The sequence below is a fragment of the Solanum verrucosum genome, unplaced genomic scaffold (genome assembly GCF_900185275.1).
Source record: "Solanum verrucosum unplaced genomic scaffold, falcon-dt-bn FXZP01000238.1, whole genome shotgun sequence".
NCBI lineage: Eukaryota > Viridiplantae > Streptophyta > Magnoliopsida > Solanales > Solanaceae > Solanum > Solanum verrucosum.
Genome location: NW_026020630.1, coordinates 2,307,510 through 2,593,930, shown reverse-complemented (window position 1 = coordinate 2,593,930; position 286,421 = coordinate 2,307,510). Strand labels below are relative to the sequence as shown.

The 286,421-nt window shown below is 32.0% G+C and overlaps 32 protein-coding genes, 5 non-coding genes and 3 pseudogenes across 43 annotated transcripts in view; 20 read left to right on the top strand and 20 right to left on the bottom strand.

Moving 5' to 3' along the window:
* Positions 1 to 5,971: 5,971 nt before the first annotated feature.
* On the bottom strand, positions 5,972 to 8,573 carry LOC125811891 (putative late blight resistance protein homolog R1B-16; annotated as a pseudogene).
* A 1,568-nt stretch (positions 8,574 to 10,141) lies between these two features.
* On the bottom strand, positions 10,142 to 13,620 carry LOC125811411 (pyruvate dehydrogenase E1 component subunit alpha-3, chloroplastic-like). The gene is made up of 3 exons (XM_049490888.1): positions 13,123 to 13,620; positions 11,397 to 12,177; positions 10,142 to 10,646 (listed from the first exon to the last, which is right to left on the bottom strand). Exons 1-3 carry the CDS (start codon positions 13,384 to 13,386, stop codon positions 10,369 to 10,371), a joined length of 1,323 nt encoding a protein of 440 aa, XP_049346845.1. The 5' UTR covers positions 13,387 to 13,620; the 3' UTR covers positions 10,142 to 10,368.
* A 2,260-nt stretch (positions 13,621 to 15,880) lies between these two features.
* Positions 15,881 to 22,741, top strand: LOC125811508 (zinc finger CCCH domain-containing protein 16). Of its 3 annotated transcripts, none has more exons than XM_049491013.1 (11): positions 15,881 to 15,969; positions 17,153 to 17,357; positions 18,899 to 18,987; positions 19,077 to 19,172; positions 20,049 to 20,142; positions 20,443 to 20,592; positions 20,671 to 20,738; positions 21,288 to 21,403; positions 21,476 to 21,680; positions 21,844 to 21,916; positions 22,420 to 22,741. In XM_049491013.1, exons 1-11 carry the CDS (start codon positions 15,926 to 15,928, stop codon positions 22,456 to 22,458), a joined length of 1,179 nt encoding a protein of 392 aa, XP_049346970.1. In that variant the 5' UTR covers positions 15,881 to 15,925; the 3' UTR covers positions 22,459 to 22,741. The 3 variants fall into 3 exon arrangements, with proteins under 3 accessions (XP_049346970.1, XP_049346969.1, XP_049346968.1); XM_049491012.1 differs by having other exon boundaries at positions 20,443 to 20,637; XM_049491011.1 differs by having other exon boundaries at positions 20,443 to 20,738.
* Positions 22,742 to 23,399: 658 nt separating this feature from the next.
* LOC125811431 (uncharacterized) lies at positions 23,400 to 25,738 on the bottom strand. Its single transcript, XM_049490913.1, has 2 exons — positions 25,511 to 25,738; positions 23,400 to 23,883 (listed from the first exon to the last, which is right to left on the bottom strand). The coding sequence occupies exons 1-2, from the start codon at positions 25,670 to 25,672 to the stop codon at positions 23,788 to 23,790; spliced, it is 258 nt and encodes an 85-aa protein (XP_049346870.1). The 5' UTR covers positions 25,673 to 25,738; the 3' UTR covers positions 23,400 to 23,787.
* Positions 25,739 to 34,327: 8,589 nt separating this feature from the next.
* On the bottom strand, positions 34,328 to 35,354 carry LOC125811890 (serine/threonine-protein kinase STY13-like). Its single transcript, XM_049491441.1, has one exon. It carries the CDS (start codon positions 35,174 to 35,176, stop codon positions 34,328 to 34,330), a length of 849 nt encoding a protein of 282 aa, XP_049347398.1. The 5' UTR covers positions 35,177 to 35,354.
* A 4,619-nt stretch (positions 35,355 to 39,973) lies between these two features.
* LOC125811430 (serine/threonine-protein kinase STY13-like) lies at positions 39,974 to 47,092 on the bottom strand. The gene is made up of 2 exons (XM_049490912.1): positions 46,215 to 47,092; positions 39,974 to 40,335 (listed from the first exon to the last, which is right to left on the bottom strand). Exons 1-2 carry the CDS (start codon positions 46,991 to 46,993, stop codon positions 39,999 to 40,001), a joined length of 1,116 nt encoding a protein of 371 aa, XP_049346869.1. The 5' UTR covers positions 46,994 to 47,092; the 3' UTR covers positions 39,974 to 39,998.
* Positions 47,093 to 51,852: 4,760 nt separating this feature from the next.
* On the bottom strand, positions 51,853 to 60,154 carry LOC125811429 (serine/threonine-protein kinase STY13-like). The gene is made up of 3 exons (XM_049490911.1): positions 60,061 to 60,154; positions 57,716 to 58,678; positions 51,853 to 52,474 (listed from the first exon to the last, which is right to left on the bottom strand). Exons 2-3 carry the CDS (start codon positions 58,582 to 58,584, stop codon positions 52,138 to 52,140), a joined length of 1,206 nt encoding a protein of 401 aa, XP_049346868.1. The 5' UTR covers positions 58,585 to 58,678; positions 60,061 to 60,154; the 3' UTR covers positions 51,853 to 52,137.
* Positions 60,155 to 65,366: 5,212 nt separating this feature from the next.
* Positions 65,367 to 65,440, bottom strand: TRNAI-UAU (transfer RNA isoleucine (anticodon UAU)). The gene has a single exon. It is a non-coding gene; the product is annotated as a tRNA-Ile (tRNA).
* Positions 65,441 to 72,910: 7,470 nt separating this feature from the next.
* LOC125811980 (probable serine/threonine-protein kinase PBL17) lies at positions 72,911 to 77,860 on the top strand. Its single transcript, XM_049491529.1, has 6 exons — positions 72,911 to 73,391; positions 75,006 to 75,355; positions 76,078 to 76,213; positions 76,565 to 76,701; positions 76,828 to 76,951; positions 77,511 to 77,860. The coding sequence occupies exons 1-6, from the start codon at positions 73,331 to 73,333 to the stop codon at positions 77,828 to 77,830; spliced, it is 1,128 nt and encodes a 375-aa protein (XP_049347486.1). The 5' UTR covers positions 72,911 to 73,330; the 3' UTR covers positions 77,831 to 77,860.
* Positions 77,861 to 83,222: 5,362 nt separating this feature from the next.
* LOC125811979 (sucrose synthase) lies at positions 83,223 to 89,326 on the top strand. Its single transcript, XM_049491528.1, has 14 exons — positions 83,223 to 83,361; positions 85,017 to 85,157; positions 85,425 to 85,551; positions 85,647 to 85,798; positions 85,882 to 86,074; positions 86,342 to 86,677; positions 86,764 to 86,859; positions 86,950 to 87,123; positions 87,215 to 87,331; positions 87,439 to 87,605; positions 87,684 to 87,908; positions 88,181 to 88,744; positions 88,830 to 88,968; positions 89,066 to 89,326. Exons 2-14 carry the CDS (start codon positions 85,060 to 85,062, stop codon positions 89,093 to 89,095), a joined length of 2,418 nt encoding a protein of 805 aa, XP_049347485.1. The 5' UTR covers positions 83,223 to 83,361; positions 85,017 to 85,059; the 3' UTR covers positions 89,096 to 89,326.
* A 10,775-nt stretch (positions 89,327 to 100,101) lies between these two features.
* On the top strand, positions 100,102 to 100,530 carry LOC125811674 (auxin-responsive protein SAUR76-like). The gene has a single exon (XM_049491199.1). It carries the CDS (start codon positions 100,138 to 100,140, stop codon positions 100,522 to 100,524), a length of 387 nt encoding a protein of 128 aa, XP_049347156.1. The 5' UTR covers positions 100,102 to 100,137; the 3' UTR covers positions 100,525 to 100,530.
* Positions 100,531 to 117,276: 16,746 nt separating this feature from the next.
* LOC125811643 (uncharacterized) lies at positions 117,277 to 120,056 on the bottom strand. Of its 2 annotated transcripts, none has more exons than XM_049491167.1 (3): positions 118,643 to 119,275; positions 118,308 to 118,359; positions 117,277 to 117,345 (listed from the first exon to the last, which is right to left on the bottom strand). In XM_049491167.1, exons 1-2 carry the CDS (start codon positions 119,250 to 119,252, stop codon positions 118,340 to 118,342), a joined length of 630 nt encoding a protein of 209 aa, XP_049347124.1. In that variant the 5' UTR covers positions 119,253 to 119,275; the 3' UTR covers positions 117,277 to 117,345; positions 118,308 to 118,339. The 2 variants fall into 2 exon arrangements, with proteins under 2 accessions (XP_049347124.1, XP_049347125.1); XM_049491168.1 differs by lacking the exon at positions 117,277 to 117,345 and adding an exon at positions 119,818 to 120,056 and having other exon boundaries at positions 118,643 to 119,171.
* A 440-nt stretch (positions 120,057 to 120,496) lies between these two features.
* TRNAA-UGC (transfer RNA alanine (anticodon UGC)) lies at positions 120,497 to 120,569 on the top strand. The gene has a single exon. It is a non-coding gene; the product is annotated as a tRNA-Ala (tRNA).
* A 3,162-nt stretch (positions 120,570 to 123,731) lies between these two features.
* TRNAA-UGC (transfer RNA alanine (anticodon UGC)) lies at positions 123,732 to 123,804 on the top strand. Its single transcript has one exon. It is a non-coding gene; the product is annotated as a tRNA-Ala (tRNA).
* A 2,956-nt stretch (positions 123,805 to 126,760) lies between these two features.
* On the top strand, positions 126,761 to 127,328 carry LOC125811588 (pectinesterase inhibitor 3-like). Its single transcript, XM_049491109.1, has one exon. The coding sequence runs from the start codon at positions 126,809 to 126,811 to the stop codon at positions 127,325 to 127,327; it is 519 nt and encodes a 172-aa protein (XP_049347066.1). The 5' UTR covers positions 126,761 to 126,808; the 3' UTR covers position 127,328.
* Positions 127,329 to 129,208: 1,880 nt separating this feature from the next.
* LOC125811798 (3-oxoacyl-[acyl-carrier-protein] synthase II, chloroplastic-like) lies at positions 129,209 to 135,074 on the bottom strand. The gene is made up of 13 exons (XM_049491341.1): positions 134,787 to 135,074; positions 133,346 to 133,557; positions 133,069 to 133,272; positions 132,724 to 132,834; positions 132,216 to 132,311; positions 132,055 to 132,100; positions 131,898 to 131,977; positions 131,468 to 131,536; positions 131,270 to 131,354; positions 130,399 to 130,553; positions 130,226 to 130,306; positions 129,860 to 129,919; positions 129,209 to 129,364 (listed from the first exon to the last, which is right to left on the bottom strand). Exons 1-13 carry the CDS (start codon positions 135,067 to 135,069, stop codon positions 129,248 to 129,250), a joined length of 1,599 nt encoding a protein of 532 aa, XP_049347298.1. The 5' UTR covers positions 135,070 to 135,074; the 3' UTR covers positions 129,209 to 129,247.
* A 3,889-nt stretch (positions 135,075 to 138,963) lies between these two features.
* LOC125811621 (18.2 kDa class I heat shock protein-like) lies at positions 138,964 to 139,713 on the bottom strand. The gene has a single exon (XM_049491144.1). It carries the CDS (start codon positions 139,701 to 139,703, stop codon positions 139,236 to 139,238), a length of 468 nt encoding a protein of 155 aa, XP_049347101.1. The 5' UTR covers positions 139,704 to 139,713; the 3' UTR covers positions 138,964 to 139,235.
* Positions 139,714 to 140,989: 1,276 nt separating this feature from the next.
* On the top strand, positions 140,990 to 141,682 carry LOC125811628 (18.2 kDa class I heat shock protein-like). Its single transcript, XM_049491153.1, has one exon. The coding sequence runs from the start codon at positions 141,050 to 141,052 to the stop codon at positions 141,509 to 141,511; it is 462 nt and encodes a 153-aa protein (XP_049347110.1). The 5' UTR covers positions 140,990 to 141,049; the 3' UTR covers positions 141,512 to 141,682.
* Positions 141,683 to 142,352: 670 nt separating this feature from the next.
* On the bottom strand, positions 142,353 to 145,893 carry LOC125811611 (20 kDa chaperonin, chloroplastic-like). The gene is made up of 6 exons (XM_049491131.1): positions 145,774 to 145,893; positions 144,970 to 145,146; positions 144,176 to 144,355; positions 143,938 to 144,093; positions 143,190 to 143,267; positions 142,353 to 142,647 (listed from the first exon to the last, which is right to left on the bottom strand). The coding sequence occupies exons 2-6, from the start codon at positions 145,138 to 145,140 to the stop codon at positions 142,474 to 142,476; spliced, it is 759 nt and encodes a 252-aa protein (XP_049347088.1). The 5' UTR covers positions 145,141 to 145,146; positions 145,774 to 145,893; the 3' UTR covers positions 142,353 to 142,473.
* Positions 145,894 to 146,870: 977 nt separating this feature from the next.
* LOC125811612 (20 kDa chaperonin, chloroplastic-like) lies at positions 146,871 to 149,203 on the bottom strand. The gene is made up of 5 exons (XM_049491132.1): positions 149,029 to 149,203; positions 147,983 to 148,162; positions 147,746 to 147,901; positions 147,399 to 147,476; positions 146,871 to 147,111 (listed from the first exon to the last, which is right to left on the bottom strand). Exons 1-5 carry the CDS (start codon positions 149,197 to 149,199, stop codon positions 146,938 to 146,940), a joined length of 759 nt encoding a protein of 252 aa, XP_049347089.1. The 5' UTR covers positions 149,200 to 149,203; the 3' UTR covers positions 146,871 to 146,937.
* An 11,179-nt stretch (positions 149,204 to 160,382) lies between these two features.
* On the top strand, positions 160,383 to 161,412 carry LOC125811634 (ethylene-responsive transcription factor ERF017-like). The gene has a single exon (XM_049491159.1). The coding sequence runs from the start codon at positions 160,431 to 160,433 to the stop codon at positions 161,181 to 161,183; it is 753 nt and encodes a 250-aa protein (XP_049347116.1). The 5' UTR covers positions 160,383 to 160,430; the 3' UTR covers positions 161,184 to 161,412.
* A 7,852-nt stretch (positions 161,413 to 169,264) lies between these two features.
* On the top strand, positions 169,265 to 175,647 carry LOC125811509 (oligouridylate-binding protein 1-like). Its single transcript, XM_049491014.1, has 12 exons — positions 169,265 to 169,413; positions 169,682 to 169,743; positions 170,865 to 170,967; positions 171,986 to 172,062; positions 172,137 to 172,198; positions 172,287 to 172,374; positions 172,480 to 172,555; positions 172,665 to 172,695; positions 173,454 to 173,573; positions 173,936 to 174,021; positions 174,251 to 174,424; positions 175,189 to 175,647. Exons 1-12 carry the CDS (start codon positions 169,330 to 169,332, stop codon positions 175,429 to 175,431), a joined length of 1,206 nt encoding a protein of 401 aa, XP_049346971.1. The 5' UTR covers positions 169,265 to 169,329; the 3' UTR covers positions 175,432 to 175,647.
* LOC125811983 (U2 spliceosomal RNA) lies at positions 169,815 to 169,957 on the top strand (annotated as a pseudogene).
* Positions 169,852 to 169,993, bottom strand: LOC125811994 (U2 spliceosomal RNA; annotated as a pseudogene).
* A 5,616-nt stretch (positions 175,648 to 181,263) lies between the features above and the next one.
* LOC125811796 (protein TIFY 10A-like) lies at positions 181,264 to 183,388 on the bottom strand. The gene is made up of 2 exons (XM_049491337.1): positions 183,154 to 183,388; positions 181,264 to 181,916 (listed from the first exon to the last, which is right to left on the bottom strand). Exons 1-2 carry the CDS (start codon positions 183,308 to 183,310, stop codon positions 181,351 to 181,353), a joined length of 723 nt encoding a protein of 240 aa, XP_049347294.1. The 5' UTR covers positions 183,311 to 183,388; the 3' UTR covers positions 181,264 to 181,350.
* A 6,908-nt stretch (positions 183,389 to 190,296) lies between these two features.
* On the bottom strand, positions 190,297 to 197,172 carry LOC125811627 (probable polygalacturonase). Its single transcript, XM_049491151.1, has 5 exons — positions 196,530 to 197,172; positions 193,811 to 193,931; positions 192,247 to 192,495; positions 191,638 to 191,791; positions 190,297 to 191,015 (listed from the first exon to the last, which is right to left on the bottom strand). Exons 1-5 carry the CDS (start codon positions 196,965 to 196,967, stop codon positions 190,490 to 190,492), a joined length of 1,488 nt encoding a protein of 495 aa, XP_049347108.1. The 5' UTR covers positions 196,968 to 197,172; the 3' UTR covers positions 190,297 to 190,489.
* Positions 197,173 to 198,913: 1,741 nt separating this feature from the next.
* Positions 198,914 to 201,471, top strand: LOC125811792 (photosystem I chlorophyll a/b-binding protein 6, chloroplastic). The gene is made up of 5 exons (XM_049491334.1): positions 198,914 to 199,063; positions 199,756 to 199,920; positions 200,225 to 200,262; positions 200,687 to 201,201; positions 201,302 to 201,471. Exons 1-5 carry the CDS (start codon positions 199,017 to 199,019, stop codon positions 201,317 to 201,319), a joined length of 783 nt encoding a protein of 260 aa, XP_049347291.1. The 5' UTR covers positions 198,914 to 199,016; the 3' UTR covers positions 201,320 to 201,471.
* Positions 201,472 to 202,006: 535 nt separating this feature from the next.
* LOC125811826 (pollen receptor-like kinase 3) lies at positions 202,007 to 204,899 on the top strand. The gene is made up of 2 exons (XM_049491379.1): positions 202,007 to 203,484; positions 204,236 to 204,899. Exons 1-2 carry the CDS (start codon positions 202,149 to 202,151, stop codon positions 204,805 to 204,807), a joined length of 1,908 nt encoding a protein of 635 aa, XP_049347336.1. The 5' UTR covers positions 202,007 to 202,148; the 3' UTR covers positions 204,808 to 204,899.
* LOC125811986 (U6 spliceosomal RNA) lies at positions 203,991 to 204,094 on the top strand. The gene has a single exon (XR_007441938.1). It is a non-coding gene; the product is annotated as a U6 spliceosomal RNA (small nuclear RNA).
* Positions 204,900 to 205,905: 1,006 nt separating the features above from the next.
* On the top strand, positions 205,906 to 208,629 carry LOC125811441 (uncharacterized). Its single transcript, XM_049490933.1, has 3 exons — positions 205,906 to 206,088; positions 207,216 to 207,337; positions 208,101 to 208,629. Exons 1-3 carry the CDS (start codon positions 205,947 to 205,949, stop codon positions 208,425 to 208,427), a joined length of 591 nt encoding a protein of 196 aa, XP_049346890.1. The 5' UTR covers positions 205,906 to 205,946; the 3' UTR covers positions 208,428 to 208,629.
* Positions 208,630 to 209,315: 686 nt separating this feature from the next.
* LOC125811675 (sm-like protein LSM1B) lies at positions 209,316 to 211,025 on the bottom strand. The gene is made up of 5 exons (XM_049491200.1): positions 210,926 to 211,025; positions 210,578 to 210,646; positions 210,349 to 210,464; positions 209,941 to 210,003; positions 209,316 to 209,414 (listed from the first exon to the last, which is right to left on the bottom strand). Exons 1-5 carry the CDS (start codon positions 211,023 to 211,025, stop codon positions 209,337 to 209,339), a joined length of 426 nt encoding a protein of 141 aa, XP_049347157.1. The 3' UTR covers positions 209,316 to 209,336.
* Positions 211,026 to 213,328: 2,303 nt separating this feature from the next.
* On the bottom strand, positions 213,329 to 220,411 carry LOC125811759 (uncharacterized). The gene is made up of 13 exons (XM_049491297.1): positions 219,661 to 220,411; positions 218,378 to 218,530; positions 218,089 to 218,301; positions 217,916 to 218,005; positions 217,601 to 217,717; positions 216,927 to 217,196; positions 216,624 to 216,780; positions 216,185 to 216,262; positions 215,491 to 215,591; positions 215,138 to 215,308; positions 214,437 to 214,511; positions 214,178 to 214,282; positions 213,329 to 213,713 (listed from the first exon to the last, which is right to left on the bottom strand). The coding sequence occupies exons 1-13, from the start codon at positions 220,054 to 220,056 to the stop codon at positions 213,375 to 213,377; spliced, it is 2,265 nt and encodes a 754-aa protein (XP_049347254.1). The 5' UTR covers positions 220,057 to 220,411; the 3' UTR covers positions 213,329 to 213,374.
* Positions 220,412 to 221,952: 1,541 nt separating this feature from the next.
* On the bottom strand, positions 221,953 to 227,144 carry LOC125811677 (protein trichome birefringence-like 16). Of its 3 annotated transcripts, none has more exons than XM_049491203.1 (6): positions 227,023 to 227,144; positions 225,151 to 225,369; positions 224,301 to 224,459; positions 223,912 to 224,061; positions 223,550 to 223,745; positions 221,953 to 223,099 (listed from the first exon to the last, which is right to left on the bottom strand). In XM_049491203.1, the coding sequence occupies exons 2-6, from the start codon at positions 225,293 to 225,295 to the stop codon at positions 222,271 to 222,273; spliced, it is 1,479 nt and encodes a 492-aa protein (XP_049347160.1). In that variant the 5' UTR covers positions 225,296 to 225,369; positions 227,023 to 227,144; the 3' UTR covers positions 221,953 to 222,270. The 3 variants fall into 3 exon arrangements, with proteins under 3 accessions (XP_049347160.1, XP_049347161.1, XP_049347159.1); XM_049491204.1 differs by lacking the exon at positions 227,023 to 227,144 and adding an exon at positions 226,724 to 226,816; XM_049491202.1 differs by lacking the exon at positions 227,023 to 227,144 and adding an exon at positions 225,924 to 226,106.
* A 3,481-nt stretch (positions 227,145 to 230,625) lies between these two features.
* On the top strand, positions 230,626 to 235,146 carry LOC125811978 (proteasome subunit alpha type-6). Its single transcript, XM_049491527.1, has 9 exons — positions 230,626 to 230,834; positions 231,001 to 231,095; positions 231,777 to 231,858; positions 232,322 to 232,418; positions 232,793 to 232,851; positions 232,981 to 233,063; positions 233,844 to 233,939; positions 234,426 to 234,485; positions 234,835 to 235,146. Exons 1-9 carry the CDS (start codon positions 230,759 to 230,761, stop codon positions 234,925 to 234,927), a joined length of 741 nt encoding a protein of 246 aa, XP_049347484.1. The 5' UTR covers positions 230,626 to 230,758; the 3' UTR covers positions 234,928 to 235,146.
* Positions 235,147 to 235,784: 638 nt separating this feature from the next.
* On the bottom strand, positions 235,785 to 237,692 carry LOC125811977 (protein LURP-one-related 6). 2 transcript variants are annotated; one of them, XM_049491524.1, is made up of 3 exons: positions 237,455 to 237,692; positions 236,504 to 236,749; positions 235,785 to 235,937 (listed from the first exon to the last, which is right to left on the bottom strand). In XM_049491524.1, the coding sequence occupies exons 1-3, from the start codon at positions 237,671 to 237,673 to the stop codon at positions 235,785 to 235,787; spliced, it is 618 nt and encodes a 205-aa protein (XP_049347481.1). In that variant the 5' UTR covers positions 237,674 to 237,692. The 2 variants fall into 2 exon arrangements, with proteins under 2 accessions (XP_049347481.1, XP_049347483.1); XM_049491526.1 differs by having other exon boundaries at positions 235,785 to 235,928.
* Positions 237,693 to 239,182: 1,490 nt separating this feature from the next.
* Positions 239,183 to 239,264, top strand: TRNAS-GCU (transfer RNA serine (anticodon GCU)). The gene has a single exon. It is a non-coding gene; the product is annotated as a tRNA-Ser (tRNA).
* A 1,089-nt stretch (positions 239,265 to 240,353) lies between these two features.
* LOC125811976 (RING-box protein 1a) lies at positions 240,354 to 244,389 on the bottom strand. Its single transcript, XM_049491523.1, has 5 exons — positions 244,208 to 244,389; positions 243,304 to 243,354; positions 243,121 to 243,180; positions 240,720 to 240,791; positions 240,354 to 240,628 (listed from the first exon to the last, which is right to left on the bottom strand). The coding sequence occupies exons 1-5, from the start codon at positions 244,335 to 244,337 to the stop codon at positions 240,591 to 240,593; spliced, it is 351 nt and encodes a 116-aa protein (XP_049347480.1). The 5' UTR covers positions 244,338 to 244,389; the 3' UTR covers positions 240,354 to 240,590.
* A 3,991-nt stretch (positions 244,390 to 248,380) lies between these two features.
* Positions 248,381 to 251,404, top strand: LOC125811972 (acetylserotonin O-methyltransferase-like). Its single transcript, XM_049491518.1, has 3 exons — positions 248,381 to 248,619; positions 249,209 to 249,755; positions 250,980 to 251,404. Exons 1-3 carry the CDS (start codon positions 248,381 to 248,383, stop codon positions 251,301 to 251,303), a joined length of 1,110 nt encoding a protein of 369 aa, XP_049347475.1. The 3' UTR covers positions 251,304 to 251,404.
* Positions 251,405 to 266,457: 15,053 nt separating this feature from the next.
* Positions 266,458 to 270,717, top strand: LOC125811975 (acetylserotonin O-methyltransferase-like). The gene is made up of 3 exons (XM_049491522.1): positions 266,458 to 266,725; positions 267,311 to 267,857; positions 270,394 to 270,717. The coding sequence occupies exons 1-3, from the start codon at positions 266,487 to 266,489 to the stop codon at positions 270,715 to 270,717; spliced, it is 1,110 nt and encodes a 369-aa protein (XP_049347479.1). The 5' UTR covers positions 266,458 to 266,486.
* Positions 270,718 to 285,369: 14,652 nt separating this feature from the next.
* The window catches only part of LOC125811974 (acetylserotonin O-methyltransferase-like), a 3,006-nt gene continuing 1,954 nt past the window's right edge, over positions 285,370 to 286,421 (top strand). The window contains exons 1-2 of the mRNA XM_049491521.1: positions 285,370 to 285,608; positions 286,193 to 286,421. The exon at positions 286,193 to 286,421 is cut by the window's right edge and continues 318 nt beyond it. Coding sequence (XP_049347478.1) covers positions 285,370 to 285,608; positions 286,193 to 286,421 — 468 coding nt within the window. The remainder of the gene's footprint in view (positions 285,609 to 286,192) is intronic.

The window sequence follows — 286,421 nt, the reverse complement described above, 5'->3', positions numbered from 1 at the left end:
ATATTTGAAGTGCGCTACAACATCAATGGTTTAATATAATCAAATTAATGCCAAGACTAAGAGACATTTCATAAGTAGTTAGTAATAAAATCATTTAAGATATATGCTAGCAGCCTAATCTAGGATTGAGGAGCAATTGATGTTGTCGTTGTTGCAGATGTCCAAAGAATTCACCCGATCAGAGCAACAAAGTTGTTTTAAAATATTAATATCAATAAAATCAGTAGATATAAGAATCATATCCTAAAACAATAGAAAGGTAAAAAGAAAATAATCTTTTTACCTCACCTTTCTCTTAATGCCCTTGAAATAAAACAAATACCATAATAAGTGTGCCCATTAAAAGACTTTAATCCAGCCTTTCTCATCCTTAATTCTCCATCTTGAATTAGATGTGTTCACATGTTGATATGAAAATTAGATTAAGCTTTAAATGGAGATATTAAAGTCACAAACTCCCTCGATATATATAGCTGACTAAGAAACAAAGCCTTCACCACAAACATATCCTAATCTTTTGTAGGAAATTGTCACGACCGCCCCAGAACAACATGTAGATGTGTATATGTAGTATTAAATATCTTGGAACACTATATGGTCAAGTCTCGTCATTAAGTAGTTAGATATCATGCCGCATTTCAATTTTGCCAATTTTATATGATGGACTTTCTACACACCAATGCAGTTGAAGCTCTATTATTATCTATATATACAATCATAAGAAAAGTAAAAGAGAAGAATTAGGGTAAGCAAAGTGTACATCAGTAGACCATATTTATGAATTAGTTACACTTGCACACAATACTAACAAATGAAGCAACCTCTAATTTTTTACCCATCAATAACAAAAACAGCTAAGGCTTTTATAGGGGATTGTAAAACAGAAATGAATTTAAACTATTCCAAAACATTTATATGTATATGTATAGAAGCTGAAGACAATTTTGTAATAAAACAATGTAGATTTCATTACCTATCAACATATATACTGATAACAGCTAAGGCTGCTATAAAACTTGCAGCTAATCCAATATCATGAGAGAACCAAACACATTGAGATTGATTGTCATTTATAAGAGAAAAGATCACACAAGGTCTAGTGTCTAAAAAGTATATTCTTACACAAGATCAACCAGCTCATCTACTCACTAAAGGGTTCACAAAAATGAAACTTCAACATCTCAGTTTCAAGCTAGGAGTGTTCAATATCTTCTCACTTCCTAGCATGAGGGGAAGTGTTGAGAAGTATAAGACCAATGATAAGAGAAGAATTGAAATCACGAGGAAGAGGAACAATAAAGAAAGCAGAAAATAACCAACATGTGAAGAAGGTTAATGAACTAAATGGCATCAAGGCCTGTCCACATTACTGTCGTCCTCCGTTGTGAACTCTTTCCTTTTTTGAAGAAGGTCGACACTATCAAATACAACATCTAACATGTTCTTGTTGGAACTAAACTCAAGTGGGTCTGTCACACACTCCTCACAAAAAACCTCTAACATCTCTGTCAACTGTCTCCTCTTCTCTCGAATCAATGCGCCAAAATTTCTTCCAATTTATCAATACAGGAATAGAGATTTACATCTATACAACACATATATCTACACCCATAAATATTAAGCTAGAACTTCAAAAATCCAACCAACACTCACCCGGGTAAGCCTGGATCTTGGAGAATGAAAGAGGGCCAGATGATATGACCGCAGAAGAACAGAAAAAGATAGATATTTTATGTTGTTTTGGGCACCAAAAAAATTATTCATAATCCTCTAAAAAGTGAATCAGAGAGAAAAGGGTTCAACTTTTTTTTTGAATAAACTATCTTTATCTATGCTTTTTAATTATTATTTTTCTTTCGGTTGCTGATAAGCTGAGGTTGAAGAGACTATCAACTAATTGTTTTCTTATTCAAATAGCTATCTGTAAGGAAATGATTCCAAGGAAGTTGGATTACCACGTTAAATTTAAGTATTTACATCAGTATTTTATTCATGTTATTCACATAAAAGTCCACCATTTTCAGTTATCCATTCAATCTATGATTACAAAAGTTACAAATTAGAAGTGTAACAGCTATCAAGTTGCTCTAAAATTGATAATTTAAGCATTCTTCTCAGATGTACATGTTGTAGTATCTAGATATAACAAAATCAGAAAATAAAGACAAATATGATTTAGAACTTTCTAGGTCTACATATTTTAATAACATGTCTTATATAGATTCTACATCATCTGATTATTAATCAACTTTTTTGATGAATAAAATAAATTTGGGGTTTCGACATCAAAAACTGATTTATTTGATATCTGGAGAAATTTTGAAATGATTAAGTTAATTTCAAGCTATTACAATGTTTCTTTTGTATGCTTTTAGCTCTAACTCTAGCAGTGTACCTATACAAATATGTTATTTCTGCCATATCAGACTCTTATACACTGGAATGGACAACAAGGGAAAAAGAAAGAAAAACTGAAAAGCTATAGACAATAGTTCACAGTATATCGAAAAATTACATATTGACGCACGGTAGTGTAATCCATTTTGTTAGTCTAATCTGCAGTTTCCACCAACAAAGCAGCTCCTCTTTCATTAAAAAGGGAAGAAATAGTAGATGTAAATTTCAATAGTGCAACTGCAGAAAGTATTTGCTCAATTTAAATATAGTTACTCCATTAAAAAGGATTTGGAGGTATCACTCAAGTAAATAATTAACTCCCTATCTAACAAATAAATCAAGAAGTTAGATACTTACATATCAATAAGTAGTGATAAACTGACAAGTGACAAATCAATTACTTTTAATTGCTAGAAAATGGTTTATTCAGTTATGAAACTTTTAAAAACCTCAAACATACACATGATAAGCTCAACGATATAAAAAGAAAAAGCTTGAATCCCAACTTATTATAATAGCATATGAAGAGACCATGATAAGTGTGTACAAAAACTTACACATTTTTGTAACTTGAGATGAAGTTTTAAAAGCCAATATCTTACATGCATATTTGAGTTGCTTGATTCCAAGGATAACTCAAGATCCTCTTGTTGTCTTCTAACACACAAGGACCAACGAAAAAAATTTGATAAATATTACGGATAAACTCTTCCAAAAAAAAAAGAAGTAATAAAAGAATCTACCATAGAGACATTCAAAAGAAACAATATAATAAAAGAAAGTAGTTGTAAGTAAATGATGACTGATAGAAGGCTTGAAGAATCTATTAATTTTCAATTGCATTCTTCAATTTCTCTGGTTCGAGAAAAAGAGATAATGAAAATTGAAAGGAAGAAAATTAATGTGGCAGAACATCAAAGAAAGCGTTAAGGCAGAACAATAACAGTAGAAGACATGAATTTAACCAATAAAATTGGAAATTCTGAACATCACCCGAAGAAGATTAGGGAAACATTGAGAGAAAAAGCTAATTTGATTTTGCAGTACCAGATGAAAAATCAAAGAGAACATAGAAGAGAGTTGGGTAGTACGATAACCACAGTAGCTATGAATTTTAGTTTAGAAATTGAAAATTTTAATCTTGATTAGGGAAAATATTGAGGCAAAAGGTGACCTAAGAATGCTCCATTCTTGGAATTTAAGTTTACGACAAATATATGAAGATGAAGTTAATGAGTAGACCTTGAATTTAAGTTTGGATGAAAGAAAATTCTGGACACTTGGAAGGATTCTTCTGGAAATTCTCCATTGTTGGGGAAAAAGAAATGAAACGATGGAGTCTTCTGGAAAAGCTAATTATTTCTTTTATCTTTGAGCAAATTGACAGATTTGCCCTTGGTCGTTCATTTATGGCGTTTCTATATAATATAGATCTCAATTAAAAATGTGGTTACACATCTTTTATTGAGATGCTTGAACGAAATTCAAGGATGCGGTGACGCACCTTGGCCATATTGTCTTAATAATTAACTTTCTTTATTTAAATTAAAGACTTATAGACAAAATCATTAGGTGTGGTGCGAAGAAGACAATTATGTCTGTAAGGGTCAAGATCGAGAATGCAGTTATGCATCCGGTTTAAGATCAATAAAATTCAACAATAAATAAAAAATGTGAGCAAAATTGTAGCCTATAATAATATATCCAAAAAATAATTTAAGGTAAGTACAAGTCAATAAAAAGCGACCGTGCTAGAACCACGGGACTCGAGGGATGCCTAATACATTTCCCTCGGTCAATAGAATTTCTTACCCGAATTTCTAGTTCGCAGACCAAAATAAAGAGTCATTTTCTTTTGGTTAGTGATTTTAAAAAGGTGACTTGGAACACCATAACTCAATTTCAAGTGACGACTCCAAAAGAAAATTAAAAATAATTCCTAATTAATAACGTCACTTTAATTGAAAAAACTCTTCCGCCTTGCACGAAAAGGGGTGTAACTGTGGTGATGATAGTTTCACGCGTCTTTATTGAGACAACTTGCCAACACAACAAACAAAAAGTATCCAAGAAAATGACTCACTTTTCCATTTTCAAGATCTTCTTTTTAGTTTGTCTCCAAACATTGATTTTCTTTAATAGTGAACAGAGCAAAATTAGGGGGAAATTAAAAGAATGTGGACTTTCATTCATTTTTTAATCTTATTTTCTGCATTGGCCATCAAATCAGCACAAAAGTTCCCCAAGCTTGTACTTTTTGTCTTGTTATTCACACAACAAAGCACTATTGCAGCAGAAAAAGCCGTTAGCCGGCCACAAAGGATCTTCATTTTTACATATAATACATCTGAAAAAGGTATCTCATTTTCTTACAAAAAAATTAATGAAATGGCTTGATATAATAGACATTTTGAATTGTTCTCATATATTAAAAATTTGAACATTTTGCTTTGCAAAATAATAATCATATAACTAGACAATTAAAATACAAGAATAATAAAGGTAAATTATATATCACACAAAAAATATGTAGCAATTAACCAATAACATTGTCCTGTTCATCAACATCAAAATCATCATCATCGTCATCTTCTTCTTCTTGGTCGTCATCATCATCAAAATCATCATCATCGTCATCTTCTTCTTCTTCATCGTCATCATCATCATCATCATCATCATCATCATCATCATCATCATCAAAATAGCTAGCCATAAAAGAGGAGAAATGAAAATGTTACACTTGCCATTACAGTGGCGGACGCAGGATTCTCAATAGGGCTTGAACACACACAACCTTAAGGAACTTTTACATCCTCTTAACCACTAGACTAAACATTCCACTTGTGTCAAAATGTGTCAATACTTTTATATATATTCTTTAAACCCAAATTTGACCTCTATAGACAATGTAATTTTTCGGAGAAGGGGTGTCGCTTGACACCCCTCGGCCAAGGGTGGGTCCGCCCCTGCTTGCCAAAATTAAGGAACAAGAGCAAAAACATATCAAGAATGAGCATGCAAGTAATAACAAGTTACACAATACTGGAAGGATTTAAATTATACACAATGACTGCAGAACAGAAAGAACTTTTACACTATCGGTGCAATTTATCTTATTATCCAGGTTATTATATCGATCTAGCTATGAAGAGTTGTATGTTGTTGCAGATAAAAACAGAAAAATTATGTATCACTGCCCATAACTTCAACTCCTATTGGGCATGTCTACTCGTGAAAGTATGGCAACCTTCAAAAGGCATAATACATAAATATGTCCTTTAACTTGGCCTCAATTAGCATCAATGTATGTCTTACGTGGCATAATACACGTAGGACGCCACATAGGACGCAAATTGCCATGTAGAACACCACATAGAATGCATATGTCTACTTGTTTAACTTTATACAAGTTCAAGTAGCTACTTGTGCACATCCAAAGTTGGATATATTACGTCTTTCCAAAACAAAGAAAGAAAGAACCAAAGAATCTAATATAAGGCACAGCACTAAAAATATATAGTTTGGAAGCACAAATACAAGAAACAATTATAAGAAGAAAATCAAGGAAGATGTCTTACGAAGGATCACGGATATAGACCGCAATAGAACGTCCATAGTTGTCTTCAATGTCCTGTTGAATTTGCTTAGCGGAATTCCCAACAGCTTGTGCACAGTTCTTTATATCAATTAGAGCAAGTGTGGTTATATCTGCGAAATCTTGGGGGATTGAGTCCAACTTCCAGCAATAATAAATAATCAGTCGTTCAAGGCAGGGAAAGTGATCACTACTGGCTCTCCAGTGCCGGATATTTAAACGGTCCAGTAGCAAGAACTTCAAGCGAGGAAACCCTTCCTCAGCCACTTCCCACTCGTCGCCTATGAAGGCATCATCCTCCAGCTTAAGGGACTCAAGTTTGGGTAATTTACCAACAATGCTCAAATCCTTCAATGGCAAGAAGAACTTTCCGGTGAAAGCTAAATTCTTAAGACTTTGTGGAAAAGCACACGGAGGAGGTAGGAGAAAAGGTGACACTACAGTTCTCCTACCAAAACCCATAGGGTTTCCAAGAAGAAATTCCAATTCTTCAAGCTGATCTAAGTAGTGAAAATCATACAGGTCTTTGCGACTACAAAAGTCTTCAAAGAAACCACGTATATGCAACTCCTTCAAATTGGGAAATAGTCTAAAGAAAGAACCAGTACAGTACCTAGGATTCCATCCAGAGAGACAATGCAATTTTTTTAAAACCAAACTTGTCTCTGTAATTCCATGATAGTGCAAACAATTCAAGGATAAACGGAGGTGCCTCAACTGCGGCATCATCAAGATTTCCGATGGTAACATCAAATTAGTGTAATATGAATAGTCAATTATAAAAGTTTCCATATAACATAGGCTTGATATCGATGGAGGAATTACTATCATGAATGAGGGAACCCCTCTTAGTAAAGGCAATAATGGAGAAAAAGTCAAAGCAAGGTATCTCAAGTGAATTAAAGAAACTATTCCACTGGGAAAAGTTGGACATAAGACTGAAACAAGATCAAGTACTCTTACTAGCTTGAAAGGCAACTCTGGCTCAAAGTATTGGCATTTGCCAAACATGATAATAGAATGAGCCTCACTGTTACGATACCTGGCCAATTCTTGCTCATTATGGATACTGATCGGACCTCGACTTGTCTGCATGGATTGTGTACATGGAATTTGATCACTCGTTCCTCTGAGAACATTCACAAAATTCACGTTTCGAGCTTCCCTCAAGCAGAGTTCACGGGTCACATCGTGCATTCCACATCTCGCTTTTTTTCCATCAAATATCGAATGACTGATGGAAATTAAACTTCTATCTACAAGATCTGTTAAACATTTTTCTGCCACTTCTTCTATATTTTCCATCTCTTCTGCCTTCAAAAATCCCTCTGCAACCCATAACCCCACAAGTTTATCAACAAAAATCAGGTTATCCTCCGGGAAAATTGCAAAATATAGAAAGCACGGTTTTAGGTGAGAAGGCAAGTGATAGTAACTCAAAGCCAAAACTCTCATGCATTGGGCTTCAAGATCTGTGCTTACCACTGAACTTACATTCTCGGCAACACTTTGCCACTCATCCAATGTTTTGCCGATTTTGGAGAGAAGTCCCGCAATCACAATAATTGCTAGAGGCAATCCTCCACATTTTAATGCAATTTGTTTACCAAGTTGCTCAAATTCAGAGGGAAAAGAGTCTTTCGCAAAGACCTTTTCGTACAATAAACTCCAACTTTCATCAAAATCCATGAGGTGCATGTGATAAGGAGGTTTACCTGAGCTAGCATATCCAGCCACTTCCACATTCCGAGTAGTCAAGAGTATTCGGCTTCTATTATTACAGTCTGGGAAACATTGTCTTATATCATCCCAAGCTCCTGTAGTCCATATGTCATCAATTACTACCAAGTATCTCTTGCCTTTTAGAAGCTTTTGCAGTTGGTCTGCTAGTTGATCATCAGGTTCCTCACTTGTCGAAGCAAGAAGGGCAAGGAGTACATTTCTCACACAGTACTCTTGCGAAACAGTAGCTTTTGCAAGAATGTCAAAGTGAGACAAAATGTGTGGATCGCTATAGAGTTTTGTAGCCAAAGTTGTCTTGCCAATGCCTCCCATACCTACAATTGAGACAACTTCTAGTTCCCTTTCTCCTCCAGCAACTTGATTGAGCATCATCTCGAATTCATTTTCATGGCCAACCATTATATTCTCGGGATTCTCTACAGCATGTTCAGGTATACTAGCTGCTAGAGAAAACTTTCGTGCTTTCAAATCTTTGATTTTACTGTACCAGTTCCATATTGCCAACCACTGCATCATGAGGGAATCAATGCGTTCTACCTCTTGTTCCAAGGAACAACAGAGTTCCCAGAAAGCTCTACTTTGAATATTCTTTGCCTTTTGTGCAAAAAAAAACATTTCTTGATTTCGAGTCAACCATATCCTCTGCACTGTATGCTACCTCTGCGATTTCAGCTTCCAAGTTTGTTAATGCCTCGAGATCGTCTGTTGCTTTCCATGGTTTCTCCAGAATAGCCCTCAAAGATTTGAGCTTTTCATAGAACGGTTGCAAATCACGTCCAGTAAGTTGCATTGATTGGTGTATGGTTCTCATAAGACAAGTAATAGCAGCATAAGACATATCGCTTAATCTCTCTTATGTGTCTGATCAAAATATGGAGTTTCTGCACAAAGAAGAAGGAAGAATATCTCTCAGTATGAAAATGGATGAATTGTCACAATTTTAAAAAACATAAAGTACAAAGGTCTTTCTTTTATATATATTATTTCCATCACATTTCCACAATCCGTGTACCTAACCTTATAATGGAAATAAATAAGAAACCAAAGTTTCTCTTTTTCTTAACTTAGTCAAAAAAAGACTGGATTAAATTATGATACACGTATTAGATTAGGTAAAATTTACAATGTTTTCTTTCATTCATTCCTTATCCCCAAGCTTGTTCATTTTGTTTCTATTTTTCTGGTTATTCACACAACAAAACAGTGTTGCCGCAGAGGCGGAGCCAAGACTTGAAAGTTTATGGGTTCGGAATTTTAGTCGGTTCTAAATTTATAATCTGTACATAATTAAATTAATTTTCTCAAGACAAATACAAAGTTTGAACCAAAATTATATGGTTCTGCTAAACCCGATCCTATACTCTAGCTCCACCCCTGATTGTTGGTGTTCGCCGTAGTCAAGAGGAACTGCTGAGTTAAATTATCAATCTTGAGAGAGACAAGGACCAGGTTCAATACCATTGGCTTTCCTACAATAAGCAGTGTCACAAAGGCGGAGCTAGTGAAAAATATACGAGTTTGATTGTGAACTCGGTTACTATTGTATAGTTAACTTGAGATCGTTTTAGGAACCCATGAATTTCAAATCCTGACACACTGACAGAACAAAATATTTCTCAGGTTACAACGAGTGTCATTTCGTCTACATCTAATCATTGGAAGAAGATACCAACGCATGAGGAGCTGTGAGTACACAATAAAAACATGATATTTTCAAGTTTTCTTTTTTTACTGCAAGTGATAAATATGATTGTGTGAGATACTCTTTTTTAGGACTTCTAATTAAAACCTGGACTTTTTTTTAAGTGAGGCGCCACAGGCTGGAACTCAATTGGTTAGACATAGCTGGTGGGAGACAGCAGCCATCAGCAGGTACCCAGTGAAATAATCGAGGTGTGAAGCTTAGTATCAGATGGCATTTCTGACTTTAATGTAAACAATATTAATCAAACCACAAAGTAGTAGTGGTATCAATCTGCATAACCGTTATTTAAAAGATTTTTTTTATAACCGTGGTGACCGGGCCAAGTTTGTGCGCACCTCGACTAATTCCACGGGATATCTGTCACCTCCCACCAGTAGCAGGTACTAGGTAAATCTATCCACCAAAGGTTAGGACAGATGGAAACACATCACCTAGTGGCTTTTTTTTTGGTCTCTGCTAGGATTTGAACTTGTCATGGTTCTCAACCCACTTCATTGACCACTAAGCCACACCCTTTGGATGCCAGAAGATTATTATAACCATACAACTTGGTTTTTCCAAATAAGAGATTGTGTATTTAAAATGGATCAACTTCAGTTCGAACAAAGTTTCAGGCCAGCAAAGAAGCTGAAGAAACTAAACAAATGGTCAAGATAGTATGCCAGGGAACAATTCAGAAGCAATACAAGTGCAAAAAAAGGGAAAGCAAGGCCTTTTAGATTTTGTTGTTCATGATATAGTACAACTTGAAAACAATGTGAAACTAAAAACGATGACAAAATTCTGACCTAAATTGAAATAATAAAGTACCTTTGTACCAAACTTCCTAATATGAAGGACTTCCAGACCTTTATAGAAGTATAATTGGCAATCACTAATTCAGTAACTGAAAACCTGATATCATTGATTACTGAATGCGCCTTGAGACCTAGACATGAGCAGTGCCTTCGGTGAACTTGGGATCTTCACATCTGTACCTTCCATCAGGCCCAATTCCAAAGCCCTTTGGATCAGCAAAGACGTTCTCTAGCAGCTGGCTACGAACAGGATGAGGGCTTTCATCGGCAAACTCGACAGCTTCTTCAACCAGTTCATCAATCTTCTTATCAATGGCCTTCAACTCTGCTTCACTTGCCAGATTGTTCTCAAACATATACTTCTTCAAGGCACTGATAGGATCTCGTGCAGCATAATGGTTCTTTTCAGCTGCCAAGATGAACAGATTAAGGTCAAATAAGAGAAATCATTGGCTAATAATATACAACAATAAAAATGATAGATTTCAGAGGCTAATTATCTTATATGCTGTCATAAAATTTATAGCATTTCAAAACTGGAGTTCCGTCCACGAGAGCAATTTTGCTGTGCATAGTATTCTTATGTTGTCTATAATCTATATACTTCATCTGCAGTATACAAATATGGGGTGACCCTCAGACACCCATACTTAAATTTTTGGTCTTAAATGGAAGCAATAAAGATCAAAGGGAGAAAAATGTTCATTGCACACACTTTACCAGTGCAATAATAGATTTTCTCACATTTCTCAAGCATTACAATTTCCATAGTCTTCAACCAATTTGTCACTCTCTGATAGATCAAAATGCAGATATCATGTTATTCAATTGTTCTAACTACAAACAGCAAAACAACAACAACAATAAAAAGCAAAGCCTCAACTCCAAACTAGTTTTTTTCCACGAAAAGGGTCAAAAGTGTAATGAAACCACATTTAACAAAGACTACAGAAAAGCTACCTGAGTTTAATGAGATAGACTAATAGCATATAAAGAGTTGGAAATGATTGGTACACTCAACAAGTTGAAAACATATGCTAAAGCCAGAGTCTGGTACTACTAATACCAGTAGCAGCAGTACTAAAAAGAAATAAAGCTGAATGGATTAGGGAAATATAAAATAAGTACAATAGAGACAAACGGGAATTGTAATTCTCACCAGGGTCACGAAGCTCATCTGGATCGGCCAAAGAGTGTCCTCTAAACCGGTAAGTCTCACACTCAACCAGAGTGGGACCATCGCCCCTCCTAGCTCTGGCAACAGCTTCCTTTGCTACCTCCCTCACCTTCAACACATCCATGCCATCAACATGAACCCCAGGCATCCCGAAGGCGGGACCCTTCTTCCAAATTTCAGGATCTGAAGTAGATCTCAAGTGAGACATGCCAATTGCCCACAGATTGTTCTCAACAACAAATATAATGGGCAATTTCCACAGAGCAGCCATGTTCAAACACTCAAAGAATTGGCCATTGTTGCAAGTTCCATCACCAAAGAAGGCCATAGTTACATGATCACAATCTGCCTCTTTCATGACCTCCCTTCTATACTTGCTAGTGAAGGCGGCACCTGTTGCCACAGGGATACCCTCACCAATGAAAGCGAAACCACCAAGAACGTTGTGCTCTTTAGAGAACATGTGCATGGAGCCACCCTGGCCTCTGCAACAGCCAGTGGCCTTCCCAAAAAGCTCACTCATCACTTGACGTGCTGGAACCCCTTTGCTCAATGCATGGACGTGATCACGATAAGTACTAACCACAGAATCCTCCTTCTTCAGTAGCCTAATGAACCCAGTAGAGACTGCCTCTTGGCCGTTGTACAAATGCACAAAACCAAACATTTTCCCCCTGTAATACATTTGGGCACACATGTCTTCAAAGGCTCTTCCCAGAACCATATCTTCATACAACTCCAACCCTTCATCCTTGGTAATTAACTAGATTGACAACATAAACAAAACATTGAATTAAAACTAAAATTATTTACAGTTGAGTGAATTAACACAAACAAATACAAAAATAACTACTCTCGGTCCAATTTTATATAATACTGTTACTACTGTTAGAGCTTATTACAAGTTTTCTTCGACTACACCTTTTGGAACATTTTTAGATATTTTTATTGCAGTAAAGGTATGGCACTTGGCCCTAACTCAACCCCATAACCTAGCTCTCAAAGGAAGGATCACCCAAGTCCATATAAGCAAACATCCGTCTATTCCCATCCATCTATTCCCAACCAATGTGAAACTCTAACCCACTCTAACACCACCACCACCCCCCTCACACCTAGGCCAAACTAGAATGTGGACCGGAATCCCAAACGTGGCACTAATACCATGTACAGATATAGCACTTGAGCCTAACTCAACCCAAAAGCTAGATCTTGAGGGGAGGGTTGCCCAATTCCATATCAACAAGCCGCCCGTCCATTCTCCAACCAATGTGAGACTCTAACCCGCTCTAACAATTACAAAACATTGTGCATTAGTTTACTTAGTTGCGACATATGTAAATCGTGTTTTAAAAACAATACTTAATCAATATCCAATTCACACAATGCTTCTATCTTACAGATTCAAAGTCTGTCAAGTTCATACTCCATATGGGAATTCACACCAAAATTGAAATGCTAAATCGTCATTCTTTTGATAACAGAGAAATAATACGACGAATATACAAGCACTAAATCAACAGAAATCCACTTCAAAACACCCAATGATTTAAACAAGAACAGCTCATAAGACCAAAACAAACATCAATTGTGATGAAAATTAGAAAAAAAATCCCATTCCCATCTGCCTTAGGTGCACAGAAGCAGGCCTGAACACAATTATCGAAAAGAAACATTTTTTAAGAAAAAAACCAAAAAATGCAAGTACCAGATTGGAGAGTGAGGAGTCTGTATTGAGCTTCTTGTCCTTAACAACCTCAGAAACAGCAAAAACACCATTAGATCGGCTTTTCGAGTTCTGAGACGAAAAGGGTTTCTTCATATAGAGTTTCTTAGCTGATCCAAGAAAAAAGGAGCTGTCTTTAAGCTGATTTCCCAAAAGGGTCTTTTTGTTGTTGTTGTCAATGGATCTGGTGGAGTTGATGGGCTGCAAAAATTTGTTAGCAGCAAAAGAAGAGGCTGATGCAGCCATGATTACAGAGAAAAATTTGATGGATTTTATGGGATTGTTCAGAAGAGGAAGTGTGATATATAAAGGATGAAGAGAGCGGAGAAAACAAGAAGAGGGAAATGAAAGCAAATTGTTGGATTAACCGTCAAGAACTCAAAAGGGGGAAGTTGGCCTAATAATTCGATATTTGATATTTGATATTTGTATTGAAGTCTGATTTGTTAGAAGTATTATGATTCATTAGAAGAAAACATTATCTATCAAAAAATGTTCTTCATACATATGGTTCGAAATTGAGAACTTCTAATTAATTGGGGTTTTGGATATAAATTTGAATATGATTTTTAATTTTTTTTTAAATTAGCTTTTTATTTGTCTTGTCAAATAATTTTACATTTTATTGATTCGTATTAAATAATGAGCTAATAAAATCTCTTTTTATTGAATCTTTCAATTAAATTTGTTGTAAAATTCATAATGATCAATTTTAGGAAGATTTTCTCTTATGCCTACACTTGATGGTCAATTTTTATTTGGTTTGAGAAAATCTTTCTACGTCTTTGTTATCTTTTTGAGAAACTTATGATTTATAAAATACTTTCTACGTGAGATTGTCTCTTAGTTGATGTTATTCGTTTTTTTTTGTAAAATTTATTTTCTAATCAAAATAAATACATTTAAAATAAAATGAATAAAGTACAAACTATAATGATCCATAATTTAAAATATTTTCTAAAGTATTTTAATTTTTAAATATCACCAAATTTCAATTATATTCTTGTGCTATCTCTGATCTATCTAAGCAAACTTAATCTTTAATTAATTGATATATGCATAGTTTTTATCTCTCTATTTATAAATCTATACAAATTTAACAAATTATATATCATTACAATTATTTGACTATTTTTATCTTATTTTAAGTGTGCAATTGTTTTCATCATATGAGGGTAATTTAGAGCCTGTTTGGATGGGCTTTTAAGCTGGTCAAACTGGCTTAAAAGCCAGTTTTTGACTTATTAGAGTGTTTGACAATTATCAAAATGACTTATTTTAAGTCAAAAATGACTTAATTTAAGCCAAAAGCTAAAAGCTAGGGGGGGAGCTTTTTTTTTTTTAACTTAAAAGCACTTTTATGTTGACCAAGTATATTACCTTTTTGCCCTTAATTCTTTTATACAATTTCCAAAATGCCCATATTGAATTATTATTATTATTATTATTATTATTATATTATTATTATTATTATTATTATATTCTTATTATTCTTATTATTATTATTATTATTACTATTACTATTACTATTATTATTTAAATTATTATTATTATTATTATTATTATTACTATTACTATTATTATTTAAATTATTATTATTATTATTATTATTATTATTATTATTATTATTATTATTACTATTACTATTACTATTACTATTACTATTATTATTATTATTTAAATTATTATTATTATTATTATTATTTTATTATTATTATATTATTATTATTATTATTATTATTATTATTATATTATTATTATTATATTACTATTACTATTATTATTATTATTATTATTATTATTACTATTACTATTACTATTATTATTATTATTACTATTACTATTACTATTACTATTATTATTATTATTATTATTATTACTATTACTATTACTGTTATTATTTTATTATTATTATTATTATTTTATTATTATTACTATTATTATTATTATTATTTTATTATTATTATTTTTTTTTATTTTTTTTATTTTTCTGAAATATGAATTTATATTCCTCTTATAAGGTGGTAAAGAAATATGTGAATGATAGAAAAATATTATTACTTATGGATGTAAAACATAAATTAATTTTGTTTTAATTTTTTTTTTTAAGTATAAAAATCTTAAATTAATCAACTTTTCATCATGTTAACAGCTTAAAGGGTATTTCAGACATTTTGATAAAAAAAAGTGTTTACCAGCACTTATTTGCCAAACACATCAACAACTTTTTTTTCAACTGCAGCACTTTTATCCAAACACATAACTACTTATTTTAAAAATAAGTTCCAGCACTTTAAAAAGTTACTTTTTAAAAGTTACTTTTTTTAAGTCAATCCAAACGGGCTCTTAGGTATTAATAAAATATATAAATAGACAAAAAAAATTCATATATTAATTAATTATTTAATAAATTGAAAATTGTTCCACATGGAACTAAAAACAATACTCATTAGCCTCCAAAAAAATAGAAAGAGAAAAACATCAAGGGTCCTTCATCCTTTACAGGTTTCGGGTTTGAGTTTGGTATAATTTTTTTTTTTTTTTGTTAGGGATGCTTTATTTTTAATGTGAAATTTTTTAGCATAGATTAAAATTTAATCGAACTTTAATATGGTAACAAATTCAATTGAAAAAAAAAAGAAAAAGACTTGCCCGTTCCCCTCTCCCCCCCCCCCCCCGCCCACCCCATCCCCCCTCCTTTTTTTTAGTTTTTTATAAATAGACCCAAGATTTCAAAGCTGACAAGTCAAGAAAGGAGAAGACGCAAAAAAGAGGACTTAACGCTATGCCTCCAAGGAAAGAACCCTGCAGGAATTTTATGCGGGGCAGGTAAAAATAACTAAAAAATTGGTTTTAATTTCAATTCATGTACTTTATTATGCATATATTCATAGGATTCTTGATTAACCCTTGAAACTTTCATGTGAAGATTCAATTTTTATTTCGTATTATTGTTTTGCTTATAAAGGTGTAGAGTTCAGTAAAAATAGTTTCTTTGAGCATTGTATGGTAGGGGGTTGGGGAGTGGGGGTGGGGTGAAGTTGTTTAGGATTGATGGGAAGTTGGTTGATTGATTGTTGTACTCAATCTTTATTGTAATGGTTGAAAGATCCTAGCTAAGTAAAGTCATGAGCTTTAGTCAAAGGGTGTGGTCGATGGTTAATGAAGTGGGTTGAAAATCATGATGTTTCTAGTTTAAATCCCAATGAAGGTAGAAACACGGGGTGATTTCTTAATATTTGTCCAAGTCTGGTGGATAGAGTTATCTGGTATGGCGGGGGTGGGGATGAATTTAGAGGATTCATATTGCATTAGTGGTTTAGGATTGATGGGAAGTTGGTTGATTGATTGTTGTATTCAACCTTTATGGTAATGGTTGAAAGATCTTAGCTAAGTAAAGTCATGAGCTTTAGGGTCAAAGGGTGTGGCCGGTGGATAATGAAGAGGGTTGAGAATCATGATGTCTGAGGTTCAAATCCTAGCGAAGGAAAAAATATTACTCCCTCCTTTTCAATTTGTTTTTCTTACTTTTCTTGTTATTCTGTTTCAAAAAGAATGTCTCTTTCCTTTTTCTGTGAACTCATCAAGGATGAATGTTAAGCATGCCTCTTATTTACATTAGTATGGGATAACAGGGACCTACCAAAAGGTTGAATGGAGGGGGGACAGATCCCTGATTGAAACTTTTTTATTTTTTAACATATCGGGATATATAAAGCTAGGTTGGGAAGTGAACTCAAGGGAGGGAGGTAGGGGGTTGTGTTTCCTTTTCAAATTGCATAATATTGACCTTAGATCGAATAATAATTGGTATGATATTCCATCTTAGAACTTAGAAAGATGGTGTTTGCTGTTATGTCTTAGAAAGTAAAAATGATGTCTTTAACTTAAAACATAGAAAGTGTTATTTTAATTAGTAGTTCTTTATGGGAGTTGAGTAATCCTTGTTATGATTAGTTTCCTTTGTTTTAAGTATGAAAAACAGGATCTGATTGTTGTCTTATTCATCCAGCTGTCAATATGGTGAACGTTGTAAATTTCTTCATGCTGCCCAGCAACAACCGAAGCCAAATCCATTTGGGTTTGGCAGCCAATCCTCTAATTTTCAGAATACGAATATGCAGCAGACAAAGTCCAACCCTTTCGGTTTTGGTGTTCAGAGCAACTCCCAGCCAAGAGGGTCCAGTGATTTGGGGCTCAAACAGAATCAATACAAGGTACTTTAGCCATTACTCTCTAATTATAGCTGGTTGCCGCAGATTATTTAGCATTATTATATTTAATATAAATACTATGCTCCCCCAGTACCATTTTGAGGAGTCTTCTCTCCATATTCTCAATTTTACCTGCTAAGCGATAATGCTTCTCTAGATATTTTAATCCTGGACAGTAGAATTCATATCATTCTTTATCTTTATGTCTCAACAAGTGTTAACATGTTGCTAGTGCTCAATGGTATTATTTTTAAAAGTTGAAGAAACGATGGTGAGTCATAAAGATAAAGAATTGGAAGTAAAAAATTTAGAAATGTCCCATGGGTATGGCCTAGTCCCCAATGAAGTGGGTTGAGAACCATGAGGTCTCGTGTTCAAATCCCAACGAAGCCATCCTACTCCAACAAATTAAAACATCACCTGTAGATCTTGACGTCACCCATTTTAGTCCCAAAATACTGAAGCACATCTGCCAAACTTAAAATCCCACTGAACAGTGTAATAATAGAGGATTCATTGTTCCAGAGTTCTCTCAACTCATGTAGCATTTGTTACTTAGATAAAAGCCACTTCTTTGTAAGTTGTCTTCGATAAGGCAAGCTTCTTCCTCCTTTTCTTTTCTTTTTTTGAAATGGTAACACAAACAGACAAACTTCTTTGTTCACCAACCATACAAAACACGTAACTTAGTGGGGGCTTTTGATTTTCAGACTTGTTTCCTATGTCCTTCAGAATTACCAAGGGGTCTTCCTGTTAGAACATTGTAACAAGACTTCAAAGTGAACTTCCCTTCCCTATTTCCTTTCCGTTCCAATCTGTCATTGTGCTATTTAGCCTTGAAAGTTAGATAAACCATTGAAAATTCAGTCACGTCAGGCCTTTTATTTTCATAATATGTGTTATAAGAATGTAATTGTTGTGGGGTTTACATATAGAGTAGGAACAGGATTTTGGTTGACAACATACAGTCCTTTTCATTTACTGAAAAAGAAGTATCAATAGCAAGACAGCTAAGCAATTTCATATGCTAGCTGAAGCTTTATCCTTACAAGGCCACCTTTTGATTTCAGCAAACAAAATAATGCTGCTGATGCTATCTTCAAACTAAAAAGTCACATGAATCTAAATTCCAAAGGAAATGTTGATTAATGGAGACATATGGAGTTACATATTGTTATACATAAGTATGTGGAGTTCAATACTTACTGTTTTGTATTTATGGTAATTAAAGTTTTCCACTGTACTGGCGAGTCAATATCTATGTATGGTTCTTGGAACTTTCAGTATTATTTCTTTATCAGATCAATGACATATTTATGTAATACAACTATGATTATGGACTTTTGCATGAGTATGTGTAGGTTTGATTCTACCTCGTTTTCTAGGTTCTATGAAGAATTAAAATGAATTGATAGGTCTTATAACACTGTAAAAGTCTAGGTGACCTAGCAGTAAACTCTCCCAGGATTGAGTCATCCAGCGTATCTTGAATAAACTCTTTCAGGTCTACATGATGCATACTAACTTCTTTTTTTCATTTTTAGCCTTTTGAAAACAAGTGGACTCGTTCTGCAACTACCAACAGTTCTTCATCACGGCAAACCGACAATCAGCCTGTAGCACCTAATCACACGTGAGTGTTCTGTGGCACAAACCTTTTTGTTTTGCATTTAGCATTATGATTTAAGTGGAATTAATGGTTTGGTTCTGCTACATGTGAAGCTGCACAGATGCTGAGTCATGCAGACGCCAGATTGTGGAAGATTTTAATAATGAGAAGCCATTGTGGCTGCTTACCTGCTATGGTCATCGTAAAAAGTATGTTTTAGATCTTATCTTTACTTCACTCACTTTGCTAAATCAGCTTGCGTCATACTTTGAGTTTCTCTCATGAAGAAGACCCATTGAAGATTATTCCGTTTTTGTTTGGCAAGTCATCTAGTTTCTTTAATTAGTATTAATTGGAATATGAAGATCCCCAGCCCTCTCTTTTATTTGCCAATATAAGTACTCATCCAGCTTCTTTAATTATTATTGAGAGTTAATGAGTTGGAAAATGAAGATCTCTAACCCTTCGCTTTCATTTGCCAAATAGAGTTTGGAGACAATTCAACAGAGCCCATAGAGTTCTCTCTCTTCCCTGAATGATCTACTACTCAAAGAGCGAATCATGCATTAACACAAATACTAGTATAATCTTTTTATTTTGTGCTTTTTATCAGCTATTGCCTCCCATATTTGTTCTTCCCTAGTCTCAGGCCCAGCCTTCGCTTTCTTCAGTGGCCAAGTTGAAGAGTTCAACATCGGCCTACCACTTTTTTTTCAAGGTTGAGCTTGTTCAATTGAAGCTAATTGGCGACTTTATAACTGCCTGTTTTGGGAGATGACGATTTTCAAATCTTAGTCTGAGGAATTTTGGTTGGAGAAGTGATTGCATTTTTTCTCTTTCTTTTCAAACTAAAATATCATATGGGGTGCACTTGTTGCAACTCTTCTAGAGAGCATCCTCTTAGTTTCTACTCTTTCTCTATTCTAAAACTGAAAGTAGAAAAAAGAAAAAGAAGCAATTTGTATTCTATGGAACACTGCACTTATCCGGTGGGCCCATATTCAAATTCTATGTACACATGCCTGTTTCATGAAATTGGTAGATCAAAGAGATTGATCAGCAGTTGCAATTTGTTTTGTATGCAGTGGTCCATGTGATATTACTGGTGATGTTAGCTATGAAGAGTTGCGAGCAGCAGCATACGATGATGCGAAACGTGGACAGAGCTTGATGTCTATTGTAAGACACCACCCTTGCTACCTTCTTGATTTGTCTTCTAGGCATCATACTGATTGATGCAATTGAAAATTGTTTTCATTATCTGAATATATGCATAAATGCAATTTACTCTCAAAATTCTATCTTATCGAAAAGGAAGACTTTTAAGTTCAGCGAGAGCTTTAGATTAGTTAGAGAGATAACTAACTTAACATGATTCACAACTTATTAGTAAACTCTTATCATTTCATTGACTAATATCATCTTATGATTTTGCTTCTAAGTTCTAACAAACCTTTTTCTGTCCTCGTGTTAATGCAGGTTGAGAGAGAGAGGAGCCTGGTTAATTCTAAAGTAGCTGAATTTGAAAATCTATTGCGAAATCCTTATGCATCTACATCAACTTCTGCTCCAAATGCTCAAAGTCCTTTTCCTGGTGCCACACCAAGTGCCTCATTGAGTGCTCAAAGTCCTTTTCCTGTTGCCGCACCAAGTGCCTCATTGAGTGCTCAAAGTCCTTTTCCTGGTGCCGCACCAAATGCATTGTCGAGTGCTCAAAGCAGTTTTCCTCCTTCAGCCTCAAGTTTTAGTCAGTTGGGAACCATACTGAATACAGGGTTAGAACTGATGCATACGAACCTACATTAGTGCGTTTATACTAGAATTTGGCTTTTTTGATAAGTTAATTTTATTGATAGCTAACCAAAATCAATTAGTAATGAGCTAATAAAATCTTTTTTTTGATAAAAGTTAAAGTAATGAGCTAATAAAATCTATCACAGCAACATCTTCTTAACATGATTTAATTTACATCCAGCAAGCCAATAAACTAAGACATTTATATTTCAATATGTAGATAGCTGCAGCTTTTCCTTGGTGTCTTTACTTGCTGACCATCCATCATATGAAGATTGGAATTGTCTTCCAAATCCTCCTCAGTTCCTTTTTTATTTAACATCCAGCACTGAAATTCTTTAAAATCGTCTTTGGTACTACTCAGTTGATTCTGTGAATACTAGAAACAAATCCCGCAGTTGAGAAGCTACTGAGCAATGCAAAACAATAAAAAGATTAATTTTCTCACACATGTAGTTTGTACCATAAATTTGCATATGCTAGAGTTTTGGCTTTTACCAGCTTCTGACTTCATTTTTTCAAACTAACAGGACATCAACTCCACCAACTAGTGCATTTGGGCAACCCAGTCTCCCTGGGAACTCTTTTAAGACATCAAATTCGTCTGGGGCGAATGCTTTTTCATTTGGGAATACATCAGCATCAGGTAATTTGACAGGGTTTTCAAGTATTGTCAGTTCTTGAGTATGCGTTTTATTTAGCTTGACTTTGTTTGCAGGTTCCTTTGGCTTCGGAACCCAAGTCTCTACCCAGTCATATCAAAATCCTTCCACTCCCAGCAATATTTTCGCAAGTTCTGGGAGGAACTTATTTTCCACCTCTACGACCTCACCACATTTTGCTAATCCCTCTGGTGGCCAACTTCTTACTCCTTCTCAAGGGGGTTTTCCTGTTACGGCGTCCCCTGTCAGTATCAACTTGACGTAAGTTGCAGCAGTAGTTACTTAACTTGCCATGATTATTATTTAGACTATGGAGAACTAATTCACCAATATTTTGGTCTTTTCATTTTTCTATTGAAGTTTGAAATCGTAACTTTTTGATGACGTCCTTTTGATTGTTCTTTCTGATGCCCTTATTTTGCAGGAATACTGCATCAACAGAGGACTTCAGTGGGGATAACAGCATTTGGACAAAGAAGGAATGGAAAATTGGGGAGGTACGCTCTAAATAATTTCTTTGCTTTTGGGCATTTTGAATCATGAGACTTTAACAACAACAATATACCCATTGAAATCTCACAAGTGGAGTTTGGGGAGGGTAGAGTGTACGCAGACCTTGGAGGTAGGGAGGCTGTTTCCAAAGGCCCCTCAGCTCATTTTAAATCAAGAGGACCCTATAGAAAAAACTAAACATAAATGTAACATTCCTTGAAAATGTCTCTATGGGATTATGGTCATGCAGTTTTGTATGATCGAAGAGTATCATATGTGGTTTGAAATATGATACTGGAACATCATAGCGCCCTAGAAGAGTATATTCATTTATCGCATTCCGTTATGCATTTAGCCAATTTTGGCAGTTGATATATGGTGCATCTGCAAGCATGTCTACCCATGTATTTCATTCAGTGCTACCATAAAACATTTGAAATAACAAAAACTATAACATATTGAAGTCGTCCATTGTTCGTGCTTTTAAATTCTTGTTGCTTTTTTTCAGATTCCAGAAGAAGCACCCCCAGACAGATATGTTTTCTAGGAATGCTTCTGGCACTTGACTATTGAAGGTTTTCAGTTTAAATCAGATACAGAAGAAACTGTTTTCGTGTCGATGCAGAAGCAGAAAATTTTGGGCATTTGATTAAAGTTCCTACATAGTTATGCTTGTGAAAAGGGTGTTTACCATATCTTCTACCTTTTATTACACTTCTGAAGAGGGGTAAAATACTGTTTTCTTCAGCTGTTTAAAGAGTTGTAATATCATCAGGCAGTTAGCTTGTGTATGTTCAACACTATTTATATGAAAAGAAAAGGCAGGTAACAAATCCATTTGTTGACAAAAAAATTATTCTTTACAATGTTATTTGAGAAATTATAATGACTCAAAGGTAGCGAAATTGCAATGTTTAATTAAACTGGTTTTTGTTGAGTGAATAAAAATGAACCATGTCTTACCATGTAAATTTCTCATGTTAAATCAGATAAGCTACTTAGAAAAAGGTATTGAAGTATAAACAACATATATAGTCAACTATTCTCTATAACAACATTTTATTATAACGATCAAGTTCTTTTCAATACGACTTTCATATAATATATTGCTAGTATTACATATTGTCTATAATAACATTTTGCGATAACAACCAAAGAAAAGATCAGATAACAAGATTTGGCTAAAGATAGATGACTTTCATTTTATTCAATTGTTTGTCCATCACTGTTTGCATAAGCAAGTAAACAATCCTCACTAGCAGCAACTCTGCTTCAAATTTTGATTCTATACAACACACCATATTCTGCTCATTGACAGCAAAATGTGTGCAGGGCATGGTTGGGAAAAGAATAGCTCTCTGTCGCTACGTTTAAGAGCGCTATTAAGACGCACAACTCAGACAAATTCACAACAAAAAAGATGAAATGACCTTCATAGCCAGGAATGCCAGTAACACAAGAAAACCATAATTTGTGCCAGACTTCAGATTAGATTTTATGGAAATAGACAATAAGGCAATTGCAGGACATACAACATTTAGTTGCTTAACAGCCTCAACTATTATGAATTCCTACTTCCTTAGGAACTTTTCACTAACAACTATTTTGGCTGTTTGGGTTTATTGACCAAGGCAGACCATTTTAAACCTGGAAAACACCAGTTTCTGACTAGCATGATCTTCAATCTAGTTGATCAACGCCGAAACAGCAGCTGACATGTACTTGTTTCTCAGTAGATGAGCAAAAACATCAAAAAAGTTTAGTAAATAGGCAATTTGTTCTGGATACACAAGGCGAAGATTGAGATAGTAATTCTTTTTCAGCTCTAACTAGCATTAGGGGGCACTTCAGTCTTGTTGACCCTCTCAGTGGTAGTTCATGGTGGAGGCACATAAATTCTTGCTCTTTTCAAAATTTCAGCTACAACCCAGTGCTTACGCTTGCTCAGTGGTCTTGAATGATCCAACTTAACCTGAAATTGGAATTTCATCCAAAACTCAACATCTTGTTCCCCAATTATAATCTTAAATAATCACTAATAAGCTTCAGCAACATTCACGAGTGTACAAAAATTGAGAGATGTTGATCTTAATGAGAGGCAGGAAGTTACAAGAATGACTGTCAGATACAATGCAACAATGGTACATGAAGGACGTAACTGAAAGTTCCACTGCAATGACATTAAAGGATTAAAGTAAACCATCTTGACAAATCAGTTCAGTTGCACCTACCACAGCTATTTAGTAGTAAATTATATTATGATTTGACAGGGAAAAAGCAAAAGAACCTTTAATGAAATGAAGCAAATATATACATCATCTATACTCAGAATTTACCAAATCTTTTTTATATTTGAATCTGCTATCTTTCCCTGAACTAAAATTATGCACATGGCTTCATCCCACCACTCCCTTTCTTCCTCAAATTCGAGATAAGAAGTGTATTTCACATGTGTTAATATTCAGAGGGAAAGTCTACCCTTTCTCTTTTCTTGTATAACTCAAGGTGTAATATAATCAGAAATTCCATCAGAAGAACACATCAATCAACCACAATACAATTCCAAATTAATTGTGGTCTTCAAAGGTTTATCATGATTAGACTATACACCAACCATGAAACCCCATTCCATATACAAAGTTGCGACCGGGAAATAACATCATTTCTTTTTTTATAATTGTGGTGTATGGGTTTGAGCACACCTCATCTAATTCCACATAGTACCTGCGACCACCAATCAACACAAGTACTGGGTAACTTTGTCCAACAAGGCTAGGACACACTGGAAGAAATCACTTGGTGTTTTTGCCTCCGCTTGGGTTTGATCCTAAGACCTCATGGTACCCAACCCACTTTATTGAACACAAATTAACACCCTTGGGTGCGAGAAATAACATCGTTAACAAAATTTTGAACTAAAAAAAGAGGATAACTCACCCACTTCATGTACCAAAAAACAGATTACAAGCATAGAAGATAAGAACACATAGCCAACTACGAATTTGGACAAAAAAGAAGCTCCACAATGAGTTTAGAAATGCTATTTTAGGTGCTTCTTTGTTCTTCATTAAAACAAACGATTACTTTGGAGTCTCATTGCAAGTTTACAAGCTCAAAACCTAATACACTTGAATAATCAAAAAAACAAAATAACATCATCAGCAACATCACTAGAAAAGACCAACCTTTCACCAACTCATAGTACCTACAACCAGATTACAAGAAAAGGAGAGGCCAACCAAGAATTAGGAAAATGAAATGTACCTCTACAATGTGTGTATGTATTGAGTAATTATAGCTGTTTCATTAATTTGCACTAAAACAAACACGTATTTTGACATCAATTTTTCACCTAATTCCACTACACACAAACAGATCACAACAACACACATATGAATCTCTACAATTAGTCCAGGTAATGGGTAAATTTAGGTGCTTTTTTATTTAATCAATGACACAAACAATTATTTTGAAGCCAATTGCAAGCTAATGAGCTTATAATTAAAAATTCTCAATCAAAAATCAAAACAATATCATCAGCAAACTTGGAAAAAAAAAACGATTTTTCACAACAGATAATAGAGAGAGAGAGTATATACGCGGTCACCGATGTTGCATTCATCCTTTTCATCATGAGCCATGAATTTGGAGGTCCGTTTGACATATCGATTGTAAACCTTGTTGTGGAAGAGTCTATCCACTGCCACCACTACTGATTTCTGCATCTTGTTAGACACTACTGTTCCTACTACCGGCTTCATCTTCCTCCGTCGTCTTCTCCGGCCTAAACCCTAGAAATCGCAGTGCTGAAACCACCGGCTGCGGCAAAACCCTATATCACTCTCAACGACGTCGTTAGCTTTTGAACTTCCGTTTATACTTTAATCTAAATGATGAGTGTGCACCATTTTTCCTTTAATTAGTAATAAGTGGCTTTTGCACCCACCTAACTTATTTTTATACATTTTGATCCCTTAAATTTTATGACGGTAATAGAATAGAGTGTATACAAATTTTATTTTACCTGGTGAAGATAAAAAGTTTATTTTCGAAAGACCGATGACTTAAGTAATAGTTTGAAAAAAGAATAGAAAAGTAAATATGATATAATAAATAATTATAAGAAAAAGCACAACATAGTATTCAAAATATAAGGAATAGTAATAATAGCCAATTAATGTGATAACTGGAGCACATGATATAACGTGAGTTAACAAAAATAATGCTACGATCAATGAACGAGGAAACATGTATGGTGTATCAAATTACCACCAAGCTTATCTCGTGAGAAATTGAAATAACGTTCAACCACTTATTGACCTTTTACTTTGTTATGTGACCTCCATTGCCTATTATCTTAGCTCATGTCCTCATTAAGTTAAACATGTATCATTTCATGTGTGAGGACCTTCGTAATGAGTTAGAAAACTTTTACATATACTCACACAATTTTTTTAACGCTCATTTCCGCATTTACAAGCCCTTTTTTAAATATCGCCCAAATTCCCCGAGTTTTTATGTGTATTAGCACATGGATCTAGCGCCCACAACACCTGAATTTTTTTCTCAAAAAACATTATGAGAACCTCCTTAATGAGTTGGGAAACCTTCACGTATAGTCACACCATTTTTTTAACGCCCATTTCCACATTTACAAGCCCTTTTATGAGAATCACCAAAATTCTCTGATTTTTCGTGTGTATTAGCCCATTGATCTAGCGCCCGGAGCACCCGAATCTTTTTCTCAAAAAACTTTATAAGGACCTCCGTAATGAGTTGGGGAACCTTCACATATATTCACACAATTTTTTAATGGTCATTTCCGCATTTACAAGCCTTTTTTTAAGAATCCCCCAAATTTCCCAATTTTTCGTGTGTATTAGCCCATGGATCCGGCTCCCGGAGCATCCAATTTTTTTTTCTCAAGAAACTTTATGAGGACCTCTGTAATGAGTTGGAAACCTTTACATATACTCACACCATTTTTTTAACGCTCATTTCCGCATTTACAAAATTGCCCAAAATTTTGAATTAATTATGTGTATTACCCATGGATTTGGTTCCCGAAGCACCCAATTTTTTTTCTAAAAAACTTTATAAGGACATCTGTGATGAGTTGGAGAACATTTACGTACACTCACACCATTTTTGTAACACCCATTTTCGCATTTACAAGCCATTTTTAAGAGTCACCCAAATTTCCCGATTTTCATGTGTATTAGCCCATGGATCTGACGCTAGGAGAACCCAAAATGTTTTTCTCAAAAAACTTTATGAGGACCTCCTTAATGAATTGGAGAACCTTCACATTTACTCACACAATTTTTTTAACGCCCATTTTTTAAGAATCGCCCAAATTTCCCAATTTTTCGTGCGTATTAGCCAATGGATATGGCGCTCAGAGCACCCAAAATTATCTTCTCAAAAAACCTTATGAGGACCTCCGTAATAAGTTGGGGAACCTTCACGTATACTCACACCATTTTTTAACGCTCATTTCTGCATTTACAAGTCTTTTTTTAAGAATCGCCCAAATTCTTTGATTTTTCGTGTGTTAGCCCATGGATTTGACACCTAGAGCATCTGAAATTTTTTTCTCAAAATATTTATAAGGACTTTCGTAATAAGTTGGGGAAACTTTACGTATACTCACACCATTTTTTAATGCCCATTTTCGCATTTACAAGTTTTTTTAAGAATCGCCCAAATTCCTCGATTTTCGTGTGTATTAGCCCATGGATCTGGCTCTCGAAGAACCCAATTTTTTTTTCTCAAAACACTTTATAAGGACCTCCGTAATGAGTTGGGGAACCTTTACGTACACTCACACCATTTTTTTACGCCCATATCCACATTTACAAGCCTTTTTAAAAAAATTGTCCAAATTCTCTGATTTTTCGTGTGTATTAGCCCATAGATCTTGCGCCCGGAGCACTTGAAATTTTTTTCTCAAAACATTTTATGAGGACCTCCTTAATGAGTTGGGGAGCCTTCACGTATACTTGAACCATTTTTAACGCACATTTCTATATTTACAAGCCCTTTTGTAAGATCGCACAAATTCTTCGATTTTTCGTGTGTATTATCCCATAGATCTGGCGCACGGAGCACCCAAAATTTTTTACTCAAAAAACTTTATGATGACTTCCGTAATGAGTTGGGGAACCTTCACGTATATTCACACCATTTTTAACGCTCATTTTCGCATTTACAAGCCTTTTTGTAAGAATCACCCAAATTTCCTGATTTTTCGTGTGTGTTAGCCCATAGATCTGGCGTCCAAAACACCTGAATTTGTTTTCCAAAAAACATTATGAGGACCTCTGTAATTAGTTGGGGAACCTTCACGTATACTCATACCATTTTCTTAATACCCATATTCACATTAACAAGTCCTTTTTAAAAATCACTCAAATTTTCTGATTTTTTGTATGTATTAGCACATGTATCTAGCGCCCGAGGCACCCGAATTTTTTTCTCTCAAAAAACTTTATGAGGACCTCCGTAAAGAGTTGGAGAACATTTACATACACTCACACCATTTTTAACGCCCATTTCTGCACTTACATGCCATTTTTTAAGAATCGCCCAAATTTCCCGATTTTCATGTGTTTTAGCCCATGGAATTGGCGCCGGAGCACCCGAATTTTTTTACTCAAAATTTTTTATAAGAATAATGAGTTGGGGAACCTTTACGTACAATCACACAATTTTTTTTAACGTCAATTTTAACATTTACAAGCCTTTTTTAAGAATCGCCCAAAATTTCTGATTTTTCGTGTGTATGAACCTACGAATCTGGCTACCGGAGCACCCAATTTATTTTTTTTCAAAAAACTTAAGAAGGACCTCCGTAATAAGTTGGAGAACCATTACGTATACTCACACCATTTTTAACACCAAATTCCAATTTACAAGTATTTTTTTAAGAATCACCCAAATTTTCTGATTTTTTCGTATATATTAGCCCATGGAACTGGCGCCCGAAGCATAAAAAAAAAATTCTCAAAAAAACTTAATAATGACCACCGTAATGAGTTGAGGAACCTTCAAGTTTACTCAAACCATTTTAATCCCTATTTCCGCATTAACGAGTCATTCTTTAAGAATCGTCTAAATTTTCCAATTTTACGTGTGTATTAGCCCATGGATCTACCTCCAGGAGAACCCGAATTTTTTCTCAAAAAACTTTATGAGGACCTCCTTAATGAGTTAGTAAACCTTGACGTACACTCACACCCTTTTTTAACGCCCATTTACGCATTTACAACCCCTTTTAAAGAATCGCCCAAATTTCCTAATTTTTTGTGTATTAGCCCATGGATCTGGCGCCCGGTGCACCCATAATTTTTTCCTCAAAAAACTTTATGAGGACCTTTGTAATGAGTTGGGGAACCTTCACGTATACTCACATCATTTTTTAATGCCTATTTCAACATTTACAAACCTTTTTTTTAAGAATTGCCCAAATTTTCCAATTTTTCGTTTGTATTAGCCCATTGATCTGGCGCTCGGAGCACCAGAGATTTTTTTCTCAAAAAACTTTATGAGGACCTCCGTAATGAGTTGGGGAACCTTCATGTATACTCACACCATTTTTTAACGCCCATTTCCACATTTACAACCCTTTTTGTAGAAATCACCCAAATTTATTGATTTTTCATGTGTATTAGCCTATGGATCTGGCGTTCGGGAGCCCCCAAAATTTTTTTCTCAAAAAACTTTATGAGGATCTTCGTAATGAGTTGGGGGAACTTTTTTCTATACTCACACCATTTTTTAACGCCTATTTTCGCATTTACAAGTTCTTTTTAAGAATCACCAAAATTCCCTGATTTTTCGTGTGTATTAGCCCATGGATCTGGCGTCCAGTGCACCTGATTTTTTTCTCTAAAAGCTTTATTAGGATATTCGTAATGAGTTTGGGAACCTTTAAAAATACTCACACCATTTTTTTAACGTTCATTTTCGCATTTATAAGCCCTATTTTAAGAATCGTCGAAATTTCTCAATTTTTTGTGTGTATAAGCCTATGGATCCGGCACCCGAAGCACTCAATTTGTTTTCAAAAATTTTTATGAGGACCTCCTTAATGAGTTGGGGAACCTTCACGTATAGTCAAACAACTTTTTAAACTCTCATTTCTGCATTTACAAGCCCTATTTGAAGAATCGCCCAAATTCCCCTATTTTTCGTGTGAATTAGGCCATTGCTCAGACTTTTTTTCTCAAAAAATTTTATAAGAACCTCCGTAATGAGTTGGGGAACCTTCAAGTATATTCAAACCATTTTTTCACGCCCATATTCGCATTTACAAGTCCATTTTTAAAAATCTCCCAAATTTCCCGATTGATCTGGCACCCGGAGCACCCGATATTTTTTTCTCAAAAAACTTTATGAGGACCTCTTTAATGAGTTTGGTAACTTTCACGTACACTTACAAAAAAAATTTAACGCCCATTTTCGTATTTACAAGCTCTTTTTTAAGAATGACCAAATTCTCCAATTTTTCGTATGTAATTAGCCCATAGATTTGGCGCCCGGAGTACCTGGAATTTTTTTCGCAAAAACTTTATGAGGACCTCCGTAATGAATTGGGGAATCTTCACATATACTCACATCATTTTCTTAACGCCGATTTTTTGCATTTACAAGCCCTTTTTTAAGAATCTCCCAAATTTCTTGATTTTTTGTGTGTATTAGCCATGACGGCCAGAGTACCCGAATATTTTTTCTCAAAAAATGTTATGAGGACCTCTGCAATGAGTTCGAAAACCTTCACGTGTACTCACACCATTTTTTAACGCCCATTTCTGCATTTAAAAATTTTCTTTTAAGAATCGCCCAAATTTCCTGATTTTTCATGTGTATTAGCCAAAAGATCTGGCGCCCGAAAGCACACAATTTTTTTTTCTCAAAACACTTTATTAGGATCTCCATAATGAGTTGGGGAACCTTTACGTGTATACTCACACCATATTTTTAACGCTCATTTCCGCATTTACAAGCCTTTTTTAAAAAATCACCCAAATTCCCCAATTTTTTTGTGTATAAACCCATGGATCTAGCGCCTGAAGCACCCGAATTTTTATTCTCAAAAAATTTTATGAGGATCTCCGTAATGAGTTTGTGAACCTTTACATACACTCGCACTATTTTTTTAACGTCCATTTTCGCATTTGCAAGCTTTTTTAAAAAAATCGCCAAAATTCCCCAATTTTTTTATGTGTATTAGTCCTTGAATCTGGCACCTAGAGCACTCGAAAATTTTTTCTCAAAAAACTTTATGAAGACCCCTTAATGAGTTGGGGAACCATTACGAATACTCACACCATTTTTTAACTCCCATTTTCGCATTTACAAGCCCTTTTTTAAGAATCACTCAAATTTTCCAATTTTTCGTTTGTATTAGCCCATTGATCAACCATTTTTTTCTCAAAAAATTTTATGAGGACCTCGGTAATGAGTTGGGGAACTGTTACGTACCCTTACACCATTTTTTAATGTCAATTTCCGCATTTACAAGCTCTTTTTTAGGAATTGCCCAAATTCTCCGAATTTTCGTGTATATTAGCACATGAATCCGATGCCCGTAGCACCCTAAATTTTTTTCCTAGAAAACTTTATGAGGGCATCCTTAATGAGTTGGGAAACCTTCATGTATACTCACACTTTTTTTTAACGTCAATTTCCACATTTACAAGCCCTTTATTAAGAATCCCCCAAAATTTCAGATTTTTCGTGTGTATTAGCCCACGGATCTGGCGCCTGAAGCACCCGAATATTTTTTCTAAAACAACTTTATAGGGACCTCCGTAATGAGTTGGAGAACCTTCACGTATATTCACACAATTTTTTTAACTCTCATTTTCACATTTACAAGTCTTTTTTTTAGAATTTCCCAAATTTTCTAATTTTTTGTGTATATTAACCCATGGATCTGGTGCCTACAACACCCAAATTCTTTTTTTCAAAAAACTTATGAGGACCTCCGTAATGAGTTGGAGAACCTTTACGTATATTCACACCATTTTTTTAACACCTATTTTCGTATTTACAAGCCCTTTTTAAGAATCACCAAAATTCCCCTATTTTTCGTGTGTATTAGCCTATGAATCTGGCACCCAGAGCACCCGAATTTTTTTTCTCAAAAAACCTTATGAGGACCTCCGTAATGAGTTGGGAAACCTTTATGTACATTCACACATTTTTTTAACGCACATTTCCGCATTTTCAAGTCTTTTTTTAAGAATATCTCAAATTTCCCAATTTTTTGTGTGTATTATCCCATGGATCTGGCGCCCGGATCTCCCGAAATTTTTTTCTCAAAAAATTTTATGGAGACCTCCTTAATGAGTTGGGAAACCTTCTCGTATACTCATACCATCATTTTAACGCCTATTTCCGCATTTAGAAGCCCATTTTTAATAATCGCCCAAATTCTCTTATTTTTTGTATGTATTAGTCCATGGATCTGACGTTCGGAGCACCCGAAAGATTTTTAATTTTTTTTTTATGAGGACCTCTGTAATGAGTTGGGGAATCTTCATGTATACTCTTTTTTTAACGTCCATTTCAACATTTACAAGCCATTTTTTAAAAATCGCTCAAATTCTTCAATTTTTCGTGTGTAGCCCATGGATCTGGCGCCCCGAGCACCCAAATTTTTTTCTCAAAAAACATTATGAGGACCTCTGTAATGAGTTGGGGAACTTTTACGTATACTCACACCATTCTTTTAACTCCTATTTCCACATTTACAAGCCATTTTTTAAGAATCACCCAAATTCTCTGATTTTTCGTGTGTATTAGCCCATCAATCTGGCTCCTGGAGCACCTGAATTTTTTTTCTCAAAACACTTTATGAAGACCTCCGTAATGAGTTGGGAAACCTTTACGTACACTCATATCATTTTTTTAACACTCATTTCCGTATTTAGAAGCCTTTTTTAAGAATCACCCAAATTCTCTGATTTTTCGTGTGTATTAGTCAATATATATAGCGCCCGAAGCACCTGAAATGTTGTTTCAAAAAACTCTATGAGGACCTCCTTAATGAGCTGGGGAACTTTCACGTATACTCACACCATTTTTTTAACGCCCATTTTTGCATTTACAAGCCTTTTTTTAAGAGTCGCCCAAATTCCCCAATTGTCGTGTTTATTTGCCCATGGATTTGGCGCCCAGAGCACCCCAATTTTTTTTTCCAAAAAACTTTGTGAGGACCTCCGTAATGAGTTGGGGAACCGTCACGTATACTCACACCTTTTTTAACGTCTATTTTCGCATTTACAAGCTTTTTTTAAGAATCGTCATATTCCCCTATTTTTTTTGTGATGCCCATGGATTGGCGTCTAAAGCACCTGAAATTTTTTTCTCAAAATTTTTTATGAAGATCTCTATAATGAGTTGGGGACCCTTTACATACACTCACACCATTTTTTTAACGCTCATTTCTGCATTTACATGCCTTTTTTTATGAATCGCCCAAATTTCCCTATTTTTTGTATGTATTTGCCCATGGATCTGGCGCCATGAGCATTCGAATTTTTTTCTCGAAAAAAATTATGAGGACCTCCATAATGAGTTGGGAAACCTTTACGTACACTCACATCATTTTTTTAACGTTCATTTTTCGCATTTACAAGTCTTTTTTAAGAATTGCCCAAATTTTTCAATTTTTCGTGTGTATTATTAGCCCATGTATCTGGCGCCCAGAGCACCTGAATTTTTTTTCTCAAAAAACTTTATGAGGACCTCCTTAATGAGTTGGGGAACCTTTTCGTATACTCACACCATTTTTTTAACGCTCATTTCTGCATTTATAAGCCCTTTTTTAAGAATCGCCCAAATTTCCCGATTTTTCGTGTGTAATCACCTTTTCTGAAAACTTCTTCGGCCTATATATCTCTCCTTAAACTCATTATAGCCAACTTATCGCACTTTTTCATTGGGGCATGCATTTGTGCAATTCTTCTTCATATATCTGAATTATCTCAATGTCACTTTTCTCATCTTATTCTCCACGAAGGTCTCTCCTATTTTATTTCAAATATCTTTAATTTTAATTATCTTATCTCTTCTAGCATACTTACGCATCCACCTCAATATTCCTAACTATTGGGAATAACATACTAGTAAATAATTAATCCAATACAAATTTTAGAATAATGTCTACCAACGGATTGTAAATAAAGCCTGATTTATGACTACTAGTCTATGATTAAAGTTTGAGAGATACTACTCATTTCAGTGCAACTTTTGATGATAGTGAAAACTAAATTGGTTCTTTTCTCCAAAACATATTTTCTATTAAACCAAAACCAAAGCTACTTGGTTTGTTCCAAGTAATTCTAATGGAGAAAAGAACAGTAACAACAGTAAATAATAGGGAATAGTAAAATCAGTTTTGCCATTCAACATCTTTTGCCTCCAGTTTCCTCTTTCCCTGTAGCCGTAGGACGAGGGAAGCACCTGAAACATGCCGTTCTGATATTAGTCATGATTTCTGTCTCTGCCGCCTCAACCATCCTGACCACCTGAATTCGAGCAACACCAAAGTCTGCAATCTTGATTGACTTGTCAGCAGCAATCAGTAGATTGTCGGATTTCAGATCTCGGTGAATCAGATTCAGGCCATGCACATGCTCCATCCCCCTTGTCACATCCAAGACCTGCTTAACAGCTAACTTCAATGGCACAGCTCGATTTTGCCGCCTCGTGAGGAACTGACGCACTGATCCCCCTCTTGCATATTCAGTCAAGATACACCACACCATGGCTTTACGGCATGCACCAATAAATCGTACTATATTTGGATGCTTCAAATTTGCCAACATCATGACCTCATGCTGAAATTGCTGCTCCATAAAGTGAGCATTCGCAAGATCATATTCTGGCCTCTCTAGAAGCTTGATGGTTACATCTTCACCATTATAAGTTCCCTTATAGAGTTTTCCAAAAGATCCTTGAGCAAATGCTTGTCCAATGGTAAGCCTCCTCAAGTCAATTGTCCACTCATGATAAATCTCAAGCCCAATGGTGGGGAATTGAGCATCAACCAAGGCTTGCGCAAGGGCATCATCACTCAACCTAGAAACTCTCCCCCTCACTACGCTAGCAGCAACAGAATAGTTATTGTGGATGTGATTACCCTGCTGGTTTAGAATATCAGTGTGAGAATCATTTGATCCAACACTGCTGTTATCCACCGACATTGCACCAGAACCATCAGCATTGCTCATCCCATAACCTTCAATAGACATGTTTGACCCCTCACCAAGTTTATGATAAAAATTTTGCCACAGGTTTTGATTCAAGTCTACAAGTCCAACAAATTTTGGAGCCTCAATATTTTTTTCTGATAAAGACGCTACCACAGCAAAGCTTCAATCCGACTTATTTATTTTGCATGAAGATTTCTAAAATCAAAACCGCACCTCCACAGCTCTGCAAAACATGAAAATGGAAACGGTTAGGTTCATCAAAATCAATTATTCTAAGTAAACTGACAAGGTCAAATGCTTGTGAAACTGAGTAACCCTGTTTCCTCTTTGTATGAATAGCCCAATCACATTTTTCTTTGATAAATCAACCTAGTATGATGACAAGCATACTAGAGGTAGGCAGCAATTATCTAAAAAATAGAACTAACAAAACGAAGGAAAAAAACCCCAATTTCAACTTTCACCACTACAATCTCCCCATCAAACTTCCCAAGGCAAAAAAAATAATAATGCAAAATTCAAACATAGTGCAGGAAGATATAACTTTCAGCAGAACTCCGAATTACAGAAATAAATAAAAAGGCTAAACTTGTCAAAAAAAAATAGATCTAAGAGGAAGAACGAGAAAAAATTACTCCAATTTCAACTCTTTTTTTAATAACTATGCTGTCCAGGCTAGCTTGCGTGCACCTCGACAAATTCCAGGGATACCTGCCACTTCCCACCAGCAACAAGTACCAAGCAACTCTATCTACCAAGGCTAGGACAGATGGAAAGAAATCACTAGTGTAAAACTTTAATTAAAACACAGAATATTCATAAAAATGAATTATCAAAGGCAAAATCAAGGAGAAAAAAAAAGTAAATTTACCTAGATTGTGATTATGACTCTACTTGTTTTCCGACGCCGATCAATTTTCCGACCACTGGAGCTCTGAAGAAAAATCGACGTAAAAACTAAGAGAAGTAACACGAGAAAAAAAGAACACACATAGAGAGTAATGTATGAAAAGAAAAGAATTTTCTTTAGCTAAGAGGAGAAAATCACTATAATTTTTTTTGGTTCTTTTTTGCATATGGTGTACTCAATCACAAGTTACATGTGTGAGTAAGAGTTTATATAGGGCCTACTTGCATTAGAATTGTTTAAGTGTTCAATAAATTTCATTTTGACACTTAAATTATGGTTTATTTCAATTGAACATCTGAACACATGAAATTGTGTTTTTATTATTTACTTTTAGTTCAAATTTTGAAAGAAAAAAAATTACTTTGTCAGGCAATAAATAGGAGGATAAATTTTAAAATGTTCTCTTATTATTGATTATAAATGTTCTTAATTATTTATAAGCTTAGTAAACATCAAAGAAAATACATGTGCTTGAGATTTTTCCTTTATTTTAACTCTAGTAAATCAGGCAATAAGTTCACACTACAAATGTGATTTTGAAATGTGAATGTATTTGGTTGTAGATACAAGTTAGATTTAATGATTTTTTCCACTTTGGATTGAAGGAATATAATCATAATTACCACAATAAAGCTAGATTTAATAAAATTTTCAACTTTGAATAAAAGATAGTAGTAATAAATACGAAGAAGCACAAGATGAATTTGGTGGTTGGACGAATCAAATATTGTAAGCTAGATTTAATGAATTTTTCCACTTTGAATCTAAGAAAGTAGAAATAAATAAGAATAAGCATAAGACAATTTTGGTGGTTGACGACTCAAATATTGTAAGCTAGAATTAATGAATTCCTCCACTTTGAATTTAAGGAAAATACTAATAAATAAGAAAGAAAGAAAAGGCAAATTTGGTGGTTGGATGAATCAAATATCGTATGTGATATTTAATGAATTTTTCACTTTCAATTTAAGGAAAATATTAATAAATAAGAACAAGGCAAATTTAGTGGATGGACGAATCAAATATCTTAAGCTAGATTTAATGAATTTTTCCACTTAAAGTTTTAGAAATTACTAATAAATAAGAAGAAAAAAACAAAATAAAATTAGTGATTGGACGAATCACAGTTATATTTGAATTGGCACATCTTCCCCTTCACGAAAAACTTATATCCCACCACCCGCCTTCTTTCTCAAACTCATGATTAGAAGTGTATTTTCATATAGTATACTTCCAAATATTCACAGGGAAAGTATACCCTTTTCTCTCGTCTTGTATAGCTCAAGGTGTAATATAATTTGAAATGCCATTAAAGAATCAATCACGCACGAAAAACATCAGAAACAACTGTTTTGGAGTCATATTACTAGTTTACAAGCTCATAATTTAGAGCCTTGAATTCAGAAACCAAAATAACATCAGCAGCAACATTCCCACGAAAAAAATCTAATTTTTAACCAACTTCATGTACCAACAAACAGACAAGAATTACGAAATGAAATGAATCTCTACAATGAGTCTAGATATGTGTAATTTTAGGTGCTCTTTTTATTTGCATTGAAACAAACAACTATTTTGAAGCCAATTGCAAGTTAACAAGCTCATAATTAAAATTGCTCAGATAATCAAAGATCAAAATAACATAATAAGCAAACTGACGAAAAAAACGATTTAATAACAACTATATGCATATATATATATATATATATATATATATATATATATATATATGATGATTCAGGAATGAGTTTTGATTCCGTAGCTCTGCACAACCTTGACACTTGAAGACAAACTGAAGAAGGGGAAGAACAAGACAAATAAAAATAGGAATAAGAGTGTGCCATGTGGGTATGCCCACATTTGTCGTGTGAGTGCTTACTTTATCACTATCCTCCAAAGAGGAAAAAACTGATAAGCACGCGTTGTATATTGTGTCAAAGTTTGTGTCAATAAGTGAAAATAAGGCATGTGCGATGGGGCCCAAATGTGTACCCGGCATGAATTATTTGAGCTTATCGTTTCAAGAGTCGGCCAAGTCTAGGCCACTACTTTTTATTCCACTATCTTAGTGCGTCGGCCACGTTTGGCCATTAGGATTTGTCCACGCTTTATGGTAAGTCCCCCTCAATCTCTATATAAAGACTCTCCTCCACACTTAAGAAGAACAAGAAAAAAGAAACATCAGAGAAAAACACACAACATATTCCCCTTCCCAATGTTTAGAAAAATCATCTCCACTACTCAATTCAAAAACTCCTAAAATCCCTCTTGTAATCCCCAGCTTGTAGAAAAGTTTGTTTTAAGTGTGTAAGAGTCAGTCGGGGTTCCCGAAAGGGAAAGCTCTCTCCGTCTAAGTCATGTAAGTCTTTTATGTTTCCTGTATTTTCCCTAAAAATATATGTAAATTATGTCTGTTTTAAATAATATTTGCTAATTAATGTTAAGTATGTAAATATGTTTGTAGTATAAAACTACCCTCAGCATATTGTTAGACTTTTAACTTCTTAATAACAACGATGGATTAACCTGTAAATTCCTAGGATGTTTCTAAGGCCTTAAAAAAGTCCAAAAAAATCACAGGACTTCTTGTTGGCCATCTCCGGGGTGGGGTTAATGAAGAAGTTTTTAAGAACACAGGTTAAAAGGAAGAGATGAACGGGGTAGTAACTTAAATAATATTTGCTAATTAATGTTATATATATAGAGAGAGAGAGTATATACACGGTCACCGATGTTGCATTCATCCTTCTCATCATGAGCCATGAATTTGGAGGTCCGTTTGACATATCGATTGTAAGCCTTGTTCGACACTGTTGTTCCTACTACCGGCTTCATCTTACTCCGTCGTCTTTTCCAGCCTAAACCCTAGCAATCACAGTGCTAAAGCCACCGTCTGCGGCCAAAATCCTATAACTCTCAACGACGCCGTTAGCTTTGTGACTTCTCTTTGCATTCTAATGTATATGAATTATTATGATGGCTTTTGCACCCACCTAAGTTATTTTCTAATACATTTTGACCCTTAAATTTTATGACGGTAACATGTAATTTTATAAATAGGGTACGAAAAAGATAGAATATACGCATAATAGGTAGAAATGTCATTTTCGAAAGACTCAACTCATCTACTAAAGCAATTTGAAAAAAAACATACAAAAGCAAGACAACATAATAAATAAATAAATAAATAAAAAGCATTGAACAGTATTTGATAAACAAGGAATAGTAACAATCATCAACTAATGTGATAATTGAAGTATATGAGAACGAGAATTAACAAAAAATAATTTTACTACATATGAACAAGGAAACATGTATGGTGTACCAAATTACCACCAAACATATCTCAATTGTTTTGTTAGTTATCAAGTAACTTTATCCACTAAAGTTTCGATAAATAAGTTATCTCTTATGGAATCTTGTGCATATGGTTAATTAATAGCATGAAATATAATATCAATTTTATCATTTAATTATGGTAAAAATAAATGTTATTAAATGGATAAACATAACTACTCTCCAACCCTTGAACAACAACAATATACCCAATAAAATTCTACAAGTTCAGTCTGAAGAGGGTGATGTTTACACAACCTTAACCCTACCTTGTGAAAGTAGAGAGGTTGTTTCGATAGACCCTCGACTTAAGTAAAGCATATCACAATAGGTATGAAAAGAAAATACAACAGATGAGCATTTCATATATAATTCAGAACCTGATATAACTTTGAACAAATTCAGCAAATACAGCCATAATCTGACATGCACATCAGATATCCTGTATTACCAACTAGTCACCATCTTAAATACACGGATTAAAGAAAAGAAACAAAAAACAGCAGAGAAATGTTTAGTTTTTTCTCATAACTATAGCCCTTTTTCTATTTGCAAAGAAATTGTGCCTCATAGATACACATGGCAGACTCAAAATCAGTTGCCTCCAGTTTCCTCTTACCCTGTAGCCGTAGGATGAGGGGAGCACCTGAAACGTGCCCTTCTGATATTAGTCATGATTTCTGTCTCAGCCACCTCAAGCATCTTGACCACCTGAGAGAAAGTTGGCCGATTATCAGGGTCAGAATCCCAGCAGCAGGTCATGATATCAGATAAGACAGGCAAGCAATCAATGGGGATTGTTGGACGGATGCCTTTGTTGACAACAGCAAAAGCAGCCTGCACAGCAGTCATGCTCTGGTAAGGAAGCAACCCTGTTATGAGCTCCCACAGAACAATGCCAAAACTATAAACATCAACTTTCTGGGTGTATGGCCGGTGCTGGATCATCTCCCTACAAAACAAAGTCAAACGCTTAGCAATCCACAACGAAACACAGATGCTATTGCTAACAACTTTGAACATCCATTTTACTTTTTTCTGAAAAGAGAAGAAACCAGACACACTTGCCAATAATTCACAAAGTTAAACGGGATAGGATCTGCAGAATGTGAATAACTAATTTCTCAAGAGTAAACTTGAAAAGTAACTTCATTTCTCAGTTAATCAGAATAAAAATTTGAGTATACTAGAATTATACAAAGAGTCAGACTGGCTGGCATGTATTCGAGTTTTACCAGATATTGAGATCCGATCCACACCTCTTTTGGCAAGATCTTGCATTATCACATCAAATTAACAAAAGCAAACATATTATTTTGTCTATTTCCCCAAGGAAAGCCATTCATGCATACTAGCCTATTATCACACAGAGAAGACTATAAAATTACCACCACTCACCAGGTCAACCTCCTAAATCCTTTCTGATCGCAACCATTTCGAAGATATTTCAGGCAGACATGAACACTTATTTTTTATCAAGTCTGAAAGAAATGTCCTATTAGAAATCGAAACTTCTCCAGTTGTCACATTATCTCAAGAAAACAAAAGCTTAATCTCCAACTCACTTAGCTTATAAGGAATATGCTTTCCTCTCTAACATTGTGTAAGGTACAAACCCAAACGGAAACTGATGGCGATACTTCTGTCCAGGACAAAAGAAATAAAAAAATGCCAGTTCTATCATCAGTAATCTACCCTCAACTGGATATAGCAATCAATCTCCACCAGATTGAAAGGGATTTATTTAACTCTATACCATATTCTCTAAACCAACCTGAATTGATGATCTAATTCAAGGTTTAAATTCTAACTGCCATATATGCCTGAGACACAAATAACTGAACTTCTAAGAGCAGAATCCTAAGGGAAATCGTGATTTGAAATTTTTTTCTCGAAAGAGTCACTAAATATTACCAACTCTTAAATAAGACTCTAAGGGGTCATTTGGTTGGGAACAAGTTATCCCATGATTAATTATCCTGAGATTACTTATTCCGCCATGTATATGGGATAACTTATCCCATCACTATGGTATAAATGGTGGGATAAGTTATCCCAAACATGGCAACCAAACAAGACACCAAAATTTAATCCCAAGACTGTTTTTTTATCCCAGGACTATTTATTTTTATCCCTCACACCAAACGACCCCTAAATACAGGAAAACCCCATGTATCAGTAGAACAATAAACTGAGCAAAATGAAGTAATTTTCTTAGTTGTCATAATTTTTGCAGCCTTCAGGTCAAATTGTGCCAACCAAGGAGATCTTCCAATAGATGTCAATAAATTTTCAACAGTTTAACAATCAGGCGCTAATGCATGAATCAATACAACAGTCAGCCTATACATGCACCGTAATACATAAAACAAATAGTAAAATATATTTTTACATACCTAATGCATACTCTAAAATTAATTTGGTGTTTCATAGTACATATTAACAAACTTGGCAAATCAAGCCCATGTGGACACCCGTGCCACCTAAATAGATTTGATGCTTTCGTTTTTTCTATCATTCTTTAGAGGTGATGAGTTTTAGTGGAGAAATCCAAAATGTTTCAAATATACTTATTCTTCCGCAACTAAAATAACATGAAATCCATATTATATGGAGTATGGATGGGTAAGCTCTACAGAGTAGTGGTTAGACCGACCACATTTTATGAGGCGGAGTGTTGGCCTATTAAGAAATCCCAAGTTCAGAAGAAGAAAATTGTTCAAATGAGGATATTGATGTGGGTGTGTGGGCATACTAAGAGTGGCAAGATTAAGAATGGAGATATCCGACACAAGGTAGGAGTGGCCTCCATGTTGGACAAGATGAGGGAAGTGAAACTGAGATGATTTGGACACGTGAGGAGGAGGAGTATAGACGCCTCAGTGAGGAGGTGTGAGTTGTTGGCAAGGGAGGACGTCAAGAGAGGTAAAGTCAAGCCGAAGAAGTATTGGGAGGAAGTGATTAGACGGAGTGCATCTAGATCTTACCGAGGACATGGCATTTGATAGGAGAGTATAGAGGTCGTGTATTAGGGTAAATGGTTAGTTGGTAATTGAGCATTCTCTTGCTTCTTTGCGAGATAGGCTTTCACTAGTATTCTTATCAGTAGTATTAGCACTACTCTTGAAGTTTTTTGTGTGTTGATTATTGCATTATTTCACTTTTGTTATTGTTCTTTCACTTGTTTGTTATGTAACACTTGCCATTTTACGTAAATGTGTCATTGTGATTGCTCCGAATATTTGTATTCCCTTTTGCAAACTGTTTGGCAAGTTTATTTAAAGTTGAGGGTCTTTCAGAACAAACCTCTTTATCTCAACAAGTTAAGGGTAACATTTGCATACACTCTACTCTCACCAAACCCCACATGTGGGATTGCACTGAGTATGTTGTTGTTGCTATTGAACAGGGGCGGACCTAAAGTATCATGTGTAGGTTTTGTGGAATCCAGTCAATTAAATATTTAAAGTATTTGTTGGGATCTACTAACAAAGTAAGCTCTTGGTCCAGCGGCATAAATGGGAACTTGCTTGAGCTTTATTGCCCTCCTCATTGAAGGCTCGATTCCCCTTGGGCACATATAATAATTTACTTTTTAAACTTGATATCATTGGGAACCGATTAACTTTAAATCCTAAATCTTCTTGACTCGTCTGTGAGTATGAATTTTATCAGATGTAAGTATCATTTTGTAAATTATTTGTGTATTTTGAAGAGTACGCGTAACCATGACACACCCATTTCAACATGTATGTAATGCAAAGGACCGATACAACATAGTATGTGAGGCACTAAAAGTTAGATGTCAGAAATACTAAGTCATAATCGGCCTGACGTAGGATCTCCGTAATTTAACAAGTTATACTAATTGATTGATCATTATGAGGTTTTCATGCTCCTTTTGTTTCTAAAAGATCTACTTCAACTTATACAAGGCATTTGTCAAATCAGGTCTAGCAACACGTGTTGTAAGACTTAATACCAAATAAGGCATTGCCCCCAATTCCTAGCTCAAGTGGCAAAAGGTGGAGGATTTGTGGCTTAGGTCGCAGGTTCAAGCCCCACACCATGCAAAGCGAAGCCTGGTATTTAAGTGGAGAAGGGTAGAGGGGCGGGCCCATTATCCACCGAGTTTAGAAGGCTATGATTGGTCCAAAGGGCGGGTCACAGACGGATTTCTCGGTTATCAAAAAAAAAAAATACCAAATAAGGCATTCTTATCATTCTTCTTACTGGGCATTGATTTCATCATGTGTCACATCTCTCCCACATTATTATTCAAAGCCATCGCTTAAAGCAATTTGAAGAATGGGATTACTTCTTGAAGCCATGCACTGCTTTAAACAATGACGTGCGAAATGATCCTAACGAGAAAGGATCTACTTTTTTGAATCTCGACTTTGAAGAGCAAGATCAATATCAATATTAAGTAAACTAGATGCAAAAACCATTTATTTTATTTGCATCTTTATTGTACTAAATCCTTTTATGTTCGGCATTACTTACTTCTTATAGCCATTGTGCTTCACTTCTCGATATTTGCTTCAAACTCCATGGACTTGTCGCTTTTTGTGTTTCTCGCTTCTAATAACAGTACTCTCAATAATTGGAGGTTTCAACAAATGTTTCAAGTTCATGAGAAGATTACTAAATTTCTTTGTGGATGGTACTTCATTATACTTTTCCATAACTTGTAAGCTTCACTCCAAGCTTTTTACTCCATGGATCGTTTTTTGCTTTTAATATGAGAAGATTAAGCCATGTATTCCACTTCTACCTTTCCATAGAGATTGAAATAGTCTTATGGGCGGAACAAGTCCATGTAGCAACTCAATGCAGAATCCACATAATCGTTGTAGATTATAGAAACATCACCTAGTTGCTTTTTATGCTTTTAAAGAGGCCTCTTCCTAAAGAATAGTGAAGGTTCCAATAAATGATTTAGATTCATTGAAGATTGAGCCAAATATTCCACTTTTACCTTTCCGTAGAGATTGTCTAATGATGAAAAAAGTCTATGTAGTAACTCAGCGGAGAATCATATTATCGTTGTAGAGTAGTTTCTGTAAGGCCCTCCTAGAATTCCTTCCAGAAACATCAGAATAGATATGCCAGTTACCCTTTGGGGTGGCCTAGTGGTTTGGGCTTGGGACTTCCATTTTGGAGGTCTCAAGTTCAAAACCCCTTGCCAGCAAAAGCAAGGGGTTTGTCTTCTGGGTCAAGCTCGTCGCACCGAGCTTGCCTTGTGCAGGTTACCTCTCTTACGAATTTTGTGAGCTATTGCATAGGAGCGGGGATTTTACCGTGTACGCACCCAATGGATAGCAGCTGCGGGTTTCCTTTGTCATAAAAAAAAATTGATGTTTGTTTTGCCATCCTCCAACAGAGCAATGACTTCCACCTGCAGATTCCAGAGACACTAGTGTAGTGTATGTCCAATTAAATTGTCCTAAACAGTCCTCCTTTAACTGATTCATTTCAGTGCTTTGAGAAAGTTAACAAGAGCCCTGCAGATTCCAGAGACACCAGTGTATGTCCAAATAACATGTCCTAAACAATCCTTCTTTAACTGATTCATTTCAGTGCTTTGAGAAAGTTAGCACGAGCCAAGCAAACAGGAATGCTGTTCAACTACTAACAACTTAAAAACTTTCATTCGGCAACCAACTTCCACTCTAAACAAGAAATGTTTCTGGTAGACATGTCATTCCCTTGCTCTTTTTAAGTTTCTCCAGCAGCAACAAACAATGCGACTCTTGTGGATGTATGTCATCCTATAAAGAGAGAGATCTCTGGTGAATCGCACCTCCCCATTCTCTTTCTTACCAATACATTATTTCCAAAATAGCCTCACTGCTTTGAAGAAAGAGGTGATGCTAAAGATGATGCTGGAAGGTCGACACTCACAAAGGAGAGAAAGAGATAATATACTTCCCATAGAAGTTTCATCTACATATTCAATAAGAATAGAATTGTGGTTCATATCTCTCAGACACATCCTGAAAGTGAACCCAGTGTGGTAGTTAATGTCTTAGACCCATTTTCAGATATATGCAATTTTACTCTTTCTGAAAATGGTATCCAATCCAACTTGCATGCATCTCGATTTCGGGTAACTATACCCACAAAGGTTTAAGGTTTAGGCATATGGGAAGAGAACACTTGGTGTTTTCTGTCTCTGGGATGATTGAACCCTAATCTCCAAAGGTTTGCTCCTACTTCATTGACAACAAAGTGACACCCTTGAGTGTGTCTAACTTGAATCAAGTTACAAGTCATGGACAAGAAGGAAAAGGAAAAGGAGGGAAAGGAATTGAAAGAGAAAGTAAAGTCAATCAACTCTTTATCCTTCATTATCAGGTACAGAACTAAATTAAGAAGTTAACTGGAAGAAACACTAGGTATACAATAGAAAATACAATCACAATCAGTGAGGTGGCATCAAAAGAACATACAGGACTTGAACCCATCAACCACCATGCTCTTCACTTCAGTTCTAATAAAATTTATTCCATAAAGGGAATCCAGCATGCTACAACAACAACATACCCTGTGAAATCCCACTCAGTGGGATCTGGGGTGGGTAGAGAGAAAGCAGACCTTAGCCTGCCCTCGTGGAAGAAGAGAGGTTGTTTCCGGAAGATGCTTGGCTAAAGAAACACATACAAAGCAATTTTGAAAAAAAATACAGAAAGTAATGCAGACAGAGAAAAAATAACCCACAAGAATAGGATAAAAAGCTTAAGAGCTCTATTATAGGGTTTGGCAATAAACTCAAACTGGATCAAGACACCAGATTTGACAAGGCTGCTAAAGAGTCTAGATGCTTACGGAGCCATCCAGCGGTAAGTGCCAGTTTCTGGTGTCATTCCTTCAGTCAGTACCTCAATTCGAGCAATACCAAAGTCTGCAATCTTGATTGACTTGTCAGCAGCAATCAGCAGATTGTCGGATTTCAGATCTCGGTGAATCAGATTCCGGCCATGCACATACTCCATCCCCCTTGCCACATCCAAGGCCTGCACAACTGCTAACTTCAATGGCACAGCTCGGTTTTGCCGCCTCGTGAGGAACTGACGCACTGAACCCCCTCTTGCATATTCAGTCACAATACACCACACCATGGCTTTACGGCATGCACCAATAAATCGTACTACATTTGGATGCTTCAAATTTGCCAACATTTTGACCTCATGATGAAATTGCAGCTCCATAAAGTGAGCCTTCTCAAGATCATGTTCTGGCCTCTCTAGAAGCTTGATGGCAACATCTTCACCATTATAAGTTCCCTTATAGAGTTTCCCAAAAGATCCTTGAGCAAATGCTTGCCCAATGGTAAGCCTCCTCAAGTCAATTGTCCACTCATGATAAATTGCAAGACCAATAGTGGGGAATTGAGGATCAACCAAGGCTTGAGCAAGGGCATCATCGCTCAACCTAGTAACTCTCCCCCTGACTACGCTAGCAGCAACAGAATCGTTATTGTGGATGTGATTACCCTGCTGGTTTAGAATATGAGTGTGTGAATCATTTGATCCAACACTGCTGTTATCCACCGCCATTGCACCAGAACCACCAGCATTGCTCATCCCATAACCTTCAATAGACATGTTTGACCCCTCACCAAGCTTATGATAAAAATTTTGCGACAGGTTTTGATTCAAGTCTACAAGTCCAACAAATTTTGGAGCCTCAATATTTTTTCTGATAAAGCAGCTACAACAGAAAAGCTTCAATCCAACTTATTTATTGTGCATGAAGATTTCTAAAATCAAGCCGCACCTCCACAGCCCTGCAAAACATAAAAATGGAAATGGTTAGGTTCATCAAAAATCAATTCTTCTATGTAGACTGACAAGGTCAAACGCTTGTGAAAGTGAGTAACCCTGTTTCCTCTTTGATGACTAACCCACTCAGATTTTTCTTTGATAAATCAACCTAGTATGATGATAAGCATACTAGAGGTAGGCAGCAATTATCTCAAAATAGAACTAATATGAAGGAAAAAAAATTCCAATTTCAACTTTCACCACTACAATTTTCTTCCAATTATAGGGGGTTTCCAAGAAGAAAAAAACATCGGCATTTTTATCTCCAGATCAAACTTCCCAAGGCAAAAAAAAATAATCCAAAATTCAAACATAGCGCAGGAAGATAAAACTTTCAGCAGAACTCCAAATTATAGAAATAAAGAACAAGGCTAAACTTGTCAAAAAAAATAGATCTAAAAGGACGTCCGAGAAAAAATTACACCTATTTCAAATCTTTTTTTAATAAGAGTGGTGTACAGGCTTAGCTTGCATGCATCTCGACTAATTCCAGGGTACCTGTCACTTCTCACTGGCAACAAGTACCAAGCAACTCTATCTAACAAGGGTAGGACAAATGGAAGAAAGAAATCACCTAGTGTTAAACTTTAATTGAAACCTAGCATATTCATAAAAATGAACGATCAAAGGCAAAATCAAAGAGAAAAAAGTAAATTTACCTCGATTTGAATTGCGTACAGAAAGAAAACGAACAATTTCTATTCTCGGAACTGAGGTATATGAAGAATGTGATGATTCTACGTGTTTTCTGATGCCGATCAATTTTCTGACCACTGGAGCTCTGAAGAAAAATTGAAGTAAAAACTAAGAGAAGTGAACACGAGAGAAAAAAGAACACACACAGAGAGTAATGTATGAAAAGTAAAGAATTATATTTAGCTAAGAGAAGAGAAAATCTCTATTTATTTATTTTTGTCTTTTTTGCATATGGTGTACTCAATCACAAGTTACATGTGAGAGTAAGAGTTTATGTGGGGCCTACTTGTATTAGAATTGTTTTAAGTGTTCAATAAATTTCACTTTGACACTTGAATTATGGTTTATTTCAATTGAACATTTGAACACATGAAATAGTGTTTTTATTATATACTTTCAGTTCAAATTTTGAAAGAAAAAAAAATTACTTTGTCAAGCAATAAATAGGAGGATAAAATTTTAAAATGTCCTCCTATTATTGATTATAAATGTTCTTAATTATTTAAAAGCTTAGTAAACATCAAACGAAATACATGTGCTTGAGATTTTCCTTTATTTTAACTCTAGTTAATCAGGTAATAAGTTCACACCAAAAATGTGATTTTGGAGTGTGGATAAAATTCACACTACAAATGTGATTTTGAAATGTGAATGTATTTGGTTGTAGATACAAGTTAGATTTAATGATTTTTTCCACTTTGGATTGAAGGAATATAATCATAATTACCACAATAAAGCTAGTTTTAATAAATTTTTCCACTTTAAATTAAAAGCAGTAGGAATAAATAAGAAGAAACACAAGACAAATTCGGTGGTTGGACGAATCAAATATTGTAAGCTAGATTTAATGAATTTTTCCACATTGAATTTAAGAAATTAGTAATAAATAAGAAGGAACGTAAAACAAATTTGATGGTTGGACGAATCAAATATTGTAAGCTAGAATTAATGAATTTTTCCACTTCAAATTTAAGGAAAAAAAACAAGGCAAATTTGGTGGTTGGACGAGTCAAATATCATAAGTTATATTTAATGATTTTTAACACTTTGAATTTAAGGAAAATACTAATAAATAAGAAGAACAACAAGGCAAATTTGGTGTTGGACAAATCAAATATCCTAAGCAAGGTTTAATGAATGTTTCCACTTTGAGTTTTAGAAATTACTAATAAAGAAGAAGAAAAAATAAATAAACAAAATTAGTGGTTGGACGAATCACATTTATATTTGAATCCGCACATCTTTCCCTTCACTAGAAACTTATAGCCCACCACTCTCCTTCTTTCTCAAACTCATGACTAGAAGTGTATTTCATATATCATACTTCCAAATATTCAAGGTGTAAATATATAATTCAAAATGCCATTAAAGAATCAACCACAACACGACCCCAAAGTAATTACAGTCCATAATGGAAAGCCTCTTAACCAGTGCCACTCTAATTTAGTCTTCATACGCTTAGCATAATTAGACTATAACCTACCGTAGACCCCTTTTATATCCATAGTTGAGACTGGGTAATAACATTATTAACAAAATTTCAACTGAAAATAAGGAAAATTCACCAATTTCATGTACTCATCATAAACAGATTACAAGCACAGAAGATAGGAACACATCGCCAACTAAGAATTTAGATAAAAATGAACTCCACAACGAGTCTAGGGATGCATAATTTTAGTTGCTTCTTTATTCTTCATTGACAGAAACAACCATTTTGGAGTAATATTACTAGTTTTCAAGCTCATGATTTTGGTTGCTTCTTTATTCCTCATTGAAAGAAACAACCATTTTGGAGTCATATTACTAGTTTACAAGCTCATAATTTAGAACCCTTGAATTCAGAAACCAAAATAACATCAGCAGCAACATTTCCATGAAAAAAATCTAATTTTTAACCAACTTCATGAAATGAATCTCTACAATAAGTCTAGATATCTGTAATTTTAGGTGCTTTTTTAATTTGCATTGAAACAAACAACTATTTTGAAGCCAATTGCAAGTTAACAACCTCATAATTAAAATTGCTCAGATAATCAAAGACCAAAATAACATAATCAGAAAACTGACGAAAAAAACGATTTAATAACAACTATATATATATATATATATATAGAGAGAGAGAGAGAGAGAGAGAGTATTTACGCGGTCACCGATGTTGCATTCATCCTTCTCGTACTGAGCCATGAAATTAGAGGTCCGTTCGACACTGCTGTTCTTACTACCGGCTTCATCTTACTCCGTCGTCTTCGGCGGCCTAAACCCTAGGAATCGCCGTGCTAAAACCACCGTTTACGGCCAAAAGCCTATCACTTCCAACGACGTCGTTAGCTTTTAGACTTCTCTTTGCATTCTAATAATGTATATGAATTATATGATGGCTTTTGCATCCACCTAAGTTATTTTCTTATACATTTTGACCCCTTAAATTTTATGACGACCATCAACAACATATTTCGCGTAATCTTATAAATGGGGTCCGAAAATTGTAGAATACACGCACACTAAATAGAAAGGTCATTTTCAAAAGACCTTCGACTCAAATAACGCATACTAAAGCAATTTGGGGTCCAAAAAGGGTAGAATATACGCACACCAGTTAGAAATGTCACTTTCAAAAGACTCTCGACTCAAACAACACATATTAAAGCAGTTTGATTAAGAAAACATACAAAAGTAAAGAGGACATAATAATTAAATAAATAAAAAGAAGCATTGCATAGTATTTGAAAAATAAGGAATAGTAACAACAGTCAAATAATGCAATAATTGAAGCACACGAAACAACAGAAATTAACAAAAATAATGCTACTGCCAATGAACGAGGAAACAGGTATGGTGCACCAAATTACCACCAAGCTTATTCTGTAAGAAAGTGAGATGACGCTCAACTACCTACTAACCTTTTACTGTCCTAATATCTATGACCTTCATAACCTCGTTTCTAAGATCATGTCCTCTATAAACTAAAAATGCATTGTCCTATCTATAATCACTTCTCCCCCAATCAATGGTGTGTGTATTTACACATCTTCTCTTCATTTGTTTGAACTATCTTAATCTCACTTCCTTCATTTTGTCTATCATAAAATATCACTCATATTTTTTTTTTTTGAAATATCTTCATTCCTAATTTTATCTTTCCGAGTTTACAGTCTAATCATATCAGCATTACATTAAAATAATGGATCCTTGCCATGACGTATGGAACTAGAAAACCCCAAAACAGATAGCAGTGGGTTGTAAATAAAGCCTAATTCATGATCACTAATCTATGTGTTCGATCAAATTTGCACGTACCTCAATGTTTTACTGTATTAGTTATCTACTATCTTCAATGAGTATAATATCAAGTAAAAATAACTATTTTCCAAGCCTTCAACATCAACATCAACAACATACCAGTGAAATTCCACAAGTGGAGTCAGAAAGAGGGTGGTGTGTATAAAGTCTTACCCCTACCTAGAGAAAGTAAAGAGACTTTTTCCGATAGACCCTCAGCTTAAGCAAACCATATCACAGAAGACATGAAAAACAAATACACTAACAGGATAATGAAGAAAAGAACAGTAGCAATAATAAGTAATGAGATAGCTGAAGCAAAGAAAATAATAAATAATAGTAAAATCAAAGGATGGGGAAGTAGGATAAGGGGAACTTTCCAACCCTTGTAATTGTAAAATAGTCATTGTCCTAGAATTTCAAACACCACAAGTGGAACTCCCCAAATAGTGACCTCAAAATCAAAACAATACAATCTGAAAAGCTACCATACTTCAATACAGCAAATTCTGCAAATTTGCACACTTACCAGAGGCATAGATGTGTCATACTGCTCTGGAGGCATTTTGTATTTCTCCTGTACCTTTAGGTGTTCTGCACTGATACAACTGTCAGAGTGTAACACAAAAAACGAGGCTGCGGGCATAGATGAGCATTTCATATAATTCAGAACCTGATATAACTTTGAACAAATTCAGCAAACACAGAGCCAAAATCTGAAATGCATAGATGCACATCAGATATCCTGTATTAACAACTAGTCGTTGTCTTAAATCCACAGTTTAAAGAAAAGAAACAAAATACAACAAAGAAATGTTTAGTTTTTTCTCATAACTATAACCCTTTTTCTATCTGAAAAGAAATTGTGCCTGATAGATACACATGGCAGACTCAAAATCAGTTTTGCCATTCAACATTTTTTTGCCTCCAGTTTCCTCTTTCCCGAATCAACCTGTAGCCGTAGGATGAATGCAGCACCTGAAACGTGCCTTTCTGATATTAGTCATGATTTCTGTCTCAGCTGCCTCAAGCATCTTGACCACCTGAGAGAAAGTTGGCCTATTATCAGGGTCAGAATCCCAGCAGAAGGTCATGATATCAGATAAGACAGGCAAACAATCAATGGGGATTGTTGGACGGACGCCTTTGTTGACAACAGCAAAAGCAGCCTGCACAGCAGTCATGTTCTGGAAAGGAAGCAACCCAGTTATGAGCTCCCACAGAACAATGCCAAAACTATAAACATCAACTTTCTGGGTGTATGACCGGTGCTGGATCATCTCCCTACAAAACAAAGTCAAACACTTAGCGGTCCACAACGAAACACAGATGCTAACAAATTTGAACATCGTTTTTCTTTTTCTGAAAAGAGAAGAAACCAGACACACTAGCCAAAAAAATCACAATGTTAAACAGGATAGGATCTGCAGAATGTGAATAACTAATTTCTCAAGAGTGAACTTGAAAAGTAACTTCATTTCTCAGTTAATCAGAATCAAATGTCAGAGACTGGCTGCACGTATACGAGTTTTACCAGATATTGAGATCCGATCCCCACCTGTTTTGGCAAAGATCATTCAATATCATTTTTTTTTGGCAAGATCATTCATTATCACATCAAATGAACAAATGCAAGCAGATTCTTCTGTCTATTTCGCCAAGGAAAGTCTAACATGCATACTAGCCTATTATCACACAGAGAAGAACTATATTGCACTGCTACATCATCCACCATCGCAGGGATGTGGTGTTTCACGACTGCACTAGGTCACCAAAATTATCACCACTCACAAGGTCAACCTCCTAAATCCTTTCTGATCGCAAGCATTTCAACAATATTTCAGGCAGACATGAAAACTTACTTTGATTCTAGTCTGAAAGAAATGTCCTAATAGAAATGGAAACTTCTCAGTTTGTCACATTATCTCAAGAAATCAAAAGCTTAATCTCCAACTCGCTTAGCTTATAAAGAATATACTTTCATCTCCAACATTATGTAAGGATCAAAACTAAACAGAAACTAATGGTGATACTTCTGTCCAGGACAAAAGAAATCAAGAAATGCCATTTCTATCATCAGTAATCTACACTCATAAACTGGATAAAGCAACCAATCTATATCATTCTCTCTCTCATCCTGAAATGATGATCTAATTCAAGGTTTAAATTCTAACTGCTATATATGCCTGAGAAACAAATAACTGAACTTCCAAGAGCAGAATCCTAAAGACTCCAGGAAAATCATGATAAGAAAAAATTTCTCGAAAGATTCACTAAATATACCCATTCTTAAATAAGACTCTAAATACAGGAAAACCCCATGTATCAGTGGAACAATAAACTAAGCAAATTGAAGTAATTATCTTCGTTGTCATTATTTTGCACCTTCTATGTCAGATTGTGCCAACCAAGGAGATCTTCTGATAGATATCAAAATAAAACAAAGATTTTCAATAGTTAAACAATCAGGCACAAATGCATGAATTGATACAATAGTCAGCCTATACATGCACCGTAATACATAAAACAAATTGTAAAATATATTCTTACGTACTAATTATGCATTACTTCTAAAATTAATTTGGCGTTTCATAATACATACGAACAGACTTGGCAAATCAAGCCCATGTGGACGCCCATGCTTCGTTTTTCCTATCATTCTTAGAGGTAATGAGTTCTAGTAGAGGAATCCAAAATTTTGAAATGGTTCAAATATACTTCTTCAGCAACTAAAGGTAACATGTGATCCATATTATATGGAGTATGGACGGGCAAGTTCTACAGAGTAGCCGTTAGACCGACCATGTTTTACGGGGCGGAGTGTTGTCCTATTAAGAAATTTCATGTTCAGAAGAAGAAAGTCGTTGAGATGAGGATGTTGAGGTAGATGTGTGGGCATACTAAGAGAGACAAGATTAAGAATTGAGATATCTGATACAAGATAGGAGTGGCCTCCATGTTGGACAAAATGGGGGAAGTGAGACTGAGTGAACATGTGAGAAGGAGGAGTGTAGACGCTCCAGTGAGGAGGTGTGAGCAATTGGCAGTGGAGGACGCCAGGAGAGGTAAAGGTAGGCCGAAGAAGTATTAGGAGTAAGTGATTAGATAGAGTGCATCTGGATCTTACTGAGGACATGGTGTTAGATAGGAGAGTATGGAGGTCGCATATTAGGGTAGAAGGTTAGTTGGTAATTAAGCATTCTCTCACTTCCCTGCGAGATAGGCTTTCAATGGTGTTCTTACCAATTGTATTAGCACTACTCGTGTAGTTTCTTCTGCATTGATTATGCATTATTTTGTTTTCGTTACCGTTCTTTCTCTTGTTTGTTGTGTAACACTTCCCATTTTGCATTGCGTGTCGTTCTGATTGCTCCCATATTTTTATCCCACTTTTGAACTATTTTGGCATGTTTATTAAAAACGAGGGTCTTTCAGAAACCTCTCTATCTCTACAAGGTAAAAGTAAGATTTGCATACACTCTACCCTCCCCAAATCTCACTTGTGGGATTGCACGGGGTATATTGTTGTTGTTGTTGGACATGGGCAGACCTAGAGTATCGGGTGTAGGCTTTGGGGAATCCACTAACTTTTGTATTTATATTGAAAAAATCTATTAAATATATAAAAACTATTTGTTGGGATCTCCCAACAAAGTAAGCTCTTGCCCCAGCGGCATAATGGAACTTGCTTATGCTTTGTTGCCCTCCTCGTTGAGGGTCTGATTCCCTTTGACCACTTGTAATAATTTTTATTTTTAATTTGAGATCTTTGGGAGCCCATAAACTTCATATCCTAGATCCGCTTCTAAGTATGGACTCATTTGTGAGTATGAATTTTATCAGTTGTACGCAAGTATCATTATAAGTACGTGCATTTTTCTTTTTTTTGTTAATTTTTTTTGTGTATTTTAACGAGTACACGCAGCCACGACACACCCATTTCAACGGGTGTGTAATGCAAAGGACTGGTGTAACATAGTATGTGAGGCACAAAAAGTAAGACGTCGGGAATACTAAGTCATAACCGGCCTGACGTAGGCTCTCCCTGACTTAACAAGTTGTTCATGTTGATTGATCACTAAGGGGTTTTAATGCTCCGTTTGTTTCTAAAAGATCTGCTTCAACTTATATAAGGCATTCGTTAAATCAGGTCTAGCAACACGTGTTGTAAGACTAAATACCAAATAAGGCATTCTTATCATTCTTTTAACCGGATATTGATTTCTTCATGTATCACATCTCTCCTGCAGTGTTATTCAAAGCCATCGCTTTAAGCAATTTGAGTAAGGGATTACCGCTTGAAGCCATGCATTTCAGAGAAGTGTGGACTTTAAACAATGACATGTAAAACGATCCTAATGAGAAAGGGTCTACTTTTTTGAATCTCGACTTAGAGGAGCTAGACTAATATCAATATTACCGTAAATTGGATGAAAAGATCAGTTATTCTAATTGCATCTTTATAGTAGTAAATCCTTCTATGTCTAGCATTACTTACTTCTTATAGCTAGTGCGCTTCACTTCTCTCTTTTTGCTTCAAAATCACGGACCTTGCCATTTTTTGCATTTCTCGATTCTAAAAACACTACTCTCGGTAATTGGAGGTTTCAACAAATGATTCAGGTTCATGAGAAGATGACTAAATTTGTATGTGATTGGTACTTCTTTTTACTTTCCCGTAACTTGTATGCTTCACTCCTAGCTTTTCACTTCAAACTCCATGAATCGCCTTTTGCTTTTAATAAGACTTCTCTCCAGAAAGAATGCTCGGAGGTTACAACTAATGATTTAGGGTCATGAGAAGATTGAGCCAAGTATTCCACTTCTACGTTTCCATAGAGATTGAGATAATCTTATGGATGGAACAAGTCTATGTAGCAACTCAATGGAGAATCCACATAATCGTTGTAGATTCTAGAAACATCACCTAGTCTCTTTTTATGCTTTTAAAAAGAGGTCTCTCCGTAAAGAATAACCGAAGGTTCCAACAAATGATTTAGATTCATGGAAGATTGAGCCAAATATTCCACTTCTACCTTTCCGTAGAGATTGAGATGGTCTTATGTTGGAAAAAGTCTATGTAGTAAGTGGAGAATCACATTATCGTTGTAGAGTCTAGTTTTTGTAAGGCCTCTCCAGGAATTCCTTTCGGAAACAGCCAAAGAAGAACAAACTTCTTTCCAACTCAGAGCTAGCAAAGAAACTAAAAGAGCCATACTTGAGTTATGGTGTAACCAGTTTTTGTTTTTGAATCCATTAATTAGTCGCTTATATATAACAATTATAACAACTGCATAAAAAATTTGGGAGGCATAAAAGTGTTGAAACTTAATTATGTCTAAGAATAGAACTTATTTAGATTTTTCTTTTTGATAATCGAGAAATCCTCGAAGATCACTAGTGCATGCCGACGATGATTTTATGAGGTACTTGCAATACCCCACCAACACAAGTATCAGGTGAAATCACCTAGTGTTTTTGTGCCTCTTCTAAGATTTGAACTAACGTCTCCCATGCTTCTCTAAGATGCCTGCTAAAAGACCAAAATTTCCACCACAATGTAGAACTTATCATCTTCATCGGGGAGTGCATCCAAATAAATGGTAAAGTGCCTTAGTTGATAACTCCCAGCACCAGCCATGTCATATTCCATGAACCTTATCAGCCCAAAGTGATTATTAACAGAAAAAGAACTGATTTTTTTGAAGATTAGTTCTTTTCCTGTTAATAATCACTTTGGGCTGATAAGTTCATGGAATATGATGTGGCTGGTGCTGGGAGTTATCAACTAAGGCACTTTACCATTTATTTGGATCAATAAACAGACATGAATAGATACCCACCAAGGTTTAAGGTTTAGGCATATGGGAAGAAAGCACTTTTGGTGTGATTGAACCCTAATCTCCACGGTTTGCACCTACTTCATTGACAACTAAGCCACGCCCTTGGATGTGACTAACTTGAATCAAGTTACAAATCATGGACAAGAAGGAAGATGAAAAGGAGGGAAAGAAATTGAAAGAGAAAATAAAGTCGATCAACTCGTAAACCTTCATTAACAGGCACATAACTATGTTAAAAAGCTAACTGGAACAAATAATTTCTCCCTCTTAGTAACAGCACGTATACAATAGAAAATATAATCACAATCAGTGAGGTGCCATCAAAAGGACATACAGGACTTGAACCCATCAACCTCCATGCTTTTCACTTTAGTTCTAAAAAAGTTTATTCCATAAAGGGAATCCAGCATGCTACAACAACAACATACCCAGCGAAATCCCACTCAATGGTGTCTGGGTTGGGTAGAGAGAAAGCAGACCTTACCCTTCCCTCGTGGAGGTAGATAGGTTGTTTTTGAAAGATGCTTGGCTCAAGTAACACATATCAAAGGAGTTTTCAAAAAGAAATAAAATTCAGAAAGTAATGAAGACAGAGAGAGCTCTATTATAGGGTTTGGCAATAAGCCCAAACTGGACCAAGACACCAGATTTAACAAGACTGCTAAAGAGTCTAGATGCTTACGGAGCCATCCAGCGGTAAGTGCCAGTTTCTGGTGTCATTCCTTCAGTCAGCACCTCAATTCGAGCAACACCAAAATCTGCAATTTTGATTGACTTGTCAGCAGCAATCAGTAGATTGTCGGATTTCAGATCCCGGTGAATCAGATTCAGGCCATGCACATACTCCATCCCCCTTGCCACATGCAGAGCCTGCTTAACTGCTAACTTCAATGGCACAGCTCGGTTTTGCCGCCTTGTGAGGAACTGACGCACTGATCCCCCTCTTGCATATTCAGTCACAATACACCACACCATGGGTTTACGGCATGCACCAATAAATCGTACTATATTTTGATGCTTCAAATTTGCCAACATCATGACCTCCTGCTGAAATTGTTGCTCCATAAGATGAGCCCTATCAAGATCATTTTCTGGCCTCTCCAGAAGCTTGATGGCAACATCTTCACCATTATAAGTTCCCTTATACAGTTTCCCGAAAGATCCTTGAGCAAAAGCTTGTCCAATGGTAAGCCTCCTCAAGTCAATTGTCCACTCATCATAAATCTCAAGCCCAATGGTGGGGAACTGAGGATCAACCAAGGCTTGAGCGAGGGCATCATCGCTCAACCTAGAAACTCTCCCCCTGACTACGCTAGCAGCAACAGAATAGTTATTGTGGATGTGGTTGTCCTGGTGGTTTAAAATATGAGTGTGAGAATCATTTGATCCAATACTGCTGTTATCCACCGACATTGCAACAGAACCTCCAGCATTGCTCATCCCATAACTCTCTGTAGACATGTTTGACCCCTCGCCAAGCTTATGGTAAAAGCTCTGCGACAGGTTTTGATTCAAGCCTGTAAGTCCAACAGATTTTGGAGCCTCCATCATTTTTTCTGACAAAGCAGCTACAGCAGAAAAGTTTCAATCCGACTTATTATTTTTGCACGAGGATTTCTAGAATCAAACCACACCTCCAGAGACACTGCAAAACATGAAAAATGTAAAAGGTTAGGTTCATTGAAAATCAATTCTTCTAAGTAGACTGACAGGGTCAGCTACTTTCAACTCTTCTTTTTTATATAGCCTTGGTGTCTGGACCAGCTTGCATGCACCTCGACTAATTCCACAAGATACATGTCACTTTCCACTAGCAACAAGTACCAAGCAACTCTATCTAACAAGGCTAGGACAAATGGAAAGAAATCACCTAGTATTTATTTAACCTGAGACCTCATGGATGTCACCCCCACATTTTTCTTCCAATTATAGGGGGTCAATTTCAAGTAAACAAAAGGTCACCATTCTTATCTCCAGCACAAAGATAAGAACGGTGACCTTTTGTTCTTCTTGAAATTGAACCCCCTATAATTGGAAGAAAAAATGTAGTGGTGAAAGTTGAAATTGGAGTTTTGTTTTCTCAGTTTTCTTATTATTTCTATTTTTGATTAGCTTCTCTTTTTTTCTGTAATTTTGGAGTTGGTTGAAAGTTTATCTTCCTTGTTTATGTTTAAAATTTGGGAGAAAAAAGCTCCAAACACTAAACATAAATCATCAAGATAAACCTTCAACCAACACCTACATCACAGAAAAAAAAAATCTTGTCAAAAAATAGAACTAATAAGACAAAAAAGGAAAAAAAACTCCAAATTCAACTTTCACCCTCTACATTTTTCTTCCAAATATGGGGTTTTTATTTCCAAGTAAAACAAAACATCACCATAAGCCAAAAGAATCCAAACTTTAAGCATATACCAATTTGATAAACTTCCCAAAACCACAGAAAAAAAAATCAAAAAAAAAAAAAAAACTAATAAAATGAAAGAGATGAACAACTCCAAATTCCTACACCTACCTCTTTCTTCCAATTATGATAGAACAAAAATGTCATCATTCTAATCTCCAGCTGAAACTTCCCTAAGAGAAAAAACTTCAAACATCACAGGAAAAAAATATAATCTAAACTTATCAAAAATGGAACAAACAAGACGAATTTTTCTGTTTCAATTCCAAATTAAACAAAACATGTTTTCATCTCCACCTCAAACTACTTCCCTAAGCAAAAAAACTCCAAACTTTAAAAATAAAAACCAGAAAGATACACATTCAAACCAACTCCAAAATCACAAAAAACTCCAAATTCAACTTTTACACCAACAATTTTCTTCCAATTATGGGGTGGGATGGGGGTTCAATTCCAAGTAAACCAAAAGCTCACCATTTTTCATCTCCAACTCAAACTACTTCCCTAAGCAAAAAAGCTTCAAACTTTAACTCCAAAATCACAGAAAAAAACTAAACTTTTATTAAAACACAGAAAAAATGAATGATCAACGGGCAAAATTAAGGAGAAAAAAGCAAATTTACCTCGATTGTGACTATAAATTTATAATTCTACTTGTTTTCCGACGCCGATCAACTTTCCGACCACCGGAGTTCCGGAGAAAAATCGAAGTAAAAATTAAAGAGAAGTGAACACAAGAAAAAAAAATACAGACGGAGTAATGTATGAAATGGACGTTTATGTGGGGCCTTCTTTTTGTTTTCATTAAGTTTCATTTATGGAACTATGATTTATTTCGATTGAATATCTAAAAACATGTAAAATGTTTTTATTATAGACTAGTTTAAATTTTGAAACGAAAAAGACAATGTGTATTTTCAAGTTCGATAATATAAATAAGTTAACTATAAAAGGGTTTGAAATATACCTAAATTTTAATCGAAATTGTTATAAGAATTACAAACTTTGGACAGGACTTATTTCTCATGCATTATTTAATAGTGTATTTTAAAGATATATATAGGTGTCCACAAACATCATAAATATTGCATCATTATAAATAATAACTTGTCCAACTGAACACTTATATATCTTTAAAATACACTATTAAATAGTGCAGGGTTAATAGGTCTTGCCCAATGTTTGGAATTGTTATAGCAAGTTCGGTCAATGTTTAGATATATTTCACACCCTTTTTTTCTTTTAAAATATGTTATGTTTATTTATTTATACATATAAGGAATATACTCATAATTATCATGATAAAGTTAGATTTAATAAATTTTTCCACTTTGAATTTAAGAAACTAGTAATAAATTAGAAAAGACAAATTTGGTGATTGGACGAATCAAATATTACTAGCTAGATTTAATGATTTTTTTCAATTTTGAATCTAAGGAAAACACTAATAAATGAGAAGGAAAACAAGGCAAATTTGGCGATTGGACGAATCAACTATCATAAGTTAGATTTAATGAGTTTTTTCATTTCGAATTTAAGGAAAATATTAATAAATAGGAAGAAAAAACAAGACAAAATTAGTGGTTGGACGAATCAAATCTCGTTTATTACTAATAATAATACATGTTACTTCCCTTTTAAGTTTTGTTATATATATATAGAGAGAGATAATTTATTGTAAGAAAATTCACACTAAAAATGTGATATTTGGACCTGTTTAGCCATAGATTTCTCAAGTAATATTTAGCAAATAGTATTTATCCGTATAATTTGTCATTATTTGGAAAATATCCCAAATTCCCAAATACTAGTTTTTTCTAGTATTTGGGATCTTTTAAAAATTAAAATTTTACACCAAACTTTTATCTTTTACAAAAACACCCTCTATAGTAGTTGTTTGCGACGTGAACACCAAAGTAGTGATGAAATATTTAACGAATATGAAAGTGATGATATGGTTGTTGATGAAAATGATGAACAATCGGCTCAAGGTAACAAAGTCACGTGTTTTGTCTACTTCACGATGTATGGAATGATGCTTGTTGCACTCACTCTAAACTACCACATTGCTCCAGTGTCATGAACACTACTTGTTATTTATTGCAACAAAAATCCAATTGACTTGTAATACAAACTTATGGTTAGTTTTGATAGTTTTTAAAACTTATGAGTATAAATCATATTTTTCTAAAAAAGTGAAATATGTTTCCCAAATAATATGGCCAAACACATAGTGAAATTTCATCCAAATTTTCACCTCAAATAATATTTGCCAAGAATATTTGGAAATCTATGGTCAAACGCTAGCTTATAGTGTGAATGTGTTTATTTGTAGTTAAGCTAAATTTAATATATATTTTTCCAGTTTTAATTATTTTTAAAATACTTTTAAAATAGAAGAAGGGACAAGACAATGTTGGTGATAAGACAAATCAAACATCTTTTATTCATGAGTAAACACTTGCTTTTTAATTTTGTTACATGTAATCCCATAAGTTTTTCAAATATCTTTTCCCCGCCATGATTTAATTAAGGAAAATACTAATAATAATAACAACAACAGCAATAATAATAATAATAATAATAATAATAATAATAATAAATAGAAGAAAGAACCATATAAAATGATATAAAATATAGGTTCGAGCCCCAGCAGGGCCACTGGAGGCATTACAAACCGGCCGCGTCTCCAGGGCCCCGTGGAACTAACCGTGGTGGACCCGCCTTGAAACAGCGGGACCCGGTGGGTACAGCTAGTCGGGTTCGCAAAGCGACGCCCGGAAACCACGGTAAAAAATAAAAAATAAAAAAAATAACAACAACAACAGCAATAATAATAATAATAATAAATAGAAGAAAGAACCATATAAAATGATATAAAATATGGTTGGACCAATCAAACATTTTATATATTCACCAATACACACAAATTACTTATTCCTTGATTTTATAACATATCATCATAATTTTAAAAAATTACAAGGATGACATCATTAAATTAGTGGGGGAATAAATGATATTAATGAAAATGCAACGAATACTACTCATTAGAGCTATGAGTTCTGATTTGGCCAAGTTTAGGGTCTAACAGAATCGTCAACGGATTTTTGAAAAAAAATAATGGACTAACACAATGAAAAATGTTTAAAAGTTTAAATTTCAATTTCATGATACTATAATACCAGAAAAAGAAACAACACTATCGCAAATGTCTAGTGGTCAGCATGTATGTGAGGCCTGTTCTGGCTAAGTTTGAGGGCTAATGGAGTCGGTCGACTACTTTTCGAGAAATTAATGGATTAACATACACGAAAAATACTTAGAATTTAGAATTATTATATATGTGACATTAAAATATTTAAAAATGAGACACTATTAATAAAAATTTAACGATAACTGGCCACCAGATCTATTAGGCCCAACTTGGCCAAGTTTAGGGGCCAATAAATTCGTCGATCATCTAATTTTCAGAAAAACTCATGTATAAATATAAATAAAAAATACTTAAAATCCTATTTTGTAACATCAAAACACCGACTTAAAATATCAAATTCCTATTTCGTAATATCAGAACGCTAAAAAAAATGTCATTAATAAAAATATAGTAATAGCTAGTCACTAGACCTCACTTACTATTATTATTTTCTTATCAAGGAAACATAAAAAGTAGTATTCACATGTTAAATGTCATGTGAGCATGAGTTTCTATAGGCTCTACTTAATAAATTATAAATATTTGATCTTTGACTAGTGTTACTTGTGTATTTATATTATTGTGTTCATTAATTAATATTTCATGTGTAATAATAAGTGATTTACAAGCAACGTGGACATTCTACGATCAACCTTGAGAATTATAACTTAAAGTGAAAATACATCACTTATCTATGAATAAATGAAAAATATATGATTAAAATACTTGTCTTCCATCAAATATGTATATCTAATCAATGAATGCATAACACACGTGTACATGTTGAACATCCACAACAATCACTTATTATGATTAATCGATATATATCTCTTCAATTCACCTTAAATCAAATAATTTGTTTGATGTAAACACTCGATAATAAATATTTATCTGATTGACTAAGTTTTGTGAGGTAGAGTATAAAAGGACTGGAAACTTAAATAAGCGACAAAAACATAAAAGTGACCAAAATAAGCCACTACTTTAGGAAGTAACTAAAATAGGCTTAGTAAAAGAAAAAATTCCACTTTATCTAATATTCTAAACGTTTTCCGTTAGTCTTATAACGTGTATATTTTAATATATAACGGAATTATTTTCTACACTTTATAAAATGGAACTATTTCTTACACTTTATAAAGTGGAACTTTTTCTTACACTTTATAAAGTGGAAGAAAATCTTACACTTTACAAAGTGGAAGAGAAAATTCCACTTTACAAAGAGGAATATTTTCACGTTTTTATCTCTTTTGCAGTGTTGGTCATACAATTATATTGATTTGACATATCATAAAAACGGAAAAAATTATTACACTATGTATTTTTATTTTTTTATTCTGAAAAATCCTCCAATCTCTATTTAAGGAGGACGTTCAAACATTAACTGGTAGCACCTACAACATACTTTCTATATTTGTTCATTTCAATCTCAAAAAAAAAAAATGTCTTCTAAACCAAAAGTTAGAGTTTTGATTTATTGGGATGGCGAAATTATACATGATGGAAATACCGTTTATTATAATTTTCCTCCCAAACACAATGCTAAATATTCAATTAATATCCGATATCATAAATTTCTTTCATCAATTTATAAAAGAATGAGTATAAACAGTACTATTTATAATTTGATTATAGTCGTAAAATACCCTACTTCATTTTTATCACAAGGACAAGTAAATTTTGGAGAGTGAATTATCTATAATGACGAATCGTTGACCGACTTTTTGAGGGTTCCAGATGACTACATAGATCAAATCAAGTTAACAATACTTGAAATCTATGTTAGGAAGGAGCCTAAGACTAGTCAACAACGTTCTCCTTTATCGGTCAATGTCCATCCACTTTATAAAAAGTGTAATAAAAAGTTCCACTTTATAAAGTGTAAGAAAAAGTTCCACTTTATAAAGTGTAAGAAAAAGTTCCACTTTATAAAGTGTAAGAAATAGTTCCATTTTATAAAGTGTAGAAAATAATTCCGTTATATATTAAAATATACACGTTATGAGACTAACGGAAAACGTTTAGAATATTAGATAAAGTGGAATTTTTTCTTCCACTAAGCCTATTTTAGTTACTTCCTAAAGTAGTGGCTTATTTTGGTCACTTTTATGTTTTTGTGGCTTATTTAGGTTCCCAGTCCAGTATAATAGGTTGCCCCATTATCCACAACAATTTTCTCATCAAAAATAACTTTTTGTCACTTGAACATTTTCACTATAATGTAACGTTACATGAAATTATAGTAAACTTAAATGTTATATAGTAATATGTTATTATAGAGAATGACGGTAATAAAAAGAATCTACTTTACGATTAAACTTTTTTATCAGGACGTTGATTGCCACATACTTTTTGATATCGGTAGCTTATAGTATATATAACATGACAATCGGTCCCAAAGAGACTTCAATATTTTAGTGAAATGTTATTATATATGATTGTTGTTACTATACATGAAATATTCCACACCCTCTCAGCTAAATTAATAATAGTTATTTGACGATTTTATCTAGCATAAATTAATATATAGATTCCACGTAACGTTATGTCAATATTTGTTGTCTCGGGAAACAAAAATATTATTATGTATGATTATTGTTACTATACACAAAATATTCCACACCCTGTCGCATAAATTAATATTAGTTATGTGACGATTTTAGCTAGAATAAATTAACATATAAATTCCACGTAACGTAATATATCAGTATTTATTGTCTCGGGAAACAAAAAAGGTGGTCCTGGCGGGGCTCGAACCCGCGACCTTCGGCTCATAAGACCAACGCTCTAACCAACTGAGCTACAGGACCAGTGATAGCTATATTAATTACGTTTTCTATATATCTAAGATAGACCATACTTGGATCTTAACTGTAATAATTATTAATAATGCTTTAAACTTTAGTTTAAATCCAAGAATGAGGTGAAAGGAATATAATTAGTTATCCAATTGGGTAGAAAATTCACTTATAACCTGTTTGACTCAGCTTCTGAAAATCTAAAGCTAGCGTACACTCATTTTAGAGGTTGAAGGTGTTTGATTAAGCTTTGGAGTTTTAAATTAAAAATTTGTGTATATCTAGTGAATTTTTAACACATATATAAGGTTTGAATTAAAACTATTGAGTTTTATCAAAATCATAATTCAAAGCGTATGATTTTCCTGCACGATACATATTCAAATCAGTTAGACTAATAAACTTTGTATATCGAATGATTACACCAAAGTAATAATAATTTTTGAAATGTAATACCAAAGATTTTATGAATCAAATGTGAACGTTATCTTTGATTCAAAAACTTTTAAACAATAAAAAAAATCTATCGAGTCTCGCCGTGTTCAATGTGAGTATTCATCTTGTCGTGTTATAACGTTTACTAGTGACGATTTTTACAATAATTTTTTTTTATAAAAAAGTTAAGAAATATTCAAAATGTACTGATATCATTGGAATGATTTTGAAAAATCTAAATTTAGTTATAATGTCTAGAAAGTTTCACCAAAGTCCAATGCGACTTCTCACCTTATCATGTTCTAACTTCTATTGTTGACGATTCTTACATAACGTTTTAAAAGAATATAAAACATTAACCGAACAATACTGATATGATTGGAATGATTTTGAAAAATCTAATTTTAGTTATAATGTCTTGAGAGTCTCGCCTAAATTCAATACGAGTACTCATCTATAACGTTCTAACTTCTACTAATAACGACTCTTACATAAATTTTTTTCAAAGATAATCGAAAAGTAATCGATTTGCATTGATATTACAGTAATGATTTTGAAAATTTTAATTTTAGTTATATAGATAGAGTAATCAAAATATTGGTATGATACAAATTTCATAAAAGAATCAGATGAACCAAACCATGCATATCCCTAGGTTCTACAATTTTAAAAAACCTTAATCTACTTACATAACGTCCTAACTTCTACTAGTGATTCTTATCAAAACATTTTTTTAAAAAAAATAATCCTAAATTAATCCAATTGTATCGATATCGAAGAAAAACCTATATGATAGGTGGTTTTGATAGTCTAATTTTTCGTTATAAAAAATATAATGAATCTATGCTTATTTTCAACTCCGCGAAGCAATAAAAAAATGATGGTCCAACCAACGATAACCTTGACATCTCATAGCGGTGTGACTTGGGATGGGAACTGGTCTTTGATGGCCAGAGCGGCCATCATTTGGGAGCGCTGCTCTGTTAAGCCAGCCACAATGAGGAGCAAACCCGCAGGGGTTGCCCCTCCTCCCACTGTGAAACTCCTCTTTTGGGAGCTAGACAGGTCTAAATCCTTGAAGGAGATGACTTTGAGTACACACTACTATTAACCGGTAGTACGCATACTACACCACAAATCCGCCTTCTATGAACCAAACCAAACCGCACTATTTGTGTCAAAGGCCGTAACGAATTGGTTGTCCCAATCATCTTATTGCTCCCACTCGGGTTACAAGCTCACGTTACTAAGCTCAGCAATATGCATTTTCTAGTTGAGGTCTTATAGAATGGATGTAATGGTCTTCTACTACCGATGTGGGACAGGAGATTGATGATTACTGAGGAATTAATTGGACTAGTGTTTGAGTTGAGCTTTTCTTGCAAGGAAAAATTTATAGTATAGCAATTAAGGGTGTGTTCGTCATCCAGCATGGAGGAAAATATTTTTCTCGAAATTGTTTTTCAATTTTTTCATGTTCGATTGGTTATAATTGTTGGAAAAAAAATTTAGAAACTCTCACCAAAACACCACTGTAGCCCTATCGTGATTTGTGACCACCCCAATATTTAGAGACTTTGTCCAAAAGTCCAATACGAGTATTCATCTTATCACGTTCTAACTTTTACTATTGACGACTCTTACATAACGTTTTAAAGAAACTATAGAAAATTAACCGAACTATATACTAATATGATTTGAATGATTTTAGAAAGTTTAATTTAGTATTAATGTCTAGAGAGTCTTGCCAAAGTCTAATACTAGTACATAAGTACTCATGTTATCACTTTCTAACTTCTACTACTGACGACTCTTACAGAATATTTTTTAAAAATGTATCGAAAATTAACCATAATGTATCAATATGATTGAACTGATTTTGGAATGTGTAATTTCCTAATGTTCAGAAAGTCTCACCAAAATCCAAAATGAGTACTCATCTACGTCACTACAGTGTATCGATATTGAAGAGAAACATATATGAATGGAATGATTTTGGAACTCTAATTTTTAATTATACAAAATAAAATAATCGAAAAACTGTTATTGATACGAATTTTATAAAATAACTAATCAAACCGAACCATTGCAATCCTTAATTAAAAAGATGATGGTTCAAATCAATGACATCCCTAACATCATTGACAATCCAATACGAGTATTCATCTTATTACGTCCCAACTTCTACTAGTAACGAGTACTCTTACATAACATTTTAAAAAAATTATCGAAAAGTAATTGAACTGGATCAATATGTCTGTAATGATTTTGAAAATTTTAATTTTAGTTACATAAAATAGAGAAATCAAAATATTGATATGATACAAATTTTATTAAAGAATCAGTCGAACCAAACCATGCATTCCCCTAGGTTCTACGATAAAAAAAAACCCTAATCTACTTGCACAACGTCCTAACTTCTATTAGTGTTTCTTACCTTTTTTTTAAAAAAAAAATAGCCTAAATTAACCAAACTGTATCGATATCGAAGACAAACCTATATGATTTGAATGGTTTTGGAAGTCTAATTTTTAGTTATACAAAATATAATGAATCTATCCTTATTTTTAATTCCCGAAGTATTTCGTTTACTACTATGACACCCCATATTAGGTTCACAAAGTATTTAGTTGATTACAATGACATATCAATTTAGGTTTTATAACAAAAAATAAAAAGATTATGGTCCAACCAACGATAACCTTGACACTTATAGTGGTGTGTGTGACTTGGCATTGTGCGGAACCAAATGCACTATTCGCGTCAAAGGGTCTTTACAAAATTGGTTGTCCAAATCGACTTATTGCTCCCACTCAGGTTACAAGCTCACATTACAAGGCTCAACAATATGTATTGTCTAGTTGAGGTCTTATAAAATGGATGTATTGGTCTTCTACTACCGATGTGGGACAGGAGATTGATAATTAGTGAATAATTAATCGGACTAATGTTTGAGTTATGAGTTTCTCATTACACCTTTTGTTGCATGTGAAAAAACTTGTAGTATAGTAATTAAGGGTGCGTTCGTCATCCAATATGGAGGAAACTATTTTTCTGGAAATCGTTTTCAATTTTTTCATATTCGATTGGTTATAATTGTTTGGAAAACAATTTTAAAAACTCTCGCCAAAACACCCATGTACCCCTATACTGACCACCCCAATGTTTAGAGACTCGAGCCAAAAGTTCAATACGAGTATTCATCTTATCACGTTCTAACTTTTACTATTGACAATTCTTACATAGCATTTTAAATAAAATATAGAAAATTAACTGAAGAATATATATAGATATTATTGGAATGATTTTAGAAAGTCTACTTTAGTATTAATCTCTAGAGAATCTTGCCAAAGTCTAATACTAGTACAGTATAGTACTCATGTTATCACTTTTTAACTTCTCCTAGTGACGATTCCTACTTAATACTTTTTTAAAAAGTGTCGAAAACTAGCCATAATGTACCGATATGATTGAACTGATTTGGGAAAGTGTAATTTCACTAATATTCAGAGAGTCTCGCCAAAATCCAAGTTACCGTATTCATAGTGTATCGATATTGAAGAAAAACCTATATGAATGTTAATCTTATAAAATAACTAATCAAACCAAACCAAACCATTACAATCCTAAAAAGATGATGGTCCAAACCAATTGACAACCATCTATTATTATCTAGAGCGGTTTGACTTTGGGACTGTTCTTCGAACAAGCCTCAAACTTCGGCCATTGGGTGGGAGCGCTTAGCCCCCCGTGGTTGGGGGGGCGAGTACCCGATTTCCAATTCAGTGTCGGGAACTCAACTCTCACTGTTATGTCAGCTCCCGGGGAGGGCTGCTCTGTTAAGTCAGTGGCCAGGCAGATCACCTGACCACCACTCCCCAGGAGAGATCACAACGTCCGATTCCGAAGAATTGGTTGTCCCAATCATCTTATTGCTCCCACTTAGGTTACAAGCTCAAGTTACTAAGCTCAGCAATGTGTTTTGTCTAGTTGAGATCTTATAAAAAGACTCTATTGATTTTCTGTCACCGATGTGGGACAGGAGATTGATAATTAGTGAATGAATTAATTGGACTAGTGTTCGAGTTATGAGCTTCTAATTACAACTTTTGTTGCATGTAAAAAACTTGTAGTATAGTAATTAAGGGTGGGTGTTTTCGTCGTTCGAGAAAAACAATTTTCAATTTTTTCACATTTGGTTGGTTAAAACTATTGGAAAATAAGTTCCCTCAAAATAAGGAAAAGATTTTTTTTTTTTATGAAAATAAGGGAAAACAATTTTCACAAATTATATTACACGGTGATTGTATCCTCCTATGAGTCCCAATTAACCCTGTAAACAGAACTCACCCCTGCCCTCCCCTATCCCCACCACCGCAATGTTTACAGACGACTCTCGCCAAAAGTCTAATACGAATACTCATCTTATCACGTTCTAACTTCTACTAGTGACTATATATCCTTATTCTCTCGTCAAAACCTCAACACGAGTACTCATCTTATCAATCACATTCAAACTTCTACTAGTACTATATAACATAACTATAAAAACTTCAACTAGTTACTACATAATGGACCTATAAAAAGATGATCATCCAACCAACGAAAGCCTGACAAATCTAGTAGCACGCTACCTGGTTGGGCACTGGTTTCTGGTCTTGACAGCACTTCTGGCCCATCAAACGGGGAAACTGCTCTGTTAAGCCAGCCCATCTTATCACGTTCAAACTTCTACTAGTAACTATTATAACGGAACTATAAAAAGATGATGGTTCAACCAACGAAAGCCTGACAAATTTAGTAGCACAGCAACCTGGCCGGCACTGTTTTCTGGTCTTGACAGCACTTCTGGGCTATCAAACGGGAACACTGCAACCCAGGAAGTGCTCCTTGGCACCGTAGACTCTGCTAAAACCTCAAACACGAGTACTCATCTTATCACGTTTAATTCAAACTTCTATTATAAAAGATGATGGTCCAACCAACGTAAGCCTGACAAATCTAGTAAGCACGCTACCTGGCCGGCACTGGTCTCTGGTCTTGACAGCACTTCTGGGCTATCAAACGGGGAGCGCTGCTCTGTTAAGTCAGCCCAGGAGGTGCACCTCTTGGCACCTCATCTACTCCCACTCTACGTCAACTCCTTCTCTAAAGGATTGACACACAGTATTATTACTGCTGGAATAATACTGCTTACCACCAAGAAACCAACCAAATCAACACACACTAAATCTGTCAAATGGCTTTAATTGATTGTCCCAATCACCTTATTGCTCCCACTTGGGTTACAAGCTTAAGTAACTAAGCTCAGCAATATTTGTTGTTTAGTTAAGTTCTTATAAAATGAATGAATTTGTCTTCTCCCATCGATGTGGGACAAAAGATAGTATAATAGTCTATAGGAATAAACAAAGATTTGGACATTTGGACAGCAATAATGGAATTGAGTTAGTTTGAATCTTGATGTAGCTGGCCGGAAGTGTCACCGGAAACGGAAAGAGGATTCTGAGTTTTTTCATATTGTAATACTTGAGAGTCTGAGATTACGAGATGTAACTGTATTGATAGTGAATGAGTGAAAATCAGATGTCTTTACAACAAGAATAAGGTAAGACATTCTTTATATGCTTTCATAAAATCTACGTATTAATTGCTCATTATTGTTGCTGAGTAATGACTGACAAGAATCTTGATCTGACTCTTTTACAACGATTGAACTTCTTGAACTCATCTTGTGTAGTCATTGTCTCATGTTTGATCCCTTATTTACACAACTTAACGGGGTGTTGTTATGACAATGATCTTCTATTTATAGCTAATATCAAGTAACAAAATCCAGCAAATCATGCTTTCATAAAAAATATTAATCGCTCATTATTGGAGTAATGATTGATAAAAATCTCAGACGATCTTCTGCAACAACGTGAACATATCAAACCCATTTTTTTCTGGTCATTGTCTCATATTTGATCCCTTATTTTTTATTTATGAACTCGATCTTCTAATATCAACGATCCGAATTAACCACAAACAAGGTTACGATTCTTCGATCACATATAATAATTAAACTTGGTATTGCCTTTGTTGACTCATATTTATAGGATGATTTTAGACTTATTCACTAACATGAAAAATCAATCATGTTATTATTTAGTATAAACGTGGAATCTTTTATAATACCAATTACACCAAACATAAAGGACAAATTATGTAATTTTCTTGAGTCACAATAGACATTCGAAAGAAAAATAATAGTCCAAAAATTAAATAAATCAAAAGGGCATTTTCAAAGTAAGAAAATAGAGGGGGTGCATGTGGGGTGCGTGGGGGAAGGTTAGGTATAACCAAAGTCAAATTTACAACGAACATAAAGGTCAAAGGAACAATTATGTTATTTTTTTCTCTATTTTTAGTAATATGTTTTGGGCTCCGATTAAATTGATTTAAGTTAGAAAATCTAGAAAGAAACTTTTAAATATAAGGACTCAAGAATGTTCTTGATGATACTAGAGTTAATTTAAACATGTTATCAATCGGAGAATCCTCATAGTAAGTTGGATTAAGATAAAATCGAAAAAGGGTAATTCTTAGAAATGAAAATAAAGGTATATATGCTCTAATTGTAGAGCTTCCCTAGCAACATGAATTTTTGCTCGCGATTCAACTAGACTACATATCTGAATTGAATGAAATTTTAGAGTAATCATATTAGCCGATAGATGTATGAAATTTTTGTGTATTGAATGATTGGGTTCGGACTACTTCTCTTCCCCTTCACTCTCTTTTATTTTACCTAATATTAACCTTGAGACAACTTTATTATCAAAACTTGAACTCGTAACGTATTTATTACCCCGCCACAATCTTTTTTAAAGCCAAAAAGAAAAAGAATTGGAGAAAGTGATGGTACAACCTTGAGATGCACAAGCCAAATTAGTACACAAAAAAACAAAAAGTTTACTTTTTTTATCACATTCTTTTCTTGCTATTTCTGTTCTGTGCATTTCTCAGGTTTTCTTGCTTACTGGAAGTTACAAAAGTAGCATATTCTGTTGAGAATTCTTGGAATATTCCGGCGACCCAGATAAGATTCCGGCGAAACTTTGTGATATCCGGCCAGCCGGCCACCATTTCAGATTCTAGGAGTTTTATTAGAAACTGAAAATGGGGTCTAAGTGGAGTGTTAGATGAACAAAAGTAGCATAGTCTGTTGAGAGTTCTTGGAATATTCCGGCGACCCAGATCAGATTCCTGTGGAACTTTGTGTTATCCGGTCACCATTTTATATTCTGGGAGTTTTATTGGAAACTGAAAATAGAGTCTAAGTAGAGTGTTTGCGTGTGGGGGTGGAGGTGGGTTGGGGGGGGGGGTCAAAGAAGGTTGTGGTTGTTTAAAAATCTAATCTTTTTGGAAAATTTTATGTGATTTTGGGCAAATGATGGTGAATATATTGTGAAGACAGATTCCATGGGTTCTTGCCAGAGTATTGAAGAAGGCAAAACAGGACAAAGACCAGAGAGTAAGTCAGGTATTGGTTTTCTTTTTGCCAGAGTGTTAGGATAGAAGATTAGTAGATAGTAGTGTGTTGTCTCGTTATCCGTCCATATTAGTAGGCGTAGTATTGCTCCTGTAGTTTCCTTGTAGTTCCATTTGTGTTAGTGTTCCTATATGTTGGTTATTGTAGATTGTTATTTTGCTGTAGTTATTGTTCAGAATGCTTCGTTATGCTTTCACTTCCGTTATTTTTTTTCTTGCTATCCATCCATACTAGTAGGTGTAGTATTGCTCCTGTAGTTTCCTTGTAGTTCGATTTGTGTTAGTGTTACTATATGGTGGTTATTGTAGTCTGGTTATTTTGCTGTAGTTATTGTTCAGAATGCTTCGTTATGCTTTTCACTTTGGTTAGTTGTTTTTTTGGAGCCGAGGGTCTATTGGAAACAACCTCTCCACCTTGCATACACGCTAGCCTCTCCATACTCCACTTTGTGAAACTACATTGGATATGTTGTTGTAATCTTCTTTTCATATAAATTTTGTAATTTGACAATCGGAAACTATTTAATGTCCTGGACTAAACCAATTTTGGGTGTCAATGACATATGGTATAGTTACTATCTTAATGTCAATCTGATGTGTGTTGCCTGTGATGTTACTGAGTGAATTTTTTAAGTAGTTCAAGTGTTACTGGTGTTAGTAGGACTAGTAATGGCACTATATGAAGTCTTTTAATTGCAGAAAATGTAAAAGTTTGGCTCACTGTATGAATGAGATTGGCAAAATCTGCTATAATGGTTGATTATAGAGTTACTTTGGACTCCTTTTTTTGCATTTTTATTGAGTGACTATTGATCTAATCTCGTCATCCTTCACTCTTGTGCTAAAGCTCTCTGACCACAAGTTGCTATTCCTTTCTTTTTCGAAAGAGTAGATGCTTATCTCCTCAATTCATCAAGATATCAAGTTGACATCTCAATCATAATCCTGTAGTTGGTAATGGCCTTGGCGAATGACTTGCCACGCTACCATTGATTAGTTTGGTACTGATATTGAAGTCTATAACTATGGATAAAGATTCAACTTTTTTTTTGCGGAATAATAACTATTAGTTGACTGAGGCTTTCTCGAAGATCACTTTACCTAGGCATTTAGGCATGCAGGGCTTTTAGAGCGTGAATTTTAATGAAGATAGGCACAAATGGAAAAAAAAATACAAATATGTATGTGTAGTCCAAGACTAATAATTATAATCATGGCTGACAAACATTTGAACAAAGATATTGAAAAAAAGTTGTGACAAAGTGAAATATCAATTTGCACCCAAGGGTGTGGCCTAGTGGTCAATGAAGTGGTTGAGAACCATGAAGTCTTTGGTTCAATTCCCAGCGGAGACAAAAAAATACTAGGTGATTATTCCCATCTGGTGTGCGGTCATCAAAAAAAGAAAGAAGTGAAATATCAATTGTTCACTGTTATCTCTTTAGGATTACCCTCATTGACTTAAGGCTTAAGCACACCTTTGACAACACTGGTTTTGAAACGTAGGAACTCCAAAAGTAACACATTACTGATAAAAACATTACTTTGCTTGCTGTGTGAGAATCAAAAGTTATTTTGTTTTATGTCATGATTCTTTTACTCGCAGTTGTCCATGGAGTTGGTTCATATCCTACCAAGAGAAATCCTGTAAGTCAACCGAAGTTAAAAACACCTGAGGGGCATGACTCTAGACGTAGAAGCAGCATTGTGGTAATACCTGAAACTGTCGAAGACCTGCAGCAGAATCCAGGGATTAGTGATCTTGATATCTTCAAGTATGAAGAAATGAAAATGGCTACGAAACACTTTCGACCGAAACAGGTTCTCGGAGAGGGTGGATTTGGTATCGTCTACAAAGGAGTTATCGATGAACATGTCAGGCCGGGATACAAGACCACTTATGTTGCCATTAAGGAGCTCGATCCAGAAGGTCTTCAGGGTGATAGAGAATGGCTGGTAGGTACTTTGGCCTTTTGTCTGGTTAACAACCATAATCATTTCCCTCCCTTTAGACTCAGGTTTGCATTGTTGTGGAGTTTAAACATGGCATTCTATCTTGAATAATGTCACTAGAATGTCTGATTATTTGAAATTCTGTTACATACCGTTTGGAGTGTACTTGAAAGAGTCACTGGCTTCTCTCTCTCCTTCTTTACCATCTTCCCTCCAGCCAACCATGCCCCAGAAGCAAGTAACGAAGGAAAGATGGTCAGAGAGAGAGAAGAAAGTGTACCTTGTAATGAACTCGCAACGCCTGATATACGACCAATAACAAGATAGGTTCGCCAGTTCAGGGGCAGATTCCTCACTCACACTTCATTTCAGAGCTGGAGCATAAGATTTCCTTGATTGTGAGCTCGTCTTCCAGTTTCTGTGATATAAACATATAGTGCCACATTTTCAAATAATTTAAAGGTTTTCAACCTTAAAATTATGTCGTCTAATGGAAGTAATTTCACAATAATCTCCATATGAATTAATATCCACATCTTGTGCAAAAAGGTGACTGAACTGCCAGTGTATTTTCTGAATCATATTGTGACCTGATTTGCCAGAATAAGTTTTTATTCAAACGATAAGTCGCTGCAAAAGTTTGCGATGAATATGCTAGGGAAGTTGCAAGACTTTGTTGCTCTTAATGGATATCAGCTTCTTATTTTAACTCCTTTCTATTGCAGGCAGAGATGAACTATTTGGGGCAACTTCGACATCCAAATCTAGTGAAGCTGATCGGATATTGTTGTGAGGATGACCATAGACTACTGGTTTATGAGTATATGGAATCTGGTAGCCTGGAGAAGCACCTTTTTCCAAGTGAGTACTCAATATCAATGGGAGTCCATCTTGGTAAAGGTGAAACTAATCTCGATTCGCGTAAAAGTGAATGAAACAAATACTCGCGGATTTAGTTCCTACACGTCCAATATGGACTTATAATTCTGACCATTTTCTGCTGTTTGCATTAGTTCATATTATCATTGATTTTCTGCTGTTTGCATTAGTTCACACTGTCATATGAAGCAGTTGCACATATCCAAGTTATGTCACAAACAATAATTAAAACATAAGAAGGTATTCTTTTGTCCGAGCCTTCGTAAAAGAGATCATAATAACTAGTTCTCTTTCTATAGTTTTTTTCTATCTCATTGACATCATGTACTTTAGGAATGTGTGCTACTCTAACATGGTCAAGGAGAATGAAAGTTGCTCTGGATGCCGCGAAAGGGCTTGCTTTTCTTCATGGAGCTGAAATGCCGGTAATATATAGGGACTTCAAGACCTCAAACATTTTGTTAGATGTGGTGAGACGTTATTTTGCTTATGTATATTATTTCCCTTGAAGGAGCTCGCTACTTTATATAATTATTATTATGTTAGAGTTCTTTGCGAGTTTCAATATCCGTCTTTGTTTGGATTTGGATCTGCAGGATTTTAATGCAAAGCTTTCTGACTTTGGACTTGCAAAAGATGGGCCAATGGGAGATCAGACTCACGTATCGACTCGTGTTATGGGTACTTATGGTTATGCCGCTCCAGAGTATGTCATGACTGGTGAGTATAGCATCACCTTGTTGCCAAATATTACACTAGGTAGTTTTTATGTTTCAGTAGGTACGTCTCGTACAGTGCTATCTTAATTAGACTCACTAAGAAGGATAGTCAAACGCGTTTTATATCACAATGATCTTCAACCTTGTCGAGCATATGCCTGTCTTTTGAAAATCCACATTTAATTGTCCTATACCTACGTATTCGCTATCTGTCTAATAACAAGAACTGCATACAAATGAAGTACCATAAAAAAGGGGAATGTTTTCCATCATAAACTGAATACATTGTCTCTATCTTCTTTCTGCAGCCAAATGCCTAACGCCCTTCGTATAATCCTCTTCATTTCTGCAAGTTGATTTCTCATATGGTCGCTCAACTAATAGTTATTATCTCGTAAAGTCACCTGAAATCAAGAAGAAAGGCGACTTTATGAGATAATAACTGTTAGTTGAGTGATCATCGAGAAATCAACCCTCATTTTTGTTTATGGCTTGTGATTCTTCTGTTAATTTTTGTGAAGCAATCACTGTTACTAAGACGTAAAATTGAAATATGCCAGGACATTTAACAGCCAGAAGTGACGTTTATGCTTATGGGGTTGTTTTGCTTGAGATGCTCATTGGAAGGAGAGCAATCGACAAGACTAGGCCTAGCCAGGAATACAACCTTGTAGAGTGGGCACGTCCGCTCCTGAATCATAACAAGAAGCTCTTTAAGATACTCGATCCTAGACTCAAAGGACAATACTCGTCTAAAACTGTCGTAAAGGTTGCTAGTCTTGCCTATCAATGCCTCAGCCAAAACCCGAAAGGAAGGCCAGTTATGAGTCAAGTAGTTGAAATTCTTGAAGCCCTTCAAGTACCACAAGGCAAAGATTGAAATAGTTTGTATAAAATCTATCTACTTATTCTGTATCTATTTTAGTTTCTTGTCTAGCTATCGTTCATAGTTTTGCTACAGATGATACGTGGGGAATCTTGTTATGACAGTTCTCCTTCTAATGACCGGCGTATCTATTTTAGTTTCTTGTCTAGCTACCGTTCATAGTTTTGCTACAGATGATATGTGGGGAATCTTGTTATGACCGTTCTTCCTTCTAATGACCGGCGTATCCATTTTAGTTTCTTGTCTAGCTATCGTTCATAGTTTTGCCACAGATGATATGTGAGGAATCTTGTTATTGCAGTTCTTCCTTCTAATGACCGATGTATCTATGATTCTTCTCATTTTGTGTAGAAGGGCAAAAATGAAGAAATAATTCTAATGGATTGATGTAGAGCTTATCCATAAAAAATGTTTGATTGAATTTTACTATCTTTGAAAAATCAAATTATTGTATTTGGAAGTATCAAATAATACCCAATTTAATTTCTTGGCACACTATAATGTTCACAACAAAGATTATAATTGAACCTTAATAAACATTCTCATAGCTAAGACAATTATTAACATGGATTGAGACATTTTTTTTAATATTATAATTTCTGCCTACGTGTCACCGTCTCTTCATATTCTAACACAAGACTTCTCTTCAGACTTAGATTTTTCTAGCTATTATACGGCATAGATAGATCCACCCGTCTTCGTTTTCCCTAATGATTATTGAATATCAAAAATAATTATTAAAAAAAAAGGTTAAAGAAAGGGATAGTGCAATCAAGAAGTGGTCACAAACCATCAAAGCAGTTCACTAATTTGTATATATCATATATTAATTACGTAATTAAGAAGTGGTCACAAATCATGTATCAAATTTATGTATAATTAAATAATTATACCACACCCGATAACTAGTTAGAAAGTAAGTTATTCATGTATAAAATTATTACGACGTTTAATTTGCCACTTAAAAATTTACATTACTAATAATGCATAAGTTATGAAGAGTAACAACGGAATAGTTAATTCTCATATCATCAATATGTATATAATTAATATCTACATAATTGATACACGTATAATTTTAACCGACTAAAAAAATCCCCTAAATTATCATTACATGGGAGAAAAATTGATACCATTCGATCATATTAATATAGGAAATTAAAACGTCTATCTGTGTCCAACTATTTTTTTTACAATTTTTTTTTTTTTTAATGAAACAAGATATTTTAACGGACGATAAATATAGTACTATATTATATATTTTTTTGGTGCTAAATCATTGATGGCCCCTTAAAACCTTGACTATGATGTTTGCCATAATTATTGCATGTCAAAGTCTGATAAAAAAAATATTTTTTTCTTATAATATAAGTGTGACACCTAGGTTAAAAAACAATAAAAAGACATTTAAGCTGAAACAAATATAATATTTGAATTAAAGTTATATATTAATTAGGCCGAACACATAATTGAAAATTTAGCTAGTTCTGCATTTGAATTTAAATGATGAGTCGAAATTATAATCAAACATAACGCTCGCTTAATGAGCTTACTTTATGATCAATTTCATATCATACTATGCACATATTATTAATATAATTATTTAGATTAAATTTGTATATCGAGAACAAATCAATTAGTTGATGCTCTCACTAAGAAAGCATCATGAAACATGATATTATAATATATGATCAATAAATTAAAAAGGCGAAATTTATTGATGGCTAACTAAAATTTGATATCGATTTTTAGTTAAACACTTTAATTATGATTTGTTCATTTTAAATACCTCATGTTAGAATTCATAGTGTTATTTGACACTTTTTCCTTATATGACATAATAAGTATGATACACTTATTGACAGCGTACAAAAGACTTATTTAATTAAAAAAAAATCTTTCTTTTTCTTCTTCCCCTTTTCAAGCTCAATTAAATGGATGAATGAAGATATTTACAATAAAATGAAAAAAAAAAATTTAGAAATTTTAAAATAGATCCATTTCAAGATTTATTTTTATTTTTAAAAATTGGTTAAATCTCTTTTTTTTTTTTAAATTATTTGGGAAATGACGTGTCATTGATTCATTGGTTATTTTCTATTTTTATTCAAAATTCATTATATATTAAAATTATTTATCACTTTATTAGTCATTTAATTTATTACTTTACACACTATTCACGGGTGGGTGTAATATACACATATTACGTATTTTGGCTGATTATAAAAAATAAATATCAAAATGACACAATAAACACCAACATAAAATATTTAAAATAAATAAATTCTAATAAAAAATATGTCAAATTTGGATGTCCGTCAATAAATTCCGCCAATTAAAATGGTTGTCTACAATATTGTACAAATAGCCTAAAAACGCAAGACTAAAAATTAGGAAAAATTTTGCTAAATTCCATAGCATGCAATGAAAATAAGGCAGTTTTGTCTCCACAGCCCATAGATTTTCTTATTTTGGTTTGTTGAAAATGTTCACACACTTCAACTCTCACATTTTTTTAGTTTTATCTGATATTCGATATTCATATTAAAATATAATTAGTTTGAATTTTCGTCTCGTTAAACCTATTTCGAGAGAAATATTTCTTATCAAGATTTTCCTTTGTATTCAAAGTTCAAAACTAAAAATTTTAATTAAGAAAGAAATAAATTTATGCGTTGCACCAAAGTACAATTGGTTTATATATATAAAATGAAACTTGAGTAACTATTTATGAAATTAATTAACTCATATTTATTTTATATAAAGAGCTTGTAATATGATTTATGTGATCTAATAATATAAGTATTTTTTATATTATCAATGATATATACATTATCTTTTCAGAACATTATAAAGTCCAGACAACTATGTATGCCGATATTTTAGCCAAAAATATAGTAACATTAGGACAGTATGGATGAACACAAATTGGAAAATTAGGGCCACACTTTTTTTAAAGAATACTCCATTTATTTTTGAAAGAATATATTGATAGCTCTTTAATTTGTTAGTAAATACACATAACAATCTATGTCGATTGTTCATCTAAAACACACTTTTGACTCAAATTTAGAATCAAATTTAACTTAAACATCTATTATATATATAAGTTAACCATTTAAAAATATTACATATTTTATTTAAATATATTAGCCTTATAATTAGCTGTTAAATCTCACGTGTGTTTCAATTGACAAGAATTGTATAATTAAAAGTTGAGATATATTTTATGTAATTAATATATTTACATAATAGATGTTTTAAATATGTCGTAAAAATTGAGTCAGAATAAGAATAATGTTTTATCATATGTCTAGATAATCATTCTAAAATATTCATATTTTGAGTATCTAACAAAAAATTATTAGAAAAAATTTAAGAAACTGGCAATGTATTCAATCTATACTTTTAGATTGTTAGTAAGTCAATTTTCAAACCTAATTTGACTCCAACGAGAGAAAAAAGTTGAATTTATTGCCTCCTCGATGACTACTACTCCTTGTTAGGTTTTGATAAGGATCGGAGTAGATGAAAAAATAATTCAACTTTATAAATGAGCGTGATATCCAACGATTAATAATAAAAATAATTGTCTATAAGTTTGTATCATTATATTCATGAGTTCCAAGGAGACATAAAATCAAGAGTATATTCCTGTAATTTCACAAGTAAAGTTTGATATTTTTAAAAAAATATATATATACACGTAAGAATCTTACCTTTCGACTAAAAAAAATGCTATCATATTTGATAAATAAACAATATGATTAATCAATTAGCATGTGATTAATAGCCTCCACGACCCCCTTCAAACCTCGATGTTCCATACACGTGGAATAAAAGTTAGATTTGTGTCTTGGAAATGAGAAAAATCATAATAAAATGTATTTAGTAAATTTAAATTAATCAAATCTCAAGCGAATCTAAACACCGGGCGAAAGATAAAAAGGAAAGAAATAGTAGTATATATACTACATTATCCTAAAGTAGTAGTACGTGTCACAGCAGTACATCCTTAGTTCAACTAATTGTCATTATTATATGTACATTAGATTAAAATAAAATTATTTGGGAATTAAGGGTCAAAAGATGAGCACAAAATATATAATTTGTTTATTTTTTAATAGTAAAAAAATGAATAAAGAAGTAGAAAAACTGGATACAGTGTCTAGTTTTATTTAACAAATTTGGGTCCACAAGATTATTGTCAAATACAGAAGGAATAAAAGTGGTTTTGATTATTATTATTATATTTTTCTAAAGTGGTTTTGATTATTGTTATTTTTTTTTCTAAAGTGGTTTTGATTGAAAACTAATATAATTATGAAGTATTATAAACCAGCAGCTGCCAATTGTACTAGGGATCAGGGAGAGGGAAGCCTTTTCTTTTTTGACGGTCAGTATTCATATCGAGAGATCTGGTTAAATATGAATTTATATAAAAAAAAGTTAAACTCAAAATTTCTAATAAAGATGGAAAAAATATTTATCACTCCATATTAATTACTTTCTTTATACTAATTTATGTGAGGGAAGTTTATTAGATACATAATTTAATTTAAAAAATTGAATTTATAATCCTAGATATATTGTGATAGTTATATAAACCTGAATTTTTTTTGTGTTAGGATGATAAAAATGAAAGTCTCACTTTTTAGCAAGAAATACTAAATATATTTATTTTTGTTCCCTTTTTGGATTTTTTGTTATGATAATAGTGGTCGTATTAATTTACACACTTCAAGTAAAATATAAATAATAATGTATAATTCTATGCATGGAGTGCTTATAATTTATTGATCAAAATTTTAAAATTCACTTATTTTGAAAATGTTTTTCTAGAAATATTTTAAAAAATAAGCGCTTTATGTTTGATTAATTTATCTGAGGAAAATCTTTACCGAACAACAACTTAATCTTTGAATTATTTAACCCAATATTAACTTTTGTTTGTTTTGACTTTGACACACAACTACATTTACCAAATAATGTATGTATAGTTGGAAAAAAAGTAAAAAAATTTGACCAACCATTGACTGTTACACACTTTAACTTATCCAAATTAATCGTTAGATATTTCAATTTTGAAAAATACAATTTCAATTTGTTTTTACTATACTTAAACGCTCAAACTTAAAAATGATCGTTTAGACATTTTCAAAAATTTACATGTTTACAAAACACGGTAAAAATGAGTTAAGATGTTTATATATGTATTTTAAAAGTTAACACAACATTCAAATTGTCAATTGAGATCAAGTTAATAAGTTCGACTAGATATAGATTTTTTTTCCCCCACTCACTAAACCAAAAGCCATCATTAGCATATAGTTTATGGTTAATTAAGATCCTTCACATAATTAATTACACTTGCTACAATCTCCACTTTTTGGCTATAAAAAGGTGTCCTTTAGCTTAGCTTTCTTCACCATTCACAAGCAAAGCTCTTTCATTTGCTTCTTTCATTCTACACTCATTTCAACATTTTCTCCATTTTTTCTTTTCTCATTTCTTTCCTCTCAAAGGTAAAGCTACAATTTTATTTTATTTTGTTTTTTCATATACAAGTTAATTTCCACATGCAAAAATAGTCATTTTTTTTGGTGTTAGGTTCAAATTTAGTTCAAAGTCTTGATCTTGGAAGGGTGTTAAAAGATCTTGAATTTTTCTTACAAAAATTTCCATTTTTAGTTGAGCTCATTTACTCAAAACCCCACAAAAAAGAAGTTTTCTTTTGATATTTTAGCTAAAGATTCCAACTTTTTTAGTAGTAGAAAGTGATCAAGAACAAACAAGATGTAATCTTTCTTGAAAAAGTTTTGTTCTTGATCTCCCCCAAGAGGTGTAAAGTGTTAAAGATGATATTTTTGAGTTTTTTTTTTTTTAAGTTGTAGAAAGTGATCAAGAACAAAGTAGAAGTAATCTTTCTTGAAAAAAGTTTTGTTCTTGATCATGATCATGATCACCCCAAGAGGTGTAAAGATTACATTTTGAAGTTTGTTTTTGTGTTCACATAGTTTTTGTCACCTTTGTCTCAAAACTGTTTTTGTTCTGTTCTGTTCTGTTCTCATTTGTTTGTGGGGGTGGGGTGAGGGGGTCTGGGGGGGTGGGGTTGTCTTGTTTGTTGGTGTCAAAGTTCTTAGTTAAAAAGTATAGCCTCATTTAAGACAAATCTATCTTCATGACATAGCTTAAGTAGTTCCTGTTTGCTCTAGTCATCAATTCTTGTTTTTTTTTTTCGTAGTACATTTGCTATTTTTCTAATGAAAACTTACTTGGGGTTTTCTTAAAGATCTTGTTTTGCTCAGTTTTAACTGAGATTTGATGTTTTGGTTAAATCAAGATTGAGAAATGTAGTCCATTTTTGTAACAGATAGTTTACTGTAGATTCTTGTTGTGGGGTCTTCATTGAGTTATTTATATATATATTTTGTAGTTTAGTCTTTGTAGTAGTCTTAGTTGTAACGCATAGCGCTGTGCTTTTTCCACAAACGTATTTGAGTAAGACTTGTTATTAATGTCATCATGTTGGTTGGTTTTGGTTTTATTAGTACTATAGAATTATACTCAGTGGCGGAGACAAAATTTTTAGTTAATGAATTTTGGATCTAGATTCTGGATACATGGATTACGGTAGAAAGTTAGTAGGTAGTAGAGCATTGTATCACTATACTAGTAGTCGTAGTATTATTCATGTAGTTTCTATATGTTGTTTCTTGTACTTCGTTCATTTGATTATTTTGTTGTATTTATTGTTCAGAATGCTTTGTTATGTTTTTTATAGTATTTTTCCATGGCTCTTTTCATTGCCTTTATTTCTTTTTTGAACTGTTTTCCTTGGGCCGAGGGTCTATCGGAAATAACCTCTCTACCTTCAAGGTAGGGGGTAAGGTTTGTGTATATTCTACCCTCCCCGACCCCACTTTGGGAGATTACACGGGCTATGTTGTTGGCTCCGCCCTTGACTATATTAGGTGAAAGGTTTGAAAATTTAAAGTGGTAACATTATAGTCTATAGATGTTGAAAATTTTGGTGATTCAGTGACTTTTTAGTTTGTCATTTTCAATTTTTCAGTGGTTGTATAATGTAATACTATATAAAATTTTGTTTGGTATTTTGGATAAGCTGAGGTGGGCTCTTCTACTAACTGCACTAGTGTATTTTTTGGTTGTTTAACAGTTGAACTTTGTCTGAGGATTTCCCATCTGTTGAATCAACTACAATGGCTGAACGTGTTCTGACTCGTGTTCATAGCCTTCGTGAACGTGTTGATGCAACTTTAGCTGCTCACCGCAATGAGATACTGCTGTTTCTTTCAAGGTATATTAGCCTAAGAAATGTTCTTGTTTCCTAGGAAATAAATTAATTAGTTGGTATGTGAAAAAACTCTAGGTGATTTCTTTCCTTATGTCGTAAGAGTTGGTGAGTAAAGTTTTTCGATATCTGTGCTAGTTGGAGGTAGTAGCTACTGTAAAATAGTCTAGGCGCATGCAAGCTGACCTGGACACGACAGTTACTAAGAAAAAAGATTAAGTTGGTTTGGATAAGTATGTGATGTGTTATTTATACTGGTTTTGGCTATTACAGGATCGAAAGCCACGGAAAAGGGATCTTGAAACCTCACGAGCTTTTGGCTGAGTTCGATGCAATTCGCCAAGATGACAAAAACAAACTGAATGAACATGCATTTGAAGAACTCCTGAAATCCACTCAGGTAATTTGTTTTTGTCTATATGTGTCACCAAAAGATCATATATGTATCATTTTTGAGTTTATATATGAATGCTATTATGATATGTTATATACTAGGAAGCGATTGTTCTCCCCCCTTGGGTTGCACTTGCTATTCGTTTGAGGCCTGGTGTCTGGGAATACATCCGTGTGAACGTCAACGCGCTAGTTGTTGAGGAGCTGTCCGTCCCTGAGTATTTGCAATTCAAGGAAGAACTTGTCGACGGAGCGTAAGTTTTAGACTTTTATGTGCTACAAGAATAAGCTATGAATTCATTGTTCAATGTTAAGTGTGTGCTTTTCCCTGATGCAGCTCGAATGGAAATTTCGTTCTCGAGTTGGATTTCGAGCCTTTTACTGCATCCTTTCCTAAACCAACCCTCACCAAATCTATTGGAAATGGAGTTGAATTCCTCAATAGGCACCTCTCTGCCAAAATGTTCCATGACAAGGAAAGCATGACCCCGCTTCTCGAATTTCTTCGCGCTCACCATTATAAGGGCAAGGTAATTTGTTAGTCCCATTCATTGATAGGTTTAATTTGTGCATGTTACTTTACCTATTAGAATAGTCAGTCAAAAGCGGATCCAAAATTTGAAGTTTATGGGTTCCTATAACGATTCCGAGTTAACATAAACTAATAATTGGCTTTGCCGCAAAATATTTATAGATATTTTGTGAGCTATAAGTACAAATACAGCAACTGAATTGTGGACCGGATGACTGATGAATATGTTCTAAAGGATTGCTTTTTTTTTATTTCCTGTACACAGACAATGATGCTGAATGATAGGATACAGAATTCGAATACTCTTCAAAATGTCCTAAGGAAGGCAGAGGAATACCTCATTATGCTTCCCCCGGAAACTCCATATTTCGAATTCGAACACAAGTTCCAAGAAATCGGATTGGAGAAGGGATGGGGGGACACGGCGGAGCGTGTACTAGAGATGGTATGCATGCTTCTTGATCTCCTTGAGGCTCCTGACTCATGTACTCTTGAGAAGTTCTTAGGGAGAATTCCTATGGTCTTCAATGTGGTTATCCTTTCCCCTCATGGATATTTTGCCCAAGAAAATGTCTTGGGTTATCCCGACACCGGTGGCCAGGTGCATTACCTAAAATCATTATTGCTAAATATGTTTCGAATGCTTGTTTCCATAAATGCTAAGGTCCTTCTCCCCTTGATGTGTAGGTTGTCTACATATTAGATCAAGTTCCCGCCTTGGAGCGTGAAATGCTTAAGCGCATAAAGGAGCAAGGACTTGATATCATCCCCCGTATTCTTATTGTTAGTATTTCCTGTACTTGTATATTCCGAGGAGTGAGGATTATAGCTAATTTCTCTTCATTTTAACAACTGATTTGCTGTTATTCTCAGGTTACTCGTCTGCTGCCCGATGCAGTTGGAACCACTTGTGGTCAGAGGATTGAGAAGGTGTATGGAGCAGAACACTCACATATTCTTAGGGTCCCTTTTAGGACTGAGAAGGGCATTGTTCGCAAATGGATCTCTCGCTTTGAAGTGTGGCCATACATGGAGACATTCATTGAGGTGACAAAAGCTTCATTGTATTTGTCTAGCTTCCAATACGTATTTCAGAACAATTTGCTAATTATTAACACTTTGGTTTTTCATACTTCAGGATGTCGCAAAAGAAATTTCTGCAGAACTGCAGGCAAAGCCAGATTTGATAATCGGAAACTACAGTGAGGGCAATCTTGCTGCTTCTTTGCTAGCTCACAAGTTAGGCGTAACGCAGGTCTATGGGCGTTTTTCACCTCTTATATATTTGATTGCATTTCCATTAGTTTGGAGCTAAGTGTACTAAATTATTTTCCTTTTCATTGTGTTATTTGCCTTCTGCAGTGCACAATCGCTCATGCGTTGGAGAAAACAAAGTATCCAGATTCCGACATCTACTGGAAGAAATTTGATGAAAAATACCATTTCTCATCCCAGTTTACCGCTGATCTCATTGCAATGAATCACACTGATTTCATCATCACCAGCACATTCCAGGAGATAGCAGGAAGGTATTAGCATCAATTTGCTTTCAATGAAGTAACTTTATATTCTTTTTTCCCGCGCTTAATCCTTATCGATTTTTCCAGCAAGGACACTGTAGGACAATATGAGAGCCATATGGCATTCACAATGCCTGGATTGTACAGAGTTGTTCACGGCATTAATGTGTTCGACCCCAAATTCAACATTGTCTCACCTGGAGCTGATATTAACCTCTACTTCTCATACTCCGAAACGGAGAAGAGACTTACAGCATTTCACCCTGAAATTGATGAGCTGCTGTATAGTGATGTTGAGAATGACGAACATCTGTAAGTTTCTACATTAGTGGTACATGTCTGTGTTACTTATTTATTCGACAGAGACGGATTCAATATTTAAATTCTATGGGTTCCATCATTTATGGTTTTTAGCGTTGAACCTATTACATTTTAAAAGTAATGCGTTCATATCGATTATTTTTTGTATATTAGTGAATTTTTATACATGAATTTATGCTCCGCGTTGAAAGTAGTGGGTATTGCAACGTTGGATCCTCCCCAGGTAGATGAGCTTGTGCTAAAAAGGTTGTGCTTTTTGGCAGGTGCGTGCTCAAGGACAGGACTAAACCAATTTTATTCACAATGGCGAGGTTGGATCGTGTGAAGAATTTAACTGGACTTGTTGAGTGGTACGCCAAAAATCCACGGCTAAGGGGATTGGTTAACCTGGTTGTAGTTGGCGGAGATCGAAGGAAGGAATCCAAAGATTTGGAAGAGCAGGCAGAGATGAAGAAGATGTATGAGCTAATAGAGACTCATAATTTGAATGGCCAATTCAGATGGATTTCTTCCCAGATGAACCGAGTGAGGAATGGTGAGCTCTACCGATACATTGCTGACACTAAGGGAGCTTTCGTTCAGCCTGCATTCTACGAGGCTTTTGGTCTGACTGTTGTCGAAGCAATGACTTGTGGTTTGCCTACATTTGCAACTAATCATGGTGGTCCAGCTGAGATCATCGTTCATGGAAAGTCCGGCTTCCACATTGATCCATATCACGGTGAGCAAGCTGCTGATCTGCTAGCTGATTTCTTTGAGAAATGCAAGAAAGAGCCTTCACATTGGGAAACCATTTCGACGGGTGGCCTGAAGCGCATCCAAGAGAAGTAAGCAACTTTTTCTCGACACTAGTTTGGGATTTCAGGCATAGTTTATTGATATCTTATCGCGTTTTTACTACTATACGTACAGGTACACTTGGCAAATCTACTCCGAAAGGCTATTGACACTGGCTGCTGTTTATGGGTTCTGGAAACACGTTTCTAAGCTTGATCGTCTAGAAATCCGTCGCTATCTTGAAATGTTTTATGCTCTCAAGTACCGTAAGATGGTGAGTTTCGTGTTTACGACACAATTACATTCTCTTAGAGAGGGTCAATAGTGTTGGAAATTCCTAATGAAGTTTTTTTCTTGGTTTTTCCTTTTAGGCTGAAGCTGTTCCATTGGCTGCTGAGTGAATGAAGGTGTGCCTGTTTTTTCTTTGAATAAAACTGTAGTCTTTGACAAGAAGAGGCTTCTGTGTAGTGTTTCTTTTTCCCATTTAGTATGTCACCCCCCACCCCCACCCCCCACCCCACCCCTTTGCTTTATGTTGTACTTTCATTTAGTCTACATTTTGTCCTGCCAATGTTGGTTGGAGAATTTGAGCTGTTGGTATGAATAAGAGATCAAAATTTCAGTCTGTCCAATCAACTTCTTTTATCATGAGTAATGCTATATAGTGTAAGTTTACTTCAAGAAACCATTGTTTTGGTTTACCTATTGTCATTTTGTACACTATAGTCACAACTTATGTTGCTCAAACACTTTAAAAATGTCCACAGGTGCGTGTCAGATACTCCAAAAATAGTGTATTTAGGTGTGTGGATAGTAGTACGTGGTAGTATATTTAGGTGTGTGTGGATAGTAGTGTATTTAGATGTGTGTGATATTTCAAAAAGTAGTGTATTTTGGAGAATTTGATACGGGTGCGGCAACAATTTTGAAGAGTCGGGAGCAAAATAGGTCACAAAACATAACCATAACAATGCAGAATGATGAAATTCCCATTCTATCTAGCAAAGATCAGTTACATAATCAATGACAAATCTTTTTAACAGCCTTGAATAGAGCAAATTCCCATACTATCTAGCAAAGATCAGTTACATAATCAATGACAAATCTTTTTAACAGCCTTGAATAGAGCACTATAAATTTGCATATAACATACCGGTGTGATCTCACAAGTGAGTTTCGAAAGAGTTGAGTGCATGCATACCATACAAGACCTGGTCTTATGTGAGGTAGAGAAGTTATTTTCGATAGGCACTCAACTCAAGAAAAACAATGTATCAAGTGAGTTGAGTTTCAAAAGAGTAGTGTATGCAAACCTTAGAGGACCTCGTGTGAGGTAAAGAAGTTGTTTTCGATAGACACTCGATGCAAATATTATTAGCTTGCATATATTTTCTGCAAGAAAATACAATAATACATATGTATAACAATTATTCTCTACAACAACATTTTACTATAATGATTAAATTTTTTGAAATCGATTTTTCATGTTATGTTACACTATACGTTATCTATAGCAACATTCCACTCAAGGACGAGTCAAGAAAATATTCAGACAAACGATGTTATTATGGAAAAAGAAAACAAAGTATTTGGATTAAATTTACAATTTCAAAGTAGAGAACAGAGATTGCAGAAAGATCAGAAGACTCTTAGCAATAAATTCTACATGCATGTAACACAAATGTAACAAACATCAGTTGTTACAACGTTTTCAGAGAAAAATAATGTAAACATTTGACATATAATAACTAAACTAAGATACAAACAAATGACTGACACAATTATGGCACATGTGAACTTTACCTTATTTAATTTGATTAGCTGTAAGTTTTTGGTCAAAAGAAATTGAACTAAAAACAAATATTTCCTCAATCCTGAGTGAGTCGGAGTCTACTATATGAACTCTCATTGATTATGTTATTTTATTTGTAACACATCATATTTCAATATTCTTATATTTATTGTGAGTATTCGTCATGAATTGATTAACTTTATGCTTGTTGTCGACTTGTTGCAACCCTTGTCCTTTATTCGGATTTGAAATCGGCTATGTGGACATACTCAATCCCTAGAAAGTAAAGTCTGTTATATGAACTCTCGTTGATTATACGTCACTTTATTTGAACCCGTCACATTTCAATGTCCTTATATGTATTGTGAACACTCATCATGAATTAACTAGCTTTACGCTTGTAGTCAACATGTTGCAACCCTTCTCTATTTGGGTTTCCAATCGGTAATCATGACAACATTCTCAATAAATTTAGTCTTAGAATCTTCATTTTATTCTTAATGACATGATTTGAAGAATGATATTGTGTATTTTATGAACACAAATTCAAAAGTGCTTTAATTTTAAATTATGAGTTCAGTCAAACACATTAATACAAAATGGAACATGGAATAGAAAATATGAATTGGGTCATAGGTCCATCCATTGGGCCTAGCCCAAACAATTGGGCTTATATAGATAATGAATAGAGTAAATTTTAGGTTTAGCAAACATAAAAATTATATTTATATGTTGTAACTATAGTTTGTATATTGCGCTTTATAGAAAACTTTATGTTTGCTATGACTATTAATATGTATATTTCGGTATACATATACATAAAAATTTGTATTTGTATATTTCGGTATACTTATACATAAAAACCTGTCATGTCTTGATCTGTATATTTCGATAATCTATATATTGATCTGTATACAAACTAAAACATAGTAATTGTATATAAACAAAATTACTACATATATACATAAATAGATTATACAACCATGTCTTGTTATGTATAACTATGGAAAATATACAAACAACAAATTGAATTTGTATAAACAAACTAAAAAATAGTAATTATATATAAACAAAATTACTACATATACATAAAGAGATTATATAGACAAGTCTTATTATGTATAACTATGGCACATATAGAAACAACAAATTATATACAAACAAATGCTATACTAATATATACAATTAATTTTTATATAACACATGTATACCGAATGGGTCTCGTCAGATGGCAAAAACATGGAATGTTTGCTGCGAATTACAAATATAAGAAACTATGTCTATAACATTTAATTTGAATTAGTAGTTAGCTATTTCATTGTCACGACCCAAAAATGGATGTGATGGCACTCATCGTATCCCACCAAGACAAGTCAGCCTAAAACCCAATCATTTCTATAAAGTGCGGAAATAAAGCAAAGTTCAATAACAATTACTATTACGAAAACAAGTCAACTTAATTCAATCCTCAAAACCTGGTTGTCACGTGCACAAGCCTCTAATGTAAATACTAGAATTGAAATAAAATACGCAAGTCTCAAATGATGTTGTCTTTCAAGTAAAAACAAAATCATAAACAGGAGTAAGAAGGGTCGCTGAGATGACAAACAACTACCTCTCAGATCTCCAAAGAAAGCCTCGGAAACGAAGAGAATGGAAGGTATCACGAAGATCCGGGCTCGTAACCTACAAAAGATTGTAGAAGCAAGGGGTGAGTACCAAACCACACGGTACTCAACAAGCAAACCTCTAAACACAAGCTAAGGGTACAGAATACGGGTACTCCTTACACCCCATCCTAACCTCCATAGCTACAACCTGCATAAAACCAGCCCAACCTAACAATTCACAATTTACAAATCATACAGCTCAACAACAACACTCTAACAGATTATATATTCTCAATAACAACTCAATATTCATCAACAACAAGTTTCACAAAAAGGCACTCACAAGATCAGCAACACACAAGATCAAGTTCATCAATAATAAAAATAATGCAATGCAATGAAATGCAATGTCAAGTATAGTGATGCATGTCTGACCTAATGATACACACCCGCTGTCTCTCAGTCCGGGACCCATGGGGGACATATCTGTCCATGCATCCATCGCGGCGCGCGATACGTCCCTCGAAATATAATATTTGTCGCGGCGCGCGACACGTCCCTCGAAATATAATATCCATCGCGGCGCGCGATACGTCCCTCGAAATGGTACATCCTCTTTAATTTCTTATTCTTTCTCAATGCACATAACACTTGTCACAACCATGTCTCAGAACAATGCAAATGACATGTTCACACAAATAATGAGGAGATGACCATTTTCATAACATTGCACAAATCACAACAACACAATCATGATACAACTTCAACAATGATTCAACAAGTTTTTCAATCAATTCTCAACACATCATACAAACAATTGATCACATTACTCCCAAACATATACCACAAGGAAATACACGAATTCCATACGCTTAACAAGGGTTTAGAAATCCACTTGCCTCAATCAATCAAGAATTCACTCCAGGACTTGAGCCTTCCCTTTTCGTTGAGCTTCCAAATCAATGCAATCTATTCAAGTACATGGTCACAATAAGATTCTGAAACTAACAACACTCATGACACTATAGGTTTAGCCTAGACCCAAAAGCTTACCCAAATTTATAATTAAGTTCCCAAGTCTTGATGCCCATTAACTTGTCAATTCTTCTAATTCCTTCAATTATCGTAAATCTAATGACATTCACAAAAATACGATATACCTAATGTTTAATTACCTATTTTAATTAATATATCAAAATTAAAATACAATGTGATAATAACATAAGAATTACTAATTTTCGGAACCACTGGTTATGAAACCAGTGGTGGGAATCGACAAAATCAAGACATTAATATGTCGCATGCAGGTTCCTAAATTTATAATATGTAATCATAACTTTATCCTCACAATTTTCAAAACCCACCAAGTGTACAACAATGACATTATTCTTTCCCAAGAAATCAATTAGGCCTTAACATATATAGAGTAATAATCTAACTCCTTTAGCAAGAATTCAACTTACTACTTGAAACTGGAGATAGCATGTATGGAAAATAATTATATATATCTACTCCTAACAGTTCAACTCCCTTCATCCCCATAAATTAACAACAAACAAAAAGAAATATAATAGTAATAGCAATAATATTAGCATTGTTTCTTATCTACAAACTTACGAAGCAAATCATCATTTTCCTACCTAATATATTATTATTTCCACACATATACATATGTAGAAATTAATGAAGAGCATGCAGAGCACTTGATGCAGTACCTGAAGCAGATCGAAACTCACGATGCCGAAACCCTACGCCCTTTTCTTCTTTTCCTTTTTCAGTTATGACTCAAATATTAAACCCCAAATAATTTAATTCATTTTAACCCATGGTCAAGTGGTATAGAGTCTTTAATAAATGATCACTTTAACCCACTAACTATCGATTAATTAACTTAAGTTAAACGAATAGTTCAAAATTTCCAAAAATGACCTTCCGGGTCATCACATTCATATAATTTTCCCTAATGAATATGATTTAGATCATTTGTCCATTATTGTGCTCGAAACCAAATTAAATCAACCAATCTCAAATAAGTACTTACTCATACTCGATATTAACATCAAATTATATAAATTCACTATAGTAATTGTTTTGGATGTCTATTTTAGTAGTCATTTTCCTTGTCCTTTTGGAGTCAAGGACACTCAATTTTGATGGACAAGAACAATCCCAAAAATGTTCAAACATTTAATAGGACGTCATATAAGACACAAAATTGCTACGTAAAATGTCACGTAGGATAAATATATTTGTTTGTTCAATTTATAAATTCAGATGAACTCGTAGCTTATTCATTGGATAGGTCCATGTACATAAGATTTGGGGGGCTACAAGGACATTGAATTGAGTACATTTTTTGCTATGTATAGAGTGTGGGTTTAATTTGACTTGTAAAGAATGTTTCTAAGATTGTGAATCCATGTGTTGCTCACATGGCTATTCTTGAGTACTACCATGTGTGTGTCATCTTCAATGCTTGAAAATCTTGACCAAGGAAAGAAAAATCTAAATTAATATTTGAATGGGATCAGTATTTCTATTTTTCCGTTGAGAAGTTGTCTTGTTAAAAGCAAGAAATGTCATGAACGACAAAAGGTTCTAAAAAATTGATTTGTACATAGAATGATATCATAATGATCGATACTAGATATAATTGACTTTATTCTATTTTAGAAAAAAAAATATGACTCAGCTTCTCAACTAGAGTTAACGGTGAGACTTGTTGACATAATGCATGTGTTGTTACATAGGAATCTGAAGTCGTATGATCTATATAGTTGTCTCTGAATAATAAAAAATTATCGTTAATCTTATTTAATAATAATTTATCGAAGAATACTTTTTTAATTAGTGAGTAATAGTTTAACATAGAGAGGTTGCCCCTTCTAATAGAATCAGATAAAAAATCAAATCAAAAGTTCCAAATTAAAAAGTCATCTTTATTCCTTTTTAAAAAAAATATATCTTTTTTCCAAATAATTAGCCAATTATGATAAGGTTTTCCTTTTTTTTTTCTTCCTTTTTGGTATTTTATTTCTTTATTCAATATTATTAAAAACTATCAATGGCAGAGCCTCACATTGGACAGATTCTGAATTTATACATTTCATCAATAATATAATGCATATGCTCTGGAGGACCCTTCTAAAAGTAAAAATATAAAAAAAGAACATAAAATATCAACAATTCAACAAAAGTTATTTGGAGGGAAAATGAGAATCCTTCAATAATTTTATATTTACGACATGAATGAAATACCTTTTATAATTATTGTTACGTGATCAGAAGGTCATGAATTCAAGCTGTAAAGATAGCATCGTGTACATAAAGACTTAATGTGGTTTACTGCGTGTAGCAAGCTTAGTGCGTCAGATTGACTTCTTTTATTTAGGGAGATAGTACTTTTGGTCTCTTAGTTATTAATAAAAGGGAAACGACTCAAATATGTCATCAAATTTTGAGAAAAAACTCATTTATGACGTCCGTTAAAAGTTTGACTTATCTGTGTCATTTTCATTTGAGGAAAGGCTCATCCGTGTTATTATTTGTTAACTCAAATATGAAGCAATAATAAAACTTAATTAACATAACACAAGGATAATTACATTGTGAAGCAGTTAATAATTCTGAAAATTTGTAAAATATTCATAAGCAAGGGAATCAAAAAGATATATTTCAAATACGTAATTGACGGTTAAATATGTATAGTAAAAAAATCACAAGAACTAAAATTAAAATTTACAAATTATAATATGCAAGGACCAAATGTACTATACCTTAACAAAAATTATGAATTAAATGTTCAAATTTCTAGAAGTTAAGATAAGCAAAACAAATATTTTTACTATATTAAAAGGAACCTTATAAATCAAGAGATCAATCTTGAAAATGGGATTTTATTATATTAAGATTAACAATATTTATCATGTTTAAGTTCATCTAACCTATTACCTACAAGTATTCATCACTTCTTTTTTGTTCTTATCCTAAAACTTAACTTTGCTTTGATTTTCAATAATTATAGTGTTCTTCACTCTACATGAATCTCTTTACATTGAACTAATTCAATGAATCACATTAAGAACTTAACGGAAATATAATATAATATGGACTATGGGGTGTTTTTCATATATAACTTTCTTTATTCCTAAAAAAGTCATATATACATTGCACAAAGATGAAAATAAATTAACCTTCCATGATCACTACTTCCGTTGTCCCAATTTATGTGACACACTTTCCATCTTAGTTAGTTTTAAAAATAATGATACATTTCTATATTTAGTAACAATTTAACTTTAAAAATATTAATTTTACCTTTAATGAGAAAATTTATAGCCACGTACATAGATATATATATGACTTATTTTAGACTACAAATTTTAAATATCAATCTTCCTTTCTTAATTAATGATGTATCAAGTTAAACAACATCACATAAATGAAAATAAAAAAAGTATTTTTTTAAAACTCTTGATCATCTCGTCTTTTCTCCTTCTTGTTTTTGGGATGATAACACTTTGGTCCCTAAATTATTGGTAAATTCCTCTTTTGATCCTTATTATATATATCGTATATGACTAGGTATATTTAACTTTCAATTAGTTAAAATATGTTTTTGGTCCCTTCATTTAAAACATATGTCATATTTGACTATTTATAGAATTATACATGTTATCGATAAATACGAAGTAACGATCAAGATAAGCTGATATGAGTAATTAAATAGCGACATGAAAGGTTAATATATAATTATAATTAGTAAATTTGTGAATATTTATGAGTAAGAAATTAATTTAAAACCGAACAAGTCGACTAATAGAGGGTTTAATATGTTTAATCAAAATCATAGGAACTAAATGTAGAATTTACCAATATTTTGAAGTATAAAAAACTCTTAGATATGATGATATAACGACTTAATATTAGAAGAACTCATATACGACTTTACTTTTATATAATAAATTAAAAGGAGTTAGTATTTGTTTACAAGTTCAATATAATTTCTTTGATTGATTAATTAATTAATTAGATGAGGATCTAATTATTCCTATGATTATTTTAATTAATTAATGAGAGTTGATTATTCTCTCAACAAAAAAACAAATAAAAGAATCTAGGTCTTTATCACCTCTACTAAATTGTCTTCATGCAACAAATCTACTTAAAAAAGAAATCAATTGGAAATCAGGATGCAAAATGCATGCACCTAAACACCGCCTTCAGAAATGAATTCTATAATGTACAAATTTAAATTTAGTCTCAATACAAATATCAGATTCTAAACAAAAAAATTGAAAATAAATAAATATGTAATATAGGAGTCAATAAAATGAGCATACATAATAGAAGACCATAATTTAAATTTCAATAAAAATAAAATATTACACCATGTATATTAGCAAAGTCAGAATTTCATATAAAAAGAGTAAAAGACAAATTGTTACACCTCGATTTGAACTTATGATCTAAAATAATTTTCGAACCCCTTTTGCTAATACTACACTAGATTTTTGGTCATGTTAAAGAGATTAAACAAAAAAAAAAAACAACATTTTACCCCATTCCAACACAATATAATTTCCAAACGTGATTCAATTGAATTCCCTTGTATGAACCTAACTATCGATATTTACCTCTTTTTTTTTATATATCTTAGTAGATAAAGGTATTGAATATATTTGTTGATGATAAATATAATATGTATCTGATAAAATAGTTTAAGTATAAGCTAACGAATCGATAAAATAATTGAAATACACCCAAATTAATTCAAACAATACTATATTAAAATTAAAATTAAAATTTGAGGCACATATTTCTGCGGTTTCATAGCTTTTTCTGAGACAAAAACAACTTTAATTTTAATTTGGTAGGTAAGCTAAAAATTGAAAAAAACAAGAAAAATTATAAACAAACAATAGGTTGTTGGCCTTGAAATTCTTAAACATTGCATATAGTCATTAACAACAAGAAAATATTATGGTGGACAAGTGTCCCAAACCACCAAAATTCGAGGAAAGATTTGCAGTCTCAGTTCGGGATACAGAGTCGTTTTTGATAGAAAATTATTACGCTCTTATAACGAGACTCTTCAACTTGAAGTTAAATTAATTGGACTTTAAAACAGAGATAGAAGATATGGAAACAAAAGTAAAATAAAATACTTGAACTTCTAGTTTGAATAAAAGAATTCTTACTAATAATTAGTAGTAATACTTAATTATTAAATTCTTGATTAATTTAGAATTTAATTAGTTGTTAGATGTACGTGGCGCTTTTAACAACTTTACCCCCTTGTCCAAAAATTACGTAAAAATATAAAAAAATATTTGGAAACATTTTAGTTGATATGCCCTAGATATATTAATAAAATATGACAATTTTTTTAATTTTGATAATTTCATGAATCTTCAATATTTTATTTTATTTTATTTTTTATCACGGAGGAGAGGAGAAAGAAAAATTGAAGAGGGAATTACGAGGTAGAAATTGAATTCTTTTAATTTTTATTAACTACTCTAAACTTATATAATCAGTATTTTGTAATAAAAAGGTAATTTCTTTTTTTTGGTCTATTTATCACAAAAAATAAAAATAAATTTTAAATTTTTTATTTTACTTTTAAGAACACATTTTTAATGCCAATATTTCTTTTAGAATTTGTCAAGAGTCTATAAAAACAAGTTTTCTATCTTTCAGATGTGCGTACACATTATCTATTTTATAACCTACTAGTGGATTACTCTAAATATACTATTGTTATTAAAATTTCTTAACTTATTTGAAAATCAATTCTTTTTTTTTTAATTTCATACTCAGTCAAATAATGAAAAATGATTCACGTACCACTTAAATTGTCAAATAATCGAATCCTTAAAACATTTCTTCAAGTTCAAGATATGATGAGTCAACATCAAGGTGTCCAAGGACTCCATTGCCTATTCATTGGGTCCCTAAAAAGGGTCCAAAGCCACAGCTGGTTTTTAATTTTCCTGCCACAAATCTTGGCACCAATTGTAAACACTAGCAAGGCCCCCCTCCAAGTGTTAAAAGCAATTCAATCTATTTTTTTAAGAATTTTTTTTATATCAATTCCATTTTGTATGACACATCATCTTGTTTAATAATATAATCTATAAAGAACATTATACCTTTTTATATTTTTAGCTTCAATTCTTTTATTTTACCTTTACTGAAACAATTTGTAGTGAAAATTCAAAATTTAAGCTTCATGCATTCAATTTTAAGATTCTCAGCAATGAACACATAGTATTATTAAAATTATGGATTCAAATATAATATTTATTAATATTCTTTCATAGATTTGTACATATTTATCTATACTCTCTGTAAAAAAATTATTATGGATTCAGCTTGTGGCGGATCTTCAAATTTTATGGATTCAATATTTAAGGTTCTTACCGTTGAACATGTTATATTTTTTAAGTTATGAGTTCATATTTAGTATTTATTGAAATTTTAGTAGATCTATCTTTCGACGTAAGTTTATGTTGCGCATCAAAAGTGTTGAACTCATATAAACCCGATACTGATATATTATATTTACCCTTGAATTCAACTGATCCCATAGCGAAAAAAGCGGCATCTGCCTTTGACTTTCACAAGTTTTTTGGTCTAGTGTAAATTACATGCACACAATAAAGTATAATAGAAAAAGTTAATATTTTTTAACTATAATCTAATGATATTCGAAATTCACTAATCTAACTAATTTAAACTCATGATATGATATTCAAAACTGACTGATTCGACTAATTCAAACTCGTATGATATTCAAAACTTATGGATCCAACTAATTCAGACTCATATAATATTCAAAACTGACTAATCTGACTATTTCAGACTCGGGGTCCACTTAAAATAAGTTAAAAACCCCACATAGGCAATTCAATGTTGTCCCAAAGTCTTTAAACTTCCTTTATATATGAACCTTCCTCCTCCTTTCTCATAAACACCAACTCTCTTTCATATTCAATTTTAAAAAAAATACAAAACCCCTTTCTATTTTCTCATAGTCATGACCAAAGGAGGCAAGCTCACAAAAATCAAATCAGTCTTGAAAAAAATGCAATCTTTCAAACTTGGTCGTGTCAATAGCATCAACAACACAAACATGTTGGAAAACAATGCATATAATTCATACGAAGACGATAACAACAACAACAACAACAACAATTTACACCCCGTCTACGTTGGAAAATCGAGACGTAGGTACCTAGTTACCTCCGATGTTATCGATCACCCTCTTTTTCGAGAACTTATCGAAAGGAGGACAAGTGATTCGGAGGAATATGTTAGTGTTGGATGTGAAGTTGTTTTATTTGAACATTTGCTATGGATGCTTCAAAATGCTGATCCACAACCCGAGTCGATGGATGAACTTGTCGAGTTTTATTCATGTTGATTGATTCAGAATGAAATCATCTTATTAATTTTATATATATATGCATACATTTTGAATTTTTTTTCTTGCGTATGTATAAGTAGTTCTGAATGATCAAAAGTAATCAGTTCAGTTGAATCTCCTGAATTCACCAAGTAATTAGTGAGTTTTTTTTTTTTTTTTTGGTTATTAGATTTGTTAATTTGATTTTGATTAATTAACATGAATGTTAAAATGGATGTTCTCACAATAGAGGGAAAATTAAGACTAATTATGGTTAATTACTTCTTGTTTCTTCAATGTATATTGTTGTTGCATTGTTGCATTCTTTAAAGTGTACATTTATTCTTATTTAATTTTTATGTAAAAAATTCCAGCCTTCATCTTTTTCTATCTGGTATTAATATTCATCTTGAAGTTTTGTCCTTTTTTTTGCTCTTAGGGGACCTAGATAGTAACATGGATAAATGCTGCATGTTGGCAATTTTTTTTAAAATAAAATAAAAAGAAACAATCTGATACATAAAATATTTCACATTTATGAGGTGTAATATAGGTCGATTATTCTGACACAAGCGTTAGTTATTGATTTCATGACTCAAATTTATAATCTATAAATCAAGATGACCCTTGTTAGCCTTTTTAATTACCACAAGAAAAAATATTTATTCTACTTACTCACCTAAAAATTAATTACGGACTTACGACTTTTCTCCAAACTCTACGTAAATATAAAATACTTTATACATTAAACTGTCTAAATATATTTTGAAATTGGGTTGAGGGGTCCCAAAAAAACTACTCATCTACCAACATCATAAGTCATAAATAGCAAAAAACTAATTAATTAAGTGGAGTAGGCCACTTCATCCAATTGTTGAAAAAAAAAGAAGATAAAACATTATGCTAAATTTTAGGATCTAGCTGTACATATTAGATGTGGTAGACATTACTCTTCTACATGGTGTAGGGGTCTCATCTCCCAAAAGTTTCACTATACATATGTATTTTCTTCTCACTCGATAATCGGTATTTGTATTGAGGCTTAATTAAATTTATACTAAGTAGTCTTATATTGAGAGTAAAATATTTCTTAATTTATACTCAATATAACTCGAACTCGAGACTTCTAATTAAAAATGAAGAAATATTTATCGCTTCATCATAATTTTTTTATTCTAAATATTACTTCCATCTGTTGTGGGGATGGTATTTAGTTGGGCACAAAATTTAGGACAAACAAAAGATATAAATAAATTATAAATATTTGTATAGTTATAAATGGTCTCCAAATATAAAAAGATATTTCAATATCTCAATTTATTTGATACTACTTGATCACTGATCAGACATCGAATATATGAAAGAAAGTCTTTTAAAACTTGTTATTAACAAATTATAAATATTCGTAAAACTATAAATTATTTTCTTAATATATTGACAAATACATAATAGGGTATTAACTTCAAATAAGAAGTAAAAATCAATGAACTTGTCTTATCCGTGATCAAAATTTGAAATTTCTAAATTCTAGGTTCGAGTCTTTTAAAGTAAGCTTTATCTAAATTTAAAACTCATAAATATTAATTTATTTATTTTTCAAAAATAAATATAAAATTTAAGTTAAAACTAATAATTTTTGCCGAAAATGTCGTAAGCGGGATGTTATATTACATAGTTATACTAACACTCCTTGTGCAAAATTACGCACCTCATCAGTGCCGGAGCTAGAAAATAGATTACAAATTTTATCAAATAATAGTTTTGATCCAAATTAATTATTAAAATTTTATTCAAAACTCATAAACTTTAAATTCTCAATCCGTTTACGTATGTCACTATTTGACATATCATGAGTCGTTGATTCCTTATATATAACGTACTACAGCTGTTTTTGGGGTCACAATCTTAATGTTTTGTCTTCCACGTTCCTTGTTTTTATATACAAAGAAAAATATTGGGCTCCTACTTTTTTTGTGATACGAAAATGGATGATGATCTGTCAATTTATTTTTTTTTAAAAAATCAACCACATATTTCATATGATCCAATTAAAATGACATAGTTCGAATTTCAAAAGTTAAATACGAAAAAAATTGATTGCAATTTATTAGTATGAATTTAAATATTTTAAATTGATAAATTTGTGATTTATCGTATTTTTTATGTAGTTGTGTAATTATTTTTCAAAATCTTAACGATTCATGGCTAGAAATAGAGATTTTTTGTTGCCGCGAATAATTGAGAAAAATTGTGTTATCTAGCGTACTAGAAAATGCATGGTGGGAAACGGATTCTCGTTATAATATTGAGAAGCTTTTTAATTTTTTTTCGTGTGATAATATTTTTTTAACTGATTCAGTCAAAATATATGTAGGAATAATCACTCGTCATTTTTCAGTGGAAAATTTTAATAGAAAAATAATATTTTTTATAGTAATGATCAGATGCGGACCCACACATAGTTAAGGGTGCACGTGCATCCATTAACTTTTGAAAAAATCATGTGTATATATGTATATCTATCTTGAAAAATTGGCAAAAATCAGGATATAATTAATTGTGTACCCATGAGGAGCATAGGAGCGTCTCGTGCCACTGATACAAGCCAAAGATACCATCCGTGAGACTAGAGTTTGAATCCAACTAAAGCCACATTTTGTTATTTTTATTTTAAATTTAGATTATTGCACCAAAAGTCTTCAAATCCTAGGTTCGTCTTTGATCATGATAGTATGTCCAAATACAAAATCACAATAAAAAATTTGACAGTTAAATTTAAATTATGTCATATAAATTATGGTAGAAAGTACTATTATTTCACTTTGTAAGTTTGAGTTTCAGAGAAGCTATATATATATACACTTTAATTTAATCTTGAAGAACAAGAGTGCTTTTACTGACAATATTTTAAAGGAAAAATAGAATTAAGGAATTGCAAGTTGTGAAAAAATATAATGATGGTGAATAATTGACATTTAGCTACTTTAGCTAGCTTAGCATGTAACTTAGATATGATATTCTCCAATAGCAACTATTAATATCGTCAAACCTTTATATAACAACGTTATTATTATCAGATAATTTTTTTTTCATTTTTTTAAATCTTAATAAACAGAGTTATTTGGTATTTATTTTTGTTGTGGGAGACCCGAGCCCCACATACTGTTCTTAGGGTGATCTAGTCGAAAAATTAATTGGGGTGCGACCAAACCTAGGAAATTAAGAGATGGTAATAACTATCGAAACATATGTCTCCAAAATAAACAAAGTTAAAATATACATTTCAAAATTCACTTTTTCAACTCAAAACTCATAACGTCTAAATTCATCATTCATACTACGTATGCTACATTAGAATTAGAATTAGAATAAGTCTTGAATATATATATATATATATATATAACACTCAATAATCCTCGTATTAATTATATTCTAACATGTACATTCCAAGCAAAGTAAGTAGAATATTATAAAAGTGCAAGGAGAATTTTTCTATGATAACAAAAAATGTACTTCAATGAGTACTAAGTAAGTGAAAAGTTGAACTTATAGATAACAATTTTTTTTAAATAATTATTTGAGGAAGTGTGAGTTTTTTTTTCTAGGTTGTTTGTGTTTTAAGTCGGAATTCTTTCAGAAACCATATAATTAGCTTACTTCTAAAGTTAGGTAAATATATATACACTCTATTTTCTTCAGATCTTACTATGTATATTATTATTCTTGTAGTTAAGAAAGTGTAAAGTTATATATCTCCATAATAAATATATATTCCCAAATAAATATGCACTTTTTTTTATTTCTTTATAAATTAGGTTTGAGGTATCTTGATTAAATTACATGTTTGTCTCAATTTATAAACTTTTACACTTTTGTCAGCACTGGTGGGCTAGCTATAAGTTGTCTATCTATAATAAGTTAGTCAATGTGAAGTAAAATAAATCTTTAATGGATGAACCTACTTTATTTGCAACCCCCACATATGTATTGTTGTGTATATAGAAGAATTTTTTAATACAATATTTGGTTTTTCAATGGTTGTATTTTTTTTTTTTTTATTGGTTAAGGAGATTATATTAATTTTGGACCAATTTATGATAGAATATTAATTTTAATTATAGTTATTGTGATATCTATCTAATTAAGTACACTTAACCTACAATTAATTATTGAAACATGCACTTCTGATCCCCATACTTGTGTATATCCACAAATTTACCATGATAGTCAATTATTAAATACTTAAATTCATATTATCACTCTATATTTGACAATAATATAATTCTAATTATTCCAAATATAACATATTTCCACATGAAGAAAATCAAAACTACATATTTCAATTAATTAAAAGATTAAATATACTTTTCCAAATATTATAAAAATTAAAATTTATCAATAATCGATAGCTGCAAAAGTTATAATCCCTAAAAAAAAAAGTTAATAATTTATGATACTAATGATTGGAGTAGTTGGAGATGCTTTTTTGATTATTTTTTTGTCAAACACATTTTTTTGGTTTTGTACCTTTGTTTGTTGTTAGAAAGAAACTCTCATTACACGTTTGGAAAAATGTTTTTATAATATAGTTAGGGATATATATTTGTTGATTAATTATTATTTTTTTGAAAAGTGGAAGACAAAGAATATAATTCAGTACATGGATTAAACAGAAGAAAGGCACTTCTATTATCTTTAAAGCAACTTGTTTAAAGGATATAGTAGTGTAGGTGCATCTACCATTTCTATGAGTTAAAAATAAAATAAGAGTAATTTAATAATTATATCAAGAAAATGTTAGAGAATTTTTTAAAAAGTTTATTTGGTGTTGAATTAAACAATTGTTTGTTTGATGAAGCACTCTATAAAAATTAAAGGATATGATTATGAAGTGAGGGTTGTGGTTGAGGTTGTGGTTGCGGTTGATAGAGATGATTAATGATGGTAATTATATATGTTGTAATGATTACAAATAATGATCGTGCTGATAGTAATAGATAACAACAAGAGGTAGTTATTAGTGTGATTAACGACGAATAAGCTAGGGATGGATGATGTGATTTATGATGGTCATGATGGTGTACGTTGTTGGTTGTGGTTGCGGTTGATAGAGATGATTAATGATGGTTATTATATATGTTGTCATGATTAAAAATGATGATCGTGCTTATAGTAATAGATAACAAACAAGAGGTGGTTATTAGTGTGATTAACGACGAATAAGATAGGGATGGACGATGTGATTTATGATGGTCATGATGGTGTACATTGTTGGTGATGGTTGGTCATACATGGTGGTTTTTGTGGTGGTATGATTGTGCAATTCTAGCTAGATTGGTGGTAAAACGCTACGTTATCAGAATTAAAATGAACAATATTATTAATGATTTTAAGATTTTATAAATTTGAATGGTTCAAATTTATTAAGGTTAAATTAGCGATTGTATAAAGAAAACAAGTGTTTCTAATAGTCTAAGCTATGAATGATTCCGATTCAGATTTTCATTAAGTAAAAACAAATAATGACTTAGAAAATTACTAATGTAGAACATTTTTTAATATTTTTTAAATCAAATAATCATTCATTTGGCAAACATATTAAAGAAAACTTAAGAAGAAAGTCAAGCACCACAATTTTTTGCTATAAATATTATTTGACTTCACAGAATTAATGATGCTGGTTATAAGTGTTCATGCACGTTTGACTTCCTTAAGTTTCACAAAAGTTTTACAAATAATTAAGTCAACCCCTTTGCGGTTAAAGTTTTTCCACCCTTAATTCGAACATTAGATATTTGAGGTTCAAATTCTGAACATAAAAGTACGTAGATGAAACACACTTTCCTTTTAATAAGCATTAAACAATGTGTAATTAGGGCACAATGCAAGTAAGACATCGGGAAGATGTTTGTAATAGATTTTAAAGTGACGGATGTATTGACTGCAATCACAAAGAAAATATATATAATGAAATAAAAATTTATTAATGAATATTTGTGGTCGAATACAACTCTGTTTATCTCTTGGTCATTCTCTCTTAATTATTCTCCTTGATCCGAGAGTCGTTAATAACATATTTCTTAAACGTATCGGGCAACACTGTGCTTTGAGAAGTGACATTGTTTGACGTCTTGTTCTCTCTGTGAATACCCAAGATTTTATGGGATAGTCGAGGTGCAATGTATCTATTTATGCATATTCAAGAGTTTATGAAATATTCGAGATGTTTGTTCAAGAGAATATATCATATCTCATTTTTATAGGTGTGAAGTTGAGTTTAAAGTAAACTAGCCTCCAAAAAACCATAAGGAACCTTAGAGTTAGAAATGGAACGAACTCGTCATTTAAAATCCTATTTTAGTAAAATTAGAAAAAGGTTAAAAAATGACTCGATCGTTCACATTTTAATAATAAAAATTTCACGGAATATCATATTCGAATATAAAAAAGTTAAACTCATTTGTATACAAGATAAGGAATATGTGACTCTTTTTTTGTTTTTTATTCATAATCAAGATGAAAAAGCATAGTACCACAATTGAATATAATGATATGAGATATATATTAATCATAGTTATTGTTGAATATAACAAAATTGAAATTTGTCTATTTCTTTTTTGTTAAAAGAACTTAAATTTGGTAAAGAATATTATTAGGACAGCCCACGAGTAAGTGGGCCAAGTAATCTAATTTAATCTTTTTCTAATTGGCCCCTTCTCTTAAGCCCACAAATCCTTGACTAACTAAAGGCAATCTTGTAGCTCGTGTGGTTTGTCTTCCAAGTTTATTGACCTTTTTTATACTTTTGCGAAAACGTTAGACGACGATCTAGTATTCATAAGTTGTTACAAATATTAGACGACAGTTCAATTTTTATCGATAAAGATTGAGCAATATATGAATAAATGTTAGATCTGAGTCGAACGTTATTTGGAAAGGTATTTTCTCGGAAGGCTACATTTGTATGTACGAATATTAAAAAATAGGAATAAAATCTAAATGATGATTAAAAAAGAGAAAGTTACGTAAATCAACCATTTTTTTCCTACTACATTTGCGAGAGATTTTCTACTATCTTTATTCTACCTATCTTGTTGAATTGACGAATTGTCAAAACTTGACACTATCTTCATTATACATATCGTATTCACGAAATTTGACGAATGACTAGAATTGCCTGTATTGTTCAATTGTTCACATGTTCTGTAAGATTAACAAGATACTATCTTCATTCTATCTATCTTGTTAAATTGTTCACAAGTCTTATTCGATTTGATAAATTTACATGTGTTGTTTATGACAACCTTACATATATTTTTTTTTAAAATACCTCGAATTTGAAACTTATACAAGTGAAATTCCAAAACACCGATTATATTTAAATAACTGCCCTAAAATAAATATTTTTTATAAAAAAAATCCAAAGTTGTAATGTATATTCATAATTAGTGGTCCCAAAGTTTTATTCAAACTTTGTGGGCCTATAGAGCTGTTACCAGCCCTATGACACTTCCCTTTTTCCTTTTACCTTTTTCCCAATTAGTTTTGGAGTTAATTATTCCTCTTTCGTGAGTTTATTATACCCTAATTTACACCTCAGATACATGTATCTGACATACATAGTATTTCAGATACATATAATTAAGTGTATCTAAATAATGAATATAACTAAAAGACACAAATTAAAAATTAAATCAAGCATATAACAATCTTGGAGTATCTGTCATATCACAACTTCTAAAAAATTCATAAAAATTGAATTTTTGTGTATCTGATATGTTCATTCTATGTATCTGAATTGTTCTTGTATGTATCTAATATACTTTTTTCTATGTGTCTAACATATATACTCAATGATTAGATGTGTTCATTCTATGTATCTGAACTGTTCTTCTATGAATGTGATATAATTTCCTTTTCGTATTGATATGTACTTAATAATTATCCAATGTCTACTTTTTGTGGCAATGAAATGACTCCCTTCTTCGGATTCTTGGGTGCTACTCCCTCTTACACTCTGTTTGGATCATTGTTACTCATTGTTTTATAATGTATTGTATTGTATTCTATTGTACTGTATGAAAGATACAATGTTTGACTAGACTGTATTGTTTGTTGTTGTTTAATAACATTTTAATTGTTTGGTTTAATAATATCGTACTGTATTGTAATTTATAAATTTACTAAAATATCCTTAATTATTCTAGGGTAGGAGGTTTGATTAGAATTAAATAATATAAGGAAAGGGTAAAATAGTATTTTGAAATATTATGTAAAGATATAATTGGAAAAAGAAATTAAGTAACAATGGGAACACACCAAATCGGTTGTTCCATAAAATAGGGGTTTTCATTGTTACGTAACAACGAAATTTAACAATACAATATAATACATTTTAAGTAACAATCAAAACAAACATGGTAGGTATAGTAACGATACAATACAATACATAACAATGATCTAAACATAGTGTTAGTCTTCTCATGCATGGAAGTTGCTCATGATACAACTAAGAATAGTACAAGGATTAACCCCAAAATCAAGTTCTACTATCTTTTTAATGGATATGCTTATCTTCCAATCTTGCTAGCTTCTCTCCTGGTACGATCATTGAAACACTGAGAAGGGAAGTTTAGGAGAGAGGGAGGGGAAATTTAAGAGAGAAAGTGGGATGATTAGGAGTAAAGATATAAATTATGAAAAAAATGAAGTGAGTAAATAATTGAGGATTTGATTTTAGGTTAATTTTGAGGAATGATGTATCTCCTTTAAATCTGGTAAAAATTATTGGGAAAAAAGTCTGAAATATATCCGAACTTTGGCCGAAATCGTTGTTACGATACCAAACTTTGAAAAAGGACCTTTTACCCCCCTGCACTATTTAATAATGTATTTTAAAGGTATATATATGTCCACGTGGATATCATCAATATTTCATAATTATAAATAGTAATGTGTTGCTCTATAACAACTTCCATAATTGATGACAACTTCCATAAAGCCCCTTGCTCTATAACAACTTCCATAATTGATGAATCAATCAAGATTATTATGATAACACCTTAATTATTAATTGTTGGAAATTTAGCACTCCCCTTTACCCTACTTAGAAGGAAAAAACAAAGAAATAAAGGTATTGAATTGAGTTTGTAATATATCTACACATAAGATGTGTTGAATTTGGTTCCTTTTTAATCAAATGAAAAACTTTTTAGATTCTTTTTGTCCCTTCTTTTGGCATTTATGTCACAGAAGATTAAATATGATTTCATACTAGTTTTTCTATTGAATTACTCACAAATTATATTCGAGATACCATATTGAAATAGATTTATTTAAAGAATTATTTTTTGAGGTACCATGCACGATAGCACGAGTGAGATACTATATATCAAAAGAAACATCGAGAAATTAATTTTAGAATGAGATGGAAGTGATTGATGTATACAACCTAGTTATCGTGTTGAATTACTCACAGAATAAATAGACTGACTATTTGACAATTGATCTCTAATAATAAACTCAATGTATTCATAAGTAAAGTTTAAAAACAATAAAATGTATGCAATACTCCTACTTCTATTCAGATATTCGAGATCAACAAGTTGAGCAAACTCATATAGACGAAGTTAACATTAAAGACATACTATTTTAGCAATTCACGTAGAGGAGAATATGACTCTAACATCTAGCCCATCAAAGCTTATCTTGAACTAGATTAATTGTTGAATTTTTTTCTTGGGTGGTGTGTATACGTAAGTGTGATGAAATTAGTTCATAAAATTATGATTTATTAATATTTTTTTAAAATTTGGGTGGTATAGCTTAACTTATTTTGATCTGTTCATTCAGTTTATGTAAAATTGAGTTGATATATTAGCTCAAATAGATCCACAAAATTTTTGTAAAAATATTTGCCAAAAAGAAATTCTTTTATATATGTATATATATATAATATAACTATAGTACTAAAAAAACATTTAATATTTAAAACAATAAAATTTAGTAAGAATTGATACCAGTTATGTTATAATTATGATTTATGACTAACTTTTAATCTATTCTAACTTCTAACCTAATATTTCAACCCAAATAACAATTAGTCGTCATTTATTAACTCAATTCAATTCAAATATCAATAGTCACTATAACAAAAATGTGAATTACATGGGGATTTTCCTAGGGATTGTATACGAAAATTCGCAGGAAACTAATTTCCTGCAGATTTTCCTACCAAAAATAATCCGATGATAAAACCTTCGTAGGTAATTATTTCCTGCGAATTTCAAAATCCACAAGTAATTTACCTAGGGATATATATTTCACATGTAAATTACTCGCGGATTTTCTTGCAAAAAATACTAAAAATATCCTAAAATATTTTGGTAAAAAGTAACAAAATACGAATTTTCTTACAATTTTTTTTCACAAATAAAACCGCATGAAAAATATTCTAATAAATTTTTTAAGAAATTTCTTTTAAGCAATATTAATTATTATCTCCTAATTAATTATTTAGTTTATAGAACCTCATGCACATATACACCTCTTTTTGGTTACCCCGTATTTATCCACCCATACACATACACACTCTTCTTAATTACCTATATTAAATACCATTGTCTGCCCATATTAAATGGGTAACACTTTATCCCAACCCAAATTACCAAATGTTAAATACCATTGTCTATCCAGTGCCCATCCATACATAATTGCTGCACTCTCCCAATATTCTAACTCTTAACATTATATTACTCAAAAAAAATTCTTAGGGTCTTCCATCGATGTGGTACACTTATTTTTTGTGTTCTTCTCTGATTTGATTAATTTTTAAAGATAAATTAAATTAATTAAATATTAAAAATATAATTTTAATATTCATAAATTACACAAAAAGAACTATAAAGTCATCTCATATTAATATGGTAACGAATTACATCTTAAAATATTAGCTAAAGTTGCTGTGATTTAACTCGTAAAAAAGAAACATGAAAATTATTTATATATTTAAAATAGATCATTGCCACACAACATATCATGAAAATTTTATGCTTACACTTTCTATGAGATAATATCATAACTAAGCATATTAAACATACAAAAATTTAAATTACACATACAAAGTTCTTATAAATAAATAATTGAAAATATAAATTTATTTATAAGTTTAATGTGCAAGGAAGTTATAATCAACAATTAATAGTATATCTTATTAGATATGTGTGGTATTTATAATTTATAGGTATCTTTTAATAATTATATTTTAAAATACTTAATTATATATTTAGAAATAATTATCATTTAATAACTTACTATAGAGAAATTATATAATTTTTAATGCTTGTAAAAAATAATATATCAATTTGATATACAAGTAAAAAATATTTATTTTTTTATTTTATATAATTCTGTCAATGAGGAAGTAATTAAACTTCACATTAATAAGGCATATACTTACTCGAATTTTTCTACTTAAAAATAGTGCTTAACTTATTCAATAATACACAATTCACTTTAAAATAAATAAATCAAAATTAATTATAATTATAACTTGTTAATTTTTAAAACTATAATAATTAATTACTCATTAATATATTGAATTGAATAAAGAAAAAGATTCCAAATAATACAAATTTAAAGGTAAGGATGGAAGGAAAAAATGGTTTAATTTTTTTTTCACAAAATCTATAGCTAGCAATATGTCTAGAAAAATTTTGAAGTCACAAAAATCCTACCTAAATCCCCAAGAAATAATTTCCAAATAAATTCATAACAACAAAATCCCCCAATATTTCCCCAAGTAATAAATTTTGTATACAAATCCCCAACAATAAGTCCCTAGCTAAATCCGCAGCAAATAATCCCTCAATATTTCCCCAAGTAATAAATTTCGTAGGTAAATCCCCAAGAATATGTCCCCATCTAAATCAACAACAAATGATCCCCAAATAATTTTCTAGGTAATAAAATTCTACATAAATTCCCACCATAATATCTCCATGTAAATTCGTAGGATAAATTACCTAGAGATTTTTTTATGGATAAAAAAAGGATTTAAAAAAATATATATTTGTCCTTGTACCTGTGGATTTACGTAGAGATAATGTACCCGCCGATATATTTCCCCAAGTGATGTCGCAAGTACAAAATTTGCGCAATATGGCGCCAAATTAACCTGAGGAATTTGTTGGGAGAATATAATTCGCCGGTAATATATCCTAATATTAAGGAATTTAAAATATTCGCAAGAAAATCCGCATCTATTTCCTGCAAAATATTTTTCTAGGTAAGATCCCCATGTAATTCACAGTTTTCTTGTAGTGAGTGTTGACACCCAATTTTGGACCTCCGCAATTTAAGTTAATCATCGAGCTTCTTTAATTTCAAACGATTGAAAATAATTAGTTTTATAAAAAATTCAAAAAAATAAAATAAAATAAATATAGTTTGCAAGTTATTTTAAATAGTTTTGTCACTTTTTTAAATAATATATATGTTTTATGTAATTATGTATGAAATAAGTGTATCCTATAAATATCCAAAAATCATCTCAAAAAAAAAAAGATTTTATATTCTTTAGTGTATTTTAAAGTGATGGCTAATTTTGAGTTAATTAGTTTTTGTTATAAATTCAAAATATTTTTCGAGTTACTTTTATGTAAATTTTGTCAATATATATATACATATATATGTATGTATGTATATAATTAGTATATTTTATAAATATTTGAAAATCATCACAAAAGATTTTACATCTTAGTCAAATATCTTATTATTTTACTTTAGTCTAAGTTATAGTTATAATTTCAAGTTAATTAGTTGTAATTAAATTAATTATTTTTTGCCATCGAATTAATTATTTTATGTCGTTAAGATTAAAAAGCTCGTTAATTAATTTATGAAAATTTGTCTTGTAATTTTTAGTCAATTGGTTATCCTACTCTTAACCCTTTAAAGGACCGAATTTTGGGCCATTTTTCCCAAATTACCAGCAGCCCATTTCTTCATTACCATTCAATTTTCCTCCAGCCCAATTCCCCTTTCCCAGCCAGCCCACTCTTTCTATACACCAATATAGCATACCCATTTCAATTCCAAACCCAAGCCCATTCCAACATTACCATTCCTTCAACATAACATCAGCAATACCAAAGAACCAGACGACCCCTGCATCTTCTTCACGCGAGAAACGATACAACAGACGCATACCAAACTCGACCTCACCCCATACTTGCTTTCGTCTTCTTCACGCCTAAAATCACCAGAAATCGCGGAGAACCCAGAGACGTGATTATCTGCGAAAACCCATAACCCTAGAGTCCTAATCCATCACCATCGTTGTCCCCTTTTTTCCCCATTTTTTTAGGGATTCTCAAATCCTTCCACTTATTTCGAATTCAAATTTCAATTTTTTCTATTAGTTTTCCCTCCCAAATGCCCTGATTTCCCCTATAAAAAGCCCTCTACGCTCAGCGATTCTGGGGGTGGTGGAGATTTTCTTGAACGATAAATTTTACACTTGGGAAATTTCAGACGTCTAAAGTTCCAAGAAGGTCTTTTGTTCGAAGTTGGTCTGAATTTCTTGGTTGGCTGCCCTAGACTAAAATCGTGTGAGAAGTCGTCCTCTTCCAAGCTCATTCGTCCCAGCTCGCTGCTCCGAAAGAGGTAACTTCATCTCTTCTCCTATATCATGTTGGTTTACTTTCCATTTGATGAATTAGCTATGTATCCGTTCTATTCGAGTTCGGGCGGATCTTATGATATGTGAAAACAGGACGGAAGTAGCAAGGAACGTGTTTTTGTTTTGAACTTCCAGCCACTAGTCCATTTTCTTATATGTATAATTGATGATTTCACTATATCGCCGCATTATAATCATTCATTGTCATTCATGTCTTATGTATGTTATTCCAAATTCATGAAAGTGTTCTATTCATCTTATATGCCTAGATGTATTCGGAAAGAGTCCTAACTTATTTTTTTTTTGTCTAAATCTTCTCGACATGTTGCTTTCCTTTAGTACCGTATTTCCGTTTGAATCCGAAAGTGACCGCCATAGATCTCTGCATTATATTTTTTCGGTTCGTTTTATTCTTTTCTCTTCAAAATTAGCGTAATGGTAAATATAAAAAATTTGCTTTTGATTCATGTATATGGTATCTTGAGTTTCATATAAAAATCAGCCTTTTAATTCGGTTTGTAATTAATTTCAGTTTAAGAGGCAGTAGCATTTCCGCCTGAAAATTCCCTTGAAATCTATGTCTTGTTGTATGAAATTTTTCATGAGTAATTGTAAGATATTTTTGATATCCAATAGTTATAATTTCCCTCCCAAAATCGTTAGTTCTTGTTTTTATCCCATTTCATATTGAAAGTTTCCAGAATGCTTGGTGTAGTTTTCATTTCTACTGTGTTGATTCATTTGATGTTTAAGTTGGTCATTGCCTAACATTTCTTATTAATTTGCTAGTTGCACTTTATATTGCAAAGAATGTCAGTTATATTGGCCCCCAGGAAATGTACTAATCCCTATTTATTTATCTCTCGCATGTGACATTAATCCGAGTCTATTTGGACTCCATCATTGCATATCGTTGGATAGTCTAATTATGTGGCGTTCATATTTATTTATCTATTTTGATGTCATTGACTGTTAAAAAATGTGATTATTTCTCCGTGTTAATTTTGCTTAATTTAGTATTTGTTGCCATTGGTCTTGTCTATATGCCATTGTCACACTTCAAGTGTTGGTCTTTTCTTTTGTTTGCCACTATGAGTGTCCTTTCTTTATTATTAATAATATGATGATATTTCCAATTGTTGTCTTATACTGTTCTTAATGTTGCTTTATTATCAAGCTTCTTGCCAATTATTCATCCTCCCTTTTAGTATATTTGAAAGTGTAGCGCTCAGTTGTTAAATCATGGGACCTATGTGTGAGTCATTAACATTAAGTATCGTGTATTTAAAACTGGTTTGAGTTTGATAGCATTACTTTATCTAACAGGAATTAAATTGATTTTACTTGTTCATTATTAATTATTAATCTTTATCTTGTCTATTTTGTTGCATGTGAAATCGGTCCGAATTCTATATGAACTCTTATGTTCTCCTTGCATCTCCTCGTTGGGTCAAAGGCCCAATTTTATCTCTTAACGAGTCAGCCAACCTTGAGAAATCGAAGAACAAGTCTTCGGAGTTGATGTACAGGTCTCGGAAAGCAGAAAAATGGGCTGTATACATCCGATATACACTAATATACAGCCTGTGTATACAAAAACGGGATTGGATTAAAGCTCAAAAAATTGCAACGAAATTGGCCCAAGAAGGGGCCCAATTTCATTATCTCTTTTACTCTCTTAATCGTTTTGATTATGTCTAACTAATTTTATTTAACTCTAACTTTAGAACTTTTAATTAACTTACTTAGATCCCCAAAGGATGAGTTATTTTCTTTGTGTTGATTTACTTTTAAAACATCTTTTTTTTTATTCTTGTATTTTATGTCAAGTATACCGGTCAAATTCTTTATATCTTTAATTACGTATATGTGTTCTTAAAAAAAAAAAAAAAAAAAAAAGATATGCTCTTTATTTAATAACTTTTTTTATTTTATTTTTTTTACTCTTTTTTTTATTTTATTTTAAGTTGGAGTATTTTCTCAAATAAACTAAAAAAATATATATATATTTTCTTTACTTTGTCACTTTCTCAAAAGTTAGTCGGTCGAAACTTTGGTGCCTTTTCACTTTTAATTAATTTAAGATAGTCCTCGTGTTTTAATTTATCAAATTGGTTCGAATTATATATTTTTTACAAACAATTCAAAAAGTTAAATTAGTGTAAATTTGCTAAGATTCTAATAACTTGTAATTTAATTGAACTTCAATTAAGGCCCCATTTCTTAAAAGATTAAAAATTGTTCTTTATTTAACTATTTTATCGAAGTTAATCAAATATCGTGAATTATTATTATAAATCATTTTTTTTCTAAAATTAGTCAAAAAATATATTTTAGTCAAGTCGCAGGTCAACCGCATGTTAGCGGGCACTTCGAATGCTTAAACCCTTCTCGAAGTGTAAATTGAACCCCGAACCCCCTTTGATATTTTTAAATGATTTTTTCTGTTTAAATCTTTGAAAATTATAAGTTTTCTTAGTTTCTTTAAAAAATTAAGTGGCGACTCTTTCTAAGTATTTTTCTTAAGATGTTTTATACTTGGAACATTTCAAAAGTGATTTTTCTAAAGGTTAGGAAAATTACGGCATAACAGTGAGTTTCAAGAAATTAATTTTATTACAATGAAATTGCTTAGAAGTTTTGCAAGATTACAAAAGAAATAAAAAAAATGGTCATTTATTAAATAGTTAGTATTTCAAAAAAGAACATCCAACAAAAAAATTGTATTTCTTGGGTTGCTTCAGATTTACAAAAATAGCGGTTGATCACTCGATTAGTTATTGTATCTTTGTGCCTAAATGATTAGTGAGTTCGATTTGAGTGTTCAGAATCAGAGAAATTGTATACTTCAAGGTAGTAAGACAAATATAGTATAGTCTGATCACCAATAGACCTCGTTAAGAATCTATATGTATATAGCCTATTTTTCTTTTTCATCAAATATGAAGAAAGATAAATATTTATATTAAAAGGGATAAGTGTTGATAAATTGATAGTAAAATACAAGTACAAGCAAAGACCTTTGTATATTTTACACCAGGAGAAAAGAAATTAAAATAAAATAAAATGCTTAAACCTAATTTATACCAACCATCACTAATTATAATAATACCATAACAAAGAGTTCAATCCTGATCAATTTGCCACAAAGATCTTTGCTGCATTACAAAAAAAACAATAATAAAAATTTATATTTTAAACCGGTAAAAAAAATTAAATTACACTAGGGCGTGTTTGGTACGAAGGAAAATAATTTTGTTAGAAAAAAAATTGTAGTTATTTTTAGTAGCGTACGCGGGATTTTTTGTAAGCGTTGTCGACATTTAAAAAAAATATAACAACATAATATTAATAAAAATTACTTAAGACGTACTAATTAACATATATCAAGTAAATTACTGCAACTAATAACGAAAAGTTTTCATGAAATTAAGTTCATAAAAAAAATGAATAAATTTCAACTAGGATGAAAAAATGTGCTTGTTGAGGGTCGCTTATGTGTCCATCTACTACGATTTATTTTAGTAGTAGTCATATTCTTTTTTTTTCCAGATTTTATATATATATATAATTTCGACGAAACACTGTCAAGTGATACACCTTGCTATATGCCCCTGGTCATTTTGACATAAAGAATGTGATATTTTTTTTTAAAAAAAAAAAACGTTGAAAATGGGTGTTTAAAAATAGAAATTGTTTGGATATACATTTAATTTGAAAAACATAAAAGTTTTCTGAATGAAAAATCATTTCACTTGAAAAATCGGTCGAAATCACTTTTTCAAACTTGAAATTCATCTTTAAACTTTTTATTTTCTTTCAAAAGTCAGTTAAATATATAACCACATGATGTTTCGAAAATTATTTTTGAGAAAAAAGGAAATAATTATGTCCAAAAAAACCCTTAGTCTATTTGCCAAATCAAATACTAAAAATTTGAAAAAAAAAATTATTGAAAGGAAAAAATATGACTTTTTGTTTATCTTTTCTCCAAAGGTCTATTTGAAATAGTTTTAAAATTTAGAAGTGTGTTAAATAATAAAATGAAAAAAAATGAAAAAAAAATATTTTTCTTCGTACTAAACATATCATAAAAGTCAATCAAGTCAGAGAATAATACCTTAGCTTAGTATATATTGAAATCATATATAATCAAGCCATGATCCCTGCATCTGAAATCAAATTAAAAGGTCAATAAATGTTATTTTAAAGAGATTTGACTTATTCTTCGAATAATCTCAATAACATAAATCCAACATACGCAAATAAATCCTGAATAAAAAAATATATGCAAAATTATTTAAAGCTTCTTATTAAAGTTAAGATAACACATGTTGTTTCTAATCATTTAAATTGGCACCTCGCGCATTCATATCAGATATACATACTCGACAGTATTTTGAAGAATTCAAGCAACATAACGTGTAACGTAGATGGAAATGGAGGAAAAAGTACCAGAACCATTGTGATGACTATCAACAGGGAGACATCTTTGATGATTCTCCATACATTGCAACAAAAACTTGAAAGTTTCAATTTCACAAGGAATTGTAAGGCCACCACTATGATCAAATCCAAATTCTTCTTCAACTTTTTCAAGTAATTTTTTGAACAAAGAGTCACTTAAGTAACTTGTTGGAATTATAAATCTTCTAAGTTCTGGACCCACATAAACAGCTAAATATCCTTTCGGGACGCCATGTGGCGATTCAGGGCTTTGACAAGTGTCCTCATCTGAATCCCAATACATATTGGAGCTTCTTAGCCTCTTGCTTATAGAAGGGGATATCCCTCCTCTATATGTCTCATTTTTTCGATTATTAATTGACGATTTTGTACAACCAATTTTAAGGCTGTGGGTTTTTCCCTTAGTAGTAGTAGGGGTAAATGTGACATTTTGCCATTTGTGTAACAATTGTTTGAGTCTCACAATTTGTCTAATTCCTGTCAATTTTGTTTCTCCATGATCTTCCATTTTTACCCTCTTTGCAAAAATAGCCAAAATAATTACAAGATTGATGTTGAGGAAATAATCCACCTGAGGTTGATTATCCTGAAAAAACATATACACTACTATATATTATAGTAGTGAAAAAAAAATTAGAGCATAGTTTGGTAAAAAAAAAAGTTGAATATTAAAGATTAATAGTAAAATATTATATGGGGTAGTAATATGAGGTTAAAAATTAAGATAGTTATAAAGAAAATGATTTTCGTTTATAAGTGAGAGAAATAGTTTTCCTGGCTCCTTTTGATGACTTGTTCAGATAAAATATTTTTCTGAAAATGATTTTCGTCGTATCAAATACTAATCTTGATACTGTAAATTCCATCATTCGTTCTCAACATTCAAGTTGAAAAAACAGGTTATAACAATAAATATAGTTTTCTAAAAAAGAAACATTTAATTACTTGAATATATCAAGAGAATCATTTTCTTATTTCTACTAATGATATTAACGAAAATCTATTTATGGGGTGTAACAAGAATTTGTATTCTCAAATAATATCTCGAGGGATTTGCATTTATCATGGAAATTTCGTTTTCTTTACGATTAATATCTTTTTTTGAAGGCTTTTTTTTTTTTCAAATTTCACAATTTACATATATGCTAGAGGTAGAAAATTACCAGAATATTGTATATATGCTAGAGGTAGCAAGAATAACAAATCTCCATAATATACATAGAAATTAAATATATGAAAGAAATTTAGGGTTATATATATAGAAGATCATGAAAAAGGCTCTTTGTTTAAGAGTTCTTTGGCCTTGGAAGATGGAATATGTATAGATTTTTTTTTCTTCAGAATTCACTAAATATGATATAATGATTCTGAATTTTAAAAAAAAAATACAAACTATATAATACTTCCATGCATGAAAATAGACTTATTATTTTTGCATTTATATGTATTCATTCTTTGTCGCAATAAATTTCTCTAAAAATTTATGGCTTTACTATTTTTTCGTTACTAATTTTCATTTTATCCATTCATATAAACCATTTTAAATCTTGTTCATACAATGTTTTTCTTGGGAGATAGACAAACACCCCCACCCCCACCCCCCTAATAAAAAATTGTGGAAAGCGCGAAGAGCTAAGCCTTCATTAATGTAGTACGTATTATATCTATAAATACATATTCTATTAAAAAATTAGATATAAAGTTTCTTTTATAGTCATATATACGTTTATGAAATTCTTAAAAACACAATCAATCTACGTACGCCACATAAAATGGAACGGAGGGAGGTGTGTTATCAACTATTATGTTGACTAAGATAATACTGGATATCAAAGCACAATTGGGGATGTAGCTCAAATGGTAGAGCGCTCGCTTTGCATGCGAGAGGCACGGGGTTCGATCCCCCGCATCTCCATATTTTTTTCATAATTTTTTAATTTTTTAATCGAACACGATTAACATATGATAAAGTCTTTTTATTACAAAGAAATACATTTATATACTATCAATATGAAACATAAAAATATTTCGTAACTCTTTAAATAGTACTTAATAAATATCATTATTAGACAAGTTTGAATTAAAAGAGAGGGACATCGTCATTTGAGGTTATTCTTATTAGCTTCATATGAAACCTGATTACTTTTATCCAAATAATAACATCCCATAACTTAATTAGGATCCTTCATTTGACTAAATAAGATTATGATTGTAATGACAGTACTATAGATTTTTATTTCATTAAATACTTTTCGATAGATTCTAAATGGTTATTTTAAACTATTCGTAACTATAATTATAAATTTAGTGGGGTGATTTTAATTGTTTTATTAGTTGGTAGTTAATGGACTAAATCCACAATTTATTTAATTAAATTACCATATGGCCCATGGATAAGAATAAATTAGAGGGTTTAGTAATTATTTAATTATTAGTTGATAATTATTTACCCTAAATAATTAAAAGAGGAGAGAAGAAGACTTACCCATTGTATTGTATATTCAATTTTGTCGGATGTCCGTTCTTTGTGAATGATAGGCGATAATTAGAGGTCTCGGGTTTGAGCCTTGGGTATGGAGAAAATCATGTTGGGAGCGTCACCCCCGAATGGGCCCTGCAGAGCGCGATCCGAATTTAATCGGAGCACCAATATAGGCTCCGAACACCGGATGGAAAATTAAAAAAAAATAAAAATAGGTGATAATGTATATTATTATTATAATGTTGGGGATAAGAAAGTTGAGGTGCTGCAATTTATAAGTGTGTGCATATTGATGTGACTAATGGAGAAAATAATCAAGAATTGGGGCCAATGGTTAGTTGCTGGTTGGTTGGTTTGATTGGGTTTTTTTGGTTAGTGTATTTTGTGGGTTCATGTGTTGGCTGCCACTGGTATTGTGACCAGTGGTTTCAGTTTTACCATATTATAAACTAAAATTTGATATATTGAGATAGGTAATTAAATATAAGGTGTAGTATATTATATGAATTACATTAAAGTTATGCTAATGGGAAGAATTAAGACTTACCCTTAGGTTTGAACTTTATTATAAAATTAGGTTGAGTTTTTGGGTCTAGGCTAGACATATATAGAATAATATGAGTGTTTATAGGCTTGTTAACTTACAAATTATGCATATATACTTGATAGATTGGAAAGGTTCAGAAGCATTGAGGAAAGGAAAAGCATTGGAGAAGTAGTTTGCTTCACTTCGGTTCTTTGGTGGAAGTAAGTTATGGTTTATTCTATTTGATAGATAGACTCTTAATAGTGATTGATATGCATTGAATGATATTGTAAAGTTCTCTGTGTACTTGATTGTGTGGTTTGTGATTGGTCTGAAATCCTGAGACCGTGAAATTTATAATCTTGAACCCTCTCTATCGAAGTGATGCCTTGAATAAAGAAGGCTTGATGAAATATTGTTAATGAATTGAAAAGTGGTGATAATAAATGATAAATTAATGAGATTATTGGATTAGATTGTCACATTTCAACACGTTATAATTGGATTGGAGTGTCATCTTTCCGACACGGTATTATTGGATTAGAGTGTCACGTTCCGACACGGTATAATTGGATCGGAGTGTCACGTTCCTACACGATAACATTAAAGGAAAAAGATATTGAATTAACTTAATGTACTTAATCTCAAAGAACCCATTTCCCAAATGTGCGTGGTGTGGAGGCATGAGTCCCCATATGTGTGCTTGATATTGTGATCGATTGCATACTTACTTTAGTGTTGTTGTCACTAGTTCATGTTGTTTGTTGCTTGCCACCTGCTAAGTGTCATAGTTGATTTTATACTATTATTCATTGTATATTAGTTTCTATTTTGGGTTGACCAATGATACCTACTCCATACGTGTTCCTTGTACTGACCCCTACTTGTGTTTTCTTCATTTTTATTTTGTGTAGTGCAGCAAGTGTACCATCGACTTTGACTCGCCCTCAGCTCTAGCCAGTCTCCAACACATCAGATTTCAGGGTGAGCTATTCCTTCTAGCTCGTGCTAGATTCTCTCAGTCATGGTATGATGTCCTTAAATTTCGGACATGGACCATCTTATTTACTTATATTAGTGTCTCTAATACCTTTAGATTTGGTATATTAAGAACATATGTCATTGATGTGATGACTTTCAGGTTTTGGGGATAATGTGTAATAGACTTTAGAGGTTGATTTGATTGGTTACTTTAACAAGTTTTGAGCTTCCGCATTTTATTGTTATTCGTAGTTGAATTATTGATATATGTTGGGGTTTAGATTCCTTGGTTCGCCCACTTAGGAGGTTAAGTGTGGGTGCCACTCACGACGTGTTTTGAGTCATGACAATGAAAAATTAGTGTTATTTTCTTGAATTGATCTCAAGAATTTACAACACTTAAAAAGTGGTATTTTCTACCTTTTTACTTCTTTTTTTCTACTTAATTATATGTGGTACCAACATACGATTAATTAACTACAAGATAATTTTGTCGAATTTTTTTGATATGGTTCTTTCAAACATCTTTGTATATTTTACTTATTCATCAGTATTTATTTGGGTTATAGTTAATTCAGCGAGAGGATCGCATTCCTTATTTTTATGTGATTATAAACTTTATGAAACTTTGATCTTAAACATACTATAATGTTTAGATGGTATAATACTATTGAAGCGATCTTAGCATGTCAATCATCGTAGCATTTGGGTAGCTATAAAAACTTTACATTAATTAATAAATTAGAATTATGTTATTTTTTTAGAACAGATTATAAGAAAGTATATAGTGTCAAATAAAAGAAATAGAGATAATATCATTCAAAAGAATCACATGTTTTTACATTCACAAACAATTTAACTCAAACCTTTTATTTTTATCCTCAATAATATAAGTTTTTATAGTCATACAGATTATCATGATATGTTTAACATTAATAATTTCAAATTTAAAGCTTATAACTATACAAATATTATGAAATAACAGTAAGGTATTTTTAGAGACAATATTTATTTATAAAAAAAATAAACTTTATATCCGATGTGTTATATAAATTAAATTAAATGTAGTGGACGCTAAATGGACATTTGGGGATGTAGCTCAAATGGTAGAGCGCTCGCTTTGCATGCGAGAGGCACGGGGTTCGATCCCCCGCATCTCCACTTTTTTTTCTTCATAACTTTATGATATTTAATTGTGCATTCGAACACATGATAAAATGATGATTTGATACTTGCTTGCACGACTTTAGAACGTGTCGCGAAGGTCTTAAGATTTATATTTGTTATATATTCAGCATCTTTATTGTGATTTAGCGATGTAAGATTTGTCAAATGCGTTACATACATTCTCTTAAGGACTCAACGTCTTCATGGAGATTTGTCTCATCATCATATCAAATTATATTCTCTATAATTTATTAGTAAAGTCAAATCACAAGAGTATTTTCAATAAAAGAATGTATTTCCTCACACCATGTAAAGCGAAGCCTGATATTTAAGTGGAGAAGGAGAAGGGTAGAGGGGCGGACCCATTATCCACCGAGTTTAGAATGTTGTGATTGGTCCAAAGTGCGGGTCACAGACGGATTTCTCGGTTATAAAAAAAAATGTATTTTTTTATATTATTGAATATTTTTGGAAAAATATTAATATCTCTCTTATGACACAGGAAATTTATTTTTTTAAGACTTTCAATACATCAAATCTATTTTTCAATTCACATTATTTTATATATTTGTCTGCACTTGTATGTCCACACCTCTAACAAGCAAACAACAACTTACATAGTAAAGTTGTTTACGTGTTAATTATTTAAAATCTATTGGTTGTTTGAACCAAAATAAAAATATTATTTGGTAGGTTGTTCTCATTTATTTTTTTTGTCCTTTTTAATTTGTGCTAGAAAAGTAGACGAAAGGTTGAATTAAATAGTACTAAATAATTATTGAGGTTAATCAACATATAGTCGGTTGAAAGCCACGAATCCAAAATGACCTTCCACCAAGGGACATACATAGTCGTATATGGATGAAATTCTTCTATCCTTATACAAGTTCGAGCCTCGAATAGAGAGAGATTTCTAATATAAATGACATGGATTTCACGTTATCGAGGCTAGTGAATTCTGAATACCAAAATAATTTTTTTTTAAAATTAGAAAGATCCTCTCATGATTTCCTATTACTTTACAAACCCCAATGTTCAGTATTTGTATTGCTTCATGTGAGATGTTGAAGTTCAATATTTAAATTTCACAAGAAAATATTTTTCTTCGTATAGAGTACGCTCTTTAATTAAAAGATATTTCAAGTGAAATGATAGTTGATATTTCGATTTTCTGTTTGTGAATTATCTCCTAATTCCTTATTCATCATTTTTGGAGTTTTATGATAATGTAGAATATTCAATAAAAATGAACATTGTGGCAGGTTATGTACAAACAAAAAATATTTATTGAATGAGGGGCCTTGTTGCACTTCAACTACTACAGACTATGACTTTTGCTTATTATTTTTATTTTTGATTTTTCATTCGTGTTCGATGATTCAAATTTGTATTAGAAAATTTTATATCGAAGGTGGAGCTATTTAAATAAAAGTGATTCTATATATAAAATATTTGAATTTGACAGCTCTAATTGAAAAATGAAAAAACATTTTTTACTATGTCACAATTATTATTCTTTTAAATTTTGAGTTAAATATAATATAAGGAAGTTTTAAATATTGTTCAAATAAGGAAGATAGTATTGTTTCTCAGATCGAATTGTCAATTAAAATTTAATGATTATTTGTCTCTTTTCGAAAGTTTGGTACTATTATTATTGGCATAGTAGAAATTTGGTGATTGAGGTCTTCTTAATTTGTTCTATTGATATAGGCCCATACGATCGAGAGAAGTGACTTGATATTAACTCGAAGCCATAGGTATGAGTAATAAAACGCACCAATCATGCCCTTTAATTTGTTAGTTCGAATGTTGATCTATTACAATTAATCAATCTAAAACCATGTCACATAAGAGTTTGGACTTTACTAAACACCCCCTCCCCCCCCACAAAACCCCATGCAAAATAACAATTCGTCCGATCATCTTCTAACTTTGATAAGTGGTGACGGTAATTCTAACTGTCCCAAAATAGTAAAATTTCTTGTCACATAAATAACGACGTACACAAATGGTGTAACAACTCTCTCCCCCTATTTTCGATATGAACCCAAAGGAAATTAAATTCTCAATGAAGATGTGAAACACCAATGACTATATGATAGGATTCTTTACCTTTAATTTAATTTAATTTTAACATTTTGCAATCTCCCAATTTCTACTCCCACACCAAACTCAATTAAATCCAATTTCCATTTCCAGAATTGAGTTATTGCTAACTTTTAAAAGAAAACTATTGCCCTTTAAATTTTAGAATTAACTGAAAAATACCAAACAGATATTTGTTCATATTCAAAAGGCCTTAAATGAATGCTGACTTATTAAATTCACCAATCCCTATAAAAATTCAACAGCTAACTACCTAACATTCAAGAAAAAATCATCTATATATTTTAGTATAATTTGACTCGATACGAAATTTATAATTAAAAAATATAATTATATGACTTTATATATATATATATATATATATAAAATCTTAAACATATTATAATATTTTTTATGATTATATGACTTTTGAAATTTGTATAGCTAAAATATTATTATTCTTTACTGAATGAATTGTGTCAAGAAAAAAATTATCTTAATTTTTTGCACAATATAATTTTTCGACAAAGAATTAATTGAACTCCTTCCACCAAAGGTGGAACTACGGTTCTACTTATGTTGTAACATTGACTCATATTTTGTACTTGTGTTAAAAATTCATTTAAGATGTATAAATAATTTATCTAAAATATAGTTAAGCAGTAAACTATTTTTTCTAAAATTCAGAATTAATAAACTCAAAATCTGAACTTCGCCTTTGGTCTTCACTAAAGGTAGATCCACCCCTAACTTTCACTTGATTCTTTGTATATGTACCTATATAAATTAAATTCATTCTGAACTTATTCCAAATTATAAATTCTAAATTCGTCTTTGATTAGAACTCGACAAATGAAGATGTTTCGTTTTCTTCTCCTTCTCCTTATTCTCCATTTCTCTCACTTCACAAATGGAAAAAAAAACAATCACTTCATATTCCACAAATCATCTTGTTTACACATCTTGCACCAAAGCAAGTTACCCCAAAATTTGCATTAGAACCCTCTCATCATACTCAACCATAAAAACACCAAAAGACTTAGCAAAAGCATCACTAAATGTGAGTATTTCAAGAGCCAACAAAGCATCAAAATTCCTCAAAAATCTCAAAGTGAAAAGCAAAAGAGAAAAAGGGGAACTTGTTGATTGTATAGAGCAAATAGGTGACTCTATACATGAGCTTAGAAAAGCACTTTTTGAGCTAAAACACTTGCATAAAGGGATTGGTTTTAAGTTCCAAATGAATAATTTGGAGACTTGGATTAGTGCTTCTTTGACAAATGATGATACTTGTCTTGATGGTTTCAAAGAAATTGATGGAAAAGTTAGGTATGATGTGAAGAGAAAGATTTCTAATGTTGCAAAGGTTACAAGTAATGCTCTTTACCTCATCAATCTACTTTACAACCGAGGCGGATCCAGAATCTGAAGTTGGCTAGATTCAATATGTTAAAGCTTAATTTACCATATTTGAGTATTTTTAATGACGAATTTTAAGTATATCTTTGTTTTTTGTGTTGAAAATATTGAATTCAGTTCATAAATGCTACTTGATCCATCGATTCAATTTTGATTATGTTATTGCATTTTGTAGATAATTATGATATATTCCTTATGTGATAGTAATTTGATTATAAGCATGAAGTATATTGAGAAAGAATGAATGGTTTTTGAAATTTATTATCTAAAATAAGTCATAAATATTTGTGTAATTATAATTCTATATCGTTACGGATAAAATAAAAAGATTAAAATTAAATTATTTTTAAATATATAAATTTATTATTTTTCTAAAAAAGAAATGCATCATACATTTATAAACTACTATAAATTAAATTGCAATAAAGAGGACTATTTTGTCGGTGCAAATAATTTTTTGTTTATATGTTGGCTTTTTATTTCTTTTTAAATCTTAAAATGCAGTCCAAATTATTACTATTATTACTTTTTTCCCCTTTTAAAATAAAATAAAATAAAATCTAAGGCATCAATAATGTTGGTTCAGTTGGATGTCTCTTTTTTTTTTTTATAAAAAAAATGATAACATTTGAGTTAGGTCATGTGACATACAACGTCCATATGTATTATATAGAAGTTGATTGATTTGGCTATTCAATCGACGATCTACTGATCCTTCTTAATAGTATATGCATATTCTTTGATTTGACTAGAAAGGAAATATTTATTTACGATTGCTATAATACGACTTTTAATTTAGTGGAATTCAATAGTTTTAGTTTGTTCACCAACTAAAAGAATATTTATTTTCCTTCGACTTAGCTTATATTATTTTATTTCCTTACTAATTTATTTGAAAAAAAAAACAACATAATTTTATATTTTAAAATAATTAGAAACTTCACATTTGGTATTTTATTCTTAATAAGAACCTTTTTATAGTCGTACAAATACTATGGCAATGTTTTTAATACACAATCTTCAAAAAAGTCTATTTCTTTGTGAAACTCCGTGTCGATTCAGACTATGTCACATTAATTGGAACTAAGTGATAACTAAATTAAAAAGTGCAGAAAACACTAAATAACCAAAACTTAAAAGAGTTGTTAAAGAGAATAATAGTATGCTATTATTAGAAATGTTCTATAGTAACAACAGTTTTGATACAATAATTTTCGAAAACTATATTGGATTTGAATCAGATATCGGATCAATCTATATATTATGATTGAAAAAGGAAAATCCTACGCGATTTTCCCTTTCTTGTGCTTGCTCCAACAATTATCTATTGGCTACTACGAATACCTTATTCCACTAGAGAAGTCATCGTCATATTACCTTCTGTGAATTTTGACTCCATGTAACTCGAAATCAAGGACCCTAATTCAATTTACCTGACACAAAATGAAGCATATCTTTACGACAAATATAAGAATCAAGACAAGTGTTTTCACGTAGAAACGATAAAAAGTGAAGCAGAGAAGGCAATAACAACAACATACCCAGTGTAGTCCCACAGCGCAGGGTTCAAGGAAGGTAGAGTGTACAGAGACCTTACCTCTACCTCAGAGGTAGAGAGGTTGTTTCAGATAGACCCTAAGCTCAAGAGTAACGGAAGTGAAAGCATAACAACACAAAATAAGACGATAATTGAATCAACAGATAGTAACAGACTCCGACTAGAGATGTCTTAATTTCTTCAATTACTCTTTGTTTCACTAGCTACAACTATAAGGTGATAAAGTTAAAACTTTCAAACTCCCTCTTTTCATGCTTATTATTTCCGTCTTCCTTGATACACGCAACACTCATAACTGAACTTCACATTCAAAATCAATAAGCGTACATACCTTTGGCGTGTTGGGATGGACCAGCCTCGACACTGATATATTTACTTGTAGGGGGCGAATAATATCGATGAATTATGGCCACCAAATCCAAACGAATTCGATATTGCCACCTTAATATCCAATCTTTCTTTTTTCGAACCCACGAGTAAATTTGTATCCTGTTATGCATATAGATATATATCATCAAATCGCCAAGTTGCTGATTTCAACACTAAATTGTTGCAAGAGTGAACCAAGAAAGAGATGAAATATATGAGATGATTCAACCTCATATCATATTAGAGACTCATTTGTAATATGATACTCCCTCCGTTTCAATTTGTTTGTTTGGTTTTGATTTGGCACGGAATTTAAGAAAGTAAAGAAGACCTTTAGAATCTTGGAGTCTTAGACTAAAAACACGTAGAATGTACCAAAATTTCCTTTAATCCTATGGTCTTAAACATGTCATTTGGAATGTTGAAATTCAAGAGTTACCAAAAACGGAAAGAGGCATTCTTTTTTAAAGAGGAAAGTAAGACGAACAAGTTGAAACGGAGGGAATAGAAAATTTGAGATAAAAGACCAATGCAGGTGATGTTAATCGACTTGATACAAGATCATGCTCAAAAGAACGATAAACAATTGAAAATGCAACGAAAAGAGAGCCATACCACACCCTTATCTGGGTTATCAAGATTTATATTCGGATGAACCCATCCAGTTCGTATTGCCTACAAAATCCGTATGAACTCTCTGTCAAGACTTGAGCAACCGATATTTTAGGATGATCAGCACAAAAGAAAATCTTTCGAAATTGGCATGATAGCCTATACATGCTTTCTTTTTATGTAAATAAGCCAGAATAATTGATCTATAATAGTTTGAACCTAAATGGCATGACAACCTATATATGTCGCAATAGTAAAATTCACTCCCTGTAACTCTATATTTGTGTAAACATGTAAATTTAATAGACGATGCGTTACACGAGAAACTAGAAGCAACTCTACTTCAAGGCATATGAAATACAAAGTTACCTGAATAGTTGCTACAGCTTCAACAGCACCAGCAGCTCCTAGCATGTGACCAATCATAGACTTCGTGGAGTTCACTCGTAACTGTAAAACATGGAGTAGCAATTGATTAAAAAGCTGGAAAAAAAAGACTGAAGGAATAGGCATAAACAACAGTAGTTCGGAGAACCTCTAACCTCTGGGTTCTGGCCAAAACAATGTACAATCGCTTGGTACTCTTTGAGATCTCCTGCCGGTGTGGAAGTGCCATGCGCATTAATGTAGTTCACATCTTCCCTGGATACACCAGACTGAGCTAATGCCTTCTCTATGCATAAGATAACACCAGCTCCTGCTTATTTGTGGCAAAGGCAGAGATCAAGTTATTTCATATTATAATTCAATCTACATTACACAAAAACAAGATAGCACGCATTTTTCTCGTAAGTAATCCTAAACACAAAGCAATATTACCTAAAGGCATAATACATAAACAAACACTCAAACTTGGCCTCAACGGGCAAGTAAGCACTCACATCTAGACACCTTAACTCGTCTCTGTCGTCTCTATTGTGTCAGTTAAACACTCCAACTTACAAAATGATTATCTAGACACCTCCAAAATTTATGTGTCGTGTTAGCATCGGGTGTCCACGAGACACAGTCGGGACGAGTTGGAATGTTTAGTCCCCATTTGAGACCAAGTTGAGGTGTCTAGATGTGCATTCTCAAAGTTGGAGTGCTTATTTGACAGTTGAGGCCAAGTTTGAGAGTTTGTTTATGTATTATGGCATACCTAAAAGTTAATACGGAAAAGGGTGCCAGATGGATCCATAAAGACATAAAGATGTTTGCATGCTTAACAATTTGATGTTGTCCACCCAAAAAGAAAACAGATTAAGCTACAAAACTGCTCTACCAATTTAATAAGATGGTTTACAAATTGAATTACATCCGACTTTATAAGATATCTGCAGTTAAAATCCTCACTATTATAGCCCTATCCCGACCTGCCTAGTTTCCCCCTCTGCTGGATAGGGGAATTGAAATATTGAGAAAACAAGGTACCTTCAGGATGAGGCTCGGTCATATGATGAGCATCACATGTAAAGCTTCCACCCAGAAATTCAGCATAGATAGTTGCACCTCTTCTCTGCTCATTCAGACAACGAAATTGAAGAATTATATTATGATACTTTTCTCTTTTGTTTAAGAATCACGAGGAGTACGACAAAGAAAAGCAATCTAATATACTTAATAAATTACCTTGGCATGCTCAAGTTCTTCCAGAAGCAGGACTCCAGCTCCTTCACCCATTACAAATCCATCACGATTCTGTAAAAGAAAAACATGAAAATACGCAATCATTTGCATCCTTTAAAAAATGAGTTGGGCTCCGGTAATGCTATTTTTCATCTTAAGTCAATGAAATCATGTAAATATATCAAAACATGCTGACATGTGAAGGTTCGATCTCATGACATGGAAGCTATAACATTGAAAATGCAAAAACTAATTCATGCAGGAACAAAAATAGAAATACAGAAAGCCCATTTGATCACAACGACTAAGAGCCAGTTCGACTATAACAAGTATTCTAGAATTAGCATTTCCATTCCAGATAAAATTGGTGCATTTCCGAACTCCGACTAGACAACAGCGTGAGAACAAGACGAAAAGAATAACAGGACATTACACTATCCCAAGGCCGAGAAGCTTTAGTAGGTTCATTGTTTCTCTGGGAAAGTGCTCTGCATGCAACAAATCCTCCCAACCCTGCAAAAAGTTAAAATCACTTGAAAAAAAAAAAATTAGCTTGCTAAACCAATAAAGACAAGACGGACGATATATACCAACTGGTTCAATTACTGCCTCTGATCCACCAGAGAGCATCATATCCTGCAATCATATTATTGCTTTGAAGTCCTCCATTAGAGATAATGAAACTTTCTAAATAACAAAATTAAAGGCATGATTTCCAGAACTCTTCACTGATTCAAGGTAAGAAACTTACAGCTTCACCTTTAATGATATGGTTAGCAGCACTTAAAATGCAGAAGTTGCTTGTCGCACATGCTGTTGAAATTGAATAAGTTGGACCCATCCATCCCTGCAGTTTAATTTACAGATAGAAACATAAGATGGAGTTCCTCTTGACATTAAAGCCCAGATAAAACAAAAGATTATAGGCATAGTACGTAAATAGACACTCAAACTTGGTCTCAGTTGGCAAGTAAGCGCTCCAACTTTGAGTATGCACATCTACACACCTCCACTCGTCTCCACTGTGTCATTTGAACACTCCAACTTACAAAATGATCATTTAGACACCTCCAAAATTTATGTGTCATGTCAGCGTCGGGTGTCCACGAGACACAGTGGGGATGAGTTTGAGTGTTTAGTTGTTAGTTGAGACAAGTTGAGGTGGCTGTGCACTCTCATAGTTGGAGTGCTTACTTGCCAACTGAAGCCAAGTTTGAGTGTCGTTTTATGTATTAGCCAAAATTATAAGATTGCCTAACCAGGTCCATGGCAAGCATCGCAGAGCCCATGTTTGTAGTGGCAAATGGTATGCAGAAGGGATTCATCTTCTTATAAGAAATCCTTAAAGATTCTATTGCGTCACTGAAGATCTATAATTCAAGCAAAACCTTTAAGGTTACTCATTTAGTTTGGGACTAGCAAAATTTTTACAACTCGTATACTATTCTGCTTATCAAGCACAAGTGGTTGCTTTCATTAGAAAATTAGATGTCGGAAAGCAAATTGAGCTGAATCCAAGCATACGAAAGCACAAGAAAATGCAACTCCACAAAAAATGAACTTAGTCAACCAATCAGAACATTTAAGAAAGTAAAGAGGATTACCTTCATCCCACCCATACCAGATCCAATCAAAACTCCACATCTTGCTTTATTCAATTCTTTCATTACATCTTCAGTAATTCCGCCATCTAACAATGCCTTCTTACCAGCTGTTAGAGCGTAAAGCATGAACTTGTCCATTCGTTTAGAAAGTTTAGGTGCAATCCAGCCAGCAGTTGATAAAGATTTGATCTCTCCAGCAATTCTCTGCAATTGTACCCCTTTATTAACATCTAAAATATTACATTTAGAGAAAAACTAACCAAAGAAGAAGACGTACTGTTGGAAATTGTGAACAATCAAAAGATTCTATCTCACTTATGCCACTGATACCTTGAAGCAGGTTTTCATAGAACACATCGGGATCCTGACCATTTGGTGTGATCACATCCATTCCTGTCACAACCACTCGCCTTTTCTTGGTTGGTGGTTTCTTCTTTGATGTACCTTCACCTTCCATCACTGGTGGTACCGCAGTGGCCCTTATGCCACCTAGTACAAAATGGGTGCAGAACATCAAAATATATGTACGGTAGTAGATAATTTTAAGCGAACTTCTATTAGAACAATGACATTGATAGCACATGTTGAAACTTGATTATAAACAGCTATTTCGCAAAAAGAAAAAATATTCAAAGATTGATTCCTTCTTATGTATTAGAATACACATTAGAGATAGGCTGAAGAAACAGCCAATAAAACACAGCAACTAAACTACAAACAAACTGCATGACAACTTGCAATCGTATCGACAAAATAACAAGGTATTCCATCAGTTCCAAATTTATATAACAATCTTTCCATGATGGGTCACCAAAAGATTAGACACCATCTCATTTCTATAAAGTTGCAAACATCAAGAACTCAAACTCATTAAACAACTCAGACTGATGTTCTCTCAATCAAACTAAATTTTCTTCTAAACTTCGTATTCAGTCATATACCATCAGAAGACATAAAGGAGTAGACAACTATCAAAAGTAAGGTTAAAATTTCTACCATAGCCAACCTCACCAACTTGAGGCTAAAAGCCATTAACAACTTCAAGATTTGCTTTTTGAAGTTGCAAAGCAGCACCTGTATTATTTTTGAATTTATGGACTCTGACAGAATTTCCCACTCTGAGAATATGCCATGCATAGATTAAATGGGATACACAAATAATGAGCAATACTCTGTCCGTGTCGATTTATTTGTCTTACTTTTTTTTTAATCCATTTTTTTTAAAAAAAATCTTTACAATTTTGGCCACTCTTTAACTAACTTCACACAAGATCTGTTTTAAAATGCAGGATTAAAATGTATTTTGGTACATTTTATGTATATTTGATTTAAAGGCCAAAAGATTTAAAAGTTTTCTTCACTTTCTTTAACTGCATGTCAGGTCAAAAACCAGACAATTAAATTGAAATGGAGGGAGTATGACCTATGAACTCCCAACAACAACAACATAACCAGTGTAATCTCATAAGTAGGGTATGGGGAGGGTGGTGTGTTCGCAGCCTCACCCCTGTATTGAGGTTGAGAGGTTGTTTCCGACAGACCCTCAGCTTAAAATAAAGCATATCCAAGCAGTTAGGAAAAGGTAACAACAACGAAATAATGTGAAATGAAAAGCAATACACAACATACAAACAAAAGATCAGTAACTGACAACAAAATAATACGATAATCGAAGCGTGCACACACACCAAAAAAATAATTAAAAAACAAACTTTTACCTTGTTGGGCACTGCCACTAAATTTGCTCTTCCAACAACCAGGATGACCACTTCTCCATCCATCAACTGAACAAAAACCATTACTCACTAAACAAGAATTACAAAATGAAAGTCCATTGCAAGTCTTGGAATACTGAAACTTAGCCAAAACACATCTAATTTTCTTCTTATTTCCTACACCAACTTTACAATTATGCTTAGAAAACCCAAAAAAATCCTTTTTTGCCCCATTTTCACAAACAGCGGACATGCATGCAACAACAGATACCATTGATGAAGACATTCTTGATTCTTGATTCTTGATTCTTTATCCAATTTCCAATCAAAAATCAAATATTTTTTCCCTTATACTAACATCAAACAACATAAAAACACAAATGGGGTTTCTTTAAAATGAAGCAAAAAATGCTACAAAAACAGAATTTTTCAACAAATAAATGGCATTAAATATGTGGGCCGTGGGGTTTCCTAAATCTGAGAGAAAAGTATGGTTATTTTCTGGATCTCTGTGCTCACAACCTATAAAACTCTCCAAATGACTAAAAAATCATTAAAAAAAATCTTCCATAGAGAAAGACAAGTAACATTAGAGCCTCAAGAAGCTAAAGTTTCAAACTTTGCCATTATAAGCAAATGTACACTCCATAAAACTTAAAAGGTGTATTTACTTTTTTCCATCCATCTAACAAACTATCTATGTTTACACTTCTTTTTTTTCCGCACTTCACATTGGAGCTTTGATAAAATTTGAATCGTGTATTATAAAGCCTATTTCGGGGTGACCGCGCTTTGAAAAGGATTTTATCTATACTCAAAGCTCGAACTTGAATCATCTGGTTAAGAGTGCAGTAGTTTCACCATTACACTACAACACATACTGGTTATATTAACACTTTTCGTTAATACACATTTACTAATAAATTTCTTAATATAAGTTACTATTAGAATACAATTATTGAGTTCAATCAAATTTGTATTTGGACTTTTAGCTCCTAAAAAATTGTTCTGAATTTCGTGTTAAGTTAAAATCATATAAATAAATTGAAACAGATGAAGTAGTTATAAGAGGGAAGTATTGAAAATATCCTTGAATTAATTGGAGCAAATGGTTAGTTTCATTCCTAAACTATTGACCGTCTTAAAAACATCTCATTTATTTGACTAATTGAACTTAAATACACCCCGATTTTCCACATGACATAGCAAGTTAGCATGAAGTTTTTAATAAAAAATCGCGAAAAGTGTTGAAAACACCCTAAACTTGACGAGAATTTAAGGGTGTATTTCAATCATGTTGCAAAATCGAGGGTATATATATTTAAGTTCAATTAGTCAAATAAAATGATATTTTTAAAATTATCAATAATTTAAAGATGAAACTAATAATTTACACTAAATTTAAATTTAAAGGGGTTTGCGATGCTTTCTCTCTGGAGTGTTAAACAACCTTAGTAGGTTAGGTAGATGCTAGTAATTGCTAGAGTATATTTGATGGCCAAAGTAAATGCAAAATTAATTAACACGTTTGAATATTCATTTAAATATTAAAAATTAAATAGTAAATAATTAAAAATATTTCTTTTTCAACCTTAATTTTTTCAAAAAGAAAAAAAAATCAAAAGTGACATGTTCATTATAGACGAATTCATGACTTGATTTTTATGAATTTTAAATTTTAGTAACTAAGTTTTAAATTATTGTTTTATACATATCAACATTACATTTATAATTTTATCATAGTTAAATGAAACATTAAGGTAAGATAGAATAATTTATTTATTTTTTTGGTGGAATAGGAATTAACTATAGTTAAAGGGTATTAGTTACATATGATAAAAACACAAAAGGTTTCACCATATATGTGTCATTAACACTTATAATTAAATCAAGTGTTTGACTTTTTATCTCATAAATACGTAATTAAACTTATAATTGATTAACCTATAAAATAACTTAATTGGTCTACCTATGGATTTAGAAGAGCCTAATAATTTTGACTTCTTATCTCATAAATACATCATTAAAATCATTGATTAATAGATTAACCTATGAAATAACTTAATCGTTCCACCTATGGATTCAGAAGAGCCCGATAATTTTGACTCAAATTTTGTATTTATATTAAATTCTATTTAATATATAGAAATAATTTATTCAGAATTTAGTAACTAGACTTTTCTAGAATCTAAAATTCATAAACTTAAAATTCTGACTCTGCTTTCTACATATTATTTCATTGTGAAGTAATATTAGGATACAAACAATAATTAATTAATTAATTACAAATACGTAAAGAATTGTTGTTAAATTAGTTAAATTTGGTAAGACCAAATCGATCATCCAACACTCCAACTTAATTAATCACACAATTAATTCCTGCCAAAAAAACAGCCAATTGCTGCTCTAATTAACTGTTTACATTTATCAACTGTCCAATTTCTATGTGACAAAATTAAATGTATTAATTAGCTTTTGGAAAAAGTAGAAGGTTATTAACAACTTGTTTTTGGATGATTGTTACCTATTGTATCGTGTTGTTATTTTAAACGTAATGTTTATTTTGATTATTTATGTATATTCTATTGTATCATGTTGTGAAATCATATGTTATATAATGATCAATAAAATAGTTTCACCGCCCAAGTTGAAATCATATTTAATTTACTTATAATTAAATAAGTAAATTGAGAATTGCATAGATGTATGAAAAGCCAAAATATTCTTGTTCAATGATAGAGAGGCCTGCAATGAGTAATTAGTAATGTTTAGCCCAATATATTATTATAGGCTTTATAAAGTGAGAGAGCATATTCACTTTATAAATTTGTTGATAATAATATCTTACTCATAATATTAGCTTTTGCTTGAGCATTTATGACTTTGTTGATTAATATCTAGTTCATAATACTAACGTCACTTGAGCATCAAGCGATTTTGTTGGCCAACATCTGACTCACAATACTACAACTTTATTGTCCAACATCTACTTCATAAGTTTGCTTCGTGCTCACACTATTACAACTTCGTTAGTTAAAATCTGACTTACAATACTAGCCTCCACTTGAACCAAGCAACTTAATTGTCCAACATCTGACTCACACTACGACTTTATTGGCCAACATCTAACTTACAATATTAACCTTCACTTGAGCACCAAGTGACCTTGTTGACCAACATCTAACTCACAATACTACGACTTTGTTGGCCAATATCCAACTCATAATACTTATTGAGTTAACGACTTTATTAACTAACATCTAGCTCACAATACTACGACTTTATAATCAACATGTAACTCATAATACTAGCTTCCATTTGAACACCAACAATTTTATTTGTTAATATCTGACTCACAATACTACGACTTTGTTTGTCATAATTGGTGATGCATCATTTCTTTGATCCAAATCATCTACTTCTTTGATCCAGCTCCACCTCAGGCCCAATTGTCTATTCCCATCAACTCTTCTCAAGTGCTCTCTCTGTCCCTAATTATTTGTCCATTTTTGCATTGACACACCTATTAAGAAAATAATAATTGACATAGTGAGTTTACCATTTTACCTCTATTAATTATGAAGTTGATGAATTAAAACCTTAAGATTCTCAAAAAATTCTACTTTTTTCAAAGTAATCAATTGAGGGTATTAGGGACAACTAAAAAAAAAAAGTAGACAAGTAATTAGGAACAGAGGATATATTATAATTGCGTACTATTTAAAGGCTCAAGAATCTCTCTTCTCAAGTATTATAATTGCGTACTATTTATAGGCTCAAGAATCTCTCTTTCGCCTTTTTTTTTTAAGTAAGATTAATAAACCTCATATCTTCAATTATAATTAAGCTTGAAAATCTCTCTTTCGCCTTTTCTATTTCTCCATATCTCATATGTAATTAGCTTGTTCATTTGCCCAAATTACGATCTAACGATTAATTTGCTCACATCTACTTAAATATTACTCCCTCAATTCCAAATTTTAGTCAGTTCAAAAAAGAATGACATATTTTTATATTAAGTAACAATTTAATTATAAAATATCTATTTTACCCTTAATGAAATGATTTAGGGCCACACAAATTTCAATCAATTATTTTAAACCATAAATTTTAAAAATCATTTTTCTTTTTGGATTCGATGTCAAATTAAACTACCCCACATAAAATAAACTGGAGAAAGTATATGTTAAAAAAGAAATTATTCATTAATTAAACACTCACAACATTTTCTTGATTACAAAGAGCAAGTAGAATACACACACAACCTTAGACAAACTACAAACACGCATTAACAAACCAAAAGACTTACACTCGATTTGGATAATTGTTACCCATTATTTCATAATATAATATATTGTATTATATCGTACGATAAATACAATATTTGAATAGACTATATTGTTCCATTTTTAACAGAGGACTTTCGACAAACACTTGATCTGCAACTTTTTTTCAACCAGAAATATCAATGGCTTTCACTTCAGGTTTCTTCCCTTCTTCTTTAGGAACAGTTACAGTAAGCACTCCATTCTCCATCGCAGCCTTAATTTCCTCCATTTTCACATTCTCCGGCAACCTAAACCTCCTTACAAACTTACCACTACTCCTCTCCATACGGTGCCATTGATCATTCTTCTCCTCTTGTTCTTTACTCCTCTCACCACTAATCTGCAAAATCCTTCCTTCTTCAACTTCAACTTTCACTTCCTCTTTCTTAATCCCAGGTACATCCACTTTAAAGACATGGGCTTCCGGGGTTTCTTTCCAATCGATTTTCACATTTGCGAAAACAGAGGTTTCATTAACAGATGATGGGGGGTTTGCAATTGGGAAACCTTCGAGTGGATCCCATATGTCTAGTGAAAATGGGTCGAAGATGTTGCTCCGGCGACCACCAAAGAAAGTTGGAATCAGAGACATTTTAGCTCAAAATTGGGTTGTGTAAAACAGAGTATAGAGTATAAAAGCTTGAGTTTTTGGTTTCAATTGAAGTGTTTGATTTGGTTGATGATGAAGGAGATGAAATTGCAGTCATATTTATAGGTGACGAAACCAGAAACTTTAGCAATTGCAGTGTAATCTAGGATCTTCTTGTAGTTTTGGGAACAGAGGAAGAGGTCTCTACAATATTCCACACAGTTCTTTAACTTTTTTATTATTATTATAATTGTTATGTCGTGTTAGTTTATAAGTGCATCTCGATTAATTTCAGTTTTAGTTTTATGATCTTGATAAGAATTTGGAGGTGAGGGTCAAGGTGAACCCCGATTAACGATGAGAAGCGGAATTTAAAATCTCTTTCCTTCAACATCAAAACGTTTGTATTTATGTATCTCTTTTATCAAGTAAAGTGCTTAAAAGGATCAAATTATGAGAACGAATTTATAAAATATTTTTCATTAATAAGTATTATGTAACTTTATTTAACAAAAATAAGACTAATCAAGAAAAAAAAGATTCTTTGTGCTAAATTTAAATTAAAAACTTATGATTTTTGACATACTTTATAGAACACTAAGTACAGACAAAATAAAATAACTTTTAAGTAATAGTAAAATATTCAATCTAGAGACAAATATTTTGATTTTTGATTTTTAAAAAAAGACTCAAATCTACTATTACATAATATTCATCAATTCAATAATATAATTTTTTACTTGTCACTTTCAGAACAGAACCATCAACATTTCAACTAATATATCACTCAAACAACTATAAATTAGTGAAAAAAATACACTTCAATATAAAATAACCTTCTTTTATACCGTGAATAAATTGTAAAAGCCTCTTATCCCTTATTTGAATAATTGTTAGCTATTGTATTATATTATACTATTAGTTTATATATCATATTTATTTTAAATACTACTTAAATTTTATTATATCATATCATTTAAATATTCTTAGATAATGTTAAAAAATCTTATCTTGTATAACAATTGATTTGAATCGATAGCACCGTTACTTTAATTTATTTAAATATTATATATAGATGAAATAATACGTGACAACCATCCAAACGAGGTGTTACTATTCATATCAAATCAAAAAGGAGAAAGAAGATGCTAGATTAGCCTGGAACTGTAACAAAGTTTCTATGGAATACTCTCAAAGAAGATCCTAGATTATACTTGAATTGCTAAAGTTTCTGGACCTATAAATATCACTGCAACTTCTCTCCTTCATCATCAAACACTTCAATTGAAACCAAAAATTCAAGCTTTATACTCTATACTCTGTTTTCTACAACCCAATTTTGAGCTAAAATGTCTCTGATTCCAACTTTCTTTGGTCGGAGCATTATCGTCGACCCATTATCACTAGACAAATGGGATCCACTCGAAGGGTTTCCAATTGCTAACCCTACATCCTCTGTTCGTGAAACCTCTGTTTTTGCAAATGCAAGAATCGATTGGAAAGAAACCCCGGAAGCTCATGTTTTTAAAGTGGATGTACCTGGGATTAAGAAAGAGGAAGTGAAAGTTGAAGTTGAAGAAGGAAGGATATTGCAGATTAGTGGTGAGAGGAGTAAAGAGCAAGAGGAGAAGAATGATCAATGGCACTGTATGGAGAGGAGTAGTGGTAAGTTTGTAAGGAGGTTTAGGTTGCCGGAGAATGTGAAAATGGGGGAAATTAAGGCGGCGATGGAGAATGGTGTGCTTACTGTAACTGTTCCGAAAGAAGAAGAGAAGAAGCCTGAGGTGAAAGCCATTGATATCTCTGGTTGAAAAAAAGTTGCAGATCAAGTGTTTGTTGAAAGTCCTCTCTCAATAATGTTTGTGTTTTGGTTTGTTATGTGTGTTTGTAATTTGTCTAAGGTTTTGTGTGTATTTTAACTTGATCTTGTAATCAAGAAAATGTAATGTGAGTTTAATAATGAATAATTTCCTTTGAACATATACGCAAATTTTACGTATATTCTATCCTTCTTATTAGATAGGCAATGGGGAAGCATGATGTTGCTCTTTATTTTTATTAGGACAGTTCGATGCATTAAGCATCTCACGTTTATACATGTCTTTTGTCATTCTCATTGTGGGGAGGTATGATGTTGCTCTTAACTTGCCCTTCACATTCTAATTGTGGGAGGCAATGGGGAAGCATGATGTTGCTCTTTACTTTTATCAGAACAGTTAGGTGCATTAAACATTCCACATTCATGCATATATGAGTTTGAATTCTATCAAACTCATTCTGTCAAAACAGTTTGATGCACCAAGCATGCACTAAGCATATATACATTCAAGCATGCACTAAGCATATATACATTCATGCATATATGGTTCTTTAACTTCTGTCATGTCAGTTTGATGCACCAAGTATTCAACATTCATGCATATATAGAAACTTAGGAAGTCAGTTTGATGCACTAAGCATTCCACGTTCACACATATTTGGGTCTTAACTTCTGTCAAGGCAGTTTGATGCACTAAACATTCCACATTTAGGGCCTCAACTTCGGTTGGGACAGTCTGGTACATTAAGCATCTTACAGTCCAGGTACGAAAACTTGACTTCTGCAAACTAAACAAGAAAAGGCACTTCCAGAACTGGATTCTGCACTAGATATTGATCATTAATTTGCAAAAGTATTATTCCAAAATGGTTACAACATTCTCCTCTTTGATATACTACACTGCAAAATACTGGTATGAGAATGAACTGACTTGTTATATAAATAACAAAACATCTACTGAAGCACAGCAATTACATCAGATGCCCTCAATGTGATGTACTCTGAACCATCAGCTCCTTTGAAGTCATTGCCAGCATATTTGGAATACAGAACTGTATTTCCAGGAGATACTGAAAGTGCTTTCCTTTTCCCTTCCTCGTCGAGAGGACCAGGTCCAACAGCTATCACCTGTTTTCAACCACGGAAAAGGTAAACGATATCAACAAGAGTTCAAATTCTACACGCTTAACGTTTTCCACTAACGCGTCACCTAAAAGATAACTACATGTTGATGATGGTGTAAATTCTTTCACTGTCACAAGTCATTTGGCTCACATCGTAGTTGTACGAGAAACTATAATGCAAGAATAGCAATGAGATTTCCCAGCGCATTGTAAATACGTGTATTCTTATTTCACATTTTATCCCACATAATGTAATGTAGCTATTATTAGATAAAGCCAACACATACCAATTTTATGTTGGAATTGGTTATTTCAAACCATCAACCAAATGACTCCGAAGTGTATGAATTATCTCCATTGCTAGTGCTCTTTAAAAATGCTGCTGCACGTGTGTCGGATCCTCTAAAAGATACTATTTTTAGAGCGTCCGACAGGCATCCATAGACATTTTCAAAGATTCCGAGAAACATAGATAACAAGTATATCCTATCAACAAGTATTATGGGAGTAATAATACTAGCTGAACTGCAGGGTGCATATTTTTACCGTGCCAAATGAAGGTTTCTCCTTTGCAGCCTGGCTCAAAAACAATCCCCCAGTAGTTTTTTCCTCAACTTCAGCCACCTGAAAAAAAATTCAAAACTCTCATCAACCAAAACTTAATACTAAAAAAAGGGAATTAATGGTCGAAGACACACCAAAACTATCACTTTCTCACACTCCAACCATCAGTTGTTTTCTTTTTCTACTGAAATAATCATCATTGATATATTAAAACACACCTCGAAGTTGATTAGGCCAATTATCAGCTGTTTCCTTTTCCTATCTGAACTATCACTATCTATTCAACTAGGTGTGTCTTAATACATAGATGATCATGATAGTTAAGGTAGAAGAAGGCATGGATGGTGATAGTTCATGTACGTAAAAGGAACAAGTGATAGTTGGGATGTGAAAATAGCGAAAAAAATGATAGTTTTGGTATACTTTTGACAAGGCGTAGATGGAAATAGTTCAGGTAGATAAAAGGAACAATTGATTATATTGGGATATGAAATTCGTGACAAGCCATAGATGGTAATAGTTCAGGTAGATAAAGGAAACAATTGATAATTGGGATATGGAACTCGCGGACAAAATGATTATTCGGGTGTGTTTTTTACCATTATCCGAAGAAAATGATATTGGAGAACAGCAAATAATGTAGAAATATTTATCAAACAGAGTATGCACCATTTAATCAAAATATAGATGCCACAGAAAAGAAACAAATAAAAGAGCAATAGCAACAAACCTTGATTAGAACTCTGTCATTCAAGGGCTGCAGATCCTTGATATCATCTGTCTCAAGAATACCAACAATGTCATCCTCTTTCAAAATCAGGTGCTTTGATCCATCAAACTCCAGTTCAGTTCCCGCATATTTCGAGTACAGCACTTGGGTACCATTCTACACGTAATACGATCCGTTTAGAAAAATGATCAACCAAGCTTAGAAGACATGTTGAGTATGACATTGATTACGGAACTACCTTTATACTAATTTCCACTGTAGTCTTGCCAATTGAATGACCCTCCCCAACAGCAACAACCTCGCCTCCTTGTGGCTTCGACTGTGCTGACATTGGAAGCAGGATGCCGCCTACACTCTTCTCCTCTGCAGTCTTAATCTTCACCAGAACTCTATCACCCAATGGTTTGAGTGAAGTGTACTGCGCGAACAACAACAACAGAACAAGGAAGCATATAAATATGAAAACTTCCCCGACTGACAAAACTAGACTCTGAAAACCACTAGATACTAAAATTGATTAATACAATCAACTAACCGAATGCAGAAAATAACAGATATAACCATGTTCAACGAATTCATCTTTGGTTTTCAAATACATATTTGACAGAAGATATCTATTTTATCCAGGCTATGAATGCCAGAACCCAGCTCACTGACTTGGAAAACAAGAACACAATAGGCAACAACCCAATAACAACGTCATCACGTAGCTTAACCAACCACAGACAAAGCTACATAGACATCAGAACAGTCAGCTTAACTCAATTAGCAACTTACTTTAAGCAGTCCAATTTTGTGTTGAAAGTAAGTGGTTCGGAAAACTATTCCCAGCAGAATACATCTACCAATACTCTTAACTCTAATTTACAAATTGCAACTTTGACAAACGAAAAGTTGACATGGTCGTATAACAACAAATTTGGGAACAGTGGAAAGAACCCATCAAGGTGATTCTACCTACCTTCGCAAGCTATTAGATTTCAAGCAAAACATAAAACAAGAACTATACAAGAAATAAACCAAACTATATACCTTGGGGGATACGACTGTTGAAGCCTTAACGACAAGTCCATGAAACAACCTGCTATTCTGCTTTAAAGGAGCGAAAGACGAAACCTTTAAATTACTTGTGGACCTAAGCCCCTCAAAGGATGCAAAACCCTTGGCAGAAATGGATGACGCGGTCAGCTGAGTTGTCGCCATTCCTTTCTGAGCTCAATCAAGAAACCCCACAACAGAAATGGTCAATATCCTCAAATACCAGTAGCCAAAAGTGTACAAGTATGAATAAAAACTCAAGAATTATGAATGTAATCAAGAACCCCACAACAAATGGTACCCCACATGCAAAAAGAGCAAAACCAAAGGTAAGAACCATATAATTGTGAACTAAATCAATCCCCACAACAAAAAGGGTAAAACAGCAGCTCCAGACAAGCAAAAATAGTAAAAATTGTGACTAGCTATAGAATTAAAGATAAAAGCAGCACAGCCAGAAGCAAAAATAGGAACAGTTACAGATAAGAACCATAACATTCGGAACTAAATCAAGAACCCCACAACAAAAATAGCACAGCAGAAGCAAAATTATGGTAAATTGAAAGACAAAAATTCAAAAATGTTAGTCAATGATAATAAAGGTAGCACCTTTATTGGAAAATTGGTTTCACTAATAGCAAAGGAGAAGTTTTCTCTAGATAAGAACCATAAAATTCTGAACTAAATCAAGAACCCCTATACAAAAATGGTCACAAGAACAGCAAATAGAAGCAAAAATATAGTAAATTTAATGAGAAAAGCTCAAGAATTTCAATCAAATCATAAAAAAGGAAGTACCTTTATTGGCAAAATTGGTTTGACTGGTAGCAATGGAGAGGTTTTCTCTACTATGGAGTGAGGAGTGAATAAGGGGTGTGTTTTAGACTGTTTGAAGATAAAATGTGTAGAGTTGTTAAGGATAACAAAACCCTAGAAGTTTCTAAGAGGGGACTTTTTCTTCTTATTTTCAAAAAAGAAAAAAGAAAAAAAAAATTGTGTTTATCGAAAATCGCATTTTTATCTAACAATAACATTCCACTTATGAGGCTATACTTGATACTATTGTTGCTATTGTTCTTTTTCTTTTTTCGTCCAAACTTGGAAGGGGACGAGATACTCGTATAACTATTTAGTGTCATCTAACCCGTAATTGCAATGACCCAATAGTAAGAGCAGAACTTAACCAACTATTGTAGAAAGATCTTATTAAAAAAAATAACGTGGTAAAATTTTTACTTTGAATTTGGAGATAATGTATTAATCGAACAAAGAAATACTATCTCAGTCTCACTTGGGCAATAATTTCTTTTTTAAAAAAAAATAAAAATTTATGATATTAAGTATGTTAAACATTTGAGTAGATTTTTCACGTTTATGCATTGTGTATTTGATTATGTTTCCTTTGAAATTGGCAATATCGGAAACAACCTTTCTACTAAATATTTATTCCGCTGCATCAACATCATCAAACAAAGAGATCTTTACGTAAATACACAATCCAATTCATTGTTTACTTTTTCTAATTGATATGAGAATGAGCATATCAATAACGTATTCAGTGTGATCCCATTGTAAAAGCTTAACGCTATACAAACCTTACTCTTACCTTACATGAGATAGAGAAGTTGTTTTTAATAGAGCACGACTTTAGAAAAACGTAATACAAGAGTGAAAGAAGCTCAGATGAAAATACTAAAAAGAAAAAAATATTGACAATAAAAATAATAAGGTAACCAAAGAAAAAGAAGCAAACAGTATTAATAAAAATGAAGAATAAGATAATAATAGAATAATATTGAAAAGAGAAGAGCTCTCCTCCTAAAAAAAAAAGAAATCGCTCGACTACCTACTAACATTCTCTCCTAATCTAGGGTCATGACCCTCGATGAGCAGAAGATGTGTCATGTTCTCTCTAATCACCTCTCTTCAATTCTTCTTCGATCGAAAAGAGTGATTATTCATCTATGAAAGCACAGCCTTTACATCAGATGCCCTTAATGTGATATAATCAGAGCCATCAGCTCCTTTGAAGTCATTGCCAGCATATTTGGAATACAAAACTGTATTTCCAGGGGATACTGAAAGTAATGTCCTGTTTCCTTCCTCATCAAGAGGACCGGGACCAACGGCTACTACCTGTTACAATCACGGAAAAGGTAACCGATTTCAGCAAAAGTTTAACTTTCATACACTGACGTTTTTCACAATCAGGTCACCTAAAAGATATCGACAGGTAACTGTTTATAAAAAAGCAAACATTAATAACCTACTATAACATGTTAACATATGCTGATAGCGGAGATTCTTTACGTTTAGGGATCATTTGGTTCACCATCATTAGTTACACGGGGATAATATCAGACACGGGAGAAATAATAAACGGAGTAATACTACTAGCTGAACTGCAGTGTGAATATTTTTACCGTGCCAATCGAAGGTTTCTCCTTTGAGGACTCACTCAAAAACAATCCTCCAGCAGTTTTTTCCTCAGCCTCGGCCACCTGATAAAATGCGATGACCAAATTACCACTAGTCATTCAACGCCACCCGGCTCATGTAACTCATAACATGCAGACGCAAAGCAGACATAGCAAATAATAACGAGATCAAAACATGGCATCCAGATCAGTAAGCAAGAACTACTTTTAAAAAAATAGAATTGGGGGGAAAACGCTCATTATGTACAAATGTTTATCATGCAGAGCGTGTATCGCTTAATCAAATCGTAGATGCCACACAAACAGGGAGATACGGTGTGATAATGACAAACCTTGATTAGAACTCTGTCGTTCAAGGGCTGCAGGTCTTTGATGTCTTCTGTTTCGAGAATACCAACAATGTCATCCTCTTTCAAGATCAGGTGCTTTGATCCATCAAACTGCACTTCGGTTCCCACATATTTTGAGTACAACACTTGGGTACCAGTCTACACAATAAGATCATTTTTAGAAAAAGATCGGCCACGCATAAAAACAAGGTTGAACACATAACTTGATTATGAAATTACCTTCACACTAATTTCCACTTTACTCTTCCCAATTAAACGACCCTCTCCGACAGCAACAATCTCACCTCCTTGTGGATTTGACTGTGCTGTTGTTGGAAGTAGGATACCACCAACAGTCTTCTCCTCTGCAGTCTTAATCTTCACCAAAACTCTATCACTCAAAGGTTTAACTGAAGTGTACTGCACGAACAACAAGAAGAGAATAAAGAAAATGATAAATATGAAAACTTTCCTGCGAGAACAACAACGGAAACACTCAGCCTATGAAATATCAGAATCACAGCTCTTCCGCGAGGAAACTAGTCGTGTAGTTTAACCAACTGCATGAGATAGCAACTCAGTAACACATCAGAAAAGTGATCTTAAATTAGTTAGTAGCTTGATAGCCAACTTCCCCGTTGAGAGCAATAAAGCTAATTAACAACATTGACTCACAAAAATTTGATATAGTAGAAATATGGTTGGCGGACAATTTTCACCACGGGGATTCAAAATATAAGGAAATAAACACACGAAGAAGCCAAGGGTATTCAACATTTGTTACGTAAGTAGATAAAAAAGAGTTTTAACCCCTTATATATAGTATAATTTTCCCATGAAGGGGTTTGGATGACCCCCTAGCTTTGCCCATGAATTAGCAATCAATTCGGAAGCAGAAAAAACCCATCAAATTAATTCTTCCTAGCTATTATAGCTAACTAACTTAATGAAATAAAGAAGTAAATGCACGAAGAAGCCAACAGGATTCATCATCTACTATATTACAACATTGACTCACCAAAACATGACATAGTAGAACATCAGTGGCATACCCATATTCTCACTAAGGGAGCTCCAAATATATTGAATTAAGCTAACGATTCAACATCTACTATATATACAGTGTAATTTTCCACCGAAACGCCCTTTAGCATTGGCAACTAATTAGGGAGCCCAAAAATCCCATCAAGTTAATTCTTCCTATCTATTCAGCTACTATAACTAACTAACTAAACTAATGAAACAAAACAAGAACCAACGGAGCAAAAGACAGCAAATTTGCATACCTTAGGAGCAACAACAGTTGCAGCCTTAACAACAAGTCCATGAAAAAACCTCATATTCTGCTTCAAATGACCAAAAGATGCAATCTTTACATTACTAGTAGACCTAAGTCCTTCAAATGAAACAAACCCTTTAGCAGATATGGATGATGCTGCCATCTGAGTTGTTACCATTTCTTCTGAGCTAAAAAATCAAGAAACCCCACAAACAAAAAAGGGTCAATTTCTTCATTAACCAAAAGCAAAAAGAATTCAATAAGATAAAAATTCAAGATTTGTTAATTAAGTCAAGAATACATTAACATAGAGAAACCCCACAAGCCAAAAAATAGTAAATTTAAAGATAAACTCAAGAATTTCAATCAATCATGAAAAAGGAAGTACCTTTATTTGGGAAAATTGGTTTTGAGTGAGTAAATGAGATGTGTGTTTAGACTGTGGAAGATACAAAGGGATAACAAAATAGGTCCAAAAACAAGGGATTTTTTTTCTTTTTTTATTTTTGGTTACATATAAAATTATTTCCAATATATGATACATTAAAAAAAAATAACTCTTAAATCAAAACTGACTTAGATACACTCTAGTTTACAATATTATGTATCTTACCAGATTTTGGTGCCTACAGATATGTTCAGGTATATGTATCTCAAATAGATGGGGTCAAATTTAGGTATAATTTATTTTAGATACATTATATTCAAGTGGATTCGCTTATATCTGGGATACATAGCAAATCTCGTTCGCGTTCCTCGCCACTCTCTCATGTATCTAGAGAGAGTCACTCTAGATACATACAAATACATGTATCTAGTGTGATTCACATGTATCTAAGAGATGCACGAACCTGGATAGCCTCTCTCCCCAATCTCGCTCAGTTCTATCCCCATTTTTGTGCATCTAGTAGCAAAAATAAATGTATAAGTCTAAGATACGTAGGGCACTCTTAATTAGTAGTAGAGATAAGACACAAGTACCCCCTAGACTATGAACAAAATCCTAGAGAGACACCTTAACTAAACTAAGGTCCTATTATCCTCCCCTCCCCCCCCCCCCCCAGAACCTACTTTTTTTGTAATTTTGTACACACGTGGAGTCACAAAGTGTGACCCGTAAGCTAGCCAAAAGGTGTACACAATTACAAAAAAAAGTGAGTTGGGGGGTGAGGTAATAGGACCTTAGTTTTTGTTAAAATGTGTCGCTATAATTTTGGTCGTAATCTAGGGGATACTTATAGCTTATCCCATTAGTAGTAAGATACGTAATATTTTAAAAATATAAATAATAATAGTATATAGTGGTTTTTCCTATTACTAACTACTATGGCCTCAAATTGAGTGACATATACATATGGTAACATATAAATTCAAACGATGATACTATTTCCTACCACCAATTTTCTAATTAAAGCACAAATTTTATTTAAGTTATAAGAATTTTTAAATATTTTTTTTGTAATTTTACTACATTAGTTCCATATCACTATCATATGGAGAATTGTTGTAATTAATATTCCAACTTCTAGATCTTTTTGGAGTCCACACGCTGAGAGTTAGGAATCACAACAAGTCTAATTTGACTAACATGGTGGCATTAATTATTTGATAGTAACACTTCTAGTTAGGTGCACCTCGTAATTAGTGACGAAGTCATAATTTTAAAAAAAAATTAAAATATTGAAAAAGAAATATATAAAAAAGTCAAAAATAAAATAAAATTGACATATATACTCTATACATAAGAAAATAATTTAATTATAAGTGAACAATATAATTATTTTGTTGAAGGCAGATTGAATAAAACTCTCAGTCCTACCAGGCTCTCCCGCTAGCCACATGTTTGATTATTAAACTCTACACAAATCATGACTTGAACAAATATACAAAAAAAAAATCATCTAGTATATACTTTTTGCTGAGATTTGAACTATAATTTTTGAGATTTGAATTCACTTTTCTAACTTTAGGTCACACCCTTGAAATTCACTAACTGAAATGGACCTAATAAGACGGAAAGAACACTAAATAAAATGGAACGAGGTGAAAAATCATGAGTGTGTGTATATATATATATATATTAACTAGCATGACGAATTTTTTCTTTCTATATATATGATCGGATCTATATATTACTTTTATTTCTGTAATAATATTCTATAACAACAAACATTTATTATTTACAATCGATCTTATGTTAAAGTAATTATATCTTTATATAATATCAATAATCGTCATTATAATGGAACGTTCTTTATAAGGAAAAGAAACAATTATTTTCTCAATTCATTTTTAGTTGTTATAGTTTATTTTTCAAGAGTCAACTGAGTGAATTTTTTATCAATATTTAAAATATAGTTTCATCATTTTAATAATAGTTCAATTTACCTCTTTGCAAATTAGTTAAATTAATTCTCATAGAGTAAAATGTGACAAATAAAAATAAATGAATAAAGTAAAATTCAATTATAATTTAGATTATATATGTAGGTGTGAATATATATATATACTATGTTTTTGATAAGTAATGAGTGCTTTAAAGAAAGAATAAATGAACGCGCTTATCATTATCATAATATAATTTGAAGTTTGAGAGGGAAAAAAATGAGAATATTGCTGACTGCTAACCAAATATTTAACGACCCTTTTATGCCTAATTTTTGTTTGGTTTCTCACTATCGATAAAAAAAAGTTGAATTCGTGTCGAAATTCAACCTTAGATAAAGCATTCTTTACTAAAAATTTGAAAAATGAAATTTAAAAACTTTTTAGGTTTTGATGTAAGAAAAATTGACGGAGCTCGATTAGTTTTTTCGATCCATCCAAAATGTATAGATCAATTTTTTCAAATGATTTTTGGTGCGTTTTATATGTAGCTTTCGAATATTTTCTTTGTATTTAGAATTAGAGTGATTGAGTTCGTTTTTAATTTTTCGTGAAAAATTTAAAATATGTGGCACACACAGAATTTCAAATATAAACCATTTTTTATATGTCTCTTTAATATATTAAGTTCTTAATTATTGTATTTTATAGTACATTTTGAACCTAATTTTTTAATAATATATGTTATTTGCCATGTCCCAATTTATGTGGCATTAATTGATAGATTTGTTGGAGTCGAGAGATTTATTTTGTTAATTATTGTAATTTATAGTTTTTTTTCCGTCAATTTCAAACAATATATGTTGTTAATTGATAGAATACTTTTAATGTAATTTTAAAAAAAAAATATGTGTGACTCTCCATGTCCCAATTTATGTAGCACATGTAAAGTTTTGACAATTAACCAAAATTTTAATACATTTTAAAAAATATCTTTAAGTCGTTAAATTTTAAGTAATTTAAATTGTTGTATTATTTATTACAATTTATAATACTTTTAAAGTAGTTGAAATATTGTACTATTTATTATGATTTATAACACTTTTTTTAAAAATTTATGTCATATTATGGAATTTGAGAAGTTATTGAAATTTTTATATAATTTTAAAAATATTTTAAATTGTTAGCTATTGTGATTTGTAGTACTTTTTTTTAACATAATTTTGAAAATAATATTTATTACTCTATTTGTTCTAATTTATGTGGCAGATGCAGAATTTCAAATATTAACCCTTTTTTATATGTCTCTTTAATATATTAAGTTGTTAATTATTGTATTTTATAGTACATTTTGAACCTAATTTTTTAATAATATATGTTATTTGCCATGTCCCAATTTATGTGGCATTAATTGATAGATTTGTTGGAGTCGAGAGATTTATTTTGTTAATTATTGTAATTTATAATTTGTTTTTCGTCAATTTCGTCGACTATTTTTTTTATTAATTATTGTAATTTATTGTTTCTTTTTCGTCAATTTCAAATAGTATATGTTTATCATATAATCCATTTTATGTGGTACCAATAGAATTTAGAGAGTCAATTAAATATTTTATATAAGTTTTAAATAATTAAGCTGCTAATTATTGTAATGTATAGTATTACTTATATTATTTTTAAATATATTTAAATATTATATGTTAGGTTTTTTATCCTAATTTATATGGCATTGATAGAATTTAAAGTGTCAAATAATTGTTAATTATTGTAATAGATAATATGGAGTATTTAAGTCATTTATAGTATAGTAATTAATATATAATATGTAGTATTTAAGTGTTATATTATGGAATTTGAGAAGTTATTGAAATTTTTATATGATTTTAAAAATATTTTAAATTTTTAGCTATTGTGATTTGTAGTCCTTTTTTTTTACATAATTTTGAAAATAATATTTATTACTCTGTTTGTTCTAATTTATGTGGCACAGGCAGAATTTCAAATAATAACCATTTTTTATATGTCTCTTTAATATATTAAGTTCTTAATTATTGTATTTTATAGTACATTTTGAACCTAATTTTTTAATAATATATGTTATTTGCCATGTCCCAATTTATGTGGCATTAATTGATAGATTTGTTGGAGTCGAGAGATTTATTTTGTTAATTATTGTAATTTATAGTTTCTTTTTCGTCAATTTCAAACAATATATGTTGTTAATTGATAGATTTTTTGGAGTGGACTATTTTTTTATTAATTATTGTAATTTATTATTTCTTTTTCGTCAATTTCAAACAATATATGTTTATTATATAATCCATTTTATGGGGTACCAATAGAATTTAGAGAGTCAATTAAATTTTTTATATAAGTTTTAAATAATTAAGTTGTTAATTATTATAATGTATAATATTACTTATATTATTTTTAAATATATTTAAATATTATATGTTAGGTTTTTTATCCTAATTTATATGGCATTGATAGAATTTAAAGTGTCAAATAATTGTTAATTATTCTAATAGATAATATGGAGTATTAAGTCATTTATAGTATAGTAATTAATATACAATATGTAGTATTTAAGTGGAAGGTGGTGGAGCCCACTTATATAGTTTGATAAACATATTGGATATTAGTAGTGATTTATAGTATAGTAATTAATAATATATAATATGTAGTATTTAAGTGGAAGGTGGTGGGGCCCACTTATATATTTTATAAATAATTAGTAGTAGAGATAAGACACAAGTACCCCCTAGACTATGAACAAAATCCTAGAGAGACACCTTAACTAAACTAAGGTCCTATTATCCTCTCCCCCCCCCCCCCCCCCGAACCTACTTTTTTTGTAATTTTGTACACACGTGGAGTCACAAAGTGTGATCCGTAAGCCAGCCAAAAGGTGTACACAATTACAAAAAAAGTTAGTTGGGGGGTGGGGGTAATAGGTCCTTAGTTTTTGTTAAAATGTGTCTCTATGATTTTGGTCGTAGTCTAGGGGATACTTGTACCTTATCCCAATAGTAGTAAGATACGTAATATTTTAAAAATATAAATAATAATAGTATATAGTGGTTTTTCCTATTACTAACTACTATGGCCTCAAATTGAGTGACATATACATATGGTAACATATAAATTCAAACGATGATACTATTTCCTATCACCAATTTTCTAATTAAAGCACAAATTTTATTTAAGTTATGAGAATTTTTAAATATTTTTTTTGTAATTTTACTACATTAGTTCCATATCACTATCATTTGGAGAATTGTTGTAATTAATATTCCAACTTCTAGATCTTTTTGGAGTCCACACGCTGAGAGTTAGGAATCACAACAAGTCTAATTTGACTAACCTGGTGGCATTAATTATTTGATAGTAACACTTCTAGTTTGGTGCACCTCGTAATTAGTGACGAAGTCATAATTTTTTTAAAAAAAAAAATTGAAAAAGAAATATATAAAAAAGTCAAAAATAAAATAAAATTGACATATATACTCTATACATAAGAAAATAATTTAATTATAAGTGAACAATATAATTATTCTGTTGAAGGCAGATTGAATGAAACTCTCAGCCCTACCAGGCTCTCCCGCTAGCCACATGTTTGATTATTAAACTCTACACAAATCATGACTTAAACAAATATACAAAAAAAATCATCTCGTATATACTTTTTGCTGAGATTTGAACTATAATTTTCGAGATTTGAATTCACTTTTCTAACTTTAGGTCACACCCTTGAAATTCACTAACTGAAATGGACCTAATAAGAAGGAAAGAACACTAAATAAAATGGAACGAGGTGAAAAATCATGAGTGTGTATATATATATATAAAAACTAGCATGATGAAATTTTTTCTTTCTATATATATGATCGGATATGTATATTACTTTTATTTCTGTAATAATATTCTATTACAACAAACATTTATTATTTACTATCGATCTTATGTTATATTAATTATATCTTTATATAATATCAATAATCGTCATTATAATGGAACATTCTTTATAAGGAAAAGAAACAATTATTTTCTCGGTTCATTTTTAGTTGTTATAGTTTATTTTTCAAGAGTCAAACTGAGTGAATTTTTTATCAATATTTAAAATATAGTTTCATCATATTAATAATAGTTCAATTTACCTCTTTGCAAATTAGTTAAATTAATTCTCATAGAGTAAAATGTGACAAATAAAAATAAATGAATAAAGTAAAATTCAATTATAACTTAGATTAAATATGTAGGTGTGAATATATATATATACTATGTTTTTGATAAGTGATGAGTGCTTTAAAGAAAGAATAAATGAACACGCTTATCATTATCATAATATAATTTGAAGTTTGTGAGGGAAAAAAATGAGAATACTGCTTACTGCTAACCAAATATTTAACGACCCTTTTATGCCTAATTTTTGTTTGGTTTCTCACTATCGATAAAAAAAATAATTTGAATTCGTGTCGAAATTAACTTTAGATAAAGCATTCTTTACTAAAAATTTGAAAAAAAAAATTAAAAACTTTTTAGGTTTTGATGTAAGAAAAATTGACGGAGCTCGATTAGTTTTTTCTATCCATCCAAAATGTATATATCAATTTTTTCAAATTATTTTTGGTGCGTTTTATATGTAGCTTTCAAATATTTTCTTTGTATTTAGAATTAGAGTGACTGAGTTCGTTAATTTTTCGTGAAAATTTTAAAATATGTGATCAGATGCTTCCTCCAAATTTAACAATTTTAATCAACTAAGTTCTCTCTTTTTCACTAAATCAATACTAACCTAATTTGCTATTACTTATTCTAACAATCTTTTCTATCTATCTTTAAATTCCTTCTTTTACCGTGAATATTTTAAGATATTTGACTAGATACTTCATTCTGATATAATATTTCTATTAAATAAATTCTCTTTTCTTCATCGAATCAATACTAACTTACCTATTTCTGCTCTTACAAAATTCAAAAGGGCCGATACCCAATTCTCGATCACCCAACCCAATGTTAATTTTTAAATTTATTTGTTCGTTAAATCAAAGATACTCTATTTTAGTAAATTATAAAATTAAAAATACTCAAAATTACTATATTTGAACAATAAAAATAGACCTAAAACACTCCATAAATAGACAAGCACAAGGACCAGAAAGTGACATGTTGTCAAAGTGGGTCCCACAAAAAAAGCAAAAAATGCTGACATGTCAAATTATTCCAAACTACGTGGCATTTATCTTAATTAACTTATTATTATACCCAGCTTCCTAGACACAGCCAAAAAATATTACTACTATTATCCATGAGAAAAATGAGAATGAAGGATGTATACTATTTATGGTGTGTATAAGTAAACACTTAAATTTGTATAAAGTTGAACAAATAGACATATGTGTCATACGTAACGTTTTATATGTATTATGTCACGTAGGACATATGTTTCTACTTGTTCAATTTTATATAAACTTAAGTGAAAGTATAGTAAAATTAGCCGTTTTATTTCTTAAAAAATGTGTCAAGTTAAATATAGTCAATTATATAGCAACTAGTACCATTTTATATGAGAGGAGGAAATATTTAGATTTAAAAAAAATATATTTTTGGTACAAGAAAATCAAATCAATTTGAATGTGGTCTCGGTAAGTTTCACTTTAGTATAATAGTTCATAAATCACATAGAAGATCAATAGAAATTATACTAAGCAAATCATGTGCGATGAACTTAATCGAAAAACGCATTCAAATGATATCAAATTCAGAACTCACTATTTAAAAAATTATTTACTCAACCTACCAATTAAACCACCGCAAAAATACTATATAAAATTATCATTTTGTACTTTGTGGGAGGAAAAAAAATACTTCAAGGCCTAGTGATATTTATTCATAAAAAAAAAGTAAAGATTTTTAGTTCAAACTTTGTCATAATTAATTAGATGAAAAGAGTAGGAGAATTCTTGTAATATTTCTCTTCTTTCAAGTCCACACGCTGATGCTGATATATATATATATATATATATATATGAATTTTCAACAGTCTAATTTGATTTTTTCTTAAATTTTATATAGTAAAGACTATAACATATAACAAATGAAACAATGGTTTAAACGTGGTACCTTTTCTCTTATATTATATAGTATTTATTTATTTATTTATTTTTATATTTTGATAGTAACAGATCTAGTCAGGTGCATTTAGTCACATGAGCTCCTTAGATGACACCATTTTATTGCTTCCACATGTTAAAGACGTTAGCTCTTACGTCCGCGGTATACGCCAAACTAAAATTTAAAATTTATGAATTTAGAATTTAATATTTTAAAAAGATATTTGAGTTGATAGTAACAGTTCAAATCAGTGCATATAGTCACCTGAGCTCCTTCGATGACATGTATTATATTTATTGCTTTCACATTTTAAAAACGTTAATTGGTTTTGACGTATGCTGTAAAGGCGGTATTAAAATTTGATGTTTTGAAACTTAAATGATCGGGAAAAAAAGTCAAATGGATCAAGACAATGACATCCCTTTGGGGACATCTGATAAATTTGAAATGATATAAAGAAGATTATAATAGTCCTTACTATAGTGGTTGAGTCAGAATTTTTATTAAGGAGCGTCAAAAGAAAAAAAAACTTCGCTACCTAGGGTTGAAGATGCAACTTTCTGAAAGTTTTGCAATACTTAACTATTGTGTAAACCTTCAACCAGTATCAAGAGGTATTCGATACAAATAACTATAAAACTAAATTTGACTTATAAATATAATATAATTTTCACACTCCTCAAGGATAGGTTCGATCGATCCGCCCCTGGTCCCTGTGGAAGAATGGCCACACAAATTGAGAAATGATCCTTTAAAATAAAATAAAATAGAGGCGATACTCAATCTACATATAACAGTTTTTTCATGCGCTATAACTCTATAATGATAGCGCATGATAAAACTGTGTTATACGATCCTTAAATCCCGCCCACAACATCTTCTTCCTCACTGGTCCTTCTAATTTGATTTTTTCAAACAAAACCTTAAATTTTCAAAAATAACCTCTTTATTTTATCGGAAAGTAATTTCTATTTTGTTAGTAAAGTTGGTTAATTTCTAGTCATAACAAGAAAATCAAATTAAGTAAAGTAACACGCGTAAAGTAAACATAGTCTCACTAAGCATGCTTAGCTCCTTTAATTATTTTTTCTACAAAAACTAGGATTAATTATTGACTTTTGCAATGACCAAAGTACAAAAAATTAATATTAATATTGACTAAAACTCCCTGTTTTTTTTTTTTTTGACTTAACTAAGAATTCATCCGTACTACATTTTATTATATTTTTTTAGAACGTACGTACCAAAGATAGATTATATACTTTTACTTTTGGACTCCCATCTTTCGTATTGTCCTAACAATTTTTAATCATAAAAAATCATAATATTTATTGATAATATAAATAACAACAATTATATACAACATATAAAATCAACTCTCTCGTACATATGTGTGTGTGTTAAAATAAAAAATTAAATTTCAAAAAATAAATTAAATTAAACTTATAATTTGGAAAACATGTTGTGTTTAATGATAAGAATTTAAAAATGAACTTGTTAAATTTAAATCATAAATTCACCTCGTCCTAATAATACTCTTTAAATCTTAAATTTATGTATGTCCATCATGTGTCCGATACTCACATTAAAATCTGACTAAATTCAAATTTACGATAAAAAGTTTCACATTAAAAAATAAAGCACTTCTTTACAAAAACGATTTTGCATCCAAAGGACTCGAACCTAATTCTATTGCCCTCGATAAAAATGAAACAAACGATTAGATAAGTTGGATCAATTAATAGTACTTATCATAAAGGTCAACAAGTGGGTGAATATAAACAAAGACAAACATCAAAGTGGGTTGCAAAAAAATAATAAAAAAATACTGACATATCATATTACGTCCAAACAAGTGGCATCTCAAAAGCGTATATATATTCTCTCCGTCTCAAATTATCTACAATATTACTTTATACGTCTCTTAAAAACTTATTAGAACGGTTTTTTAACTATCTTACTCTCATTAATATCTTAAAATATATATATTTTTATTCATTAAACATTTACTCTATTAAGGTGCTTGTAATTTTTAAAAACAATTATTAAAAATAAAATAAAAAATATAATTTTTTTCATCTTAATATTTAAAATGACAAATCATTTGATATAACTATTTTTAACAATAATCATAGATGAGATGAAAATATAAACATGTAGACGTATTAAGAGAAGAGAGATAAGATGAAGAATGAAATTATACGTGACAAAGTGAAGTAGTCTCCATAGCAGATAAAATAAGGAAATCGAAACTGAAATGATATGAGCATATAGAGAAGAAATGCACAAATACATTAGTGATAAGGCAAAAGTACCCCTAGACCATGACCGAAATCCCAGAGACACACCTTAACTAAACTAAAGTCCTATATTACCCCTTGAGTTTTTTTTTTTTTTTTTTTGTAATTTTATACACATTTTTTTGCCTACGTGACCTCCAAACATCTCTCACACACCTCACCTAAGTGGAGTCACGGAACGTAAGCCAAAAGGTGCACGAAAAATGAGTTCAGGGGTAATAGGACCTTAGATTAGTTAAAGTGTGTCTCTGAGATTTCGATCATAATCTAGAAGATTGACTATAGGAGGTTTAAGAGATGTAGAAGTAAATTGGAATTTTTTTTAGTTGAGTTGATTACCTCAACTATATTATTTTCAAAATCACGATGGATAATTTGAGACGGAGAAAAATTAAGTTATACCCCAGCTTCCAGGATACATCCAAAAAATATAATTTCATCCCCCACGAGGAAGTTAAATCAAACGTGGTCCTCTTCTTCCTCTTTCATCTTCTTCTAAAATACCCCTACCGCGTAGTCCACAACACGGCCTGTTGACCTACACTCTCACTTCACTCTCACACAACATATATATAGAGCCGCCAATTCCAAATTTTAACAACAACCCACATCAAATTTCATCAATTTAACTTCAATTTCAAAAAAAAAAATCTTTAAAAATTGATTAAAAATGGTGAAACCCAATTCAAAAAATACAGAATTTTCACCTTCATCGTCATCGTCATCGTTGTATCGGGGAGTAAGGAAGAGGAAATGGGGGAAATGGGTATCGGAAATTAGATTACCTAATAGTAGAGAAAGAATTTGGTTGGGTTCTTATGATACGCCGGAAAAAGCTGCTAAAGCATTCGACGCCGCACTTTTTTGTTTGCGGGGTAAAGGGGCTAATTTCAATTTCCCGGAAAATCCGCCGGAGATTATGAACGGAAGGTCGATGACTCCGTCGGAGATTCAATCGGCGGCGGCACAGTTTGCGAATAATACAGAACCCGAGCTTATCCGGGTCGGACCGAGGGAGAATTCGGATCTTTCTTCTTCCTCATCGGAAATATTCCGGGCGGAATCGCCGTCGGTGTCAGTTTCCGATAGAGTAGAAAGTGAAAAGACGGAAATAACCTTGGGTAATGATTTTACCAATATGTATCGGGTGGAGTCTCCGGTTTCCGGGAGGGTAGAAAGTGAAAAGACGGAAATGTCCTTGGATAATGGATTTATGGACATGTTTTCGTCGTTGGGGACAGTTAATAATATGTCCGATTTCGGAATTTTTCCGGGGTTTGACGATTTATCGGGTGAATTTTTTATACCATCACCGCCACCACAACCATCGCAAATGCCTAATTTGGAATCATTAGAAGAAGAGAATTATTTGAACTACGATGGATTTCAATCACAAGGGACTTCATTTCTTTGGAATTTTTGAAGGATCTAAAAATTGTTACATTATATTCATTAATGGTTAATATTATAAGTATAAAAATTAGAAATGGTACTAATAATTAGTATTAAATAGTACTTTATTTCTTGATTTTGTGGACACTTCTAGACATTTTTTTGGTTGCTAGAATTGTTACAACATATGTGATTTTCTATACATAAGAGGATGTACTTTTTTGACTAATCGATATGAAAATCACTTTTTATTAGTAAAATTGTTTGGAAGAGAAATTTATTTTATTATTGATTGAGTTGGATAAAAAATAAATAACTAAGTGCTTGTTTGTATGTATTTATGAAAAAGTAACTTATAAATCAAAAGTTAAAATTCATAAGTAGATGATATCCTACTTAAAAGGACGAAGGAGGTGTATACATATATATACATATTTTCTTGTATATTATATTTCCATATTCCATATATGCTTAATTATCTCCCATATATATATGTGTGTGCGCGCGCGCGCGTGCATGATATATTAGTATTAAAAACACTTTTTAACTTAATAATCCTTAATGGTTAGAGATGGCAATTGAGGCCGGGTAGGGGAGCTTCTCAATGAGGAGGAGCAGGGCTAGGAAGGGCAAAAGATAACTTTTGAAAATATTTCAATGGGACAAGATCGGTTTGGGTTTGATATAGTTGATCAGTGGCGGTGCACGTGAGCTAGTACTTTTTTTTCACTATAGTGTTAGAGTTATGGTAGGATTTTTTAATTAAATAACATTTATTCCGTCTCAAATTACTTGATATGTTTATCTTTTGCACAATTTTTAAGCAAAAGTTAATAAGGGAGTAAAAATTAAAGCTTTTTTAGTTTTCAGAATGCTCTTGGTTCTTGCTTGGGAGGTAAAATGAAACATTTTTGTTTTAAAGTGAAACTACAATTTTCTCCATTTTCTTGACAAAAAACAAAAAAAAATTGCGAGCAAATATATGAATCTAGAGTGACTACAATGGTGTAAAGGTTAGAGCTTTTTTTCAGTTTTCTTGGTTCATCGTTCTTGGGGGTAAAAATAAACATACGCACGCACGCAAACACATAAATTTTAAAAGTTTTTTTGGGTAGAAAATATAATATTTTTCACCTCACATCGTTGTAATAATGGAGAAATATAATAATATTTAGTTAATTGTAGCATCCTTTCTTATGTGGCTATTTATTTTGTTGCCTCACTTATATTCTGATGATTATCATGAATCAACATTATTATTTTTATATTTACTTTTTATTAGTCATCTTTCACTATTTTTATTATCGCATTAATTGAATATTCTAAAATCTCTCAAACAGTCAAACCTTCTATATTATGCAAAATTTATTGTTGTGTGTTTAAAAAAAGATCAATTGTTTTGGTGTTTTTCTTCAAATTTCGAGCACTAAAACTAATCAACAATATTTTAATATCACTACATCAACTAATCAAATTCAGTACAACACTATTTCAATTTCAATATATAATTTTTTTAAAAAGAGTCAGGTTTTATTATTCTGAGTTTCTAACTTCATATTACTATATTTTTCATTAAAAAATTACATTGTTTACATTTTTACTTCATAATGTTCACGTATATCCTACCTCTGCAGTCATCTGTAGGATTACACTTATTATGTTATAATTATTCATGAATTTATATGTGTCAATTAAAAAAAGGCCTCTATATAAAGTTTGGCTCTAAGCACCCATCCACCCACACATGCATGTTAAGACGGCCCTAATTAAAATCTTAGCAGATCATGACTTGTCCGTCTGAATCCGCTCTATTGTCATCCCTATTTATAATGGTGGTTATTGAAGCGAAAGGTACGTCCTACATAACAACTATTAGACGAATAATGTGAATTGACAGTGAATGTTGGATTGATAAAGTCCAATATACAAGATTAAATAAAACAAAAAACAATCACATTTGCTAGAACATACAAAAAATACACATTGAGGATAAGATAAAAGAAGATTATTAAATTGGTTTGATCATATCTTATGTAAATCTAAAATTGCACTAGAGAATGTTATTCTGAAAAACTTATATATTATTAACATCAATATGAATTTTTAATAAATATGGAGCACAAAGAGAGATAAAAAGATTCATATGCAACTTTTATTAGTTAAAGGATAAATTATCTTGTTTATACGTTAATTTTGAACCTATTACTTTTGTTTTGAGATTTTTTGTGGTGTAAATGTCTTTTTCAGATCTTCTAATATAGTTTTATGACAGAAAAAAAAATTAAAGATTAATTTTAAATAAATATAATAAAGTGCTTGATTTATTTTATTTGTAGAGGTATTAACTATGTGAGACATCTAAAATAATTGCTGACTTTTTGTTTAGTATCACTTGTCTAATACTATTTTCGTCCATTTTTAATTATCATTATTTTCTTTTTTAGAGTCAAACTATAAAAAGTTTTCACTAATACTTTATGATGTATTTTTTCATTATATTGATATGCAAAAATTGCAATTTATTGTATTTTTCGTATAATTTTAGAATATCTAGATTTTTTGTTTAATATATCGAATTAATGTAGTTTAATTTCACTTTGAAAATTAGTCAAATTTACTTTCGAAAAGCATAGAATGATAATTAAAAAGAGCAACTTTCACATATAGCAAACATAAAAATCATATTTGTATGTTATAACTATAGTTTGCATAATTGTACTCCATAACAAATTTTTTGTTTGCTATGGAGCTTTTGATTTGTATAATTGCTAAAACATCCAGATTTATACAAATTGTTCAGTTTTGTATAAATTCATTTACACATTGTAATTTGTATAATAAAATATGTATATGTATAATTATAAGTGTATAAGACGAAAATATATGTATTTGTATTTGTACATATACTTTTCTCTCACTTTATACAAAGACAAACACATTTTATACATTTTATACCAAAATTGTATACCGAATCAGATGGCAAAAAAATTAGATGTTTGCTGTGAATTATAATTAAAATAAACTATGGCTATAATATTTAATTTGAATTAATAGTTTGCTATTTCATACAATTTTCAATGATGGACGGAGAGAGTAATGGTCAAAAATGAAAGTTCCAATTATGATAAATTAATTATTCTTTTCTTTTTTAAAAAAAAAATAACAAGGAGAAGTACATTAATCATAATTTTAACATTACAATAAATTCATGTCAAATATATAGATGATCTGGACATTTTTAGTCAAAACAAATTAAGTAATAATTTGACTAGAAAGTTTTACACTTGTCAAATCTACATAAATACAATAAATTCTCCTCTCCAAATTTCATCTTCTAGATAATTATGACAAGCACACTTTTTTAATTAAAATTATTAAATAATGAAATGGCATTCATAATTTAGGGGTGTGCATCAGTCGGTCCGATTTTATATATTATCCATTTGATTTATCAATTTTTAAATACGTAGCAATAATCAAACCAACAATATATATTATTTCATCAATTTTTGGTTTATCAATTTTGATCCTTAACGATACTTTACGGTTTAACCAATAAGAAAATGCGTATAAAACACACATATATGACTTCTCCAATAATTTAACGGGACAAGACAATAATGTAACTTTATAAAATGCTCATAAAATAGAAACAATAAAAACTAACATGAAAAGAATTATACAAGTGTAACACAGAGAAATTTAAGAGGAATAAAATTCTTACTTTAGGCTTTGACATTTTGTATAATGTGAAGTTGTGAACTCAAAGTCACTATAAAGTGTGAATTGAAGGCTAAAGAGCGTAGACAACAACTAGTAAGTTATTGCGAATAATATTTAATATTTATGTACAGGTAAAGTAGTAAGTTACTACTGTCTCAATGAACTATCGATTTGTCCAATAATTCAATATTAAAAAATCACGATTGAACTGGTAACCCAATAATGTTTCTTATAAAACCATTAAAAATCGTTAGCCCAATAGCAATAAATCAATGACATTATTTTTTTCGATTTATTGATGATTCGATTTTTGCACGCCTCGAATTCATATAATTTTAAAAGATAAATAATAATTGACCAAAAGTAATCATATTAACACCACCATAACAACGCGACAAAATGAATGAAATTAATTCACTTTTGATTAAATATTTCAGTTTCGACTCTTTTAAATAGAGAAACTTTTTTTTAATTTTATTTTATAAATTCGCTGTAACTATTCTTCCTAGGCACGCAAGCTAAATCTCACTCCACTATATAAATTCTCACATTGCACGCAAGGTAAATCACACTAAGCAAATTCCATACAACAAGCTCAATCAAGAAAACACTGCAATTCTCCGTCCCCACTGAACTAATACCATGCTCAATCAATTCGCCCAGGCTCGTCAGTCCTTCAAAGTAAATTGCATTTCTTTCTACAACAGTAGATTTTACAAGACATAAGTTGAATTAATTGAATCTATCAAAGTTGATTATCATATAATTTTTAAATTCAAATAATTTAGAAGACAGAAAATAATTGACCAAAAATAGTCATATTAACACCATCATAACAACGCGACAAAATGATTGAATTTAATTCACTTTTGACTCATTTAAACAGAGAAACTTTTTTTAATTTTTATTTTATAAATCCGCCGCCACTATTCTTCCTAGGCACGCAAACTAAATCTCACTCCGCTATATAAATCCGCACATTGCACACAAGGTAAATCACACTAAGCAAATCCCATACATTCAGAGTAAGTTGCATTTCTTTCTACAACAATAGATTTTACAAGACATAAATTTAAATTAATTTAATCAATTAAAGTCGAATATCATATAATTTTTAATTCATATAGTTTTAAAAGAAAGACAATAATTGACCAAAACTAATCATATTAATACCACCATGACAACGTGACAAATGAATGAAATTAATTCACTTTTGACTAAATATTTCACTTTTGGCTCATTTAAATAGAGAAACCTTTTTAATTTTTATTTTATATATCCGCCACCACTATTCTTCCTAAGCACACAAGGTAAATCTCACTCCACTAGTTAAACCCGCACATTGCACGCAAGGTAAATCGCACTAAACAAATCCTATTCAACAAGCTCAATCAAGAAAACACTACAATCCTCCTTCCCCACTGTACTATCACCATGCTCAATCAACTCACCCAGGCTCGCCAGTCCTTCAGAGTAAGTTACATTTCTTTTTATAACAATTGATTTTACAAGACGTAAATTTGAATTAATTGGATCCATGAGTAAGTTACATTTCTTTTTATAACAGTTGATTTTACAAGACGTAAATTTGAATTAATTGGATCCATCAAAGTCGAATTTAAAAAAAAACAGAGAATAATTGACCAAAAATAATCATATTAATACCACCACAACAACACGACAAATGAATGAAATTAATTCACTTTTGACTCATATAAACAGAGAAACCTTTTTAATTTTCATTTTATATATTCGCTGCCACTATTCTTCTTAAGCACACAAAGTAAATCTCACTCCACTATATAAATCCGCACATTGCACGCAAGGTAAATCACACTAAGCAAATCATATACCACAAGCTCAATCAAGAAAACACTGCAATCCTCCTTCCCCACTTACTATCACCATGCTCAATCAACTCGCCCATGCTCGCCAGTCCTTCAGAGTAAGTTGCATTTCTTTCTATAATAGTAGATTTTACAAGACGTAACTTGGAATTAATTGAATTCATCAAAGTCAAATTTCATATAATTTTAAAAGACAGAGAATAATTGACCAAAAGTGATCATATTAATACCCACCATAATAACGCGACAAATGAATGAAATTAATTCACTTTTGACTAAATATTTCAGTTTTGATTCATTTAAATAGAGAGACTTTTTTAATTTTAATTTTATTAATCCGTCGTCACTATTCTTTCTAAGCACGCAAGGTAAATCTCACTCCACTATATAAACCCGCACATTGCACGCAAGGTAAATCACACTAAGCAAATCCTATATAACAAGCTCAATCAAGAAAACACTGCAATACTATTTTTCCACTGTAGTATCACCATGCTCAATCAACTCGCCCATGCTTGCTAGTCCTTCAGAGTAAGTTGCATTTCTTTCTACAACAGTAGATTTTACTAGATGTCAATTTGAATTAAATGAATCCATCAAAGTCGAATATCATATATTTTTTAATTCATATAATTTTAAAAGACAGAATAATTGACCAAAAGTAATCATATTAATATCCATCATAACAACGCGACAAATGAATGAAATTAATTCACTTTTGACTAAGTATTTTAGTTTTGATTCATTTAAACAGAGAGACCTTTTTTACTTTTTATTTTATTAATCCGCCGTCACTATTCTTCCTAAGCATGCAAGTTAAATCTCAGTCCACTATATAAACCCGCACATTGCACGCAAGGTAAATTGCACTAAGCAAATCCTATACAACAAGCTCAATCAAGAAAACACTGCAATCCTCCTTCCCCACTGTAGTATCACCATGCTCAATCAACTCGCCCAGGCTTGCCAGTCCTTTAGAGTAAGTTGCATTTATTTCTACAACAGTAAATTTTACAAGACGTAAATTTGAATTAATTGAATCCATCAAAGTCGAATATCATATTTTTTAATTCATATAATTTTAAAAGACAGAAATATTGACCAAAAGTAGTCTTATTAATACCATAATAACAACGCGACAAAATGAATTAAATTTCTTCACTTTTGACCAAATGTTTCAGTTTCAATTCATTTAAAGCGAGAGACCTTTTTTAATTTTTATTTTATAAATTTGTTGTCGCTATTCTTCCTAAGCACGCAAGGTACACTATATAAGCCCGCACATTGCACGTAAGGTAAATTGTACTAAACAAATCCCTCATCGCAAGCTGAATAAAAAAAAATATTGCAATCCTCCGTCTCCACTGATCACCATGCTCAATCAACTCGCCCAGGCTTGCCAGTCCTTCAGAGTAAGTTTCATTTCCTTCTACAACAATAGATTTTACAAGACGTAAATTTAATTTATTTGATTTCATCAAAGTCGAATATCATATAATTTTAAAAGACAGAATAATTGACCAAAAGTAATCATATTAATATCCACCATAACAACGCGACAAATGAATGAAATTAATTCACTTTTGACGAAGTATTTCAGATTTGATTCATTTAAACAGAGAGACCTTTTTTACTTTTTATTTTATTAATCCGCCGCCACTATTCTTCCTAAGCACGCAAGTTAAATCTCACTCCACTATATAAACCCGCACATTGCACGTAAGGTAAATCGCACTAAGCAAATCCTATACAACAAGCTCAATCAAGAAAACACTACAATCCTCCTTCCCCACTGTAGTATCACCATGCTCAATCAATTCGCCCAGGCTTGCCAGTCCTTCAGAGTAAGTTGCATTTCTTTCTACAACAATAGATTTTACAAGACGTAAATTTGAATTAATTGAATCCATCAAAATCGAATATCATATTTTTTAATTCATATAATTTTAAAAGACAGAGAATAATTGACCAAAAGTAGTCTTATTAATACCATAATAACAACACGACAATATTAATTAAATTTCTTTACTTTTGACCAAATGTTTTAGTTTCAATTCATTTAAAGCAAGAGACATTTTTTAATTTTTATTTTATAAATCCGCCGTCACTATGCTTCCTAAGCACGCAAAGTACACTATATAATCCCGCACATTGCACGCAAGGTAAATCGTACTAAACAAATCCCTCACCGCAAGCTCAGTAGAAAAAACACTGCAATCCTCCGTCCCCATTGATCACCATGCTCAATCAACTCGCCCAGGCTTGCCAGTCCTTTAGAGTAAGTTTCATTTCTTTCTACAACCGTAGATTTTACAAGACGTAAATTTAAATTAATTGAATCCATCAAAATCGAATATCATATAATTTTTTTATAGGAAAAAAGTAATATATATTTTATTAATTTTTTAAAATTTTTATTTTTCCTCCAATAAAATGATCTAACCTCATACCAAATGGGGCATATAAACACCATATCTATCTTCCATTTCAATCTTCTGTTTTACTTGTACTCTTCCCTCTTCTTTGAGGGGTTTTTTTTTTTTTTCTTTTTTTTTTTTTTTCAATTTTTTCAATCTAAAGTTTGTAATTTTTTTTTTTTTGTTGAAGATGATGCAACAGCAAAGGCTGAGACAACAGCAAGGATTGATGCAACAATCCCTTTATCATCCTGGCCATATAGCATCCCCTCAGGTAAATTTTCCATTTTTCCCCTTTCAAAGTTTTCATTTTTTTTTTTTTTTTGCAATTTCATGTTTTGGTTTAATTGCTATTAGCTAATCTGGTCTGGGTTTTAGTCATTAAGGGAGCAAAGTTGGAAGGCTTGGGGGATGGGATGGTTTTATCATTTGAAAAGATTTGTTTTTTAGTTTTTGAAGCGTAGGATCTTGACATGTTTAGATTTTCCTTTTCTTCTTTGTAGATGTAATTTCACTGACATTCTACTAATATTTATTTACAGATAGAGCCCATCTTGAGTGGAAATCTGCCTCCTGGGTTTGATTCAAGTACTTGCAGGAGTGTGTGAGTGCCTTGCACATTTTGTATCTGACAATTATTTCTTGTCTAACTTTTCTGCAGTTATAACTTATATGATACCTTTCTCGGCCTTTTGGCCGAGATAAAGTGTAGTATATGTTCTTATCAGTTTTGAGGTTATAAGAATGATAGTTTGAACAATGACGCGTCATTGTTCAAACTATCACTCTTATAACTGCTGAACTTATAAGAACATATACTACACTTTATCTTGGCCAAAAGGCCGAGAAAGGGTGCTCTTGTCAGAAGGTAGGACAGCAAAATGAGTGGAGTATTTAAGCTGTTTTGGTGGCAATTAGCTGTTTCCACTCTAGGTTTTCTCTTGTTAGAAGAATGAAATGAAAGTAAAGGAGAGACATATCCGAGAGGGAATGTGGTTTTCCTCCTTTTTTTGTGATGTGGAGGGAGGGGTCAGGGGACAATTTTAAAGACAGTGTAATTAGGACTATCTTGACCATCCAGTTTCATAAAGAAAGGAGTATTCCATTTGGCAAGGACTTACTTGCATTGACACATGACTAACTCGCCAATTACTTACCCCTATGCTAGCTTATTTTATTCTTCTTAAATTGTCTCGAATTACCTACGGAGTTTGAGGGGTTCTGTTTTATCCACATAGTGAATAGCTCTGGAATTAAAAAAAGAAGGCCCGCTTAGTTTCATAAGTCTAAATGATTTGGGGCACAAAATCTGCTGTAGATGTGAACATGCCACCTAAGGAAAGACAGTGACCACTGACTTGCCACTTGACATTCCCCAAAAGAAGCTGAACACTAGCCTTTTCCCAATTAACCTATCAACTATTGGTGAAGCCTGAAGATGAAATTACAGCCTGATCATTTAATCATCGTTCCAAAACTCAATTAAGATGGTTGCTGCTGCTTGGAAATAGAAAATGCCATTCTGGCAATCTACCCTTATGTGTGACAATATACTCATTTGTATCTCCATAATGATGCAAGCACCCACGTACAAGTTAATAATTGTTCTTTTATCTATTTCTTCTATGAATTTTATTTCTCAAGCAAGCTGTTCTTATACTTGCATGCGGAATGGTTATTGTTGAATTTTGATAACCTTTTTGCGTTTGACATGATCAAATACAGGTATGTTGGAAACATCAGTTCTCAAGTCACGGAACAACTTCTTCAAGAGGTTTTCTCAAGTACCGGTCCCCTTGAGGGATGCAAGTTTATACAGAAGGACAAGGTATGATCTTGTTTTACTTACTATAAAAATCTCACTCAACTACAATAGTACATTTGATCACTGTGATAGTTCTTTACCTCATCAAACATGTTATGTTTTTGTTATTTGGTATGTGTTGTTGTTTTATGGTACTTGTGCATTGGAGAAAGTCTAAATTGTGATGGGAGTTCAAAATTTACCAATCACTTTTGAGCTCTTGTAGATGAAATTATGTCAGTCTGAATCCATTGTTGTTTCTGAGTTAACTTGTCTAGCAAGAACAAGGCAGATTGGGGAAGGATGGGCAATCAACAAACCAAAACTGACCTAGCTTGACCTTGTAGCAGTCCTGTATACTGTTGAATCTAGTTCAGAAGATATATATATCTTTGTCTAGAGTTTTTATTGATAACTTGGATTATCGTGCAATACTTTCGAGTACATTTATTTTATTATAAGGTTGTAACGCTATGAAGCTCTTTGATTTGTTCTATAATCTGTGCTAAAGGTCACTACAAGTTACTGGATGTTTAGGAATAGGTGAAGACGTGAAGTGTCTTTAAAACTGTGTAACTTTCCAGATATTTGGTTTTATAACAGAAAATTATATTAATTTCCATTAATAGTTGAATATTTGTAGTGTTTTTCTGTTGTCATATCTACATTACCATTCCCTGCATTAATATTGATCATATTGTGTTCCAATTTATTGATCTTGACAAGTGAGGTATATCCTAATGGTAAGGACCCCCTGCCTCTAACCAGAAAGTTGGAGGTTCAAGTCTCCTTGGGAACAAAGCGGGAAACATCGTTGTTGGACTTGGGTGTCTCGCAAATATTTTTTTAAAATTCAATCTTTAATTGTATATTATTAATTACATGCATTTTATTGCAATTTAGATTTCCCGTAGAATACTGATTCATAAATGTATAAACCAGCAGTTCATCTCATGTCTGAAAATGGTTTTAGATTATCCCTTTGGTTGTTGTGTGATTAGTAATTACTAGAGTGATCGATGATGATTCTCTTAAAATGCAGTCGTCCTATGGGTTTGTGGATTATTTTGATCGCCAATCAGCTGCGCTTGCTATTGTGAGCCTCAATGGAAGGCAATTGTAAGAGCTTAAACAAAATATTGACTTCATAGTTCAATATTTGCTGCATGGTTTGGCTAACTTGTAAACTGCAGGTTTGGACAGTGTATAAAAGTTAACTGGGCTTATGCCAGTGCTAAAAGAGAGGACACATCAAGTACGTATCTTACACACCTCCATTTTCGACCCTCTTAATTTTTTTACATTATTTTGTCAAGTACTAGAACTGTTTCTCTCACTTACAGATCATTTCAACATATTTGTGGGTGATCTTAGTCCGGAGGTTACAGATGCCACATTGTTTGCGTGCTTTTCAGTATACCCTAGCTGCTCGTACGTTCCACTCTCTATTTATTTTGTACTATACACACTCTGCTGGCATTCATATTTTGAAAATGGATGATAATACACAATGCTACATTAATGTTTTTCTTGTAGAGATGCAAGAGTGATGTGGGATCAGAAAATAGGCCGGTCTAGAGGGTTTGGGTTTGTTTCCTTTCGTGATCAGCAGGTATTAAGCTAGCTAAATACTCTCTTATAATCTTTGCTATGATTGCTCATCTTTACAACCCCCCCCAAACAAAAAAAATGAAAGCGTTCGTTATGTTTGTTTTATGCAGGAAGCCCAAAGTGCAATAAATGACTTGAATGGTAAGATCAAATGTTTGGTCTATACTCTATATCTTGTTTCTCCATTCTATATCTCTACAATTTCATCAGATTAAGACCATGGTGTCAGTAGTCATTTTTTTTTACCATCCATATACTATTGGAAAAATGCAGTTGGGCTTATTTATATTCCTTACGTGATACGTCGGTTTGATGGTTGACATATATGTGAATTGGGAAAAATGCAGTTGTGCCAGTTTCTCAAAAGAATGCGGTGGTGACTATTTATAGTCCATATGCTGGTTTGATGGTAGACGTATATGTGAAACCATGGTGAGTGAAGGTGTTATAAGGGATGAGGTAGTCCTAACTCCTAAAGAATGAAGTATAGAAGGGCCTAAAGTTTTTCAGGGATCCATGTAGACTTAGCGAGAGATAGATACAATGGAAGAAGCATATAGAAGAGTGAATTCTATTGAAGACTCCCCTGGTTTTATTTATTACATATTGAAACTTAGGGTTTGTTTGGTCTGCGGACAAAGTTATCCCGGGATTATAGTTCTAGGTTCACCTCCCAGGTGGGAAAATAAAATAACACCAAGTTTGAGGTATTAATTTTGTCCCTGGATTAGTTACAACTTCAACCAAAGTATAAATTTAATTTCAAACTTAGTCTTGGGATATCCCACCTTATCCCATGAACCAAATGACCCCTAATAGTGAATTCTATCGAAGACTCCTATGGTTTTCTTTCTTTTAGTGTTACCTAATTGAATTTTTTTGCTTATTGAAAACAAAAGGCAAGTGGCTTGGAAGCAGACAAATCCGCTGCAACTGGGCAGCAAGAGGTGCTGGAGCCGGTGATGACATCCGGGGTTCAGACGCTAGAGGTGCTGTTGAATTGACAACTGGAACATCAGGTTGGTTATGTTGCATGTTTATTTTGGCTACTACTGCTTTTGTCTTCTCCGCATACTATTTCAACTTCTGATGGCTGAGAGTCTCTACTCATTTATATTTTAAACATCTGTATGTTTCCAGTATTTTCCGTTTCAATTAGCTTCAGATTTCATGTAAGATCTTTGAGTATAGACTAGAGCACGTGCCATATGTTATGAATTCCATGCTATATACATAAATCTTCTATCAAGCTAATGTGAGGTTGTGAACTATAAATATGAAATGAAGTGTTTAGATATGCGTGATGGTTGGCCTATCCTTGTTTATTATGAGAACTTGTATTACGAATATCTTCATGTCATTTATTTTTTCTTATATGTAGATGATGGTCAACAGAAGGCCAACGAAGATGCACCAGAAAATAATCCGCAGTACACAACTGTATATGTTGGCAACCTTGCTCCTGATGTAAGTACCGGTTGAACCTTTGAACCTCCATTTCTTATGAACTTATTATATGCTGTAGGGATCAGTCACCACTCTTGTGGAATATTACATTCTTTCTGGGTCACCAGAGTAAAAGGAAAGTACTAAAATAAATTGGGACAGGGGGGGTTTCACATAAGCTTTAGTCGGGAGGAATTTATTTGCAATTATTTAGAATATCTTCTTCTTCTGACATCCAGTTGTGTTTCAGGTCACTACCATTGACCTCCATCGTTATTTTCATGCTCTTGGAGCTGGTGTCATTGCTGATGTCCGTATTCAGCGAGACAGAGGTTTCGGTTTTGTAAGATACAGCAATCATACTGAAGCAGCTCGAGCAATTCAATTGGGAAATGCTCGAATCCTCTTTGGTAAACCCATTAAGGTACTATGTTATACCATGACATGATTTTTTTGGCAGTTCATTTATATAGTATGTCTAGTTTTTTTTATATCCCCCCTCCCCCCCTTCCCTCCTCACACACAAAAAAGTGATTAGAAGAGCTATTAGAATTGTTATCAGAGGAGATCTAGGATTTCAGAGTAGGGAAGTGGACCGTGTAATGCTTTCTTTCTATATAGGCATAATACATAAACTAGCATTCAAATTGGCTTCAACTGAAGCACTCACACTCAAAGAGTTGAAGTGCTTACATGCCAGCTGTAGTCAAGTTCGAGTGTTGTTTATGTATTATGTCTTCTATATATTCACTTTTACCTAGTTGTGACATCTAAGACCTATTTGGAGACGCAAAGATGTAAAAGAGAAAACACTTCACACCATGAAAATGCAGAAAAACAATTGTCCCCATTCCTTATGCGCTTTTGATTTCGGTGGTGGGAAGTCATCAAACTTTCCGGCGCACCTTGTTTTGTTTTGATGTTAGAATGTAAGACTTTCAGCATTTTTTTTCATAGAAAGTGATTTCCTATGCATCTGTCGATGGTGTTTTGCTTTGAAATGAAACTTAGCCTAATGTTTAGGTTGAGAAGCTGCTATGCAAGTGATTTCTTATAGATAAATTATGTAATGAGCTAGTAGTTGCTGACGTTGCGTTGAAGGCATGAGTAGAAAATCTGAGAATAGTAGTGTCTTCTTCTGTTTCTCTTAACCAGATATTATAACCTTCATTCTGTGTCCATCTGCAGTGCTCATGGGGAAGCAAGCCAACTCCACCAGGAAGCAGCACTAACCCTCTACCACCTCCTGCTATCGGACAACTCCCTGGTATTTCAGCCATGGGTCTTGCGATGTACGAGAGGCAGGTTGCTTTGGCTAGGATGACTGGTATGCAGACTCTCATGCAACCCCAGAGACACCGAATTGGCGCTGCTAGTCAGGTTCTGTATGATGGTGGCACTGCTTCGCCGCAGCTACCGATGTACTACTAGTTGTTCATTCAATAAAACAACTTGTAAACACCTGTTGTTGCTACCTTCTTTGTGCTATTTTAAGTGATAGAATCTCTCTCTTTTCCTATCAATTGTTAGTTTTCTTCAGCTACCTTTAATGCCATCAGACAGAATGTATTAGATATGTAGTTTATATTCTGTTTGAGAATGAAAGTTATAATATCTCTTTGGAAATACAATCACTTCATTGGATTATCAGTTTATTTTTTTTACTCACTTGGTATTCGGTATCCACATTGGAGTCCGATTAAATTTGGACTGGAAAGTCCTCCATTGTGCGGTAAAGTGCTTCTTCACAAAGGGGACTATCTCGAGAGTTCTAATTAAGAATGAAGGAGTACTTACCATTCCATTACTGTCTTGGTCGGTTTTTCATTTTGATTGTTGTCTGTTCATAAATATTTAAAAATATTTAGGAAACAAATGGTGTGTTCGGTATGGAGGAAAATATCTTTATTTTTTTACTATATATGGTTGTAAGTATTTTTGAAAAATATTTTGGGATTCTTATGCGTATCTACTGCTGACAATTTTTTTGTCAAACGACCGTATGTATATGTAATGTATCGGTATTACGTAAGTAGTATATATTCATATAATTATTTATTGAAGATGTATATATATATTGTTATACAATATTTATACATGGCATCAATTCATCTTTCTCGACGAATTAAATTTTTCGTACAATTTTGACCAATTCATATTTTTTCTTAATAGTGTCAAATTTTAGATACATGCTTCTCTTAGTTCAAGTCTTTTGATATATTTTTCACTTGAAATCAGTTTGACTTATGAAAACAACGAATGCCATTTAATTGGTCATCACCAATGGACATTCAATATCTGAGTCAATCACACACATAGTTCAAAAAAATTTAATACACAATATTGGGATGATTTCCTGTTTCGTGAAACATAAATTCCAAAAACATGATGTCCATCTTCAGAAATAATAAGTATCATTTAACAAGTCGTTACTTATGGACCCTTAGAATTTGAGCTCAAATATAGAGGGTCACATATATTTCAAAAAATTCATGGATTAATACACTAGAGAAATTGAGATAATTATGAATTACTGTTTTGTGACACATAAACTCCACAAAAATCAGTAGTATTTATCTTTTGAAAACAATGAATATCATTTAATAGGTAGCACCAATGTACCCACAAAATTTGTGTTCAAACAGAGTCGGTTAGACATATTCTAAAAGATCTATAAACTAATACACACGAAAAATAAAAATAATCCCGATTTCCTGTTTCACGAAACATAAACCATAAAAAAAGTGACACCCACCTTTTGAAAACAAGTATCATATAATAGGTTGTCCACCAATGAGCCCACATAATTTGATCTTAAATAGAGTTGATCACACATATTCTTAAAAAAATTAATGAATTATCACACACAAAAAATGGAGATAATCCCGATATCCTGTTTTGCGAACTATAAACTTCAAAAAAAGATGTATGCCTTTTGAAAATAATGAACATCATTCCATAGGTCGTCACTAATGGACCCACAAAATTTGAGCTCAAATAAAGTCAATCACGCACATTCAAAAAATTAATGGATAATATAATATACACAAAAATTTAAGATAATCATGAATTTCTGTTTTATAATACATAAACTTCAAAATTAGTGATGTACGCATTTAAAAAATAATTAATATTATTTAATAGATTTTCACTAATGTATCCACAAAATTTGAGCTCAAATAGAGTCCGTCTGACAGATTCAAAAAAAAATCATGGAGTAATACACACGAAAAATAAAAATAACTCTAAATTTCTATTTCATACTCATAAACTCCAAAAAGTAGCATTCGTCTTTTGAAAATAACGAATATCATTTAATAGATTGCCATTATTCAACACACAAAATTCGAGCTCTAAAAGGCGGTAATACATATTCTAAAAAAAATTATAGACTAATACACACGTAAAACTGAGATAATCTCGATTTCCTATTTCGTAACTTATCAACTCCAAAAAAGCAATGCTTGTCTTTCAAAAAGAATGAGTATCATTTGGTAGATCATCTCTAATGGATCCATAAAATTTAAGCTCAAATAGAGTCGATCACACATATTTCAAAAAATTCATGAACATTACACAAGAAAAAGTGAGACTAAGTTGATTTTCTGTTTAATGACACATTAACTCCAAAAAATGTAACGACGTCCCTTTTTCGATTTGAAAATAATGAGCATAATTTAATCTGTCATCACCAATAAATCTACAAAATTTGAGCTCAAATAGAATCACCCACACATATTTCAAAAAAAAAAACCATTAATTAATAAACACAAAGAATTGAGATAATTCTATATTTTTGTTTCTTGACGACACATGTATATTTTTCATATTCAATTTTACTTTTATTACTCTATAATAGAAGCGAGAATGTGAGAAAGTTTGGGTTACCCTGCTTAAGGGTCAGTATGGTAATTTCTTGTTCTTACATGTGCTATCATTTTATCCCATCTTTGCCACACTCTTATAGAACTTGTCTACTCTTTCACCTTCCTTCGTCTCTTGTCCTCTTCTAAGTTCTATCTCGTTGTTGTTACCCAACTATAAGATGAATTCTATTTTAGTGTTTTCGTTTGTTCATTGTTTGTTCAATTTCGATTTCGTGATAAGTAATTAATCCTCAAAATATTCCCAAAAATTTCCTATTAAAGAACAATAAAATAACATAAAGAAATGTAATATAATGCTCGAGATTTCTTTATGAAGTGTGAGTTCGAGTCTTTTTTATATTTTTTTATATTTTTGCGTGAGTATACAATTTACTATCCTATTAAGCCTATCCAACACGACTTCAAATTAATAAAACCACTTTAAATACCAAAAGTTAAAAATTACAATTGTTCTATTACTTTAGATGGGTATCAAATGTTTCAACTCTCTACCTTCGTTCAATATTATATTATATTATATTATGTTATGTTATGTTATGTTACGTTTCTTCATTCAAATTTATGTGATACATTTCAAATTTCAAAATTTAAATAAGTATTTTTTTAAACTGTTTAACTATTGAAAAACGAAAAGTCTCACATAAATTAATAGTATTATATTATATTATATTATATTAATTAGTAGAAGACTTTGAGTAAGGTGGGAACAAATGTGACTATTGTAAAGTCTTCTTTGCAAAAGATATATTTTATTTCCATTTATTTCTAAATAATAATAATAATATTACTACTTTCTTGGAAACAAGTAAGTCCACCCCTTACCTAATATTTGTCTGCCCACTTGGCTATGTCTTTCTTATGACCACGTTTTTAAATATAGGCATAGTTATAATTCTTTAATTATTCGGTAAGTATTGACTCGATTAATTCAGATATGAATAATATATAAAATAGCAAAAATTCTTAATGAAATATTAATCCTTTAATAAAATAATTTGTTAATTATTATTTTTCGTTACTCTTTTTTTCTCAAAGTTAAGAGTCTATCGAAAATGTTAGAGGTAGATCTATCGTATGCTATTTTTTTTAAATCTTATTTATAGGTGTACACCAAATACGTTGTTGTTATTGATCGAACTCTGAAACTTTTAGTTGAATCCAATCTATCCCATTATATTGTGTTTATTCATTTTTCTTTTTTAAAAAATAATTTTTGTCCGTGTTTTATTTTTCAAAACCGTGTGGTGGATAGGACGGTGGATTTTAATCTTTGTTTTATCTTTGTTTTTTCTATTCTTTTCTTTAGAGTGGGGGTTAATAGTGGACCTTTTAATTATTAAAAAAAGAGAGGCAAAAATCATGTTGGGGATATTTTTTTCTTTTTTTCTTGTGGTTTTTGGGGGTGGTGGTGGTAGGGTAGAAAGTTTGGAGATTACGGATAAGGGTAGAAAGTTAGTAGATAGTTATTACGTGTTTGTATTACTAGAATGCTCCAATCTTAGGATGGATGGAGCTTCTTATCGGTCGTTGTATTAGCATATTCTTGTAGCCATTGATTTTGTTTCTGACTATCATAGTTTACTGTGTTTAGGTGACTGCAGCTTATTCATGTTGATATTATGGTTGCTTGTATAAATGTTCTGCACTACTTTATTATAAGTTGTCACGTGCTTTGTTTTGCTTGAGTAGAGGGTCATTCGAAAACAATATTTCAAAGGTCTGCATACATTTTATCTTCCCCAGACCCCACTTTGTGAGATTACACTAGAATGGTTGTTGTTGTTGTTGGGGGTGGTGGTGGTGGTGGTAGGGGGTCGACAACAATGAAATTTATAATAAGAGAAAAATCCATCAAGCTTGAAAGGAATGGACAAGCGTAGGCTTAATAGTGAACGCAAACCCCCTGCTTATAGATATGTGATCAATGACTTAATAAAAGAAAGATATCGAGAGAAAGTCTTACCTCGTGAGGGGGAGGAGTGGGGGTGGTGGTGGGTTGGGTTGGGGGGGGGGGGGTTGAATGTAAGAATATGAAGGGGAAGATTTGGTCAAATTTGAGGGGAGATAAATATGTTTTATGGTCACATTACAAATGTTCTTTAGCTAAATGGCCTTTTCAATTGAATTAAAAAAAAAATAGGAAATTGGTAAATGAAACATATGTTATTATAGAGTTTGGATCTGCCATTTCAATCAATCTCTTGCCACTCAATACTATCGTTGGTGTAAATCATAAGGAGTCTTGATCTCGTACCAAGTCGGGACGTCATTTCATTTTCGTAATAGTAATGAGTGCATTTAATTGAATGAAGAAAAGCCACCAATTTCTGACTTTAATTGGGTATTGTAAACATTATTAGAGTTTGGCCAAGAAGAACAAAGCAAAATGTGCAAAATTTTCTGAAATTATGTATTTGGTCAATTATTGGAGGCCAACAATATGGTCTTACCAAATCAATCATACAATATAACATATCATGTGAAACACATATCAAATTATAAATCATAATATAAAATTTCTAGCAGGCATCTTTGACCTCACCCTACTAATAGGTGTACCTTGTTTGATTATTATTTCCATTTCCCATTTTTAAGTTCATATTATTTTGTATATGCATTTTTTTTTTTATAATGGTGATGTCTAGACAAGTTGGTTGTGTAAGTTGACTATTTCACTAAATACTTAATAACTTTACACATCAAGGTTACAATAAATCACCTAACAATTCATGTTTCTATTAGAATTTGAACTCTGATCTTGTATGATTTTTGAACCTACGATTTAAGTGTATGTTGCTCAAAATTTCCAAAAATGATGTTGTATTCGTGTCAGATCCTCCAAAGTGTATTACTATTGAAGGATTGACATGACCCCGATTTACATTTTTTATGAGTTCAAGCAATACTTTGAGCTCATCCCATAAGTTCAAATCTTGAAAATGATATCAATTTATTGCTTTATTTCAAGAAAAAACCCTAGAGCCATACAAGAAAATCACAACACAAATACAAATAGAAAGACAAAGTAACTTGCCTTAAGACACTAAAATCAAAAGCAATGAACCTTGATGAGTTTAAATAATAGTACATATATATATGATATGAGGTACTAAGCAACAAACATCCTTAGTCTTGATTACAAAAAAATGTTAAAAATAATATTTCATAGTTAGATCAAAGTGGCTTCAATCAATCTTGAATCCAACCAAAAAAAGAAAGAACAAAAAAAAACCAAAAACTTGGTCATCTAATAGTAGTATATTAAAGCAATACTATAATCATCAGGGCAATCTGGTGTACTAAGCTCTGACAGCTTTCCACAGCACGAACCTGCTACCTTTTGATCACATAACACTAACTTTACCAGTTACGCCACGTCAAGACTCCCCTTCTTCAATCATCAAAAAATGAAAATCCAAGAAAAGTAACTAAAAGTATTGCTCAGTTTTAACAAATTGAGCACCTAATCCAACCATGCCTTGTTTTCCTCATTCTTGGATTTCTTGTTGTTGGAGATTTGGTATGGTGCAATTGATGTTACTCTATCTTTCCTTTTCTCCAAGAATCTTGTAAGTGAATTCCGCCTCGCGATTGGTAAATCAGCAACAGAAGTCTGTGGCATTGACACTTTTGGGAGTTCTTGAATCAATTTGTTACCAAAATTTGCACCAGATTGATCAGCTGTTTTTTGATTCTTCATCATAGTATAAGTGAAGTTGTTTGTGGGGTTTTGCTTGTTGGCTAATTTCATGATCTCATTTGCTTTATCAGCTGGAAAATCATCAAAAACAATGACTTGTCCCCCATAAAAAATGGTCATTTGTGCCTTTTCTGGTTGATCAGATATCCAAGATTCAGTCTTTTTTGTGGATTGTTCTTTGGAGAAATCAAATTCTTGAGGGAAAAGATTCATGGGTTTTTGAGGATTTGTTTCAACGGACGACGATGACGACGATGAATCACTTGATTTCTCAATCATTGGCAACAAATTCATAGTAGTTGTAGTGGTGGTAGCAGTTTGTTGAGATCCTGTTTTCAAGAAACATGGAAAGTTTAATCAGTTTCAGAAACCAAATATGAAAAAGTTACAATCTTTGTAACCAGAAACATAAGAACATAGCGGAATTAGAATTTCGAGTTTATGAGGATTTTCAAGAAAACTGTTTGTATTTGTGTTTAAAAGTTTTTAAGTTTTGATCAAAAGCTATTGAGTTGCGTCGAACTTGTAGCTCCGCCCCTGGTTAGAATAGCTACAATCTTTGCAAACATAATCATGAAAAAATACATCCAAAAACCAAAAACGAGAGGCGGAGTTGGGATCTCGATTTTATGAGTTCTAAATTTTAGAAAAGATAGTTTATTGTTCTATTAATTAGCACTACCTACATATTAAGTAAAAAATTTAAACACAAATAAAAAGTTTTGACCAAAACTACTGAGTTATGTCGAACTCGTCAACAAACTTGTAGCTCATCTTTGCAACCAGAAACATGAAAAAAATACTTCCAAAAACATTAATTTTGAAACTTAATCTTTAAATATCTACTTGATCATGATCAGATCTTTCAATATTTTCAAGTTCCCAAAAACTGACCCCGGACTTTCGTCTTTCACTCACAAAACTTCAATTTTTTTAAAGTAAAATACGCATCCAAACACAACTTCAAAAACTCAAGTTTCAACTTCAAAATCTACACCAAACCTAAGCTAAGTCTTTGCAACCAAAAACATGAACAGAAACACAACAACAACATACCCAGTGAAATCCCAATAATTGCTACGGGAAGGATAGAATATACGCAGAACTTACCAGTACCTCGAGAAGGTACAGAGGCTGTTTCCGAACAATAAATACTTTTAAAAAACCCAAAAGCTACAATCTTTACAACCATAAACATGAACAAATCCTTTCAAAAACCAAAAAAAACTACAATCTTTGCAACAAGAAACATGAACAAATACTCCCCAAAACCACAAAAAGCTACAATCTTTGCAACCAAAAACATGAACAAATCCTTTCAACAACCAATAAAAAGCTACTTCCTGTCTCAATTTATGTGACACTTTTCATGTTTCGAGAGCCAATCAGTTTAAATTTGACCGAAAACTTACGCGTGAAATCTTCTAATAAAATGAATAAATACTCCCCAAAACTAAAAAAGCTTCAATCTTTACAACCAAAAACATTATACTAACAAAAAATGATTCACAAAAACATCTATAAAAGTTAAAAAAAATACATTTTTTTCAAAAAAAAAGAACATACCAGTTGGTTCAAAAGTAGTTTTGTAGATGCCAAGATTATTAAGATCTCCAACAGAACCTTTTTTCTTCAAGAATTGACTCAAAAGGTTACAAGTCTGAGAAAACTGAGATTTCTGTCCGGCCACCTTGCCGGAATCCACATTTTCCGATAACCCCATCTTGTTTTTCCGATAACAAAAATGAAATATTTTGAAAAGTTGAAATATCAAGAAATGCCTTTGTGAACTGTTTGGATGAAGAATAATGTTTTGAGTATAATGTGTATATATAAGGGTGTGGGGTGGTGTGGGTAGGGGTAGGGTAGAGGAGGTGAGCTGTGGGGTTTTTTTTTTTTTTTTTTTTAATTATTAATGAGAAACACATGTTTGTTTGAATTATTTTTCTGTTTGATTTTGAAAAGGAAATGAAATAATTAAATGACAAAAACAAAAAAACAAAAAAGTAAAAAGACATATTTCAAACACGTTTTGTATTCTTTCTTGGGAAAATCAAAAAAAGACACTGTTATATTGCGTGTTCCTCGGTTACCTTATATTTTGTAAATTGCCCTTATTCTTCTTTATATTTACGATATTTGCCCTTTCGGCGTAGGGAAAGGGAAAACGAGGGAGGAGATTTAAAGTTGGGGTATCGAAAACTTATCAACAAGACGTTAATAATATAATTAATATTTTAAATTTTTAAATGAGATGATCATATATTTTAACAGAATTTTAAAGCAGATGAAGGTGCTGGGATTGCATCATACCGCCACTCATATCAATTTTTTTTTTTTTTACATGCTTGGTCTATAAAAATAATCAATTTATTTATGAGAGTTTTTGTTTTTTTAGATGAAATGGTTACAAATATTAGTACAATATAAAATTTAGATAGTCAGCAATTGAGCTAATAAGATTCCACTCTCTTTTCTGTTAACTTTCCCCTTAGTTTCTTTTTTCTTTTGTTCTTTCAATAATGTCTGAATAATCCTTCAACTTATAGTAATTGACTATTAAAATAACTTAATTTTATTTTATGTTTTGTGGTTACAATTTTGATACTTATTTAAAAGTGTGATAGTAGTAAACTTCTAGGAAAGAAATATTCTAAAAATTCAAATAATAATAGTTAGATTTATTTAGGACACAATATATCTAAAATTGGATGACCATGAAAGTTAATCAAGGAGAAGCGAAATTGATGATTATGTTAAGTTAAGGTTATTGATATGGTATTTTATCAGTAATTGGATCGACAAATATCGTTGGATAGCTATGAATAAATGAATTGCCTTTATTGAATCTATTCTTACTAAATATATCCTAAGGGAAAAAAAAGGTCAATTTTTGAAGGTGCTTGAGAATGAGGTTCACAATCTTCGAATTTCTTTCGAAAGACAAAATAAACTTAATTACGAAAGTATTACTTATATCAAATCAAGATAGTGAATTTGCAAATAAAAATACACAATTTGAATTGGTATTTCTTAATTTATGTTCTAGTACCTAATCCGTGACCTGATTTGATTGGACAACCTGCCGTAAAATAATTATAATTCTTTATTTCGATGTCAGGTTGACAAACGATTTAGTTCGTTGAAAACTAGACTCGTAGAACTATGTAAAATGTCCTCTAACTCCTTATATATTATAAAATATGCTCATTCCTAATCAAATCGTAAATAATATTTTATGTCAAAACTTCGTTATAATAAAACCGTCACTTAAGATTTTTGTTTCAAAAGCTCCCTTCGGCCTCTAACTTCCATCTAAGAATTTCAAGTGACTTTATATAATTATTCATTAGTATAGTCAACTAATTATCATTATCCGCCGATATCTTAATGACGATTGACATGAATTACGATAAATCCACTTGTCAAACAAAAAATTGTTATTTCAAACATTACAAAATTATGGGGCGTTTACATTCGAAATTTTGTGGGATTCTACCAGAGAAGTTTTTAATTCAATTAGGATTTTTGGATACTACTTTAATTTACCTAAACCTACCTCACTTGAATATGCATCTCGAAAAGTCTATAAACTCATAAAATATTGATCACAAAGATCATATCAAGACACTACACCAAAAATGATATTTACTAACAATTAATTAATAACAATAGCTGAATTGCCACTAGATGTGTTCTTTTAGAGGCAATTAGCACTCTTTATAAATGTCGATAATGCCTATAGTGACATTAAATTCAATGCCAATTAACTAACCGGTAAAGACACTAGCATTCTTTGTTAATGTACATATGTATTGCCGCTAAAAAATATTTTTGTTATAGTGAAATGTGACCGAACTTTTCTTGACAATCAAATACTTAAAATCCACAAAATCCATTTACGAAGAATAAATAATCTCAAGAAAATTTACATTCTTTTATTTGAGAAAAACGTTATTCTTGAATCATGATGAAATATTAGAAGAGAAGAATTAAGCGATAGATTTATATCCACATATATAAAGGTACGAAAGGTAAATTCACGTGGCCTCCATCAATTTATTTAAAATCTAACACCATTAAAGTTGTACCATTTTACTCGTGACATATTAAGTAGTGGCAAGTACATAAAGGGGCATTAAAGTTGTAGTACCATTTATTTAAAATCTAACACCATTTTACTCGTGACATATTTTGAGACGAAAAAAATATTTATCATCATTAGTTATTTATACTAAATTTATGTAATTTTTTGTATTTAAATAATATAGTGAATATATACATTAATTTATAATGTTTAAGTGATATTATTGTATATTCATATTAATGATTATATATTCATTGATTTGATATACTTATATGTGTGAGTTGATACCAAGAACAAAATAATAAGTAGTGTTTTTTCTTTGATTTACTAAAGTGAATAAATAAAAAAATGAAAATTCACTTGTGAGTTAAAATAAAAAACACACATGACCAATTATTTTTTGTCAGTTTCACATGTTAAATATTAGTTATTCTTTTTTTTTCTTATCGAAACTATTACCATCTATAAATTAAAATACGCCTCAAAATTAATTAGTTGATAGTTAAAGTGTGAAACTCATTGAAAAGTAATTGTTTAAGTGTGCTTTTTATCATGATCTCTTTATTTGTAATACTAAATAAATAAAAATGAACGAAGAAAGAAATATCATAAATGGATTGATATGTAATACCCTACCTCTATGATCTTATCAAAAAAAAAAATCACTATCAAGAAAACTACATAAAAGTGATTAATTTGGATCGTTTACTTATTCAACATAAAAAAAAAATGTATCACAAGAGAAGTCAAGTTTTTTTCTAGAATCTCATTTATCCAATCACATGTTTGACATAAAATTGGAACTATAGTAAATCAATTTTGAGAAACAAAAATAGTACAAATATTATCTTTAATTAAATGGAAATTCCGCAGAATATGACTTATATGAGTTCATGGTCCTAAATTAGTTGACTCCAAAATATTTTAAAAATAATAATTATTGACTCCAAATTCTTTTTTTGAGTGCTTGGATTATTTATTTTTATTATAAGAAATAATTAGGAATAACGTGTTGTTGATTTGGTCTGAAATATTCTCGAATTTTCCTTATTTTTTCCACTTATGATTTACATAATATATAAGTCCTTCACCTAAAAGCTATAGCCTATTAATTGTGACTTACTCCCTCCGTTTCAAAAAGATTGGTCTGGTTTGACTTGGCACGAAGTTTAAGAAATTAAAGAAGACTTTTGAATCTTGTGGTCCTAAATTAAAGTTATGTCAAATGTACAAAATTGCCCTTAATCTTGTGGTCTTAAACATGTCACGTGGAAAGCAAAAAGTAAAATGTTACCAAAAAAGGAAAGAGGTCATTTTTTTGAAACTGACTAAAAAGGAAAGGAGATCATTCTTTGTGAAACGGAGGGAGTATTAAATAATGTTTTTAATTAAGCTTTGCATATAATCTTATACTTTTAATTTATTCCATCAACTTGTGCTCCTTATTCTTTATGTTATCTTTACTTCACTCTAGCACACAACTAATAATAACAATAATATTGAGTTATCATATTTTTGCGAGTTTCACATCATAGTTTTCAGTTGTTTACTTCTTTTTTTTAAACTTGAACAAGTATTTTCTACGTATTAAAATATACTTAATTTAATAGATTATGATGGTTACGGTATGAAAAAGGAACAATAGATAGATGTCGACGTACTTAGTTAACTTCAATGTGTGTTTTTTAATTCATAGATGATGATAGTCCAAGTAAGAAAATGAAATATAGTGATAGTTCATGCAAGAAAAATAATAATTTATAGTTGGTATGTGAAACTCGCGAAAAAAATAATACTTTAAACGTGTTTTTAATCATTTGTTTGAATAACCATGATAATAATGTTGTCATTGTCAATTTATATTTATCATTAAAAGGATCAAATTCTTTAGGAGTCAGATGTGATTAATCGCGAAAAGTCAGTAATAAGCAAATGAAACACAACAAAGCCTACGTACTAAGGCAGTCTACAAATTCTTACCGTGATCTCAAGTTATAATATATTTAAATTTATAGTAAAATATTTAATAAATATCTTAATGCATATACAAAGGTTATTGAATTCTTGTTAATTATATATTATACACACATTTCTAGTGGAAACACTCCCAATTGATTATTTTTATTTTTAAAAATTTAAACTCAAAATCTCCGATTAAATATAAAAATTCGAAATCATCCCGCCATAACTTATGTCGGTAGAATATTTGTTATTGTCAAACAAGAATAAATGTGCTTGTACGTGTTGAAATAATTCAAGAGAAAAAAAAAAGATACACAAAATAGGACAAAGAATCATAAATATGGGTGTCCTATATATCTATAGAAAAAAGTATACACAATAAATATAGTGCTAACACATGTTGCACGAGGCATTGGACAAAATAAGATAGGTGACTTATTCAATACATATTTGAATCGCCGAGGATTACGGTGAAATGAATAAAATCACGTTATTTTTAATTAAATATGTCGAGTTCAAGTTATAAGTATAACAATAATAATATATCTAGTGAAATTTTATAAGTGAAGTTTGAAGAGATAAAAAAGTTATACTGGTAATGTTTTGAAATATCGAATACCATATGAAATAATATGAATATCGAACACGGGATGAAAGTGGAATCTAGATAGTGTTGTACACTTGGTGATGTTTCCAGGAAACATCTTGAAACAATGACCTCTTAGCTTATTCCTTTTTACTTCCTTTTCACAAATAGAACAAAAGTATAATTTTTAAATTTTTTGTTTTTTTGTTTTTTTTTGTAATATTTAATTTTAAATACTAGTTAAAAGATTTATGGGTTTGAGTTATCGATCTGTAATAATAAAATCTTATAAAGTAGATGGATTTTCTTTGTCAACAATCTAGATATTCTCTAGATGATGCAAAATGTATTTTTCGAGCAAATCCTAGCCGCCGTTGTATTAAGATGAAAAACCTTGTTTACAATATTTATAAGTAGACTCGATTAAATCCAGATCCCATCTTTAAACATAAATCTCAAGTGCAAACTTTGGAAATGAAGAAGCTCTTTAATTATAGATTCTTTTATTCAACGCGAATTCAAATTGATGGGACAACAAATTCTACTAATATTTAATTGAAAGTAGTTAAATAATGTTACAATTGTTTTTATTTTTTAAAAAAACTCCATGTCTTAAATTATTGTTGCAAAAGTAATGCTTAAAGAATCTAGATTGTTGAGTAGATTTTTTCATTTTTTTAATTATATATCTTTATATATAATTTTTTCATTTTTTTAATTATATATCTTTAATATATTCTTTTTTGTAGGGAAGAAGACAATTTTTTTAAACCACCACATTTATCTTAATGGAGTTAAACAATTTCCATGCACTTTCCTATATTTGAAAATTGTGCATAAGTGTACCTTCCTGGAAAAAGGGAAGATAAAATAAATAAATTATATGCAAAAACTTCTTTCCTACTAATAATAGTAATTATTTTATTAAAATTTAAATTAAGTGATTGTATAAAAATTTAAAGTCATGTTTATGATAAGGATTCGATTTATATATTCTTGAGTAGTTTTGTTTCTTTAAGTTTGTTAAAAGTGAATATTTTTATTTCCGTTAAATATTTAATATATTTGATGAGAACAATGATAATAAATAAAAAGAATTTAGCGAAAATAATAGTAATAAAAGAAATATGTCACTTTGGTTTTAATCCAATAATTACCAAATTAATGTAAAAAAGACTGCCCAATGCATTAAATTCTCGCTAAGTCGCTATGCTCGGAACCCGAAGAAAAATCGGACAACAAAGATTTTATTATACGCAACCTTATCTTGTATTTCTACAAGAGAGTGTTTCCACAGCTCGAACCGATTACAATAACTAAAACAAATATAACAAAGATAGCAGTGCACTATACTCCCACTATGTGCAAAGTCAGAGAAAGGACCGACCGGACCACAAAAATCTATTGTAAATAACTTTATCCTGCAATTCTGTGAGAATGTTTCCATAGCTTGTGCCCCTAACAATGGCCAAACTAATGTAAAAAAAATGAGTCTGGTGCACTAGAGGACATAGGACCCAATGAAGAGCCGGATCACAAGAATCTATTATATTTGCAACCTTACCCAACATTTCTGCTAGAGGATGTTTCCATAGCTTGAACGCGTGACAATAGCCAAACTAATGTACCACAAAGGACTAGTAAAAACATTAAGGGGTCGTTTGGTTTGAAAATGAGTTATGATGGGATAAGTTATGTTGGGATAAGTTATGTTGGGATTAGTTATGATGGGATAAGTTGTGTTGGGATTATTTTTTATTGAGTGTTTGGTTTGTTGTATTCAAAATAATAAATTTTAAGAACAATTTATTTGTTTACAAAAATGCCCTTCATTAATGTAAAAAGTGATATAACAAAAGGGTTGAAAGAGACATTTTTGTCATTTACCTATTTTATCCCGGGATAAGTTATCCCGGGATTACTATACCACCCAAGGAGAGGGATAACTTATCCCGGTACTAATTATTAATCCCGGGATAAGTTATCCCGAACTTGCCAACCAAACAACAAAATAAGCGGTACTATAATTTAATCCCGGGACTATTTGTTACTATACCTCACACCAAACGAGCCCTAACTTTATGGAAAAAAGATTCTGTACAGGAACAAAGGAACTGTTCTTTACATTGGATCTGTGGGTTTGAATACATCAAAAGGACTTCTTTCTGTATGTATAGCAGAGAACAAAATGTAAAAAAAAAAAAAAAAAAAAAAAACACAGCCCGGTGGACTAAGCTCCCACTATGCAGGCAGTCCGTGGAATCAGTTCAAATGTCATAATCTATGTCTGTCGCGTTTTGAGCATCAGAACGTCTGATCAGATGTCCTTGTTCGTCATATAGATCGAGGTTCTTGCAAGGGGCAGGGAAGATAGTCCCAATAACACGACCTTGAACGTAAGCACACTGGAATATATGCTTCTTCTTGTACGTTAACCCAACCGACATATCTCTGAAAGTGACGTTTCTCACCCAGATTTCTTTGCTACCGTGGATTTGAACAGGCACGCGAACTCCCTCACCGTGGATTGTTGTGTAGCTTATGTTTTCCAGCATTGGGACAGCTTTGGGGTCAAAACTCTCGTCAGCATGTTCATTGTAATCTGTTTTGATGACGATTCCCACCCTCACGTTTTCGAATGTCAAGTTCTTGTATGTTATATCTCGAACGTATCCTCCTCTTCCAGGTGCTGTTTTGATGCGTACAGCACGTCTTGAGTTCCAGATAAAGAGGTTTTCCACAGTGACATTTGACACTCCACCAGACATCTCACTTCCTATTGATACACCAGCACTGCCATGTAGCTCACCCAGAGTTAGTTCCTAGTAATATATTGGCATAAAACATAATATATACTCAAACATTACCTCCACTGGCAAGCACTTCAACTTTGTGAGTGCACATCTAGACACCTCAACTGGCAACTAAACATTCCAACTCGTCCCCATTGTGTCTCACAGACACCCTAACCTGACGTGACACAATTTTTGGAGGTGTCAAGATGATCCATTTTGTAAGTTGGGAGTGTCTAACTGACACAGTGGAAGACAAGTTGAGGTGTTCATATGTGCACGCTCAAAGTTGGAATGCTCACTTGCCAGCTGAGGCCAAGTCTGAGTGTCTCTTTATGTGTTATGCCTTAGCGACAATTCAATCAACTAAACTTCAGTTCAATAATAGTGGTAAGATGTTAATAACACGATCATTGACCAAAAAAAGGTTATGCCTCATCAAACCAACAAGTGGCTGATCAGCAGGCCAACTGTCAATGCTCAAAGAACATTTGCTCAAATGTAAGAAGAGAAAAAAGGGATTTGATTTTTTGAACATCTATAACACCCCCGGATGCAATTGTTGTCAGACACATCCAATCATGAAAGAAATGTAAATGATCATGCCTATATGGAAACCTCACCTGACATTGGAACGGATGACAAGGTTTCGAATGAGTATATTCTTTGAAGGACGTCCATAAGCAATTCCATACTGATCCCATCCACTCTTTATTGCGATGCCATCATCACCAACGCTGATGTAACAGTTCTCTATCAACACATCTTCACAAGAATCTGCTCACTCCATTAAAATACATTAGAAGCTTATACTGAGTGGCTGGCAACAGGAAATAAGAAGTATAAAAAAGTATTAAGAGTGAATATTAGAGTTTTTTAGAGTAATGTCAACATAAGACACGCATTTCAGCAAAACCCTGTCCAGAACTTAATCTTTTTGCTAAAAAAGGATCGCATTGAACTGAAAGATACAGCAAATTAATATGTCAAAACTTGAGCTGCTTAACCAACAACAACATACCCAATGTAGTCCCACAAGTGGGGTCTGGGAAGGATAGGATGTATGTAGACCTTACCCCTACCTTTGTGGCGTAGGGAGGCTGTTTCCAATAGACCCTCGATTCAGAAGAGAAGTTTTTGAAGCAGGGAAAATATGATAGCAAAATAGATATGTCCATTTTTGCTATGCCTTAACTAACCCTTAAATATAACTAAACCTATCGAAGACTCACCTGGATCTATGCCATCAGTATTTGGAGCCCCAGCAATGGGTGCCAGGATGGTAACATTCCTGATTGTTACATTCTTGCAGTCATATGGATGGAGTGTCCAAAAGGGAGAATCTTGTAAAGTTATATTTGATATTAGTATGTCAGTAGACCACATGATCTGCACAAGCGGTCCTCGGGTATGGTTAAGAAGCTTCTGCCGGAATTTCTTCCACCATGCTTGACCCTGCCCATTAATAGTACCATTATGCCCTGTTAATGGAAACAACATATGCATAATTAGATCCAGCGGTTGTTCCTGTATACTTTCACAAGCATTCAGAATACTTCAATCTAGAAAATATGCCAAGTTATATTTGAGCATGTAGTAGGTACAAGATGCCTTTATTATACTAAACCTTTAAGAAACATGCAGCACATCTTATAAAGAATATCGATGAATGTGTGAAGGCAGAATCAATTAAGCAGCCATAAATAAAGAGGTTAAGTTTCGTTTTGCCAAATATCTCTGAAATTTTTATGAAGATGGAAACATTAAGAAAACAACACTTCCATTTTTGGCACCAAGAAAACTTTGGATCATCTCTTTCTCCTAGGGGTGGGTGCTTGGTTCTTTGGTTTTTGGTTCTTCATTGGTACATATCAAACACCAAACCAAAATTAGTTCGGTTTGATTTTTTCAAATTCGGTTCAGTATGATTAATACTACCTTAATGTCTAGGAAAAAAGGGTGATTTGCTCTTGAATACGCGAGATGATGTGAATTCTGCTCATATAGCGTTTTTAACTTCATATAGCAAGTTACATGAAGCATTACTTCATATTTTGGATGATGAATGATTTGAATATCAACTTTGCCTACACAGTTCACCATATATGTTTGATAACACGCCAAGATCATCGCAATGCCAATAATTAGAACATAGGACAATCAACAAGAAGCACAATCACATGTGCATGTTGTTGCAAAGTTTTGCAACAAAGCTAGGAAAACAGAGTTCTGGTGTCTGAAAGCTCGGTTCTTCGGCTAACCAAAATACCAGGAAACCGAGAACCCAACCGAATTAATTTGGTCCGGTTTTTATGCCCACCCCTGCTTTCTCCCCAAAGTTTCCTTCATTTAAGAGACAATAATTTCGATTACAATAATACTAAAAAAGAAGCTCTTTAGCAGTACTAAGCACCAGCAATTGACGGCCCCGGAGGAAAACTATGACTATAGAATCATACATGGACTTGCCACATGAGCGATTTCAATGATTTGCATCACTTAACTAACAGAAAATAAGATCCAAAAACAGATAAAACTCAAATTTCCAGCAAAAACAACAGTAATAGCAAGAAATCATCAAAGGATAACAATACAACTAACTACATAGCTAGAGTAATCCCACAAGTGGGGTCTGGGGAGAGTAGGATGTACACAGACCTTACCCCAACCTAAGTGGGGTAGAGAGGCTGTTTCCAATAAACAATAAAAGAAATAAACCAAGGACTTCAAAATTTTAAAACATTGAGCTGTTTATGAGAAGCTATAATTTCAAACTGAGGTCAGAGTCAAAAGCACCTGTGATTATCACGTCTTTCAGTTTTTGTCCATGGATTAAACTTCCATAGCGTGGTCCACGATGTTCTCGTCCATACCCATATGAAGGTAAGGGAGGCATGAGAGGCCAGTACTTCTCATCCTGTTGAATGCCACAAATACAAATAGAAATACAGAAATAAAATAGCTGCTGTTAATTACTGTACTAAAAGATGAAAAACCAGGCTTCAAATTAAGGGAGGTTACTCATGTTCCAGATGAGACGTTATCAAGTTATTTTGATAGTCCAGAAAACAATTGCGAGAGAACAATATTTCCATAAGTTGGCAGAAAAATGTCAATGTAGTGACAAAATTGTAGTTCACTTTCCTTTAGCTAATTATAACTAGCAAACAAACTTACAAAAGTGAACTTTGCAGGCAAAACTGTTTCCACATAAAATGTTCCCTAGACAACATTGCTCGGAACTGACAAGTAAATTGATGATTCTTAAGTTAAACTAGTCGGAACAACCAATTCATTTGTAAAGAATTCATATTTTGTATGCAACACGGCTATTCTAATGCACTTCCTCATGTCTGTTACTTCCAGGAAAAGGTCCTAATTCCCCTATCATGACTAGCAAAAACACAGAGATACACACACTCGGCAATTCGATCTGAAAACTGTTTAGTTATGGTTTTGTCTTGTTTTACTTTTTAACAATGCATATTTGGATTTGGTTTTGGATGAATCAGATTAGTGTGCGCTAGAAGGATTGTTTATGAAGAACAGTCTATTGGCTTCTTCTTTTTAACTTTCGTTTCCAGTAAGCAAAACCAGCTTTCCGTTTGGCTTGTCCACTGAAACGATTTGCACTTGAATCACTTATATTTACATCAATTCGTTAGGGTCAACCTAATTTAAAGATGAAGAATTAACTACAGAATTTTGCAGGCATCAACGGAATTACGTCACTCCCTTTTGAGTTTGTTAGAAGAGGCAATGCTTCAAAATTAGAGTAGGGGCCTTATGGACAATCAACGTTTTATCACGTACCGGCATAACAACCTTAGGAGAGTCGTCTCAAGGCTCTTACTCGTGGCAGACTGTAGGCTACACAAGATGCACAGAGGAAATACAAACCAGCGTATTGTGCTATCTAAATTATAAGAAAGAGAGCAAAATATAACACCCAGACATTTAAATGTATAACGTATAACCTCCAAGAACTAGGCTATGACTCTAGAAGGCTATAAAATTTTAGATCGTAAAGTCTCTTTGCTGACAAAAGTTGGAAAATGAAGATAGCTAAGCTCTATATTAGAACCTTCTAGGAGAACCGTAAGATATATGAAGATGAAACACAGAATTAAAATAGGATGGTTGAAATGGATGAGTGCTATGGGAGTGTAATGCGATAGGAGGATGCCGACAAAAGCAGAGGAAGATTCGGAATTTTAATTTGATGGGTTCAATCTTTATGATTTTACTACTATACTTATTACACTTTTAGACTTATAAGTTCAAATATAATATTTACTGAAAAATTACTAAGCTCCATAGAAAATATTGGGTTCAATTGAACCCTTAGTTTGTTAGCTACATTCACCCCTGCACATAAGTGAAAAGCATGTTCCACAAAACGGTTGTAAAACCAAAATTGTTACATGGTGAATATTGAGTCTCTAAGGTGAAAAAATATCCACAAGACGAGTGTTGCAAAAACGTGGATGTTAAGATGGATGTGCAGATCTGACCGATGGTAAGATAGGGCCGTTTGAGATGGTGTCGCTAAGTGGATCATAATATAAAAGGTCAGAGTGTTATCCGCAAAGAATACTACAAATGGAATTCTCATCCACCATCATCACAAGAAACTGCACTAATCCTCACCTCTGAACAGTAAACATAAATTAGGAAATACATCCACACAAGATAATAGAAACTGTAAAAAGATAGCACAGGTGAGGTGTTAGCAAACCATGGTTGGGAGTCAGGTAGTTTTTCGTTTTTTTTATTAGGTATGGTTGGAGTGAAGTAGTTGTACCTTTTAAGCTTTCAGCTCCTTTATCACAATACAACTTAAATAGCTCTCCCGTTCACTTTCTCTCTATTTCATCATCTTCTTAAAAACAGATGATTGATTACTGATTTTAACGAAATCAACAGCGTCTCTCACTTCTCATCAATCCAAAATAAACTCAATTAATCCAAAGCTAGCTGGACTATCAGTATCAAACAAATCCAAGCTACTTCCCCAATCCACCAATAATCATAAAAGACTTCCATAACTAACACTAAGCAATTAGCTTGGTGATTTCCTCCCATCTATCCTATCCTAGCCTCAACGGAGCCTGTGCTGGTGGGAGGTAGCAATACCCATGAAATCAGTCCAAGTGCGCCCAAACTGGCCCGAACACCACCAACGCTGAGGTTATAAAAAAAACAAAAGTAACATAAGTTATGTTGCTTGGACTCTCCAAAACTGATGCTGCATCCATGTCGAAGCCTTCGAAAACACACTACATTTGAAGGATCCAACAACATCTTTGAAGAGTCCAAGCAACATAGACACTAAGCAATTAGCACTATCTGAAACTCAAAAGGTCTAAGCAAAGCCAACCAAACAATCAAATAAGAAACCACATACATACAATTAGCATAAATGAGAACAACATGAAACTTGCTAAGTTCATTGAGCAAAGATTAAAACTTTTAATGCTATAACATATGAGTAATAAACTTGCTAAAAACTTACATCAATACCCAATATAACAGCTCCCTCAGCAAGGAACAGAGTCATATGGCTAGTAAGATTAAACGGCGCCGTCAGCCAATATCCCGGTGGCACATTGAGCTGCCCTCCACCTTTCTTCCCAAGTTTAGCAATAGCTAATATTGCCTTCTCAAACGCCTCCGTATTAACAGTTACACCATCCCCAACCCCACCAAAGTCCGTCAAGTTAAACGCCACCGGCCGGAACTTCGGTACCTCCCTCGCCGGAAAAACCCGCCGGAAAATCAAGATTCCGGCAGTAGCATCAACCTGCCACCAGAAAACGGTTACCAAGAACGCGATCCACACAGCAGTGACAATGACTTTGTGGGTGGTGAAAACTGACGGCACCCATCGACGTGGGTGGTGATGGGGTTGCGTCCACCGCCACCAAAACGACGATGTTACTGTCTCCACCATATAATATATCAAAAAAGAATTAATCTTGGGATCTTAATCCAGAAAATTAAGAACAACCCAATTCCTAGAACCAATCAAAGATTCAATTTTTATACTTTTTTTTTCTTCTAAAAATTGCCAAGTAGAAAAACCAAGAAATCAAATGGGGTTTAAAGATTCATTAATGGAGTTTCAAGAATTGGAAGGTGAAGTGTAGTGGTCAGGAATGAGTGGAATGGTTGAGGTATCTGGTGATAGGTTTAAGTGGAATGAGTACATTCAAAGGAAGAAGAAGAAGACTAGAACAATATTGATTTTGATTAACACAAAAAGGTTTAGTGTTAATCAATGTGACACTTAGCCTAATCTATTTAGGATTTTGCTTAAAGTTCATGTTAAACAAAATGCATAGTAATACATAAATACGCCATTTATTTGGACCCCATCTCGCATCTACGTTCTTAAATTGAACATATTACGTGTCATAATACATACGAGTCCCACATACTATGTTGTGTAGAACGTGAATTATCTCATATAGGATGTCAAATAGAATGTGTGTACTTGTTCAATTGTATACAAATTTAAGTGTTTATTTATACATAGAGGCCGGATGAAATCAAGTTAAATGAAATATTTATATATTATGTTTAGAGAAAAACATGTCTAAACTATCACATTTTCACAATTTCTCATATTTAAACTCTGAAAACAATCTATAAAAAGAAGTAATGTAAGTTAAAAAAAGCAACAAATAGTAACAGAACAACACTACAAAATAATACTATAATCTATAATCAAACCACACAAAACAACTAATAATAATATAAATTAAAGAACATTCAATATAATATTCATTTTTAACCAATGTAATTTTTCATATAGGATCATTAAACTATAATATTCATTTTAAACCAAAGTCACTTAATTTTATGTTATATAATATAAAAAAAAACCCATAAAACTCTCACTATAGTAACAAAAAGGTACCTATTAGACACTTTTACTTAAAAAGAAAAAAAAACTTTCTTTAAATTTGATCTCTAAAAAAAGAGTTCTAAAGTGAAATAAATAAATAAGCTAGTAGTAGATAATTTAGGAGTATATCTATTTGAGGTGCTTGTTAAATGTTAATAAATGAAGTAGAATTAAATATGTAAATAATCAATTTAACTACCAAAAAACGTTAAAATTAATTAGGCTAAATGTAGCTATCAATTTACTATGCACATCACTTCACAAACATCAATGCTCAATTAAGTCAGTCTACTTGAAAACCTGGTGGATTTTAGAATTGTTTTTGTTTAAGTTTGGAAAGAAATTTAATTTGTTAATTATTATAGCCAAGATATTTTCCTACTAATTTTAATTAATTAATTAATGTGATATAAATATATAATCTATCTAATTTCACTACAACAAAAATAACTTTTAGCGGTAATACATATGCACATTACCAAAGAGTGATAAACTTTTTATCGACATTAGTTAATTGTCATTGAATACAATGCCACTATAGGTTTTAGGGACATTTACAAAAACTAATACCAAACATATTTAGTGATAATTTATCCGACACACTCCTAAGAAAATTTTAATTAGAGGTGTATTTTACTCAACTAATCTTAGTAATGATACTTTGGAATTTTAAAATCTAACTAATTATTATTACTTTATATAGTTATTTAAAGTAACTAAACTCTCTTGATTTGCGAAAATGGAAAAATTAAATGAAATATTTATTTTTGATACAGGGGTCAAGTAAAATGAAACGGAAGGACTACGACATATCCAGTGTAATGGTCTAGAAGGGTTATTCTATCTTGAGAAGGTAGAGACTATTTTTGATAAACTCTCTGTTCAAGTAAAACATATCAATTTTGTAAAAACAAAAAATCTTCTAATTTTGATTGGTCCATTTTTTGTGTTGTTGTAGTATGCTTCATCATCCATTTCACAATCTATGTAGATAAGCTTTTTGTCCTAAAAAAGCAGATGGCCAAAAACATTATACATTTCTCTTTTTAAAAAAATTACACATTGCCTTTGTTTTAGTCCTCATTTTCTTCCATGGCTTTAGCCATTCACTCCACAGTTTTTTCTAGCATCCCAATCAGGTCAGTAACATAAATTTAGCAATTTTTTTACTTTTTTTTGTTGTTAATTTTGTTGCATATTGAATACAAAATTTGTTAAATTGTGTAACCATCTTATCTAAAAACTTAAGTTAGTAGAGAGAGCGTTGTTTTAGTTGCTCAATTATGTTATATGTTTCAATTTGCCGCCTCTGATTCTTTTTCATGAATCAAACACGTGGAAATGCTTTTTGCCTTTTGGGTTGTAGTTATATACATTGTATTGAATTATGTGACTATTTTATCTAAAATATAATGCTATTAGAGATAACACATTATTAGTTACTCGCTTATATTATATGTCTTAATGTGTCACCTCATTTGTGGGTCTGATTCTTTTTCATGAATCAAAAACGTGAAAATGCTTTTTGCTATTTGGGTTGCGGTTGTATATATCATGTTGAATTGTGTGACAATCTCATCTGAATTCTTAATTAGAGAGAGAACACTTTTAGTTGCTCAAGTATATTAGTAGTATGTTTTAACATACCCTCTCACCTGTGAGTCTAATTCTTTTTCATTATTCAAACGTTGAAATGCATTTTTGCCTTTTAGGCCTATATAACTACCATTTTGAATCACGTGATCGTCTCCTCTGAATGATTAAACTATTAGATCGTTAATTACTTAATTATATTATGTCTCAACGAATTCTGTTTTTTTTCTTGATTTAGGGAGCTACCAACAAAAACTTTTTCTGGGAAATTTACAACATGTGTGTTGTCTAAAAAAAGTAGATTGTATGCTGGTAAAGAAGTTTCAAGTGTTTGTGAACCACTTCCTCCAGATAGGCCATTATGGTTTCCTGGAAGTTCACCTCCAGAATGGCTTGATGGCAGGTTACATTAACCTCGTACTTTCTCCGTTTCAATTTGTTCGTCTTACTTTCCTTTTTAGTCTGTTTTTTAAAAAAAGGACGTCTCTTTCCTTTTTTAACAACTTTAACTTTACACGTGACATGTTTAAGACCATGAGATTGAAGACACAAGATTCAAAAGTCGTGTTTACTTTCTTAAATTCTGTGTCAAGACAAAATAAGACAAAAAAACTGAAACGGAGGCAATGTCTTTTTAGTGTATTTTCTTCTTTCTAAGTGGTTCATTTTGCAGATTTTTTATTTGTTTTCTTGTTCTTGAATTGCAGTTTGCCTGGAGATTTTGGCTTTGATCCACTGGGATTAGGTACATAACATATAAGTTACTATTGAAAATTATGAGAAAGATTGAATTTTGATGCAATTCTTGGAGAAAAATGAGGATTCAAGTTTTAGTAGGGTCGGAACTTATCCAACGAGGAATTTCACTACCTTAGGACCGTTATAGTTACAATATGGTCACTCACTCCCCTGTTATCAGGTTACCAACTTCCTTGACCTTCGGGCACTGAGTAGGCATTAGCCTCTATACATGGTCTTACCACTTTATGATGGCTTGTTGTTTTTGGTAAACAATCGCCCGGACATGGTCACTCCTACTTTTTGATGAGAAGTTAGATCCAGATAGACCGTATCTTGTAAATTAGAAATTTGTTCTGTTCATTTCATTTATCCTTTTGTTTGTATTCTTTAATGACCGATAACTGTTTTTTTTTTTTTCGTTTTTTCAGGGTCTGATCCAGAGTTACTGAAATGGTTTGCTCAAGCTGAGCTAATACACAGCAGATGGGCAATGTTAGCAGTAGCTGGAATTCTAATCCCAGAATGGCTCGAAAGTCTTGGATTCATTGACAACTTTTCATGGTATGATGCTGGTGAAAGAGAGTATTTTGCAGATTCGACAACTTTATTTGTGGTGCAACTAGCCTTAATGGGATGGGTCGAGGGTCGTAGATGGGCTGATATTGTCAATCCAGGATGTGTTGACATTGAACCAAAAGTACCTCACAAGAAGAAACCAAAAACAGATGTTGGATATCCTGGTGGATTATGGTTTGATCCATTTATGTGGGGAAGAGGATCACCCGAACCGGTTATGGTGTTGAGAACTAAGGAGATCAAGAACGGTAGACTTGCTATGTTAGCCTTCGTTGGCTTTTGTTTTCAAGCTGTGTATACTGGACAAGGTCCTATTGAGAATCTAATGTCACATCTTGCTGATCCTGGCCATAACAATATATTCGCGGTACGAAAATTTACCATCATCTTGACAATTTTCAAGAATGTTGAGTTCAAATTATGTGTGATTTGTTCATTCTTAACATTCATTTTGTTTGTTTTTGTAGGCTTTTACATCCCAATGATGGTTTTATATTCAAGATATAGAAGAGATTCATGACGTTGATGTTGATGTATTCATGTAAATGGAAAGGTTTCTGTAATTCATTCTTGACAAATATGACAATTCTATATATTACTCCGTTCGTTTCAATTTATTTGTCTTACTTTTCTTTTAGTGATATGTTTAAGACTAGAAGATCTACACATCTTTACTTTTAACACCGCAAGAGAGTCAAAAGTTCGTGTCAAGTCAAAACTAGACAAACAAATTCAAACGAAAGGAGTATTATACACTGATTTTTGTTGTAGTCTTGAATCTAGAACTCAATGATTGGTTATGAAGGATGTGATGAAATGCAATTACGAGGTACGTGCAAACTGATCAAGACATTAATTACCCGTCATTCTAAGACATGTGGGGTATATAGTCAAATCTTGATGGGCACTTGTAACCCGATACATGTCATGGTGGAAGGTAGTAGGTACCTAATGAAATACACGAGAAGCGTGCAAACTGATCCAGACTCCAACTTAAATAAAAAAAAAAAAAAAAAAATCTCCCTAAAATTCTCTATTACCATAGACAAGGTCAATTCTAAAATTTGTTCACTCAATCAACATTTGTGTGTCCTCAAACACCTATCCCCCCCACCCCACCTCCACACAAATCTTTGTCAAAATAACAACACCCCACCCCCACCCCTCACCCCACACCATGACACATCATCATTCCAGGGTCCAAAACAACCAAACCAAATCAAGAAAATTATCAAACACCTTCAAAGAAAAGAAACAGAGAAGCATTTGCAGATTGTTTCTTTAAGGGGAAGGTGGACATGTCTAGTAACAAACATGGCCGCCGTTCCCCTAATCCTTCATCTCCTTCCTCAAGCATCGTCTCCGAAAAAACACCATCTTTTCCTTATTCATATCTCCATTTTCTTCCTCATTTCTCTATCTAATCCACAATTTTCTTTCTCCATTTCCGAGGACGATGCCTTGATCAAATTCAAAGAATCTTTAAAAAACACAACAACTTTAGATTCATCTTGGCTTAAAGGTACTAGTCCATGTGACAAAAACAAGAAATGGGATCGTATTCAATGCGAAGGGAACGTGGTTGAAGGCCTCCTTTTAGGTGAAGCTGGCTTATCAGGAGAACTAGATATTGATCCTTTGATTGCACTTCCAGGTCTCCGAGTTCTTGAAATCGCGAATAATTCATTTTCAGGCACAATCCCTGAATTCTTCTTGCTTGGTGCACTTAAATCTATATATATAGATGGAAACCAATTCTCAGGTGAGATTCCTAAAGATTTCTTTGCCAAAATGGGGTCTCTTAAGAAGATTTGGTTTGCACGAAACAAATTCTCCGGTTCAATTCCTGAATCTTTAACCAACTTGAAGTACTTGATGGAACTTCGTCTTGAAAGTAATGCATTTTCAGGACACGTTCCGTCATTGTCACAAGTGAGTTTAACATCAATAGATCTTTCGAATAACAAGTTGCAAGGCGAAATCCCTCAGGGGATGTCGAAATTTGGTGGTGATCCTTTTAAAGGAAATGCAGACTTATGTGGACAACAATTAGGGAAAGAATGTAATAAGGGAATCAATAAGACTCAAGGTGCACCAATGTCAAAATTGAAATGGATCATTCTTGGTATAGTAGTTAGTCTTTTATTGGTGACCATTCTTTTTCGCGTCAAGCGCAAGGAAGATCATTTCGACAAGCTTGGGAAAGAGAATCTTGATGAGGGGTTGCACGTTGGTAGCTCGATTAGGAAGAGCATGAGCATTCATAGCAAAGGAGGTGATTCTGTTCGTGGATCAACACGAAGGGGAGGGTCACAAGGTGGTAAGGCTATGGGAGATCTCGTGTTGGTGAACAACGAAAATGGTACATTCGGATTGCCTGATTTGATGAAGGCAGCTGCTGAGGTACTCGGAAACGGAGTGTTAGGATCAGCTTACAAGGCAAAAATGGGAAATGGAATGTCTGTTGTGGTTAAGAGATTGAGAGAGATGAATAAAATGAATAGAGATGTGTTTGATGCAGAAATGAGAAAACTTGGAAAGTTAAGGCACAAAAATTTACTTCAATTATTGGCATATCATTACAGAAAGGAAGAGAAATTGATGGTATCTGAATATGTTCCCAAAGGCAGCCTATTATATCTGTTACATGGTATGACAATTTCTTTCATCTACAGTCAAACCTCTCTATAACAACGTCGTTTGTCTAGATAAGCTTTTGGCTGCTATAGCGAAATGTTGCTATCTAGAACATAAGTTTCATATATCTCAATTGTTACTCCCTTTGTATTGAAACATACCTCGATGATGAGTTGGCCTACACACGCCTGTTGTTGATTGAGAACAGATATTTGACCAACTCAACATCGAGGTGTGTTTTGATACAAATGGAGTGAATAGTTAAGGTAGGTTAAGAGAAAAATGGATAGTTAAAGTATGAAACTCGTGAAAAAAGGATAGTTTAGGTGTGTTTTTGACAATTATGGTAAAAATCGATTCTGAAGAAAACTTGGTCACTATTATAGTGAAATGTTATTATAAAGGATGATTGTTATAGAGAGGTTTGACTGTATATCAAATCATTAAGGTCTTCAACTTCTTTTCGACATTTGCACGAGTAGATTTTATCCGATAATGTGATCCGATCTATACTTACCGGTCCCTTCCAAGACATCCGGTCACAATTGGGACGATACAAAGAAGATTAGCATGATCCATGCACAAGGAAGACACACACAAATAGAGAAGATACTTAATCATATTTGTTTCGTAAATCCCTTGAAATGACAAGTTTTAGGATTCACAGTTTACAGAAGAATTGCTTATGACTGTTAGTACATTCATATACATTTTGTTCTTCTATGTCAACTATCCTAATTTTGAAATTTCGCTCATACTTTCAGGTGATCGAGGGATATCACACGGTGAGCTAAACTGGCCTACTCGTCTAAGGATCATGCAGGGAGTTGCTAGTGGAATGTGTTATCTTCATTCCGAGTTTGCATCGTATGCAGTGCCTCATGGAAACCTCAAGTCTAGCAACATTCTACTCAATGAAAAATACGAGCCACTTCTATCAGATTACGCATTCTATCCACTGATCAACAACACGCAAATTGTTCAATCCCTTTTCGCGTATAAAGCACCAGAAGCCATACAACATCAACATCTCACTCCAAAATGTGACATATATTGTCTTGGAATCATAATACTTGAAATCCTTACAGGGAAATTCCCTTCTCAGTATCTCAACAATCAAAAAGGTGGAACGGACGTTGTTCAATGGGTGCAATCAGCTATAGCTGACCAAAGAGAATCCGAATTGATTGATCCAGAGATAGCGTCTGCAACAGACTCCGTTGAACAAATGGTGAAACTCCTTCATGTAGGAGCTGCTTGTACTATAAGCGATCCGGATAAGAGGATTGATATGAAGGAAGCATTAAGGAGGATAGAAGAGATAAGTTTAATATGATGAACATAAACCTTCCAAAAGGTAATAGGTTAGTAGATTCGTGTGAAGCTTTAGTTTCGTTACCTGCCAGAGCGATCCTTAGCCTCCTTTGATTCCGTTTTATCTCAGTTAAACTCCACAACGTCTCTCGGCTCGTTCAAATGAATGTTGATGCAGGAAACAAATGTCATTTTCTTCAAATACTGGAGCTGAGGTTCATTTGCCAAACAAAACAGAGTTTACTGTATATAAAACACCAAAATGAGACTTCTAAATTACCAAAAACATAATGTTGATTACTAATTCTACATGTTTTGTTTTATTGTATAGAATTTGTTTCTTTTTGTGTGTGTGAGTTAAAGAGGTACATGGATCCTCAAGGCAATGATCAATTTAGACATAGATTTTGAATACAACCTTCCGGCTTGATCTCCTCCTTTCTGCTTATGTTAGCTCACGTTGTCACACAATCTAATCTAACGCGCTCCCATCAAGAGATCGTTTGATGATTTAGCAAACAAGATGATCTAGCTTTGATTTGTCAAAAAACCTATGTTGTTCGTACTCTTCAAAAATATGCATTTTGATTAGTCAAAAAACCTATGTTGATCGGACTCTCCAGAAGGGTTTTCGTGCACTTGTTAGATCCTCCCAAAATGCACTACTTTTGAAAGATCTGACATGCATCCTATGACATTTGGAAATACTTGTATATTCACTACTACTTCATTTTGATGAATTCAAACATTGAGCTAGAAAGAGAGACCTATTAAGTATTTGAAGTTAATGAATTCATATAACGATCTCAAATTATATAAACAATGGCCACTCGATTCACAATCAACTATTTACAACTATATAATGAATATTTTAATATATACAATGTCTAAACAAAAGCTATTGAGTTATCGTGACCTGTAAGTTGTACTCTAGCTGTGTAAATGTAATCCTAGTACAGTATACATACACAATGAAAAGTGTAAATGTAATCATAGTATATATTATTTTTTGGACTTAAATGATATTTTAGACTTAATGAAATACCAAATCTCACCTAGAAAAGTTGAAGTGACTATATATTATATGCCTTCATAATTTCCAACAACTTTGCAAGAGGAGCCAAAAAAGAAAAGAAAAAAAACAGAGACAAACAAAAAAAAATGGCATCAAATTCTACAGAGCCTACAGCTTCCAAAATAGTTGCTAAGCTAAACTTGAAGCCACATCCAGAAGGGGGATTTTACTCAGAAACATTTAGAGATAACTCAGTTATTCTCACCAGATCTCATCTTCCATCGACATGTAAGTATTTCTGTATAAATTTAATTAGTTTTTAGATCTTGAATTTCTTAGATCCCTCATGAGATTTTTGGATCTTAGATCTGTCAATTCTGTGGCTTTTTGGGCAAATCAGGATACCAAATCTCAAATTCTCAAAACAAAAACAAAAAAAATTGGAATCATGAGTTTAATTTTATTTTATTTTTAAATGTAAACTTAACCCATAAATTTATATTGGCATGATACTTAAATTTTGAATGTCCACAGATACTTAACTTTGTATAAAATTGAACAAGTAGACATTGATGTTCTACGTTGACATAATACACATAGGACGCTCAATTTGTGTGTGTGTCTACTTGTGCAAATGTAAAGATGGAGAACATAGATGCCAGGTGAGACTAAATTAAGAGGACGAGTTTATGAATTATGCCATTTATATTTTGTGATCTTAGTTGGCATCTACGCTCTTCAACTTTGGGTGTGCACAATAGACATTTAAATTTATATAAAGTTGAACTAATAGATATACGTGGCGTACATGACGTAGGATACAAATTGTCACATAGGACGTCAAGTAGGATGCCTTGTTCAATTCTATACAAATTTAAGTGTCTACTTGTGCACACACAAAGTTGGAGGATAAGTTAAAAGGATAAATCTATGTATTTATGCCTTTTAGATTTTGTATAAAATGACTCGTGTTTGGCGTGAAAAAGTTGTCAATACTATGTGAAAGTAGAGGCAAATCTAGAATTTTAAGTTTATGAATCCCCACAGGTATTTAGAATACAAAAAACGAGTGTAAATAAGAAATTGATCCCAAGGGATTCGAACCCCTGCACACGAGCTGATGGTATTCTGTTTTCTTATCAAAAAGTTTTGACTGCCTTTTACTGTCTCGTGTGTATCACGAGCAGTATTTGTAGTGGCGGAACAGGATTTTTACTAAAAGGATTTCAAAATTGAAAAGTAAACACACAAAGAAGCACAAGGGGTTCAACGTCTACTATATATACATAAAAAAGTAATGTTAACCAGTATTTGGTTCCGTCCTTGAGCATTTGCCTCATAAGAGAGTATAGGTTGAAACTTTCATTATCGAATTAGTTGGTTTTTCCCTGATCTTTTGGGTTTCACCATTGCAGATAAGGTTGATCGACCTATAAGTACATGCATCTACTTCTTGCTACCTTCTGGAAGCGCGTCTCATCTTCACCGGATACCGTGTGCAGAAACATGGCATTTTTATATGGGAGAGCCAATCACTGTGAGTACTAATACACTATAGTAGATGATCATCTTCCCTGTAGTCTACATGAACCTTTATGCACCAGATTAGGATTATCTCTGCATTATCTGAGCTGTCTTTCTGCATCGATATGTATATTTAGACACTTAAACTTGGCCTTAGCTAACAAGTAAGCACTCCAACTTTGAGATGCATATCCACACATCTCATCTCGTCTCCATTGTATCAGTTGAGACTTGAGCCACTCCAACTTACAAAATGATCATCTAGACACCTCCAAAATCTATGTGTCACGTCAGCATGGGTGTTCCATAAGACAGTTGTGAGGAGTTTGAGTGATTAGTTATATGTTCAAACCAAGTTGAGGTGTCTAGATGTGCACTCTACTCTCAAGTTGGAGTACTTAATTGCTAGGCGATGCCAAGTTTGAATGTCTGTTTATGTATTATGCCTTGTGTTTTGGTGTGAACTGAAAGGGATTGACTGGAATGACTCACTCAAAAGTTTTAATAAAACTTGTAAGGACTATAAGGGTCATTAAATTTCACTCCCTACATAGGAAAGAGATGTTCTTTTTGAAACAGACTAAAAAGGAAAGTAAGACAATATGAACTTCACAAGTAAAGAACATGTTCTTCTGGGGAAAAGTTTCTTAATTTGGATCTTCATAATCATTCTTTACGATGATAGAACATTTGTTATTCCCCGCAAAGAGTTATGCACTACTCATTCACCAATGTTTTCCTAAAAATGACAACAACAACACCTTTTGTACTTTCAGGTGATGGAACTAAACGAGACTGATGGCAAGGTGAAGTTAACTTGCATTGGACCCGATCCCCTCGTAGATGATCAATTCGTGCAGTATACAGTACCTCCAAATGTATGGTTTGGCGCATTTCCCACAAAGGATTACAGCATATCTTCCGAAATGCAAGTAACGAAAGCACCTACAAGAGATGGTGAGAAGCATTTCTCTCTAGTTGGATGCACTTGTGCTCCAGCATTCCAGTTTGAAGATTTTGAATTGGCAAAACGTTCTGATCTTGTTTCGCGTTTTCCTGCCCATGAATCCCTCGTCTCTTTGCTCGCCTTCCCTGATCTGTGAACATGCTAATTGTGTTTTTATTGAGATATATGTACTCAGTGGCGGATCTAGAGCATAATCTACGGGTTTCACAGAACCTGGTAGCTTTTTCACGGACCTTGTAAAATATCTATAAATATTTGATTCTTGTTTCCTGTTTCATCTTATTACTTGTGTGTTATTTGTTCAGAGTGGCAATAAAAGGCAATTAGTTAAGTTATTTCGTGTCTAGTTCAGAATGCTTTGTTTTGCTTTCACTTCCGTTTATTTTTTTTTGGAATATTGATTTTCTTGAGTCGAGGGTCTATCAGAAATAGTCTCTCTCTAACTCTGACGTAAGGAAACTGTGCATACACTCGATCCTCTCCAAACCCCACTCACAGGGTATGGTGTTGTATCTACTTTCAGAATGCTTTGTTTTGCTTTCACTTTCGTTTATTCTTTTTTGGAATACTGATTTTCCCTGAGTCAAGGGTCTATTAGAAACAGACTCTCTCTACCTCTGATGTAAGGTAAAGTCTGCGTACACTCGATCCTCTCCAGACCCCACTCATAGGGTACGATGTTGTATCACTTTCAGCGTAGTTCATTTTCCCATCATAATGTATATAGCTTATTTGTTCGTAATCATCCACAAACTTTTAATATCGTTCTTAATAAAAATATTTGTCATTTTAGATGTTCAAGACAACAATAATTATCTTTCTTTTTTTTCATTTTATTCTTAGTAGTTAATTGCTCATAAAGACTAAACATTATAAAAACATAATGGAGTAATATTTAATGAAGAACGATTATATCTTAGAAAATATCATCAAATCGTTTGATTTTTTTTATAATAATAAGTTACTTGTGATTTATATTTTAATACTGAGGCAGATAATATTATTCCTTAAAAACAACCATTAATAATAATAATTTAAAAAAATACTAGTCAAAGTCAAGAAACTCCATTCTTCTTCTAGTGGAACCCTTTAGTTCTTCTGCATTCTTGTCTGCCTTTTGAGCCTACAATAATATTAGTCCGAGGTGTTAAATAGACGGATTGAGTTAAATTTAAACAGATTAAATTCGTCCAAACGTAAATGAATTAGACAGAATATATTCTCATGAGTTAATTTTGCACTATCATTTAATTACCACAAGCCACATTATACACATAAAAATGCTATGAAACTTAGTTCATAAGAAACCAATAATTTTTTTATTATGTTCTAAAAAGAATAGTACTATTTGGAAATTTAAACTTTCTACTTTTCATTTTATTGTATATTATTTTATCGTCACATAAATGTATAATAACATATGTTTAAAATCATAAGTTTCAAAATTCTTCCGACCATCAAACCTTTTTTTCTTCAATTTTGTGCAGAATCAAACACGATCACATAAAATGAAAAGAATGGAGCAACAACAACAACAATATAGGAAACACTTGATCAAGCAGTTTTACAAGAAACATACCTCATCTATTTCAGTTTATATAATATCATTTGAATTTTGATTAAAAAAATAAAAATTAGGTAAAACATACCCTTTTGATTTCTGTTTCTGAAACACAAGTCATGTGTGGGGGGAGCTCCTCCTTATTAGACTCCTACATATATAAAAGGGTGGTCACAAAAAAAAATAACATCCTACATATTAATATAAATCATTCTGCTTTGCAGATTTCGATAATAATGATGATTTCATAAAATTCACTTATTCACCTATATGTAAACTTTGTTATAACTAATCTATACTTCTTCCTTTAAATGATAAAATTAATTGGGGGTAACAACCGTCCACGTTATCGCGATCTGAATACTTCACTCTATCAGTAAGAATGACAAACATTGTATGTGTACATAATTGACACGAGTTGATGACTCGTGCTACTAACCGTTGTCTGAGATTTTATGTATTATTTTATACAAAATAAACGCGGAATCTTACGTACCCGTTGTCCAATGAGCATAACATTCTCCCCACGAACAATGTAGAGACCCAAAGGTATGTCACAACAGAGATTTCCCACTATTACTCTTTCTGAGGTACCTTCCAATACTATATTTGCTATATTCAAACATTAAAAAGAAATAAATCGTCAAGAAATATAGAATTTGTCCGTTGTTAATTCCTGTTTATTTAACAAGTGACTTATGAATAAATATCAAAAAATACTTTACCATATTGATCGAAAGAACGGAAAGTTCCCAAGAGTTCTCTACCATCTCGTAGTAATATAATAATTTTTCCTATAAAAAATAATTCAATCGTATAAAGACCACGAAAAAATTACATAACTAGTATACATGCATGTTTATAGGCGAATTAAAAATCTAGAGTCAGTTCACCATAAGTGTAATCGATACATTGTATGTACAATTTTACAATTATACTCATAATGTAAAATAAAATTATGTTATATATTAATCGTATATATAACTTAAACTCTTAATTGAGACATAATGAATATTTTATTTAATTACATAGAGGAGAAAATAATAGAGGGAAAAGAGAGTTAGGGTTCATACTATCAAGATAGCTTGCAAGGCTTGATGAGAACAAGTTGTCATTTGAATCTGACCAATTAGACATTTGTTGTGTCTTTAACACATCTGTTTTCTTGCTCATTAGCGCTATTATTTTATTTACAAAATAAAATAGAGAAATTGATTCATATCATGACAACTTATATGAAATAACGGTTTTGTTGATGCATTTCTCTTGAAATTATGAAGAAGAAGAGAGATTTATAGGATGGATGGAAAAGGATTAATAAAGTGATATGAATAATGACTATACAATGCATATAATATAATACCTCATAATTAGAGGCGGATTCAGAATTTAAGTTTTATAATTCAATTTTTAAGATTCTTATAGTAAATTGTGAGTTTAAATTTATTATTTATTATTATTTTAATATATTCTTACATATAAAATATTATGTTTCATATAAAATATATTGAATTCAGATAAATTCGATACCGTAATATATATTTATTTATTTTTTGGAAAAAAGACATTTACTTTTAGATGAGTTGGTTTTTTTTTATAAGTGGTGTAAGTGTTTGGTAAACCTTTTTGGACGGTGGCTTTTGTAAGAAAAAAAGAAATAAACCATCTTTTTCTTCCAATTCCCAATTTCCCATGATTCTATCCATGACATTTTTCTAGCACTAAATCTTTATAGGATGCTACACACATTTATATACTAGATAGAGCACTAGTTTTTTATTTATGAATTTAAAGTTTATATATGTATTTATGTATAGTAAATAATTCTTATATTAATAGTGTATTTAATTGATGAAGATGAGTCTTGAAGTAACATACCGTAAAGTTATTGTTGAATTGTATGATTTGTAAATCAGGAGTTTGAGCTAGCTGTGAAATTAGCTATTGATGCTTATGTCAGAGTATATCAAACTTTTTTATGGTGCGGTTCTTCGTCAAATCCTGAATAAATGCGCGGAATAATTAGTGTGCTAGACTATCCATTTTTAGAGTTCATATTTTATGTATTTACAATAACAATAGCATATCCAATGAACTTCCACCAGCGAGGTATGGAAAGGGTAGAATATATGTACGCAGACCTTACCATTACCTCGTGAAGGTATAGAGAAGTTGTTTTTGAAAAGCTCGACTCAAGTGTAACAAATCTTGTTATAAAGAAGAAGGAGATAATGAAGATTTACGCGGATCTTCATATTCATTTAAAGAAGTTTGCTACCATAACAATATATTCAATATAGTCTCATAAAGTGTGGTCTAGAAAGAATATAACAAATTTTATTTTATCTTAAAGATAGAAAAGTTATTTTCGATAGACTCGAGCTAAAAAAAAACTGTCCAAAACAGTTCAGAGCTTGAAGCCATGCAATATGATTTATTATAAAATATTTTGAATGATTTGATTTGAGAAAAGATTTATTTGCTTTCCATCCCTTATCTGACATCTGTTAGCGCTTTAATCCCATAAGCTTTTGAGATTATTTGTCTTTTTATGCTTTTAAATTTCTGTTTTCTAAATTTAATCAAAGGTCATTGCTTTAATGATTAGGTGATTTAAGAAAAAAAAAAGACACCACAATTATAATGTCTATACGTCTCAGATTTGAGCTATTGAATATGAAATTGTTTTTATTAAAAAACAATATAAATCTAAATTTAATCAGACTCGACAAATTATGCTCCTTGCTTTGCTTTGTCCCTACAATTCTTTTGTTGGTCCATAATTTGGAATAATTACTTTACATGACATCTACCTTACTTGCAACTTAAGGTAGCAAGACTGAATTTTAGATTGAGTTAGAACAAATTGATATAACAAAATAAACTATTTTATCTTACAACTTATTTAGGTGTCTGGTGAACATAAAAGATTAGTTGGATGGTAATTGTCGTTAAAATTCTTTCCATCACTAATCAAAGGTCTTCAGTTTGCACCAAGAATGAAATTAACTTTGATAAGGAGAACTTTACTCCAAAAGTGAAACTTTCCGACTCAAAACTGGATTAATCAAACTTCAAAATGAATATCAGACATTTTTAGTAGGTGCTTACAAACCAAATCAGTCAAAAGCTATTTACTATTTACAAGTAAGTTGGATAATCAGTGTTGACTAAGGAATTTTCTTCTCCCCAATTACAAACATTCAAAAACAATTGAATACAATTATTTACAAATTGATGATCAACTTCTTAGAAGAATAAAAAATATGTACCTATTGAAAAATATTGTAATAACAATAATACAAAAATATGGGGAAAGGATAAAAAAAAACCCATGAATATGTTCACTATCAACTAATTGTATAATTATCTGTCATTAGTTGACACAAAATCGTGGGGGAAAGTTGAAGTTGTAGTAGTAATTTTCTTCTCATTGATTATCTCCACAACAGACTCTTGTGGTCTGGTCCTTCTCCAGACCCCGCATATAGTGGGAGCTTATTCCATCGAGCTGCCCTTTTTTTATTTATTATCTTCAAAACAGCAGTATTGACAACAAGTGAAGCAACCTAAACATCCCAAGGCACCTAGACATTGTGTGAGTGCAATTGCACACTGATGATTCATATTCGAACACGTTCTAATGCAGCAACTGCAACAGCAGCATAGACCACACAACTTCCCAAAACAATTAGATGTTGCTTTTGCTATAATCTCTGCTGCTTCGTCCTCTATATCGATGGCCCCAGGAGGAATATTCTCAATTGTAGCAGTGAGGTTACCAAAACCGAAGCCAAGGTAGTGTAGTAATATTGTCTTCTGTACTAAGCGTTCCTCTATCTTCTCATCATCAGAATGAACCTGATTCATTAAGCTCCGGTTACAGAAAGAAGACGAGTGTGATAGTGAAATGAATTTATTACAGGACCACATATTTCTGAAAAAACTCAAACTTGTTTTCTTATTAGTCTGATGTGAGGTTTCCTGTGACACCCTAACTTAGGATAAGAGTCTCACATCGGCAAAACACAGGGGACAATATCACTAGTAGGCCGTTACATTTCCCTTGCTGGATTTCTATTCCACAAATTGGTACTAGGTTAGTTATTTGACTTGTTATCCAGATTGTCAGTATCTCGAAAGTGAACTTCTAGAGATCGTCATTACTCATTTAGCATGTAGACGAATGAGCTATTACAAAATGTGCTAACTGAGCAAGTTTAGCCATTTGTGAATCCTATGGTTACCAAACTGTCTACTCAGAAATGAAGATATAATATGTCGGAGAAGATATAAAAGTTGAAGCTCTACAAATTCCATCATACCTTCCTCTTTGTGGTTGGCTTAATGACTTTCACTTTTTCCGTCTCCACCAATGCCATGCGTGTAAACTCAGAGATCACTGTGTCTTGTATACTCATTTTTGCTATCTGCCAACAAAGTAGAAGGGATCAGTAACGGAAGACAAGGGCTAAGTTGATAAAACTACTTGAGAACTACATCAAGAATATAAAGGGTGAAGTAATATAATAGGATCGGGATAAACCATTCATGTTCAAACATAAAAAAGTAGGAAGTAGTAACCTTCTGTTCAAGATCCTTATTTTGTGTAAACCATGCCTGCGCTGTGAGTATTTCAATCTGCTGCTTCACCCGTGCCTGCGTGTTCAAAATAGATGGGATTAAATTAACATAAAAGAGGATCCTCTTAAACCAAGTTCACTAATATTGAGTTCAGCGGAGCCATAAGCTGTTCTCAGTAGTTCGATCAAGAAAACAGACAGATAAACTGAGCAATTGTCCTCAATATGGTATGCACTAACAGATATAGAGAACTCCTTATTTAGTATTAGAATGAAATGGCTTGAAGAAAGTAACCCTTCGCTGATCAGCTTTAACAACTCCAGAAATTTTAAATTGACAAAGAAGGAGCCCTTTAAAGAAAAGCAATAACAACATACTCTATAGTGGGATGTGGGGTCTGGGGAGGGTGGTGTGTACGAAGACCTTACTCCTACCTCGTGCAGGTAGAGAGACTGTTTCCGATAAACCCTCAGCTCAAGTATAGCATATCAAAGCATGTAAGAGAAGGGAATACAGTAATGAAGAAGCCATGCTGAAAATATTAGAGAAATTAAAGGAAAGCAACCTCCATAGAAAGATATTTATCATTATGATCAATATTAGATTATAGATATATAGTCTAGATTGACAGGCAATTCCAAAAGCCACAAAACATGCATCATCTATTGATTATGCATCTATTACTGAGTATGCTGCCTTACCTTGTCAAGAGGTATGGCTTTGGACTTGAACCCTTTCAGCTCCACAGAGAAATTACTCATGTCTGCTAATATTCCTTTAGCTTTGAGCATCTCAGGAAACACTCCTTGGTATCTACCTGATAAGACTACAGGTCCTTCAGATGAAAGGTCTGGAATTTGAGAAGGATACACCTATCACAAAATTTAACGGTTCTCTCTCAGGAAACATGTATTTACATATGTAAGACTGCATCAATGTAATTATAGCAGTCTTTTGAAACGACACTGAGAGCTCATAACAAATCATTAAAATTCATATTCATTCAATCATAGCCAGACATATCAGTAAGGAGAGTATATATTCATAAGCACACCTCTAATTCTTCAAGGCCATCAAGGTTCTCAAAGGCAATATTTGCAAGGATGATAGATGAAGCCCTGGAGAATAGCCTCTCCAAACGAACTTGAAGTGATTCTGAAAAAGCACCAACACGGGAAATGGTTTCAGGTCACAACAGCTAAGAATTTGCACCACAAAAGCAGGTAACTTAAATCTACGCGTCTTTTGGCAAAGTAAGACCAAAAGCTGCTATAAAACACCAGCCCTTGAAACAATATTTTTGGGACACACTTGGAAACTACATCTACATGTGCTTTATGATAACACAGCATTGTCGTCGTGGTTAGCAAGGGAAAATGTGCTATTAGCCTATTATTCAGCTTGCGGACCTTGAGGTTCCAGAAATCTAAAATTGTTAAACACCAACAAGTGCCATCAGTTGTTTATAATAAGAAAATGCCTCATCTCTAAAATAGGAAGTCTTTGTTTGATTTTGGAAAAATTGTTGTCCATCTTTAGGGATCCACTAGTGAGATCATAGTAAATGAATTTTTTCTTTCTCTTGAAAATAACGTAATTAATAAAACCAAATAAAAATATCATGGTAAATGAAGAAATGGTCAAGAAGATGGCCACGGGTTTACAATAGTCCCACCACTCAAGCATGTGACAAAAGCATTTTGGCAACAGTTCTTAAATGAAATACTTTGTACAAGCACAAAACTCACCAACATCAATAGCAGCATCATAATGACCACGACTCATCGTTGCTAGTGTGCGCAGAAAATAATGGTTGCAGAATAATCCTGAAAAAAATTCAAACAAGAATCAGATGTAGAAAAAGAAAAACCTACTGTACTATGGACAAATTACTTATTGCAGAGAGATGGAATCCAGGCTTAGAGATCCGAAAAAGCATGCAACCATTAAGATTTAGGTGGCTATGAAGAGCATCAATTTTATGGTAATAAGCTAGTAATAGCCTCAAATGGTAACAGCCTGAAGACCTAAGTTTGTAAATACATAGAACAATAAAAAATCCAAATTACTGTTACATGGATATGGAATAGTCTTGAGATAATGTCATTGAGTTTTTTTTTTTAAAAAACAGTGGAGATCATGCATCTCCAACACACAAGACACCATTTGTTTTGAGGGTGGGAATACCTATGCCAAATGTGTAAAGTCGTGGGCACATTGTTCTGTTTTGTGTGAGATGACTCTTCAGGAATTCACAGATCTGTCTTTCATCTTCAACAGCTCCATCTGTGACCAGAAAAATGATAGGCATGGATTCTCCATCATTAGACAACATCCCTATGGCCTGATAAAGGAAAAGGCATGCTGTCAGTATGTTACAAAAAGAAAAATTAGATATATAACTTAAGATGTACTTTCTTGATGCAAGTAAAACTTGGACATGCCAATCAATTAATTACAACTGAAAAGTATATGAGAAGATAAGATGACCTGTTTCATTGGGTTCAAGATATTTGTACTGCCACCAGCAATAAAGTTCATGTCAATCCACTGAATTGCGTTGTCAATAGCCTCCTTGGTTGCTACCTCCAGAGATGATGAAAATAGGTACTCTTCATTGTTGAAAGCTATTATATTAAACAGATCTTGGGAATCAAGTTTTGATAATGCTACAGAGAGTGCTTGTTTGGAATCGTCAATTGGTTTTCCCTTCATGCTCCCACTTATATCAACAACAAATATCACTTCCTTTCTGAATACCTATCACAAAGTTCAAAGGAAATGAAAATATCTAAAGCTTCCTCTTTCAAGAGAGCAATAACATTCCCACATTGCTAACCAATTAAAAGAAAAGAAAAAGAGGAACCTTCAGAACCAATAAAGGAAAGTAAGTCACAATATTCATCGACTGTAAGCACCCAAGGGTGCGGCCTAGTGGTAAATGAAGTGGGTTGACGTCTCAAGTTTAAATCCCAGCAGAATCAAAACACTAGGTAATATCTTCTCATATGTTTCTAGCCTAGGTGGATAGAGTTAATAGGTACTTGTTGATGGTGGGAGGTGAAAGATATCCCATGGAATTAGTCGAGGTGCTATTTCAACTTTGCTAGTAATTAAATTTCTGGATTTATGCAAAAGAAGACAATGAAAAAAGAAGTACCAACCTTTCTACACTCCAAGGCACCTGGAAAAAGATAGCAACTGAACATCTTTCTCTGATCAGTGTCATGTTGTTGGGGAGATTGCAGAAGTACACTGCCGTGGTAGTTGGGACTCGAGATCTAAAACAACAGTGATGACAGATGAGAGAGTTCCTCGGAACCCAAATTTTAGAAAAGCTTTATATCATTTTAATGTTGCTAAATTGAAATTGCAACATACACGTTTATTATAAACAACAGACTGTGATATATTAACCTAGTCGACACATAATTGAAACTTTCTTCCAGGAATCCGAAACAAATTCATGGAGGGCGTACCTTGTAAGTAATTACAACATCACTACTTGACCAGTTAAGGACCTCAGCTTCGTAGAACCAGCCTAACTTTTCATCTTCCTCGTCTAGTTCCTAAAAGACCATTATCGACACCAATGTCATATTACTTCATCAAACACAAATCACAAATCAGTAGAATGCATAACAAGTTTCACCTTAAGAGGGTGACTGATAGCCTTACACGAAACCTCAGCTCGCGGACCACAGTTAACATTAAACTGTATCTTTTCTTTCTTAGATATCTTCTTTCCAACTGGAGTCACGTACACGGGGAAACTATAGGGTATGCTCAAGGTAAATTGGCCATCGCGATACAATAACTTCTGAGACCATCTAATAGTGACTGAGATATATGTTCCCCCATCAATCTGAAAAGGTAATTCCATTAGTAAAATGAACAATCATGGACGAAATTAGAAAGCAAATTATATAGCAGACAGTTACCTCTGGTAATGTAAGGGTAAAAATATGTGGCTTCAGAAAGCATCCATCTTCAATTTTGACTAACTTCTTATTTTCTTTTTCATCATCCTCGGCAACTAGTTTTGTGCTGTATGATTTCCTGGGTAACTCAATCTCGACACCTAGAATTGAACCCTGTTAGCCAAATAATGCATCACTTGAGAACAAACAATCAGCAATGTTTCACTTCTGTGAAACAGGAGAATGGCAAGGATTATAAAAGAATAAGAAAGATTCAACAATACAACACTTCCCAAAATCTTACATGAAGGTGGAAAACTACCTTTTTCTTTTCTTTTATGTGAAATCACAAATTCCATATCATTTCTGCTCCTCTCTTTGCATAGAAAGGGGAATAAGGGAGGGGAGAGCCAGGGAAGAACAGAGAAGAGCACACTATCCAGAGAAGTTCTATTAAGCCTTAGAACTAGAAAAGAATCTCGATAGCTCATTGCTTTCAAGATATGCTAACATTTCAGAAGCCATTGACTTGTGACAGAAAATATTGAAAATACTTAACCGAAACAATCAAAGCTACAAAACCCGTTTGACATCCTAAATCATGATCACCAACATCTTTGGTTGATATATCAAAGTTCATGTTTTTTTGTAAGGTAAGAAACTACAACTGCCATTATCACAGGGAAAACATCTGAATGGTATTTTGAAGCTTCTAATAGTTCACAACTAGTAATTAGACAAAAATATTGTTTCCTACCAAAAGTTAAACCATAACACCCAAGTGGATACCGAGCATCGAGTGGAAAACAAAAACACAAAACCTTTCCCTCTTAAGTGCTTATATTATCAGCTCTGATGAAGAGAAGTCATTCAAAAAGGTAATCTCTTTGCATTTACTAAAATGGATAGCTTCATTACTATAAAGACATGACACATGGACCTTACTCAGCCCCAAAAGTTAGCTCAAGAGGAGAACCACCCGTCTAATTCCAACTAATGTGAGACTCTAACCCACTCTAACAATTATGATTACTCTCTACCTAATGAGAACAACACTTAACAGGTATTACATCATTGAAAAAGAGTGAACTTTTATGGGTAAATTAGAAGAATCGTGTATTCAATAAAATAGGATGAGTTTCAAGTTGTCCCTCAAAATTATTCAAAATAAAGGGATAGCCAGGTGCATTAAGCTCCGACTTTGCACACAGTATGTTCATTTCTGCAAGAGGCTATTTCCATAGCTTGAACTGTGACCTCAAAAATCAAAATAAATGTGATAGAATTTAAATTTCCATAATTACCTGTTCGCCCATGGGAACAGCAATGCTACAATCACAGCTCCGGCAACTCATAACACAATGCAGCCGCCACGAACCCTTAACAGTGATAAACGCCGTATCGAAATAACAATCCGCCGCAATCGAAACTCCGTTCATCTGTAACGGAATCAAAGCAGGAGGATCACACCTGCCATGCACATGAGGTTGATAACTCGGAATATCCGGGTTATCAACGAACGCAGGATTCTCAATCACAGCATACATCATAGGCGACGTCGGAAAATACGATTCCGCCGTTTTCTCCATCGCCGTCATCTGCTTCGGCGGCGCAACCGCACGATCCTTCCCAAAATATATCCGTTTTGATAACCTCAATCCGTCTTCTACCGATTTCACAAATTCCTCCTGATCCGCCATTGTTAAATCAAAATTGTACGTAAATCCGTACAATAATAGATGAAAAAATAAATAATGGAGAAGAAGAGGATTTTGCGAAATGTTGATTTCGTTTCTTCCTCTTCTTCTGGGAGCAAACTTTTCCGATCGCCGGCCGACGTTAATGGTGTGATATTGTTATCATATAAACTTTGTTACCGGAGAAAGTATCGGAAGTGAACACGTTTTTGCCACGGTTTGCAAGTTTGCTAGCAATGGCTGCCATACAATTTTCACTTTAGTTTTAATTTTTTGACTCAAAAAAATTAGAGGACACTATTACATAAAAGCTAAATAAAGTTGAACGAGTAAACAATGGTGATACATGGCTAAATCTTATGCTATTTGTCATGCAAGATATAAGCATCTTACGTGATTTGATATGTAAGACGTGCATGTTTAACCAAGTTAAATGATATATTTATATGTTAGTACAGTTTTTAGGAAAAGAAGGATAAATATACCTCTGAACTATTGTAAATGGTATGCAGATACCATTCGTCATATTTTTGGAACATTGGTGCCCCGTCGTCTAAAAACTAGAGCATATATATCATTTATACTAATAGACATACATGTGTCATAATCTTATCCACCGATCCGATATTTATTAAATATCGGATCGACGAATAAGATTGTGCCACGTGTCCCCATTTAGTCTTTCGTTATAGCGAAGGACGGTATTTGCATACCATTTACGATGGTTCGGGGTATGTTTGTCCTTTTTCCCTAGTTTTTATTTATTTTGTTCAGAAGGTTTAGTTATGCTATTTTATCTATGTTTTTTAATTATTTTTCTCGAATTTCTTTCAGGTACTTGTTCTTGAACAGAAGTCTATCAAAAACTATCTTTCTTTGACTCTACCTTTTAAGGTTGGGGTAAAGATTCGTGTACACGTTACTCTTTTCAACTGTATGTACTAATTAAATATATTGTTGTTGCTCTAATTTACTCTATCCATCGTAATTTGGGACATAAACGAGTTTTTCTTTGAGTCATAGTGACTTCATGGCGATTTTTTCATATGACTGTAAATATTTTGAATTGTCAATTATTGCTATTTATAATATTTATTTTCTTAAAATAGTATTTAAATATCGATGAGAATAGATTGTTTGTGCCGTATGCGAGAGTTATATTAAAGTATAACTTGTTATTATTAATAGATTATTTTAAAACCATGTGTATCTGAAAATTGCATTTATTTAAAAATGAAATATGTGATTTATTAATTCGACGTATTAGAATATTTCAATTTCTTGTTCATTTGTAAGATTGCATAAGAGTAGAAAAGGCTTTAATAATTTTTGTGAGATTCTCATGCTTTATGAAAATAAATATAACTTTAAAAAATTCAAATGGCCTATCTAAACAAAATCTCAACTTCCAGGGCCCCGTGGAACTAACCGTGGTGCACCCGCCTTGAAACAGCGGGACCCGGTGAGTACAGCTAGTTGGGTTCGCAAAGCGACACCCGGAAACCACGGTTAAAAAAAAAAAAAACTTCAAAGCAAGTTCAAACGACCCTTTAGTTTTTATATCTAATTGTCCACCATGAAAATGTACTAAAAACTTGCATTTGGCTTAATGTTATTTTTATCTTGTGATTTCAATTTCATAAGTAAATTATCAGGGGTTACTCTTCAGGTGGGCATTGAGTAAACTCGCTTTGATGAGGTGTGCATTGAGTAAACTCGCTCTGATCAGATGTGCATTGAGCAAATTCGCTCTGATCAGGTGCACATTGAGTAAACTCACTCTGATGTAATAATGTCATATATGCCTATTACATTAATCACATAGTACTGGAAAATTTTAGAAAAAAGTTCATCTATGGAATAAACTTCAATAAGAAAATGGAAACATATAAAAATCACCATAAATGACCTTGGATAGTTTTCTCATATTTCTAAAAGAGTACAAACTCATGTGGAATATATAGTGTACAAATCAATGGTGGAGCTCTCTTCCACCCTCAAATCCTAAAACAAAAAACTCCTCTTCTTAGCATATGGCAAAGCAGCAGCTGTAGTTCTCTGTTATAATGTATAAGTCATATAGTATCTCCATGGATCAAAGATTTCGCGATATTACTCATGTAGTATTTTGCATCATTTGGCAACTCGCGCTCCTTTGATGGCAGATGGAGAAGAAGTTTCAAGTTTCAACACCAGTAGTTTGCGAGTTAAGGTATATCAAATTTGAGCAAAAAGAATTTCATTCCATGTATCTGGAACACCTGGTAAGCACCAATGTAGACAATCCTGGACTCCGGGTGTTGCTTTGATGCTGTATCGAGATACATGACCTTCATCTCTCAGCTGGGATAAAGCAGTGATGTCCAAAAGCTTAACGTCTGTTCCTCTTACAGCACGTGCTGCATCATAGTCACTTGATTCGTCTTGTAAAACCTCCTTCCCCTCGGAAAGTGGAGTAGTGTTGTCACATGTACCTCCTGTGTTCCAATCTCCGTTAAAGAAATGTCTGGGGGATATAGTCCGATAGAATGCTTTTACATGAGGGTATTTTGGCAGCTGTGAGTTCACCCAATTGACAATACTGTGAATTGTGAAATTCTTGGCACCACCAATTGTCGCAATCTTCCTGTTTGTATTAGGAACACCGCCCACATACATGACCCACCGGTTGGCCTTAAGCTTTCCTCTATTCCAATGGTGTCCTGTGTTTAGAACAAGGACATCGAACCTTGGAAGGAAATGACTCAAAAATGCTGGAGGACGGTCCAGGTGCATGGCGTAATCAGTAGCAGGGTCGGATGGATTTATGGGTGTCAAGTCACAGAGACTAGCAGACCAATAATAAAGAATAGTTGTTTTGGTGTCTGGAAATCGAAAAGCCCATCCATCAGGTCGCGCAGAACCACGAGATTGCACAAGACCATATTCGTGCCCAACATCAAGAACATTAGGTCTATCTTTTCCACCAGTAATCATACACATAAGTGACTGAAATTGCTGTCTACCAAGCGAATCCCCGATAAACGCCAGAGTTTTGTTTTGCATCCTGGATGCACCATCAAATTTAGTGAATCTCTTACATGTAGAATAATCAAATCCAAATAATTTCACCTCAAGGAAAAGAGATAGCAATGCTAATTGCTAAGTAATAAGAAATAACCTTCCGGAACTGTGAAAACATTTTTCATGATTTGCACGTCTGTATGCGCAAGAAAAGGGAGGACGACAAGACACGAAGATAGCTCTACTGTAACAGATTATACATTTCAGGTTTAATATACATTATAACATTTTGATTAAGCCAAACGCTCATCTTATTAGCCTTGGAAAAATAACCGACGGAGAGAAGGTAGACACTACTTGAGTTGTGCTAGAAACAAATAAAGAAAAGGTTTTCATACAGTTAATAAAGAACTTTTTGTTTCTTTTGTGGACCACATCTCAAACTTGAATTCAAGGATCAGAAATGAAGACTTCATAAGAAAAATAACGCTACCTTTTCAGAAATTTAACACCGGTGAACTCTTCCATCTCACAACTTTTGGGTCGCCAACGTAACTTTTCGTATTCAAAATCTGTACGTTGTGTCAAACGACAAGCCCACATTGATGACAACCATTGCTTGCAGCCAAATCCAGAATATAAAGGTCGGCTATCATCTATGACCCATCTGCCTTTAGCAAAGTTGCAATCTGAAAACAAGGCTTATCATATTATAGAAGACCCAAAGAAAGGGATATCTCAAGAACTGGTAGACAAATTCTCAGTTAAACAATATCAACGATTACACGGTCGGAGAAATTGACAAAGCAAATCAGTGATTAGATAAATAAGGATAAAAAAGGAAAGATGGGCCACCTTGTCTTTCCGGGGTTGCTGTAAAAATTTCACTATGTTCACCCCCAGAACTCACAGCAGTGGAAACGTCAATTTCCTGCTCTATTAAACCAGTTTTTTTGTCTGAAACATCTGTTAAATCTCCTTTTTCAGTGATATTCGGAGCAATACCTGCACTGCCGAAAAAAACTATTAAAATATCAAATTGTAGAGAGTAGAGTCGGTTAACTTTAGTAGTAGCTCAGAATAAAATGAAAGAGTATATTCACTTAAGCACGTCAAGACGACCCTGTGAAAGTAATCCATTACAATGCAATATGCCATTTTCATGAGTTAAATGATGCCTCTAATTCATCAAGGTTTAGGTACTTTGAGATGAGGAAATTATGATGTCCCGAAACAACACCTACCTCCTATTTCTTCATGAGTAATCAATTCTTCAGTCACCTTAATCACTGGCGAAGAGTTTGCATAAGTAGGATATTTTTCAGATTCAAAGTTAACACTGTCTTCTGATTGCTCCAATCCGCTTCCTTCTCCCAAAGCTTCTTCATCTTTCACTCTAAGATCTGCCAGAGAAGAGAGTCTAATAAGTAACTCAACAGGATCCTGCAACATGTCCACCAGGGAGTTGAGTCCTAAACTCCTAATTCAGAATAGTGCCTTTATTACTTAAAAAGTAGTTGCGGAAATACACGAACTAGACCTTTCTCCAAGGAGATAAATAGTTGAGAACAAAAAACTACTGCTTAGCAAAATGCATCCAGATTAACAAAGTCAGCAGTATGTCCACCATAAAGTAAGATCACTGCGGTAAAGATCCAGCCAGACCATTTGACAAAAGGTGTATGCATTAGAGACTCCATGTCCGCCAGGTAAGAATGTATCTTAAAATCACATAAAAAGAGGGTACGTGTTCACTTCAAAGTTCAAAGAATGCTAACTAACAATTTAGACAAGCTTTCTTCATAAGATATTCTCACAATAAAAATGGTTGCTACAACTACACTGGTTATGCAACCTTAGACCCATAAATGCATCTCAACTAAAGAAAGACTTATTTCACTCAAATGATATATAAAATGGTTGAATCATTAATGAAAGGGCTTCTTTATTTTGCATGAAAATGTTCTTAACCCAAACAACAAAGCGCTCCAATGTAAAATACTACCATAATCTTTAAATTTGATGAAGATATTAACTAACCCGTAACGAAAAAATGAAAAGACAACAATGGTATGTCAGAGGGTTTCTGCAAACCTGGAGAGAGCTGCAAGACATGATTCTGAGGTAGTACTGAAGAAGAAAGAAATAGGCTTTTCACATATGCCAAAAGAAGAACAGAAGCACACACGAATCCAATAAGGATGAGAGAGATCTGTGACACCTTCAAACCTCCCTTCATCCTTGAAGCTTAGGGATGTTTGGACTTGAACTCATTCCACCACAATGGACATTATTTTTGCTTCAGAGTAACATCTGCCAATAAGTGGAAGGAAAATGATTGAGGCAAAAACAAGAGTGCTGTTTCTGGTGTAAAAAAAGTGCAGTTGGAGATTCACAGGCACAAATCTTGATATGGACCACAATTCAGACACTTATAGAACGCAGAAAGCCACCTTCGACAAATTATAATGGACAACAATACTTTAAAAAATACTATAACTCTCAAATCAGGAAGTAGGCATCTTTAAGAAACAGCATCAAATAGTACTCCTATTCTATCAAAAATAGCTGTCTTCCATAAGCTTCCTTCTCGATATGTGAGAGCATAAGATGCTGATCCACTAATTAGAGACAAATTATACAATTTTAACCAATTGAGTCCAAGCACAACAAAGAATCATCCAATACTTAAAAGTCCAACCCTATTAACAGACCCTTTTTCGTTCCTTCACTTTATCTTATGAATATAAAACATCCTGCCTTCACCCGTTATCCAATCAATATATTTCCGTACTCAGTCCAACCCCAACACTAAAGACTTCACGGTTCAGTAATGTCCTGCAATAATAGATAGTTTCCAGCAAAACCATGGACTGATAACAATAATGCCATTGCTTCTTCCTACTGGCCACCTTCAACTAAAGATTGGGCCAAATTTTATCTTTGCAGCAGATCCATCCTGCTCGCTATTATTTTCTACCTGGTGAACGAATCCTAAAAATTAAAGTAACATTAATACTACTGCAAACTATGTTGCTTGGACTCTCCAAAATTTTTGCCACACCGTATCAGATTCTCCAAAATACAGTACTTTTGGAGTATTCAACACACACACATCAACATTTTTGAAGAGTCCGAGCAACATAGACTGAAAAACAAAGATAGCAGCTTTACCAACATGAAGGAATTATAACAATAATTAAATATAGAGCAGCGCCAGCCGCCAGACGGATGAAGGGATTAAATTGAAAACCCTGTACCCAGAATATTTAATTTACCACAAAATCAAGTTACATAATTAAAATTCAGAGCACAAATATACAACAATTGGTTCTAATAATACTAGTAAAAACCAAAGATAGTAGCTTTGTGAAGTCTAGGGAGGGTGGTGCGTACGCAACCTCACCCAGCCTTATGCAGGTAAAGAGGATGTTTCCGATAAACACTAGGCTCAACTAAATCATATCCAAAAAACAAGTACGTCAACCAAATAGAATAGCGAACAAGCCATGCTGAAAACAATTACGAAAAGAACAAGTAGCAACAACAAAATGCAACACTAAAATCAAATAAAATCTTGAAATACCCAGTATCTGGAATATGTTAAATCCAACAAAATCAGTAACAAAAACAATAATTCACAGCAGAAATACATACAACAACATACCCAATATAGTCTCACAAGTGGGGTCCGGAAAGGGTATGGTATACGCAGACCTTACCCCTGCTCCCTGTAGTAGATTTGTTGTTTCCGACTCGACTCAAGAGAAATCAGTAACCCCAATTCAGTAACGCACAAAATCTGTCTAAAGATTGGATCTTTAAGAAGTTTAAAGGTAGCAAAAACAATCTGAATCAAATCAATACTAAAATATCCCTGTACATAGATATAGCAATGTCACAAAACACCAAAATGATAAAGAGTAATGCTGTATTGAATCTGATTTATATACACGAAATGCATACCTAAAAATTGGATGAATTTGAACCTGGAAAACGTAGGATTGATGTTGGAAAAATGATTTATGAAGGGAATCAATAGATTTAATTGTGTAAGAATGATGAATTTGAGTTGAAAAACATAAGAATCACTTCAAGAACTTAGAGAAAAAATGGGCTAGATGTGGTGCATGAAGTGTAAGAGAGGAAGAGGACAGGTGTGGGGGTAAGGGTGGAGGTGGTGTTAGTGTGAAAATGATACTAATGCATTAACCACATGGATTAAGGCGCCGTGGTGTGACTACTCCACCTTGGTTATATGTTTCAGGTTTGAACTCGGATATGAAATTTTTTTGATAAAGTGTTATTTTTCAAATAGACTCTGTAAATACATGATTTGAATTTAGTTGGTCTGAATTTGATCTTTAATGTACATTTTATACGTCGGGTAGGAAATCAGAAAAAAAAAATACTAATGCAATATTTTTATTTTTTCACACTGAAATTTAGTGTTCAATATTCATACTAAAGTGTACTAATTTATTTTGAAAAGGCATTTTTAATAGAATAATTCTTTCATACTTGGACTCAAAGGGCTTTCAAGTTTCAAACAATTTTTTTTTATATAGATGCAAATCTAAAGATATTTGATTAAGAATAAAAAAAATACGACTATTACAAAAGTAGTTGAAATGCGGTGCAATTGTGCTTAGTATTTTAATGAGTAGTTTTTTATATTTGTCTATGTGTGGTCCATTTGTAGATCTCATGTACTTTTTTTAATATATTTTTTATTTGATATTTGAAATTTATAATAGAGATTCAATTAAATTTGTATTATATATTATAAGGTTCATTTGAGAATATCACTTTCAATATGATTTTATTCACTTTTTTGATTTTAAAATTTTATTCTTACTTTAAAAAGAATTTAATTATAATTACGTAAATATCTAAAATATGATTTAAATAACAAATTAAATAAATAATCTTAAACTATCTATCAAGTCAACCATTAATATTACGTGAATTAAGAGGGTGGGAGTAACATTTATGCTTTTATGAATGTTCATTTTGATTTGTGCACCCTCTTGTGTTTTTTAAAAGATGGTTCGCTTGAAATGAAATATTATATTAAATTTTGATTGATGTGAATTCTCATGGTGTGAAGTTTATTTAAAGATTTGAAGATCTGAATTTGAAATTTTTAGTAAGATTTATTTAAGAATTTGAACATCAGACATCTAAATATAAAAATATTATTTAAATACATAATTTAATTTTAATTATACATTAATACATATCTAGACACCTTAACTTGTTATCACTGTATCAGTTAAATATTCTAACTTGTAAAATGATCATTTAGATACTTTCAAAATTTATGTGTCATGTTTAATAAAGATGAGTTGGACTGTTTAATTATCAATTGCGAACAAATTAAGGTGTCTAGATATATACTATTAAAATTACAATGTTTACTAGTGACTTGCCAACTAAGACCAAGTTTAAATGGATGATTATGCATATGCCTATTTGAAAACATAAAACACAGGATAGATATTAAATAATTTCGAAAATAATAGGGATAAGTTTGGTCCTTTTTTGTTTAGAAAAAACTTAATATATGGTTAGACTCTTACAACTTGTTTGGACGGTTGTTAGTCGTTACATGTTGTATTGTATTGTATCGTTAGTTTGAATATTATATTTATTTTGAATGTTACTTAAATTTCATTTTATCTTATTGTTTAAATTCATCATTAAGTAATAACGAAAAGTCTTATTTTGTGTAACAATCAATTTGGTGTGATCGTCGATACCTTAATATTTTCTTCTCATTTTATTTTTACTTATTATTTAATAATATTGTTTTATCCTTTATTGTACCTTTTCATAATATCTTTATCTCATAACTTGCTCTTTTTTTTTAAGTTTATCATTTAAATTGTTCATGTGCGACATTACGTGACAACGACAAATGGTACAATCTATCTACGTGATGTTTTTATTAAAGTAATATATTACATACAAGGCAAAAGGGTCTGGTAGACCTTATACTTGACTCGAATTGTAAAGTGGATCCTTCTACTTCACAAAGTTTCAACTGGACACTTCAACTCAAACAAACAGAAAAATTTAAGTCCTTTTGACCATTGACCAGCCTTAGGTGGCATTAATTTAGCTGAGTTGGAAAAATGCGTGTTACACACGCGAAACATGAGTGTGAATTGAATTAAAAAGTTAAGAAAATTAAATAAAAAGAAAAAATAAATTTACCTACCTTAAAAAAAAGGCAAAAAAAGAAAAAGAAAAAGAAAATCCCTTTCTTCTTCAAACCCACCCACCCACCCACCTTTTTGGAAAATAGTAGATCTCTCAACTGCTATATCCATATCCTCTCTATTATCGATTATTTTTTCTTGAAATCTCATTTTTCCTCACTTTTCAAATGAAAACAACACGTTCATCAAAAATCCAAAACAAAAATAATTGAAAACGAAAGAAAAAAATCTTCTCCAAATTGAAAGCTCAAAACGAAATTGAAGAATGATTTTTGCTACTACTACTTGCTTCTTTTTATCTCTTTAGAAGCAAAACTTCTAAAGAAATAAAAAACAATTTTTCATCTCTCTTTTAAATCATAGATACAACTTTGAAATTTTCATATTTCTTGATCTTTCTTTTTTCAAGTTTGAATTTTTCTTTCAATTTCAAGTTTTTTAGTGTCAAGTTTAGTATTAAGAGTAGTAGGGTTTGAGTGCTTTCTTCAAATATCAATTTTGATGAAATTGTAAGCTCAAGTGGGGTTGTCAAATGTTAATGAACTTTCTTTTGGGTTAGGGTTCTTGAGAACAAAGGGGAAAACCATTTTTTAAAAGTAATTATTTGTTTAATAAAATAAATATATAAAAATAGCATTGTGACAATTAAATTAATGAGATGGATATGATGTGGGTTTTTTTTGACGTGGATATGATGTGTCATCCATGTCAGATTGAGTGAGGAACACCGGCTGACATAAGGGTTTAAAATTTCTATTTTGTTTGAGTTGAAGTGTCTGGTTGAAACTTTAGAGAGTAGAAGAGTTCAGTTTACAATCCGAGTCAAATATAATGGTCCATCAGACCATTTTGCCTACATACAATACATTATGAAACGATTGGTAACAACTATCCAAACAATTTGCTAAACTTGTCATGATATTCCATTAAGATACTCAAATTTACGTGTCAATTGAGCACATCAACTACTAATACAGTGTTTCAATCACACACTTTTGATTTTAATTATTCTTTTTTGTGTGGGTGCTCTAATTCGTTTATTAGATAGTTAAGTTAACCACATCAAATATATCATGTTTTTGAATTATACACATTCACCTCAATAAGTCGTACACTCCCAACATTTTCTATTTGAGATTGATGCTCCTTTAATTACATGTTCTCCTCAATAAAACGTAGAACTTCTATCATTTTCTATTTGAGGTTGACAAATGACACATATGATCGAAAAATATGATATATTATATGGTTAACTTAACTAACTAATAAACGAACAAAAACATGTATAATACATATTCGATTAGACAAACAAGACTTAAAGAGGGTATTTTCGTAACTTCAGTAGACACCTCAGGAACAAAGCTTCCTCTTCTTCTTCTCCACGAAATCTACCATTTCTTATACTGAAAAAAAACCCTAAATCAGTTCGACAAAAGTTTTCAGATCGAACTGAGAAAATCAAACCGTAGAATCGAACAATGAGTCGAGGAAGTGGAGGCGGATACGATCGTCACATTACGATCTTCTCACCTGAAGGTCGTCTCTTTCAAGTCGGTAAGCATTTTCATTTTTTTAAAATTTTTTTTCTAATTTTTCTTATAACTCGATTTGAATTTCGGAACTAATAAGTGAATTTTCTCCAGTTTAATCGTATTTTTGTTCGATTTTGTGTCATTTGTGAAAAGTTTTAGTTTTTTTGTTACTTTTTTTGTGTGAACAGAATATGCGTTTAAGGCTGTGAAGGCAGCTGGAATCACATCTATTGGTGTCCGTGGAAAGGATTCTGTTTGTGTTGTTACTCAGAAGAAAGTCCCTGTAAGTGTCAGTATTTGGTGCAATTTGTAAATCATTAGTGTTTTTACTCTGTTGAGAGGCTTGTAGGTCTGTAAGGGAAAGTGAGAGGCTTAGGGAACCTCTAGTGTTCTAGAGCTCCTAATTTGTGATCAGGGAGAATGTTTTTAGTATTCCAGTGAAATGGGCTTGAATAAAGCAGAATAGATATGGAGGATTTATAAAAGGATTGAATCTTAGTTGTTTGACTTTGTTTGTGTTGTTGCTCTGAATAAAGTCACTGTAAGTTCAATTTTTGGTGCAATTTGTAAATCATTAGTGTTTTTGTTCTGTTAAGAAACTTGTATCCTCTAGTTTTCTAGAGCTCGTAATTTGGATCAAAAGACTTATTCCAGTGAATTGGGCTTGAATAAAGAAGAATAGATGTAGAGGATTCATGAAACCAGCCCCAGCTAATTTGAAGTTGAAGCTTAGTTGATCAATAGTATCGTTGTATTTTCCACCCGATGTAGGATTACTGATATAGCAAAGGTTGGGGGAATTGTGAGAAAAGGACACCATTGTTTTGAATATATATCATATAGTGTTGTAGTTTGTTCTGGTATATCCTATTTATGTTGACTTGATGTTCCTAAAAGTAGACCCGTAATTTTGGAAATTGTGAGTTACATGGAGTTTGAAGTTTTGTGTATTTTGGCTGAGCAGGACAAGCTATTGGATCAGACCAGTGTATCCCATTTGTTCCCAATTACCAAGTATCTTGGACTATTGGCTACTGGCATGACAGGTTTGCACTCTTTTATGGGGTTCATGGAGTATATGGCAAATGATGGTTTTAATCTTTTTTTGATAAACTATCAGTTAATAAAGATTCTTTATATATCTATCCACTTTTTTCTCTGCAAGCAAAAAGTAAACATGTTGATTTATCTTCCTTTTTGTGATAATGCATATTTGTGGCAAAAATGTGAAAATTTGCACTCTCAATTTTCCAGAATGGATGCCTGCCAATCTCTTTTAGCATGGTTGCTTAGCCCCAATAGAGAACACTTCACAACTGAGGCTATTGATTTAATTTTATGAACTAATTAGAGACAACTTTGAGTAAAAAAATAATTCACTTATCTTGTATTAGATTTATTTAGCTATGTATCATATTGCTTTCAATCTGTGACTATGAGAATAGGAACGCGTAGCTCCTTCCAGAGCTTATGATTCCATAATTTGCTTTGACTTGTCCTCAATTTCAGCTGATGCAAGAACTTTGGTTCAACAAGCTCGAAATGAAGCTGCTGAGTTTCGCTTTAAATATGGTTATGAAATGCCAGCAGATGTACTGTCTAAATGGTATTCCCTTTGCTTAATGATATTTTTCTCTATGTACTTGCCCAGTTAATACTGCAGAGTGCCATCCTCAATGGTCTTTTTCTAGGTTAAAAGGAAATGCAAACTTTTGGTAGGGCAGGAGCAGCTTATGATATGTCACATATCTTATATGATCTCTCCATCAACTTCTAATTTCTGAAGCTATCAAATGTTTAGTTAATTTATTAGAGGAAGCAAGTTAAATAGATTGAGAATATTATAAATGCTCTTTAGTTGGCAATATGTAAATACATCATCTAGAATGCATAACAGATAAAAGTACATATGCGAGAGGAATATCCAGCTTTAATTTAGCAGTGATATTATATAATGATCTGTAGAGCATGTATTTTCAGGATTGCAGACAAGTCCCAGGTGTACACACAGCATGCCTATATGAGACCCCTTGGAGTAGGTTTGTTGCTGGCCCCTTTGATTCTTGTGAAGCCTCTCCCACTTTTTTTTGTTGGTGAGGAAAGAGGGGAATGCATTTCTGCGTCTACATTTTTATTCATTCTTCTTTTGTCTCTTCTTTGATGCATAGTTGCTATGATTTTGGGCATCGATGAGGAGAAAGGCCCCCAACTCTTCAAATGTGACCCCGCTGGTCATTTTTTTGGTCATAAGGTATTTGTTGAATTTGATTTTCTTTTCTGAATAAAAGCTGATTCAGTTTTTCCTGCTTATGGGTAGCCATTTGGTGATTGCCTTCCCATATCTCTCAAATTTACAACATTGAGTGGCATCTTTCTTTTTTCATACCAATGTACCATAGCCTCGAGCTACATCAAATCTTTTCTAACCCTATTGTCCCACTGTCTTCAATCATGTTCTAGCACCACTTTGTAGCTTAGTTGTACACAGAACATAAACCAACCAGGTGGTTTGAATCCATTGATGGTTCAAGTGACACATTAAAATTCTAATCCGAAAAATCCTACTATAATTCATTCTATTTAAAAGTATGTAAAATCCTGTAATTCAAAGGATGATTTTACTTTGGATCTGAAAACCTGATTTAGATTTTGTAAGGAAATTGATGATATTTTACTATTATCACCCATCTTTTTCAATATGAATTGAAGCATGCACATGAGAAGATTTCTGGATGAGTTGAAAGGTAGATGCTAGACTTCATGATTCCCTGCTTTGCTTTTTTAATATTTAATCGGTGCTTACACTGACCTTATAAGATCCAGTCGTATGAATACCATGTTTTATCCAGTAATTACTAGCAAACGGTGATCGCTTCCTTTGGATATGCTTCCATAATATCTTATATTTACAGTGTACGAGAGGACATTGAGGGCTTTTAAGTCCCGTTTTGAGATTCTTTGGAAGTATTGATACTTTGAAGGCTTTTCTTCTTGTTTATGACGGTATTACATTTATTGACCTTGGTTGCAGGCTACAAGTGCTGGATCTAAAGAGCAAGAGGCAATTAACTTTTTGGAGAAGAAAATGAAAAATAACCCTGCTTTCTCCTATGAGGAAACTGTTCAGGTAAAAAGGGAAGGGTGTACACAGATGTGGTTTAAGGCTTTTATTATCTTTCTGTTGTTCTGTTCGTCACTGTATATTCTAGCAAAAGACTACACAATTTATCATCTTATTGTGTAATTGACTACGGAAATTTTGATAAAAAAATAGAACTTGAGACTTGGTTATTGTTAAATTTAAGATTTTAAAGTTGATATAACCTCCTAATAAAATCTGGAAGCGGCTTTCTCTATCATTTACCAGCACAGGTAAATGGATTTTTTGTTGAAGCCTTAGAACTCTTAATTTGGCTAGTGCTTACAGTTTTGCAGATGTTTGAAATAAATTGTACAAGCTCTACATTTGATTGTGATCGAGCACAATTTTATTTGTCAAGTTTTCAGTATATTGTGTTCATGTACTTTTTAGAATTCTGTGTGTATGAGGTTTGATGTTGAAGTTCAGAGGATGCACTTTACTGTTGCTGATACATTATTTGTTGTTCTGCAGACCACTATTTCTGCTCTTCAATCTGTTCTGCAAGAGGATTTCAAGGCCAGTGAAATTGAGGTAATTTGTTTCTTTCCACATATTATCCGCCATTGGTTATTGCAGTTATTACTTTATTATTACCTATGTTGATCACCTCTCGAGTGGAAGAGGAAAAGGAGAGGAGGGGGAGCGCAGTGATTTTTGCTATTCCGTGGTTTTTCTTCGAAGGAATCATTTCTTTTTCTTGTTTGGGGATTGATTACTATATGAAATACTTGAGTTGCACCTGGGAATGTTACCACCCCACAACCACAAGATAGAGATGAGACCTTTATCACACAATTGGGTTGACCTTTATCGTCTTAGGTGGGATTGTAGTGCAATCATTTCCCTGCTTCGTCTCATAATGTCTTCTGGTCTTTGGCAGGTTGGTGTTGTGAGGAAAGAAGATCCCGTCTTTAGAGTGTTAACTACTGAGGAAATCGACGAGCATTTAACAGCCATCAGTGAGCGTGACTGATTAGCCACATGATACTGTCTGTTTTCAGTTAGAAATGTATGCTTTGCTATCAAGACTTACAAAAGATCCCATTTGATTGTTAGTTGCTATCAATCTTTCTGCATATGCTGATAATGAGTTTCTATTTGTCAAATGTAACATTTCTTGGGATCTTAGTTTCAGCAAAATGTTTGAATCCTTTAATTACTATCTATCTATCTATGGTCTTTTGTACTTTGATTATCATACTGTTTTATTATAGTTATTGTCCCTTTTTTTTTTCCCGCTAAATTGCTATGTCATGCTTTCTATAGTATTTTACGATGATTTCTTCACTTTCATTATTTCCTTTTTGATGTGCTTTTCTTTGAGTTGAGGGTCTTATCAGAAACAACTTCTCTACCTCCCAAGGTAGGGGTGAGATATGCATATACACTCTAGACTCTACAACTCTATTTGTGAGATTATATTTGGTATGTTGTTGTTTGCCGAGTGTTTCACATGTTTTATATCTGTATAAATTTATTTTGTAAAAATATACAATTTTCTGTTCTTAAATAAATTATTTATACTTGCTAAATGAATTTCTCGATTTTGTTGAATTAATGAACTATATTGTGGCAACTAGGGGTTATATTCGTCTCTAGCCAAAAAACATTAAAAATACATAGATAAACACTCATTTTCATTGAATACAAAAGTACGTACGTAATTGAATACATAAAGTAATTTAAAGATTGTAATGAAACAATATTCTCATCAATTCTAAATAATGAAATTGATTATGACAAGAATCTTTCATATAACTTTAGGAATAATTAATAAGTGGTGACCATTTTCTTATTTGCCACTACACATATAGAAAAAAAGATTATTAATTAGCATCTTGTAGATCCTTCATATATGTAATCAAGAATTGCAATCACTCCAACAACAAAGGCTTGATCTATTCCTGCCTTAATAGTCAATGTGTACACATCTTTGTTTGGCATCACTTGTTGTAACTCTTTCCTAGCTCCAACCTGCATAGACTATGATTATTTTTACTATTTATAAAAGGATATAATATAACTTATCAGTTTAAGTTATATACACTACCAGTCTAAGGAGTGGCCAGCGATAACATGATTCTCATACCAAGGGAGTTCATCATTTGTTTTACATAATGTGAGGTTTTGATAGAGGGGTTCGACTCATGAATTTCCTTCCTCCTCTCTAGTTCCGTCCATGAGTATAAGGATTTTTTATATCATCAAGTAATTTTTATCTTATACAAGGTGACATATCTTTTTTTCAAGATTGCAAACTACATATTTAAAAAAAGTTTATCAGTAGATATCTTTAAGCAATCGAACAGTGCAAAAGATAATATATTATTGTTAGTGTAACGATTTTTCTCACTTTTATGTTTGTTTTTAAGTTCTTGAAAGAACCAATAATAGACCATATACTCATTGGGACCTTATCTCTATCTTGAAAGAGATAGAGAGGTTGTTTTCGATAACACCCTTAATGTTCTTGAAAGAACGTCTTAAAAAACAAAAATATACTTTATACGAAAAACATATCACCATTCAAAATGAAATTAGTTATTTACCTTTGCAACTACATTGCCATTGGAGTCAATAATGCTACAAGCTCTATCAGGGAAAAAACCAGCAATTTGAAAATTCTTGTGATTTTTGTAGTCATTTGATTCAATTGAAATCTTGATTGGCATTTTCTTGAAGAAACAAGAATTATTGGGCTCTTTCAAGCAAAATACCAACTTTTCAGAACCTTCAAAATCTTTACTATACCCCTTCCATTTCTTTTGCATGCTTAGTGCTTCAATTACTCCTCCCTGAAAAATTGAAAGGTATGAATCAATCGCGAATTCGAGATTTAGAGTCAATTTACTTAAAATAAGATAATTTATCATATGAATATACGTTGTAGACCTTTTTCCTATATGATCAGTTTAACTTCTAGAAACTTACCATACAATAGATCTTTTATGCTATCAGGTTGAGAAAATAACTATATGTTTATTATACGACGTACGTATATCCATGAAAAGTGAGATTAGTCTTGTAAAAGAAAAGGATAAGACATGTCATTAAAAAATAATAGCATGTTAACCATACGTACGTCCATAAAAATGAAATCAATCCTCGTGAAAAATATCATATTTATCCAAAAGATAACTATATGTTAACGTATGTATGCCCATAAAAAATAGATTAGTCTTATGGAAAATAAGAAAGATCATCTAAAAAGTAACTATACACGTGTTTATTGTCCATAGGTTCATAAAAAGTGAGACTAGTCTCCTAGAAAATAAGGTTATATGTATGCATGTGTATGTATAAGTAAATAATTTGAGGGGGGGGAGAAAAATATCCGGTAAATCCCACAAAATAAAGTCTGAAAAGGGTAGAGTATATGTACATAGACCTTATCTTGCTTATAAGGTGGAAATATTGTTTTCAGTAGACCCTCGACTCGAGAAAAACTGGTGAAAACATGCATGATAATTAATGCATGTGCTAATAATAACAAATATTACCTTTTTCCTAATAAGAAGCAAATCATGTCCATCACTATCTCTTAGAATAACTTCATCTTTTTTACCAAGAATTCCACATCCATCAACTTTGAAAACAACATTTTGTGTACAATTATTTGTGACTATAAATCCACCACCATTTACAACATGTGGACGACTTCTTACTACAAGAACAACCTCAGAATGTGAACAAAATACCTTACTAACAACAACAGCCATTTTGGAGACTTTTTTTTTGAGTTGATTGTGGTTGTTTTTGACAACAAAATTGATATAGTATGTGTATTTATAGGTTATAATATGTAGAAAGTTATTATTGAAAAAAAAAAAATCAAAGTTTGGTAGAGTCTTGATTGACTTATTGTATCAACTTCAAGAATCTTCTTGACTATAACATGGAGTTTGAAAGTTTGTATTGCTTGTACCTTACACTACTAAAAGAACAAGAAGTCGCGAGGGATAAATTTTGTAGCTAAACGTTAAAATCTATCACTAATTCTATTTAGCGATTGTATAATTATTTAATGCAACATTTGGTAATTGGCGGGATCGTCAATTAATATTCACTTTTAAGTTCGTATAAAAATTTATGTATTATTTTATGCAAAATAAAATACTACGAAACAAGTATATGCATGTATATTGGCAATATGCAAGGATCAAACTATTTAAAGAGAAGAATATAATGCACTTAGAGTAAGTAATTATGTAAAACAATAAATATCCATTCATTAATAATCACCACGTAACAATTTCTTTATTATTAATCACATATCTAAAATAACTAGTACATGAATCAAACAAGTCTTGCATATCCTTAATCAGATATTTCAGACGCGAGCCTTGCTAGGTACAAGGTCGTCTGTAATTATTAAAGAATGTTTTATTGTCTAATACAAAACTTTCTGATATAAATCTAAATTTAATCATATCGACCTCAATATGAGTACTGAATACCGGCAAAGAAAAAAATGAACCACACAAGTCAGCATGTTAATTAGTTTAATTAATTGATGAATGTCCTTCACAATCAATTCAAAAAGGTATATATATTTTACTTCTTCATTTTAACCTTCTCATATTACTAATAATTGAATGTGCTTAACAAGTAATATTTCAAAAAGGGTATGTTTTCTTTTTTCTATGTTAACCTTATAATAGTAGTTTAAATATAATGAATGACTTTTACAAGCAATTCAATAAAGGGTACTTGAACCTTTTGAAGTTTGGTTGCCTAATTGCTAATTATTTGTATGGGGGAATATTCTCAAATTGAAAATAGACCCTCTATATGTTTTCTTTATAGCTTGTGTGTATGACATTTCTTCAATAGGGGTAGACTTTTGTGGGTAGTAGAATCTTTATGACTTTGAATTGAAGTTATTTGCGATAATTGTTCTCTTTTTTATTTTTTAATAAATAAAACATAAATTTAATAGCTTTATTGTTCAGTTGAATTCATTATATTCGCCTCAAGTTATATAAAAATATTTATAGTGTATGCATATGAAAGAGTCAAACTCATTTCGTATCCACTCTGACTCTTGAATTTGTTTTTGATTATAATAATATTAATAATAACCATATGGGCGCTAATTATCATTAGTGGAAAAATATTCTTCTAATTTCTAAATTCTTTGATTAATGAAAAATCTTTCCTAGAGCTTTCCATTTTTTTATTTTTGGGTAGATATTGGTACTAAACTATTTGATAAAATATCAACAAGTGTCGCTTTGGCCGAGTGGTTAAGGCGTGTGCCTGCTAAGTACATGGGGTTTCCCCGCGAGAGTTCGAATCTCTCAGGCGACGTTGTCTTTTTTTTTTTGGTTTTTGGTTTTTGATTCTTTCGAGCTGAGGGTCTATCGGAAATAGACTCTCTCTATCTACCTTTAAAGTTTTTTGTTTTTTTGGTTCTTCCGAACTGAGTAGTAAAGTAAGATTTGTGTATGCTCTAAGGTAGTGATAAGTGATAACCCACCTTGTGAAATGTTGGTCTATCTACCTCTTAGGAAGTGGTAAGATTTGTGTACAGTCTACCCTCCAGAAGCTCAACCTTATGGGATTATAATGGATATGTTGTTGTTGGTTCTTCCTCGATGGAGGAGTAGAAGTGTTGGTAGGACGTCGTGAATGATCGACTCGTTTGCCTAATAGAATCTCTCAAAATCTCGATAAAGTAAGATTTGTGTATGCTCTAAGCTAAGGATAACCCACCTTGTGAGATGTTGGTCTATCTACCTATTGGAAAGTGGTAAGATTTGTGTACAGTCTATCCTCCACAAACTCCGCCTTGTGAGATTACACTGGATATGTTGTTGATTCTTCCTTGATGGAGGAGTAGAAGCTTTGGTAGGATGTCATGAATGATCGACTTGTTTGCCTAATAGTCTCACGAAATCTTTACTTTTTATCTTCAATCACATCATAAAATAGCTTGTTAACTTTATTATGACCATCTTTTATTGGTGGTCCGAATTCCATTGTTTTTTGAATTTGAAGTTGCAGAATGAATTCATCAAAATTCTTTTTATCGACATGTTATTAGTACTTTGATTAGTTTCATGTTTATTTTTACAAACCAATGAAATATTTATAATTTGATACATCATAAATTATATATTGTTTTTCTTTACAAACAATCGAATAGGTTCTAAGTTCGATAATCAATATCCCAGGAGGCAAAGAAGATTGTATTTATACCTCTAGCTATCTACCTTTCATGTTTAAAGTCATCTTCAAAAAATGAAGTTACTATCACTAAAAAGAAAGCCTATATCGTAAGTGTTTTTCTAGAGGCAGAGTCAAAATTTAAGATCATGAATAATCAAATGATAAAAAGTAAATAGAGCAACAAATAGTAATGAACACCGAAGAACACAGAAAATATGTGATTTCCAAATATGATTACGAATAAGATATGGTTAGTCTCCAATCACATTTCATTCTTTTGAGGCAACCTAAAACAGACATGCGACAATTAAAAACATAGTTCGAGTCATTGCTTTGGATATTTGCAGAGCAAAAACGAAAGGAACATAAGGCAGCAGAATTGTTCTTTTCAACGTCGATGACAGAAAAACTGTAGTGACCATAGTTCTGAAGCTCCTCCCATTCACTGTACACCAACAGTAAATTCTAGTGACCGTACTTCTGAAACTCCCACTCGCTGTTATCTGAAAGAAAAAGCGCGTTGTACTTAATTAGCAGGTAACATACAATGACAGCTTACGTGTATGCAGAGACGGCAATATATATACAACTTACCAAGTGGACACACTTGACGAGTTTTGAGCCACCTACTAATGCAATGGAAGTGGAATGCATGGTTGCAAACACCTGCAATGATCAACAGATATGGCAAAGAAAAATGATCTTCCAATGGCAGATTGCAATCCATATCCAAAATGGTGTAAACAGGTTTAGTGAGTGTAGTGTAACGTTTACGCCAACATTAATTTCATACAGTTAATAGAAAATGTAAATTCTTCACAGAGGAATATTTGACACTCTGCACCTTGTCAAGAGTATCTTATTTGTTATCTTCCAGATTCTTGCGGAAGAATGCCACAATTTTATAGGAACAAATCTTATACCAGCTTAGAAGGGAAATAAAAAAACTCAAGTAATGACAAGTACCAATTGTCAATGATCCAAAGATATGTGCACAAGAGCTGGAGCAAATCCAATGTACATTCACCACAATATAAACTTAACACTAGCTACAACGAAAGCCTTAAGGGAGAAGCATGATCTGAATTCTGAAGATCATTCTACCTTTTTGTGACTAATGCCTTATCAGTTTGCACCTCTATTGATTAGCATCTTATTCTACAAACAATAGCAGCACTATAACACAATTATAGTAGACATTCCAGCCACCAGACTTCACTATAACACAATAATTTAATTGCAGAATTAACATTTTGGTTTTTTTGACTACAATTATATCTGGTAAGTCGCCGAAACTCAAGGAAAAGTTTAACATGGTTGTTAACATGGAAACATACAGGTGGATGACTGGCTGAATGATGTAAAGTTTAATACCATCAACACATGACTTGCATATCTCGAGCTACCACAATTTCAATTTTGACCAAATTGCAGGAGGGAGGTTATTTTCCTACAATATGGTGATAACTGACGAGTAAAATCCCATTTAAAACAGACACAATCATTTTGACTTAAATTAGAAAATACAGCACAGTGAAAACACCATACTCATACGAAGAGCACTCTCATTTCAAGAATGGAAAGAACAATTTCTCAAGCTTGTAATCCTATGCTCCAGAAAAGTGCTAACTCAGTATTACGGTACTTCTTACACAATGGAATGGCTCCGAGTTATCTATTTCTTCAGCAACCTTCAACCACAACCCTCCCCAATAACAAAATCCGAGGAAAGCAATATTCTCAAAAAAGAAAAGAGGGGTTTTCTCAAAAGCGTGACCAGAAAAGGTTTTTTGTTTTGTTTTGAGGATCAAAAAAAGAAACAGAACGTTCTCATTATTATTCCAAGCATCAAAAGAAAGTACACTCCAGGCAACAAAAACTGTTAAAACAAAACAAAAAATCTTTTCTCAGAATAAAAAAAGGAGCTTTCTTCATTTTTTTCCCTAGTAACTACATGACTTCCTACTTCATCCATACTTTCGTAATATACTGATACTGGTATTTTTCTAATCATTTAGTTTCATGGTTAAAAAGGAGGATTTGCAATGCATAGGAGCGGGACTGTGGGTCATTCTGTTGGTTGAATAAGGGCAAGATACAGTGGGAGGAGATATAAGATACTAGTCATATAATATTTTGAACTCACTACAGCAGAACAACAAATGATCTTCCAGTTGTACCAGGAAAAAAAAGGAAGCACGAGGACAAGACAAAAGAGAGAAGATGAGGAGAAATAAAAGGTAAAATCATCGCAACTTCTGTGTGTGACAGAATATAAAATAAACAAATAATCTTTTCATTAGAACAACCATGATAGTCAAGTCAAAATTGTAAACGCCAGAAAACAAAAAACAAAGCAAATGATCTCAAAATGACACTAACTTCTTGTGTGTGGCAATCTCTTGTTTAGGCATTGGTCCATCCAAAATATTCCTCTCTTTGAAAATTACAGGCTTTATCCCCTAAATAAACATAAAGGAACCATTTTATACTAGGAAAGCCTGAATTCACTAAATGGTTAATTTAATCTAATTTTCAGATTTTCCTTGTATTAATGTACGAACTCTTATCCTAAAAACTTTCACCCATCAAAACTATACACCAAACATCCTTCATCACACAATTAACAACATGCAAACAAACACTAATCATCTACTCCAATACTGTCCAAGATATTAAGGTACAACAAAACGCCTAAACACTAGGAATAAGGGAAATCTACTTTTCATAGCACTGAATCAAACACTTGATAATAACTGTATGGCTATTGACACGAATACATCTTTCTTATTATCTCAACAAATTGAGCAGAATCAAGTAGTTTTTGTCTAGACAAAATCTAAGGTGTCAAATAGTAATACACATAACATGCAGCAAAGAGTTGATAAAAGTTTATTACTATGCAAATTAATTTTATAAAAAGCATAAAAGTCACCACAAATTAACAAACTAAAATGTTAAATCGATATTCTCGCACATAACAAGAGCTACATACCCCAAGCAACTGTGCATTCCTCACTTGTTGCGCTAGCTTGATTAGCTTGACACTCAATACCTAATCAAATATTAGCATAAAACTTAAATCAACTATTAAGAAGATAAAAGATTTCATGATGATATCATACCAAAGAACAGGAAACAATAATTAAACAGTAGTGAAAAGAGAGCCAAAACTCACACAGATCCATGATGTGATTCCTACAGATGGCACAATTATCTACCACAATATCTGCAACCAGAAATCACAATTCACAAGATTGATTAAAAGAATAAGAAAGATCACCCCAATGCAATTCAGACAATGTGCATGTTGAATAAAATTAAATTCACACAAAACAAAACAAATAAATACAATAATTGCATATTATATGCAACACAAAATCATGGAAGTACATAATTGCTCTTACATTTATAATATATTTGAATGTGAACCGGAAATAGTAACATAAGATGTACAATTTTTATTTGTAGAGGTAACAATAAGTACTACAAGGAGAACAGTACATTGAACACACTCAAACTTAAAGATAGATGGTAAATTGTCTGTAAACAGAACATCTATGATCAAAGCACCTCCTAAAAGAAGTTACAAATAACTTCAAATTGCTGAAAGCATCTTCCAGTCAATATTCCTTTCTAATTCCGATTCACGGATAGCAACTACTAGCTCAGGTAACAAAACAATATTACCATTAGTACATTACTAACTTCATATTTTTGGACTAACATTCACCACTAATTTCACGTAAGCCAATATACATAGAGCTGCTGTTTACGAATTAAAAACCTTACAAGCATCCATCATACATCCAATTTTTCAGCAGCGAGCATAGGCATATTCACTACCTTTGCCTCGAAAAAAGTACATATAGTTTAAACTTGAAAATTCCTAAACATATATTTACACCTAAGTTCACAACATCATCAGCAAAAACTAGCAATAGTACTTCGCAATCACTGGTTTAAAATCTAAATAGATCACTGGATTCCGGTATTATAAATCCAGCACAAAATCGTTAAATATACATAAAAAAAAATACGTATAAAAAATACGATGGAATTAATTAGGGTTAGAAATTCACCCCAAGCCCAGAGAGAAACAGCGTTCCACTTTTTGATCTCAAATCGCTTCGGCTTTTTGTTAGACGTTCCAGCTCCGGTTGAACTCTCGCCGGCGGGAACCATCGGCACGTCGGTATCCGGTGACGCCATTGAATTTTTAAGCTTCGAAGAGTTCACGGATTTTTCAAAATTATGGGGTTGTGCGTATAGCTGAAAAAATTCGTAAGTTGAGAGATTTAAGTAAAGAGAAATTAATGGGCCTGGGCCTGGTATGAATTGGGCTTAACTGAAGCCCGTTTGAATAGGGCATTGTCCAAACAATATGTGAATGTCTCCTACAAAGATGCTACTTTTTCGGAAAGTTATACATTTGACCGCTCGATCAAAAATATTAATACTCGTTAATTAACGGAGAGATGACTAAAAGTAATGCTCGCCTTTAAAATAATCACTTTTGTAAGAAAAATATAATTAACATTTTTGGCCTTTCAACGACTTGGTCAAATAGGCTATAAGATTGACACGAGTCTAAATATTGACCAAAGTAATATCTTCCTTCTTCTATTTTTCCACATGATATATTAGCCCATCTTATATCTTAAGATATGTGTTGTCTTAAATTGAGGATTTATCGGAAAGAAAATAGTTTTTTATCTCACAAAATAAGAGTTAAGTATGCGTATACATTACTTTTTCGAGATTTCACTTATGAAATTCCACGGAATGTATTATTGTTGTTGTATATTTGACTAATATTGAAGTTATATTAGTCAAAGTAGTTCTCTTCCTCTTTTCTATTTTCCACACACTAATTTTCATTTTTGATTTACTTTGGAAAAAATGACTCATTTTCCTTTTCCATCTCTTTCTTTTGCTTTTCATGTATTTTCTTCTAGCTAGATTTATTTTAAGAAATACGTGGGAGAAATGAATACATTTATTTATGTTTTTATAAAAGAATATTAATTTGTATATATCAAAATATATGAATTAGTTATTTTCATTATGAGCTCACTATTTCCTTATTATATTTTTTTGGGGTCTATTGTACTCTTTTTTTAAGACAAATTGATGTGACCTATTAGAAGGACGATTTTTTTTTTGTGTGGCTCTTATATTATGCTCACTATTATTATTATTATTATTATTATTATTATTATTATTATTAATATTTTGAGACTTTTGGTGATGATAAAGAGTCATACATTTTCTCCTGCATGAGTTTCTTGTTTTCTCATGTTATTTTAAAGTTTCGGTTCGTGTGACCATATATTTTAAAGATGAAATATAAAATTTATAAAAATTGATTTGTTTGGATATGTATTTTACATTTTAAAAATAAAAATTTGCAAGTGGGACCCAAAAAGCGTAAAAATCAGTTTTGGGGCACTTGTAAATATTTGAAAAGAAAAAAATTAAATTTTATAATCAGACAGATACTTGAAGGTAAATTTCAAAACCTATGAACAACGTTAGCTTAGTGTATTTTTCATCTTCATTTGAAATATCAAAAGCTTACTTTAGTATGTATTTGTCTCCCGAAAACAGCCTCTCTACCTCCACGAGGTAGTGGTAAGGTCTGCGTACACTCTACCCTCCCCAGACCCCCACCTAGTGGGATTTCACTGGGTATGTTGTTGTTGTTGTTTACTTTAGTATGTATTTGATACGGTGGAAATTTTCCAGAAAAGTAAGTTAAAACTCTTGTTTTTTTTGTATATGTTATGAAAATAGAAAATATTAATATAATTTAGACAACTATATTATTATAGAGGGGGTGGGGGTAGAGATGGTATGGGGATGGAGCCTGCAATGGTGGGTGAAGATAAGATATTTTGAAGGGCGTTAAGAACACAATTAATATACAAACTCAAACATATTATGCATTTCACGACCAAAAAAATACTTTTTTAAAGTAGAAATAATGGGCTTTCCAAAAAGTATAAATGAAACATCATTTGTACAATTATTTACATATATTCGCTGAAAAAGTTATTTTTTTCGTTTTAAAAGATTTTTTATTTAAAATATATTTTTCAAATTTTTTAACCATTAAAAAAATTCTATATCAAACACACCCTTCAAGAAACATGTTGGGCAGAGGGTCATATATACTTTTTTTTTATTTGACAAATAAATGTAAATTCATTAGCTGGAAATATTGTCATGTTACACGTTTTGTTCCTGTGGAGCCAGCGAATATTTTTCCTGATGAAAAATCTGATATGGGGGATGATATCCCAAAATGAAATTTTATTAATTTGAAATTTTAGAAAAAAAAATTATACTTTTTTTAAAAGAAATTAATTGTAAGTGCAAACAAGAAAATATAATTAATTCTATCTTAATTTTATAAGTTGACAAGTACTAATTTAGATTTAATATTTATAGTAATGTGGACAATTAATATAAACGAGTGAATATTTTATTTAAATGAGACCGAAGAGAAGATACCTTAGTGAGCAACGATCTGAGTTTGAACTTCTCTACATACTTTTTCGGTCGAATTCGTTGTATTAAGTTTGTCTAATATAATTTACTTCGCAAACTATTATGCTAAAGCTAAATTTATCTCGTACACAAATAATTAATAGTCTTTTTACGAAAACAAAAATCTCTAATGATGTTATCAAGAATCCAGAAGATCTTAATTTTTTGATAACTTTAATAATAAACCTTTCACGTATTATATCGTACTGGATTAAATATAATGGAGTAGTTACATTATTAATCTTAATTATTTAAAAAATCTTAAACTTGTACAACCAATTTTAATATGAATTCTTATACAACTAAATTGAACATATCAATTTAACATTATCGGCAGAGGGTTCTATTCTGAACAAATATTTATTAAAGTAATGCAAAAATCTTAGTTTTGGCCGCTACGTAGTTGGTGCATATTTTTATTTTAATCCTACGTAATATTTTGTTAAGCAGATTTAATCTTCAATTTATCGAAATGTGGTATTGGTGGATTATTTTTAGAAGTATGTTATTATATATCGAACATGAAGTAATCATACAAGTTTAACATAACATATTTTGAAACTAAATAAATTGTGAAACATTTAATAATCCTTAAAAATTCATGAAAATTCCCATGCAAATGAATCAAATATGCATATTCCAAATAATTAAAGATTAAATATGCTTAGTCAAATAACGATCATAAAAGTAAAACTAAAATTAAATTTTACCAATAACTGACAACTTGTTTATAAGATGATTATTATGTATTGCTTCATGACACATTGCATTTTTTTTTATATATATGTTGTTTCATCATCACATACTAGCAGTTAGAAGAATAAAATATACATTATTATATGTATAGAAATTAAAAAGGTATGATACACTAACAATCAAAACAATCATTATATTCACAAAGCAAAAATAATGGTACATTATGATACCATATATAACAAATAGCAATTAGAGGCCGACGTACGTATTTAGGATCTCGTTACGATGAATGCAATATTATGAGAAAATATACTACACAAAAAGTCCAAATCGCATGCATATCCAAACAAAACTTCAACTTTATCTCATGATTTTACATCATAATTTCATATTGCATGGCTAAACAAACCCTAAGATATCGAAGGTATTGAAATCGATTGAATGCATTGACCGTATATAATATCATCCAATATTACTCATTTTAATATATACATTTGGCTAATTATAGTAAAAAATTACAATACTAAAAATAGTTGAGAAATTTCCAGTATGATAGACTTGAATTTTTTTGAAAGATTGATGCAATAAAAAAATTTAGTTTAAAACGTCAAAAATGCTACCAATAATCACTTAGAAGAGAGGTGTACGTTGCACATTTTTTGTTTGAAAGAATAAAATAGATGTAAGATTCAAATTTCTAACATCACTTAGAAAGACATATGCGCTCAATAATGATTGCATTATATCATACTTTATGTATGTTCAATGGTTATTTTTCAATATATAATACAACTATATATATGTTTTCGGAAGAGGGGCATAGATTCGCGTGAACTCGGGAAATCCCCTTGATACGCGCGTGATAACAACCATCCAACATGTTGTACTAAAATATTAATAATAATATACTAATTTAAAAGATTTTTATTGCTTTAAATAGCCTAATAACCAGTCCATTGAAGTATTCCAAGAACCAACAAAAACATTAAATTAAGCTTTTATTCACCATGGAGAAACAAACAAATGGAAAAACAAGAACAAATGATGAAGAAAAAATTCAAGAATCTCATGAAGCACAAGCAAATATGTGGAAGTTTGTGTTTGGTTTCACAGAACTGGCTGTGATTAAATGTGCCATTGAGTTAGGAATTGCTGATTTTTTGGAAAAAAATCAAGAACCTATTAGCCTAAATCAACTTTCTATTGCACTTGGTTGTTGTTCCTCTTCCCTCTATCGTATCCTAAGGTATGATTAATTAGTTTGTAGTTTGTTATTCTGTTAGTTTCAATTTACGTGACAGTGTTTAGCTATTTATACAAGAAATTTGATTTTTAAAAATATTTGTGACTGTAATTGAGCATCTCATTATATTAAGGGACTAGTCTACGAAGGGTTGTAGTGAAGAGGTTAGTACGTATTCATATTCATGCATCCTTAACTAGAGATCTTGTGCTCGATTCCCGAGTATGAAGTTCTCTTAGGTAGAAAATATCTTATCCTACTAATTAACATCGGGAGGGAAAAATTATTGAACTAATGAAAAGCTTAAAGTTAAGTTATTTTTAAATAAGGATATGAAGAATTATTTTTAGTTAAGACAGACTAAAAAAAAGTATCAACACTCAAACCTCTCTATAATATCATCATTTGTTTGGATATTTTTAATAATTTTTATAAAGAAATGATGCTATAGAAACTATATGGTAAAGCATAAGATGAAACATCGGTTATAAGGAAAACTTGACATTTATTGTGAAATGGTGTTATAAAGAGATATGATAGTAGATATTTGTTATAAAAATAATAATGTTAATAATATGTACATATTTTATAGGTTCTTGATCAACCGTGAAATATTCAAGGAGACATCAACCAAAAGTGGCAAAAGCGGCTATGTTCAAACGCCTCTTTCCCGCCTTCTTATTAAAGAAGGTGAGAATAGCATGGCTGCTTTCTTGCTATTTGAAAGCAGCCCTGTGATGTTGGCACCATGGCACAATCTTAGTGCACGTATTTCATCAAAGTACAATAGTACACCTGCCTTTGAAGCAGCTCATGGAAAGGATGTCTGGAAGTACGCGGAAGCTGACCCTAAACACAGTAACCTCTTGAACAACGCAATGGCGTGTGACGCTAGGGTAGCAGTATCTGCGATTATCGATGGTTGCCCCGAGATATTCGAGGGGGTGAACACGGTGGTTGATGTTGGTGGTGGTGATGGAACAACACTTAGATTATTGGTGGAGGCTTTTCCTTGGATTAATGGGATTAATTTTGATCTCCCTCATGTTGCTTCTGTTGCACCTCATGCTATTGGTGTTGTACATGTTGGAGGTGACATGTTTAATTATGTTCCCAAAGCTGATGCTGCCTTCCTCATGGTGAGTACTACTTCCAACTCATATTAGATGGACATCTTACTAAAAATATATGTTTTATATTACTTGAACTTTTACTAATTAATCAGGATAGAAATTAATTAGTTTTTTTTTTCATTTTATCCCTACAATTAATATGACCTTGGGAAGTTTAAACAAATTTTGAAGATCCAAATTTTTTCCCCCAAGAGGCTTATTAATATAAACAAAGAATACAGTAGTAAAGTTGATCAATCTATTAATAATTTCTTAATTACAGTACAAAATAGAAAGTTAATTCCCATCTAATATGGCACGGAGGAAATAGATATTAATAGTAGTCATTTTAATGGATTGAATTTGTTTTAGTTAAAATATTTGACATTTTAATTATGATGGGAATTAATTTCTTAAATAGTTATTCATGTTATGAAAATGACTCAAAAAGTCTTCTTTTTTAAAAAAAATTTATTTTGTGCTAAGAAAAGTCATTCGTGATTTGTCCACTATCCCACAAAATAATTTCTACAAGAAAAGTACTAGAAAATAATATGGAATGGTCCCTTATGTTTTGAGAGTAGGTCTAAAGTTGTCCATTGATATATTTTATACTATTATCTCTATTATAAGTTTCTAATGGACATTTCGTATAAAAATAGCTCATCGTTAAGGGATTTTCAATAAAGCATGTCGGAAACATTATTGATGAGCCAATTTCAAACGAATTTCATAAAAAAAGATATTTTTTTTAAAAAAAAAATAGTGTTTAAGGGATTCCCGATGAATTGTCTATTAAAAACATTTTCAACAAAATTCACTTTATTTAAATAATATTTTTGCATAACTTCATGTATATATGTTGAAGTAATTGTATTGGTGGGAAATTATCTCTATTTCTATTAACCTTACACAAATTTCTGATGAAAATCTTAAAAGAGATTTTTGATTGAAACAAAAACAAAAATAACAAACCCTCTCCAATCCCATAGCTAGAGTGTAGGGAGGGTAAAGTGTACACATACTTTACTCATATCTCGTGGAGGTAAATAGACCATTTCCAAAAGACTCTTGACTCGGATTTTTAATTAAAGTCTATCGTAATTGTTTCTAACATGCTAATTTTTGAGTGAGTTTGTTAGAAAATCTACTTATTTTTAATTTATTTTTCTAGGAAGTATTTCTTATATTCAATTTTGTTGTTAATTTTCATAACCTCATGTATATTGTTGTATATATTATGTATATTAGTGGGTTTTACATGATTGGAGTGATGAAGAATGCATACAAATATTAACAAAGTGTAGAGAAGCAATTCCACAAGACAATGGGAAAGTGATAATATTGGAAGCAATAATTGGTGGAGAAGAAGAAAGTATTATTAGAGGATCAAATAATGAGAAGCTCAAAGATGTTGGTTTAATGTTGGATATGGTGATGATGGCTCACACAACCAATGGAAAAGAGAGAACTTCTAAAGAGTGGGCTTATGTTTTGAATGAAGCTGGATTTAATAGACACACAATTAGTCACATTAATGCTGTTCAATCTGTTATTCAAGCTTATCCTTCTTGATTTTTACGATGTTCAGAGACGAATTCAGAATGTAAACTCTATTGATTTATCTTTAAGGTTCTTAGGAAGCATTGAACACGCATGTTATTTTTTTAATATTATGAATTCTAATCTACTATTTGCTGCAACAACATATCTAGTGTACTGATCTCATAAGCATTGGACACGCATGTTGTATTTTTATTTTATGAATATAATCTATACAATTTCTAGCATGAAATTTGTTGTATTTTTCAACTTATGAACTCAAGCATATTATTATTATACTAGATATTTGATGCCCATGCCAGCACATGCCCAAAATATATGTTACTATTTTTTCCCTCAATTTATGTGATATAAAGGAATTTTGAAGAATCAATCAAAAAACAATTATATGTTTTTTTAAAATATATTTGAAGTTATTAATTTGTTTTGATTTATAGTATTTTTTGTGTCATTTTAAAATAATATATGTTACTTCTGTTCCAATTCACGTGAATAATCATTAATATTTTCAGTTGTTAATTTATTGCGAATTCTAGAAATTTTGACGTTATTTTCAAATAATATATGTTACTTCTTCTATTTCAATTAGTCAACCAAATTTCTTATAATATTTTCAATTGTTAATTATTGTGATTTATAACATCTTTTATGTAATTTTAATAATAATATATATTATTTCATTTGTTCCAATTCATATAACAATGATAAAATTTTAAGAGTCAACTAAATATTATTTTTTTTAAAAAGAAGGTTGTGCCTATAATATATTTTGTAGTTAAAATATAATAAATATAGTAGTTAAATTTCAAGAAGTATAACATGTTGAAAAAAAAATTTAGATACAAAACATAGATAAATTTTAAGGCGGAAGAGGCACAAATATGACTTGATATGTGAGGTATTATTTTTAAATTAAAAAAATATGTACGTCCCACCTCTCCTGTCTTACTTAATTTATGAATAAAAAAATATGTGGGTCCTATTCGTTTTATTTTACATTGTTATTCCTTTTCACATACATTTTACTCCACATTCGTACACTTGTCCATTTCTTTTCTTTTCCCCTTTTTTTTTAATAAAAAAATCTTTTATTCTTCTTTCCTCTAATATTTCAGATCAATTTTAAGTTATGAATTTTATTTATTCAATTTTTTTTTATATAATTCGTATATTTATTTTTTCATAATTGATAGTTAACAAATATATTATTTTTAAATTTTTTAAATTACATAAAAATATGAGAATAAAAAATGGTGGAGAATTTACAAAATGAAGAATAAAACCTTCATCTACAAAATAAAAGTTTAGATAGTCAATCAACTAAACTATTAATATCCCTCATTTGGTACATGTATTTAAGCATGATTGATTAATTTTCACTTATCAAATTGAATTATTTCATCAATTTTTATATTAATCAACCATACCAAATTAATGAAATTAGGTTTTTCGATTTTCTTAATTTTTTTTATCTTGATTTGAAACATTTTACAATAAAATGAATTTTATTTTTATGAAATATAATGTAAATATCATACTATTTTGTATCATTATTATTTATTTAATATAACTCATTGTAAACCGTTATATAAAAAACTATCAACCATAATGCCACAAAAATGGGAAATATATTATATATATTAATATTTGTATATACAAAATATTGTTTTCCTTGTTTATGCGTTAAAATGATAGTGTTTATATAATTATGTATAATAAATTGAAGTAGATATAATTGTATGAAATAGTGACATTTGCGTCATATTTCATAAAAAAATAATTTAATTTCAGTGTAACATGTTTCAAATGGAACTTAAAAAAAACTGAGAAAATTGAAAAACTTGATTTTATTGATTCGTTGTGGTTTGTGTAATGACCCAGAAAATCATTTTTAGGAATTTTGAACTATTTGTTGACTTTAGTTAATTAGTTGAGGGGGAATTGTGGATAATTAACTTAAGTGATAGTTAATGGGCTAAAGTGATCATATATTTAAGACCCTATACCATTTGTTCCATATAATTAAATTAAGTTAGTGAATTGTTTTTCACTTTTAATACATAATTAATAATTCTTTATAGAATAAAATATAAAAATCTAACCCTAGAGGGAGACTCACTTTTGCGGCTTCAACAAGAAACTGACGAATACGGGTAATTCCAATCAAACTTCAAGCTTTGTTTATGTATATGTGATTGTTGGAAGTGAATAACTTATTGTAATTTGTATTCAATGGATTCTTTATAGACATAGATGAGATTTAAAAAAAAAGGAAAAGAAAAAGAATGGTAAGTGGAATATATCTGTTGCATTGTGCACAAATTTTAATGAAGTTTTATCATGAAACATTAATGATATACTATGTGGATAAAATAATCATTATATTGGGTTGTTGGAAATAATTGGAAGGGAATATATATGTATACATATGTCTTCTGCAAAGTTTAGAGTTTTCCAATAAAGTGAGTACTACGCTCCAAAAGAATCAGGTAAAATTTATATACTGTGATTTACCTTGTTCACAACCTTACCAATATTATAGTGTTAGAAATATTAAATTTTTAGAAAATGGTAAGTTCAAGTTTCGTTCAAATTAAGTGGGGACAAGTTGGTGATGTATATTTGGAGGGTTAATGATGAGTAGTGGTGAGGTAATCATTGGAAAATAATGTTTTGAAGGAATTAGTTAGTGCTCTACATATTTCTTGGGAGATTTGAACAATACTGGTTCTGTGTTATCATTTGAAAAGTAAGTATTCGTTGTTAAAGGTCACCGATCATGTATTGAACTTCGATTTAAGATCTTTCTTATTGTTATCACATTATGATTCAAGCTTTGATATATTGAGATATGAAATCAGTTATTAGATGTATCATACGAAACCTATTAGAGTTGATATTGGAAAATTGAGACATAATCCTAGGCTTGAAACTTAAGAACTTGATTATAGATTTGAGTGAGTTTTCAGGTCTAGGCTAAACCGATAGTAATATGGGTGTTGATTAGTTTTGAAATCTTATTGTGATTATATATTTGAATAGATTGCTTTGAGTTGGAAGTTCAACGAAAAGGGAAGGCTCAAGTCTTGGAGTGAATTCTTGATCGATTGAGGCAAGTGGATTTCTAAACCCTTGTTAAGCGTATGGAATTCGTGTATTTCCTTGTGGTATATGTTTGGGAGTAATGTGATCAATTGTTTGTGTAATGTGTTGAGAATTGTTTGAAAGACTTGTTGAATCATCGTTGAACTTGTGATTTGTGCAATGTTATGAAAATGGTCATCTCCTCATTATTTGTGTGAACATGTCATTTGCATTATTCTGAGACATGGTTGTGACAAGTGTTATGTGCATTGAGAAAGAATAAGAAATTAAGGAGGATGTACCATTTCGAGGGACGTATCGCGCGCCGCGATGGATACTATATTTCGAGGGACGTGTCGCGCGCCGCGACAGATATTATATTTCGAGGGACGTATCGCGCGCCGCGATGGATGCATGGACAGATATGTCCCCCATGGGTCCCGGACTGAGAGACAGCGGGTGTGTATCATTAGGTCAGACATGCATCACTATAATTGACATTGCATTTCATTGCATTGCACATTTTTATTATTAATGAACTTGATCTTGTGTGTTGCTGATCTTGTGAGTGCCTTTCTGTGAAATTGGTTATTGACGAATATTGAGGTGTTATTGAGAATATATGACCTGTTAGAGTGCTATTGTTGAGTTGTATGCTTTGTAAATTGTAAATTGTTAGGTTGGGTTGGTTTTATGCAGGTTGTAGTTATGGAGGTTAGGATGGGGTGTAAGGAGTACCCGTATTCTGTACTCTTAGCTTGTGTTTAGAGGTTTGCTTGTTGAGTACCGTGTGGTTTGGTACTCACCCCTTGCTTCTACAATCTTTTGTAGGTTACGAGCCTGGATCTTCGTGATACCTTCAATTCTCTTCGTTTCCGAGGTTTTCTGTGGAGATCTGAGAGGTAGCTGTTTGTCATCTCAGCGAACCTTCTTACTCCTGTTTATGATTTTGTTTTTACTTGAAAGACAACGTCATTTGAGACTTGCGTATTTTCTTTCAATTCTAGTATTTACATTAGAGGCTTGTGCACGTGACAACCAGGTTTTGGGGATTGAATTAAGTTGACTTGTTTTCGTAATAGTAATTGCTATTGAACTTTGCTTTATTTCCGCACTTTATCGAAATGATTGGGTTTTAGGCTGACTTGTCTTGGTGGGATACGACGAGTGCCATCACATCCATTTTTGGGTCGTGACAATTTGACAGTGAAAAAAAAAAAATAACCAATCAAATGTTTATATACATATCAAATAAACGATTTTTTTAGCTTAGTTGATTAACTATCTAGACATTCATTTCATAGATGAAAATTCTAATTTTTATTTTGCAATTTCCTCCCATATTTTTTTCTTGTATTCTCAAATATTTTTTTTAAAAAAAAATAATCAACGTGATATTTATCAAATGGAGAACATATATAAATATAAAATGATATAAGAAAATTGGATAAATAAAATTAACCATTGAAAAAACTGATTAAAAAATTAGACAAAGAATTAGAAAAATAAAAAATAAAAAATAAAAAGGTGAAAGGAAAGAAATTACAAAAAGGAGGGGTGAGAGAAGAGAGAAATAACAATATAGAATGAGAAGGATAGGAGTGATTTGACCCATGTATTTTTTAATTCAAAAATAATGCCTCACATATAAGTCATACTTGTACGGTTGAAATTTTTCCAAAACATATATTGAAAACAGAAAATCAGAAAACACTTGAGATGAGGAAAAGTAAATGGGCCTAAACGAAAGTCTAACATTTCGGCTGAGAGATAAGTAATGGCTGGGTTAAATTGTCCAATAATTAAAGGTACAATTATAAAATAAGCAAGTACTCATTTATAACATTTTTTATGTAAATTTTAATAATAATATATATTATTTCATTTGTTCCAATTCATATGATAATGATAAAATTTTAAGAGTCAACTAAATATTTTATTTTTTTAAAAAAGGTTGTACCTCTAATATATTTTGTAATTAAAATATAATAAATGTAGTAGTTAAATTTCAAGAAGTATAAAAGGTTGAACAAAAGAATTAAATACAAAATATATATTGAAAACACATGATAATGAAACTCAGAAAACACATGAGATGAGGAAAAGTAAATGTGCCTAAATGAAAGTCTAATATTTCAGCTGAAAGATAAGTAATGGTTGGATTAAATTGTCCAATAATTAAAGGAAAAAATAGCAAACTAGTCACAATTCCTAACTTAATTAGTAAAAACATCTATACTTTAAAATAATTATTTAAAATGTCAAAATGTCAATATTTTAGAAAATAATTTGTATCCAAATATTATTATTTGTCTTTCCTTTTATTTCTCAAAACAGTCCAACATGAAATACATCCACTATCCATTTACACTTCCTCCTAGGCTTTACTACCATTAAATTTATTTTCATCTTTCACGTTTTTTAATTTTTTCCTCTTTCATCAACTTTTCAGTTTTCACCATTGTCCCCATCATTCACGTTTTCTCATTCATCAAAGTTTCACCATTATTCTCTCCCTCATTGTTGAAGAAGAACTAATTATTCAAGTTCATACCAATTTGTTCAGATCTATCAATTAATTCAAGAAATCTCTCAATAACTGATGAGAATTTTAAGTGATATGTTCCTTTTTAAAAAAATATTTTCCCTTGATTTTCTACTTTCTAAATAATTGTAATCTTGAAAATCAAACAAATAAAAAATACATAAATCAAATACATAACAAACTAAAATATTGACATTTTAGATAAATATTAAAAGTGTGGCAAAGGAAACCTATTAAATGTCAAAATATTACATTTTGAAAATTTTCTCATAATTAAAGGTACAATTATAAAATAAGCAAGTATTGATTTATAACATCTTTTATGTAATTTTAATAATAATAATATATATTATTTCATTTGTTCCAATTCATACGACAATGATAAAATTTTAAGAGTCAACAAAATATATTTTTTTTTAAAAAGGTTGTACCTCTAATATATTTTGTAGTTAAAATATAATAAATGTAGTAGTTAAATTTCAAAATGTATAAAAGGTTGAACAAAAGAATTAGATACAAAACATATATTGAAAACACATGATAAATGAAAATCAGAAAACACGATGAGGAAAAGTAAATGTGCCTAAATGAAAGTCTAACATTTTGGCTGAGAGATAAGTAATAGCTGGGTTAAATTGTCCAATAATTAAAGGTACAATTTGTCACGACCCAAAAATAGACGTGATGGCACTCGTCTTAACCCACCAAGACAAGTCAGCCTAAAACTCAACCATTACAATAAAATGCGGAAATTTTTATAATAAACTCAAATATACCCCCAAAATCTGGTTGTCACGTGTACAAGCCTCTAAAGTATTACAATTGAATCAAAAGAAAAATACAAGTCTCATATGACATTGTTTCTAGAGTAGAACAAAATCATAAACAGGTGTAAGAAGGATCGCTGAGAAGACAAACAACTACCTCACAAATCTCCCAGAAGCCTCGAAAAAGAAGAGAATAACAAGTACCACAAAAAGCCAGGCCCGTAACCTACAAAAATTTGTAGAAGCAAAGGGTGAGTACCAAACCACACGGTACTCAGCAAGTAAACCTCTAAACACGAGCTAAGGGGATAGAATACAAGTACTCCTTACACCCCAACCGAACCTTCACAACTACAATCTTTAAAAAACCAACCCAACCTAACAGTTCACAATTTACAAGCACATATCTCAACAACAACATTCTAACAATCATATATTCTCAACAGCAAGTTCATCAATTACCACCTCCATAACTATAACCTGCTTAGTACCAGCCCAACATAACAATTCACAGTTTACAAAGCACATAGCTCAACACAACACTCTAACAATTTCATATCCTTAACAACAACAATAGTTTCATATCCTCAACAACAACACTTTAACAATTGCATATATTCAACAACAAGCTCAATATTCATCAGTCACAAGTTCCATAGAAAGGCACTCACAAGATCAGCAACACACAAGATCAAGTTCACCAATAATAAAGAAGTGCAATGCAATGAAATGCAATGTCAAGTATAGTGATGCATGTCTGACCTAATGATACACACCCACTGTCTCTCAGTCCGGGACCCATGGGGGACATATCTGTCCATGCATCCATCGCGGCACGCGATACGACCCTCGATAATAGTAACCATCGCGGTGCGCGATACGTCCCTCGAAATGGTACATCCTCTTTATTTTCTTATTCTTTCTCAATGCACATAACACTTGTCACAACCATGTCTCAGAACAATGCAAATGACATGTTCACACAAACAATGAAGAGATGACCATTTTCATAACATTGCACAATTCACAACAACCCAATAAGGATACAATATCAACAATGATTCAACAAGACTTTCAAACAATTCTCAACACATCACACAAACAATTGATCACATTGCCTTTTATTATCCCTTTCTCATCATTAGAATTAATCAATGTGAACAAGTCAACCCATCACCAAGCCTCATTACCCTAAACACATATTAGAAGGAAATACATGAATTCCATACACTTAACAAGGGTTTAGAAATTCACTTGCCTCAAATAGTCGAACGATCACTCTGGGACTTGAGTCTCCCTCTTTCATTGGGCTCCAAATCAATACAATCTATCCAAACAAATTACCACAATAAGATTTTGAAATTAACAACACCCACATTACTATGTGTTTAGCCTTAAACCAACAATTCACCCAAATTCATAATCAAGTTTCTAAGTTTCAAACCTAGGGTTAAGCTTCAACTTCTCCAATATCATAAGTCTAATGATATTCATATAATTCTGTAACCCAATATTTAATTACCTATCTCAATATATTAAATAGTTAATTCATAATAAAATAAGAACTACCAACTACACAACCTGACTGGCTACGAAAATCTTGCACGACGGAGACCATGAGGCAAAAGCATGAAATTCCTAAACTTATCTATTCATACCAGAATCACATTATGACATTAGAACAATCCTATCAACCTTACCGTCAATTCAATTCCCATCACTAACTGGCAACCATTTTTGTCTCCATTTTATTTTAAAAAAACAATTTCCAACAATATCATCCTCACGCTAATATCACCTGACAACATATCTATATATGATTTATATATATACAATTTACCAAGAATCTTGAATGAAAATTACCTGATCCACTCAGTTTTCGCACTTTTTCTTGTTTTTCCGCCGCACGCCCAAATCAGTTTTTTTTTTGAGATAAATTATTAACTGCACTAACATTTATTCATCTTTTTAATACATGGCCAAGTGGTAAGGGTATTAATTAAATTATCGACTTGGCCCATTATTTACCAATTGTAAATAATTAATTATTGGATTACTATCCATTACTTAAATAATCGTAGTTATCGAATATTTTAAAATTCTCAAACTAACTTTATCGACTGATTATAAATGACTCGGGGAAACTATCTAGAGGGGTAAAATGGTAATTTTATAAAAAATTCTAAAAATGACCTTCCAAGTCATTACACAATTATAAAATAAGCAAGTACAATATTATTTAAGCATAAACATTGTGCAAAAATCAAAAATACCCTTGGCAAGGAAGCACACATGTCGTCCAACACTTGTGTGCTTCCTAGTCACTTATATATAGTAGTAATAATAGTAAATCCTAATGAATTTTTTATACATATAAATTTATATTATACATTGAATTTAGATAAATTTGATATTTGAATGTGACATCCTACTGTATGCATTTGCATGCATGTGCCTTTCTCTTATTGACATATTTTTGTTTGTCCGAATGGGGTAAAGAGTTTTGATCGATTTTTACTATTTAAAAAAAGAAGTAAATAAAACATGAAAAATAATTTATAAAAGAAAAAAGAACAAAAATAGTCCCTTGTGTCTAGAATATGTTTAAAATGATCATGTAAATATAATTTTGAATAGTTTTGTCTATTATATTTATTAAAGTAAATGTTTTTTTATACTGATAAATCTTGATAGTTAGATTTAACGAGAATTACCATAAAACTTAACAAGAGCTCATATATGGATGTACATTTCTTATATCCTTTTATTTACTATTTTAGTTTATTTATATTACAATTTTTTCTATTTTTGATTTATTACATTTCTAAAATTTGACATACTATAATTGTTTAACGAGTCTGTCAGAAATCTAATTTTAATCTATCATTTTTTATTTGGACCAAAAGAATTAGATACAAAACATATATTGAAAACACATGATAAAAGAAAATCAGAAAACACATGAGATGAGGAAAATTAAATGTGCCTAAATGAAAGTCTAACATTTCGGCTGAGAGATAAGTAATAGCTGGGTTAAATTGTCCAATAATTAAAGGTACAATTATAAAATAAGCAAGTACAACATTATTTAAGCATAAACATTGTGCAAAAATCAAAAATACCCTTGGCAAGGAAGCACACATGTCGTCCAACACTTGTGTGCTTCCTAGTCTCTTATATATAGTAGTAATAATAGTAAATCCTAATGAATTTTTTATATATATAAATTTATATTATACATTGAATTTAGATAAATTCGATATTTGAATGTGACATCCTACTGATTGCATTTGCATGCATGTGCCTTTCTCTTATTGACACATTTTTGTTTGTCCGAATAGGGTAAAGAGTTTTGATCAATTTTTACTATTTAAAAAAAGAAGTAAATAAAACATGAAAAATGACTCGAAAAATAATTTATAAAAGAAAAAAGAACAAAAATAGTCCCTTGTGTCTAGAATATGTTTAAAATGATCATGTAAATATAATTTTGAATAGTTTTGTCTATTATATTTATTAAAGTAAATGTTTTTTTTATACTAATAAATCCTGATAGTTAGATTTAACGAGAATTACCATAAAACTTAACAAGAGCTCATATTTGGATGTACATTTCTTATATCCTTTTATTTACTATTTTAGTTTATTTATATTACAATTTTTTCTATTTTTGATTTATTACATTTCTAAAATTTGACATACAATAATTGTTTAACGAGTCTGTTAGAAATCTAATTTTAATCTATCATTTTTTATTTGGTCTAAAAGAATTAGATACAAAACATATATTGAAAACGCATGATAAATGAAAATCAGAAAGCACATGAGATGAGGAAAATTAAATGTGCCTAAATGAAAGTCTAACATTTCGGCTGAGAGATAAGTAATAGCTGGGTTAAATTGTCCAATAATTAAAGGTACAATTATAAAATAAGCAAGTACAACATTATTTAAGCATAAACATTGTGCAAAAATCAAAAATACCATTGGCAAGGAAGCACACATGTCGTCCAACACTTGTGTGCTTCCTAGTCTCTTATATATATAGTAGTAATAATAGTAAATCCTAATGAATTTTTTTTATATATAAATTTATATTATACAATGAATTTAGATAAATTCGATATTTGAATGTGACATCCTACTGATTGCATTTGCATGCATGTGCCTTTCTCTTATTGACATATTTTTGTTTGTCCGAATAGGGTAAAGAGTTTTGATCGATTTTTACTATTTAAAAAAAGAAGTAAATAAAACATGAAAAATGACTCGAAAAATAATTTATAAAAGAAAAAAGAACAAAAGTAGTCCCTTGTGTCTAGAATATGTTTAAAATGATCATGTAAATATAATTTTGAATAGTTTTGTCTATTATATTTATTAAAGTAAATGTTTTTTTACACTAATAAATCCTGATAGTTAGATTTAACGAGAATTACCATAAAACTTAACAAGAGCTCGTATTTGGATGTACATTTCTTATATCCTTTTATTTACTATTTTAGTTTATTTATATTACAATGTTTTCTATTTTTGATTTATTACATTTCTAAAATTTGACATACTATAATTGTTTACGAGTCTGTCAGAAATCTAATTTTAATCTATCATTTTTTATTTGGACCAAATAAATTCTCTAAAATAGAGTAAAACTTAGTTAAATAGCTTATCTACACCAGATTCATTCGATTCAAAATTTCTAACCAATAACCCATAAACAATTAAGATAGATAGTATCGCATGTAGAGTTGTTAATATGGGTTGGCCCACCCCATCCGGGCTAATCCATACATGCTTTGAAATTTGGCGGGTCAGGCTAGGCTAGCCTATTTTCGATGTGGGCCAGAAAATGATCGGTCCAACTCACAAGTACGTGGGCTACGGGCTTTGCCGGGCAAGCCCTCTTTTCTTAAGAATATATATTTTTTGTTATAATTTTTAAAATTAAATTATAATTTAAAAATATGATCATAAATATCGACAAGACAATATTATATGGGGCAAGTGTTACTACTTGTTAATCAAATCCACAAATAAAATTATCTTTATAACATTTATTAAGTTTGATTTCAAGTAAAAGCATAAATAGCTAAATATAAATATTAACTTAATTGTTTTCCAATGATCATAATAAAACACAAAAACTATGACAATATTGCATAGGCTACGACCTATGTAGTGATTCCCTAGAAATTTTAGGAAAATTTTATTTTATGTAGTACATATTTTATAAATATATTTTGTATTTAAATTGTAATATTTCAAACTTTAAACAAATTTTGAATTTAGAAGCTTGTTATTTTTAATCTATTTTATTTTTATTTTTCCCACGGGCCAGTCCTATCCATATTTCTCAAGCCGCACAAATCGACAGACTTATTCAGGCCGGCTAAAAAACCCTTTTCTTAAATGGGCTCCAAAAATCGTAGCCCAACCCTATCAAATCACGGGTTAGACAAGGCCGGCCCAACGGGCCTAGCCCATATTGACGGCTCTAATCGCATGAAATCTAAATCAAGTATCCAAACTAGCCCATATTGACGGCTCTAATCGCATGAACTCTAAAAATAATCAAAATATACCTTGTGTAATTCCATTAGTTGGGTCTGGGAAGGGTGGTATGTATGCAACCTTACCCTACCTTATGAAGATAGAGAGGGTATTTCCAATAGAGTATTTCGTGGTCAACTGACAGAAAATATTACTCCTTCCATTTCAATTTATATGGCGGTGTTTGATAGGAATGAAGTTTAAGAAAAAACTAAAGACTTTCGAATCTTATGGTTTAAAACCAAACACATTTGTGTGACTAGAAATCATCTCAACAACAACAACAACAACAACAACATATCATCATACCCAGTGTAGTCCCAGCAAATGGGATGACTATAAATCATCTCATTTATCTCATTTAGGGTAAAGTGTGAAATTTAAAGTTAAATTGGTTATACATACAGAAAGTTGTCATTCGTTCAGGGACAAACTTAAAAAGAAAGTATATCACATAAATGAGAAGTATGCCACATTTAATGAGACAGAGAGAATTGGTGATTTCTATTTTCTTCCCATGTTAAATCCTCCAATACTAATTTGTTGGGATGTTGCCAACTAGGTATGTGCAACATTGGCTTGGAATGGAATGGTCTAAATAGAATAACATGGATACAGAGGACTCATATAGTCCATCCCAACCAATTTGGGATTGAGGTATAGTTGATTTGAGTTTCTTATATGAGCTCCTTCCAAATATTAATGTCCAATTAAATTCAATTGAACTCCTAATTATCAATGGAGGACATAATGTTCCTCGTCAAATAGTAAATGGACTAACACATCATTAGTTCCTCTTAATTTCGATCCAATCTTATGGTTCACGATCAATTCAAACCTCAAATTAAATTCTTAATTTTCAATAGAGGGCAAAAGAGTTCCTCATCGAATATCAAAATGACAGTTTTGAGTCGATTTAACAAAAAAAAGGGGCTTGCCAATGTTGTTATACCAGCAAATATATTAACAATATTATATTATCAGTTTTAGAGATGTTTCTTGAGGTTTAGCTTCGTATTCATAACACTACCTTCCTTTGTAATTTAAGTATCACACTTCTCTCCCATATCATTTTTCTCTTTATAAAAAAATTCTATTAATATATTTATTTTAAATATAAAAAATAAAAATAATGATGAACTTTCCTTTATATATACTTTTTTTTTTTTTGACAAATAAATGTAAATTCATTAGCTGAAAATATTGTCGTGTTACACATTTTGTTCCTGTGAAACCAGTGAATATTTTTCCTGATGAAAAATCTGATATGGGGGATGATATCTCAAAATGAAATTTTATTAATTTGAAATTTTAGAAATTTTTTTAATACTTTTTTTAAAAGAAATTAATTGTAGTGCAAACAAGGAAAAATAATAATCTATCTTTGATTTTATAAATTAACAAGTAATTTAGATTTACTATTTATAGTAATGTGGACAATTAATATAAAAGAAGTGAGTATTTTATTTAAATGAGACCGAAGAGAAGATACCTTAGTGAGCAACAATCTAAGTTTGAACTTCTCTACCTACTTTTTCGATTGAATTCGTCGTATTAAATTTGTCTAATATAATTTACTTCGCAAACTATTACACTAAAGCTAAATTTATCTCGTACACAAATAATTAATAATCCTTTTACGAAAAAACAAAAATCTCTAATGATGTTATCAAGAATCCAGAAGATCTTGTTTTTTTTGATAACTTAAATGATAAACCTTTTATGTACTGGATTTAATAATGGAGTAGCTACATATAAATTTTGACTATTTAAAAAATCTTAAACTTGTACAACTAATTTTAATATGAATTATTATACAATAATAAATTGAACATTATTTTATTTTTCTTTCGGCAGAGGGGTACTATTCTGAAAAATATATATATTAAAGTAATGCAAAAATATTATTTTTGGCCCCTACGTAGTTGGTGTATATTTTTATTTTAATCCTCGTAATATTTTGTTATGCAGATTTAATCTTCAATTTATAGAAATGTTTGCTATTAGTCCCTTTGTGTAGGAAATGTGGTATTGGTGGATTATTTTTAGAAGTATATTATTACAGAACATGAAGTAATCATACAAGTTTAACATAACATATTTCGAAACTAAATAAATTGTGAAACATTTAATAATCCTTAAAATTCATGAAAATTCCCATGCAAATGAATCAAATATGCATATTCCAAGTAATTAAAGATTAAATATGCTTAGTCAAATAACGATCATGAAAGTAAAACTAAAATTAAATTTTACCAATAACTGACAACTTGTTTATAAGATGATTATTATGTATTGTTTCATGACACATTGTATTTTATATATACATATGTTGTTTCATCATCACATACTAGCAGTTAGAAGAATAAAATATACATTATTATATGTGTAAAAGTTAAAAAGGTATGATACACCAACAATCAAAACCATCATTATATTCACAAAGGAAAAATAATGGTACGTTATGATACCATATATAACAAATAGCAATTAGAGGCCAACGCACGTATTTAGGATCTCGTTACGATGAATGCAATATTATGCTTATGAGAAAATATACTACATAAAAAGTTCAAATTGTATGTCCAAACAAAACTTCAACTTTATCTCATGATTTTACATCATAATTTCATATTGCATGGCTAAACAAACCCTAAGATATTTGAGGTATTGAAATCGATTGAATGCATTGACCGTATATAATATCATTCAATATTACTCATTTTAATATATACATTTGGCTAATTATAGTAAAAAATTACAATACTAAAAATAATTGAGAAATTTCCAATATGATAGACTTGAATTGTTTTGAAAGATTGATGCAATAAAAAAATTTAGTTTAAAACGTCAAAAATGCTACCAATAATCACTTAGAAGAGAGGTGTACGTTGCACATTTTTTGTTTGAAAGAATAAAATAGATGTAAGATTCAAATTTCTAGCATCACTTAGAAAGACATCTGCGCCCAATAATGATAGCATTATATCATACTTTATGTATGTTCACCGAGATTTTTTAATAGAACACTACTATATATATAATCTCGAAAGAGGAGCATAGATTGACGTGAACTCGGGAAATCCCCTTGATATACCCGTGATAACAACCATCCGACATGAGATGTTGTACTAAAATAGTAATAATATACTAATTTAAAAGTTTTTTATTGCTTTAAATAACCTAATAACCAGTCCATTGAAGTATTCCCAAGAACTAACAAAAACATCAATTAAGCTTTTCTTCACCATGGAGAAACAAACAAATGGAAAAACAAGAACAAATGATGAAGAAAGAATTCAAGAATCTCATGAAGCACAAGCAAATATGTGGAAGTTTGTGTTTGGTTTCACAGAAATGGCTGTGATTAAATGTGCCATTGAGTTAGGAATTGCTGATTTTTTGGGGAAAAATCAAGAACCTATTAGCCTAAATCAACTATCTATTGCACTTGGTTGTTGTTCCTCTTCCCTCTATCGTATCCTAAGGTATGATTAATTAGTTTGTAGTTTGTTATTCTGTTAGTTTCAATTTACGTGACAGTGTTTAGCTATATATACAAGAAATTTGATTTTTAAAAATATTTGTGTGACTGTAATTGAGCATCTCATTATATTAAGGGACTAGTCCACAAAGGGTTGTAGTGAAGAGGTTAGTACGTATTCATATTCATGCATCCTTAACTAGAGATCTTATGCTCGATTTCCGAGTATGAAGCTCTCTTAGGTAGAAAATGTCTTATCCTACTAATTAACATCGGGAGGAAAAAATTATTGAACTAATGAAAAGCTTAAAGTTAAGTTATTTTTAAATAAGGATATGAAGAATTATTTTTAGTTAAGACAGACTAAAAAAAAGTATCAACACTCAAACCTCTTTATCATATCATCATTTGTTTGGATTTTTTTTTTAATAGTGAAATGATGCTATAGAAATTAAATGGTATAGCATAGGATGAAACATAGGTTCTAAGGAAAACTTGACAGTTATTGTGAAATATTGTTATAAAAAGATATAATTGTAGATATTTGTTATAAAAATAATAATGTTAATAATATGTACATATTTTATAGGTTCTTGATCAACCGTGGAATATTCAAGGAGACATCAACCAAAAGCGGCAAAAGTGGCTATGTTCAAACGCCTCTTTCCCGCCTTCTCATTAAAGAAGGCGAGAATAGCATGGCTGCTTTCCTGCTATTTGAAAGCAGCCCTGTGATGTTGGCATCGTGGCACAATCTTAGTGCACGTATTTCATCAAAGGACAATAGTATGTCCTCCTTTGAAGCAGCTCATGGAAAGGATGTCTGGAAGTACGCGGAAGCTGACCCTAAACACAGTAACCTCTTGAACAACGCAATGGCGTGTGACGCTAGGGTAACAGTATCTGCGATTATCCACGATTGCCCGGAGATATTCGAGGGGGTGAACACAGTGGTTGATGTTGGTGGTGGTGATGGAACAACACTTAGATTATTGGTGAAAGCTTTTCCTTGGATTAATGGTATTATTTTTGATCTTCCTCATGTTGCTGCTGTTGCACCTCATGCTACTGGTGTTGTACATGTTGGAGGTGACATGTTTAATTATGTTCCCAAGGCTGATGCTGCCTTCCTCATGGTAAGTACTACTTCTGTCTCATATTAGATGAACATCTTATTAAAAATATTTGTTTTATATGATATGATCTTTTACTAATTAATCAGAATAATTTTATTTTATTTTTATTTTACCCCTACAATTAATAAGACCTTTGGAAGTTTAAACAAATTTTGAAGATTCAGAATTTCTTTTTTCAAGAGGCTAATTAATATAAACAAAGAATACAATAGTAAAGTTGATCAATCTATTAATAATTTCTTAATTACAGTACAAAAATAGAAAGTTAATTCCCAACTAATATGAGACGGAGGAAATAGATATTAATAGTAGTCATTTTAATGGATTGAAGTTGTTTTAATTAAAATATTTGACATTTTAATTATGATGGGAATTAATTTCTTAAATAGTTATTCATGTTATGAAAATGACTCAAAAAGTCTTTTTAAAAAAAATTTATTTTGTGCTAAGAAAAGTCTTTCGTGATTTGTCCATTATCCCACAAAATAATTTCTACAGGAAAAGTACTAGAAAATAATATGGAATGGTCCCTTATGTTTTGAGAGTAGGTCTAAAGTTGTCCATTGATATATTTTATACTATTATTTCTATTTATAAGTTTTTAATGGACATTCGTAAAAAAATAGTTCATAGTTGAGGGATTTTCTACGAAAAGCATGTCGGAAACATTATTGACGAGCCAATTTCAAACGAATTTCATAAAAAAATTATCTTTTAAAAAAAAATAGTGTTTAAGGGATTTCCGATGAATTGTCTGTTAAAAACATTTTGAACGAAATTCGCTTTAGTTAAATGGGAAAGTGATAATATTGGAAGCAATAATTGGTGAAAAAGAAGAAAATATTATAAGAGGATCAAATAATGAGAAGCTCAAAGATGTTGGTTTAATGTTGGATATGGTGATGATGGCTCACACAAGCAATGGAAAAGAGAGAACTACAAAAGAATGGGCTTATGTTTTGAATGAAGCTGGAGTTAATAGACACACAATTAGTCACATTAGTGCTGTTCAATCTGTAATTCAAGCTTATCCTTCTTGATTTTTACCGTGTTCGGAGACGGATTTAGAATGTAAACTCTGTTGGTTTATCTTTAAGGTTCTTAAAAAGCATTGAAGTCGTTGTATTTTTGAAATTATGAATTTAAATCTACTATTTGCTGCAACAACATATCTAGTGTATTGATCTTATAAGTGGAGTTTGATGAAGGTAGAGGTACATATACCTTACTCTTACCTCGTGAAGGTAGATAGACTATATTCGAAAGACCTTTGACTTATTGTTCAAGTGCATCAAATCAAACCTACTATTTGTTGCAACAAAAATAATGTCAACTCACATGTGAAGTCTGAGAAAGATAAAACTATACAGACTTTAAATATATATAATAATAACTTGAAAATATTGATGTGTGGTTCTTATTCAAAACTTATGTTCTGAAATCTGATCAATGCATGTGGGATTTAGCACACACTACAAAAATACACACTATATCAATCAAATTAATGCTGGTCAATTTTTCGAGCTAATCCTTTTGTTTTATTATTACTGTTAGGCATTGATTTAAAATTTAAAATTTATGAATTTAATCTACACAATTTCTAGCATGAAATTTGTTGTATTTTCAACTTACGAATTCGAGCATATTATTATTATAATCCTAATGGATTCATATATGAATTTGCATTTTACATTGAACTTAGATAAATTCGATATCTGAATGTGACATCCTACTGATTGCATTTGCATGCATGTGCCTTTCTCTTATTGACATTTTTTTGTTTGTTCGAAAAGGGTATAGAGTTTGATCATTTTTTACTATTTTAAAAAAGGAAAAAAGGACAAATATGGAATGGTCCCTTATGTTTTGAGAGTAGGTCTAAAGTTGTCCACTGATATATTTTATACTATTATTTCTATTTACAAGTTTTTAATGGACGTTCGTAAAAAAATAGCTTATCGTTGAGAGATTTCTACGAAAAGCATGTCGGAAACATTATTGACGAGCCAATTTCAAATGAATTTAATAAAAAAGTTATTTTTTTAAAAAAAATAGTGTTTAATGGATTTCCGATGAATTGTCTGTTAAAAACATTTTGAACGAAATTCGCTTTAGTTAAAGAGTAGTTTTGCATAACTTTATGTATATGTGTTGAAGTAATTGTATTGGTGGGAAATTATCTCTATTTCTGTTAACCTTACACAAATATTGACGAAAATCTCACAATTAAAGAGAATTTCGATTGAAACAACAATAACAAACCCTCTCCAATCCCATAGATAGGGTCTAAGGAGGATAAACTGTACACATACCTTACTCATACCTCGTGAAGGTAGAGAGACTATTTTAAAAAGATTCTTCATTCAGATTTTTAATTGAAAGTCGATCGTAAATGTTTCGTACGAGCTAATATTTGACGGAATTTATCAGAAATTCTACTCATTTTTAATTTAGTAAGAAAGTATTTTCTTATATTCAATTTTGTTGTTAATTTTCATAACCTCATGTCTATAGTTGTATATGTTATGTATATTAGTGGGTTTTACATGATTGGAGTGATGAAGAATGCATACAAATATTAACAAAGTGTAGAGAAGCAATTCCACAAGACAATGGGAAAGTGATAATATTGGAAGCAATAATTGGTGAAAAAGAAGAAAGTATTATTAGAGGATCAAATAATGAGAAGCTCAAAGATGTTGGTTTAATGTTGGATATGGTGATGATGGCTCACACAAGCAATGGAAAAGAGAGAACTACAAAAGAATGGGCTTATGTTTTGAATGAAGCTGGATTTAATAGACACACAATTAGTCACGTTAATGCTGTTCAATCTGTTATTCAAGCTTATCCTTCTTGATTTTTAAGATGTTCGGAGACGGATTCAGAATGTAACTCTATTGGTTTATCTTTAAGGTTCTTAGTAAGCATTGAACACGTATGTTGTTTTTTTAATACTATGAATTCTAATCTACTATTTGCCGCAACAACATATCTAGTGTACTGATCTCATAAGCATTGGACATGCATGTTGTATTTTTATTTTATGAATTTAATCTATACAATTTCTAGCATGAAATTTGTTGTATTTTTCAACTTATGAATTCAAGCATATTATTATTATACTAGATATTTGGTGCACATGCCAGCACGTGCCCAATATATGTTACTATTCCCCCCCCCCCCCCCCCCCCCAATTTATGTGATATAAAGGAATTTTGAAGAATCAATCAAAAAAAATTATATGCTTTTTAAAAAATATATTTGAAGTTATTAATTTGTTGTGATTTATAGTATTTTTTGCTTCATTTTTAAATAATATATGTTACTTTTGTTCCAATTCACGTGAATAATCATAAATATTTTCAATTGTTAATTTACTGCGAATTCTAGAACTTTTGACGTTATTTTCAAATAATATATGTTACTTCTTCTATTTCAATTAGTCAACAAAATTTCTTATAATATTTTCACATTGTTAATTATTGTGATTTATAACATCTTTTATGTAATTTTAATAATAATATATATTATTTCATTTGTTCCAATTCATATAACAATGATAAAGTTTTAAGAGTCAACTAAATATTTTTTTAAAATAAAAGAAGGTTGTACCTCTAATATATTTTGTAGTTACAATATAATAAATGTAGTAGTTAAATTTCAAGAAGTATAAAAGGTTGAACAAAAGAATTATATACAAAATATAGACAAATTTTATGGTGGAAGAGGCACAAATATGACTTGATATGCGAGGCATTATTTTATCTTGATTTGAAACATTTTACAATAAAATGAATTTTATTTTTATGAAATATAATGTAAATATCATACTATTTTGTATCATTATTATTTATTTAATATAACTCATTGTAAATCGTTATATATAAAACTATCAACCATAATGCCACAAAAATGGGAAATATATTATATATATTAATATTTGTATATACAAAATATTGTTTTCCTTGTTTATGCGTTAAAATGATAGTGTTTATATAATTATTTATAATAAATTGAAGTAGATATAATTGTATGAAATAGTGACATTTGCGTCATATTTCATAAAAAAATGATTTAATTTCAATGTAACATGTTTCAAATGGAACTTAAAAAAACTGAGAAAATTGAAAAACTTGATTTTATTGATTCGTTATGGTTTGACAGTGAAAAAAAAAAACTAATCAATCAAATGTATATATACATATCAAATAAACTATTTTTTTAGCTTAGTTGATTAACTATCTAGACATTCATTTCATAGATGAAAATTCTAATTTTTATTTTGCAATTTCCTCCCATATTTTTTTCTTGTATTCTCAAATATATATATATATATATATATATATATATATTTATTTTTTTAATAATAATCAACGCAATATTTATCAAATGGAGAACATATATAAATATAAAATCATATAAGAAAATTGGATAAATAAAATTAATCATTGAAAAAACTGATTAAAAAATTAGACAAAGAATTAGAAAAATAAAAAATAAAAAGGTGAAAGGAAAGAAATTACAAAAAGGAGGGGTGAGAGGAGAGAGATATAACAATATAGAATGAGAAGGATAGGAGTGATTGGACTCATGTATTTTTTAATTCAAAAATAATATCTCACATACTAAGTTATACTTGTGCCTCTACCACCATACAATTTTTCCAAAACATATATGGAAAACACATGATAAATGAAAATGAGAAAACAAATGAGATGAGGAAAAGTAAATGGGCCTAAATGAAAGTCTAACATTTCGGTTGAGAGATAAGTAATTACTGGGTTAAATTGTCCAATAATTAAAGGTACAATTATAAAATAAGCAAGTACTGATTTATAACATCTTTTATGTAATTTTAATAATAATATATATTATTTTATTTGTTCCAATTCATATGATAATGATAAAATTTTAAGAGTCAACTAAATATTTTTTTTTAAAAAAAAGGTTGTACCTCTAATATATTTTGTAGTTAAAATATAATAAATGTAGTAGTTAAATTTCAAGAAGTATAAAAGGTTAAACAAAAGAATTAGATACAAAACATATATTGAAAACACATGATAAATGAAAATCAGAAAACACATGAGATGAGGAAAAGTAAATGTGCCTAAATGAAAGTCTAACATTTAAGCTGAGAGATAAGTAATGGCTGGGTTAATTATCCAATAATTAAAGAGAAAATTAGCAAACTAGTCATAATTCCTAACTTAATTAGTAAAAACATTTACACTTTAAAATAATTATTTAAAATGTCAAATTGTCAATATTTTAGAAAATAATTTGTATCCAAATATTATTATTTGTCTTTCCTTTTATTTCTCAAAACAGTCCAACATGAAATACATCCACTATCCATTTACACTTCTTCCTAGGCTTTAATACCATTAAATTTATTTTCATCTTTCACGTTTTTTAATTTTTTTCTCTTTCATCAACTTTTCAGTTTTCACCATTGTCCCCATCATTCACGTTTTCTCATTCATCAAAATTTCACCATTATTCTCTCCCTCATTGTTGAAAAAGAACTAATTATTCAAGTTCATACAAATTTGTTCAGATCTATCAATTAATTCAAGAAATCTCTCATTGATAAAAATATTTTCGAAGTCATCATTTATTTTGCGAGATTTCATGAGATTTTGTTTTCAAAATTACAACTTATGTTGAATTTTGGATTGTATGTATTACAGATTTTTCGTCATTTTTTCGATTTTTATGTGAGTTTGTTAACATACTCATCAAATATTTATGCATTTCTGATTTTTAGTATTTTAAACACTATTGTTCTATTTTTTTGTGATTTTGTTTTCATATTTTAGATTTATTAGATTGTAATTTGTTGTAATCTACATTAGCATTCATATATAATTTGTTGTTTGATTTTTTTATATATTCATATTTAATAATTTCGAATTTTGCTTATAGAGTTACTAATGCACAAGTGAATAAAAATTCAGATTTGGGTACAATTATAAAATAAGCAAGTTTTGATTTATAACATCTTTTATGTAATTTAAATAATAATAATATATATTACTTCATTTGTTCCAATTCATATGACAATGATAAAATTTTAAGAGTCAACTAAATATTTTTTTTTTAAAAAAGGTTGTACCTCTAATATATTTTTTAGTTAAAATATAATAAATGTAGTAGTTAAATTTCAAGAAGTATAAAAGGTTGAACAAGAGAATTAGATACAAAACATATATTGAACTAATCAAGGTGTGCTCATGTTGATTTATATTACAATTTTTTCTATTTTTGATTTATTACATTTCTAAAATTTGCCATACTATAATTGTTTAACGAGTCTGTCAGAAATCTAATTTTAATCTATCATTTTATATTTGGACCAAAAGAATTAGATACAAAACATATATTGAAAATGCATGATAAATGAAAATCAGAAAACACATGAGATGAGGAAAATTAAATGTGCCTAAATGAAAGTCTAACATTTCGGCTGTGAGATAAGTAATAGCTGGGTTAAATTGTCCAATAATTAAAGCTACAATTATAAAATAAGCAAGTACAACATTATTTAAGCATAAACATTGTGGAAAAATCAAAAATACCCTTGGCAAGGAAGCACACATGTCGTCCAACACTTGTGTGCTTCCTAGTCTCTTAATTGTAGTAGTAATAATAGTAAATCCTAATGAAATTTTTTTATATATAAATTTATATTATACATTGAATTTAGATAAATTTGATACTTGAATGTGACATCCTATTGATTGCATGTGCCTTTCTCTTATTGACATATTTTTGTTTGTCCGAATAGGGAAAAGAGTTTTGATCGATTTTTACTATTTAAAAAAAGAAATAAATAAAACATGAAAAATGACTCGAAAAATAATTTATAAAATAAAAAAGAACAAAAATAGTCCCTTGTGTGTAGAATATCTTTAAAATGATCATGTAAATATAATTTTGAATAGTTTTGTCTATTATATTTATTAAAGTAAATGTTTTTTTACACTAATAAATCCTGATAGTTAGATTTAACGAGAATTACCATAAAACTTAACAAGAGCTCGTATTTGGATGTACATTTCTTATATCCTTTTATTTACTATTTTAGTTTATTTGTATTACAATGTTTTCTATTTTTGATTTATTACATTTCTAAAATTTGACATACTATAATTGTTTAACGAGTCTGTCAGAAATCTAATTTTAATCTATTATTTTATATTTGGACCAAAAGAATTAGATACAAAACATATATTGAAAACGCATGATAAATGAAAATCAGAAAACACATGAGATGAGGAAAAGTAAATGTGCCTAAATGAAAGTCTAACATTTCGGCTGAGAGATAAGTAATAGCTGGGTTAAATTGTCCAATAATTAAAGCTACAATTATAAAATAAGCAAGTACAACATTATTTAAGCATAAACATTGTGCAAAAATCAAAAATACCCTTGGCAAGGAAGCACACATGTCGTCCAACACTTGTGTGCTTCCTAGTCTCTTAATTGTAGTAGTAATAATAGTAAATCCTAATGAATTTTTTTTATATATAAATTTATATTATACATTGAATTTAGATAAATTCGATATTTGAATGTGACATCCTATTGATTGCATTTGCATGCATGTGCCTTTCTCTTATTGACATATTTTTGTTTGTCCGAATAGGGTAAAGAGTTTTGATCGATTTTTACTATTTAAAAAAAGAAGTAAAAAAAACATGAAAAATGACTCGAAAAATAATTTATAAATGAAAAAAGAACATAAATAGTCCCTTGTGTCTTGAATATGTTTGAAATGATCATGTATTTATAATTTTGAATAGTTTTGTCTATTATATTTATTAAAGTAAATGTTTTTTTTATAATAATAAATCCTGATAGTTAGATTTAACGAGAATTACCATAAAACTTAACAAGAGCTCGTATTTGGATGTACATATCTTATATCCTTTTATTTACTATTTTAGTTTATTTATATTACAATTTTTTCTATTTTTGATTTATTACATTTCTAAAATTTGCCATACTATAATTGTTTAACGAGTCTGTCAGAAATCTAATTTTAATCTATCATTTTATATTTGGACCAAAATAATTAGATAAAAAACATATATTGAAAATGCATGATAAATGAAAATCAGAAAACACATGAGATGAGGAAAATTAAATGTGCCTAAATGAAAGTCTAACATTTCGGCTGTGGGATAAGTAATAGCTGGGTTAAATTGTCCAATAATTAAAGCTACAATTATAAAATAAGCAAGTACAACATTATTTAAGCATAAACATTGTGCAAAAAATCAAAAATACCCTTGGCAAGGAAGCACACATGTCGTCCAACACTTGTGTGCTTCCTAGTCTCTTAATTGTAGTAGTAATAATAGTAAATCCTAATGAATTTTTTATATATATAAATTTATATTATACATTGAATTTAGATAAATTCAATATTTGAATGTGACATCCTATTGATTGCATTTGCATGCATGTGCCTTTCTCTTATTGACATATTTTTGTTTGTCCGAATAGGGAAAAGAGTTTTGATCGATTTTTACTATTTAAAAAAAGAAGTAAATAAAACATGAAAAATGACTCAAAAAATAATTTATAAAAGAAAAAAGAACAAAAATAGTCCCTTATGTCTAGAATATGTTTAAAATGATCTTGTAAATATAATTTTGAATAGTTTTGTCTATTATATTTATTAAAGTAAATGTTTTTTTATACTAATAAATCCTGATAGTTAGATTTAACGAGAATTACCATAAAACTTAACAAGAGCTCGTATTTGGATGTACATTTCTTATATCCTTTTATTTACTATTTTAGTTTATTTATATTACAATTTTTTCTATTTTTGATTTATTACATTTCTAAAATTTGCCATACTATTATTGTTTAACGAGTCTGTCAGAAATCTAATTTTAATCTATCATTTTTTATTTGGACCAAATAAATCCTCTAAAATAGAGCAAAACTTAGTTAAATAGCTTATCTACACCAGATTCATTCTATTCAAAATTTCTAACCAATAACTCATAAACAATTAAGATAGATAGTATCGCATGTAGAGTTGTCAATATGGGTTGGCCCAGCCCATCCGGGCTAATCCATACATGCTTTGAAATTTGACGGGTCAGGCCAGGCTAGCCTATTTTCGATGTGGGCCAGAAAATGGTCGGTCCAACTCACAAGTACGTGGGCTACGGCTTTGTCGGGCAAGCCTTCTTTTCTTAAAAATATATATATATTTTTTATAATTTTTAAAATTAAATTATAATTTAAAAATATGATCATAAATATCGACAAGACAATATTATATGGGGCAAGTGTTACTACTTGTTAATCAAATCCACAAATAAAATTATCTTTATAATATTTATTAAGTTTGATTTCAAGTAAAAACATAAATAGCTAAATATAAATATTAACTTAATTGTTTTCCAATGATCATAATAAAACACAAAAACTATGACAATATTGCATAGACTACGGCCTATGTAGTGATTCCCTAGAAATTTTAGGATATTTTTATTTTATGTAGTACATATTTTATAAATATAATTTGTATTTAAATTGTAATATTTCAAACTTTAAACAGATTTTGAATTTAGAATCTTGTTATTTTTAATCTATTTTATTTTTATTTGTCCCACGGGCCTGCCCTATCCATATTTCTCAAGCCGCACAAATCGACAGACTTATTCAGGCCCGCTAAAAAACCCTTTTCTTAAATGGGCTCCAAAAATCGTAGCCCAACCCTATCAAATCACTGGTTAGACCAGGCCGGCCCAACGGGCCTAGCCCATATTGACGGCTCTAATCGCATGAACTCTAAATCAAAGTAGACAAGGCTTGACAAATAATAGAGAAAGTGTAATACACCATTCATAGTAGACTAATGTGATAAATGAAGACAAGAAACAACACAGTAATTGAAGAATAAGAAACTACGAGACCTTCAATAGAATAGTCTCGTACCTTTTCTAAGCCACATTTCCTCGCAAAAAATTAGGTAGCTTCTGGCATATTAAAGAACTTTTTTTTTTAATAAAACTCACTTGCCCATAAATCACATTCTTCTGAAATGGTAGGAAACTCATATATAATTCGATTCAACATAGACATTAGACAAGTAGTTTTAAGTGCAATGACTACTTACTGTACGGAGTAAACTCATATATACCTTTTTTTTTTTGTAAGAATCAGAAGAAGAGAAACACTACTACTTATATATAGAAAAAGCAATTTCTAAGACAAAACAACTTTCAATTGCAAGCATCACAATCATATAACTTCATCCCACAAGTTCCCTGCTTGTCAGATCCACATTTTACCAAGCAGTACAATTCCACTGGCATGTAACACAATTTTTTTCTTTTGATAAGGTAAAGGTTTATTAATTAATTACCAAGAAGGTACCAAAACCAAAAGTTACATATCCACTGGCATGTAACACAGTTTACAACACCAGAACTATTTACATTGCCCAAATCCTCAAAATGACGCAATTCTGTTCCAAAGTTTTGATTTTTTACTTCCAAGAGCTCATATTTGGATGTACATTTCTTATATCCTTTTATTTACTATTTTAGTTTATTTATATTACAATGTTTTCTATTTTTGATTTATTACATTTCTAAAATTTGACATACTATAATTGTTTAACGAGTCTGTTAGAAATCTAATTTTAATCTATCATTTTTTATTTGGACCAAATAAATCCTCTAAAATAGAGCAAAACTTAGTTAAATAGCTTATCTACACCAGTTTCATTCTATTCAAAATTTCTAACCAATAACCCATAAACAATCAAGATAGATAGTATCGCATGTAGAGTTGTCAATATGGGCTGAACCATCCCATCCGGGCTAATCCATACATGCTTTGAAAATTGACGGGTCAAGCCGGACTAGCCTATTTTCGATGTGGGCCAAAAAATGGTCGGTCCAACCCACAAGTATGTAGGCTACGGGCTTTGCCGGGTCAACCCTCTTTTCTTAAAAGTATATATATATATTTTTATAATTTTTAAAATTAAATTATAATTTAAAAATATGATCATAAATATCGACCAGACAATATTATATGGGGTAAGTGTTACTACTTGTTAATTAAATCCACAAATAAAATTATCTTTATAATATTTATTAAGTTTGATTTCAAGTAAAAGCATAAATAACTAAATATAAATATTAACTTAATTGTTTTCCAATGATCATAATAAAACACAAAAACTATGACAATATTGCATAGGCTACGACCTATGTAGTGATTCCCTAGACATTTTAGGAAATTTTTATTTTATGACTTATTTTATATACATAATTTGTATTTAAATTGTAATATTTCAAACTTTAAACAGATTTTGAATTTAGAATCTTGTTATTTTTAAAGATCTATTTTATTTTTATTTGTCCCACGGGCCGGTCCTATCCATATTTCTCAAGCCCCACAAATTGACAGACTTATTCAGGCCGGACTAAAAAACTATTTTCTTAAATGGGCTCCAAAAATTGTAGTCCAACCCTATCAAATCACGGATAGACCAGGCCGGCCCAACAGGCCTTGCCCATATTGACGGCTCTAATCGCATGAACTCTAAATCAAGTATCCAAACTAGCCCAACCCGACTGGATCCATTTTTGGGTCGTGACATAGGTATGTGCAACATTGGCTTGGAATGGAATGGTCTAAATAGAATAACATGGATACAGAGGACTCATATAGTCCATCCCAACCAATTTGGGATTGAGGTATAGTTGATTTGAGTTTCTTATATGAGCTCCTTCCAAATATTAATGAGTTTCTTATTTGAGTTTCATCATCACATACTAGCAGATTGAAGAATAAAATTTACATTATTATATGTAGAAAAATTAAAAAGGTATGATACAATAACAATCAAAACAATCATTAAATTTATAAAGCAAAAATAATGGTACGTTATGATACCATATAATATAACAAATAACAATTAGAGGCGTACGTATTTAGGATCTCGTTATAATGAATATAATATTATGTTTATGAGAAAATATATACAATACAAAAAGTTTAAATTGCATGTCCAAACAAAATTTTAACTTCATCTCATAATTTCATATTATGATTTCATATCATATCATAATTTCATATTGCATGTCCAAATATATATATAATTATTTACATGCATTATTTGCCCACATAAATTAATTCGTATCGGTCGATTGATTTGGTTAAATTTACAAGTTGGTCAATATATTTAATAAATATTCAAAATATTTATAAGTTACGTGGTTATAAATCAAATTAACTACAAAACAGCTTGCTTATAACTATTTTATTTTACTATTCTATGACTTTTCAACATCTTTTTCTAATTCTTAAAATGTTTTATATAACATAAAACGTGAAACTCCATCTTCACTTCTTATTCATTCTTTCTCATTTTCTTGGTAGGTAAAGATATTTTTAAATTTGTAATTATATTTTATCATTTTAACACGAGGAAAGGAATAAAATTGCTTTTTTACTATTCGACGAGAATTTTTTGCCCTTTAGTATAAAAATAATATTTTTAAGTTATCGTCGCGATAAAAGTGGGTATTTATGCACTTAATGGACTAACTCATCATTAGTTTCTTTTTTATTATGATTAAATATTATAGTTCGTAGCCAATTCAAATATCAAATTAAATTAAATTCAACTCCTAATTATCAAATACAGGGCAAAATGTTCCTCGTCAAATAGTAAATAATAATATTGTTTTACCATCAAATACATTAACAATATTATATTAACAGTTTTAGAGATCTTTCTTTAGATTTAGCTTCGTATTCATAACACTACCTTCCTTTTGTAATTTAAGTATCACACTTCTCTCCCATATATCATTTTTCTCTTTATAACAATTCTATTAATATATTTATTATAACTATAAAAAATAAAAATAATGATGAACTTTCCTTTTAATATATACTTCTTTAAATTTGACAAATAAATGTAAATTCATTAGCTGGAAATATTGTCGTGTTACACGTTTTGTTCCTGTGGAGCCAGTGAATATTTTTCCTGATGAAAAATCTGATGTGGGGGATGATATCTCAAAATGAAATTTTAGAAAAAAAAATTATACTTTTTTTAAAAGAAATTAATTGTAAGTGCAAACAAGAAAAAAAAATTAATTCTATCTTTTTTATAAATGAACAAGTAATTTGATTTACTATTTATAGTAACGTGGACAACTAATATAGACGAAGTGAGTATTTTATTTAAATGAGACGGAAGAGAAGATACCAACAAGAGTAGCTTAGTTGATTGAACAACGATCTAAGTTTGAACTTCTCTACATATTTTTTCGATCGAACTCGTCGTATTAAATTTATCTAATTAATTATATTATAATGTGCAAACTATTACACTGAAGCTAAATTTATCTCGTACACAAATAATTAATAGTCTTTTACGAAAAAACAAAAATCTCTAATGATGTTATCAAGAATCCAGAAGATCTTGTTTTTTTGATAACTTTAATGATAAACCTTTTATGTACTGGATTAATAATGGAGTAGCTACATTATAAATTTTGATTATTTAAAAAATCTTAAACTTGTACAACTAATTTTAATATGAATTCTTATACAATAATAAATTGGACATTATTTTATTTTTCTTTTTGTCACGACCCAAATTGAGTCATGAGTGGCACCCACACTTAACCTCCTAAGTGGGCGGACCAAGGAATCTAAACCCCAACATATTCCAATAATCCAACTACGAATAACAACAATAACGCGGAAGCTCCAAAACTTATTAAAGTAACCAATCAAATAAACCTCTAAAGTCTATTACATATTATCTCCAAAATCTGAAAGTCATCACATCAAGGACATCTGTTCTTAACATATCAAGTCTAAAAGTATTAGAGGCTCCTAAAATAAGTAAATATGATGGTCCATGTCCGAAATTCAAAGGACATCACGCCATAACTGAGAGAATCCCGCACGAGCTAGAAAGAATAGCTCACCCTGAAATCTGATGTGCTGGAGACTGGCTAGAGCTGAGGACGAGTCGAAGTCGATGGTACACTTGCTGCACTCCACAAAAGAAAAACGAAGAAAACACAAGTAGGGGTCAGTACAAGGAACACGTACTGAGTAGGTATCATCGGCCAACCCAAAATAGAAACTAATATACAACGAATAATAGTATAAAGTCAACTGTAGCACTTAACAGGTGATAAGAAACCACAACATGAACAAGTAACAGTTGAAGCAAGTACGTAATCAATCACAATATCAAGCACACACACGAGGACTCATGCCTCTACATCACACTCGTTTGGGAAATGCGTTCATTGAGATTGAGTACATTAAGTTAATTCAATATATTTTTCCTTTAAGGTTACCGTGTCGGAACGTGACACTCCGATCCAATTATACCGTGTCGGAACGTGACACTCCGATCCAATAATACCGTGTCGGAACGTGACACTCCGATCCAAAAATACCGTGTCGGAACGTGACACTCCGATCCAATAATATTATTAATTTATCATTTATTATCACTACTTTTCAGCTCATTAATAACATTACATCAAGCCCTCTTTATTCAAGGCATAACTTCAATAGAGAGGTTTTCAGATTATAAATCTCGCGATCTCAGGATTTTAGACCAATCACAAACCACACAACCAAACCACATAATCACACAGTCAAGTACATAGAGAACTTCACAATATCATACAATGCATATCAATCGCTATTAAGAGTTTATCTATCAAATAGAACAAACCATAACCTACCTCCACCGAAGAACCGAAGTCAAGCAAACTACTTCTCCAATGTTTTTCCCTTCCTCAATGCCTCTGAACCTTTCCAATCTATAAAGTATATGTGCATAATTTGTAAGTTGATGAGTCTATAAACACTCATATTATTCTATGTTTAACCTAGATCCAAAAACTCACCTAATTCTATAATCAATTTCCTAAAGTTCAACCTAAGGGTAAGTCTTAATTCCTCCCATTTGGCATAACTTTAACGATATTCGAATAATATTATATACCTAATATTTAATTACATATATCAATGTATTACAACTTACCTTATATTATGATAATCAAATAATATTAATTAAAAATGGAAGCTAACTGGTGATGAACCAGTGGTGAGAACCATGCTAACTCTTAACACCTATGCCATAAATAATAACCTGACCTATTCAATTGTATAAACTACACTTCACTGGAGTATGTTGCCAACTTCAATCTATTACTATATGATGGTAATAACTAACTCAATTGTCAATCATTAATTGATCATTAAGAAGTTGTACAATAATGCCAAGAACTCACGTGAATGACTAACCACGTTTTTCCATACAATTTTTAATACCTCAACACTAACAAAAACAACCAACCAATATTATCTAATCATTGTAGTATCCATTCTTCTCAAATAACAATTTCCTACACCACATATTATAACCAATACTATGCCATAATTATTCCTTAATTATGTTACTGTTATTACCCAGACAAACCCACAACAATTTATCCCCACCATTTTCATGTACACAAGTTGTCATATCGTCCTTCTAATTCATTATCCAATTACAACTACATATATATATAAATTACCTTCCCTAATTATTACAACAACCGAACCTTTCAAACATTATTTATTTTATCGTACCCCCAATTTGACCAATCATTATGTTCCTCAACTTTGCACCTTTCAATTATTTAATCTTTTTCCACTGTTCATCATACAGACCCACTAACGATAATTAACCAATAATATACAATTAGAATGCTGGAAAAATTTCGGTGAAACAGTTACCTGAAGCCGTCTTTCCAATCTTTGCGACTCTTTTGGTTTTCCTTTCTTCTGCAGATTAATTATTAACCCTAATTATTATTAGGACTAATTATGGGAGTTGTAGAAGTGGCCCACTATTTGTTTTAATGCTATCTTCTATAACCATCAACTAACTTAATTATAAAAACTACCCCACTAATTTCATAATTGTAGTTACGAATAGTCCAAAACACTCATTTAAAATCTATCGAAAGAGTATTTTATATAATAAAAGCTCTAATACTCAAAACGACCAAATGGGTTGTTACATTTCGGCAGAGGGGTACTATTCTGAAAAAAAAAAATATTAAAGTAATGCAAAAATATTATTTTTGGCCCCTACGTAGTTGGTGTTTATTTTTATTTTAATCCTCGTAATATTTTGTTATGCAGATTTAATATTCAATGTATTGAAATGTTTGCTATTAGTCCCTTTGTGTAGGAAATGTGGTATTGGTGGATTATTTTTAGAAGTATATTATTACAGAACATAAAGTAATCATACAAGTTTAACATAACATATTTCGAAACTAAATAAATTGTGAAACATTTAATAATCCTTAAAATTCATGAAAATTCCCATGCAAATGAATCAAATATGCATATTCCAAGTAATTAAAGATTAAATATTTCTAGTCAAATAACGATCATGAAAGTAAAACTAAAACTAAATTTTACCAATAACTGACAACTTGTTTATAAGATGATTATTATGTATTGCTTCATGACACATTGTATTTTATATATACATATGTTGTTTCATCATCACATACTAGCAGTTAGAAGAATAAAATATACATTATTATATGTGTAAAAGTTAAAAAGGTATGATACACTAACAATCAAAACCATCATTATATTCACGAAGCAAAAATAATGGTACGTTATGATACCATATATAACAAATAGCAATTAGAGGCCAACGTACGTATTTAGGATCTCATTACGATGAATGCAATATTATGCTTATGAGAAAATATACTACATAAAAAGTTTAAATCGCATGTCTAAACAAAATTTCAACTTTATCTCATAATTTTACATCATAATTTCATATTGTATGGCTAAACAAACCCTAAGATATTGGAAGTATTGAAATCGATTGAATGCATTGACCGTATATAATATCATTCAATATTACTCATTTTAATATATACATTTGGCTAATTATAGTAAAAAATTGCAATACTAAAAATAATTGAGAAATTTCCAATATGATAGACTTGAATTGTTTTGAAAGATTGATGCAATAAAAAAATTTAGTTTAAAACGTCAAAAATGCTACCAATAATCACTTAGAAGAGAGGTGTACGTTGCCCATTTTTTGTTTGAAAGAACAAAATAAATGTAAGATTCAAATTTCTAACATCACTTAGAAAGACATATTCGCTCAATAATGATTGCATTATATTATACTTTATGTATGTTCACTGGTTATTTTTCAATATATAATACAACTATATATATGATCACGGAAGAGGGGCATAGATTCGCATGAACTCAGGAAATCCCCTTGATACGCCCGTGATAACAACCATCCAACATGTTGTACTAAAATAATAATAATAATAATAATAATATACTAATTTAAAAGATTTTTATTGCTTTAAATAGCCTAATAACCAGTCCATAGAAGTATTCCAAGAACCTACAAAAACATTAAATTAAGCTTTTATTCACCATGGAGAAACAAATAAATGGAAAAACAAGAACAAATGATGAAAAAAAAAATCAAGAATCTCATGAAGCACAAGCAAATATGTGGAAATTTGTGTTTGGTTTCACAGAAATGGCTGTGATTAAATGTGCCATTGAATTAGGAATTACTGATTTTTTGGAAAAAAATCAAGAACCTATTAGCCTAAATCAACTTTCTATTGCACTTGGTTGTTGTTATTCTTCCCTCTATCGTATCCTAAGGTATGATTAATTAGTTTGTAATTTGTTATTCTGTTAGTTTCAATTTACGTGATAGTATTTAGCTATATATACATAAAATTTGATTTTTTAAAATTTTGTGTGACTGTAATTGAGCATCTCATTATATTAAGGAACTAGTTCATGAAGGATTGTAGTGAAAAGGTTAGTACGTATTCATATTCATGCATCCGTAACTAGAGATCTTATGCTCGATTCCCGAGTATGGAGTTCTCTTATGTAGAAAATGTCTTATCCTACTAATTAACATCGGGAGGAAAAAATTATTGAACTAATGAAAAGCTTAAAGTTAAGTTATTTTTAAATAAGGATATGAAGAGTTATTTTTAGTTAAGACAAACTAAAAAAAAGTATCAACACTCAAACCTCTTTATCATATCATCATTTGTTTGGATTTTTTTTTTAATAGTGAAATGATGCTATAGAAATTAAATGGTATAGCATAAGATGAAACATCGGTTCTAAGGAAAACTTGACAGTTTTTGTGAAATATTGTTATAAAGAGATATGATTATAGATATTTGTTATAAAAATAATAATGTTAATAATATATTCATATTTTATAGGTTCTTGATCAACCGTGGAATATTCAAGGAGACATCAACCAAAAGCGGCAAAAGCGGCTATGTTCAAACGCCTCTTTCCCGCCTTCTCATTAAAGAAGGCGAGAATAGCATGGCTGCTTTCCTGCTATTTGAAAACAGCCCTGTGATGTTGGCATCGTGGCACAATCTTAGTGCACGTATTTCATCAAAGGACAATAGTATGTCCTCCTTTGAAGCAGCTCATGGAAAG

Coding starts and splice junctions, on each gene's coding strand:
- LOC125811411 (XM_049490888.1), bottom strand. CDS start 13,386: ATGGCTGCATCAGCCTCTTCTTTTGCTGCTAACAAATTTTTGCAGCCC. Junction 12,178..13,122: donor ACTCCTCACTCTCCAATCTG/GTACTTGCATTT, acceptor TTGTCAATCTAG/TTAATTACCAAGGATGAAGG. Junction 10,647..11,396: donor AGATGAGCTTCGTGACCCTG/GTGAGAATTACA, acceptor TCATCTTGGCAG/CTGAAAAGAACCATTATGCT.
- LOC125811508 (XM_049491011.1), top strand. CDS start 15,926: ATGCCTCCAAGGAAAGAACCCTGCAGGAATTTTATGCGGGGCAG. Junction 18,988..19,076: donor CCTGTAGCACCTAATCACAC/GTGAGTGTTCTG, acceptor CTACATGTGAAG/CTGCACAGATGCTGAGTCAT. Junction 20,739..21,287: donor GGAACCATACTGAATACAGG/GTTAGAACTGAT, acceptor TCAAACTAACAG/GACATCAACTCCACCAACTA.
- LOC125811431 (XM_049490913.1), bottom strand. CDS start 25,672: ATGAAGCCGGTAGTAGGAACAGTAGTGTCTAACAAGATGCAGAAATCA. Junction 23,884..25,510: donor AATGCAACATCGGTGACCGC/GTATATACTCTC, acceptor TTCCAATTTCAG/GTTAAGTTGGATCATTCAAG.
- LOC125811890 (XM_049491441.1), bottom strand. CDS start 35,176: ATGTCTATTGAAGGTTATGGGATGAGCAATGCTGATGGTTCTGGTGCA.
- LOC125811430 (XM_049490912.1), bottom strand. CDS start 46,993: ATGTCTATTGAAGGTTATGGGATGAGCAATGCTGGTGGTTCTGGTGCA. Junction 40,336..46,214: donor ACTTACCGCTGGATGGCTCC/GTAAGCATCTAG, acceptor TTTGTTTTGTAG/GGAGATGATCCAGCACCGGC.
- LOC125811429 (XM_049490911.1), bottom strand. CDS start 58,584: ATGATGGAGGCTCCAAAATCTGTTGGACTTACAGGCTTGAATCAAAAC. Junction 52,475..57,715: donor ACTTACCGCTGGATGGCTCC/GTAAGCATCTAG, acceptor TTTGTTTTGTAG/GGAGATGATCCAGCACCGGT.
- LOC125811980 (XM_049491529.1), top strand. CDS start 73,331: ATGGGTTCTTGCCAGAGTATTGAAGAAGGCAAAACAGGACAAAGACCA. Junction 76,214..76,564: donor GGAGAAGCACCTTTTTCCAA/GTGAGTACTCAA, acceptor CATGTACTTTAG/GAATGTGTGCTACTCTAACA. Junction 76,952..77,510: donor TCCAGAGTATGTCATGACTG/GTGAGTATAGCA, acceptor GAAATATGCCAG/GACATTTAACAGCCAGAAGT.
- LOC125811979 (XM_049491528.1), top strand. CDS start 85,060: ATGGCTGAACGTGTTCTGACTCGTGTTCATAGCCTTCGTGAACGTGTT. Junction 86,678..86,763: donor ATCCCGACACCGGTGGCCAG/GTGCATTACCTA, acceptor CTTGATGTGTAG/GTTGTCTACATATTAGATCA. Junction 87,606..87,683: donor TTCCAGGAGATAGCAGGAAG/GTATTAGCATCA, acceptor CGATTTTTCCAG/CAAGGACACTGTAGGACAAT.
- LOC125811674 (XM_049491199.1), top strand. CDS start 100,138: ATGACCAAAGGAGGCAAGCTCACAAAAATCAAATCAGTCTTGAAAAAA.
- LOC125811643 (XM_049491167.1), bottom strand. CDS start 119,252: ATGTTTTTTCAGGATAATCAACCTCAGGTGGATTATTTCCTCAACATC. Junction 118,360..118,642: donor TAGTCATCACAATGGTTCTG/GTACTTTTTCCT, acceptor ATTTGATTTCAG/ATGCAGGGATCATGGCTTGA.
- LOC125811588 (XM_049491109.1), top strand. CDS start 126,809: ATGGAAAAAAAAACAATCACTTCATATTCCACAAATCATCTTGTTTAC.
- LOC125811798 (XM_049491341.1), bottom strand. CDS start 135,069: ATGTCTTCATCAATGGTATCTGTTGTTGCATGCATGTCCGCTGTTTGT. Junction 132,835..133,068: donor CTGGTATGGGTGGGATGAAG/GTAATCCTCTTT, acceptor CTTGAATTATAG/ATCTTCAGTGACGCAATAGA. Junction 129,365..129,859: donor ATAACCCAGATAAGGGTGTG/GTATGGCTCTCT, acceptor TATGCATAACAG/GATACAAATTTACTCGTGGG.
- LOC125811621 (XM_049491144.1), bottom strand. CDS start 139,703: ATGTCTCTGATTCCAACTTTCTTTGGTGGTCGCCGGAGCAACATCTTC.
- LOC125811628 (XM_049491153.1), top strand. CDS start 141,050: ATGTCTCTGATTCCAACTTTCTTTGGTCGGAGCATTATCGTCGACCCA.
- LOC125811611 (XM_049491131.1), bottom strand. CDS start 145,140: ATGGCGACAACTCAGCTGACCGCGTCATCCATTTCTGCCAAGGGTTTT. Junction 144,356..144,969: donor CAACAGTCGTATCCCCCAAG/GTATATAGTTTG, acceptor TTGTTCGCGCAG/TACACTTCACTCAAACCATT. Junction 142,648..143,189: donor AGAAACCTTCATTTGGCACG/GTAAAAATATGC, acceptor GGTTGAAAACAG/GTGATAGCTGTTGGACCTGG.
- LOC125811612 (XM_049491132.1), bottom strand. CDS start 149,199: ATGGTAACAACTCAGATGGCAGCATCATCCATATCTGCTAAAGGGTTT. Junction 148,163..149,028: donor CAACTGTTGTTGCTCCTAAG/GTATGCAAATTT, acceptor TTGTTCGTGCAG/TACACTTCAGTTAAACCTTT. Junction 147,902..147,982: donor AAGTGGAAATTAGTGTGAAG/GTAATTTCATAA, acceptor CTTATTGTGTAG/ACTGGTACCCAAGTGTTGTA.
- LOC125811634 (XM_049491159.1), top strand. CDS start 160,431: ATGGTGAAACCCAATTCAAAAAATACAGAATTTTCACCTTCATCGTCA.
- LOC125811509 (XM_049491014.1), top strand. CDS start 169,330: ATGATGCAACAGCAAAGGCTGAGACAACAGCAAGGATTGATGCAACAA. Junction 169,414..169,681: donor GCCATATAGCATCCCCTCAG/GTAAATTTTCCA, acceptor ATTTATTTACAG/ATAGAGCCCATCTTGAGTGG. Junction 169,744..170,864: donor TCAAGTACTTGCAGGAGTGT/GTGAGTGCCTTG, acceptor GATCAAATACAG/GTATGTTGGAAACATCAGTT.
- LOC125811796 (XM_049491337.1), bottom strand. CDS start 183,310: ATGGGGTTATCGGAAAATGTGGATTCCGGCAAGGTGGCCGGACAGAAA. Junction 181,917..183,153: donor AACTACTTTTGAACCAACTG/GTATGTTCTTTT, acceptor TCTTGAAAACAG/GATCTCAACAAACTGCTACC.
- LOC125811627 (XM_049491151.1), bottom strand. CDS start 196,967: ATGGTGGAGACAGTAACATCGTCGTTTTGGTGGCGGTGGACGCAACCC. Junction 192,496..193,810: donor GAAAGACGTGATAATCACAG/GTGCTTTTGACT, acceptor TTCCATTAACAG/GGCATAATGGTACTATTAAT. Junction 191,016..191,637: donor GTCATCCGTTCCAATGTCAG/GTGAGGTTTCCA, acceptor GCTACATGGCAG/TGCTGGTGTATCAATAGGAA.
- LOC125811792 (XM_049491334.1), top strand. CDS start 199,017: ATGGCTTTAGCCATTCACTCCACAGTTTTTTCTAGCATCCCAATCAG. Junction 199,921..200,224: donor CCAGAATGGCTTGATGGCAG/GTTACATTAACC, acceptor CTTGAATTGCAG/TTTGCCTGGAGATTTTGGCT. Junction 200,263..200,686: donor CTTTGATCCACTGGGATTAG/GTACATAACATA, acceptor TCGTTTTTTCAG/GGTCTGATCCAGAGTTACTG.
- LOC125811826 (XM_049491379.1), top strand. CDS start 202,149: ATGGCCGCCGTTCCCCTAATCCTTCATCTCCTTCCTCAAGCATCGTCT. Junction 203,485..204,235: donor CCTATTATATCTGTTACATG/GTATGACAATTT, acceptor TCATACTTTCAG/GTGATCGAGGGATATCACAC.
- LOC125811441 (XM_049490933.1), top strand. CDS start 205,947: ATGGCATCAAATTCTACAGAGCCTACAGCTTCCAAAATAGTTGCTAAG. Junction 206,089..207,215: donor ATCTCATCTTCCATCGACAT/GTAAGTATTTCT, acceptor TCACCATTGCAG/ATAAGGTTGATCGACCTATA. Junction 207,338..208,100: donor ATATGGGAGAGCCAATCACT/GTGAGTACTAAT, acceptor TTGTACTTTCAG/GTGATGGAACTAAACGAGAC.
- LOC125811675 (XM_049491200.1), bottom strand. CDS start 211,025: ATGAGCAAGAAAACAGATGTGTTAAAGACACAACAAATGTCTAATTGG. Junction 210,465..210,577: donor CCGTTCTTTCGATCAATATG/GTAAAGTATTTT, acceptor GTTTGAATATAG/CAAATATAGTATTGGAAGGT. Junction 209,415..209,940: donor CAGAAACAGAAATCAAAAGG/GTATGTTTTACC, acceptor ATATTATTGTAG/GCTCAAAAGGCAGACAAGAA.
- LOC125811759 (XM_049491297.1), bottom strand. CDS start 220,056: ATGGCGGATCAGGAGGAATTTGTGAAATCGGTAGAAGACGGATTGAGG. Junction 218,531..219,660: donor CTGTTCCCATGGGCGAACAG/GTAATTATGGAA, acceptor TTTGGCTAACAG/GGTTCAATTCTAGGTGTCGA. Junction 218,302..218,377: donor TTACCCTTACATTACCAGAG/GTAACTGTCTGC, acceptor TTACCTTTTCAG/ATTGATGGGGGAACATATAT.
- LOC125811677 (XM_049491203.1), bottom strand. CDS start 225,295: ATGAAGGGAGGTTTGAAGGTGTCACAGATCTCTCTCATCCTTATTGGA. Junction 224,062..224,300: donor TACTCATGAAGAAATAGGAG/GTAGGTGTTGTT, acceptor TCGGCAGTGCAG/GTATTGCTCCGAATATCACT. Junction 223,746..223,911: donor AGCAACCCCGGAAAGACAAG/GTGGCCCATCTT, acceptor CCTTGTTTTCAG/ATTGCAACTTTGCTAAAGGC.
- LOC125811978 (XM_049491527.1), top strand. CDS start 230,759: ATGAGTCGAGGAAGTGGAGGCGGATACGATCGTCACATTACGATCTTC. Junction 230,835..231,000: donor AGGTCGTCTCTTTCAAGTCG/GTAAGCATTTTC, acceptor TTGTGTGAACAG/AATATGCGTTTAAGGCTGTG. Junction 232,852..232,980: donor TATGAGACCCCTTGGAGTAG/GTTTGTTGCTGG, acceptor TTTGATGCATAG/TTGCTATGATTTTGGGCATC.
- LOC125811977 (XM_049491524.1), bottom strand. CDS start 237,673: ATGGCTGTTGTTGTTAGTAAGGTATTTTGTTCACATTCTGAGGTTGTT. Junction 236,750..237,454: donor TGCTTCTTATTAGGAAAAAG/GTAATATTTGTT, acceptor TCAATTTTTCAG/GGAGGAGTAATTGAAGCACT. Junction 235,938..236,503: donor ATGGCAATGTAGTTGCAAAG/GTAAATAACTAA, acceptor AAATAATCATAG/TCTATGCAGGTTGGAGCTAG.
- LOC125811976 (XM_049491523.1), bottom strand. CDS start 244,337: ATGGCGTCACCGGATACCGACGTGCCGATGGTTCCCGCCGGCGAGAGT. Junction 243,355..244,207: donor TGTTTCTCTCTGGGCTTGGG/GTGAATTTCTAA, acceptor TTCTGGTTGCAG/ATATTGTGGTAGATAATTGT. Junction 240,629..240,719: donor TCGTCAAGTGTGTCCACTTG/GTAAGTTGTATA, acceptor TTTTTCTTTCAG/ATAACAGCGAGTGGGAGTTT.
- LOC125811972 (XM_049491518.1), top strand. CDS start 248,381: ATGGAGAAACAAACAAATGGAAAAACAAGAACAAATGATGAAGAAAAA. Junction 248,620..249,208: donor TCCCTCTATCGTATCCTAAG/GTATGATTAATT, acceptor CATATTTTATAG/GTTCTTGATCAACCGTGAAA. Junction 249,756..250,979: donor CTGATGCTGCCTTCCTCATG/GTGAGTACTACT, acceptor TATGTATATTAG/TGGGTTTTACATGATTGGAG.
- LOC125811975 (XM_049491522.1), top strand. CDS start 266,487: ATGGAGAAACAAACAAATGGAAAAACAAGAACAAATGATGAAGAAAGA. Junction 266,726..267,310: donor TCCCTCTATCGTATCCTAAG/GTATGATTAATT, acceptor CATATTTTATAG/GTTCTTGATCAACCGTGGAA. Junction 267,858..270,393: donor CTGATGCTGCCTTCCTCATG/GTAAGTACTACT, acceptor TATGTATATTAG/TGGGTTTTACATGATTGGAG.